The 288,358-nt window shown below is 38.0% G+C and overlaps 5 protein-coding genes, 1 long non-coding RNA gene, 1 other non-coding gene and 2 pseudogenes across 11 annotated transcripts in view; 3 read left to right on the forward strand and 6 right to left on the reverse strand.

The window, feature by feature from the left end:
- Window positions 1-31,772: 31,772 nt before the first annotated feature.
- Window positions 31,773-37,329, reverse strand: Cxcl8 (C-X-C motif chemokine ligand 8). Of its 3 annotated transcripts, XM_070012226.1 has the most exons (6): window positions 37,288-37,328; window positions 36,543-36,643; window positions 34,941-35,222; window positions 33,822-33,957; window positions 33,474-33,557; window positions 31,773-32,919 (listed from the first exon to the last, which is right to left on the reverse strand). In XM_070012226.1, the coding sequence occupies exons 3-6, from the start codon at window positions 35,002-35,004 to the stop codon at window positions 32,898-32,900; spliced, it is 306 nt and encodes a 101-aa protein (XP_069868327.1). In that variant the 5' UTR covers window positions 35,005-35,222; window positions 36,543-36,643; window positions 37,288-37,328; the 3' UTR covers window positions 31,773-32,897. The 3 variants fall into 3 exon arrangements, with proteins under 3 accessions (XP_069868327.1, XP_069868328.1, XP_069868329.1); XM_070012227.1 differs by lacking the exon at window positions 36,543-36,643 and having other exon boundaries at window positions 37,288-37,329; XM_070012228.1 differs by lacking the exons at window positions 36,543-36,643; window positions 37,288-37,328 and adding an exon at window positions 36,478-36,535.
- Window positions 37,330-95,531: 58,202 nt separating this feature from the next.
- Window positions 95,532-95,658, forward strand: LOC138821140 (small nucleolar RNA SNORA40). The gene has a single exon (XR_011370078.1). It is a non-coding gene; the product is annotated as a small nucleolar RNA SNORA40 (small nucleolar RNA).
- A 13,912-nt stretch (window positions 95,659-109,570) lies between these two features.
- Rassf6 (Ras association domain family member 6) lies at window positions 109,571-154,296 on the forward strand. Of its 3 annotated transcripts, none has more exons than XM_070013047.1 (11): window positions 109,571-109,846; window positions 117,147-117,245; window positions 134,004-134,082; window positions 136,330-136,472; window positions 140,486-140,583; window positions 142,321-142,505; window positions 145,668-145,769; window positions 146,058-146,109; window positions 146,701-146,819; window positions 146,921-147,018; window positions 147,116-154,296. In XM_070013047.1, exons 2-11 carry the CDS (start codon window positions 117,178-117,180, stop codon window positions 147,189-147,191), a joined length of 1,020 nt encoding a protein of 339 aa, XP_069869148.1. In that variant the 5' UTR covers window positions 109,571-109,846; window positions 117,147-117,177; the 3' UTR covers window positions 147,192-154,296. The 3 variants fall into 3 exon arrangements, with proteins under 3 accessions (XP_069869148.1, XP_069869149.1, XP_069869150.1); XM_070013048.1 differs by lacking the exon at window positions 109,571-109,846 and adding an exon at window positions 110,485-110,634; XM_070013049.1 differs by lacking the exon at window positions 109,571-109,846 and adding an exon at window positions 120,282-120,357 and having other exon boundaries at window positions 117,214-117,245.
- Window positions 154,297-165,811: 11,515 nt separating this feature from the next.
- Window positions 165,812-175,944, reverse strand: LOC138820908 (uncharacterized). The gene is made up of 6 exons (XR_011370017.1): window positions 175,861-175,944; window positions 174,783-174,817; window positions 173,653-173,736; window positions 171,511-171,604; window positions 169,112-169,207; window positions 165,812-166,205 (listed from the first exon to the last, which is right to left on the reverse strand). It is a non-coding gene; the product is annotated as an uncharacterized lncRNA (long non-coding RNA).
- A 1,106-nt stretch (window positions 175,945-177,050) lies between these two features.
- Window positions 177,051-177,345, forward strand: LOC138820729 (ubiquinol-cytochrome c reductase complex assembly factor 6 pseudogene; annotated as a pseudogene).
- Window positions 177,346-184,116: 6,771 nt separating this feature from the next.
- On the reverse strand, window positions 184,117-213,954 carry LOC138820629 (uncharacterized; annotated as a pseudogene).
- A 1,530-nt stretch (window positions 213,955-215,484) lies between these two features.
- On the reverse strand, window positions 215,485-235,523 carry Afp (alpha fetoprotein). The gene is made up of 15 exons (XM_070013226.1): window positions 235,421-235,523; window positions 234,753-234,804; window positions 233,647-233,779; window positions 231,279-231,490; window positions 229,346-229,478; window positions 228,400-228,497; window positions 225,980-226,109; window positions 224,217-224,431; window positions 222,527-222,659; window positions 221,503-221,600; window positions 220,727-220,865; window positions 218,840-219,063; window positions 217,016-217,148; window positions 215,809-215,863; window positions 215,485-215,548 (listed from the first exon to the last, which is right to left on the reverse strand). The coding sequence occupies exons 1-14, from the start codon at window positions 235,521-235,523 to the stop codon at window positions 215,819-215,821; spliced, it is 1,848 nt and encodes a 615-aa protein (XP_069869327.1). The 3' UTR covers window positions 215,485-215,548; window positions 215,809-215,818.
- A 10,821-nt stretch (window positions 235,524-246,344) lies between these two features.
- LOC138820809 (albumin-like) lies at window positions 246,345-265,055 on the reverse strand. Its single transcript, XM_070012680.1, has 15 exons — window positions 264,942-265,055; window positions 264,223-264,280; window positions 262,857-262,989; window positions 260,540-260,751; window positions 259,833-259,965; window positions 258,359-258,456; window positions 256,295-256,424; window positions 254,648-254,862; window positions 253,392-253,524; window positions 252,313-252,410; window positions 250,734-250,872; window positions 249,668-249,891; window positions 248,600-248,732; window positions 247,602-247,668; window positions 246,345-246,506 (listed from the first exon to the last, which is right to left on the reverse strand). Exons 1-14 carry the CDS (start codon window positions 265,018-265,020, stop codon window positions 247,627-247,629), a joined length of 1,827 nt encoding a protein of 608 aa, XP_069868781.1. The 5' UTR covers window positions 265,021-265,055; the 3' UTR covers window positions 246,345-246,506; window positions 247,602-247,626.
- Window positions 265,056-279,191: 14,136 nt separating this feature from the next.
- The window catches only part of LOC138820808 (albumin-like), an 18,553-nt gene continuing 9,386 nt past the window's right edge, over window positions 279,192-288,358 (reverse strand). The window contains exons 8-15 of the mRNA XM_070012679.1: window positions 287,936-288,150; window positions 286,377-286,509; window positions 285,024-285,121; window positions 283,448-283,586; window positions 282,482-282,705; window positions 280,946-281,078; window positions 280,309-280,375; window positions 279,192-279,348 (exon numbers count right to left, since the gene is read on the reverse strand). Of these exons, the coding sequence (XP_069868780.1) occupies window positions 280,334-280,375; window positions 280,946-281,078; window positions 282,482-282,705; window positions 283,448-283,586; window positions 285,024-285,121; window positions 286,377-286,509; window positions 287,936-288,150 (984 nt within the window). The 3' untranslated portion in view covers window positions 279,192-279,348; window positions 280,309-280,333. The remainder of the gene's footprint in view (window positions 279,349-280,308; window positions 280,376-280,945; window positions 281,079-282,481; window positions 282,706-283,447; window positions 283,587-285,023; window positions 285,122-286,376; window positions 286,510-287,935; window positions 288,151-288,358) is intronic.

Consider the following 288,358-nt stretch of genomic DNA (forward strand, 5'->3'; position numbering starts at 1 on the left):
AAACACTTCTTAGAAATGATCTGATGTTTAAAAAAAAAAAAAAAGTAAGGGATTTAAGTGTTTACAAAGTCATAAAAAAAATGGCAAACACAAAAAAGGTTTCTTCAACCCTATTTCCTGAGAATGTATTTTTTTAATTTGATAATTTACTTTTTCTCACTCATATTAAGAATAACACAAAGCCAATGGTTTGAATCAAATCTAAACAGAGCTCCAAATGTTGCTGGAACCAGATGGCAAGTATCGGTGAGTAAGTATCACAGTGAAAGAGCGGGGTACAAGAAGGGAAAACTCGGGGGACCTGTGGAGTTAGATAGGTAATCTCAAAGACTATGGGCTGCGCACAAAGGTAACATGTTTTGCTCTGTTAAGGGAGATAATGTTCCCTTTCCCAGCATTGAAAGAGGGAACTTTTCATATTGTGTTAGATTTGTGTTTACATCTGTGAATCTGTATTTTTCAAAGAAAAGAGAAGTAGATTCTTCAAATGAAACAAATACCATGCTGTAGACTTTTGTACATCTTGCTAAACCAAATTTGCTTGTAGTATAATTTTGTGTTCACGCCAGGCCTGCTAATGTGACAAAAAAAATTGAAATGTATTGTCAGGAAAAATATGACAATTCAGTGCTTTAACGTAAATGATGTTTTCTGTTAAAAATTAAAATAAAAAAATCCATAAATAGAGAATGCCTAATGAGAAAATTCTTTGTTTCTTCTTTTTAGTGTTACATTTTCTAGAATTATTCATTTTCTAGTAAACCCATTTTTATGCTTTGATTTAGAAATGCACAATCCCAGAGTTATAGGAGGACTAGTTTTACTTAAAGACAGTTTTCTTCCTTTTTTTTTCTGATGGTACTGGGCTTTGAACTCAGAACCCACATTAGCAAGTGCTTTACCACTTGACTTATTCCTTCAACCCTTTTTTGTGTTCATTATTTTGAAGATGGAGTTTACTGAACTTTTCTGCCTAACTAGCCTCAAACCATGATCCTCCAGATCTCAGCCTCAAGAGTAGTTAGATTGTAGGTCTGAGCCAATAGCACTCAGACTAAGGATATTTTTTTTTCCTTTTGGAAACATATGGACCAGATTAGCATTGGACTTTTTCTCCTCCTGCTTCAGCTGCTTAAGTGCTGGGATTATAAACATGAAACACTATGCTCTATGCTAGCCAAGCCTAAAACTACACTTCACCAATTATAAACCAGCTTTTTAAAAATTTGTACTGAGCACTTCCTTATATGAATTTACTCTGAAGAGACACCTGAAATACATATTTAAATAAAGGAAGGAACTAGAGGTTTGACTGTAGTTATAGAGTGCTTGCCTAGCAAGAAGGGCCCTGAGTTCAAACTTCAATGCCACAAAAAAAAAAAAAAGATTAATTCTGGGAATCTTGAAGTTCTCTTACAATTTTAGAAGTACAATGTTTTTTCCATAAAATCTTGGCAAGCTGCTTGCTTTTCTCACACATGTAAGCAAATAAAAAGTCAACATGATAAAATGTGAACATTTCTTCAAAATTATCAAAAGAATGACAGAGAGAGAGAGAGAGAGAGAGAGAGAATCACAGCATAGCTTTTTAAGAACGTAAACACACAAGGGTACATGAAGCTGTAAACAAAACATTAAAGCATGTGTGTTTCAATCCGACCAGCTTTATCATCAACCTAGTTGTATACCCTTAGGCAAATTGCATTGCTAAAGGCAGCAAACATTAGCTTTTCTCCTTATTTATACTTGGAATAGAATGAGCAATCTGGGGTTTCCCATTGAGTGAGTTTCTCATGATTACTATTGATAAGTAGTTGAGACAGAATTGAAACCTAAGGAATCTAATTTCTGAGACTGAAGTTTTAGCCTTTAGAGAACATACATGTGGCTAATTGACTTTCTACACAGATGCCAAGATAATCTCATGGGAAAAAATAGTCTTTTATATAAATAGTGCTCAAACGACTAGCTATGCTTGTGAAACAACTTTAATCTTTTTTTTTTTTTTTTTTTTTCTGGTCATGAGGCCTGAACTCTGGGTCTGGGCACTGTCCCTCAGCTCTTCAGCTCAAGGCTAGCGCTCTACCACTGAAGCCACAGCGCCACTTCCGGCTTTTTCTGTTTATGTGTTGCTGAGGAATCGAACCCAGGGCTTCATGCTTGCAAGGCATGCACTCTACCACTGAGCTACCTTCCCAGCCCCCAACTTTAATCTTTTTGTATTTTACAAAGTAATGAGTTTATTATGGCATTCAATGTAGTTTGACCAACCACCATTGACCTACTTTGTCCCTTTCTTTCCTATTACTCCCCTGAAAATAGTCCCCTGAAAATAGTCCCTCAGTTAGGTTTATTTCTTTTTATTTGCTTGTTTGTTCACTTGTACTTATTGATCTGGATTCTGAATATGTGAAATATATTCACATAAGAGACATGTGATTTATGTTTTTATGAGTCTAGCTTATTTACATTTGTATTACAGAACATGATGATCTCCAGTTCCATGCATTTTCCTGCAAAGATATAATTTTATTCTTCTTATAACTGAATAATACTGCATTGTGTACACATACCATATTTTTATAATTTCATTCTTCTTATAACTGAATAATACTGCATTGTGTACACATACCATATTTTCTCTATGCATTCATCTCTTGATGGGCACCTAGACTGATCCCATAACTTGGCCCTTGTGAATTATGCAGCAATAAATATCAGCAGGAGGTATTATATTACATTTACAATCTTTATGATAGATACCCAGAAATATAAACCTTGATCTTCACACCAAACACAAAATTAACAAAATATCATACATTAAACCAAAATTTTTATTTATTTTATTTTATTTTATATTATTTTTTTTGTCGGTCGTGGGACTTGAACTCTGGGCCTGGGCGCTGCCCCTCAGCTCTTCAGTTCAAGGCAAGCGCTCTACCACTTGAGCTACAGTGCCACTTCTGGTTTTCTGGTTTAAACCAAAATTTTTAAATGATCAAACATATAGAAGACAATATAGAAGAAAATTTTTGTGATTTGGAGCATATAAAGACTTTAGTTCAATAGGATACTAATCACAGTAATAATAAAAATTTTAATGACAAATTCTGGACTTCGGCAAACTCAAAACTCTTCATTATCAAACAAACTGTTAAAAATGAACAATTAAGCCAGGCGCCAGTGGCTTATGCTTGTAATCCTAGCTACTCAGGAGGCTGAGATCTGAGGATCATAGTTCAAAGCCAGCCAGAGCAGTCAAGTCTGTGAGACTCTTATTCCCAATTAACCATCAGAAAACCAGAAGTGGTGCTGTGACTCAAGTGGTAGAGTTTTAGCCTTGACCTCACGAACTTAGGAATAGCTCCCAGGCCCAGAGTTCAAATCCCACAACCAACAAAAAAATAAAAAAGAAGGAAGGAAGGGAGGGAGGGAGGGAAGAAGGAAGGAAGGAAGGGAAAGTTAATCCATAGACTATAAGAAAATTTTGTGATGCACATAGCTGATAAATTTATAATCTAAATATATCCGAATCCTTAAAGCTCAATAAAATAAAGAACATTTATTCAATAATTTATTTAGAAAATTTATTCAGAAAAAGAAGCTGAGTGTTTTTGGTAGCTCACACCTATAATCCTAGCTACTTAGCAGGCTGAGACCTAGGGACTGCATTTTAAGCCAGTCCAGGCAGAAAAACTGTGAGACTCTTATCTCCAATAAAGTACCCAAAAATCTGGAAGTAGAGCTATGGCTCAAATGGTAGAGCATTAGCCTTGAACCAAAGAGATAAGGGAAAGTACTCAGGTCCTGAGTTTAAGTCCCAGAATGAGCACAGAGAGAGAGAGAAACATTTTCAGCAGTTATGTTATTGTAGAAAGTATATTAGTGGCCTATATGCACATGACAGTCTGCTTGCATTATGATTTATGGGACAATTCTAAATTAAAACCACAAAGAGATATGGATATACCAAATATTGGGGAGGGATGCTTGGAGCATGGTTAGAGAGAGTATAAAATGTTACAATCACTTTGGAAGACAGTTTGTCGGTTATAAATGATAACATAAATAATAAAAATGATAATAAATAATAAAAATAACCACATAGTTAGATGACCCAGTAATTGTCATAAAAGAAAGGTATTTATCCAAGAGAAATGAAAGTCTTACTTCATAGAAAGCATCATTGTGAATGTCCATAGTAACCTTTTTCAAGATAACCTAAAGCTAAACCCAATGAAAACTTAGAAGATAGTATATGATATGGTCATAATATAGAATAGTATTTAGCAACCAATAAGAAAGAGTCATTGTGTAAATATAAATGTATATCACAAACATGATGCTGAAAAAAACAGACATAAGCATACATAACATGTTATAGTCTATAAAATGTAATCTCTGTATATATGTATGGATCTAATCTGATTTTTGTGACATGAATGGATCTGGAAGTCATTATGTTAAGTAAAATAAACCAGCCCAAAAAAACGCATGATCTTACACATGTGGAATCTAAAACTCCTGATCTAGTGGGAGTTGAAAGTAGAATAGTGGTTACCAGAGACAACAGTTGGGTGGGGAAAGGTTAGTCAATGACCACTAGGCAATAGTTAGGAAAGTAAGTTCTAATCACTGTAGAGTGACTATATATAATGACATGTTCTCTATATTTGACAACGGACTAGAGAGAAGGATCTGGAATGTTTGCATCACTATGAAATAATGATTTGAGGAGGAAAATATTTTTACTCTGATTTGGCAAAATACTGATGAAAAATACTGATAGTGGGGAGACTAAAAATGGCAAAGGCAATTTTGCAGGAGATTATATATTAGCATATATTAGTTCTACAAGGAAGGTTTTCATTACATTTCCATACATGCACAGAATGTACCCCATCAATCTCATCCTCTCCCTTCTTTATCTCCCTCCCTTCTTCTTAAAACAATTTCAACTGAAATCAAAACAAAACTTAGAAAGTGGCAAAACCTCCCATGCTCCTGGATTGGAAGGATCAACATTGTGAAAATGGCAATACTTCCCAAGGCTATCTACAAATTCAATGCAATACTCATCAATATTCCAACCTCATTCTTCAAGGAAATAGAAGAGGCAATCCAAAAATTCATATGGAACAATAAAAGATCCCGAATAGCAAAAATGATCCCTAACAGAAAGAACAGTGCTGGAGGAATATCAATACCAAATTTCAAACTCTACTACAAAGCCATAGTAATCAAAACAGCTTGGTACTGGCACAAGAACAGACCTCAGGACCAATGGAATAGAATTGAAAACCCAGAAATGACCTACAAACCTATAGCCATCTAATCTTTGATAAGGGAGCTAAAAAAATAGAATGGAAGAAAGACAGCCTCTTCAGTAAATGGTGCTGGCAAAATTGGTTAACTACTTGTAGAAAACTAAAGTTAGATCCTTATATATCACCCTACACCAGAATCAACTCCAAATGGATAAAAGACCTGGGAGTCAAAGCAGACACCTGAAAACATTACAGGATGGAATAGGAGAAACCCTAGGTCTCCTTGGCACAGGCCAAAATTTTCTTAATAGAGACCCAGAAACACAACAAATCAAAGAAAGGTTGGACAAATGGGATTGCATGAAATTGCAGAGCTTCTGCATGGCAAAGGACATAGCTATCAAGATCAATAGAAAGCCCATGGATTGGGAGAAGATCTTTACTAGCCATACAACGGACAAGAGTCTCATATCTAAAATATACGTGGAACTCAAAAAATTAAATCTCCAACAACAAATCCTCAAAGAAACAACAGCCCAATAAACAAGTGGGCTAATGACTTAAAGAGAAATTTCCCTGAAGAGGAAAGAAGGATAGACAATAGACACATGAAGAAATGCTCAACCTCCATAGCCACAAAAGAAATGCAGATCAAAACAACATTGAGATACCACCTCACCCCAGTTAGAATGGCTAGAATCAAGAACTCTAATAACAACAGATGCTGGAGGGGATGTGGACAGAAGGGAACCTTACTGCATTGTTGGTGGGAGTGTAAACTTGTTCAACCACTTTGGAAAGTAGTGTGAAGGTTCCTCAAAAGACTCCACAGAGAGCTCCCCTATGGCCCAGCAATCCCACTTTTGGGGATTTACCCAAATGATCACAAGCAAGACCATATTAAAGCTACCAAGACATCTATGTTCATTGCAGCTTTATTTACCATAGCAAGAGATGGAAGCAACCCAGATGCCCCTCAGTAGATGAATGGATCACGAAAATGTGGTATATATACACAATGGAATTCTATGCCTCCATCAGAAAGAATGACATTGTCCCATTTGTTAGAAAATGGAAAGACGGAAAAAATTATATTAAGTGAAGTAAGCCAGGCCCAAAGAAACATAGGTCCCATGGTTTACCTTATTTGCAATAACTAGTATATGTATGAGACAAGCAGAAAAGGTCAAATAAGTTGATGTTATGTGAAATGAACCCCAAGATAAGTATTCAAATGTTTTTTTCTTTCATGCGATTGTTTCTAACACATTTATAAGATTATTTCTTTGTTGCTTTGTATGTCCCTCCCCCACGGTATAACCCCTGCTTTCACTGTATTTGATGTTGGTATAATTTGTGGAGGGAAAGGGAAAAAACAAATGGTTTAAATAGGGATACAGGTGGACCCATTGCAACAATGAGATGTACAAGTCATTATATAGAAAACGAACTTTACAACTTTGGTGGGGGGGGAGGGGAGAGGGAGGAGATGGGGGAGGAGGGAAGATGGGAAGGATTAGGAAGGGGAAACAAAGGAGGAGGCAACAATGCTTGATAAGAAATGTACCTATTATCTTGCCCTTGTAATTGTAACTCCTCTGTATGATATTTTCACAAAAAAAAAAAAGAGAAAGAGAGAGGAAAAAAAAACAATTTCAACTGGTTTCATTGTTTTATTTTTATATGTATAAAGTACTTTGACCAAATTCACCCTCTTCATCCTTCTGATGTGGTGATGTGGTGATGGCTATCTGTGTCAATATTCACACAGTATTCACAAAGCAATACACTTTTATTTGTTTATTTGTTTGTTTGTTTGTTTTTGCCAGTCATGGGGCCTGAACTCTTGGCCTGGGCACTGTCCCTCAGCTCTTCAGCTCAAGGCTAATGCTCTGCCATTTGAGCCACAGCACCACTTCTGGATTTTTCTGCTTGTGTGGTGCTGAGGAATGAAACCCAGGGCCTCATCCATGCAAGGCAAGCACTCTACCACTGAGCCACCTTCCCAGCCCCAGCAATACACTTTTGTAAAGACAAACTTTTTTATTCTATATTAGATAGATCGTTGGATAGACAGATATTTAGCTAGAGAGACACAGAGAGAAAGAGAGATCTGCTTTTTTTCATATCCTTATTGAACAGAATACCAATTTGGCAACTTCTAGGGAATGTCAAATGTCATGTGAAGTGTTATCATCACCTCTGTGTTGCAGGTCTGAAATCCAGAAAGTCAATCTGCTTTGGGAAATGTGAGGATGGTCAGAGGCCATGTGCTGCTCCATGTGGAGTCCCAAGGCTTCACAGACCTAGGCAGTGTTGCCTTAGCCATGCTGACACATTTGCTCAGTAGTCTGTACAATGTGAGCCACTCTGCTTCATCATTTGCTGTCTCTAAGGCCTATGTGACACCAATCCTCTCTGGAAATTTTCATTCTAGCCCATGAGGTGTATGCAGCACAGGGTATGAGAAATCTCAGAGATGACTAACACCAAACCCTCTTTTGGAAATCATAATCTGAATAGAATAATCTTATGTACCATTGTGATAAAAAAAAAAACTTACCAATTTAAAATATGAAGAAATGGAAACATCTGAATCATTGATGACTTTAAAAAATATATAAAATCTTAAAGTTTTAAATCTTTAAGATACTTAATTTTAAAAGATTTCAAAAGAAAAGGTTTGTCTAAATATGCATTATTCACTTCAAATCAGGCTTATCAAAAAAAAAACAAAAGTAATGTGCTCTTACTATGTCTCTTGTGATTTGAAACAATTTGATTTGTCATAGATTATTGCATTCATAACACAACATACTTTTTCAAGTATTTTATAATAATTCACTACAGCAATAACTTAAAATCAACTATACCAATTTCTGAGGACATGGTGTAAAAACTGCCAAATATACACATTTTATTTTACTTTTTGTACATTATGCTTATTGAATTTTATATAATATTTTTCAGGAGGAGCTGGGCTTCTCAATTATAGAGCTATATGCTTTAAAATACCCCCTATGAACCGGGCACCGGTGGCTCATGCCTGTAATCCTAGCTACTCAGGAGGCTGTGATCTGAGGATCACGGTTCCTGCCAGCCCTGGCAAGAAAGTCCGTGAAACTCTTATTTCCAAGAAACCACCAGAAAACCAGAAGTGGCGCTGTAGCTCAAGTGGTAGAGTGCTAGCCTTGAGCTAAAGAGCTGAGGGACAGCGCCCAGGCCCAGAGTTCAAGCCTGACCACTGACAAAAAAAAAAAAAAAAAAAAAAAAACCTATGATTGTGCATTTACTTATTTGTTCTGCTAATTTTGTCAATTTGGCAAAAAAGACTAAGATATATCAATAAACATTTGCAAAGTTTGAATGTTACATTTTCTTTGTAAATGAAAATTTTTCTCATTATGATATGAACTACTTTAAGGAGGAGGCAACAACACTTGTTAAGAAATGTACTCATTACCTTGCTCATGTAATTGTAACCCCTCTGTATGGTATTTTCACAATTTAAAAAAAAACTTACTAATTAAAAAAAAAGAAATGAACTACTTTGTAATAGTCTTTTTGCCCAATATTTTTCAACTAAACTAGTTTCTAAGGTCAGTATTTATTTTTCCATGATTTTTACTTTGAATCATTTGTAAAAAGTTTATAGATGAACACTTCATATCATCTAATGATTTTTTTTTTTCCTAGTCCTGGGTGCTGTCTCTGGACTTCTTTCTCCAAGGCTTGAGCCACAGCACCACTTCTGGCATTTTCTCTGATTAATCGGAGATAAGAGTCTCAAGGATGAGGGTTATGATGGCTTCATAGAATGTGTTCAGTAGTGAACTTTCTCTTTCAATTTCATTGAAGAGTTGGAGGAATATTGGTGTGTGCTCTGCTTTGAAGGCCTTGTAGAATTCCGCTGTAAAACCACTGGTCCTGGACATGGGAGGTCTCTTACTGCTGTTTCTATTTCAATGCTTGATATGGGCCTGTTAAGATGGTTTAACTCATCTTGGTTTAGTTTTGGCATGTCAATATTTGCTAGGAAAAGGTCCATTTCTGCCAAGTTCTCAAACTTATTAGCATAAAGTTTTGAGAAGTATTCCCATGGACCCATTGCAACAATGAGATGTACAAGTCGTTATGTCGAAAAGGAACTTTACAACTTTGATGGGGGGGGTGTGGCAGGGAGGATTGGGGGGGGGATGGGAAGGGATGGGAAGGGGAAACAAAGGAGGACACTACAGTGCTTGATAAGATATGTGCTCATTATCTTGCCCATATAATTGTAACCCCTCTGTACAGTATTTTCACAACAACAACAAAAAGAAAGAAAGAAAGAAAAGAAAATTGTCTCAAGGACTTTCCTGCCCGAGCTTGCTTGGAAATGTGATCCTCAGACTTCAGGCTCCTGAGTAGCTAGGATTACAGGAGTGAGCCACCAGCACTCAGCTTAATGCAATTTGTTTCTAATAGAACATTTATTCCATTTATGTATTATGTTTATATAGATTTGCATTTCTGATCTAATTTGGCCTATGTGTGTTTCCAAATAGGACTTACTTCAATGGGACAATGTCTTCTAACTATTTCACTATTTATTATTATTATTATTAATCTTTAGTTGTACAAACTGGACAGGTCTCATTTATGAACACAGTATATCTTGATTAGTTCTCTCATTCCATCATTCTAATTTTACTTTTTTAAAACTTCTTATAAACATACTATTTTATGATTTTATTATTTAGCATAGAAATTAATATAAAACTCATTAAAATTTGTAATAAATTTGTATTTTACTCTCTGTTTCACACTGATGATGGTTACTCTCTTTCTTTTTTTTGTTGTTGTCAGTCAGGGGGCTTGAACTCTGGGCCTGGGGACTGTCCCTCAGCTCTTCAGCTCAAGGCTAGCGCCCTACCACTTAAGCCACTGCACCACTTGTGGTTACTCACTTTCTAGTGTGTTTATTTTTGTTGTGTAAGCATTATTGTAATGTTTATACAGGCAACATTAATTGCAATCTAAATTTGCCTCCCAACTAATTCATATATAGAAACTTAATTTCTATTCAATATAACTATGTATTAGATAATCATTTTCAGACCAGGTGTCAATGGCTTACACCTATAATCCTAGCTACTCAGGTAGCTCACCCTCAAAGCCAGCCTGGGCAGAAAAATCTATGAGACTTTCTCACCCAAAATAACCAACAATAACTAATAAGAAGTCAAGTTGAAGGCATGACTGGAGTGGTAGAGTGCTAGTCAAACAAATGGAGTTTAAGTTCAAACCTAAGTATCAATAAATCTCAAGAAGCAATTCTTTAAATTACAAAATATTTCAAATATTTCAAGCTAGATGTCATTTATCACATGTGCCACATCATACACATTTACATCTACTTTTTAATGGAACTGTTGTGATAAATTCTGTTCACCTTTCATATTCCATGCCTATGAAGGTAGGAGACATTATTCAGAACATATGATTCATTAATTTATATGTGAGGGAAAACCTGAAGGTCACCCACCCACTTGTAAATGCTAACACTATTACCTCTTACCCACAAAATGTAATCTATTCACACAAGCCATTGATCAAGATACACAGTATTCATAAACTGCGTTGTTAAATGGTAACTCCTTTATACAACTACTCAAAGATAATTGAAAAAATTAACATTGTCCCATCAGCAATAACAATGTCTGAGTTCTTAAACTTACTTATACTGAACTACCCATTCAAAAGTAGATGTTTGAGAACAACTTTGGAAACAAGTAAAAGCAGTGAATTAAGTATTAATTCATGAATATCCACATGCATGCTCTCTGATGTTCTTGTCTGTTCTGAGGAGACAGGCATAGTTCCAAGGCCCACACTGCAGACAGTTCAGTAACAGGCTTAATGACCTTCATGTCATTGCAGGAGTTGTGTCAATGTCACTGAAATGTTTTGGCTTTCCCCTTTGTTTTGCCAGAGAAAACACTAACTTCCTTTGAGAATTTCTACTTCAGAATCTAGGTCAATGTGGTGGTTTATTTAAACCAGCCAAATTTTCTTTTGCAGAATGAAACCACAGAGGTAAATATGGTTTGGAGTTACTAATCCTATGACAAGGAAGAAGGAAGCTTGGCAAATAAAAGTTCAAAGGAATTCTTGATGGAGAAAGTCTTCAAATTCCCTGCTTTTTTCCCCCATTAGGAGGAAACGAAAATCTACAAAGTCAATGTTTTGAATTCAATTACAAAACCTTTTACTTTAAGGACAATAGAGGAGGAAATTCTATTGCCAAGGAAGAAAAAAAGAGAAGAGAAGAGAAGAGAAGAGGAGAGGAGAAGAGAAGAGGAGAGGAGAGGAGAGGAGAGGAGAGGAGAGGAGAGGAGAGGGAAGGAAGGAAGGAAGGAAGGAAGGAAGGAAGGAAGGAAGGAAGGAAGGAAGGAAGGAAGGAAGGAAGGAAGGGAGGGAGGGAGGGAGAGAGGGAGGGAGGGAGGGAGGGAGGGAGGGAGGGAGGGAGGGAAGGGAAGGGAAGAAAGAAAGAAAGAAAGAAAGAAAGAAAGAAAGAAAGAAAGAAAGAAAGAAAGAAAGAAAGAAAGAAAGAAAGAAAGAAAGAAAGAAAGGGAGGGAGGGAGAGAGGAAGGGAGGGAGGGAGGGAAGGGAAAGAAAGAAAGAAAGAAAGAAAGAAAGAAAGAAAGAAAGAAAGAAAGAAAGAAAGAAAGAAGAAAGAGAGAGAGTAAGAGAGAGAGGGAGGGAGGGAGAGAGGGAGAAAGGAGGAAGGGGAAAAAGGGAGAGAAAGAAAGACATGGAGAAAGTCATGTAAGGATCAGGGACCCCATTCTTGAGTGTTATCCCCTCTTCACGATACACATCCTGCAGTGACAGTGTCATTCTCCTGAATGATCTGAGCCATCACCATGATCACATGCTTCTCTAAATAGAATTGGTGCACTGGTATCCGCATAGATCACATTGTACTGAGTTTGATACTTTTCCATCTTTTTTCACTCAAAAAGTATTTTCTAAAGATTCCTCCATGTATAGCCAGTTGCCTATGCCCCATATCTGTAATCTTAGATACTCAGGAGGCTGAGATCTGAGAACTGCAATTGAAGCCAGCCTGGCAGAAATGTCCTTGAGACTCTTATCTCCAATAAACTACTCAGAAAAAGCCAGAAGTGGTTCTGTGGCTCAATTGGTAAAGCACTAGCCTTGAGCAAAAAGAAGCTCAGGGACAGTTCCTAGGCCTTGAGTTCAAGACCCAGGATTCAAGGGGCAGGTGGGGGGAATGAAGAGGGTGATTTCTTCATGTAAATCCTATAAATCAACCAGTTAGTTGTTGCATGCTAACTCAGTATCATTGCATTGCCTTATCTGTCCTGCAGTGATACCTTGTGATATCCCAGTTTTCCATGTTCATATGTATCTACTTCAGAGCTCTCTCTTGATCTGCTTTTCGTTCATTATATTCATGACTATCACCTTGTTTTAATTATTAATTCAATAATTTAATTTAATAATAAATACTAAAATAATTTTATTTAATTAGTTAATTATTTAATTAGTTAATTATTTGTGGTACTTCTCTAGACACAATCCGGCAGCTCTCTCTACTTTAGCTCTTGTTTTGTTTCCTTCACAAGAATCTTGTTCTTTATCAAACCAATACCGTGTTCACTTTGTCAAACTCTGTGAGAACCCCAGTCAAAACTTTGGTCTGAGACATCATCTAATCTAGTCAACTCGGGAAGAGTGTCCATCTTTTAAATTAGAGAGGTTTTTTTGATTGTACAGCTTACTTCTGTGTGTTATTCATTTATCTTTCTATATGGTTATATAGTAATGCTAAAGCCATTATATGCCATCTTCCAGTGTGAGGAACCTGAGTCTCAGATAGTCTTAATCCACAAGGTTATGCAGTACCCGAACAGGTGTGTGCTACTAACTGAAGCAGAGTTCAAATTCTTGTTCATAAAGCTTTCCAGTGCTCCTCTTCTGTACATCACAAGACCCTTTAAAAAAAGATCTTCATTATAAAATGCTGCTGGAGCAAGTTCCCTGGAAAGACAGCATATGTAGTGCCCTGAATAACTCCAATGCAGCAAGAAGAGGATGCCAGTCCTACTGAATGGCCCATTAGGGGCCCACCGCAGTCCAGAATGAGCTCATCTTAACTAATTATACTTGCAATAATCCTGTTTGCAAACAGAAGACCACATTCTGAGAAACATCGACATTTAAGGACAGGAGCACAATTCAACTTCTAACAGGGTCCTAAGAGTAAATTAATACTACTTAGAAACTTTATAAGATAAATTATTGAAATCATAACTGTCAAATGTATTTTACAGATATATTTTTCCGAAAGGGAGAATGACTGAAGAATTAGCATTAAATAGATTGGCTCCCCCACCTCAAAGAAAAAGACTGAAGTCAATGTTTTATGAAGATTATGGAAGTCAATGAACTATGAGTTCATTCAGTAGAATTTACTTTGTTCACTAGATGCCATGTGGAGCCTGGGAAGTTCTGAGTCAAAAGTGGGGGAGGAGGCTCTCTTTACCTGCGAGACTACTTTGTTCTGGCTTGCCCAGAAACGCTTCCACAGAAATGACCCCTAACCCTGGCTTCTAACACCTGCTGCAGCACTCAGCATTGCTTCTCAATAGAGCCCTTTGTTACTCTCACAAGAGGTATCTAAGAGGAGCCTATGGATTAACAGGAAGCACGCAGACAGCCATCAGACCACTTGTCACATGGTGAGGACAATAATAGCCAAAACCAGTTAAATTAGGTAATACTTTAGTTTTGCTCTTCTAGACAAATTTGTATGGTGTAGGTCAGGCTGGCTTTGAATTTGTGATCTTTCTGTAACAGCCTCTCAAGTGCTAACATTACAGGTGTGCACCGCTATGCCCAGCAGATGTACATTGTTGCATTCTGCCTATGTATGGACATATTTTTTTAGGGTGGAGGAGACAAATTGATTGATTTTTTTCCTAAGAAATTAGGTAGATAGAAAATGATAGGTAGATAAGCAGACAGACAGGTTCCTGTGCTCTGATACAAAATGTTTAAGAATTATTATATAACTGTAACTTGAGCCAACATTCAGGTAATTATACTCTGTTAAGAAAAATAAAGAAAAAGAAATCACCATAAAGGAAACAGGGCTGATCTGTTGCCTTGAGATGACAATGCACAGAGAGACAGAACTCATTTACATGCCATAAGGAACATGGTTTCCCAGAAAACACAAATTAGGATGGACTTCCCCATAATCCTGACAGCCCACTCAAAGGATCATCCCCTTTGAATAGCACCCAATTGTCTTCCTTTAGGGGTGATGAAAAAACAATATAAGATACGCAGTTTTGAAAACTGCTTAGTGTTTGTGTAACTGTGACCTGCCTTTGTTTGTATAGTCAAACTTTTATAAGTAGTGATTGGCTAGAGCTGGATGATATTAGCTCACGAGAGCAGATTAGCAGATACTCAGAAAATGTACCAACCCCTTGACAGGTTGAAAAAGGACAAGGCAGGGGTATTTATACCTTAGAAATAGGCAAATGATAGGAAATCACAGTTTTTATTTTGGAGAGATTTTTCCCATAATACCACTCCTGTGAACTTTGTTTCAGCCACTTGCAGCAGGTACAAGAATATACCTTTTGATGAACTGCAAGAGATGCAATTGATTGATGGCTTCTACTAAAACCCACTTTTGTCTCAAATACCAGACTTCTAAACATTGCTTCTAGCTAAAAAGCAAGCCAAGCAGCAGTACGAAGATAGAACTCTTCCTGGGAGGTTCAGGTCTCCTGTAACAAGTGTCTTTGACTCTAAAATTCCCCAGTGATGTTGCAAAACTTCCCCTTGAACTGCACTGTGGTCCTAGAAAATTCCACACAGACTGGCTTCACTGCCCACTTCATTTTGAGTAAGAGCTTGCATCAACAGTCCTATGGTTCACCGAGCCCTCCCCATTTGTATTTTAATTTAATAACTCTCTTGTATGTCTGATACTATCTGGATATCTTCTGTGTGGAAATTCAAAGTAACTTATGCATATTTAAGTGCATTATTGTTTCTTTTTTTAAAATTTTATTGTCAAGGTGATGTACAGAGGGGTTACAGTTACATTTCTTGTCTAACTTGTTACCCCTTCCCTCATTCTTCGCCCTCTTTCCCTCCCCTTACCCCCCGCCAAGTTGTACAGATCATGGTTTCAATATATTGTGAGTTATCACTGTTGCATAGATTCTCCCTTATCCTTTGGCTCACCATTTTGTTGGTAGTTTCATTTTTTAATGATACCTCTGTGGCCTATACTTCCACACACTTCCCTTCTTAATCCTGTCCCTATGTCTAGATTCTATGCAAACTTTTCCCTCCTCCTCCATGTTCTATTGCTCTGTTTTTCAAGGAATGCTTCCTCTCTGTTTTTAAAAGATTTACTTGAATGTAACATATGCGCCGAGATATGCGCATATTTTCAAATTCAGTGAATTTTCACAAAACTGAACTAGCTCCCAGTTCAAGGAACAAAATATTAACAGTACCCAAGAGTCCAATTTCATGTTCTTTTCTGATCATATCCTGTGTAACAAGGCTATGACTCTAATTTCTAAAAACACATTATTTTTGCCTGATTTTTTAAAAGAAGATCATATAATATGTAATTTTTTGGGGTGGGGCCTGAACTCTGGGCCTGGGCGCTGTCCCTCAGCTCTTCAGCTCAAGGCTAGCACTCTACCACTTGAGCCACAGCACCACTTCCCGCTTTTTTCTTTTTGCTTATGTGGTGCTGAGGAATCGAACCCAGGGCCTCAGGCATGCAAGGCAAGCGCTCTACCACTGAGCCACCTTCTCAGCCCTATAATATGTAATTTAAAAAAATCAATATTATAAATGTGAGATTCACCCATATATGCTTGTGTGTAAATGTAGCTAGCTTTCCTCAGTGTTGCTTCAATGATCTAGAGTATTCCACCAAAAGACTATATCAGAATCATTTTGTGTATTCTATTGTTGATATGTTTTAGAGTACTTTCAAACACAGTACCACCACCAGCAGGGCTGCTACGAATAGTTTGCTGCATGTCATTTTAGAAATTATATGCACATTCCTAGTAAGTTGGTCCAAGAAAGGACTTACACTTTCACTATGATGAAACATCTGAGATAATACATTTGAACAGATGAAAAATTGATTTTGTTTCCTGTTTTCAAAGTTTTCAGTTCATGCCCCAAAGGCCCCATTGCTTTTACGTAGTACTTCACAGCCAGGGATATACCCCAGTATTCTGATTGCCTCCCCTAGACACCTATTTCCTAAAGAGTCTGCCATCTCCAATGGTGCTACAGATTATCCATTAAAACAAGGACTATTGGGAGACACATCCAAAATATAGTACTGGGGCTGGGACTGGTTTTCAAGCTATATCATTTACATTTATATAATCATCAGCAGAGTTTAGTGTTCCAATTATTCCACACTCTAAGCAACAAGTGAAATGATTTCTTTTCTTCTATTTTAGCCATCTGGTGGGTGAACTCACTGCCCATCCATACACTAGAGTTGGCACTTAGATGGATTTCTAGTCATTTTGGTTCTGAACCCATATACTATCCAAAATAACTACTGTTCATTTTAAGTCTGTTATTTTATTCATTTTCATTTCACTTCTGAGTCAAAATGGTGACACTACATTTGATTCTTCCTGTTCTTTTTTTTGGGGGGTCCAGTCATGGGGCCTGAATTCTGGGCCTGGGCGCTGTCCCTCAGCTCTTCAGCTCAAGGCTAGCACTCTACCACTTGAGCCACAGGGCCACTTCTGGCTTTTTTCTTTTTGCTTATGTGGTGCTGAGGAATCGAACCCAGGGCCTCATGCATGCAAGGCAAGCACTCTACCACTGAGCCACCTTCCCAGCCCCTATCTTCTTGTTCTTTATTTTAGTATTTTATTATTATTATTATAAAGGTGATATACAGAGGAGTTACACTACATAAGTTTTAAACAATATCACCCTTTCCCTTGCTCTTTCCCAGTTTTCCCTACCATCCCCACCCACATTTTTTAACATAGTGTCCAGTGACTACCATTGCTCCATTTGTTTACCTTTTATTCTTCCATTTCTGTGCCTCTCCTTACATTCCCAAATACAGATATATATATATATATATATATATATATATATATATATATATATATATACACAAATGAACAAGACAAAAAGAAAATTACATTTATTTGAATTAGAGAAGAGAAAAGGATCAACAGCATGGTGAGACAAAGGACAAGGGGGGAATCAATGCAACAGTGATATTCACACGACAATATCTTGAAAATGATCTGTACAACTTGAGGTTGGAGGGGAGGGAAAGCAAGAGAAAAATGAGAGAAGGGGTAACAAGTTTGACAAAAAAATGTACTTATTACCTTTCTTATGTAACTGTAACCCCTCTATACATCACCTTGACAAGAAAAAAAGAACCTTAAGAAAATGAAAACAGCAACAACAACCAAAACCTCTTTCTCATTTCCTGGAATTCGTTTGATGACTATTATTTTGTATGATCAGATGCTCATAGGCAGAGTGCCTTTGTGTTCCCCTCCTAGGAGTAGCCTCCTTTTTGGTCTTACTGTTCTGGCCTTTAATGACTGTAGCCAAGACATATGCTTCCATCTTTCAAAGATTTATTTCCGTGCTGAACACTGGTGGCTCACACCTGTAATCCTAGCTACTCAGGAGGCAGAGATGTGAGGATCATAGTTCAAAGCCAGCCCAGGCAGGAAAGTCAGTGAGACCCCTATCTTTAATAAACCACCAGAAAACCGGAAGTGGTGCTGTGGCTCAAGTAATACAATGCTAGCCTTGAGCTGGAGAGCTGAAAAACAACACCCAGGCCAAGAGTTCAAGCCCCACAACTGACAAAAAATATATATTTCCAGCACTGAAGGATGAAAATGAAGCATTGGAAAGGCAATTCATAATCATCAAATCACTTGTTCTTGTGAAAGCAATCTGAAGAAAAGGAATTCCAAAAGTTGCAATTCATTTATTTTTCTTTTGGAAATGATATGTCAGCCTGTTCAATTATTCTTCCTACCTGGTGGCAAAAGTCTTTACAAGACTATAGTCTTCCATTCCTTATCCAATTGTTGGTGGTCCTTGGTGATGAAGACTTGCCGAAGTAGCTTTTACTTCTAGATCAATGATGCAGATTGTAGAGAAGACAGTAACTTGAATGTGTCACGTGGAAATAATCTGCTATGACAAGTTCTTATACCTATTATCATAGCTACCAAGAACAGGGTGGCATTTCCCCCACTCTTTTGCTTGAGGCTCTCTGAGATAAGGGGTTCATCTAGGTAGTTCCCAATTCCACTGCCTTGGTGCGGGTAAGTAGTTTCCTTTTTCTTTTCATACAGGCCTCATGCAATTTTCTTCCGCTATCACAATATGTAGAAATTAGTGATGTATACAGTAAATTTACTTGGAAAGGGTCTCTGATTCATCTCAGTTTTTCAAACAACTCAAAAAGCATAAAACATGGTGGCATAGTTACCATCATCTCTATATAATCTCCCCTGTTGAAAGACTTGAAAAGAAATTCCTGAACTATCTTGTGTTCTGGTTCTATATAATCCAGTCTTTCTTGTGTCTAATTCTATATACTTGGTTTCAGAGGAAGAATGCAAATTCTACATTTTGATCAGATCTAGCAAGAAACAATAAAAACAAAATCTGGGAATGTGTAGGTGCACATGGTAATATAATCTGGCGTCAAGATCCAAGGAGGTAGATAACATATATTAAAAGTCAAATGACTAGAGACTAAAGCTCTGTCCTGTTCCTGATATGTTCTTACTCCTAATCACCTGTTGTATTGGGGTAGATACAGGGTACATGGTTTTTGCCACCATGTAGGAAGAACAATTGAACAGGCTAACACACCATTCTTTCCAAGAGAGAAATAATGAATTGCAACTTTGGGAGTTCCATTTCTTCATATTGCTTTCACAAGAACAAGTGAATGGATGATTATGAATTGCCTTTCCAATGCTTCATTTTCATCATTCAGTGCGGAAAGTAAATCTTTGAAAGCTGGAAGCATATGTCTTGCTAACTTTATTGATTTTTATAATCCTAACAACATATGATATGCATGATGTACTCTAATATATGTTATTTTTGTTTTTATTTTAATAAAATAATTAACACTTCACAAATGAAGTGTGATGGATAGAAAATTCCCTTTTGAAATAAGATCCTAATAAATCAGTACTTTTTAAAGTGTGGGGTGACCTCTGAGGGCATAACAGCCACCCCAGTGACAATGACAATAAAATGACCTGGCCAGCACATTAGTAATTCGTAATGAAAATCCATTGTTCTCAATTCTAGTACTTTCTACATACATGAGCTATGATTTGTTGAGAACAATTATGTTGCAATTAAGGAAATACTAATCCTTTCATTTGACATAAAGTTCAGCAATTGATATGAAGTAGGAGAGAGGAAAAATAATATGAAAGCAGAATTCTTCTTTGTTAAAAAAAAAAGAAATAAGATTATTATAATGGCCAAAAGCACTCTAATGGGAAAACAGGAAGAAAGGGGGCTTTCCCAGAGCATGCAAAATATAAGTGGAATTAGTTGATGTGGGAAAATAGAACTTGAGATGAGAGAAGATCAAGTGAGTGGAAGAGATTAGTGAGGGAATACAGAAGAATACATAGTTTGCAATGGATCCTTACTGTCGCCTACCCCTTAATCAATGTGACAACAAGTTCATACATACACAATCAACTTTCATTAGTAGCTTTTGAGAAATGCAATCTGATGGAGACTTGGGATTCACCAGGATGGTTACTGTAAGCTATAGTGTCTCACAGGATTTGTGGGATATGCGCTGTGCACCTACAATGCTTCAGACACAGTGGTTTGACAGTTTTGTCAGATTCACAAGGGACTGAGAGCTTCAGCTACGATGTAAGTTATAAAAATAAGGGCTATCTCATAAAATTCTTACCCAAAAATTCAGTTTGTACATGAGGTCTCAGTATTGCATAGTACTTGCTAATTTCTGTGGGACATTGCACATTTACTGTACCAATGAATATATTTACCAGTACATAAAGGAAGGAATGACTTACTCATACATATATATTTGCTTAAAGTTTGCAACACAGAGACTGATGGGTATTTGATAATGAATTCTTGTGAAGTTGATTTCAATGAACCTGGCAAAATAGTATGGTGCGATAGAAAGAGGCGTCATTTTGATTCCAAGTTAGGACTTAAGGTAATGTTTAAAAAGTCCTTTCAATTTTATGAGTTGCAGTCTTAATTATGAAATGTGATACTGAAATGAAAGTCAATAAAAGTACCAACTAAATAACAGATATTAGGATCACTCTGTGTGTGTGTCTGTGTGTGTGTGTAATACACACATTTCATGTTTTAAGCATTTTATATTATAATGCAATAAGGAGCTACATTAATGTTCAGTCAAAATATTTATAGTATTATAAATGTGAAATTATTCTTGGAATTTAGTGTAGTATTTTTTTAAACATACATAGTCTGCAGTCCCCATTAAAAACAGTTTTTATAAAACCTTTATTTGACATTTGAATAGTATATTTTAACATGTATATATACAAACTTTAGTCATAGTATTTTTTTTTATTTTTTGTTTGTTATTTTGTCAGTTGTGGGGCTTCAACTCTGGGCCTGGGCTCTGTCCTTCAGCTCTTCTGCTCAAGGCTAGTGTTCTACCACTTCAGCCACAGCACCACTTCTGGTTTTCTGTGATTTTTATTGGAGATAAGAGTCTCACGGACTTTCCTGGCCGGGCTGGCTTTGAACCATGATCCTCAGATCTCAGCCTCCTGAGAGGCTAGAATTGGAGGCATTGAGCCACAGGTACGAGGCTAGTCATAGTATTATTAGTGGCAACATTATTTAAGAGATAAAATAACTATAAATATATCCAGTTCCTTTTCTGTGTAAATTAAAATACAAGAGTAACATTTTATAATATAATTATTTGTGCTGAACGTAAGATCTCTTTGTCACTACAGCAATACAATATTTGCATAAAATACTCAACATCATTTACTCACTGTTATCACAAAGACTCAATTTTTTTAAAAAGTTTAGTGCAAGGCAGTCCAGATGGCAAATTAGAAGCAAACATTCTCTAACTTCTCCATGACTCAAACAAAACAGGCAGAAAACAACTACTCCCTGCTCTCATGCGTAGGATGAATATATATGTAAAAGGGTCTTTATTTTTGGTCTCTGTACAGAGCCAACAGAGAGAATGAAAGAAGGGGGCTGAATATATTCAAAGTAGGTTTAGCATAAAAATAGCATTAAAAGTATGTTTAGCATAAAAATTCATTTGTACAAGTAACATATGCAATTAAAAATAGTAGCTATTATTATTTATATACTGTTACTGTTGGTAGCAATCCCCTCAGACATATACCTAAGATGGAAACTGGTGAGCATTGTGAAATCTTGGGGAAATTTAAAGGTCACATAGGCTAGGACAGAGGAGAAGAAGGGAGGGAAGGAAGGAGGGAAGGAAGGAAGGAAGGAAGGAGGGAAGGAAGGAAGGAAGGAAGGAAGGAAGGAAGGAAGGAAGGAAGGAAGGAAGGAAGGAAGGAAGGAAGGAAGGAAGACATTATCTAAACATTATACACTATATTATATAAACACTAATCTAGATAAAAAGTGTAAAGAAACCATGATGGGGCAAGCTTGACTTGAGAATCCTGTATAGTTTATGACAATCATCTTGAATATCCCTTGCCTAAGTCCACTCAACATACAACACTTCTCCAATGTCTAACTCTTCCTGCGGAGCTCCTTGTTTTCAGGGCCAAATGAAGAGCTCATAGTTACATTAGAATCAGAACAGAGGCCATTCTAACCATTCAGAGGCAGATACAAAGGAAGGATCAGATGCAGGTAACAGGAGAAGAGTAGCCAAAGATAATGGAAATTCAACTCCATCATTACATCTAAAGAAAAAGTGGGAATGGAAGTAGAAGGGAAAAATAAATGGTCAAAAGCCATCTGCCTTTTGGAGGCATATGTCTGCAATAGCAGTTACTTGGGCCGCAGAGGCAGAACGATTGTAAAGCAGAGGACAACTCAAAGTTTAACAAGACCCTGTGTTAAAAAAAATTAAAATTAAAATTAAAACAAAAGGACTATAAGTGCAGCTCACGTGGTAGAGTATTTTCCTAACGAGTATGAGATCCTTGACTTGATCCTCAGTGCTGAAGAGAAAGAAAAGAATCTGAGCATGCCAAAAACAAAGTTTAAGTCAAGAAAATGATATGGTTTCAGAAGGAAATCAAAACCCAACTTTTGTTTTAAGTGAATTCTGGCCAAGTTTGTTGAGTTGTACATGAGTTGACATAAAGGCCTACTAAATGGAATTTTGCCTCTGTTTTATTTTCTGTGTATGACCATCTATTCTTCCCCACCTTCATAGATCTATCTTCCTGTCTTCTATTCTTTTGATCACAATTCAAGTAAAATTGGAACTGGGCCAATGGAAGGGGTAGGAAATTAAGTCTAGATGATTTGTAAGAAAAGCAGTTGAGTTTAGACAATTGTGCAGATGTTCTTAATGATAAACATGGCTCAAGGATATATTGAATATGATGTTCTTAATGATAAACATGGCTCAAGGATATGTTGAATACAAGCTTTACAGTTCATGTGCAATTTTTAATACTGAAAACACACTGCAAATAAGTGTATGCTCTTCTGTTTCGGTGTATGTATTAATGGGTTCTCATCTCCCTACTTTGTGTATGAGTGTGTCAGTCCTGGGGTTTGAAATCAGTACCTTGGTGGTGTCCCTGTGTTTCTTTTTCTTGAGGCTAATGCTTTACCATTTGAGCCATAGTTCTACTTCTGGCTTTTTTCTTAAATTAGTTTATTGGAGATAAGAGTCTCACAGATTTTCTTGCTCCAGCAGGCTTTGAACTGCATTCCTCAGATCTTAGACTCTTGAGTAGTTAGGATTAAAAGTATGAGCACTCAGCTCCCTACTTATTTTTAATTATATTTGTATTATCTCTATGTAATATTTGTATTATCTCTATGTAGCTTACAAAAAGGGATTACAATTCAACTAGTCAGTGTATGAGTACCTTGATCAATATCACTACTTTTATTATTCCCCCCCCCACACACACACCTTTCTTTTAAAGAGAAATCTATTGCCCATTAAGCAAAGCTTAGCTGTTACTTGTCTGGTTTGATGCCAAACTCTAGCCTCACTAAAAATCTTGTGCTTCTTCAGTAATGCCATACTTTTGACTACAGATTGTTACCTCCTACTGTCTAGACCCTTCCTCCCTATATATCCTTCTTCTCTTTGTGTGGCTAATTCCTACTAATCTCTCTGAATCCAGTTCAGATTTTCTTAGACAAGTCTGAGATAATTACATTAAACAACCTTCAGTTATTTAAAGAACTCTGCTCTTTTCCTATCAAGATTTTATTAAAACTACATATTCATTTTCCCTTTTAATCACTTATCTACAAAGATGCCCAGAATGAGAGACTTTAAGGGAATTAGAACAAGAGATTTTAAATTGAAAGAGCAAAATATGGCATAAAATTTAGGCAAAAGTGTGTAGAAAAACAAGCCTCAGTCCATGGCCTAAGAAATCATAGAGACAGGGAGAAATGTTCTCTCAAAGGAAATAATTAAGATATTTCTGAACATCAGTAAATACTAGAGTTGATTTTCATTTGGTACCTGTGTGTGCATCTCTCATAAATCCCTTTGTAATTGTAGTATCTCAAACATATGAATTAATGTGCATTGGGCATTAGAAAGGAAAATGGCCTTTGTTCCATACGCCATAGAAGGAATAATCTCTGTAGGTACCAAGTAAGTCTGCAGTGTCAATTAACAGAAGAGAAATGTTACAACACATTCGCTAGCAAGAAAATAAGACTGGGATCTCTTCTTGGGTACAATATCTTATGACATATTCTCTAAATAGGAAACAAATGACCCTTTGTGGCCTTAGATCATCTGAATAACATTAGTAATAAAAAAAAATATCCAAGCCCACACTAGGCACCAGTGGTTCACACCTGTAATCTTTGCTACTCAGGAGTTTGAAATCTGAGGATCATGGTTTGAACCAGGGCAAGAAAGTCCATCAGAATCTTATCTCCAATTAACTACCAAAAACCTGGAAGTAGAGTTCTGACTCAAGTGGTAGAGCAATAGCTTTGACCAAAAAAGCTAAGGTACATCATCCAAGCACTGAGTTCAAGTCCTAGTACTGGCACACAAAGGAAAAATATCCAAGCCGCCGCCTTTCTTGCAATCTTTAAAAGTTTTATTAATAGAAGAGTTTTCACATGGATTGATCAGTTTTGATTCAATGCAATAAAAGACATAGTATAATTTTTATAGCAAGGACAATGAGAATATTTTTCTTTAAGGACAATAGAAAAGACAACTCCATTTCCTTAATAGTCTCAAAAACTACTAGGGTATTATCCACCCCTTCTTCTTCTTCAATATCTTGATATTCTTTCATCTTTCACTTCCCAGCAAATGTTAAAGTCATCCTGTCAAAGTAACACAAGCAAATGTCAGGAATTGTGTAAGAATTGCATTGAACCTCTAACTTAATGAGTTGAGCTCTGGAGGAGTCATACTGCTTTTTCTCATATTTCATGTATGATGAGATTTCTGCATCTACAGCTAAGTAGTTGGTTGGAAGTTTTAATCACCTGTAATCTTTTAATGAAAATATTCTCCATGTTCAGGCAAAACCAGTTTACTTGCAGTTTCTCACCACTAGACTAGGCATTTGGCTCAGTAACCCAGCATCTACCTCCTGTGTAAGGTTTGATCTCCAGCACTGCTCACATTGAGGTAGACAGCAGGATCAGTTGTCCACTTCTAGGCTGCTTTCATTTTTAAATTTTTTTATTATATATATTTTTATTGTAAAGAAACTGTACAGAGGGGTTACAGTTACATGAGCAAGGTAATGAGTACATTCCTATCAAGCATTGTTACCTCCTCCTTTGTTTTTTCCCTACCATCCCTTTCCTCCCCAACTCCTCCCTCCCCCACCCACAAAGTTGTAAAGTTCGTTTTCAACATAGTGTCTTGTACATCTCATTGTTACAATGGGGCATCCCATTGTAACAAGGGGGCATTTTGTTATTTCCTTTCCCCTCCCCAAATTAGAAAAATGTATATACAAGATGCAGAGCTGGGCACTGGTGGCTCACGCCTGTAATCCTAGCTACTCAGGAGGCTGAGATCTGAGGATCACGGTTCAAAGCCAGCCCGGGCAGGAGAGACCGTGAGACTCCTATCTCCAATAAACCACCAGAAAACCGGAAGTGGCGCTGTAGCTCAAGTGGTAGAGCTCTCGCCTTGAGCTGAAGAGCTGAGGGACAGCGCCCAGGCCCAGAGTTCAAGCCCCACGATCGAAAAAAAAAAAAAAAAGATGCAGAACACCAGAATAAAATACAGTGACAACAGGGGTTATACCATGGAGGAAGAACATTCAAAAGAAATTTTAAAAAATCACATTAAAAAGAACAGCAAGAAAAATTAAAATCTCTTTTGTCCCTATCTTGGGATTCATTTTGCTTAGCATCAGCTTATATGGTCATATGTACATAACTTTTGACCTTTTCTGCTTGTCCTAAATCGATACTTGTTATTGCAAATAAGGGAAACCATGGGACCTATGTTTCTTTGGGCCTGGCTTACTTCACTTAATATAATTTTTAACAAGTCTTTCCATTTCCTAACAAATGGGGCAATGTCATTCCTTCTGATGGAGGCATAGAATTCATTTATATATATATATATATATATATAGAGAGAGAGAGAGAGAGAGAGAGAGAGAGAGAGACATATATATATATTCACACACACACACACACACATATATATATATATATATATATATATATATATATATGTACGTCACATTTTTAAAGCTTCCCCTCTTTAGGTACCAGAAGCTGATGATGTCTTCAAGATTTCTAGCCTTTGAACTATAGCATGGACTCAGCAGCTTCCCACTTTATACACACACACACACACACACACACACACACACACACACACACACACACACACACACACACACATATCACACACACACACACATATTTGTACCCCTCAGGACAATTAGCATCCAAGATTTGGGATACCCTCAAGTGTGTCAGAGTGAAGGAACAGAGCACTGAGTTGTGCACTAGTTGGGGGAGAACTAATGGGCTTACTATCTCTGTCTGCTGGACTCGGGTTTCCCAGCATTTTACTCCTCCATGTGTGGGAAGTAGCAATTCAAAAGGTACAAATCCGAGGAAACAAACGTCAGGCTGCTGCTCTTGGAGGTACCCCTCATTTCTTTTAGACATTGCCCAACTGTTCACCTCCCTGTTGCAGGGGAGAGACTGTAGAAATCTTGTGACTTGGCAGGCCTTAGCAGGAGGCCCTCTGACTCATTTAGCAGCCAGCGCACACAGTCAGAAGGTAGGCCCTGAAATCCTAATACTACACTAACCACAGGATTGCTGTTTTGTTTCTTAGGCAATGGGACTCCCTTCATGGGGAGAGGCAAGGCTCTTGTTTCAAAAACTAGGCCTTCTATGGAGATGGTACTAAACTAGGCCTTCTACAGAGATGGTGCTTTCCTTTGACTTTCTAAGATAAGGAAAGGTCAGTGTCGCTGAGGCTAACTTTCCACAATGGAGCAATCACTGTCTCATTAAATCCCCATACAGGGTGTAAGGCTTATGTGAGGTGTGGACTTAGAAATAGACTGCCCAGTCTGTCACCAGGGCCACCTGCTTTACCCTTTGCTTCCTTCCCTTCCCTTCCCAGGGAGCCAGGACAAAACTTGGACCTATTTCTTGCTTTATTTCTGTTGCCTCAATTTCTCTGAATTTTCTGCTGTCTAATTTTTTTTGTTGTTAGTCTTCTTCCCATGCTTATCTCTTCTGACTACACAGTTTCTCTTGTATTACTGACTTCATTCACTGAATCAAAGCAGCAGATGTTTCTTTTTAAAATTTTTTTTATTGTGAAAATACTGTACAGAGGGGTTACAATTACAGGAGCAAGGTGATGAGTACATTTCTTATCAAGCATTGTTGCCTCCTCCTTTGTTTCCCCTTACCATCCCCTCCCATCACCCCCCACCCCTCCTCGGCACACCCGCACGCACACCCCCTCCAAACCCAGTACCAAACTTGTAAAGTTCGTTTTCCGACCTAACGTCTTTTACATCTCATTGTTGCAATGGGTCCACCTGTATCCCTATTTAAACAATTTGTTTTCTCCCTTCCCCTCCACAAATTATACTAACATCAAATACAGTAAAAACAGGGGTTATACCGTGGTGGAGGGACATACAAAGCAACAAAGACATCATCTTATAAATATGTTAGAAACAATAGCAAGAAAGAAAAAACATTTGAGTCCTTATCTTGGGGTTCATTTCACCTAACATCAACTTATTTGACCATTTCTGCTTGTCTCAGACATATACTAGTTATTGCAAATAAGGGGCCTATGTTTCTTTGGGCCTGGCTTACTGCACTTAATATAATTTTTCCAAGTCTTTCCATTTCCTAACAAATGGGGCAATGTCATTCTTTCTGATGGAGGCATAGAATTCCATTGTGTATATATACCACATTTTCTTGATCCATTCATCTACTGAGGGGCATCTGGGTTGTTTCCTTATCTTAGCTATGGTAAATAATGCTGCAATAAACATAGTCGTGCTGGTAGCTTTAGTATGGTCTTGTTTGTGACCATTTGGGTAAATGCCCAAAAGTGGGATTGCTGGGTCATAAGGGAGCTCTATGTGGAGTCTTTTGAGGAACCTCCATACTACTTTCCAAAGTGGTTGAACAAGTTTACACTCCCACCAACAATGCATTAGGGTTCCCTTCTGTCCACATCCCCTCCATCATCTGTTGTTATTAAGAGTTCTTGATTATAGCCATTCTAACTGGGGTGAGGTGGTATTTCAATGTTGTTTTGATTTGCATTTCTTTTTATGGCTAGAGAAGTTGAGCATTTCTTCATGTGTCTATTGGCCATTCTTGTTTCCTCTTCAGATAAGTCTCTCTTTAAGTCTTTAGCCCACTTATTAATCGGGCAGTAAGCAGAATTAAGCAAATGGAAAAACCTCCCATGTTCCTGGATTAGGAAGATTAGCATCGTGAAAATGGCTATACTGCCAAAAGCTATCTACAAATTCAATGTGATACCTATCAATATCCCAACCTCATTCTTCAAGGAAATAGAAGCAACCCAAAAATTCATATGGAACAATAAAAGACCCCAAATAGCAAAAACAATCCTCAACAGAAAGAACAGTGCTGGAGGAATATTAATACCAAATTTCAAACTCTATTACAAAGCCATAGTAATCAAAACAGCTTGGTACTGGCATAAGAACAGACCTCAGGACCAATGGAATAGAATTGAAAACCCAGAAATGAACCCACAGACCTATAGCCATCTAATCTTCAATGAGGAAGCTAAAAAATAGAATAGAAGAAAGACAGCCTCTTCAGCAAATGGTGCTGGCTAAATTGGTTAATCACTTGTAGAAAAGTAAAGCTAGATTCTTACATATCACCCTGCACCAGAATCAACTCCAAATGGATCAAAGACCTCAGAGTCAAAGCAGACACCCTGAAAACATTACAGGATGAAATAGGAGAAACCTAGGTCTCCTTGGCACTGGCTGAAATTTTCTTAAAAGAGACCCAGAAACACAACAAATCAAAGAATGGTTGGACAAATGGGATTGCATGAAATTGCAGAGCTTCTGCATGGCAAAGGACATAGCTAGCAAGATCAATAGAAAGCCCACGGATTGGGAGAAGATCTTCACTAGCCATACAACGGACAAGGGTCTCATATCTAAAATATACCTGAAACTCAAAAAATTAAATCCCCCAATAGCAAATCCGCAAAAAAAACAACGGCCCAATAAATAAGTGGACTAAAGATTTACAGAGAAACTTCTCTGAAGAGGAAAGAAGGATGGCCAATAGACACAGGAAGCAGCAAATGTTTCTAACCCACCGCTGTACCTCATCTCCATACACTTTGATATGTAGTACTTAGTTTCTAATTTTTTTCTTGTCTTAATTCTAATCTCCTATTCAAAATACTCTATTTATTTAGAAGTATTTAATGTTTTCCAGACATGTAGGTTATTTTTTAAACTTACTTTTCCTTGGTTAAAACCTAACTTCATTGAAACTGTTTAGAGGAATTGGTTTTACTTGAAATGTACTGTGACTTGCTCAGAATATGGTTTGTGAGACCTTCCCCCTGTATCCCACATTTTTCTTTAAAAAAAATTTTATTTGTAAAGGTGTTGTACGGAGGGGTTACAGTTACACAAGTCAGGTAATATTTCTTTCTAAACAGTGTCATCCTCTTCCTCATTTTCTCCGAGTTTTTCTCTCCCTCCCCCCACCAAGTTGTATAGTTCATTTCCAACATAGTGTCTGTAAGGTATATTAAATAGGTAGGTTTCATTAGGTAGCTGATGAAGAGAATACCACACGGTATTCAGACAGGAAATAAGTTTTTACTAAACTGCTGCCTCTAACTGCGCCTGGTAGAGAGGCATGGCCAAAAGGAGCTACCCACCCCTGAGCCAGGACTGATCTAGGCCAGCGACTGGGAAGGTGTGTGGCCAGGTGGGGGAAAGGTGTGGCCACACTGGATCTGGATGTGACCTCAGGTCCTGGGACCCTCCTTTGGTCAGATGGAAAGCGTGACCAGGGATGGCCCAGGATGTGACCTAGCAGGAAGGGGAGGTGACTGCTTCCAGAGATGCCAGTTAACTAGGTAACACAAATATTGGGCAGAAAGTTAGCCAAGAGGTAGGGAGGTGTCTGCACTGGGCCTGCATGGCCCGGGCAGACCTCACAGTGTCTAATCAGTATCACTGCTGAATTGGTTCACCCTTTGTCCCACCATTTCTGTACTTCCCATCTCCTTCGCACATCCGATAAACTTATATATAAGACAAAGGGTACAGGAGTAAAACACAGCCACAGAAGGGAAAAGAACTGAAGAAAAAGAGAGGAAAAAAGAGAACCACAAACAGTACAAAAAAAAATCTTGTTTCCATTTCTTGGAGTGTGTTTTGATAAGCATCGTTTTATCTGGCAATTGAGCCCTTGTGATCCTCTTTCCTCCTTTGGGGCTGGGAAGGTGGCTCAGTGGTAGAGCGCTTGCCTTGCATGCCTGAGGCCCTGGGTTCGATTCCTCAGCACCACATAAGCAAAAAGAAAGAAGCCGGAAGTGGCGCTGTGGTTCAAGTGGTAGAGCGCTAGTCTTCAGCTGAAGAGCTGAGGGAGAGTGCCCAGGCCCAGAGTTCAGGGCCCACGACTGGACCCCCCCCCCAAAAAAAATATATCCTCCTTTGGTATCATTGCATGAATGTTTAGAGTGCTGTTTAAATAATACATCCAAGTGTAATTTTTGTCTTTTACTATCCATTGGGTGTACTTGTAGATTTAGAGACCCATTCCAATTATTACAAATGAGGAAAGCCATGCAGACTATGTTTCTCTGGGTCTGGCTTACTTCGCTTAATATAATTTTTTTCAAGTCTTTCCATTTCTTTACAAATGGGCAATATCATTCTTTTAATTCCTTTTTCTATGTCAGTAGGTTTCTCTCTTTTTTCAAGTCCTAAGACTGAAGCCTCACATATGCCAGACAAGATTTCCACCACTGAACTACAGCTGTAGTCTCTACATAGTACTTCCTTATTTCTCTCATATGAATTCACATAAAGTTCTTTAGTTCTATTTTCTAAGTCATTTTTCAGTTTTATTTTCAGTTGTGTTTGATCTTCCACTGTTATTTAATTCAATTGTATTTCTTTTTCAAATATTTAATTTGTTTTCAAAATGTTCTTGTATTTCAAATTTTGTATCTTATATGTCAGTTTTACTTCTGAATTATTGATAAGCATCATATGTGTATTCTTTTCCCTCTTTAACATAATGTCAAGCTATCCTAAGATATTCAGTTGGCCACTGATTGAAAGTCTAAACTTAACCATATTAGTAAAATGGAATACAGTGGGAATTTGAAAAAAAAATTTTAACTGCTCTTTGTAGCAATTTCTTTCAGAAACTCCAAAGAAGTTTTGTTTTCCTATAATAGAGTTTATTTAATTGTCATACAATATATAAAATTCTAATGAAAATATTTATACTTTCTAAAACAAAATGTTATTTTTTATATAAACAAAGAAACTAACAATAGCATAAAACTACTAATGCAAGACAAGCAGTTGGTGATGTGGGCAATAAATTTTATTTTAAATGTTTCATAGTTACATTTGAATTTCCATATTATAAAGAGCAACAGAAAAACTGGAAACACATTAAAGTATCTTAATGTTGAAACAACATGGCCTATTATTCAAAAGGTAACATTATTTAAATAAAATTATGAAAACCTATGTATACCTAATAAGTACGTTTTATCAGCATGGCATGACTTTGCATACATTGCCTGGCAAGTTTTTGATCTTTTGAGACAGATTGTCCTAACTCAGGATTCTATCATTCCATGTAGAATTGAATAATTGACAAAACAAGGATTGTGAGCTCAACTAAAATTTCAAAAAACTGACAGTGTGCTTACACTGAAAAAACAAAGTTACTATTATTATTATTTCTTTTGCTAGTACTAAAGTTTGAAGTCACGGTTTCATGTTTGCTAGGCAGGTGGCTGTACCAATGAGACAGGCCTCTGGGCCCTAAATGATTATTGTTATATAAAAGAAAAATGTAACTAGCTCTTCCTTTCTTTTTGCTAAATCTGGAAAGCCTAGTGAGAAGTTGTCTAACATACTATCATTTAATACCTAAACTAAATATAAATAACTAAATATGTATTCATGTATATGACATCCTTATCCTATCCTAACAATCATGTTTCTGGTGCTCTTTTTCCAAATTCATGCACAAATATTACTATTTTATGGTTAAATAAATATATAAATAATAAATAATGACACTTGAAAATTATTGACATTAATGTGAAGAAAAGCTAAAGTGCACACATGTCCACACAACACCCCCATTGGGTCAGATGGTGACTGACATGTTTTCTCTAGTTCAGAACAAAAAGAGAAATCGAGGCATAGTTAAACGGGGTCTCATATGGTTCTTGGCTAATGATACGAGGTCTGCCAGGTTTATGTAATACAAACCCAGAATTTTTAGCTAGCTTTAATTGACAGAAAAGATCACTGTCTTATCATTTTTATGTAATGCTTAAAGCATCACTTTTCTAGGAAGACAATTTTTGACATTTTCTGAGGATTCAAACAAATACTTTTTATATCAATGTACACTCGATATTGCACAATACAATGAAAAAATAAAACCAGCTATTCATTGTTGTACTGAAATTCCAAGTTGGTAGGTATTCTGGCAGCCTCCTAACAGACCCACACTACACGAAGCAGTGAAGTAGAGTTGTTTGAGTTGAGTCTTAACTGAAGAATTCTGAGTTACCATGGAAAATTCATTTATTTTTCACGGCTTTCTCATCTCAGCCCTGAAAATAAATCAAAATAGAAAAAGTAATGAAACATCATTTTTTTTTTACAAAGTGAGTTCTTCAAAATGTATTTTCTTTAAAAGTGCACATCATCTTAAACACCAATGTATTAGCAACTTTGTATACTTTCTATGGCAAGTAGGGCATAAAGATAAGTCATCATACACGTTAGGACACTTTTGATTGTTCAAGGAAACTTTACTAAGAATACACAACTCAGGCATAAACCTGAATATCCCTACACAAGATGAAGTATGTGATCATTCTAGGCATAAAAATAACTATTATGATCATTTTTTAATTTTTAATCAAAGGGGAAATTTTATAACAACAAGAAATTCAAAGGCTTAATAGAAAAACAATTTGTAGGCTGACTATCAGAAGACTGAATTTTAAAATTGTTTGTTTGTTTGTTTGTTTGTTTTGTTGGTCGTGGGGCTTGAACTCTGGACCTGGGCACTGTCCCTGCACTCCTCAGCTCAAAGCGAGCACTCTACCTCTTGAGCCACAACACCACTTCCTGAATTTTAAAATGTGACACACCAACTTACCTCCTCACAAATGACTCCACAACCCTCTGTACCCACTTTTCCTTAGGATAGAGGCACAGTTCTCTCTCATCAACAAGCTTTACGCTGAAATGAGAGAGATGGTTAAAATCAATATTTCATTTTTCATTCACAAAAGGTTCCTAAAGTATGGGCATACGATTCTAAGTTGAACATCGCCTTCCACTGCTAGGCATGGAAGATGTCATATTTAAGGATCATGTAGACAAAGATATTTGTTTGTTTTGTTTTGCTCATTACTATTCCTAGCACCTTGAACTTTCCTAAATTCTTCAAACTTCCTTAATTCCAGGCTTGTTGGATCAAATGAATGATTTTTAAAGGTCTTACATGATTTCTGTACTGGAACAATGAGGTCCACCCTGAATCACTTTCAATTCTTGAATATATTTGGGGTGGAAATGTGTGGAGTGAGTCTTTATGCACTGGCATCGAAACTCTGAAGCAGTCCTTCCCACAGCTGCAGCTGTAAGGGAAAGAAAAGGATTAAATTAATTGTGTCAATTTTTTATTGTGAAAATACTGTACAGAGAAGTTTGAATTACATGGGCAAGATAATGAGTACATTTCTTATCAAGCATTGTAGCCTCCTCCTTTGTTTCCCCTTCCCATCCCTTCCCATCAGAGATTCCTTCTATAATTCCAATATGATTTTCTGGGCCAAGTAGAAATGATCATGTTTCTAGTAAACCTATTCTTGATACTAAAGGCCAAATATTCTTCTAGATATTGACTGATTTTCTTCATTTTATAAAGAGTTGGAGTTGTCTACCACATCAACATTCATATGGTTCTTTGGCTCCACTCGATATGGTATCATACTCGCTGGACCAAAATATTATGGCATTTTATGGTACCATTCTCTGTACCAAAATACTATATATTATACACTCATCCACATAAAAATTCTCTCCAGAAAGAATTAATAGAAAATACAAATATATGGCACAGACAAGTTAGTAAAATCTGAGGTGCTAAAAAATAGAGAAAATACATGGTATAAGCATTCAAAACTGTGTTTATTTCATAGAAAGGAGATCAAGAAGGTCTATAATAAGGCTGTTTAAACCAGACATGAATGGAGACCTGAGGCTTGCGAATAACTACACAGAATTAAGCTATGAGTTACTTTACATATGGGATAGCTATGGTTTTAATAAGATAGTGTATAAATTACAATATGTCATATTAAACAATGTTATATTAAACATATACACTCTGCCAAATATGAATTATAAATGCAGAATTGTCTGTGTTGGTCAAACTTTGTACTTTCCTAAGTTATATAGAGATACAGCCTGAAACAAAAAACTTATGTTTAACATTACATAACTGCAAAGATTATTTTCGTCTCCGGGTGCATCTCAATGCATGAAGGACAGCCTTACTGTCTATAGATTGCATTAGACATGGGAAAGTCTGGTAGGTCAGTTGGATGCACTTGCTTACCTTCACACATAGCTGCAGAGAGCAGGACAGCCGCCAGGAGAGCAATAGCGTGCTTGTGAGTCATGACTGCTTGAGCTGAAGTGAGTTTGTTTTCTTGTTTCTTATTGGTTCTCCTCTAGAAGCTTGTGAAGCTCTGCTGTCTTTGGGGACTTGCGTTGAATGGTGTGCTCCTGTGGCTTTTTATATCATCTCAACACCAGAGGACACATGCACCCTCATCCTTGCATTATGTCAGAGGAAATTCCACAATATGCAACTCTCACACACCCCTGGAGGGCCACCCTGAGTCACCAGATTTCCTTGATTAGTTCCCTAGTAAATTTTCAGCATGATTGAACTTTCTTTGACCTTTAAAACAATTTTAATTAACATGTCTTTAAGTCTTCCAGCTTCCCATTTTAATGTATTTTGTCCTTTTCACTTATGGATAACTGTCACAGACTGATGACAGACCAGATCAGAGCAAAAGCATGATGACAATAAGCCTTTAGGTAAATTGCATATACTGTGAAAATAGTAAAGGTGCTCTTGTCAACCACTTTTCTTGAGCAGGTAATTTTTTTTTAAATAAGGCCTCTTCCAAGCATTTAGACGAGCTGTAATATGCTCCTATTCTAGAAGCATAGTACAACTTTCTTCAAAAAGTGGTTAGTAATATATGTTAATAGAATGAAAGACCCCACCAATTACACATAAAATATTTCCATTTCACAAATGTTTATATTGTAAATTGTTAAGTAATATGGAAGAAACTGTAGATGGTATGACTAAATATTCTTAAAGTATATGATCTAGCAGAAGTCACCCAAGGACTGGTTGTATCATGAAATAGGCATGTAGTGTGAAGTTATTATCTTCAACCAGGCAATAAGGATTAGAATCTTCCATAAAATGGCTCAAGCAGGGTGTTGAAGGATTCCCACAGAGGAAGAGGACAGGGAGGAATACATCTAGGTAAGGGCATTGGACTTGGTATTCAAAAGCTGGTGACCTTTATCCTTCCTGAAAATGGTGTAATGAGATTGTCTGAAGTGAACTTGTGGAAAAATAAGCTATAACTGCATTCAAAGTCAAAGTCTAGTTTAGCTGCCCTTCTTCAGGCTTCCTTTCCAGGGAAACTAAGGCTAAGACTGGAGGCCCATAATTATGAGGGATAGTGAGAAATTGTCTTGAGTCATAAAAAGATGTCTTTATGCATTCTAAAGAATAAACCTTTCAAGAAACATCTTGATATTTTTTTGCATAAAAAGGACTAATGAAGACAGATACTCATGACCAAAAGTAAGTCTGTCCCCCTCTATGTAATTACACACGTTACTCATAATTTAGCTTACTTCAATGCTCTTCTTTTTTTCCTAGAATATGGGAAATAGTGGTGATTTCACCCACAGAACGATATGGGGAGAGAAATGCCATTTTCAAATGTTTTTTCAGAAGGGTTAGTCTCTAAATAATCATAGTCCTTTCATCTTCCTACAGTAAGTATAAGAGAACAATTAGAGAAGAACAACTAGAACTTGGACCTCTTAATGCTTACTTTTTACATGCTTTTTGTTAGAATATATCATTGGCAAGGGAAAGAAAAGAACTACTTGCAAATACCATTCATCCCTCATGACGTAACCTATAGTATATTATGTTCTCCATCTTCTTCAGAGATGAGATCCACAAAGGTAAATTGACCAGAGAAGACAACCTCACTTCTGTAAAGGTAAACCTTTGATTCAGTATATTATGAGTGATAATCAATAGGCAGAGCTGAACATGAAGTGTAACCAAAAACATCTCATCAATACAAATGTTGTTTTGTCCCTCTCTAGCAAAGAATGGAGAATTGATGGGACTTGGACAAACGTCATTTAAGTTCCATTCAGTTCCTGAGCCATGAGAATCATTTAATGAGCAGATAAGTACTCATATAAGTTCCTCATTATAACCACTGACCAAAGTTATCACCCAAGAAATGGAACCACCAGAAAAACCCAAGATAAAAACAGGCATGTACATTTCTGTATGGATATATAATTCTTCACTCAAACTCCCTACAGAAAAGTAAGTGTCTATTTGCTGGGTTAAAACTTCTAATTCCTTCCCTCACTTACCCTTCAAATGCATATTTTGGAATTTGAGCTTCCTTCTAAATACAAACAAGATTGTGTTCACATAGAATGCGATGGACAAAGGATGGGCTTTGAAGTGAAATGAGCTTGGGTTTGAACCTTATCCCAGGAATAAAGCTTCAATTCATACCTAGAATATTTCCCAGCCCACCCCCCCTCCAGCCATGAAAAAAATCAATTTTAGCAACTCTTTCAAGACAACATATATATTAGTGAGTTTCACTTACCATATTGAACATATATCATATGTTTTAAGGAGAAGATGAAGAGCGACAAAGGAAATGAGGTTACCCGGGATACATTGTTTACATGGGTGGAAATGTCATAATGAGGCGGGGAACCTTCTACACTCAAGTATGTAAAGCTTTTCTTTTGTATTAAATTATGTTTCAGTATTTGTACAAAAGAGCTCCATTTGACAAAGAAATTTATGAAGACAATGCATTTTGATCGTGTCACCCCTTTCAATATTCTCATCCACCCCTCCCTACCCAGCCCTTCCCTCATCTAAAAGCCAAGTTGAAACACAGCAATTTGAAGAAGGTGACTTAAATGGAAGAACTATTGAATAATAGTTTGTCATACCTACCTATATTTTGCTTTTAATGGTTGTCTCTTTTGTAATTTTGATTTTTCTAAGTTTTCATTTTATTTTGTGTTGTATCAGTCCTGGGGCTTGAATTCAAGGCCTGGGTACTAAGTTTTTTTTCACTGAAGGCTAGGACTCTACCACTGAGCCACAGCTCCACTTTCAAATCTTTGCCACTAAATGGGAGATAAAAGTCTCATGGAATTCCTGCCCAGGCTGGTGTTGAACCTCCATCCACAGAGTTCAGCTTCCTGAGTAGCTATGCTTATAAGCATGAGTCTCAAATACCTAGCTAGGTTTCCCCTTTAAAATAGAAACTTTGAGGCCAGGCACTGGTGGCTCATGCCTGTAATCCTAGCTACGCAGGAGGCTGAGACCTGAGGATCATGTTCAAAGCCGGTCCAGGCAAAAATGTCCATGAGACTCTTATCTCCAATTAACCACCAGAAAACCAGAAGTGGCACTGTGGCTCAAGTGGTAGAGTGCTGGCTTTGAGCTGAAGAGCTCTGGAACAGTGCCCAGGCCCAGAGTTCAAGCCCCACGACCCACTCAAAAGAAAACAACAACTTTGTTTTAACTTCTTCTTGATCTTACTTTTTTTTTACCTTAGGCACCATTAAAATACTTATGAAAAATATGATCCAAATACAAATTTCATGTTAACAAAGTCTATGTATGGTCCCACATGGTGATCACTTGTTCATTTAGGCCTTTCCCCTGGACTGGAAATTCCACCAAGTCAGGGACTATTGCAACCTTATTTACCCTGACTGCCGGCCTCCAGCCAGCAAATGTCCAACACAAGTATTCTATAAACACTTACTAAATGAAAGCACAAATTTACAAGTTCTCACAACCTTTCAAACAAAAACAATCTTAACGAATGAAATAGAATGGCTTCTTTTATATGTTGCTGTTTTCCCTTGGGACAATTACTTATGTGAACTCAAAAAATTTAGTATGGAACCAAAACAGAATTTAGAAAGTGGCAAAAATTCCCATGCTCCTATTTGGAAGGATCAACATCAAGAAAATGGCAATACTTCCATAGGCTATCTACAAATTCAATGCGATACCTATCAATAGTCCAACCTCATTCTTCAAGGAAATAGAAGAGGCAATCCAAAAATTCATATGTAACAATAAAAGAGCCCAAATAGCAAAAACAATCCTTAACAGAAAGAACAGTGCTGGAGGAATATCAATACCAAATTTCAAACTCTACTAAAAGTCATAGTAATCAAAACAGCTTGGTATTGGCACAAGAACAGACCTCAGGACCAATGGAATAGAATTGAAAACCCAGAAATGAATCTACAGACCTATAGCCATCTAATCTTCAATAAGGGAGCTAAAAAAATAGAATGGAAAAAAGATAACCTCTTCAGTAAATGGTGTTGACAAAATTGGTTAACTACTTGTAGAAAACTAAAGTTAGATCCTTATATATCACCCTGCACCAGAATCAATTCCAAATGGATCAAAGACCTCAGAGTCAAAGCAGACACTCTGAAAACATTGCAGGATGGAATAGGAAAAACCCTAGGTCTCGTTGGCACCAGCTGAAATTTTCTTAATGGAGACCCAGAAACATAACAAATCAAAGAAACGTTGGACAAATGGGATTGCATGAAATTGCAGAGCTGCTACATGGCAAAGGACATAGCTAGCAAGATCAATAGAAAGCCCACGGATTGGGAGAAGATCTTCACTAGCCATACAACGGACAAGAGTCTCATATCTAAAATATACCTGGAACTCAAAAAATTAAATCTCCCAACAACAAATCTTCAAAGAAACAACAGCCAAAAAATAGGTGGGCTAAAGACTTAAAGAGAAACTTCTCTGAAGAGGAAACAAGAATGGCCAATAGACACATGAAGAAATGCTCAACCTCTCTAGCCATAATAGAAATGCAAATCAAAACAACATTGAGATACCACCTCACCGCAGTTAGAATGGCTATAATCAAGAGCTCTAATAACAACAGATGCTGGAGGGGTTGTGGACAGAAGGGAACCCTAATGCATTGTTGCTGGGAGTGTCAACTTGTTCAACCACTTTGGAAAGCAGTATGGAGTTTCCTCAAAAGATTCCACATAGAGCTCTCCTATGACCCAGCAATCCCACTTTTGGTCATTTACCCAAATGATCACAAACAAGACCATACTAAAGCTACCAGCACGACTATGTTTATTGCAGCATTATTTACCATAGCTAAGATATGGAAACAACCCAGATGTCCCTCAGTAGATGAATGGGTCAAGAAAATGTGGTATATATACACAATGGAATTCTATGCCTCCATCAGAAAGAATGACATTGCCCCATTTGTTAGGAAATGGAAAAACTTGGAAAAAATCATATTAAGTGTAGTAAGCCAGGCCCAAAGAAACATAGGTCCCATGGTTTCCCTTATTTGCAATATCTAGTATATGTATGAGTCAAGCGGAAAAGGTCAGATAATGTGATGTTAGGAAAATGAACCCTTAGATATGTATTTTAATGTTTTTTTCTTTCATGCATTTGTTTCTAGTGCATTTATAAGATGATTTCTTTGTTGCTTTGTATGTCCCTCCCCCACAGTATAACTCCTGCTTTCACTATAAAAAAATAAAATAAAATATGTTTATTGCAGCATTATTTACTATAGCTAAGATATGGAACCAACCCAGATGCCCCTCAGTAGATGAATGGATCAAGAAAATGTGGTATATATACACAATGGAATTCTATGCCTCCATCAGAAAGAATGACATTGCCCCATTTGTTAGGAAATGGAAAGACTTGGAAAAAATTATATTAAGTGAAGTAAGCCAGGCCCAAAGAACCATAGGTCCCATGGTTTTCCTTATTTGCAATAACTAGTATATGTCTGAGTCAAGCAGAAAAGTTCAGATAAGTTGATGTTAGGGAAACAAACCCTAAGCTATGTATTCAAATGTTTTTTTCTTTCATACGATTGTTTCTAACACATTTATAAGATTATTTCTTCATTGCCTTTTATGTCCCTTCCCCATGGTATTTCACTGTATTTGTGTATTTGATGTTAGTATAATTTGTGGAGGGGAAGGGAAAAACAAATCGTTTAAATAGAGATACATGTGGACCCATTGCAACAATGAGATGTACAAGTCGTTATGTCAAAAACGAGCTTTACAACTTTTGTGGGGGTGGGGGGAGGAGGATTGGGTGGGGGAGGAGGGGAGGATGGGAAGGGAAGGGGAAACAAAGGAGTAGGCTACAATAATTGATAAAAAAAAAATGTATCATTATCTTGCCCATGTAATTGTAACCCCTCTGAACAGTATTTTCACAATAAAAAAAAATTTAGTATGGAAAGTACAGCTTTAGGTTATGCTGCAATTTAGCAATATTAGATAAGTGAAATAATTACCAGTATAGTCTTCAATTTCCTCCATTGGTAAATTAACCAATCACTTCCAGACTCCTGGAAGACTAAGTGTTCTATAGTAGGTTCATCAGACTAAGAGGTGGAAAGCAGTAGGCCTGGACTACTGGGGTCCACAACTAGAAAAGGGTTATAAGGCTCCTTTTTTCTCAGAATCCACAATTCATAGACTTTGGAGCCCAACAAGTAAACATGAATGGTGCTTATTTATTAGACTAATATATTTTGTGCTTAAACTAAATAATCCTTTTTCCATTAACCATTTGCTTTTCTAAAAATACTACAAAAGTGGTTGTTGTTTGTTGTGTATATGTGTATGCTTGTGTGTGTGTGTGTGTGTGTGTGTGAAAGAGAGAGAGAGAGAAAAAGAGAGAGAGAGAGAGAGAAAGAGAGAGAGAGAGAGAGAGAGAGAGAGAGAGAGAGAGAGAGAGAGAGAGAGAGAGAGAGACTACTGGGATTTGACCCTCTCACTCTTGCTTAGTTTTTTATGCTCAGGGCTGGTACTCTACCACTTGAGTCACACCTCTACTTCAGGATTTCTGCAGGTGAACCAGAGATAAGAGTCTCTCAATTCTATCTGCTTAGGGTCGTTCAAACCAGGATCTTCCTATCTCAGCCTCTTGGCTAGCATGAGCCATGGGTACCTGGTTATACAAAAGTTTTGCCCCTTCTGCTCATCCCCCAAATCCATGGAAGTACAAAGGTGTGAAATTGTGCACAGAGTTTCAGGGAATTCTCTGGCCCTCCTTAAAAAATCTTTACAGAATAAACTAGAGATATAATACTTAAAATTATGTGTTAAAATAGTATGTCTCAAGCTCATGACACAGTCAGTGAAGGAGAAGTGATATTCCACCCCATGACAGATTTGAACACTTTCTCCCCGTGTCCCAGACAGAAACTCCACAAAAATAGTTTTGGAATTCTAAAGAAAGGAAGTGGAAATGAATAAGAAGCTGAGTGAGGAAAGGGAAGAGAATGTTCATATTATGAAGTCAGTTTATGAATAACCTTAATCTTTTCTTGTTACTCACAAGATGAAAACTCAAATCCATTCAGAAAAGATTTAGCCTGAGTACTGTGCTCACTGAACAAGGCTGCTCAGTCAATCTGCTACAAGACCCTTGAATGGGAGCAGGTGACAGAGAGGGAGGATTAAATTTTAGTCCATCATTTTCTTCAGCTTTGCAAAAAGATGTATAATTCAAGAAAAAAAATAATTGTTTCATTTTCATATAAAAGCAAAACAAAATTGGAAAACAGCTGATTATGTACATGTGTTCACAATCTGACTTTTCACATGTGTACATGTAAACCAATCAATCCTCCAAATTTATGACAAAAATAAAGATACAAAACCATTCATCTATCTCCATTTCATTTGGTGCCTCAAATTATCTGATTTCCAGGTTTGAATCCTTTTGGTATTTTGGTGTTTAATTCTGGCATCCAACACCACTTACTATTTGTCATAACAATTCATCTCCAATATACCTTTCTTGATTCTACAGCATTACATACTAAATTAAATTCCTCCCTGTGGTTCCTAAACCATAAAAGGAGGAAATCCCTGCTCACAGGCTGTAATGGAGGTTTAAAACAAAGAAAATATCTATCTACTTCAAAGTGGTTGGATGAACTCTCCATGCACTTCCTTTTCCTTAAGAGGGAGAGGTTAGTCTGCAAAATACACAAGAGCCATCCCCTTCAAAGTTAGAGATAAAAGTGAAATAGAAGTTGTACTAAGAAGAACGTAAGAAATAATATATACATGATCTGTGAAAACAGGACTGTCAAAAGCACATTCTCAAGAGTCTCAAGGAGAAATGAAGTACATGGATTACTTAAATGGGTGAAGTGTGTTTTCATTTAAGAATAATTAGAATAACAGGATCTCACAAGTGAGGGTATTGTAATGTCTTTATTTCTTGTAATATTAATGACCACCCTATATTTTGTCATTATTTATCCCCACCTGTTTTTTCCCAGTTGAGGAAACAATCTGAATGGTGTTACATAACATGTAGAAAGAGGTTCATGTGCCAAAAAAGGAGACAGCATACAGTCCAGAGACTCCACCTTGCCTGGGGAATGTTCTAGAATGTGTCAGCATGCCTTTACAGACTGTTTTGAACACATTTCTCTGTTTTACCCCAATCTCTGATGCCTCCTCCCATAAAGACCTCTTTTGTGTTTTGTTTTGTTTTGTTTGGGAGTTTTGTTTTTGTCTTTGTCATTGTTTTTGTTCTTTTGACAGTCCTGGAGCTTGAAATTGGGCCTGGGTGCTGACCCCCAAGCTTCTTTTTATTCAAGGCTAGTGCTCCACTACTTAAGCCATAGTACCACTTCCAGCTTTTGCTTCTATTGGAGATAAGAGTCTTACCGACTTTCCTGCCTGGGCTGGCTTTGCACAGCAATCCTCAGATCTCAGCTTCCTGAGTAGCTAGGATTACAGGTGAGCCACCAGCACCTGGCTCTCTCTCTTTTTTAATGTGTAAAATAAGAAGCATTCTTGTATGTTCTTCCCTCACAGAATAACTCCTGCTTTCACTGTATTTGATGTCAGTGCCTGCATCTTGTATATACATTTTTCTATTTGGGGAAGGGGAAGGGAAATAACAAAATGCTGAAATAATGATACAGGTTGACCCATGGTAACAATGAGATGTACAAGACACTATGTTGAAAATGAACTTTACAACTTGGTGGGGGGAGGAGTTCAGAAGGTAGGGAGGAAAGGGTTGGTAGGGGGAAAACAAAGGAGGAGGTAACAATGTTCCATAGGAAATGTACTCAATACCTTACTCATATAACTGTAACCCCTCTGTACAGTATTTTTACAATAAAAATATATAAAAAATAAGAAACATTTACTTAGTCTCTTCTATCTGTTTTGTTACTCTGTGAAGTTTAATGTTTGTGAAATTGATGTAGAACTTCCTTTGAAAACCTTGAACACTTGTGGTGGGAAAGGACCCTTGCCCACCATTCAGATTTAGGAAACAATTAAGGGAATTGTACTGTCCATGAAGAGGTCATTGACTAAGTTTTCATCCACTGAGGGGAAAATAGCAAGACCTTAATGAAGCAAGAGGCTAGGGTGAGAAGCGATGTTATGGTGAAGATGACCTTCATACATTGTCCTTGATCTCAGGAATGGAGGAAAGACTTCTTGCATTCTTTTCTTGCTCAAAATCAAATATCTTCTTACTTGATTTTCTTGTGACCCTTAGACAAGCTGTAACTGTTTAACCTCTTGTTGTGAAACATATCGTGTATTTGCAGTAGGAAAAAAGTTTTAAATAATAAGACAAAAGAGAACCTACATGAATTACTCTAAAGCAAACACATCAAAGCTAATGGATATTGCTTGAAAGTGTACGGAAAGAGGCTTTACTTTCTCATTACTCATCAACTCAAAAGATGTTTCCAGAGTACCATTTAATTCCCAAATCCTTTTCCGGATGTGTTAGTAAATAACACCACCAGAAATTCCCATCCTTAGAGAATGTCTCGCATGGATAAATGTTATGGAAGCAATAACAATTGTTTTAAGTAGAATAAGTTGGTGGGCCCAGGGTAGCAGGTCATAAGAAGGAAAACTGAGATGCCCCGAAGGAGATTAAAGATATCTCCTTGAGAACTTGACATGGAATTGAGAATTGAACCATCTAGGAACTGGCTTAGTGACTATGTGGGAGGGTATTTCAGGCAAATGGGCTATGAGGATGAACAATTGATAGGGCATTGAAACCCAAGGTGACTGTCCACCATATCAGGAAGGAAATAGCAGAGGTGGAAACTCACGGTCAGATTCTGAGTAATGAAAAGTAGAGACAGCACAAGTCTTGAGTGACTGGGTAAGATGATGTGAGAAAAAGTAAAGCATCATGGTTAGTGAATCTTCTAGAGGTGAGTAATTAGAAGGTCAGCTTGTCTATCACTGTAGATACTTGAGAACGTATTTCAACTAAAGTTGCAGAATCATTCACCCAGCGGCATCCTGACTGGAGCTCCTCAGTTAAACCCATGGTGATGCGAAGTGGAACAAAGGTTAGTGGTACAAACAGTACAGGGAAGGGGACAGAGAAGGGATTGAGGATGGGTGTGGGTTCATCACTACAGTGTTCTAGTCACTGTGCGTACAGATTGTTTGGCCAACTTCATGTAATTCTTGCCATACTTACATATACAGTTTCTATTTTATAATTGGAAAAATAGGCTCAGAGTATAAACTTCACACACAACTAGAAAAGAGCTAGAATTCAAATCTAAATTCCGACCAGATGCCAAGAATCTTTGATGCCAAAGCCTAGACTCTTTCCCTCTACAAAACAAAGGCTAAGCAGGGCATGGAGGGTAGTTGGGTGGGGGGCAAGTCTTGAAAACTATAATTCAATAGGATTTTTTAAACTTAGAAAATAAGGCTGTAAGAACATCAGGGAAAACACTGGATGAGCCTAACATCTTCATGAAATTTACTTAATAACATCTGTGGTTTGTAAACAGTTTGTCAAGTGGGTGGAGTGAGAGTAATATATCTGCCCAAGGCTTGTACCCACAAACTCTCAAAGCAGTTCTTCAAGTCATTACTAAATAAGGTCACACCCTCCTCACAGATATACTGATAAGACTGAAAACAGATATATGTCCTTCACTTTGAACTCTTACCCCATTTGCAACACAGAGTGTGAATGTACTTTGAGGTGTATATTCGTATTTTGGGGGGGTCCGGTCGTGGGGCCTGAACTCTGGGCCTGGGCACTCTCCCTCAGCTCTTCAGCTCAAGGCTAGCGGTCTACCACTTGAGCCACAGTGCCACTTCCGGCTTTTTTCTTTTTGCTTATGTGGTGCTGAGGAATCGAACCCAGGGCCTCAGGCATGCAAGGCAAGTGCTCTACCACTGAGCCACCTTCCCAGCCCCGAGGTGTACATTCTTAATAATACTATACTACAACATATTTGTACAATATAAAAGTGTTTAGTTACTAAAAATAGGTGATTAATTTATTTCTAAAAATTTTTACAATTGTGTCTTGCCAAAATTTGTTCTCTTTCTCCTCCTTTTCCTCTCCTTCTGCTTCTCCTCCTCTTCCTCCTTCTCCTCCTTTCCTACTCTACTCAGTCTTGCCATGTTTCTCCTCTCTACCCTTCCTCCTGCTCTTCTTCTTCAATTGGCATTCTTAAAATTAAGATGAAGAAAGACAGTGGCTCAATCCTATAATCCTAACTACTCAGGAGGTTGAGATCTTTGGCTCTTCGGCTCTAAGTCGGCTCAGACTGAAAAGTACATGAGACTCTTATCTCCAACTAACCACAAAACGCCAGAAGTGGATCTGTGGCTCAAGTGGTAGAGCACTAGCCTTGAGCCAAAAAGGTAAGAGACAGTACCCAGGCCCAGAGTTCAAGACCCAGGACTGGGGACAAAAATAAAAAAGATGAGGAAAGTGGGCCCCAGCCCACGTTGACCTTCATAGGGCTCTGTGACAGAATCCTAGCACAGAGCAGAGACTACCTACTTCACTTCAGTGAAAAAAAATGATATTCTGGAACAAAAAAAAATTTAAAAAGCAGGACTCAATATTTCTCCTCTCCTGTGATAAGTATTCCAAATGCAGATCTTCCATTCCAGGTGTCCCTGAGATCTTGCAGCCTGGTAAGGCAACAATGTGTTCTAAGCTCTTGATCCGATCTTGGAGAATATCTAGGTAAAAAGATTCCTACATGGAAAAGGCCAGAACAAAGAATCCTCTGATACTTAGTATATCCCAGTACAAGCCCTACCTTGTGGTTAGATGGCAATTGTATTTGCCCATCTACCGAACAATTACCAACAGGTAGGGCTGGGAGAGTTTCAGGAAATATAGCCAGGATTTCAGGCAAGCATGTTGTCCTCTGCTTTTCAGCCTTTCTCATTTCTCTGGAATGGCTCCAAGTCACTTGCTCATTTCCTCTTTGAGTGTGTATATATGTGTGTGTCTGAGAGAAAGAGAGAGAGAGAGAGAGAGAGAGAGAGAGAGAGAGAGAGAGAGAGAGAGAGAGAGAGAGAGAGAGAGAGGAGGGAGAGAGGGAGAGAGGGAGAGAGGGAGAGAAACAGAGACAGAGACAGAGACAGACAGAGACAGAGAGATCCACTTGCATTTAAGCAATGGAGTGTGTCATTTGCTGGATCTATCTCTGCCTCTCTTTGTCTTCATTGGAATTCCCAAAGCCTTTCAAAATCAGGTTTCCCAGATTAAAAACAAACATAGCTCTACTTGCAAACGCAGTGTAGAGTTAAGTGAATTGCTGTTTCCCCTTAGCCCATGAACACTATGAGCACTGGTGTGGCCTTGGCAATCAGACCTGGCTTTTGGTGGTGACCTGTGTTCGTCTGTGCTGAGGAAGTGGCTGATCAGTCTGTCTATTGAGGGTGAGAAAAGGTGATAGGAGGTGAAAAGTAAGCTATTTTTTAAGATATAAAGAGGAAGAAACAAACCATCTGCCTGGAATTTCCTGAGCCAGTTTAGGGAAATGTTAGGACTCCATTTTTCTCCCTCCAAAAGCATTTCAGTTACAGGAGAACTTGTTAAAATGCTTGCATCAAAGTACGTTAGAAGGTCAGACTTGGTGGTGTATACTCTCAATCTCACAACTCAGGAGGCTGAGACAGGTCTACAAGTTCAAGGCCAGCCTGAGATACATAGACAGTTTAAAGCCAGTGGTGGCTGACAGACAAAACCTTGTTTTCAAAAAGCCATCAGATTGTTATAAATACTAAAGAATATTCGTGAAATGCTTAGTAGAGTGATAAATGAAAGTAGTCATTATCATGATTTACTGGGATTCTAGCTACTTATTCTCTCGCTATGAATAACATAGCCACAAACCTGCTGACGATTACTCAATAAAACCACTTCCCTCTCTCTGATATCCTTGGCAAACATTTCTTCTTTTGCCATTGATTAATTACAGTGTTTTTACCTATTGCCTTCTAAAACTGTCATCTCCTATCATAGGGAAATAGAGGGTAAAAAATATTAAAAAAAAAAAAAACAGTAAGTAGTTATTGCAGCAATCAAAGGCCAGTTCATTAGCACTACCCCATTCCTACACATTCAAACTGAAAGTCTCAAAGTATCTTAGTGAGTAGAGAATCAAATGCCCTGCATGATTGGGACAGAGCTTGGCAGGGGCAGAGGCTGGAGCAATCACAGGTCTCCAGCTTCACCAGGAAAGATTTTATCAGGGTCAAACCCTGAACCTTCCTTCCTTGTATGCATGGCCCCTACATGTAAGAACAGTAGCTAATGTAGTGGATATGCACAGAGCGTACAAATCTTCCCTAGCCTCAGCCCTCTTCATGTCCAGTCAGCCTTTCTGCCTCCAATATCTCTCAGCTCTTTATCATAGCTTGTCAGCAGAAAGACAGGTTAAGTTTAAGAGGCTCACGTTAGAGTTAACATTTATTTTATGGAACCAGTCTTCACTCCCACATATTATTCCATTCTGCTTTCAGATATGACTCTTCCTTCATCTTTTTCTTCCTCCTCAGTTTCCTTTTTCTTTCTTTCCTTCATTCCTTCCTTTAATCCTTCTCTCCTTGTTTTTCTTATTTTCACCTTCCCCCTTAATACTTGCCTTTGCTAAATAGAAATGTTATTTGCACCGAAACATGGTGATGCTTAGCTACTTGGGAGACTGAGAGCAAAAAGGTGAAGGTTTAAGGAGTTAGCCCAAGCAGAAAAGTTCATGAGACTCCTTCTCAACCTCTAGCTGGACCTATGGTGCCTGTCTGTCATCTCATGGAGGCTCTGATGGGAGGATTACGGTGTCAGGCCAGCACAGAAAGGAAGCTTGATGTGGTAGCACACACTTCTGATCTCAACAACAATGAAAGGACTAAAAGTAGGTGGGTTGTGGCTTAGTGATGGGTACAAGAAGGATGTGAGATCCCATCCCCCAAAACCACCAGTGAAAAATAAAAATGGAGGCCTGGTTCATGATATGATACCAATCTGGCAAGCATGAGGCCCTGAGTTCAAACCCCAGTACCACCAAAAGAAGAAAATAAAAAGAAACATGCTTTGTTTTTGGTATAGAAATTTGGGAGCAAGCAAGAAAGAAGGATATAAAAACTATCTGTAATCTTATTACCTGGACATGGAAGAATTGTGTATTTGTGTACCTATTTCAAAACTGGCATTAGATGATAGATACAATTTAATGTTCAATGTATTTCTCTTCCCTCTCTGGTCAGTATAGGCTATCAGTCTGTTGTAATTTTTAACCTGTGTGAGGATAACATATGATCCTATAGGTCAGCATCTCAGCTTCTTCCATAGTTGGAGCTCTTCACCTTGCTAGTTCTTCAGTGCTAGACTGAGTCTTCGTCCTCTGGCCCAAGATCACCAAGGAAGAGCTCCTAACTGGCTGAATGTCCAGCTTCATCCTCTGCCCTCAAACCTTTCCAACTACAAATCTTGGCCTGCCTTCTCCAGCTTTCATCTGTGTGCCTGCATATTGCCAGGGTCTTCAGGATACAGTTTAAGAGCTTCATCTGGAAAAAATTCCAGCTCCACGAGGCCCTTTCTGACCTTTCCAGACTTCCTCTGTATCTGTCAGCCCCTACTTCCAATCATGGCTTCAACCTTTCACCTCTTAACTGTCGAATCTGTCACACTCTGGAACACCTGTTTTTTTATTCTCCTCCAGTCACCTTGTCCTCAATAAACCTACTGATCTTCTGAAAGGTCCGAGCAGTGCCACCTCAGTGTTAGCCTCAACCTGTCCTGTGTGGGCTGACATAACCTGGCGCCTGCTCTTCCCTGATACTGTAAGCCTTGGTCCTAGCTGCTGCCTTTTTCAGGATCCGAGGTATACACAGAACCACCAGCAAAGCTTGGGAGATACAGAGCTCTGGGATCCATCTCACAGCATGTGTTTCAGGAGGTCCAGCATGCCTAAGAACCTGCTTCCTAAAAAATGCCCAAACCATGCTGATGTGACTTGTTCAAGGGCAGAATTTAAGGACAGTAACCTCTCTCTAACAAGATCTGAATTGTGTCCCAAGAGTCTCACATAAGGAGAACACATTTAAAAAAAATGTCTGCTGGAGCTTAGTAATACAGAATGTGTGTCTAGAATGTGTGAGAGCTTCCTTGGGTTCCATCCCTAGTTCCACCAAAATTAATTGCTTAATTAGCTAGTTAATTAATTAATTAAAAGTTTCTTGAATAGTCAAGTGTTCCTAGGAGAGCTCTGGTCTAATAACCCTCCACAGTTAGCTTCCTTCTCCAGGCTCAACTCCCAGCTCCTAAGGCATGACTCAGTACAAGGTCCTGTGCAATAACACTTACTGTCATACCCAAGGAGTCATGGGTCTGATCCCCTTGACCACTGTGGAATTTCCCAGGGTTTTGAAAAAATCTACCCTTAAGTCCTCTTTCAAAAAAAAAACAAAAAACAAAAAACCTCCTTCACAGATGTCTTAAGAAGTAGAGTAGATATCCCTGTAGATAAACTACCAATAATCTAAATGTCTCATTAACATTGCTATCAGGAGCCACCAAAGAAGCAAAGAAAGATAGAAGGGAGGGAAGGAGGGAGGGAGGAATTGAGAAGGAGGGAGGAATTGAGAAAGAGGGAGGGAAGAAAGCAGGGAGAGAGAGAAAGGCTATATCTAAAAATTGGGCAACTATTTGTTGTTTTCTTTCGTAGCTACTGTTGTTTGTGTAGGACAGGATCCTGCCATGAAGCCCAGGTTGACTTTGAATTCATCTTCTTCCTGCTTCAGCCTCCTGAATGCTAGGGTTATAGGTGTGAACTAGAACCGTGGGTTCTAGTGGTTCTGTGGCAAAACACCTACCAAGCAAGCAGGAAGTCCTGAGTTTAAACTGCAGTACCACCAACACACACACACACACACACACACACACACACACACACACACACACACACACACACACACACACACACACACACACACACCTCATATCACCCACCATTCCCAGCTTTTAGTAAATATTTTCAAGATGAAAACCATTTGCATTTGGTAGTGTGTAGGGTGCAAGAATATGGAACTCTATGTCAAGGAAATATAATGTCATGGGAAGAAAAGCCTTTTTGAACATAACCTCATAGGATATTTTTACAGGACGAATTCTATTCTTTCCATTACCCTACTAACCACATCTGCTTTTGTGCACTACATGTCCATCTATCTAAGTCTAAACCTACCCAATTCTGGAAAAATGACCTTTGGACCATTCATTCAGCTTCCCATAAACAAGAGGCCAAAAGCCAAAGTGCTGCTTCCTTAAAATGTTCTGGTTTCATTTTTACACAGTAAATAATCTTTTTAATGTGCTAATAATATATATAGTAATTTCTGTAAAAGTATGAGCAATTCTACACTAGAAAGTATAATAGCAATTTTTATGGCATAGCACATCCATGAACTCATGTTGACCCTGTGTCTGTGTAGATCCTTCTAAAAGAAATGCTATTTTGTTCAACTCCAGGCTGAAGATAGAAGTCTGAGAAAAGAAAAAGGCATTTATAAATGGCAGTAGCTTAAGGTTTAGAGGACATCAAGCTGGGAATGTTCAGACTCTTCAGTGTACATACAATTTAGCTATTTTTAGCTTCATGTTCTATTTGGTTTTAGGTATAAATGAATTCTTGTTAAAATTTGCTAATGCTTTCCACTAAAATTCCTAATAAAAATATCTAAATATTGAGTTTGAAAATACTTATCACATCAATATTTCTTTAAACACAAACTTTATGTTCAAAATCCACAGAAGGAAAGGTCAATTCAGCCTGGAAATTATACAAATATGTTTCTTTTGTTACATAAGTAAAAACAATTATAATACTCTGATGTTTAAATTTAGAATTGAGAAGAGAATGTACCTTTATGTTTCAATTTACCTTTATTTTACTTCAAAAATGTGTGTGTTTAAAATTATTATGTCTTTCAAATATAAAACTCAAAAAAACCCAAGATGAAAGTACTATTTTGAAGGCCCTCCCAGAATTACTAGCAAAGTTTTCCTTAATCTCTAACTGCATTAATCTAAGCATGATATTTACTTGAGCAACAATATGAGGCTGTCTATACTTCAGTTTACTGGTATGTAATTTTCACATATGACCCCTTGGATGAGAGTAATTTGACCAGCCTTGAAGGGAAGGGGAACAAAAGAATGAAAAAGAGAAGAAGGAAGGGAAAATGCAGTGATAAAATCCAATGCATATTCTACAAAATAAAGAAAACTGAAGGAGGGAGGGATGGAGGAGAATGGTGAAAAAGGTAATATTGACCAAGATGCCTTGGGTTCACATTCATTTGCTGAATGAAAATTCCTTTGTAGAACTACTTAAAGATAATAAAAATTTAAAAAGAAAGATCACACTATATCTAATAATCTGCAAAAAATTATACTTTAATAAAGTAATCAATCAGTATCAAGAATATGGAGCCGTTGTTAGGAATACAAGTAATATGATTGCAGGAAGAATTTTCATTTTACGCTTCTGAAGCATGAATAGATTCACATCAGAGAGTGTTATATTATTTAAGTATCAATTGAAATAATGTCAGACATAGGTTATGAGAGATTTGAAATGCTTCTGTTGATAATTACATTTGTTCCTAGATTTCTCAATCTAGGCTAGCCTGATCCCATTATAGGTGTCTTACATTTATCTTTTGAATAAACAGAATCTCCCAAGTCTAGCATACTCACATCTTCTTTCTACCTTTGATCTACGTACTCAATGTTCAAGGAAATGTTGAGTCATTTTTTTCTAGAAACACAATGTACTCTATAAACCCCCAACATCATATTTTCTGAGTGAGTGCTTAGTTTTCCTTCCTTCTCTTGTTACCAGTAGATCACAATAATATGACAGGGTTGAAATGACAGTCCTTGAGAAAGAGCAACATCTGAAAAGCTGGACATGGAATGCAACATTTGGTAGGATTACTGTAATCCTGTAGCTCTAGGCTAGCTCTAGACAGTCATAAAAGGACTGTCTCAAAACAGTTCTCCTTTAAAAAAAAAAAAGCAGAAACAAAGATTGCAAACACTTGGCAACATGCAACAATGTGCAATAAATGTTTGAAGTTGAGTGCATTATGATAAAAATCCTAGATCCAGCAGAGCACTAGTGAGTCAACCCTCACTACTCAGGAGGCTGACATCTGAGAACTTAGGATCAAAAAGCAGATAATTCCAGAGACTCTTATTTCCAATTAACCAGCCAAAAGCCAGAAGTGGAGGTGGGGTCCCAGCAGTAGAGCACCAGCCTTGAGTGGAAAAGTCAAGCAAGAGTGGAAGTTTTGAGTTAAAGCCCTAATACCACCACACACACATGCAAAAAATACATTCTTGATCTTCTCTCCCTGTGTGGCTTTGACAAGTTTACTTAATTCTTCTTCTTCAAGATTCTTTTTTTTTTCTTCAAGATTCTTATACATAAAAATGAATCCTGTGATGAATGCTTCCCAAGGCTGTTTGGAGATCTGAATGAGACAGCATAAGTAAAAATGTCTAGCATGACAATAGGCCTACTAGGAATGGTCACAACTACCTCATTGCCTTTCAGTCAATAAGAAAAAACAAACTAGAGAAGCTCATACAGACACCGAAGGAGCGTAACTTTATTCTGAAGTTTTTACCCACAAGCTGCCTCTCAATCCTGAGAATGACACACTTTAAAGTGGTGTGACCTTTGGCAGGTTATTTAATGATACAACTCCAGTTTCTTTCTTTTTTGGGGGGTGGGGGGTCATTGGGCTTGAACTCTGGGCCTAAGTGCTGTCTCTCAGCTCTTCAGCTCAAGGCTAGCACTCTACCACTTGGAGCCACCGTGACACTTCCAGTTTTCTGGTCATTAATTGGAGATAAGAGTCTCACAGACTTTCCTGCCCAGGCTGGCTTTGAACTGAGATCCTCAGATCTCAGCCTCCTGAGGAGCTAGGATTACAGACATGAGCCACCAATGCCCAGCTTCAATCTCCAGTTTCTTGTGTGCAAATAAATATAACTTCATTGAAGGATTAATTGATGTGATGAAGGTACATGGGATAACCAATATACACTAGGTAATCAATAAAATGAACAATTATTATCACTGTCATCTACTGTACCTTAAAAACCTGTATCTTTTTTGTACTTTTTTATTGTATAAAAAAATGCTGTACAGAGGGGTTACAGTTACATGAGCAAGGTAGTGAGTACATTTCCTATTGAGCAATGTTACCTCCTCCTTTGTTTTTCCCCTACCATCCCTTCCCTCCCACCTCCACAACTACCCCCCCACCGAAGTTGTAAAGTTCATTTTCAACTAGTATTTTGTACATCTTATTGTTATAATGGATCAACCTGTATCCTTATTTAAGCATTTTCTTTTTTCCCTTCCCCTCCTTGAATTCGAAAAGTGTATATACAAGATCCAGGGCACCGACATCAAATACAGTGAAAATAGGGGTTAAAACCCTATATCTTAAGGCATAGGCCTAAGCAGTGTCAAGCGTTTTTCTTATTTGGAAATAGGAGGTTTGTAATTTGCCAGGAAGTTGCTAAAGAAGATAACCGGACATGGAGACCAGCACCCTCTTATCTCACACATTATTGGCACTGCGGTGAGATGGCATCTCTGATGCTAGTTTAGAAGGCTTGTTCTGCATTTGAGCACGTAAACAATTGCATCAACTGTCAATCATCCTGCTAGAATTCTGTCCCAAGCAGTGTAAACTGTATCATTTTCCCTTTTTTACTTCATGTCTTTGACTGTAACAAATTCCTTTGTTTCTTTTCCTTTTATTGAGATTTCAACATTTACTTGAACATCACAGGCATTTTCGTGTATCCTATCCTAGAGAAACATTAATATTACTCACTTTCTTTTTTTGGGGGGGTGGGGGTCCGGTCGTGGGGCCTGAACTCTGGACCTGGGCGCTGTCCCTCAGCTCTTCAGCTCAAGGCCAGCGCTCTACCCCTTGAGCCACAGAGCCACTTCTGGCTTTTTTCTTTTTGCTTATTGGTGCTGAGGAATTGAACCCAGGGCCTCATGCATGCAAGGCAAGTGCTCTACCACTGAGCCACCTTCCCAGCCCTTACTTTCTTGATGTCAGCACTCCATACTGAGTCACAATATTTGTACCATTGCTGTGTCATCAAATATCTTGTTTAAATAATTATTTTAATTTTACTTTTTAGTATTTTTTGTTAAATAGTTTATGGAGTTGTACAAAGGAGTTGCCATCCCATAAAGTAGTTTATGAATACAGTGCATCTTGATGAATGTCACTCCTTTCAACACTCTCTCCCATCCTATCCCACAGATGTGTTTCCTAATTTTTCTTAATTTTGGAGGATATGCATTGATATATTTACTGCAATCTGCCCGTCTTCCTCTCTTCACTCATCTGTTCCCTCCCTCCCCTTCACACCACTCTATCCTCTTTGACGTACCTGATTTCTGGTATTTAAAACAATTATTTGAATATCCACTATATTTAATAACACTATAGGCTAATGAGAAAGATAAAGATAGATTCTGCACTCACAAAAATACAAGAGTCACATAGGCTCCACAATTACCCTTAATTTAAGAGGATGACTGTCAAGGAATGTGGACTGACTTTCCTGAGCAGTTAGCCTTTTTTATCCATTGAACTGAACTGGTGAAAGTGAGACCCTAGAAGTAGTCTCTATGAGGGTCTTTGCAGCCCACAATGGACTGAGAATTGGAAGGCCTCTGGAATAAAGCAGAATGCATTCATACAGCAAAGTTTTATTAAGTACCAACTCTATGCTAAGTAACAGTGGTTACCATTTTGAAAACAGTAGCCATTTTCTCAGTCTCTCCAAGTGTTTTACATTCTAGAAGGAGAATTTTTCAATAAGTCATTAAAATAAAATATGAAACAGCTCAGATTTCAATAATAGATTTCTTTCCTCCTCAAAATATAAAAGGCATAGCATAACACAGGCAATCAATAAGATGCTAAATCTACTAATAGAATTCCACTGAGAGAATGCAGCCTTGAAGAATCTGGTTTTCTGTGGACACTACATTCACCAGTCACTAAAACTATTCAAATTATCTTTGTTAGCAGAAAAAGCAGTCTAGGAAAAATTATGCATCTAGCACCCTTAAACTATGCAGACATGAAAATTTTTCAGGGGTTACATTTTATCTGAAGACTGCATATGTGAACTGGCTTTAAAACTGTAATAAAAATATTCATCAAGTATGTATTATACTTGATGATTGTAATAATTATTGTAAGTCTAGATAGCATCCCAGGTATTAGCAAGGGGAAACGTTGTGGAAAGACTGTCTTTCTCATTTGAGGGAGTTTTCCTGTGGCTACAACATAAGTAACGGGTTGGAAAAAGTCTCCTGACTGTAAGTTGAACACCTTCATAGTGTTTTTTTTTTTTTTTTGTCGGTCGTGGGGCTTGAACTCTGGGCCTGGGCACTGTCCCTCAGCTCTTCAGCTCAAGGCGAGCGCTCTACCACTTGAGCTACAGCGCCACTTCCTTTCATAATGTTTTAGTGACATTTTTTATACAGGTTTTTATAAATTAGATACATGTAGTGGTGTTTCAGAATGTTTGTTTACGCACTACTTTAGACAACTTTCCCTGTTTATTTTTTCTTGATAAATGAAAACTACAGGGGGAAAATATATTTCAAAACATGAAAACAAATTATCTGTGTTCAATCTTTTTTATGTGATATGGGAGTTTGAACTCAGGGCTTTTATGTCTAGGTAGGCACTCTACCACTTCATTCACTCCACCAGCCCTATATTCAATATCTCTATTCATCACCACACAAAAAGCCTTAAGATCATTTTCTGACAAATTGACTAATCATCACAATATTAGTATACGACACATGGTGAGTGGATTCCTTGTTAAGAGGTTTACCTCCTCATGGGTGTTCTGTGCAGACATCACCAGCCAAGATCAGAAATCTGATGATACAAGATCTGATTCTCAATTACCATCTGGTATGTGAGGGAAAGGAAATTATTTAGCCTAAGATACCTTCAGAAATGAAGAACTTGGGCCCAGAGAGAGAGAGAAAAAAATACTGATTTATTATTGAGGATATGTCTAACCTTTAATTGGAGTGATGACTTGTGACACGGCAGGAGGCAATGCACATCTTCAGCCTTGGTCAATTTGTGAGCAAGACAATAACAGAGCATCTCTCTTTATATATGTGCTCTGGGATCTGGAGAAAAGTACTGACAGTTATCAGAGTAATGGATGTGTTCACTGTGTTAAAGGAGCCATTGCCCACTTCTAGGGTTAATGTAAGATTAAGACAGATATTGAAACAAAACTTTGTGAAAAATATCACCCAGAGGGGCTGTGAAGGTGGCTCAGTGGTAGAGCGCTTGCATGCATGAGGCCCTGGGTTCTATTCCTCAGCACCACATAAGCAGAAAAAGCTGGAAGTAGCGCTGTGGCTCAAGTGGTAGAGCGCTAGCCTTGAGCTGAAGAGCTGAGGAACAGCGCCCAGGTCCAGAGTTCAGGCCCCACAACCAGCAACAACAAAAACAATATCACCCAGAGCAAGTATGACAATGTGCTTTTTTATTTTATTGTACAGGTGATGTTCAGAGGGATTACAGTTACATATGTAAGGTAATGAGTATGTTTCCTTTTGAACAGTATTATCCCCTCACTAATTTTCTCCTACTTACCCAACTATCCTCCCTCCAAGGTGTAAATTTCATTTCCAAAATAGTATCTAGTGAGTATCACTGTTGTATTGGTTAACCCTTTGTCCAACTGGTTTCTATGATTCCCTTTTCCTTCCCCACATCAGATAAACTTATATACAAGACAATTGGTACAGAAATCAAAAACATTGTCAACAAGGAATAAACCAAAGGGAAAAGGAAAAGAAAAAGAAAAAAGAAATAACTGCAAACAGTACACAAAAAACCTCTTTGACCTCAATAAAAATGTGTTTTAAATTTCTTTCACTGTCCCTTACTCCAGCTTGCTGTCTCTTGAAGTATAAAATTAATTCCTTCTAAAAATTCAGTTATGAAGTGAAGGTGTGGTTCAAGGGGTAGGGCACCAGCCTTGAGTGAAAAACAAACAAAAAACCTAGTGAGAATTTGAGGCCCCAAGTTCAGGTCCCAGTACTAACACATATCTACAAATTACATACCCACTCTTTTTTTTTTTTTTTTTTTTTTTGGTCCGGTTGTGGGGCCTGAACTCTGGGCCTGAGCACTGTCCCTCAGCTCTTCAGCTCAAGGCTAGTGCTCTACCACTTGAGCCACAGCGCCACTTCCGGCTTTTTTCTTTTTGCTTATGTGGTGCTGAGGAATCGAACCCAGTGCCTCAGGCATGCAAGGCAAGCGCTCTACCACTGAGCCAACTTCCCAGCCCCACATACCCACTCTTTATTCACCCTACCCACCTACTCTTGGTCTCCTACCCCTCACTTTTGAGTACCTGTTTCCTGATGTTTATTTTGTTGGAGCATGAGTTAGTCGCTCTAAGGAATTACATTTGAGTTCTTTCCCGAAGAAGGTGAGGGGAATGCAGTCATAAAATTCAATACATAGTCTTCAAAATTAAGAAAACTGAAGGAAGGGGTAGGACTGGAGGGCTGGGGGTAAGGAGGAAAGGGGTGACACTGGTCAAGATTCATTGTATCTATTCATTATTCTGCTGAATGGCAACTCCTTTGTACAACTACTCAAAAATAAACACTATATACATATCCTATATAAATCCTAATAAGTTAAAAATTAATGTTGCAAGGTATATAATCAATGCTAATTGACAGTTTCTAACCACAAATAAGTAAAACTAGTTGGATAAAACTTGAGGAATATTTAAACATTCAATCCGAAGAAGTAGCTGATGTATGTGGCCTTAGGTACTATCTCTGTTAAAAAAAAAGTCAAAGTTCTTTTACTAAAAAAAAAAATTAAAACTTTAAACTTGTTTGTTTTGTACAATTTTGCTTTGCTATCCCAGGCTTGGATGAGTACAAATACCCAGAACACTTATTACAGTTGGAATTCAAAAATTCTTAGAGTCTGGCAGACTTGTTCCTCAAACTACTAAGAGAAACTCATTTCCCTTTTCACAATGACGTAGGTTCTATTCAGTGTCCTGCAATAAGACAGAATGTTCCTTAGGTGTTAAGCTATGCCTGTGGTGTCACACTTACTCACCTCAATATGAAGATGCATATTTTGGAGTCACTTAAGCAATTGTAGAGATCCGGGAGGTCAGATCTTTGTCAGAGTGGACCTGAACCTTAGAAATTTTGCTTCATCCCTCCATTTCTTGCATCATAAAGAAAGTGAGTAGACATTCTTCCGTGACTGCCTTGGAGGTCAGATCTGAGGCAGCAGAATATCACCTCCCTGAACTCCACTCCTGTGTCGGTCAGTTTCCTTTTCTTAATCTTTCAAAGGGAAAATTGTAGCACTTCGAGCTCAGAGAGGAACTGGAAAGATTAACCTAATTAGCCAACATCAAGGCCCAGAATAAATGCCAATAACTGTAGCTAATGCCATGAAATCATCTTCTTAAAGTAATAATCCATTCATCTTTGGTGAATAGAATCCTTAAATCCCCACTGACATTTTCTGTTATGGTTTTCTATTTTAAAAAGGATGGTATGCTGGGAGTCAATGGTTCATGTTTGCACTTTTAGCTACTCAGAGACTAGAAGATTGTGATTTGAAAGCAGTCCTGGCAGAAAAATTCTGAGCTTCCATCTACAATTAGTGGGCAAAACGCCAGACTAGAGACGGGAGATGTGGCTCAAGTAGTAGAGTGCCAACAAAATTATGAAAGCAAGAGGCCATGAATTCAAATGCCAGAACTGGCAAAACAAAAAACCAAAAACTTAAGTGATCTTTCATCTTTATGTATTTTAATGGCTGTAAAATATCACCCCTGACCAAAACTGCCTATCATTATTTTGTTCAGAGAAAAGAAATAAAGGAATTCTGACTTTTATTTATAGATGAGTTCCAACAGTCCAGATCAGCAGCTTGGCACATAGTAGTTACTCCATATAGAGTGTTTAAATGAAATTCTACTTAACATGTCATTAACTATGACTTCAAACAAAAATCCCAGCCAGCCATGATTTAGCCCCTCTCTCTGAACTTCTACTAAGGAAATAGTTGACCCAGAGTTGTCTTCTCCTTAAGATGAGATAGTCAAGTGAAACCTTTCCTAGGCTAAAAGCTTGGTCTTGGCTCTTGAGGAAAGAATAGCTGCCATGCCATATATGGACCACATGAATAACTTTTCTTTGAGGAATTACTTTTGTCTAAATTATCAACTCTGTCTCATGAACATAATTGCTATCTAAAAGAATCCCCACACTCTGGTAATAGGGATTCACCAACAGAGGTAATGTTTTCTTTGTAAAAATCCAGGATGGCCGGTAACCGGTGGCTCATGCCTGTAATCCTAGCTATTCAAGAGGCTGAGGTCTGAGGATCCCAGTTCAAATCCAGCCAGGACAGGAAAGTCTGAGAGCCTATTAACTTCTCTAAACTACTTAGAAAAAGCCAGTAGTGACACTATGGCTTTGAACAAAAGAGCCTTGAACAAAAGAAGAAGCTCAGGGATGGAGGCCAGGCCCTGAGTTCAAGCCCTAGAATCAGCATACACACACACACACACACACACACACATCCAGGATGACATGAACCTAGTTTGAAATCTAACAGAATGTTGATTTAAATTGAAAATGAAGGTTTTGTTAAACTCAAAAGTAAAGGAAGGGCTGGGAAGGTGGCTCAGTGGTAGAGTGCTTGCCTTGCATACATGAGGCCCTGGGTTCGATTCCTCAGCACCACATAAGCAGAAAAAGCCACAAGTGGCACTGTAGCTCAAGTGGTAGAGGGTCAGCCTTGAGCTGAAGAGCTGAGGAACAGCACCCAGACACAGAGTTCAGGCCCCATGACTGGCAAAAAAAAAAAAAAAAAAAGTAAAGGAAGTAGAGAGCTTGGGGCTTGTTTTACCAGAGGTAGGAGACAAAATCTTTCAGAGCTGCTACCTTTACTGCGCTCATGACTAGACTCTCTTCCTTCCTTCCTCAACTCTTTCTTTATATTTAGTGCCTTAATGTTACATAAAATAAATTTACTGCCTTGACATAATCCTTTAGCAAGAAAAATTCTAATTTAAAAACCTGTTAAAAAAAAAAAAGCTCTCATTAGTTTTAAGTAAATTTCTGTTTTTCTCTCCTGTACTTATTTCTCCCATGATTGCTTTTCTAGATTTGTCCAAGGTGGTCTGTCCCAATATCTGCCCTGATTACTGTGACCACATCTTCAGAATAAGAGCCCAGCATGCCTGGTCGTTGACATGCATGAGTCTGAAGTCTCAGGGGTTTTAGTGTGGGATGCATCAGAAGATAGAAGATGACATATGTAAAGCAGTATGCAAGCAATTTTCTGTGCAAACCATCTCACTGAGTAATGAGACAGTTACACATCATAAGCACAGCATATGTTTTCTTATATTTGTTTTCCAAATGTGAACTCTAGGAGAACGCTGAACTTGTGAAGGTCCCCACCACTGATTTTTGTGTCTAGCTTAGATTAATCTGCAGTTGTAGATGTGAGGGAGTTGATAGATTTGTTGAATTAAATGCATTTGATTGTGATTCATAGAACAATGTTAGTAAGTGGTATCCTTTACGGTTCTTAAACAATGGAAATTAGGGCCTGAGCCATCACCCACAATGTCCTATGGAGGAACAAATCTCTGTAGATTTCTCGTTGCTTATAGAAAATTCAGAGAGAGAGAGAGAGGATGTATCATTTTTAGGCCTCTATCTATTTGAAAAAAACTATTTCTCTCTACTATTATTTTCATCCACTTAACTTGCTTTACCCAATGTGGGCAAACTTAGGTCACTGATTAAAACTCTATTTCCAGTAAAAATGAAGTGGGGACAATGAAGGTTGACACAGAAGTAGTCACTGAGAATTTCTAATTGGGTAGTTATTGCTGCACTAATCCAAGATATTTGGGAAGGAATGTCTAGCACATGAAGAAATAATTCTTGGTCTGTTACTGTTTTTCTAAAGGAATGGCTTGATGCCAGAAAGAACCACATTTATCCACAGCCAATAAAAAAAATTTCATAGGACAAACATTTTCTGCCAAAAAGTTTCCTGGATCAAAACATAATAGTATGACTGAATAGTTGTGGGAAAATGGAGCCATCCAGAAGAAACCAACAGTGAGGGAGTAGGGAAGGGATGCACCCCTACAGTCAGCATGGCAGGAAGAACTGCTGACCTATAAGGAAACCTGGAAAGATTTTCTGACCAAGTATGGGCTATTCCAGGGCCAAGGAACCATGACTCTGTTGTAGAGTGCTTGCTTCTTACAGATAGTTTATCTTCATGACACTTCTACAATATTAATGGCCACTGTAGTTTCACTTTGTGAAGTTGATGTTTATACCATGTTAGTTGAGTGTTTTTCAAATTCAAGCCTGGATAAAATGGATCAACCTAGGCACACCTGTTCTAGGTTTAGATGATAATTACAATTCCCTAAGCAAATCCTTACCACTTTGAAATGGGAGAGATGGAGTCAAAAGCAGTGCATTGTCCATTAAACTGCCTTGGCCAAGGTCTGCCATGTAAGGTTGCCTTGGCTCCAGTCCTGGGGCTTACATGGCAGACCTTGGCCTTTCTGAGAAGTGCATGCTGCTTGACCCCATCTTGCAGGAAAAATTTGGAAGTCAGGCTCGAAAAGAAGCCAATGCCACCCATGGACTAAGCCAAAAGAAAATCAGCAGCTATTTGACACAAAGAATTTGTCTTTAGGAATTATTTTCCATGTTCTATTTACATAAATGTTCCAGGGACCTGATTTTCCATAGAAAGAGGAAGACAGAATGTCATTCTATCTTTGACCTCCTATGGTCTTTTCTCCCCAAGGTTAGGCTTGCTTCATACCTGCTCCTCTTAGTGGACAGACAGACCTGCAGTTATGTATGATTACACTTAATATCCTATGTGCTAGAGCAATCAGCCTGAACTGTGCAACAGCATTTCATTTGACTAATACTTCAGTTTGTTGAGTCATGTGCCTGCTAAGTCGCTACAATGCATGAAGCAGCAGTTTCTGTGTCAAGTGCATGTGAAATAGAAACGGTAGCTAAAAGTTCACACAGCATATCTGCACTTGACCTGTCTATCTGCTTCTACAGCCTTATTCTAAGATGGACATTCTTCCCTTCTTAATTCCCAGGCATCTATCCTGATAAGCTCAAGGTAAGTCTCAGATCTTCAGGGTCAAACCTGAAAGGCACGTAATGAACACCAGCTTTCCTGTGAATGACAGGAAATGACAGTAGTTGTCAGCCTTAATTCATGGGCAATTTGACGCCCCTTATGTATCAGCGCAAGTTGAGAAATGAGATTTCCTGTTGTTGAAATTGCCGAGACCTTAGAAATTCTTCAATGTAGAAATACAAGTGTATTCTTAGCAATGGAAAAAAAGATTGTTTTTTAAAAAATCAACACAAATGTCCTCACAACAGTCACGATAAACTCTGGCTGGCCTCACCAGGCAATATTTCAGACATTGAGGAACCAAGGCAAGCAAGAGCAAGCTTCTTCATTTTTGTCTAGCCAGGCCCTGTGTTGCTACATTGTCATAAAATGACTTTCATTCAAATATGATTCCAAGAATTGCCCAAGAAACCATATTTGAAAGAAATATATGCTTCCGTGGTAGGCATGAATATCCCACCTAGAAGTCTTACACACACACACGCACACACACACAAACACACACACACACACACACACACACACACACACACACACACACACACACACACACACACACGAGAATGACTTGGGAGTCCTGAGTGGCTTGTGGGTTTTATCATACCACCTTGGTGGGCCTTTTCTCTTTCTGCTGCAATGTCATACATTTGACCTTCAGATTCACCCAGTAGGTCATCCCTGACATTTTTAGTTGTGGAATCTGACTCTTTCCTCCTATTATTTTCTCCCAACCTTGAACTTCTACAAGCTTCCTTCCCTTTTCCACTTTATCAGCCCTTCAACAACTCTCCCCAGGGAAAGTGACACAGTTAAAAAGGAACAATCTGGCCTGGCCCTAGTGGCTTACATCTGTAATCCTCGCTACTCAAGAGGCTGAGATCTAAGGATCATGGTTTGAAGCCAGCTGGGGCAGGAAAGTCCCTGAGACTCTTATCTCCAATAAAACTCAGAAAAAGCCAGAAGTGGCACCATGGCTCAAGTGGTAGAGGTTTAGGTTTGAGCACAAAGAGGCTCAGGGACAGCACCCAGGCCCAGAATTCAAGCCCAGTACCAGCACACACACACACACACACACACACACACACACACACACACACACACACACACACACACACACACACACACACACACAATCTGCAAAGTAATCCTTTATCTCACCCCCATTAAATTAGAATTATGTTAAAAGAGTCTTTTCCTTTTATTGCCTTAAAGTATGGGAACTTAATCCCAGAAAGAAAAAGAAAATAAAACTTCACCCTGCTACTGATAGTTTGGTTGCAGCATGTTGATTCTGACGAGGTGCCTGAATGCTTTCAGGAGAGAAATTTGCAAATCAACACTGCAGCTTAGAAACTCCTCTACAGTAGGGCTGCAAAAGATGTCAAAATCCACATCTAAGGGCACCAATAGCTCCAAGTTCCTCCCTCTACACCAGACAAAATGGTAAGGCCTCAGCAAAATTGTGTCATGACTGAAGAGGGAAGATTTTGTTTTCGCATTTTTTTTGGTTGTACAGCTGTCCCTGAGCTTCTTTGCTCAAAGCTAGATCTCAGCCACTTTGAGCCACAGCTCCACTTGCAGTTTTATTAGGTGGTTATCTTACTATTCGGTGGTTATCTAACCCTTCTAAGTCACTACTTTCTGATCTTTTCAGCCTTTTAAAAAATACTCTCCTAAACAATAGAATTCATTTTGTGTTTTGTGTTTCATAAAATTGAACTCATATTGCTTATGCATTTTATACATTGATTTATTCCCTCTGCAAGGTGTTTTTTATTCATGTCTGGCATTTCTGATGGCTGTAGTTGGTTTATTTTCTTTTCATTAATGGCTAAGAATAAGACTGAAGAGGCCCAGGTGTAAATCACTATTAAATCACTAGATAAAATCACTTATGAAATTATTGCATCCTCTGTGCCTAAGTTTCTTTACCTGGGGTTAATTTTGAGATATGGTATGGGCTATAGGTCTATTTTAGAGGAACCTCACTGGGATACGGTCTCTGAGTTCATAGTTGCTATGTATGTGGGTTATCAGATAATAAACATGGAAACAAGACCAAAAAGGGAGTGAACTAAGCATGTTTAGACAGAAGAATTGAGTAGTAAAGCAGCTACAGCAGATACCACAGGCAGCTAAAGGCTGGGATAACCCTTCCAAGATGATCTAAACCGATCAAATGTACACTCTTATATGAACAAGTGTTGATGTAGTCTGAACGCAGGGAGAGGGTATAGACAGGTAGAAGGGCAAAACAGCACCCCTAAACCAAATACAATTCCTAAGGAGGAATTCAGCATGAACTCCAACAGCAACAGTCAAGCTAGATGAAATAGTGCTAATATTCTGAAGAGGAAATCTGGATGCAATCCTACAATAACCCATCTCCAGCTTTCTTCATGCTATGTTACCTCTTTTGCATTAATGATTCCTTCAAGGGTCCCCTTTGAAACTTTTTTAAAAATTCTATTTCCTTGTCAATGAACTTATTAGTGCAGGTTGATATAAACATATGCACAGATAACCAATGGAAGAAGAACAAATGGGGAGGTTTGCGCAGATATCAACAGTGCTTATAATGTTCTTAGCTTTCTGACCATCTTTCTCCTCTGTCTCTGTTTCTGTCTTTCTGTCTCTCTGTCTCTCTGTCTCTGCGTGTGTCTGTCTCTGTGTCTCTGTCTGTGTCTCTGTCTGTGTCTCTGTCTGTGTCTCTGGTGTCTCTGTCTGTGTCTCTGTCTGTGTCTCTGTCTGTGTCTCTGTCTGTGTCTCTGTCTCTTTCTGTCTGTCTGTCTGTCTGTCTGTCTGTCTGTCTGTCTGTCTGTCTGTCTGTCTGTCTCTCTCTCTCTCTCTCTCTCTCTTTTTCTCTCTCTTCCTCCCTCCCTCCCTGAAGGTACAGGAAATGTCACCACTTGTCTTATTTTCCAGGGATGCATAAGTTACCATGCATCCCTCAAGACTAAGCCAAAACATCCTCAATCCTCTTTCTCTGGGTACTCAGAACTTCAAAAGCTGTTTCATAACTCGTCAAGACTATACCTGTGTGACCCTCCACTAACTAATTCATCTCCACATGCTTTAATTTCCTTATGACTTTCTGTGATACCTCAAATTAAAGTGCTCAACATGTTTGTATTTTCCATTCTACAAAAAATTTCCCCAGTGCATGATCCACATAGAATGGTGACTTAATGGAAAGAATTGCCAAAGATTATGCATATGTATGTACACACACACATATGGAGAGAGAGCATAGACATATATTATATATGAAATAAAACCCAATTCTAGAGAATTTAATTTAAAAACCATAAAGCTAGCATTTATGTCCTAGTTCAAAACCCTATCTCCCATCTACACATTTCCAAGATAAAGGACCTCTCTCCCACCACAATCCTGGCCTTTGAATTTCCCTGTAAGCTACAAAAAGCTAGCAAACTGAAGAAGTAGAGAGGAAGAAAAGAAAAAGTAATGAAGTAAGGAAAGAGAACAAAACAGAAGAGGAAAAAAGAAAAGAACAAAAGGAAGAAGAGAGGGAAGAATAAAGGTCTGTAAAAAAACCATAGCAGTATTTGCAGATACCCTTTCTTTATGAAGTTCTAAACAGGAGATTACATAATAATCCAGCTCAAGTCTTTGTAGTCCTTCTTAATGCCTGTTTCCTCAAGGAGAAAGAAATGCCGTGGGATTAAAGCTGACTGTCTAGAAGTTGAACACCTAGAAATGAATGTGACAAAGACAAAAAAAATCTGCTTTCTCCTTCCAAGCTTAGAAAATAAGAGTTTTCTTTGTTTTAAAATAACTACTTGACCCCTCTTTACAAGTTATTCTACAAGATATAGAGCATTCAGAAATATTAAAGTCTTGTTTAACATAAATGGTTTGTTTTGCTTTGTAATTTTTTGTTAGCACACAAACTCAAACACTAGGCTTTTACAATAATAGATATATTTAGCTACTAGACTCTGACAATTCTGGTGTAGTTTTTTTCATAAGTGACTATACAGTGAAGCTGTAGTCATAAAGGGACATTAAATGACAGGGCCGGATGAAATATATTTCACTGAGACCACTCATTAGACACCTTGCCACTCTCTTGTCAATGTGGGGTATTTAGAGTACAAGACTACCAATCATCTTTCTTCTATCATATTTGTAGTGAAGATGCTTTTATAACTAATATGATTTCACATCGCATCCTGTCAAAAGATAGTAACTATAGACTCAAATCAATTTCATTACAGAATAAAAATATAACACAAATGTCCTTAGTATTGTCAGAATGTTCCTTTGGGAAAAGATGTGAATTTAAGTCCATGAAGTTGGACTGCGATGCTCATGGAAAAGATGACAGCGTTGTCCTCAAGGCTGGGTCATATGGTTCTAAACTTAGTACCACATTGGAGAAACTCAAGAACAACAGAGCTAATGGAGTCTATTTACCCAGCCAGAAAGAATGTGTCCCTTTGTTATCAGGTTTACATTGTGAATTAGCAGGTTTGTCTTTCCCAGAACCACCTTTATGTTCAGTAAAATCACCATTACATTGAGGTCAAGGCTTAACTCAGTGGAGCAGAAATACATTTCCTTGTTTAGGCTTTAATTTCCTGAGTAGCCGTTACTCAGGAGCTCAGATGACAGGGCTCAGAACCTCAGGAATTTTAGTAGGTCAGTGGGGCATCAGGGAAGTAGGCCATCCTGGCTGCCATCCTAGCATAACAGGCCTGCAGAGTTTGCTCAAGGAGGGGACATTGTGAGCATTACCACATACAACTGGATGTCATAGTGGGTTTTCGTGGCAAAGTTCTAATTAGTAAAGTAATCTACACCAAGGTGAGCAGCCCAGAAAGACAGGGGACTTGGGAAGGTTGTAATTATTGTTCTCTCCAGCACACAACTGTCTGAATAGCAGATAAGTCAGGGTCTTGGCTCAGATAACCATGGTAATGGTCTTTCTAAGAGTACAAGGACACTTTATGATGTTATTGCTTTGTGACTTTTTTGTTTGTTTGTTAATCATGGGACTTGAACTCGAGGCCTGGGCACTGTTGCTGAACTTTTATACTCTTTTATGCTCTACCACTTGGAGCACACTCAAGGCTTGTGCTCTGTCACTCTGGAGATCAGAGTCTCATAGACTTTCCTGCCCAGATTGGCTTTGAACTGCGAATCCTCAGATCTCAGCCTCCTGAGAAGCTAGGATTACAGCCACCCAGCTTGTTTTGTGTTTTGTGAGCCCTTCATCCTCTGTACTCTCTTACCTTAAGGGGGCACTGAAGTTACAGGATCTGAAGAGGAAATATCTAAGGACTATATAAAAGCCTCGAGTAATTAGGAAAGTTCTCGTAGCAATTCTAAAGAGGAGGAGGAATGAAACTATCTCCAGGATGAAAGATCTGGGAATGGGAGAGAAGTTACTTTGTCAAAGACCACTAGGAATGAGGACCCCAGATTCTTCCTGTCAGGTTCACAAAGAAGTGACAGGACTTGGGGAAATAGTTGTATTTATACAGAGAAAAGTTAAGACAAAGTATTTCCAGCCTGACAATGCTTTCTCAGTTCCAAGCTGAGAGCTTTCTGGTCTCCAGGCATACACATCACTGGACACATCAATGGACAATGTGAATTTGTTCTAGAAATAGCACAGACCCTAGGGATGGTCTCCAAATGTTTCCTTTGCATACAAATCCTGATATGTTAGAAATAGGTGGAAAGTAATGTAGCATGTTCATAATTCAAACTATCGTGCTATTCTGGTGGAATGAAGAAGAGAGCCAATTCAACTGCTGCTCTCTCTCCCCTCCCTAACTCCCCACCACCTCAGTGCTGGGGCTTGAACTTCAGGGCCTTTGTGCTGTCCCTGCCATATTTGCTCAAAGCTAAAACTTTACCACTTGAGTCACAGCTCCACTTTTGGCTTTTGTTTGTTGATGGTGGTGGTAGTTAATTGGAGACAAGAGTCTCACAGAGAGTCTGGGCTGTCTTGGAACCACAGTCCTCAGATCTCAGCATCTTAACTAGCTAAGGTTAAAGGCATAAGCCACCCTGGTTCCCAGGCTTGTTTGTTTCTTAATGTAAATTTTCTTTTATGGTCAAGCTTTTAGGGTAAGATTCATATTAACTGCATAAAATTTGAGCACACAAAGAAATCTTAGGTCAAAAGCAGTGCTTAAAAGATGGTAGCTGGAGATGGACTATTATAATAAGAGCTGGTTGAAGATCTAGAACTTTACATTTATAGTAGCGATTTTGCTAGTCACTCCTATTTTATTTTTATTTTTATTTTGGTGGTACTGGTAGACAAACTCAGTTCCTTGTACTTGTTGAACAGGTACTCTAGCACTTGAGTCAGACCTCCAGCCTAGATTTCTGCTAGTTATTTTGGAGATGGAGTCTAACAAGCTCTTCTCCTCAGGATAGCTTCACACTATGATACTCTAGATCCCACCCTCTGGAGTGGCTAAAATTACAAGCATAAGTTACAGGTGATTAGCTGAACTAATTGTTCATGTATGTAAATTAACATGCCTCGTGTAAATTAATGTGATTCAAATAAAAATTTATCCCAGAATGAAGGTTTCAATAGTCCTTGGTAATATCATACTTGATATATAAGATTCTGAGAGTACAAAATCATCTATTTGAAGACAAAGTAGTAAAGTATCATTCAAGGGATGGAAACTGGAAATTTGCCATCTTTCTAGTATTTCAAATACCTGATTTTAAAAAAAAGTTCCTGGAGTAGATTTCTGAAAATTTCATGGAGTGAATTTCCAACACAGCCATATGGAAAAAGGAATCCCCTTAAACTGTTACAGTAAGAAAATAGAAAATATAAGGAAAAACTTTAGCCCATTGTTAGCAGTATGAAACCTGGAATTTCATCCTCAGAACACCCCATATTGAGTCACTTCCTCCGTAAGATTAAAATATTTTACAATACATCTTTCTCACTGTTCTGATCCTGCAGAGGTTGGACTCCTTTGTACAACTGTTTAATCTCTGCCTTGCCCTTTTCCTTTGACTAAACTTTTTTTCATAACGTCACTGCAGGTAAATTCAACTGCAAGAAGACCTTCTGCCTATGAACAGAGAAAAAACATAAAGCCAGGCTGCATGTTTTCTGTTCAATTTGACTTCATGAGTTCTAACATTTAGGGGCCCTAAGGGAAGCCACCTTTCTGTTTGTGATTCTGGAACTGATTCTACACTTCCTCACACAGTCTGGTGATCTTTCTTCCTATAGTTCACTAAACAAATGCTATTAGAAGAGAAATCCTTTCAGTTACCACCATATGCTTGTGTCTGAACCCACATGCTGTATCTCCTGGTCTGAACTAATTACCTCTGTACCCTTCTCAGCCAGCTTTTCCATCTCCACCTGGGATCTTTTCTAGTCAAGGTCAGCTAGTCAAGGTCAGCATGGCAACAATTGACCCTCTCCCTTTGTTTTCATCAGTCTGTCAATTAGGATATGCTATTCAACTCAGAGATGACTAGTATGTAAACTTTAAAATGCTGAATTTGAAATCACTCTTTATTTCCTTTACTCATTCAGAATAAATCTATTTCTAATTGAAAATATTGAATAAGGGAATGAGGGAAGAAGGAGGCAGACTGATCAGACTAATTAAGAGGTTATATCAATACTTGAGGTGAGAGAGGAGGGTGGCCTGTATTTTAATGGTAGCAGAAGAAATAAGAGTAGTGACATTTTAGAGATTTGTTAAATACAAAGCAGAGAGAATTTGCTGATAGACTGAATATAGTTGGGAGGCAAAGGGAAGAGTCATAACCCACACCAAGATGTAGGCTTGAGAAAGGATTAGATGTGCTGAAACAAAACGTTTTAAAGAAAAGCAGGGCTATGGGCTGGGAAGGTGGCTCAGTGGTAGAGCGCTTGCCTTGCATGCATGAGGCCCTGGGTTCGATTCCTCAACACCACATAAGCAAAAAGAAAAAAGCCGGAAGTGGTGCTGTGGCTCAAGTGGTAGAGCGCTAGCCTTGAGCTGAAGAGCTGAGGGACAGCGCCCAGGCCCAGAGTACAGGCCCCACGACTAGACCCCCCAAAAAAAGAAAAGAAAAGAAAAGCAGTGCTATATGTAGGAAGGGAGACAAGAGCTTAATTCTGGACAGGCCAGATTTGAAATATTTGTTAAACACTCAGATAGTGATTCTGAAGAAGCTAGCAATGAGTTGGATAGGTAAATATGAAATTCAAAATGAAGTCTAACCAGAGATAATATTTTAATTTCTCAGTGTAAAATGTTACTTAAAACAATAAGATTGTGTGTGATGCACAAGTGATTAAATTCAGACAGAAAAAAAAAAAGAAGAAATCAGAAGGCAGAGAGCAAGAAAGGCAACCAGGAGAGTTTCATCTCAGAAATTCAGTAAATATATCTCTAGATCAACTGCATTGAGTATCTGGTTCATTAATGGTCAGTAGAGCTAGCAAAAGATCTTCCATTACCGTGACAAAAAAAAATGTTCTCATAGAATAGTGAGAATGAAGAAATTTAAAAAGTGAATTCAAAGAGAAAAAAAGGTATATGTAGGTGCTCTTTTGAAGAACTATATGGCATAGAAAATACAGTAAGATTCAGAAGAGGAATAGATACCAAGGGAGCTCTCTGGCTTTATTTAAAACATAAGAACACAGACTACAATGTGTAAGTGGGATAAACTCTTGAGCAGCATTAGTTCCCTAGCTCTTTCTGTGACATCAAAATGTGCTGTGACTGTAACTATTCTGTACTATGGAGCAGCCCCTCTCAACTGTGGCTACTTAGCATTTGAACCATTGCTAGGTTTGACTGAGGAACTGAAATTTCATTGTATTTCATTAGTGTTTGACATTAGTAGTCATAAAATCAAACAATCAGCAAATTTACATTCCCACTATTAGCATTCCCTTTTGGCCACATTCTGGCCAGTATCAGCTATTGTTAGTTTTCTTAATAATGGCCATTCTAACAGGGGGTGAAATAAAACCTCAATGTTGTTCGGATTTGCTTTTCTTTTATGGCTAGAGATGTTGAACATCTCTTCAAGTGTCTATTGGTCATTCTTATTTCTTTGTCAGAGAAGTCTCTCTTTAAGTCTTTAGCCTATTTATTGGTGGGGTTGGTGTTTCTTTGAAAAGTTGTTTGGGAGGATTAATTTTTTGAGCTCTAAGCATATTTTAGATATGAGGCCCTTGTCTGATGCATAGCTAGTAAAGATCTTCTCCCATTCTGTGGGCTTTCTATCCTGCTAGCTGCGTCTTTTACATGCAGAAACTCTTCAGTTCGATGCAATCCCATTTATCTAGTATTTCTTTGATTTGTTGAGATTCTGGATCTCTACTCATGAAGATTCAACCTGTGCCAAAGAGCCCTAGTGTTTCCCCTATTTCTTCTTGTAACATTTTCATGGTATCTTGTCTTATACTGAGGGCTTTGATCCATTTGGAATTGATTCTGATGCAACCAATCTAAAAAGCAGTGTGAAGTTCCTCAAAAGACTAAACATAGAGCTTCCCTATGACCCAGAAATCTCACTCCTGGGCATTTATCCAAATGACCACAAATCAGGATGCACTAAAGCCACCAGCATAACCATGTTCATTGCAGCATTGTTTACCATAGCTAAAATGTGGAATCAACCCAGATGCCCCACAGTGGATGAATCGATCAAGAAAATCTGGCGTGTGTGTGTGTGTGTGTGTGTGTGTGTGTGTGTGTGTGTGTGTGTGTGTGTGTGTGTGTGTGTGTAATGGAATTCTATGCTTCCATCAGAAAGGATTGCATTGCCCCATTCTTAAAGAAATGAAAAGACTGGAAAAAATTGTATTAAACCAAAATGAACCAGACCCAGAGAAACATGGGCTGCATAGTTTCTCTCATTTGTAATAATTAGAATGTGCCTATAAATCTACAAGTAAGCCCAATGGATACTAAAAGACAAACATTACACTTGAACGTGATTAGGAGAAGATCATAATGGCTCAATAGCTATGAGCATTTGATCAGATAAAATGATGCTTATTGAAATGCACTCCAAGAAATGGAAACAATAGTTTGTTTGTTTTTTTATACTGTACTGTTTTCAGTTCTCTTTTTTTCTTTGATTCTTTTCCTTTTTGTGGCCAGTTTTAATTTCTGTACCTTTGTCTTTTATATAAGTTTATGTGATTTGAGAAGCAGAAGGAGAGACACAGAAATGGTGGGACAAAGGGTGAACCAATTCAGCAGTGAAACCCATTAGATACTGTGTTGGAAATGAACTATACAACATGGGGTGGGGGGTCAGGAGGGGAAAACTGAGGGAAAATGAGGGAGAGGGTAACACCAAAAAGAAAGGTACTCATTACCTGACTCGCATAACTGTAACACCTCTGTACATCACCTTTTCAATAAAGAAAGAACAATTAGGCTCAGACCAACAGTCAAATAAATTCTAAAATATTTCCCTTAAATAAAAGCAGGCAACATGGTTTTATGTTTTTTTCTCCATTCATATTTAGAGGGTCCCCTTGCAGTTGAATTTACCTGGAGATACATTGTGACAGAAAGTTTACTCACAGGAAAAGGGCCAAGGCAGAGATTAAACTGATGTACCATGAAGTCCAAACTCCCAAGGAGCAGGAGAGTGAAAAAGATGAAGGAACAGTGAATTATAAGATATTTTCATTTTCTTGAGTGACTCAATAGGAGGTTTCTGATGATAAAATCCCAGGTGTTCCCTGCTATTCCTGCCATTAACAATGGCCTAATTACTTCCCAGTAAGCCACCAACTATAAAAGTCAGAAGGCTACATGGTGGCTTTCCAAGTACTACATGCTAGTCTCCAATACTAGTGCTGTCCTCCTCCCCTCTCTGGCCTTCTCTGCCTCATGTACACTTCCAACTGTGTGTTCTGCTCAAGTCTTTTGCAATCAACTTCCTTACAATTAGTTGGCATATGCCAAGGACTCTCTTACCTTTCTCCTTTTCACTGTCCTTATGTATTGCATCTGTCTGTTTCCTGTGCCCCTATCTCCTCTTCAAAGAGGGCTCCTGACTACTCTAAGTCAACAACCCCTTAGCACTTCCTCATATGTGCTTACACTGCCAAAGCTTTTTTTAGTGAAGCAGTGGAACCATTAAGAAGCAGTAAAAACAGCTATCAAAGAAATACTACATTTCCTTTATTACTTCCCTTTCCCTTTTTCTCTTGTCATCTACAAACGAATTTGACCCTTGTTTTTTATTCAAGCATCCAAACTCAGACTTCTGAGCTGAATTATTATTTCCTCTCTCAAATGAATAAACCTCTTGAAAGTAAGGTCAAGCTTCTGTCTGTTTCATTATATGCCCTAGAGTATCCATACTGGAGTGAGTTCCTATGATAAGAATGTAGTATTTAGTTATAAATTATTTTATTTATTCTTACCTATACTATCGATAGAATATATTGTATTGACTTATACCAAATTATACAGTCTACAGAGAGTATATTGCTTTGCATTTCATTCTTGGAATAATAGAAAATACTACAAACTATATTTTACACTAAAAAGAAGTTTAGCTCCTAGTGTTGTAGGAAACTGCTACAATCCAATCCTTTCACCAAACATAGGAGGAAGCAGATGCACCTTCCAGGGTGATGGTACTGGCCACAGATGCAATTCTAGTTCAGGATGGCAAGTAGCTGGCATTCCCTCCTCTTGTTCTACAGTGGATTATCTCAATATATTTCACATTGTAAAAGCATTAATTAAAATACCTATTCAATTATACTTCTGGCCAAGAAGTTTTCTTTCAAAGGGAAATGTGAACTATAACTAGATTCTCTGAAAGCACATAAAGGAATTTTTAATCTTAATTCTAGTCTCTGAAAATGCTCCAATTCTTTATCTTTTTTTTTTGAGTTCTACAAGAGATTTGATCTTTTATGAAAATAAGGTGTAGGAGCTCACAGTTTAACTTTTTAGAAGGCTGACACATACAGTCTTATTGTCTGCACTAAAGTGGTTGGCTTCTGCTGCTTATTTAGTGAAATCATCCCACACAAAATGGCTTATATTTCAGTACAAAATACTCATATGGTACAGCAACTCTACATTGTAGACATGAAATCAAACATTGCTTACAAAGAAATGCAAAATAGCAGTTTTCACATTTTAACATGCAACTATGACACTACCCAACAAAGAGAAGTTATAGAATGAGGCTCATATTGTAGAATAAGACATACTTTACTTATATATAAATGGTACTGATTGCACCATCAGTAGTATTTTGTAGCCAGCCTGAAATGGGTTGAAACAAGTAACTGCATTATCTCAAAGGTATCTTTGATTATCTCAAATGTGTCTTTGAGCTTCACATCATATCTTGTTTCATTTTCTTATCATTAAGTAGATTGTGTATTTTTTATGTGTTGTGCATTTTTTTCTGTGTTCAGATGAGTGTTTCCCACAGATAGTGTTAGCACTATTTATGCCTCTATTAAAGCAAAAAATCACAGTGCTCTGCATTAAAGCTACTTGAACATATACCTAGTCTCATTGCAACACACATAAGTTCATTAAGTGAAGTTTTTTTAGTGGGGGTTGGCATGGAGTACTGGGGTTTGAACTCAAGACCTCTCACTTTTCCACAAGCAAGCAAAGTATCATTTGTGCTAAACTTCTACCTTTTTTACTTTAGTTATTTTTTCAGTATTCTCTTACATTTTTTTGTCCTAGCCAGTCTTGGACCTTGATCCTCTTACTTTATTCTTCCTGTGTCAAGCTAGGATCGCAGAGGTGCGCCAACCTACCAGCTTATTGATCAAGATAGAATATTGCTACCTTTTTGTATGGGTTGGCCTTGAACTATAATCCTCCTGATCTTTACCTCCCAAGTATCTAAGATTACAGGCATGAACTACCATGTTTGGCTAAACAAATTATTTTTGAACACCTTTTGTGGATTAGGTACTGGAAATGTGAAAACAAATATGAGGGACTTTAATTCCTCTCTTATGGAATGTTCTGATCTTGAAGGAAAGAAAGCCATTTTTTCATCAGTGATCCTTCATACAATAGTTTGAGATAATGCACTCTTGTGTAATTAAACAAAAATGAGTAATAGGCACTGTTGAGAAGGAAATGATACAACATGGTATTCATAGTTGAATCCACTAAGCCTACCACATCCTTGGAGATTGAGGGCCTGGGTCCAGTCTTCTAAATCAGCTATTTTGTTTGTTTAACCTTCTGTTTTTCAATTTCTCATCTTTTTTTAAACACAGAATAGTAAACAAGAGATTTTTTTTACCTCCCTGTCTGACACCAAAAGGAGTAGGAAAATGTTCCAGTGTTAAGCCATTAATCACTCTAAGCAACATTCTAGTACATTAAAGCACCTCAAGACTCCATTTTATTGTTCGTAATTGTTGAGCACTAGATTGGCAGTGTGTTTCCTGACATCTAAAGGATTATTGACAGCCAGTGCACAAGCCAGACAATTCAAAGTGCTTATAAGGAGGTACCTGTGAGTCATTTCAGTTTTCTCTGGCAAAATGTCATCCTCCTATATTTCCTTCCATTTCACTTAAATTAATGTTAACTCCATCTTTCCTTCTTCACCAACTGAGAATGATAGATCATGCCATCCCTTTCTTCTTGCCAGTCTACCACATTTGCTTTAAGAGGAATTCAGAGGCTATGGATATGCCAGGCTTTCCTAATCTCTCAGCCCAGAAATGCTGTGGGCTCTGCCAGCTGATGGCTGGTGTCTTTCCACTGCTCATCCATTCATAAAAGTTACTCCTGTTACTCCATCAACCTTATCAATTTCTTTGTCCTAATAAAATACCATTTGAGATTCTCATCATCTGTGCCGTCCTAAGCTCAACTACTCTCTGCATTTGGGAAACTTCTGGAATACTGTGAATATTCATATGGCTTAAAATAGGTAAAATGAACTTGTATAAAAATCCAGTACTTTTCTTTTTATCTTCTTTCATTTTTTCCCCAAACAGAAATGATCTTTCTAAAACATAAAATGTATGCTTGCTATTTATGTTAAAATTGGATATGATTGATTTCTGTTGCTCTTGGTGACTAAATTTAAGCAGAGTTACCAAAGCCCTCCACACTCCCCCTAATCTTCTATCATACTTCCCACTTATAGCTGAGAATACTATCATATTGAATTTCCTTCTGTTCTTAAAATTGACAGTCACTGCACCATCTACACACCTATAGAAAATCATTTCTCTTCTATTAAAAACCCACAATCTCTGTGACCAGAAATTCCATTCTAGATCTACAATGAGTAGGAATGTCTTTTTTTAATGAAAGACTATTAAGTACAACAGGGTTTTACCTTTAAAATTAACTAGAGGCAAATATATTAAGACTTTTTTAAGGTGACAACTATAATCAGATGATGGCAACCATGAACTTCCGTATACTCTTGAAACTTTTTAGGAATGTTAAATATATTTCCAATGTGATAGTCACCCATTAAAATATTATCTAATGTTTTATATTCCTTTGAAAATTAAAATTCCCTTGGCAATGAGTGTATGGAAGACAGTGAATCATAGATAAGATCTATCTTCAGTATTTATGTCTTAAAATAACTCCATTAAATGATTTATTTGAGTTATATTTATTGAAACAAACATCAAAGAGATAAGAATGAACAATTCTTTTTCCTTTTTCCTAGATCTCAGTATCTGGGGGCAAAATCCCATGACTGGAAAGGCTTAATGTGTGGACTAGAGTTGCAGAACAAGTACAAAAGTGTTTCACAGATGAATAAGGATTGTAAGACAAACAACATACAGATAAATCACGTTTTACTTTTTACTTGGAAGTGCTTCATTTGAGACCTCAGAAAAGATGGTCTTGAGAATACATGAGAGATAAGGATGTAGACTTCTGCTCAGGGGCACATGGAAGGCTGGGGCTTGATTAATGGCATTCAACTGGAGCCGTTAATAACTGAGTATTCACTCCGCCATGCTTCTGTGTCCCTATTCTATTCAGTCCTATCTCCTTCTTTTTCAGTTGTGCCATCTGTCCAGGAATTAGCCCACCAGACACCAAATAGAAAAGGTAAATGTATACTTTTAAAGTAGCAAGTATGACTGTAACTGTCCATTTGCAAGTGTTCAAGGCTTCCCAAGTATATTATGGCCCAAATAATAGCACAGTGCACTGGTGGCACCCCTGCAAACCATCTTCAACCTGAGGTTTCCTCATCGGGGTACAGAATATCATCTCTTTCCCAACCACAATGCTACTTCATCAAGAAACAAATCCTCTTCCTTTTACATTTACATGTATCTCAAACTTCCCTGATTTCCTCCATCTTTATTGCATCCACCTGAGTTCAAATACCAATATTTCACACCTAGATTACTACAGCAGCTCCCTAATGTTTCCTTTTTCTATTCCATGCAACAGCTACTCAGGAGGCTGATATCTGATGATCATGATTCAGAGTCAGCCTGGGCAAGAACTTCCTTAAGACTCTCATCTCCAATTTACCACTAGAAACTTGGAAGTGGATCTCTGATTCAAGTGGTAGAGTACTAGCTTTGAGGAATTTTGTATTTGATGTTGGTATAATTTGTGGAGGGGAAGGGCAAAAACAAACCATTTAAACAGGGACACAGGTGGACACATTGCAACAATGAGATGTGCAAGTCATTATATCGAAAAACAAACCTTACAATTTGGCTGGGGGTGGGTGGGGAAGGGGAGGGGCAATGGAAAGGATGGGAAGGGGAAACAAAGGAGGAGGCAACAATGCTTGATAAATGTACTCATTATCTTGCCCATGTAATTGTAACCCCTCTGTATGGTATTTTCACAATAAAAAAAGAAAAGAAAAGAAAAGCTCAGGGACTGCATGCAGGCCCTGAGTTCAAGCCCCAAGACTAGCACAAAACAAACAAAAAAAAAAAACACAACACAACCCTCCCCCCCACACACACACACAAACATGGAACTGTATAAGCATTAAGATGGAACTACATAAGCAAAGAGGGCATCAAAATTCCCTTATATGGTAAAGGAGTGCTCTGGTCACTTTGTTCATGTTTCTGTGCTTCTGAGTTCTCAGAGAATGGGAATTCCTTGTTTGGGGCTCAAATCCTCTTCTATGAGGTGACGGTAGCAAGACTGCCCATGTAGGTAAATGCTCAGAGCCCTCCTGTTGCTTCCTCTGTAAGTCAATTCTAGATATTTCAGATCAGGACATCAATTGACACTACCACCTTGATTCCTTTTAGGAAGAAAGGGAAAAAAATCATTAGAGGACAAACTTTTCATAAAAGTTTTTTTTTTTTTTTTTTTTTTTTTTTTTTATCAGTAGATTAGGAATTCTCCAGAGAATGGGTTTGCTGTTACTGTACAATTGGGTCACAATTTAACCCAAGGTTGAGACCAGATGAAGAAAAATATATTTGTGTTCCAAACAGATAGTTATTTCAGACAAATAAGAAATGCAGGGTGCTGGTGGCTCACTGCTGTAATCCTAGCTACTAAGGAGGCTGAGATCTGAGGATCACGGTTCAAAGCCAGCCCGGGCAGGAAAGTCCATGAGACTCTTATCTTCCAGTAAACCACTAGAAAACCGGAAGTGGCGCTGTGGCCCAAGCAGTAGAGTGCTCACCTTGAGCTGAAGAGTGCAGGGACAGCACCCAGGCCGAGTTTGAACCCCATGACTGACGAAAAAAAAAGAATCATATAATTAGGGGCTGGGAAGGTGGCTCAGTGATAGAGTGCATGCCTTGCATGCCTGAGGCCATGGGTTCAATTCCTCAGTACCACATAAGCAAAAAGAAAAAAGCTGGAAGTGGCGCGTGGCTCAAGTAGTAGAGCGCTCGCCTTGAGCTGAAGAGCTCAGGGACAGCACCCAGGCCCAGAGTTCAGGCCCCACAACCGGACCCCCTCCCCCCAAAAAAAGAAAAGAAAAGAAAAGAAATGTATGCTTTCTATATTACATGCTATAGTCAAAGTCACATTTAACTGAATTTCAGTATCTATCCAAGCTTAAGAACAACTCAATTAAAGTTCTTCAACAGGTAACTCAGAACCTGTGAGATGATAGAATAGCTCAGATGAGATATTCTTTTTTTCCAGACCAGATTTTAACCACAATAAGCATAGTGTTTCCTGTTAGCCACACTGAACAATATTAGATAGTCTATTGTTCTTTTATTTGAATTGGCTGAAGTAACAAAGCTGTTACTCATGTCAACCATTCTTCAGCGAAAGACCAAAGGACACATCTTAGGTCAACAGAAACCTCTCTGCCTGAGGAAAAAAAGATTTTTGACTCATCACTTTGAATCAAGTCTTATAAAAATATATAATGGAGTTTTAAAAATGTATATGACTCATTAAAAAACAAATATACATTAAGGAAAGAGAAATTCCCTAGTTTTAAGTTGGATCTTGGTCACTTACTTTGTCTGCAAAGCATTTAATGGATTCTTACTTAAATCTATGCCTCTGATGAAAAGAAGTTTTGACATTTCAGATGGAAATAGACCTAAGGCAGCTACAGGTAGCTGGGCATCTAATCTGAGGGGGATAGTTTTTGGATATCAGAAAATATCTTGGGTGGTGTCAATATTGAGCTGTGAAATGAAGCTGTGCATAGCTGCATGAACAGAGCATTCAGGCAGATGCTAGATACTAAGTCAAAATAGAGCATAGATCAGCAAGAAGACCTGTCATAGGGAACTGAGACAGGACATCTGAGGGATAGAGATGGGACAGAGTTTGACAGTGCCAAGGGGACATAGGAAGGAAGGAATCAGTACATACAGTGGGAACTCATTGAAGGCTTTTGTCTCTGTTTTTGTTTTACTGAGCTAGTCCTGAGGCTTGAACTCAGAGCCTGGGCATGTCGCTGAGCCTTTGAACTCTACCACTTGAGTCGCAGCTCTATTTCTGACTTCGGGGGGGGGGGCGGTGTTTGTTTTTTGTAGTTAATTGGAGATGAGTCTCATAAACTTTCTTGCCCAAGCTGGCTTCAAATGTGATCCTCAGATCTAAGCCTCCTAAGTAGCTAGGATAGGATTATAGGTATGAGCATTCAGGTATAAGCACTGGTGCCTGGCCAAAAAAAAAAAAATATATATATATATATATGTATATATAATATATATGTATATATATATGTGTGTGTGTGAGAGAGAGAGACACTATATATATATATATACATATATATACATATACATATATATACAGCTAGGATTAAAGGCATAAAATACTGGAGCATGGCTAACATAACAACCCAGTTATTTTTCTTCTCTCTCTTATCTCTCTCTATTTCTCTGTCTCTCTGTCTCTGTCTCTCTCTCTCTCCCTCTTTTTTTTCTCTCTCCCTCTCTCTCATACTGCAGACAGAACTCAGGGCCTCCTGCTGGCTAGACAGGTGGTCTACCACTTGACCTTTGCCTCAGGCCTTATGTTGTTTAAAAACTCATGATCAGTCATGTTGATAACAGGCTTGGACATGGCCTGCCACATAGACAACAATTAAGATTTGTTTTATTTTGTTTTGTGGCTATTTTCCCTTCATACTTCATCAGATGACAATATAAAGAAAATAGGATTAAATTACATGAAGATGAGGAACTAACCCCAGTTTTAAAACAATAGGATTATTTTGGAAAGACAGCATTTAACACTTATAGAATGTTAACCATGACCATATTCACAGCCTTGCAATATAGATGCCATTATTATATTAATTTTGCTAATGATGGGAGGCAGAACAGGGTTCAAATAACTTTCTCAAAGTTATATGAGTGGCGAAGCATGGGTTTAACCCTAAGTGTACATGCCGAATTATTTTTCCTAGGGTTCTTCAAAATGTTTTCTGCAGGAGAGTTAATTCCATCTAAGATGTCCATTCACAAATACTTCTAGAAGTCAACTAAGTTACTTAATGCATAGCATTTCACCATAAACACTGCCAAATTGAGGCTCTGAAGAGACTTGTTTACCTTACAGGACACGGCGTCTCACAAACTTACAACAGCACAGCATGCTTTTCACGCAACACCACTCATTCACCAGAAAACACATGGTTGTAGAAATACCTGCTTATCATGGTATCTGAGGACAGGCTCCCAAACTCCCTCCATACCCTCTTTGGCTCCAGACACTGCCAATTACAAAGAAGCTTCTTCCATATTTTCCAAGTGAGTCACAACATAGAAACTCTTTGTCATGAGTCTTTAAACAACTAAAGACCAATGTGGTCTTCAATTTCACCCAGTGCAGGGATTGGGATGGCTATCCCTCAAAGACTGGGGTCACTAAAGGTTTGGTCCTCTATGTCTGCTCTGTGGGCTATAGAAGAAACAGTCCACTGGAAGTTCTTAGATCCCTGAGGTGTGCTCCCCAAAGGGATCAGAGATCTGTATTTCTTTCTCTTCATGTTTTTTCTTGGCTTCCTTGCTTGTGATGTAAGTGGTTTGCTCAGTCTCAGTCTCAAGGGCCTACCAAGATATAATATCTTTACCAGAAGCCAAAGCAATAGGCACACCTGGTTTGGGACAGTTTAACATCTCCATAACTGTGAATCAGAATAAACCTTTTCTCTTACCAGTGAATTGCCTCTGGTGTTCTATCAGACTACTGGACTGTTGACCAGCACAATGGGTTGAGAGATCCTCCATTGAAGTCATCACATATAATCAATAAACGAAGTGTTAGGCATGCATCAAATCTGCCCTTTAACTTCTTAAGAATGAAAAACTAAAATTACAGTACCTGGAGCCCAATTAACTGCCCTCAGAGGAAGATAAAGTTTCTAAGGTAACAGTGGCTCTTATGAGTTGTGGGCATTTGGACAAATTGTATACCTCTCATGACTTTGGTTTCCTCATACAAGTTCCTTTCCAAAAGGTTGTCTTGGGATTAAGCAAGATAATGCCTTTAAGGTGCTGAACTCGGTCAGCACATGGGAAACGCTTATTAAAGTTGGCTAATTCATGGTTGTGCCAAGTCATTCTATATGGCCTTAAGCAAGTCATTTCTTCCTTCCAGGAGCTTGTGCCTTCAACCTGAGGACTCCTGGCTCCTTAGCCTATTAAAGAAAACAAGGTGGTGGGAAAAGTGGCCTTCGTAAATGGAAACAGTGTAAGAAAGAGACAACCTGTCTCAACCTGACTCACAGGTTGTGACAGAAATAGGGTGGGTGTCCCATTCCAGTCTCACCAGTCTTAGTAGCACTTAACGGAAACACAAATTAGACTTCCCTGAAAAAAAAAAAAAGCTAGTGTTGGTGTGAACCAGGAAAAGAATTCTCTTCATCATGATGCTGTTCATTTACTCAGGGCAACCTAGGGAGTGTCTTCCAATGAGAAAAGAACGAAGAGCTGCAATGTATTTAGGTCTGAATAGTGTTTGGGCTGAGCACTTGACACACATTCTCTTTATAACTTAATGATGCTCACTGAAACCTACTGATGTGGGTACTAATTTTCACACCATTTTGTTCAGACAAGAACATAGAACCTTAACGCAAGACCAAAAACAAGCCTGGGGTTCTATGCCAGGTAAGTATGGCTATGTTTTGACCAATTCTTTTGAGGACCACTTGGTAGTCATTACTTTTTTTCTTATTTTTTATTAATAAGTTTTTTATTGTGAAAATACCATACAGAGGGGTTACAATTACATGAGCAAGGTAATGAGTACATTTTTTATCAAGCATTGTTGCCTCCTCCTATTCCCCCTTACCATCCCTGCCCTCCCATCTCCCCACCCCCTCCCCCCACCCCCTCACCAAAGTTGTAAAGTTTGTTTTTCAACATAGCATCTTGTACATTTCATTGTTGCAATGGGTCCACCTGGTGAAGTAGGCCAGGCCCAAAGAAACATAGGTCCCATGGTTTCCCTTATTTGCAATACCTAGTATATGTCTGAGACAAGCAGAAAGTCAGATAAGTTGATGTCAGGCGAAATGAACCCCAAGATAAGGACTCAAGTGGTTTTTCTTGCTTGCTATTGTTTCTAACATATTTATAAGACAGTCATTATTTTTAATGAGTTTGCTGCCACTGAGAATCCATGCCAAGTAGCCTAGAAAGTTCCATGTACATATATATATAGATATAGATATAGATATAGATATAGATATAGATATTACAGTTTATCTGTTAGACCAAAGCACTGGGATGGGTTTCACTAACACTTTGCCAACATGGGCTCTGGTCTCCTGATATTGGAAATGCTTTTGTTACTTGAGTAATACCAGCTGCAAATTTCAGGATTTAAGAAGATATTCTGCTTGTATAAGTCTGTTGCTGAGTCTATTTAATCCCTAAGTAGAGATAATTCCTCAATAACACAATCTCTGCTTTTCTCTAGTAATTCTACCATTCATACCTCCTTAAAATGAGAGACCACTCATTGAGCTTCAAGTATCCCCAATACACACTAGGTGAGAAGATTACATGATAGCATGATCTGATGACTATACCCAGAATAATCAAATGAATACTAGAGTCTAACTTTCCTAAATCCAGTGGTCTTTCAACCTACATGCTAGTTGGCTATTTGTTCTGGCATTGTAAGTGGCTTGCCTTTCAATAGATTTCTTTTTTTAATGACCAAAGAAATCCCTTTTAATCTGACATAGATATATCACATCTGCCTGTGTATCTGAAGAAATTAAGAAGAAAAAAAATCTTTTAGTTTTATCTGACAACAAAGAAATTATGAATAAGATACCTGTATGATAGCTTATATCTACAGCTCATGCCTATAATCCTAGCTACTCAAGAGACTGAGATCTGAAGGTCACAGTTCAAAGCCAGCTTGGGCAGGAAAGTCTGTGAGACTTTTATCTCCAGAAAACCAAAAGTGGCCTTGTGACGCAAAGTGGTAGAACACTAACCTTGAGCAAAAGAGCTCAGGGCCAGCATCCAGTCCATGAGTTCAAAACCTACAATCAACAACAAAAAAAAGCGAATGAAAAATAGTGAGCACATCAAATGGCTACACAGAAAATTTTAATTCTATTATAGCCACTTTCCAAGCTTGATGTCATATGTGTTACAAATATCCTCTACATCACTATTATCTGAATTGGGATGGATGCTAGTGATGGCACTTACTCCATGGTACTTTCTAGCTGGTAGATACTGTTCTTGTTTATTACAGCTCTGGGATGGAGAGAGGAACAGAAAGCAAGGCTGTGGGACAAGAGAAGGCTGAGCAGCTTGCCTGAGGGTCATAGCCCACTACTGGCAGAGTCTAAACCTAAACCCGGAACATGTGGCTTCAGCTGCTGAGATCTTCGTCACTGTACTCTGACTCAGTGTTCTTCCCAACAAGTCAGCAACCAGCCCAAGGAAACTTCTAGTAATAAAAATCCCTAGTTGAGGAAATTCAGGCCCTCGATTTCCTCTCAGGAAAGACTTCAAGACTTCCCAGGTCTAAGAATAACTGGAAAGATACCAAAACTACCTGGCCTTATGAAGGCACCTGAGGCTTGTCAATCTTCCCAGAGGTCCCTCCTCCCAGGAAGGAGAGGGCCAGGCCAAAGCACTACCAGAGCAGCTGCTCATCTAAACAGCCTTCTATCCTGTGGCATTCATATTTCAGAAGAGAAGAAGGGTCTCCTTCCCCTCAGGGTTGGCTTTAGAGAAAAAAAAAATGTTACATCCAGACACGGACAGTGATAGAGAGTAGAGAATAATAAGCTATCACAATCCAGAAACTTTATTGGTTATTCATTTATTATTATTATTATTATCATCATCATCATCATCATCATCATCATCATCATCATCATCATTATCTCTAAGTGGTTGTTCAAAGAAGTTACCATTTCACCAGTTTGTGAAAACAATCTATCTTGGTCAATGGCACCCCTTTTAACATTCTTGATTCTCAATTCCCTTGTACTTACCTCAAATACCATTGAGTATTTTACTTTCAAGAAATTTCTAGTATGACACATGGATTCCATCTTTTCAAATGGAGAAATGGGTTGTCTGTAAAGTGAATAGATCAACCCATGAAAAGGAGTCAAACAAGTTCCCATGTTGTCTCCTGTACTCAGCTCTGACTCAGCTATGGGCCCTGCTGAGGTATGGGACATGAGGGCCAATGTTTCCCAGGGACTCTGGCACTGAAGTACACCCATGACCTTGAGACAGAGCCAAGGCTTTGGGCTTGGAAAACAAATGAATCTCTGCACATACTCCAAGCATACTAGAGAATTCTAATTCATGAGATAACCTTGCCAACTCTACTTGGTATATTCTATGAGCTGGAAGAGTAAAATAAGATGGAAGTCCATTGCCACATTAAGGTATAGAAATGGAAATTTTACTAAGCATGCATTGATACCAAAACAAGAGTCTTGTCTTATAATTTTGTTAATTGATTTTAGCGAAGCCTTGTATTGGGAAATGATTTACAGCACATTGACTGAACATCTACTATATGCAAAGAAATGTTAGCTTCTTAAAACTCAAAGACACAGTCACCTCCAATAAAATAAATCTGTAATAGAGCATTTGTAGAAGCAGTAAATTCCTATGATATTTTGATACAATGAAGTCAAATTTCTTCTCTCTCTAACTACATTCCCACATAAAGAAAGAAACAAGTTTGTAGCTGTCTCCTGACACTTTTTCCATCGATCGATGTCTAATTATACAGTATGGAGATAGTTTGAACAGTGAATCAGGATGTTTCTCAATAGAGGCTTATGATGATCAATCCAATAGCCACCTCTTCAAAGATAATCCTAACCTGATTACATGCTTCCCAGTAATGTGAAGTGCCTGCTTGTCTTTTATTGTTGTTATTGTTGTTGTTTTCTTTGGCACAATGTCTTTCTTTGCAGCCTAGGCTAACCCTGAGATTCAAATCCTCCTTCCTCAAGCTCCAGAGTGCTGGAGGTATATACCCAGCTCCACAATTTAAATTCTGTCCCTGGAAATGAATTATGATTGATCTAAGTCTAATTCTGTTTTGTCAGTGATTGGCTTAAGGGTTCATCTGAATTTGTTTTCTTCTTTGAGAGATAACATTACTGTCTACTGAGAAAGCTCCTCGGACAGCTTTTCTTCCCTGTTAGACATACAGATAGCTTCCCTTTCTATTAAGTTCATTGTCCTGTGAAGACATGGGACTTAGCCAAGTTTTAAACTTGATGAATAGCATTGTCAAGTGAAAAAGGATCATAAAAGCCCAGATATCAAGATCAAGTTGCTTATCCACTATTAGAACCAACCATCTCATGACTTCCTAATAGACAATTACTTATGCAGATAAGCAAGGTACCTTATGGTAAATTCAAAGAGAACCAAGAGGAAGGATTCAAATAAACTTCTGGCTCAAAAGCATCCGCTGGTCCTTTTTGCCAGGTTCAAAGAATTTTTACAAAAATTAAGAAGGTATGAAAAAGACACTGACTAAATCCTGTAGCAAATACTGGCAAGTATTTGTACAGGAGTTTCTGCTTCTATGCCTTAAATCAAGGTCAATTGCAGAGCAATTAGTAATCCACCAGCAAAGCTCAGCAATATATATATATAGACAAGACTGTTTGGATTGGAGATGTTTTAGGGATTCAGATCCCCAAAATTGGATTCAAACCCAATATCAACAATATCAACAATTCTTGATAGTTTTCAAACTGAACAAACACCACTGACAATTTTTGGTTGTTTAAAAGTTTGTCTTTAGCTAGGCGCTGGTGGCTCACACCTGTAATCCTAGCTACTCAGGAAGCTGAGATGTGAGTATCACAGTTTAAAGTTAGTCCAGTCAGGAAAATCCATGAGACTCTTATCTCCAATAAACTACTCAGAAAAAACTGGAAGTCATGCTGTGGCTCAAGTGGTAGAGAACTATCCTTGAGCACAGAGAGGCTCAGAGAGAGTGATCAAGCCCTGAATTCAAGACCCAGGACTGGCAAAAAGAAAAATATGTCTTTAGAAACATTACAGAACAGTCAAGTCTGTGAGTTTATCCATGTTAGTTCAGATAATTTAATAGCTTCTTTTCTAATAAAATGATCCTATATTTTATGTATAAGTATATACACATGTCTTTGTACTGGGAGCAGACATACATATTTCTTAACACATAAAATTATTTTTAGAAGTGTAGAGTAGAGCTGGAGAGAGATTCATGGCAAAATACTAGTCTATCATGCATGAAGCTCTGGGATGGGTCCCAGGACTGAAAACAAAACACAAAATTAACAGCCCTCCTGGAGAAGAAGTGACATGCTCTTTTCATGGATAAAGATGATTGTGGTCCCATGAGAAAAGGTAATACTTGATGGAGCAGGGGAGTATTTTGGTGAAAAGTTTTTCTTTTTCTTTTGTTCCCCAGAACTGGGTTGGCCATAGAAGCAGAGAGGATAAAAATAATCATCCTAGAGGCTGGCAACTCAAAGGGCAGTCTAAGAACTGGCTACATGGATCAAAGCAGCAAGGTAGCAATGTACCCTTGCATGAGAGAAGTATCCATTCACAATGTTGTATCTCTACATGGGGCACACTTGAAATTTTTCTGTTGTTTCTTAAAAGCAAACAACAACAAAAACACTGATAACTTGTTCAAGACTAGACCTACTTTAATTGTTTATGGTAGGCTAAGGTACTAAGATCTTTTAAACTTTCACAAGACAGTACAGTATATAACCAAAGCTGAGATTACAGATTTAATAGATTGGGCAGCAGCAGCAATTGGATCTTATTTGTTGTTCTCAATGGCACAGAGTAAGCAAATCCCTACTTTGGACTTGAAACCATGAGACCTAACAGCAGAACTCTTTGTGATCTGGTGTGGGACTTTTCAATAACAGGAAATGGAATTTTAAGAACTTCTCATTCTAGGATAGATATATCCTTACAATTGCAGGTGTACCAATGCAGTTTCTTAAATAAGAATTCCTTTGTGCACTTAATATCTGTTTTTGGCTACTCTGAAAGACAACCACAACCATTGTTTTCCAATCATTCTACAAACTCTACAAAGCAGGTATTGATACTCCTTTCTCAGATTCAGAAACAGCTTAAGAGATGTGCAGGCATTTTCTAAATTGCCACATCTGACAAATGGTGCTGCTAGGATTTCAGGAGAGATATTTTTGTCTCCCAAGTTAAAATCGTTTCCCCTGCCCCAACCACGTTTTACAGAACCCAAATTGTATATAAATTGCACTACGTTTACCACTTCTGTAAATATGTAAGAACAGTCAAGCAAAGCAAAACTTGCTTTGCTGCAATCACTCATAAGTGATTCATTCAGACCTCGAAGCTGATTGAGATTTCCTGAAGGAGTTTAGTCTAAGCCTTTTCAGGCGTGCTTTAAAACAAATGATTAGAGCTACTCTCCCCCCACCGCACCCCAACCCCCCACACAAAGTATTTTACGAATGAGGGAAAACATGCAGCCTATATTTCTTTGGGTCTGGCTTACTTCATTTAATAATATTTTACAAGTCTTTCCATTTCCTTACAAATGGGGCAATGTCATTCTTTCTGATGGAAGCATAGAATTCCAGTGTACATATACTACATTTCCTTGATCCATTCACCTACTGGGGCATCTGGACTGATTCCATATCTTAGCTATAGTAAATAATACTGGAATGAATATGGTTGTGCTGTTAGCTTTAGTGTGGCCTTGTTTGTGGTCATTTGGGTAAATGCTCAGGAGTGGGATTGCTGGATTATAGGGAAGTTCTATGTTTAATCTTTTGAGGAACCTACATACTGCTTTCCAGAGAGGCTGAACAAGTTTACATTCCCACAGTGTAGTAGCATTCCTTTTTGGCCACATCCCTGTCAGAATCTGTTATTCTTTATTTTCTTGATAAAGGCCATTCTAACTGGGAAGAGGTGGAATCTCAGTGTAGTTTGGTCTGCATTTCTCTTATGGCTAGAGATGTTGACCATTTCTTCATGTGTCTAATTGTCATTCTTATTTCTTCTTAAGAGAAGTCTCTCTTTAAGTCTACAGCTGATTTATTGATGGGGTTGTTGTTTCTTTGAGGATTTGTTTTGGGGGAGTTTAATTTTTTGAGCCCTCAGTATATTTTAGATATGAGGCCCTTATCTGATGTATTCTCCCAATCTGTGGGCTTGCTTTTTATCCTGCTAGCTATGTCCTTTACCATGCAGAAACTTTTCAGTTTAATTCAATCCCATTTATCCAACCTTTTTAAAAAATTTGTTGTGTTTCTGGATCTTTGGAAGTTTTAAACTCATTTGTAATAACTAGAATATGTCTAGGATATTCTTAGGAGAATCACAACTTCTCAATCGCTAGGTGCAGATGACCCCATACAATGATGTTTATCAAATTGAAATCCAAGAAATTTTTATTGTATTGTTTGCAGTTCTTTCTTTTTCTCCCCTTTGGTTTATTCCCTGTTAGCATTCTTTTATTTCTGTATGTTTTGTCATATATATATATATATATATATATATATATACACACACATATATATATGCTTATCTGATTTGGCGAAGGGGAGGAGAATCACAGAAACTGTGGGACAAAGGGTGAACCAATTGGGGGGAGGATAGTTGGAAGGGAGGAAGTGGGAGAAAATGAGGGAGGGGTGACATTGTTCTAAAAGAAATGTACTCACTACCTTACTTATGTAACTGTAACCCCTCTGTACATCACCTTTACAATAAAATTCAAATTTTAAAATAATAACAAAGCCTTTTACAAAGTGAAATTCAATATAAATGATCTCAAAGGGTTAATGGCCAAATTAAAATCACTTGATTATTGCCATATTCAACTTTCCAATTTCCTGAGCTAAAGGACGTAATCAAGGATCAATCAAACTATGACTGCTTGGTTAGGAGTTTCCTGGGTTTTAATATGGTTCATTCTACCAATAGGAACATGTCCACACCAATAGAAACCTGCTGAACTCTGTTTTCAGATCATTAGGAATAATATTCTCTGGGAATACTGGGAAAGCCTGGAGGGGCTTTTTTATTTTTAACTTTGTTCTTAATAACACACATTACTTACATAAGAGAGGGAATCATTATTACATTTCATAAGCAAATCATGTGTCCCCATACAGAGGGGTCAAGCTCCAAGGAAAGTGTCCGACGTACGTTATTCCATTTACTACTCATAGCAATGCTAGAGGGATGGTTATGTACAAATGCAGATGTTGAGCCAGGGAAGGATGATGACTTGCGTAAAATCTTGTGCTTGCTAGTAACAGAACTAAGAATTCAGTGGCTACTGCCTATGTCCCAGGCCTGTGTTTTACTGCCACCTATAGGTAAAATGAAATATTGCTTTTTTTAGGGCCGTTTCAAGTTTTTTGGGTTTGGGGGCTTTTTTTTATTATTATTATTATCTTTAAGTAGTTGTACCAAGGAGTTTAAATTCAACATGCCAATTTGTGAGTACAATGCATCTTGATCAGTGTCACCCCTTTCTTCATCCCCTAAATATCTCCAACCCCATCCATCTCCTCAAAATACTTGACTTCATTTTCACACATGCACATTGAATATTATGAGTATTTGCCCATAGTTGACTGCCCACTCACTTCATCTTCAAGTCCTCCCTTTTCCTGCATATGCATACACATACATTTAGATTTAGATTTAGAGATTTACATTTAGATCTAACTTCCACACATAAGAGAAAACATGTGTCCTCTGTCTCTCTGAGCCTGACTTACTTCACTTGACATAATTTTTCCCAGGGATATCATTTCTTATAGGAACACTATGAAAATGGAAAATCTTGCACAAGCCTGATCACCATTTACTCTTCGTGTTCCCCTTCACAATACAGCTGATTTTTCTTTAAGGAAATACTTTGGCTGGTAAAGGACTAGTAACTTTGATGAGTGAGTGTTCTCACTACCTACTTTTAGCTCCAGACAAAAGTCAATCAGTATATCTTCACACCCTTTGCAAGAATGGCCAGTTTACCTTGGTTCATTCTAAGTGAAGACCTACAGAGATTATCAGTGAGTGTGAAAAAGGAACATTTTGAACCCAGAAATGGTCATGAAGGCATGCCGTCCCAGTTACTGCCTGGTAGCCATCTTTGGTTTTTGTAGTTGATTTGTTTGCTTGGTTAGTTGGGTTACGTTAGTGTTACTGAGGTCTACAGTCAAGGCCTTGAGCTTAGTAGGCAGTTTCTCTACTTCTTAACCCACATCTTCAACACTTCTTACTTTTGTTACTTTGCTAGTAGGGTCTCACATTCTACCACCCCCCCACACACACACACACACACCAGGCTTGAGTTAACTTCATTTTACCTCTACCTCACATCTAGCAAGAATTAAAGACAAGAACCATCCTGCCCGACTTGTTTGTGAAATGGGACCTTGCTAACTTTTATGCCTGTGGTTGTCCTCCCATTCCTCCCATCTTAACCTTCTGTGTTATTCTTGGCAGCCAGCTTTGTGAGCATGAGGTCCTAATCTGGCTGGGGAATTCAAGGTGAGAGCCAAGATCCTGACCAAAACATGTCTGCTGCTGGATCTTTCTTTGACTTTTCACTTTCAGATGTCACAAAAAAGTCCTCATTATGGTTTAGTATCTATGGGCTCAGGTTGTCTGAAATTGACAGCTTCTGATACACAGTTAAAGAGTATATTCTTTTAAATGAGGAATTCGCTGTATACTTGCAGTGGTTTTAATAAGGTCTTCATAGAGCAATTCTTGAAGATAGGGGATTGTCTCCAGACCACTGCAGTGTTTACATAGACCTTCTGAAGCTCATCTAGATTTCACAATTCAATGTCACCAAGGAAAGCTAGAATGAATGAAGCTCCTCATGCTGAGTCAACCAATTCACAATGCATCCACTTGTGTAACAGTCAGAAATACATCTTAGGTCAAATTCAAGGGAAAACAAGCTTCCTTTCCTGAGAATTTCATGTAAACATCACCAATCACCGGCACTTTTTAATTAAGAGCAGGAAATTGCGTTGAAAAAAACATAAGCATACTGATTGCTTCTCATTCATGTTCCCCTAAAAAGATTTCCTCAACTCTTAGGAGAATTGCTTATATGCAGTTGTGACCCTGTCTTCCCGATACTCTCTCTTGTCAAGAGCAGTAGAATTTCACTTACATTGGATCTCTTAAGGTCAGAAAGACCCCTCTCTAGGCCGGGCGTGGTGGCCTAGCTACTCGAGAGGCTGAGATCTGAGGATCATGGTTCAAAGCTTTGGCTGGGGAGCGGGGGGGGGGGGGGGGGGGGGTGTGAGAGGGAAGAGAAGGGAAGGGATGGGAAGGGGAAACAAAGGAGGAGGCAACAATGCTTGATAAGAAATGCACTCATTATCTTGCCCATGTAATTGTAACCCCTCTGTCCGGTATTTTCACAATTAAAAAAAAAAAAAAAAGCCAGTCCCGGCAGGAAAGTCCATGAGACTCTTATCTCCAACAAACCACTTGAAAACCAGAAGTGGTGTTCTGGCTCAAGTAGTAGAGTGATAGCCTTGAGCTGAAGAGCTGAAGGACAGCGCCCAGGCCCAGAGTTCAGGCCCCATGACCACAAAAAAAAAAAAAATGACCCCTCTAACCCAAACCCCACTGGCATCTTTACTGTAGTTACAAGGAAATCCTAAAATATCAAAATAAGTATAGACAAAAACTGGATTTTCATTTCTGCACAGGCAGTTCAAGGATAAAATTGCTTAAAGTGGCCTGCCTATCAATCATAGAGCTCTGAATCTGAACCCCAGTTACATCAAAAGATTGCTTACAATGAGAAAAAATTCATTTATTTGTAGAATGGCATGGGCATATTTATTAAAAGTAACATAGATTGGAAGAAGACTGCCATGCATGTCTAAATTGTCAAACTTGTCTGAAGAAAAATGACACTAGAAACTTAGGAAAATCAGGAGAGGACGTATGGATAAATTAGAAATAATCTCATTTTCTAATTTATCCATACGTCCTCTCCTGATTTTCTTAAGTTTCTAGTGTCTGAGATTATGGAAGATGAGATTATGATTAATGAACTTTGAATTATCCATTGGAAATTATTTGATAAAGAGATGCTTTGAGTATGGCTCTGATACAAAATGAGCACAAAGACAAACAAAATAGGAGATCCAGAAACAATCTCACATAGCTACAATCATCTAAATTTTGGCAAAGATGCCAAAAAACAGTTGTGGTAGAAAAGACAGCTGCTTCAACAGATGATGTTGGGAAGGCTACGGAAGTCTAGAACTAGAACTCAATCTTTCACCCTACACAAAAGCCAATCCAAAATGGCTGAATGGTTTTAATGGAAGACCTGAACCTTTGAAACTACTACAAGAAAACAGAGAGAAAACAAGAGATAAAATTTCAACTGCCAGGGGCTGGGAAGGTGGCTCAGTGGTATAGCGCTTGCCTTGCACGCTCGAGGCCCTGGGTTTGATTCCTCAGCACCACATAAGCAAAAAGAAAAAAGCCAGAAGTGGTGCTGTGGCTCAAGTGGTAGAGTGCTAGCCTTGAGCTGAAGAGCTGAGGGACAGCGCCCAGGCCCAGAGTTCAGGCCCCATGACTGGACCCAAAACAAACAAACAAACAAACAATACTTTGAAATTAACCTGACATTACTTGGGACTTGGGCTCTGGGCTGGGGCAGTTACTGAGCTCTTTTGCTTAAGGCTAGTGCTCTACCACTTTGAGCCACAGTGCCACTCCCATGTCCTGGTGGTTAATTGGAGGTAAGAATCTTTCGTGGAGGGGCTGGGAAGGTGGCTCAGTGGTAGAGCACTTGCCTGCATGCCTGAGGCCCTGGGTTCGATTCCTCAGCACCACATAAGCAAAAAGAAAAAAGCCAGAAGTGGTGCTGTGGCTCAAGTGGTAGAGCGCTAGCCTTGAGCTGAAGAGCTGAGGGACAGCGCCCAGGCCCAGAGTTCAGGCCCCACGACCGGACCCAAAAAAAAAAAAAAAAAAATTCAACTGCCTAGGAAATAAAAGCAATTAAGAAAATGGATTGTTTCAGATTAAAAGCCTCTACATATCAAAGGAAAGAATAGAGATAATGTACAGACTAGGTGAAAATCTTTGCAACTATTCATCACAGGGTGCACATGCTTGGAATATATAAAGAAAGAACTTTAAAAATTAGACACCAAAAGATGAAATCATTTCATTAATAAATAGGCAAAATTGAGCACTTGTGTGTGTCTTTGTTTAATTTGTAACAAAGCCTTACAGACAGGTGCAAATAGTAAATCCTCTTTTGCAACCCAGAACTCATTGCTGATATGAGATTTTGGTATTTATATTATATATTCTAGTTTTTTAATTCATTTTAATCCTTCTTATGATTTCTAACACTCCTGTGTCCTATCTTCTGGCCAGAGAATCAAGCTGATAGGTATTTTCAAAAACCAAAGGAATATGATTTTTTTAAACCGATCAGCATAGACAGCATACATAGTTGCTTCATTGGCTCCATGGAAGTCTCTTAATCCAACTGCTTCTGCTTTCCTTTTTACTAGCTATTGACAATTCTCATACAACCTGAAGGTATCCTGCAGCCACCATAAAATAATATCAGTCTCTGTCACTAGTGGGCGCTACAGTCTCAGCTCTGAAATGAAGCTAACCGGACACTGCCAGGGTGTTACACAAAATTATTTTTGGTTATATTGTACAGCAATGCATTTATCTATCTTACATTAGTGTCACATGGTGCAGATTTGCACGACATTTAATCATAGGGAAGGTGTTCTTTACTTGATATAATATTTGACTCATGCCTATCGTTATTTTCTTAAATAATAATGACTAGAATTGCTAGCAAATAGTAATATTTGAAAGAATCAGAAACAATTCTATTTCACATATATAAATTAACCAATAAAATGTGTTGTATCCATCAAGTGACATGCTGAATTGAAACCCCTTTGGTACAATGGCTTAAAGGTAGGGTGTGTGTGTGTGTGTGTGTGTGTGTGTGTGTGTGTGTGTGTGTGTGTGTGTGTGTGTGTGTGTGTGTGTGTGTGTGTGTATTATGCTTCTCATTAGGTGCATGTTACACCTATGTGGTTGTTCCAGAATCCTGGAATCAAACTGCAGTTTCAACATCTCAGAGTACACCAGGCTCTCAGGGTGAAAGTCTGAAAGGAAACAAGGAGACTTTCGGGCAGTAAGATCGCAATGGAGATGTGAGGCTCAGAGCTTCAGGCTTCAGACCTTTGGGCCAATAAGAATCTGAAGTTGAAAATATTTTCATCACAATTGAGGTAGTGTTTGCAAAAAAAAAAAAGATGATGAGTTGCACCCAAAGGAAAGATCATTCAGAAACATAAAACCTGGAAACACATGCTAACTTCTAAGCTACATGAACCTGCAAAAGTGGGCATGGGGCCTTGGTCTATACACACAAAGTTAACTGCCTGCCTTCCATCTTTCCTGTCTTTCTTACTTTTACTTTAGGCCTTAATATTTCTGGAGTTGAGTGCCAGGTGCCTGGGACGGCTGATAGGGTGGGTGTCAATGGATATTCATGTATGAACTTGAGAAAAAAAAAAGACGTGCCATTCTCAAAATAATTCTCTCCTACTTTTTTCTACCTTGTGCAATATTAGGAAAGGTATAGTCCTTTTGCCTTCTACCTTTAACTACAGTATTTGAACACTTGTTGAATTCCAAGCCCTTTTCATTTCTGGCCACTCTAAGAAGATACACATCTCAACATCAACATAAAATGCTTTCTGTGTGTGTATGTGCCTATATGCTCATGTATATATGTTGGGAGAAACGAAGAATAAAATTGGCATCCAGTCCAGGCATTATGTGCTAGCTAACATGTATGTACACTTACTCTGATAAGAGTCAAGGTTCACAAAGTCACTGTGTTTAGTCCCTTGAGCGTTACAAGCTTTACTATGAAGTGGGGTTACTGTTCCTATCCTTATCCTTGCTCTTCCCATTGGGGAGCTAAGACACAGTCAGCTGGGGAGTGCAGAGGGATTTCTCTTGAATCTGTGAGGGGTATAATCTGCCAGCAATTGGGCTTCTCCCTGGAGTCTATTTAAAAGGCACCAGACAGGCAAAACTAGCTCATTCTGAAATTCAACTTGATTCTGCTGATACCACTGGAGAGATTTTGTACACTGGTTTTCTTGTTCAGACTTCTGCCTGCAGGAACATGCTGAGAAGTAGGATCCTTTGCCTGAAGGACAGAAAATGACAGACCAGGGGAATGGAATGTCACATTCCCAGACATGTCTGGGGAGGGAAATTGTGACTTATAACACTGGCTTTCTTCAACCTTTTTACCTCCTTCAATCCCATCTTTCCAAGATACCTTTCTCTCCAACAGGCTTTTCCATAGTTCAAGAACAAAAGAGAACTAAAGTACAGCTCTACTGGGTACTGCAGGGACTACAATGTATCTAGAGAGGGTAGATCTGAAATAGTGTAGCTCAAGAAACTGTCTTGACTCCTGCAGCAATGGTGTGACACGTGCAGTTGCCATTTAATGAGTGGAAACTATTGGTGACAGTGCCATGTGTTCCCACTAATCTTCAAAGCAACCTGTGTGGTATATTCTCTAGTTACATGGAGGAAGCTGAGGCTGCTGCATTCTTCTCTTGCTGTCCTTGTTCTAGCCACATTTGCCTTGTCTAGGTCTTTTGATTCTTCCCTACAACAAAGGCTTTATAAATGCTGGTCCCCATGACAGCAATGCTTTTCCTCCCATTCCATTATACAGTTAAAGACATCTTTCAATGTGTGCTTACACATTGCTCACGTAACAAAATAATATTTGTCTCCTATTTGATACTCTGAGGTCTGTCAGGGCAGGATTTCTAAGGTCTTTGCTGATTATAATGTCATAAGAAATGAGTGCAACTCCAGAAACTTGGAAGGAATTCAATCATACAGAGTGAGGGAATGTCTTTGCCCAAATTAGCTGAGCTAGGAGTTGAAGCTAGTACTGTATTATACCAAAGCCTTCACTCTGCATATCATGTCATGCCACCTCCTGCATAGTCATATTCATGTTACCTAAAATTAAGAATTAGTGATGTAATGCCAAGAAGATAGAGCCTTCTGGCTGGTAGCACCACCACGGTAGTTACAAACCATAGGCTGTGGGCTGAATGACGTGGTAAGAAGGCCTTTTATTTCTGTGTGTGTGTTTGTGTGTGTGTGTGTGTGTGTGTGTGTGTGTGTGTGTGTGTGTGTGTGTGTGCTCGCACGCACACATGCTGGTCCTGGAGCTTGCACTCAGAGATAGCACTCAGTGTTACCTCTGAACTTCTTTCTTTACCCAAGGCTAGTGCTCTACCACTTGAGCCACAACTCCACATCTGACCTTCTTTGGAAGTTTAGTGGTGATAAGAGTCATAGACTTTCCTGCCCGAGCTGACTTCAAACAGTGATTCTCAGATTTCAGTCTTCTGAGTAGCTAAGATTAGAGATGTGAGCCACTGGTACCTGATAGGCACGTGTCCCATCTACATGTCATCTGTCACAGCTGCACAGCTGTCTCTCCACGTCTTCCATGTCTGCCTAGCAATCTGTACTGCTAGCTTGCACACCTCTACTTTCCCAACTGCAGTTGCCGAGTGGCAGGGGGAGGGGAGAGAGGGGGAGCTTTCAGAAAGTATTAAAATGGGACTTGAGTCACAGGGGAAAACCAAAAACTTCAAACTCTGGATTTTCTCTAATTTTTTTTCCTTTTCATCAATCACCATTTACTTTCATGTCTCCTTCTCCTTTGGCCCCATCTTTCTAACTTTAGTTCTGATGGAAGCCTAAGTTTCCTGCTTTCAAGATCTTTGCTCTTTCTCACACTTCAAGCGAACAGCAGCCCCAAGTTGCCTCTTACTGAGCAGCTCTTATGTGCAGGGCAGGTGATGTTCCACTTGTACCTTCTTGCAGGTTGTAACTATGTGAAATTTCTCTCCATGCCTTTGTGTTACAGAGGAGGAAACTAAGGCTCTGAGAGACTGAGTAACTAAGGTAGAGAATCCAGTATGGAGCAGGATCAGAATTCAAGTGGCATTTGCTCTCTTGTCTCTAATGTTCTTTCTGCCATATCACAAAAGTAGCTATAACATTTACAGTCAATTTGCATGAGTTCACACTGAATATTTCAGAGTAAAAAGAAAGTCAACTTTAATAGCAGAGACTATTGAACCACACAAATACAGAAAGGCCAATGTTAAAGTACTTACTTTCTTTCCAATTTCCTCCTTTCCTTCTACTTCCTTTCTCCACTCACCTTTGCATGAAGAACACTAATATTATGTCTGACTAAATACTTACCTGCAAAATATCAAAGAAACTGATGCTTATGTATTACTCCTACAATGAAAGATCTCTGTAATGTATTGAGTGACTGCACTGTGCCATACAGTTTCCAAATGCTAGCTCATTTATTCTTTCATTCATTCATGACAATGTATACAACATTATTCATATTTTACAGGCAAGGAGAGTTACAAAATTAAATTAAATCCCTGGGTGTCATTGTGATTCTTTTATTTTTCCTTTAAGCACCTTTTCTGGGTGAATGCATCCATGTGCATGTTTAAATCTCCAGCTAAATGCTGATGACTTCCAAATCTCATCTTCATCTCTTTATTTCTGATATGTGAGGCTAAACGCTTCAGTTTACAGATCTTTGCTTCTGTGGATTATGTACATAGTTGTTTACCATGTTAGGAACTGAAACTGAAGAAAGTTTTTATTTGATTCTACTTTATTTTACTTATTTTCATTAAGTGGTTGTACAAAGGGTTTCAATTCCAGAAGTCAGGCTATGAAAACAGTGCATTCTTAGTCAGTATCACCAGAGGAATTACACTGTTGGACTGCTCCCTTACTATACCACCCTTTAGTCAATTTGTTCATGTATATATGCATATAACCCTTCATAGGTTATGAGGAAAGTTTTTAATATTATGTACTGACTCATTTTAAACATTAATAAAAGTATTTCATGTCCATGTTCTATTTTACAATAAAATGCTGCGTTTTCTTAACCCAAAAAAATGTACTGAAAAGAATCCATTGTTTTATAGTTTAAAAATCTCTTTAGCTGGGTGTCAGGGACTCACACTTATAATCCTAGCTACTCAAGAGGCTGAGACATGAGGATTATGGCTAGAAGCCAGAAAACACAAAAAGCCCATGAGATTTTTATCTCCAAATTAATCAGCAAATAGCCAAAATGTTTCAAGTGACAAAGCATTAGCTTAGCAAACTTGAGGCTCTGAGTCCAAACTTTAATACTTTCAAAAAAAACCACTTATCTGTTAAAAGAGGGAAAATGCTTTCAAAAAGGTTTTTTAAAAATTATTTCTCATAGTGGGGGGCGCGGGGGGAGGATGGGAAGGGATGGGAAGGGGAAACAGAGGAGGAGGCTACAATGCTTGATAAGAAATGTACTCATTATCTTGCCCATGTAATTGTAACCCCTCTGTACAGTATTTTCACAATTAAAAAAATAAAAATAAAAATAAAATATTTCTCAATACTGGAAGTGGCGCTGTGGCTCAAGTGGTAGAGTGCTCTCCTTGATCTGTAAAGCTCAAGCCCAGGCCCAGAGTTCAAGCCCCACGACAGACCAAAAAAACTATTTCTCAATGCAAATATTCTTTTGTACTACAAATTTAGGACAAAGCATGGTCTAACTGAAAAGTCCCTGCTTTACAAAACATTGGGGCTCTTTAAAAAGTACATCCACTATCTAAACTTTTAACATGACTTGTGTCCAATAATAAATAGCATTGCTTTTATAAAAGTTTTGGGGAGACTGTTTCTCTTTCTTTATCTTATTTTTAGCAACCAGGAAGTTTTCGATCAGAGTTCTAAAGTCTCTGCTTCCATAGAAAAGCAATTCCGTGTTTCCTAAGAAACAGGAAGCAAAGTTCATTCATTAAGTTCTAGGTAAATCTTAGGACTTTACAAAGACAAATTATCTCGATAGTAGCCATAATTTATGAAAATCGGTATTGCAAAATATTTCCATTGTGAAATCTATTTATATTAAGCTTTTCATCTTGGAAGGTTCATTGTGAAGGCTGGCCTCTTTCGTGGAGGTAATTTCCAAATCGGGTTTTTATTGGTAGTCCCTCATTATTCAGAGCTGGGATTACAGCAATACATCCCCAGTGCCTAGATTTTGACAAAAGCCTCAAACAGGAAATGAAAGGTAAGGCTATACACCAAACAGACTTGAGTGGCCTACTGCATTAGAACAGACCTGTTTTCTATATGTTTTCTTCAAGTCATAATTACTTCTATCTTTTCAAGAGACAATTCAGGACTTATAGAAACTATCCAACCTAAAAATGACCCAAATCTCTTGTTCTTTCTTTCCTGTCTCATTGCTTGGTGTGACAGGATTTCTTTTACTTTCCAATAAATAATATATAGAAATGTGTATTTGAGGGGTGTGTGTGTGTGTGTGTGTGTGTGTGTGTGTGTGTGTGTATCACATTTTCTTGATCCATTCATCTACTGAGGGGCATCTGGGTTGGTTCCATATCTTACCTATGGTAAATAATGCTGCAATAAGCATAATTGTGTTGGTTGCTTTAGTATAGCCTTTTTGTGCTCATTTGGGTAAATGCACAAAAGTGGGATTGCTGGGTTATAGGGGAGCACTATGTGGAGTCTTTTGAGGAACCTCCATACTGCTTTCCAAAGTGGTTGAACAAGTTTACACTCCCACCAACAATGCAGTAAGGTTCCCTTCTGTCCACATCCCCTCCAGCATCTCTTGTTACTAGATTTCTTGATTATAGCCATTCTATCTGGGGTGAGGTGGAATCTCAATGTTGTTTTTGATTTGCATTTCTTTTATGGCTAGAGAGGTGGAACATTTCTTCATGTGTCTACTGGCCATCCTTCTTTCCTCTTCAGGGAAGTTTCTCTTTAAGTCTTTAGCCCACTTATTTATTGGGCAGTTGTTTCTTTGAGGATTTGTTGTTGGGGGATTTAATTTTTTGAGTTCCAGGTATATTTTAGATATGAGACCCTTGTCCATTGTATGGCTAGTGAAGATCTTCTCCCAATCTGTGAGCTTTCTATTGATCTTGCTAGCTATGTCCTTTGCCATGCAGAAGCTCTGCAGTTTCATGCAATCCCATTTATACAACCTTTCTTTGTGTTGTGTTGTGTTTCTGGGTCTCTTTTAAGAAAATTTCGGCCAATGCCAAGGAGCCCTAGAGTTTCTCCTATTCCTTGGTAAGGTTTTCAGGGTGTTTGCTTTGACTCCGAGGTCTTTGATCCATTTGGAGTCGATTCTGGTGCAGGGTGATATATAAGGATCTAGCTTTAGTTTTCTACAGGTGATTAACTAGTTTTACCAGCACCATTTACTGAAGAGACTGTCTTTCTTCCCTTCTATTTTTTTATCAGCCTTATCAAAGATTAGGTGGCTATAGGTCTAGGGGGTCTAGAACCATTTTCTTTGTTTGGGTTTTTTTTTAATTTTTTTTGTCTTTTCTTTTTTGGTACTGTGGATCGAACCCAGGACATTGCACTTGCTAGGCAAGTGCTTTGCCACTGAGCTACATCCCAGCCCCCTAGATCCATTTTCTAAAGAGAAAAAATTATGATCAAGTCAATATGTGCTTAAATACTACTAGTATTCAGTTATTTGTGGCTTTACAAGGCAAAAAATAATCAAGAAGATTTTAGAAAGACTGATGATTTATCCTACCAGATTTATCAGATTTATTTACCAGATTTATCTACCAGACCTTAAATTATCCTATAAAGCCAACAATATAAAACTGATACCCTTGTAGGTCAGTTAGACCAGAATACAAATTGTAGAAATATGTTTAAAAATATGTAGGTAAGGTGAATATCATCAAAGTATATTTATATGAATATATGGAAATGGCATGATAAAATCCTTCAGTCTGTGCAACTTAATATGTACCAGTGCAAAGAAACGGTGGGTGAAGACTGCCATAACATTGTACATATATGAAAATGGAAGTAGGAAACAACAGAATGGATGGCGTTGGAATAGATGGGGGAAAGAATGATGGAAGGGCTGATGCTATGATGTACTGTACAAATAACTGACATATGGAATTGAAATCTCTTTGCACAACAATTTAAGGGTAATAAAAGGAAGAAAGAAACAATGTACTACAACTATAATCAACACTTTTTAAAGTAATAGTGTATGGCATCCTACACAAATAAGTCTTCATGCCTTCTCTTTAAAGAGCTCCATCTTGATTTGTCACATAGATAACACAAACATCTTACTCCATATAAAGGATCTATATGATTATAGGGCTATACTTACATCTATGTCAATATCTGTCAATATAAAAATATATGAGAACTTAGCCAATCAGAAAACACCGCATCTATATTTATTTACTCTATACATAGTTATTGTTATTGCTTTTTATTTATTACTCATGGCAATATTTTTTTAGTCTCTCCCATGGGCTTTTGTGTTATTCTAGGCACTCTATCTAAGAATAGAGAAGGCAATAAAAAAATATCTGGAGGTGGTAATGACTGCCTCAAACAGAGTACCATAGGGTGCTATGATGAAGACAGAGGGCTTTCTCAGGAAAAGCAGTCATGGGGAAGATTCCTCCAAGCAGGTAATATTTAAGGACAATCAGAACAATGAATAGAAGCCAGCTGCACAAAGCTTTCTTGGCAGAGACAATGCCAAGTTCAAAGGCAGGAACCGGTTTGGTCTGTTCCAGGAACACGAATCAAACCCAGTGAGCAGGCACAGAGTTAGCACCACAGAAGCAGAGGAGCATCCCCTCCTACAAAACCCAGGTCATGTAGAGAATTGTAGGCCACGGTACAGAATTCCTATTTACATTTTATTCCAGGGGTATGGGCATCAACTAGAAAAGCTCTTTCAAAGGTAATTACAATGATAGGATCTGAATATTGTTTATAAAACATCATGCCAGCTGGCATGGTGGTACATGCCTTTAATCCCAGCTATTTGGGATACAGAGACAGGAGGATTAAGAATTCAAAGCCAGCCTGGAAAAGAAAGCTATCAAGACCATATTTCAAAGGAAACCAAAGGGCTGGGGATATGATATATGGTACAAGTGGCAAAGTATTTGCCTAGCACACACAGTGCCCTAGATTCAATTTCAGTTACACACACACACACACACACACACACACACACACACACACCACACACACACACACACACACACACACACACACACACACATTATGCTGGCTGCTGGTGAAGAATTCATACACTGTACTATGACAGAATGGGAACAAAGAGACCAGTTAGGAGGCCATTTGTCTTACGTGAGCAAGAGATGATGCTAGGCTAATATAGAGTGATAGTGCTGGAGATACAGCATCCAGGGCTATTAAATTTACTGGGCAGGAAGGAGAAGAATGGAGTCAAAAGCAGTTTAAACATTTGGCCTGCCAATCTCTGTGTTAAGCTTATGTGATAAGATAGAAAATGAGATCATCCTTGCCTTCATAAGAGTCTGTAACTTACACCTATTTAACAAATGTGACCTAGTTATCACTATAATAATTCACAGCAATTCGATTTACATTTTATGGCTTTTAACATAGCAAAGTACAGATCTATTTAAATGTTTAATGAAGACATAAAATAAAAAACTGAAGGAAAAATATGCTTACTTAAGGGTAGGAAAGCTTTGATAAAGCTGAGATGTAACTGATGAAGAGAGTTGACTAAATTTTAATTTTTTTTACATGTCAAAAATACAAGTCCTGGGCTGGGAAGGTGGCTCAGTGGTAGAGCACTTGCCTTGCATGCATGAGGCCCTGGGTTCAATTCCTCAGCACCACATAAGCAAAAAGAAAAGAGCCAGAGGTGACGCTGTGGCTCAAGTGGTAGAGCGCTAGCCTTGAGCTGAAGAGCTGAGGGACAGTGCCCAGGCTCAGAGTTCAGGCCCCATGACCGGAGCCCCCCCCCCCCAAAAATACAAGTCGTTATGTCAAAAAATGAACTTTACAACTCTGGGGGGGGGAGATGGGAAGGGATGAGAAGGGGAAACAAAGGAGGAAGCAACAATACTTGATAAGAAATGTATCATTACCTTACCCATGTAATTGGAACCCCTCTACAGTATTTTCACAATAAAATAAAAATAAATAAATAAATAAATAAATAAATAAATAAATAAATAAATAAATAACAAATAACATGATTTGTTGTTACTGGCACGTGCCATTGCTTGTAGGAAGTTCAGCAAAACTAACCTCAGGAAGAACCACCTCAACTAACACCTCTTGGATGAGTATCTGCCTTTATCTTACACAGGGACCTGAAATCACTGTGTGAGGTAAGGAAAGCCAGGCACCAGAGACCATGTACTTCACAGTGCCACTTACAGGAAAATATATAGAGAAGCATATAGTTAGATAGATAGATAGACAGACAGACAGAGACAGACAGACAGACAGACAGACAGACAGACAGACAGACAGACAGACAGACAGACAGACAGATAGATCCCAGTTTAAAAAAAATGTACAAGTCGTTATGTGGAAAACGAACTTTACAACTTTGGTGCGGGGGGGGGGGGGCAGGGAGGATTGGGTGGTGGGGGAGGATGGGAAGGGATGGGAAGGGGAAACAAAGGAGGAGGCTGCAATGCTTGATAAGAAATGTACTCATTATCTTGCCCATGTAATTGTAACCCCTCTGTACAGTATTTTCACAATTAAAAAAAAAATCATTAACAAAATGAACAACCTGGAAAATAAAGCCACAGACCAAATAATGAAGAGTTGATATTCTTCATATACAAAGACATCTCAGAAATTACTAAGAAAAAGATGATCAAAATGTACAATAAACAAAAAATGTTTTAAAAAAAGACAAGGTAAGTGTATGGAGTTCAACTAAAAGATAATAACATACATACTTAAAATGTGATAACATTTTTTACCCTTTCAAGTTGATAAATGTTTTAAAAGGTCTAGTAACTGATTCATTTCCCTAGGAGTATAAAATTGATTATTTTGTATATTAATGTAGTTTTCATGTTCTTTTTGTTGTTGTTTATTTTGGTGTTTTAACACAGGCTCTCACTCTGCAGCCTAAACTTGCCTTTTCCCTGCTTCAGCTTCCTTAGTGCTGGAATTAGAGTTACAGAACATAATATATTCTTGACAATGTTGTTTTTTAAGGCAAGCACATTCCTTTTCATCTGAAAAGTTTACTGTTCATTTGTATGGATTAATTGTACAAAGGATTTCATCATGATATTTCTGTGTATGTATATGATGTACTTCAATTAAATTCACCTGTTCCATCATTTCTCATCACTCCTCCCCTTTTAAACATTCCTAACAGATTCATTGATCATGTTTTCCCTCCCATTCGATCTCTCCTTTCACTCTCTCCACAACACTTGCTGTTTTACACGGACGTCATCCATTTATTTTTATACATAAGTTTATAGGACATGTAATATTTATCTTTCTCAGCTTGGCTTGTCACACTTAGCTTGACAATCTCTAGTTCTGTCCATTTTCCTGAAAACGATATACGTCAATTTTTGCTTATGGCTGAATAATCCTCTACTATAAGGATATATACCACGATTTCTTTACCCACTCGGTTATTGAGCACCTGAGCTGATTGGGTGAATGCAAGTAGTGCTGCTGTAAACATGGGTGTGCAAGTGTCTTGACTGTATGCTGACTTACATTTCTTTTCTTTTTAAAACACCTGTAAAAGTATGGATACAATATTCTGTAGCAATATAACTTTCTCACATAAGGAAATGATTAAATAAATATTGATCTACACATATTGTAGAATATAGTACAACTAATAAAATCACATTACAGAAAAAAAAACTTGGCATGGTAAATTCTTCATAACATCTTATATGGGATATAAGTAGATTATAAAGCAACAAAATGGAATCTTACCCCCTGAACAATAATTTAAAAAGAAAAGAAAAAGTAAATACATTTTTTAAATAAGTGAATGTAGATTTCCATGGAGGAAATAGTCAAAAGACATTCACTAAATTGTTAATAATAATTACATTTGACTACTAATAGTGTGATTTGTAGTTTTTTGCACAGGTGGAATTATATACTTTTATATAATTATATACTTGTATATGTTAAAATAAAATTTCATGTTGACAAAAGGAGAATGTATTTTAAAAAGTCACTTATCTTCTAAAGGATACCAGTTGGAGGATGATAATTAAACCCAGTAAAATGATTTCAGATAAAATGCAGTAACTGGAACTGTGATACTGATAATACACAAATGAGTCCTTCAGAGTTCAGACCCCGGGGAGTGGAGCATGGATGTGAGGAAGATTTCCTTGGGCCAAAGAGCTGTAAACAGGGTAGGTCCTGTTACTCATCATCCAAAGGTCAGTCCCAGCCAGATGCCACTCACAGAGGCTTGCTGGCCCAATGCAGCCACCAAGTACAAGCATTACCACAGTTTCACCTGTGCCTAAGCAACATACAGGTGCTGATGGGGATTTAGTAAATCCTCATGTCCAAGACCGATAAATCTCAGAGCTCCTGCTTTCAGATACCACAGGTTCCACAGACAAGTTATCTCAGCTTTTCCACATATGTAAGTCTCCTTAAAATACCCTATCTATCCAACACACAATGGGTTACTGGAGAGTCGCAGGGAGTCACTGTTAATCTGGCATTTGCACTAGCAATCAACTCTACCTGCTTTATAGGAGTTGCAGTGTATCATGAGGAATCCCTTTGAAGTGCTCAAAAGCTTATTACTTGAAATAAGTCTTAAGAAAAAAAAAACTTTAAGGGAACCCTACTGCATTGTTGGTGGGAGTGTAAACTTGTTCAACCACTTTGGAAAGCAGTATGGAGTTTCCTCAAAAGACTCCACATTAGAGCTCCCCTAGGACCCAGCAATCCCACTTTTGGGCATTTACCCAAATGAGCACAAACAAGGCTATACTAAAGCTACCAGCACAACTATGTTTATTGCAGCATTATTCACCATAGCTAAGATATGGAACCAACCCAGATGCCCCTCAGTAGATGAATGGATCAAGAAAATGTGATACACACACACACACACACACACACACACACACACACACACACACACACACACACACACACACACACACACACACTGAAATTCTATGCCTCCATTAGAAAAAATGACATCACCCCAGTCCCATTTGTTAGGAAATGGAAAGACTTGGAAAAAATTATATTAAGTGAAGTAAGCCAGGCCCAAAGAAACATAGGTCCCATGGTTTCCCTTATTTGAAATAACTAGTATAAGTTGTGGACAAGCAGAAAAGGTCAAAAGCTATGTACATATGACCATATAAGATGATGTTAAGTGAAATGAACCCCAAGACAGAAACACAATTTGTTTTTTCCTTCTTGCTATTGTTTTTAATATATCTAAAATGTACTATGTGTTTTTTTTGTTTCTCTTGTATGTTCTTCCCCAATGGTGTAACCCCTATTTTCACTGTATTTGATGTAGGTGCCCTGCATCTTGTATATACATTTTTTTCTAATTTGGGGAGGGGAAGGGAAATAACAAAATGCTGAAACAAGGATACAGGTTGACCCATTGTAACAATGAGATGTACAAGACACCATGTTGAAAACGAACTTTACAACTTGGGAGAGGGAGAAATGAGAAGGGAAGGGATGGTAGAGGATAAACAAAGGAGGAGGTGATAATGCTTGATAGGAAATGTACTCATTACCTTACTCATATAACTGTAACCCCTCTGTACACTATTTTTACAATAAAAATTTTTTTAAAGCTTTAAGTAGTGTCTTGACCTAGGAAACAGAAACTACCAATGATACTTAAAAACTCAGAGCTAAATTAAAAAGAAGTAAATAAAAAATAAATAAAAATCTTAGGTTTGCCATACACCTGTCATCCAGTAGTCTCTTGGGGTGGCAGGGAAATGGGGTGCCCAAAGATCAAGGAAGAGACCATGAAAACCCCAACGTTGTGAGTTGCCAAGTTTAGTCCTGGTGTTGCCCCAGAGCCTTGGAGGGCCTGGGGAGCGGGTTCAGTCCCGGGCTGAGGCCTTCCCAGGGATGTGAACTCACTCCTGGAGAAGTGTGTCAGGGAGCAGGGAGTGCGCGCAATCAGAGGCTGCGGAGGGGGAAAAAAGAGTAACCACTCCCGACGTGCACCGAGGCGCTGGGCGGGGCTCAGGTGCCTGGCTCCGTGCGCCTGGGGTAACAAATAACAGCTTTCCCGGGGTGGCCAGCCGGGTGCGGGGGGCGCGGCCCGCAGGCGCCTGGCCAGGTGCGGGGGGACCGCGCGCCCCGAGCTCCGCCCACACTGGCCTCCGCGCGCCCCGCGCCCGCGCAGGTGAGAAACTCCTGCGGTCCCCGGACAGCCGCTGGCCCAGAGCTAGCTAGCTGCCTGGCCACCACCAGCCTTCCGAACCAACCTTCCTGCAGCGAGCTCAGCCCGACCACAAGCTCCCCCGGCTCAAAGTGAAGAACAGGTGAACGCTGGGGGCTGCTGCGGGGTGGGGGCGGGGTGGGGAGGGGACCCCGTTAGGCCACTCCCAGGGCTGAGGTTGAGGGTGAGGTTGGAAAGCAAAGGTCAGTGCGTGCATGAGCAGCCTGAATCCCAGACAGTGTATTTTTTTTCCTTTTGAATTTCGCAGAATACCATTTCCTGGTCTAGGTAAATTGTTGAGGCCAAGGGGGGTAGGAAGGAGGGAGAGGGGGGAGGGGGGGGAAAGGGCAAGGAAGAGAAGGAGAAGGGCCTGGAGTAAATGTGGGTACCCACCCCTCCCCCGTCCTCAAGGGAAATGTCTCAAGAGATCTCGACCTGCAGGTGCTTAGATCTAACCTTGGCCAAGACAACTGGCCTCCTGGGCAAATATTCCTTTTGCTCTGTGGATTCTTATGGTTAGGACTTTGGGTTGAATCATCAGATCAGAAGGGTCTCTGGAACGTGAGGGCTCCACTAAGTTTCTGTGTGTTTCCACAAATCAATAGGAAAAAAATCACCCCTAGAGAACACTTGAAAAGAAGTTGGGATATAATGTAAGATCGCACCAAACAATGAAAGGATACTCGTAAATAATTAAATGAGGGGGAAGGACACAAACTCTGAGTCATGGGTTCTCTCCTATTTGCCAGTTCATTCCATCACAACACTGAACCCATCACAAGCAGCAGAATACTCTCTGCAATATAGGGTTGTCCTGGGAATGAAACACCTGGAAGATGTTTCATAAATGGTACCTCCTATCACCATGCAGTCTCCGCAGCCCTCAAGGAGGTAGGGAACCCTGAACTGATCTCAGCTGAGCAGGCAGCTTCGGGGTACTGGCACCAAACTGGCTTCCAGATGCAGAGTGTGAGACATAGATCAAGTGGCAGGTGCTCAAGCATCATGGCTCTGGGTAACTATGGACCCACCTGGCCCCTGGCCACTTTTCAAACATATTGATTGTTCTGTGGGGACAAATTTATCTGCTAACTCAATCATAGATTTAAACTAAATATATATATATATATCCATATATAATTTTATTGTTATTACTAAGGTGTTGTACAGAGTCAATCATGTTCAACTTGGAAAATTCATGCTCATCCTTATCTATCATTTTCATAAACAAAACAAAAATTTTCAGTTAGAGGAGTATACACTCTCTCACATTGTGGAATCCATGCCATCATCATGTCATAAAAGAGACTGTATTGAGTGACTTTGATAAAATGAGCCCATACAATCCATGCCTTGTATTGGTAATCAAATTGAATTGTCTGTATTAAAATGCTGACTTTTCTTTGTGTTTATGACTAAGAACCAAAAGAGAAGGGTGACAATGGTTTGTCCATTTTTGCTCATAAGCTTTAAAGGCAGGAAAGTGGATTGATTTACTTTATGAAGTTTCTTCAAAAGAGTCCTTTTATGAATGTTGCTTCCTCTGGAAAGGAGGCAGTAGTTATGATTAGCTATTTCCATTGATGTCATTTAGTAACAATAATATATAATATATGATAATATATTAAAATAATGTGTCATTTATATTTAATTAATATAAAATAGTCAAATGTTTGCAATGGATCCTAAGTTAGCATTATCATTGTTTCAACAGGCTTTTTTTTAAATTTGAGATTGTAAGTTATAAATTCTCCATTGTACTTATACTAGGTATTGACTGGAAAAAATGTAGATAGAATTCTAAAGGAAAACTCTTGGACTCTGCTATGTTATTGTCTTCTGGGGGTCTTACAGTAGGTAGTACTTTAGCTTGCAAATTAATAGTATCAATTTAGAATAAATTAAAATATTTACTAAGCATTTATACCTTTATGCACACTCTATACTATTGAACTCAAATCATTTGATTTTATATTTCTTATGTTTCATAGTAGGCATCTATGTAAAGAACAACAGACTCAGCTGTGAGGCATCTATTTACCCATATTTAATGTTAAAGCTAATTTAGCCACATCACTGGGTATAAGTCTTCCTAGTAAAACTTGGTTTTAGTGTGTGTGTGTATACATATATATATATATATATGTACTGTTATATGTACATATATATAGTAGTACATAGATATGTACTACTATTTCTAATGTATCATTTAATGACAAACTACTATATGTTTTGAATCAACATAGAAAAATAATCAGCAATGAATAAGAAAACATTCATTTCTTCAGTTATATTCAAAATAGTGTAACACATATGACATATATATATATATATATACAACATGTTATTGAAACTTTTATACTTAACTTTGAATTTCTTAAAATGGTGATTCCCAGCACCACAAAAATCTCCCTAAAATAAGAAGCCTTCTGTAATTTAAACTGAAATAGTTAGCTAGTGCTAATAGTACATTTACTTGTTGAGGTTCATTGATGCAAATGTATATGTTTAATTCAAGGCTTTGTATAATTTTTTTACAACATTCAAGTCTCTGAGAAAAGACTTTTTTTTTGTCTGTCATGGAGCTTGAACTCAGAACCTGTGCATTGTCCTTGAACTCTGTTGCTCAAGTGCTCTACCACTTTGAGCCAGGACACCACTTCAGTTTTCTGGTGGTTAGTTGGAGATAAGGGTCTCATAGACTTTCCTGTCTGGGCTAACTTTGAACAGTGATCCTCAGATCTCAGCCTCCTGAATAGTAGGATTATAGGCCAGTGCCAGCTAACTTTTCATTTCTTATATTCCATCAACACCTCAGTTTTCTTGACCTCTCAAAGTAATATCTTCTTTCTACACATTTCCTTCTATAATTTCTTTTCCTCTCTGTCCAGTCTCTACGTTCGTTCATTCTCCTCACTTTCCACCCAATGTATTTTTTTATTTATTTTATTTTATTTGTGAACATACTGTACAGAGGGGTTACAATTACATGGGCAGGATGATGCGTACATTTCTTACCAAGCATTGCAACCTCCTCCTTTGTTTATCCTTCACATCCCTTCCCAGCCTCCCCCCTCCCCACCCAGTCCCAATCCTTCTCCCCTCCCCCCTTCCCCCCTCCCCCCCTCCCCCCCCCCCTGCACAGACATTGTAAAGCTTGTTATGGACATGACAACTTGTACTTCTCACATTGTTGCAACAGGTCCACCTGTATCCTTAAACGACTTGTTTTTCCCCATCTCCTCCACAAGTTATACTGACATCAAATATAGTGAAAGCAGGGGTTATACTGTGGGGGAGGGTCCACCCAATGTATTTATACCTTGCCTTATACCTTTTATTTCTGCCTTTCTCAAGTTCATTTCAGTCTTTTCTCACCTTAACTCTTCAGTAACACTTATTCTTTGGTGATTAATTGGAGAGTAGTTGTATGATCAATTGGATGGTTAATTGGAGATGAGTCTCACAGACTTTCCTGCCCCAACTGGCTTTGAATATTTACCCTCAGATCTCAGCCTCCTGAGTAGCTAGGATTACAGGTGTGAGCCACCAGTGCCCTGCTAAAAAAGACTTCTTAATATTCTCTCCTTGCACTAGGACAATTGCTAGAACAATTCTGGGAAGTAAGCAAGGTGGGTTTGTTTTGTTTTATTTTCATTTATTTATTTATTGTTAATTTGTAAAATTCTCACCACTGTGACACTTTTTGTCCAGAGGTCCTCAAGAACAAAGGGCAAGAGATTGAGATACAGTCTACACTTTCTGTCCCTAGTACAGTACAAAGGAGTTCAAGAAATATTTGTTGGGTACAACAAAGGAGTGAACCAAAATTTCCACTTTAAATAAGTAACTGTTTAATTCATCCATGGTTGGGCACAAGAAAGTACTTGAAGTGACTGGTACATTTGAGTTTATTTGGGCTGGCATTCACCTCCTCCCATCCTTCCACCTCATTCAAGTTTCAAAGTAACTCGGGAATCCAGACCAACCTGCATTTAAACAAGATTACAGAGCTGGTGGAAGTCAACTATTGGTATTCCATTTTCCCCCAGGTCCCAGCATTGTCCACATTTGGGTGAGGTCTTGCTGTCTCTAAAGGCTGCAGATCCTATCTGCATGCTCAGAGCGATCCTACCTTGCTGGGTCTCTCCCTTCCTCCCTTACTTTAGATCTGCCAGTATTTCCAGCTCTGTTTATTTCTTCAGGGCTTAATTACTGACCTGTTAAATTCCCTGCTCTTAAGCTCCATTGCATCTGGGTAAAATGGAAAAATAAATACCCCAACTTATTAAATAACTGATCTTATTTTATATATAATCCAAGTCAATAAACTCCTGCCTGGACCTCGTAGTGACCTTATGAGTCACCCGCCAAGCAGAGAAAGTATGTTTGTAGCAACCATCTTCCTCCTCCAACCAGGTTCATCCATTCCACCAAAAGAGCTGAGCAACCAAAACTTCTAGACCTGTATTTTTATCCTTTCCCCCAAAGCTCTCTTCATCTCTGCCATTCAGGACCTCTCTACTTAATCTTCCATTTAAGATTTTGAGAACACTAATTCAGACCATTAGACCTATCATGTCTTTATAATTTAGAAAATCTTCACATACATAAAATATAACTCCTACTAAACTTATTTGCTATGGATCTTGGTGAATGTGAATAGGAAAACAATTGGGAAAAGAAACAGTTTTAATCCACACATTGATGCTTCACTTTGGCAGTTAACAACAATGTATCTTATACCAAATCATATTCATATCTTTTTGGTGTTTAAACTGTCTGAATATTTTTCCTTATTCTTTTTTGTTTCATTTTTTTCTTGTCTGAATATTTTTGTAGCCAACTTTTAAATTAGGTATGGGCAATATTATTTTCTAACCAATTATTATATGTTGCCTGTGAACGAAGTTTTCTTTCTCTGTTCATTTTCTTCCATTACACTCCATTCATCTGTATTCCTCCCTAAGGTCAGAGAATAAAGAATGCTGTTTGTCATATCTGCTGCAGTCTTTTGATTGACTTTAGGGTAGATCCCAGTTTGTGTAAAATTTATTTCTCTACTCCAGCACTGGTAGTTCACACCAGTAATCCTACCTACTCAGAAGGCTCAGATCTAGCTACTCAGGAGTCTGAGATTGAGATTCAAATCCAGCCTGGGCTTATCTCCTATTAACCACCAGAAAACAACTAGAAGAGAAGCTGTGGCTCAAAATGGTAGAGGGCTATCCTTGAACAAAAGAGCTCAGGGACAGCACTCAGGTCCTGAGTTCAAGCCCCACAACCACAAAAAAATGATGATGATGATGATGATGATGATGTCTTTGATTCTTATGAATACATAGGAAACACTGTCAATTTTACTTCATAATCAGAAGAAGTTTCTATTGATGGTTTTTCAGTTCCAGATGCCTTTGGCTTTTGCTGACAACTTCCTGCTGGCTTCAAAGATGGCACCTTTTAGTTGTGTCTCCCCATGTTGGGAGGGACAAGGTGACTCTCTAGGTCTTGAATTCAGTTATATATTAAAAGTTCCAGAAGTATGATTTATGTTTGGATTCAACTCTGCTTATGATGGAGGAGAAAAAAGAATCAAGATCAAGTCTTAGTTTGGGTGCCTACTTGGGTAGACAGGAAAGAGTCATAGAATTATGACAAAAATCTTAAGAAACTTAAGTTTTTAAAGCGTAAGGGCCATGTAACCATACATTCAGAACAAATGTTATGGAAGCATCACTAGAATGTGTTGGGCTCCTGGAACCTTCTGCATCTGTCTCTGGTCAGTTCAACCTGCCCACATGACCTTCTGGAACAAATCTTACATGTTTTCTTCATGAGGCAGACCCCTACCAACAATGCACTAGCACACAGAATGACACTCCTGGGTAAAAAGAAGAGCAGTATTCTTTAAACATGCAATAGGGCAGAAAAGGAAATAAGGCTTAAATCAATAATGGCAGTAGCAGAAAGTCAAATATTTAAAGAATTTTCCCTGAGATGCAGTGGGGATGGGCGGGAAACACAGATCTGGGCCTGCAGTACTAAGAGCCTTTGAGTCAGGGTGATATGATGGTCAGAATGATAAAAGCAGAGTCCACTCAAGCATCCAGTTAGAAGATGCTTGGTGAGATTATCCAAGTGCTCTTAGGAATAATAACAGATGCATCAGGGATATTATGAGAATATCAAAATAGCCTTTCTTCCATCCCCCCTTCTGTTGTCTTATAGAATTAGAGTATGTAGTGTCTTTCACTTATCTTACCCAATTAAAAACCTTGATTTGAAAGTAACTGAGCCAGGTGCCGGTGGCTCACGCCTGTAATCCTAGCTACCCAGGAGTCTGAGATCTAAGGATCACGGTTCAAAGCCAGCCTGGGCAGGAAAGTCCATGAGACTCTTTATCTCCAATAAACCACTTGAAAACCGGAAGTGGTGCTGTGGCTCAAGCGGTAGAGTGCTTGCCTTGAGCTGAAGAGCACAGGGACAGTGCCCAAGCCCAGAGTTCAAGCCCCACAACTGACCAAAGAAAGAAAGTAACCATTCTCCAACCCTTTTGTTGTTGTTGTTGTTGTTGTGGGGCCTGGGCGCTGTCCCTCAGCTCTTCAGCTCAAGGCTAGCACTCTACCACTTGAGCCACAACACCACTTTTAGCTTTTTCTGCTTATGTAGTGCAGAAGAATTGAACCCAGAGCCTCATGCATGCAAGGCAAGTACTCTACCACTGAGATACATTCCCAGCCCTCTCCAACCCTTTTATCCAAGAAAATTGAACTTTTCTTTCCAGCCCACTTTTTAAAATTCTAGTTATATTACCTACAGTTCTATAGGCTTAGAACAATAGTAGTTAAATATTTTATTTCTGCAAAATAGAACAATGAAAAGAATTGTTACACCTAATATTTCTCATCACATCCTAATGCTACTTCTCGGAATTCATAAAGAAGGATATTATTCAGATCTGACCGAAATTTCCAGGTCCTGAAGGAGAGAGACTTGAAGAAGTTGCATCATCCTTAACCAGCCCTTTCAGTCACAGCTTGAATTAAGCCACCTGGAATTGCAAAGTTGGGTTCATGTGACTGGGACAAGGTTACTTGGCTCAAGGTTGAGCTGCTGCAATAGAAGGACTGTGATTTCTTGCACAAATTCATGCAGGAGAGAACCTTTTCTAGACACGTCTCAGAAACCGATTTACCAAATTGCTTGGTCCTTCCTTACTTTGAGCTACTATACCTGTAATTTATTTTATTAATTTACCAAATATTTTTCTTCCTTTGCTCCCAAATAAAATATCACCTTCATGTTTCCCAGAATATTCTTATACACTGTAGACACCACAAAATATTCAATGTATGTGAATAAATCCTATGAGCAAATCATTAATAATTATTCTAATGTTTTAGGGGAACGTCAGACCATCTTGTAAAGGGGTGAATGATGACTATGATGGCTCACCAGTACCCTTCTTGGATCTTCATCAATGAGAGGACTTTCATAACCAGGTAACTATATACCTACACTGTATGCTATCCTGCTAACCAATCACCTACAGAAGATACCATGCAAAGGTTTCTAAGCATGGTATATGATCAACAAGTTCAAAGATATTACTACCAGAGGACACACTGGATAAGATACTGCAAAAGTATATTCTTAAAGACTGCTAAACCGTACCCTATCATAGAACAATCGCTCCTATTTCATAAACAGTGCTTCAGTTTCATTAAAAGCTACACTTCTGTTTGAATAGTTGAAACAATTATGAAGAACAAGATTATGTGAAGGATCTAAGGTTCCTCATACATGACACATCCAAAGAATTAGCTCATGGGCCATTGTATGTTCTGTCTTGGCCTCTCCATTTCTTGTTCTTCATTACACACATCATTTTCACTAGTTTTCTCTTTAACAGTAGGTTATGTAATGTAAAATCAACATCTATACTGTCTTATATACAAAAATGAATCTTCTATTACTTTGAAATAATAGTGTAAGGGTTTATCAATTGTAAGGAAGAGAAAGGCTAGGTGCTATGGGACATACCTGTAATCCCAGCTACTTGGGATGTAGAGATGGACAGGATGGCAGTTGAACCAAACCTAGGCAAAACATTAGCAAGATTCCTTCCTTGATAAAAGAGATGCAGTACAATGCTTGTGATCCCAACTAAGCAAGAGGCATAGTTAGAAAGTTCACAGTCCAAGCCTGGTCTCAGACACAAAAGTAGAGACTGTGTCTGAAATATAGCTATAGTAAAACATAACTTGAGCATGGCTCAAGTGACAGAGCACCTGCCTACCAAGTACAAGGTCCTAAGTTCAAACCCTAATACTCGAAAAAATGAAATTAAAAGGTAAGAATTGAACCTGGTTACACTAGAATATTGACAGCGGAAGGGACAGATCAAATACTAAAGAATGTAATGGCACTAGAACATGACCTGAGTCTTATGGATGAGAATGGAAATAAAGCCAACTGATAAAAAGAAACCAGGTTAGACATTAGGAACACATAGGGCAACAAACATAGTCAAACATGAATTAAAGCCACAAGTGGAGGATCAGGATGAAATACAAGGATAGAAAGATGACACCAAAATGGGCCTTAAAGACGAATAGAAAGGTGAGTATGAACAAAGTAATTTATATATGTGTATGGAAACTCCATAATGAAATCCTCCAGTTAATACAATTAATTTTAATATGCTCTAATAAAATAATGATAAATGGGCTTAAAATAGAAGATTCTTTATTCCTTTTTCATACACTTCCTGTCTGTTGCTATGCGTAGGTACTGCCCTGAAGCTTGAGCATTCAATCATGAACCCAAGAAATCCCTTCATTTCTTGGGATTACACCCTATAGCAGGGGGAAGACACATCCATATGAAAGATAAATGCTGAAAGATAAGATAGGAAGAGGAAAGAGAGTAAATAATAGTGTAGGTAGAGAAGGAAAGGTTTGATCCAGGTTTAATATAAGATGTGTAGGGAAGGTGTTGGTGAAGAGACAGTCATTCAGGAGAACCCTGCAGTCCTGTGGCTATGAGCATTGACAGCAAGTCAACAGCCTGAGGTTGGTGCACATCTGTCTGTGTTGAGCAAGCCAGTGGAAAAGAGAAACTGAAGTGGAAAGATAGGAGAAAGAACATGAGGTTAAGAGAAAATGGCACCAAAATATGTAGGGTTTCATCAGTCATTTTGAGACTCAGCTTTTCCTATTACATAAGATAGGGCAAAGTCATGGAAAGATGTTGGACATATGAATGACAACATTAGTTGGCCACTCTCTTAGAAACATATCAAAAAGGGACAAGAATAGAGGCATAAAGTTACAATGGAACTGATGGCTTCAGTAGAAAGGATGGAGGCAGTGAGATAGAAAAAAACAAAGTATGTCCTAAATTTAGTTAATCCTCATTTCCAAGTTTACTTGATTCATGTGCTCCGCATCTGTATATTAGAAACACGTCGAATACTAATCATATTCAGATCTTTTCCTTTGATGTCATTCGCTAAGCAACACAGTGTTATAACTATTTTCACAATATTTACATCATATTCTGCATTATAGGTAATCTAGAGACAACACAATGTTTACTTAGCTACATGCAAATACTATGTCACTTTTTTGGAAAGACTTGAGTGTCTGCAGACTTTGCTATCTGTATGAGTTCTGAGCCCACAGATACCAAAAAGCAGGCTATATTTAAAGGAAGAGACAATGGGATTTCTTGAAGGATTTGATGTGAGGTGTGAAAGACAAAACTAATCAAGGAAAATTCTAATATTGATCTAAATGAATGGAGTAAATCTTTTTTTCTATTATGAAGAGTATATGAAGGATATGTTTGGTGTTTAGGAGATTGGGAATTCAGTCCTGGACATGCAATGTCTGAGAATGAACAAACTCATCAAAGAATAAGTGTAATTGAAGCAAGCGTTAAGGTGAGAAAAGACTGAAATGAAATAGGGAAAGGCAGAAACAAGAGGTACAAAGCAAGGTATAAATATATTGGGTGGAAAGTGAGGAGAATGGATGTGGAAACTGGACAGGAGGAAAAGAAATTATAGAAGGAAATGTGTAGATACAAAATACCACTTTGAAAGATCAAGAAAACTGAGGTGTTAATGGAATATAAGAAGTGAAAAGTTAGCTGGCACTGGTGGCTCACCTGTAGTCCTAGCTACTCAGGAGGCTGAGATCTAAGGATTGCAGTTCAAAGCCAGCCCAAGCAGGAAAGCCCATAAAACATATCTCCAACTAACTGCTAGGAAACCAGAAGCGGTTCTGTGGCTCAAAGTGGAAAAGCAAAAAAGCTCAGAGACAGTGCCCAGGCTCTGAGTTCAATCCCCCTGACCAACTAAAAGAAGAAGGAGGAGGAGGAGGAGGAGGAGGAGTGGGAGAAGAAGAAGAAGAAGTGGAGGAGGAGGAGAAAAAGGAGGAGGAGAAGGAGGAGGAGGAAGAGGAGGAGGAGAAAAGATGAGACTATGGAAGTCAAAATGAAATACTGAGAATTTAAAAATACATTATACACAGATGAGTGATGTTGAAGGCTGGTGAAAGTAACATCCATACAAAATTAAAAGACAGGGGCAGAAAGGAGCTGGGAAAGGTAAGAGGTGTTTTTTGTTTTTTTGTTTTTTGTTTTGTTTACTACATTTGCCTCTTCTTAAAGACAATTACAGGAGGAGAAGTGTCTTGAAAGATAACAGTCTACTCCAGTGTTCTCTGTCATGTGTACCTTCAGTACCCTTAAAGTGTAACCAACCAGCAAAACACATTTAATACACTGGGTTTGGCAAAGAGACAGTACAGCACATTACAGGGAAATGTACGGAATTGTGTGCTTACTTTTCTGTTTCTCAGCTCTGCTTGATTCATTCAGTTCAGCTCACAAAGATATGATTCTTGTTTTATCCATCAAGGACATTACTGCACTTCTTCTGGGATTGTTCGTCACAGCCCTGTCTCCTTAGTCTATTTCAGCTAGGTCACTTGTCTTCTGATTCCCAAGGAAGCCAAGGATTTCATTACTTAGTTCTTTAGACCTTCTATTGGAATCCACTCTATTCATGCACCATATATCCCCAGTGGCGATCTCTAACTACCTAGTGGGACTCAATGGCATCTCCATGTACAGGTTCCTCTCTCCCCTGAAAACACCCAAGACAGATGGGATGGGCAGCCTCTTTGCTGCTCTTCACTCTTCTGAATTTGGGAATCTTGTTCATCTCCCTCGTCCAAGTGTGGATGTTCTTTACTATGTTCTAGTCACCAAAAACAAAAAATACTCTTAGGAAAAATAATACATTGTTTAATTTTTCACATATTCCTTACCTTGCAAAGATTTCATTTTACAAAGCTGTGATCACACTGTGGCTTATGTTTACAGATATATTATATGTAATTATTCAAATATAATATGTTATATGTAATATATTAGAAATGTTTCTCCATCTGACTAAACAATTTTTTTCTGAAATGATTTGAAGGATGCACTATCATTCTATGCTATAGAAATGTCGCTCTGTAGACATTCTTTTAACTCTAGCCTACAAGATGGTGCCAATGATTAAATACACAAGACTGGTTCACAAAAGTGGCCCTGAGTCAAAGTGCCTAGATGAATGTAATTTTATTGCTACAAATTAGTTTTCTGGAAAAGTTCAAAGACCTCCTAGCCTTTCTCCATTATTTCATACATGGATGCTCTATAATCTTGGTAGGCTGTATACCCTTTAAGGGTAATACTTAAGCCACTTTTGCATTCTGCTTCCCAAATTGGGACAACAAAATGATTTTGGTATACGTGATAATTTCACTTTTTTAAGTGACATATTGGTGATTATGTTTTTATTTGAACATTTGTGAAAAGTATTAAGAAAATAAAACTAGCACACGCAATCTTTGATATCATAAGTATTATTGCTTAGAATAAAATATATTTAAATTATGTCAATTGAAAAATTGGCAACAGATAATTCTTGTAACTGACTTAAATTATGAAAAAGGTCCGTGAATAATTACTTGAGCAACAGGGCAATGATCTTCAGTCAGAATGCATTCATTTTCTTTAAAATTAACACCTATAATCCAGAACCTCTTTTAGACCCTGGTATCTAAGTGTTACTTAGAGCTCTAAATGATGAAGTAAAATATTGTAACAGCATAATTCCACAAGCACCAGACTACAAGATAGAATTTCTCAATATGTCATTTCCTGATCCTGAATCATAATTTTGTTAGCAGTACAGACCCTGGGCTCTAATCAGATGATTTTGAAACATATTAACTTCTGAGAACTGCCTAGAGGAAGAAAGAATTAAAGTTGTGAGAACTTGAGACCTCTTAGTAGAAACAAAATTCCTGGAACCAGGGCCAATCTTTACAAAACTGTTACCAGAAATTATAACAATACCACTGGCCAAGATTATATCCAACAGACCACAAATGTGGAAAATATATCCCACTTGTTCACTTAAGTAGACTTTCAGACCCCTGCCTTCAGTAGCCAGCAAAACAAACAAGACAAATAATCAATTATGAAGAGATTTTAATTTCCCTATACATAAAGTCACAAAAACAATAGAGATTCACATGAAGAGAATCTATGTAATTGATCATTTGGTTTCAGCACAGTCCATAAGAATTCATATGATCAGTACAAGAGGTGCTGATCCTAATGGCACCAGAGGATGGGAATTCTCAGAGATTAGAAACTTCCTGGCCAAAAGGTGTGGGCAAAGATTATGCTCAGATGAGTAAGGATTTGGTTTCTGGTTTATTGCCTGGAGGCATTGCTGCTCTGCTGCTTTGCATGGTAAGAATTAGTTCTGTGTGGTTGCCTTCAAAGTGCTTTCATTTCATCCTGCAGGATGAAATCAGGACACTTTAGAGGTGAGTAAGTGCCAGCCCTGTATTTAAAAAAACAAAATGCATAAAGAAGTTCAAGTTCCATTTAATTTGCAGTTCAAATTTCACTCTCCAGAACCTATTACAAGTTTTCTGCTACTTAGGCACCTGATACAAACCTTTTCAGGCTGTGACTTCTCTAATAGCAGTCCAAAGACACATGTATATTCTTGTCTTCGGTAAATACATTTAATTGGTATGACATAATAAATTTTAGCAAAAAGTGTTTATATTCCAGATAATTCTTCCTCTGAACTGTATTGGCCAGCACCTTCATTGAAACAAAAGAACCAGCCACTTGCACCACTAAACACAAATTAAACACAAAGAGCCAGTGTTTCAGAGAGGCCTACTACCTGATCAATAGAGCCAGGGGGCAGTGTTTATCCAGGCTCTGAGTCCAGGGTCTTCCCCTGATCAAAGGAACAAGAGCAAACACTGAGTCCTCAATTAATCCTGAAGGTAGGTTCACACCAAAACACGATGGCTCTCCTCTAGGCAGTACAATTTGTCTTAACAAAGGATAGACAAATCTTCTCTGACATACATTCTTATTCATCAATAGCTATGTGCATATGTTCATAGGATATTCATCTAAATGAACTCCAAGAAATGGACGTGAGGTTTGTTTTCTCCTTTGTTGCTGTTTTAGTTTTCTGTACCTTTTGCTTGCACATTTATTTGTTTGGGGGAGGTTTAGGGGGGCACAGGAATGGCGGGACAAAGGGTGAAAATATGCAGCAGTGATATCACTTGATACTGTGTTTGGTGGCAGGGGGTGGCAGAAGGGTAAAACTGGTTGAAAGTGAGTGAAGGGGTAACACTGTTCAAAAAGAAATGTACTATTTACCTGACTTACGTAACTGTAATCCCTTTGTAAATCACTTTTATAATAACTTTTTTAAAAAGAGCTTAAAGGAAGCCAGAGGAGAAGAGTTTGAAACACCTGCTTAGAACCACTTCTTTTAAGTGTTAGAACTTTTTCCTATGTTAGAGATTATTTTTCAGAAATCACATTATTTATGTCTGATAGTCCAGTAAAACTAAGAGAAATTATTATAAAAAGCTGCATGACACACGTTACTATGTCACAAAAAAGTCAATGATATCACCCTCAGATATTTGAAAAAAAGGATATTTATTGGAAAATATCCTATATTTTTCCCACAAGTAGATATTATCATAATCATTTAACATATTGATATTAAAATAATCTGTTATTTCCGATAAAATTTACTGTACAGTTTGTTACTTAAGTCAGCTTAAAAACAATAAGGCCTTTCCCCAACCTACCGAAGATATTTCCTTAGAAAGTCTAATGAATTCAAAATTCAAAGACTCCGGAAGTATACCACATTTGTAGATTATTCTTGGATTTCTGGATATGTTAGCTACACTAGTGAAAGAAAGATCTCTTCTACCCCTAACCCAAGAATAAATCATGGTTCTACTTCCTGTATTTTAATTCCCAAATTAAGAACATGCTATGAGCCAGAAGCTATAATAGAAAAGATCTCAAATATTCACTGTTAAGCCAAATCAGGCAAGGATCCTACTCTAAGCAGAGTTTGAGTTTAAAACTCCCAATCTTAACTTTAATCCTCTAACAGAATCACCTGGACGGTTTGTGTTTAAAGTGAAGAGCACTGGGCACATTTTTAGGGTTTCTGTGTCAGAAGGTCTGAGGAGGGGTAGGTCCTTTGCCTATCAGTTTCCAGGTGGTGTACATGCTGCTGGCCTGTGGGTCCCACTTTTGAGAACCATGGGTGCAAAGGCCTAAGACAAACTGAGGTAAATGTTCCAGAGGAAAGGAACCTGCTTCCAAGAAAAGTATAGACCCAGGAAGGTTTCTCTAGAAATGAGATGTGAATGGGGACAAGGTTCATAGGCCAGGGTGAGAAAGCACAGTGCTGCGGGAAGATGAGGTACAGGGAAGCGTCTATTGAGAGGAAACAAAAGAGGAAGACAGGCAAGGGACAACGTTACATGCCATGATAAGGATTTGGAAGTTTTATTTTTATTCCAAAAGCAATGGAAAGACATTTAAAGGTGTCAAGCAAAGCAGATGATATGATTAGACATGTTCAATATTCTTTTTGTATAGTGTGGGCCACAGATGATGGGAACTGAGAATAGAACAAAGCTCCTTAATAATGTGAACATTTTTTTGTCAAAAGTAAGGCAAATCAGGGGTCACAGGCATGGTAGCATCTCAGCAGGCTTTCAAAGCAAGATGGACGCGAGAGACTGTGTATTGGGAAAGCTGGTCTTTAGCTCCAGCTCACGCAGATGGCACTGAAACTCACTGGCTACCTGCTGTGTTTCACACCCTCCAATAATGGCATTAGTGAAAAGGTTTTTGTTTTGTTCTTGCCCCTATCAGTGAGCTGGAAGGCCTATTAGTAAATAAATGAAGGAATTCATCAAATAGACTCCCCCTAAGGGAACTCAAGGCATCAGCTGTGAAGGCAAGGTAGTCTTGGCCCACACGCGCAGTTTCTGCTGTTCACAGGAATGCTGTATTGTACAGCAAACTTGCATCTGCTCCACTGACACCTGGTGATATGGGGCACACCTAAGTTTATTTTTCAACAGGTCTTTAAAAAAATCTATACTGTTTGTCTTGGAAAAACATGATGTGTTTGAGCAAACCAGGAGTGAACAGGAAGCAAGCCTCAAGGAAGAGCTAGATAATAGCCTGATCACTCCATTCTCTCATTTCTATGTCCAACCTCACAGCACATAATCAAATCACTTCCAAATCTAGCCTGTGTGTATGTGTGTGTGTTGTGTGTGTGTGTTGTGTGTGTGTGTGTATGTGTGTGTGTATATGTGTGTGTGTGTGTATGTGCACGCAACCACCCTCAGTACAGGGACTTGAACTCAGAACCTTAGCTTTTGCACTTAAAAGGCTGATGCTCTACCACTTGAGCCACAGCTCCACTTTTGGCTTTTTTGTGTGGTTAATTGGAAATAAGTCTCACAGACTTTCCTTCTCAGGCTGACTTCAAACCATGATCCTCAGATCTCAACCTCCTGAGTAGCTAAGATTACAAGTTTGAGCTGCCAGCGCCCAGTTCCACATCTAACCACTTTTAAACATCCAGTCAGAGCTGTTGTGCTTCTGTTCCCTGCCCGTACCGTCCATTCCCCCTGAGCAGCCAGAATGGCTCTCTTGAACACAATTCCTGTCATCTAAACCCTTAGAAAGTTTTCTGTAGCACTCAGAATAAGATGCAGACACCATCCCATAATATCTAGGGTGTAAATGACTTTATAACTCATTTGGAACCACTTTTTCTTTTTCTCTCTCTCTCCTTCAAACATTCCATGCCGAGACTTGCATACATTGGATGAGGTTTGCATCATCTGCCTGGAAACTCTCTTTGACTCTCTATGATTGGCACCTTCCTATTTTTGAGGTGTCAGTTTAACATTCCAGACTGCCTGCCTACCCTCTTCCTCTTAAGTACTGTATTGCACAATCTTATTTTATTATGTTCATAAAACTTATTCATCCATATACATTTTCTTCTTTCTTTTTTTAAACCGTTTGTTTTGTTTCCTTACCCTATCCTGGAAAGTAAGTCTCATCATGGCAGAATCTTGATGTTCCCTCTTTATCAATTATGTCCTCGGTTTGATGATAATGGCTCGATAAGGGATGGAACAGGAATGAGTATGCCAATGACCAACCTTGAAGAACTCAGTGGAGACATTAATATGACTTCATCTATGCCATCCTGAGATACTACCTTCAAAGCAGAGGCAGGGTACTTATCTAACGGGGTGGGAAAGGGCCCATGGGCTATGGCTCTTTTATGGAAGGCCCACAGAATCATTTAGTCTGATCTTGCCAAGGGCAAACACAGGCAGGACTGGAAATTCTAGGAGCTTTTTTCATGCCAACATAAACATCATACCAGCTAACATCACCAAAGAGAAGCAGTTCTAGTTAATTAAATGTATGACTAAATATGGAAGGCTAAGTTTTAAGCTGGTAATTTTATATGGCTCTCAAATGATGTTATAAATATCCAAATGGCCCTTGACAGAGAAAAGATCCTCAACCTTTATTGACTAAGTACTTCTCTACTTTTTAATGTAACATCAAATTTTTAGATTGAGTAATCATTGTAGTTCTAATTTGAATTGGCCACATATTTCATCTTTTTTACAATACAACAGTAACAAAAGGCTTCTGCTCTCTTGAAAGAAAAACATCCCTTCCACTCCCAAGCCCCTTAAAATGTCACAGAGAGAATCTCAAAGCCTGGTGGGCCCTAGGAAGTTGTAAATTCTCAGCACCCACCACAGACCTACTCAATAAGAAACTTAAAGGATACTACCCAACAGTGTGTGTTTCAATCATCTGTTTGGAAGTTTCTGATGTTCATGTTTGAGAACCACTTTTCTCCACATGTATGGCCAATATGCAATACATGTTTCTGGAGTTTTTCAGCAGACTTTTCTTAACTATTAAATGTTTCTCAATTTATTCCCCCCCCCAAAAAAAATCAGTTACACTGAGAAGTCAACTTCCATTTGTTAAGAAGTTTCAAATCTCAACATTGGATTAGAATCAACACTTGAAACGGTGCTGGCTTGTGAACAGTGTCAAAGTTGAGACACAGACCTGCTTCTGTGAGTCCCAGGCCAGGAGAGGAAAGGAAAGAGCTCAGTCCTTTCTTGCTTTCTTTCCTGTCTGCCAACTGCATGTGCTGCCCAGGAATTCAGCTGCTTGCAGTGACAGAGAATGACGCCTGATACGGCAGCCGCTCATTATAGCTGCCAATGGAAATAGCACGCTGTTTGTTTAATTTTCTTTTTTAACTTAGAAGCGAAACATAGCAGGAAAAGCAATAGGTAGTACCTCCCTCTTTTAAAGTTAAAGAACATGCTAGAGTCTAAAATATCAATATATTCTTATAAAGGGATCCCCAAGATGTTTAGGATCAAGTATAGTGGCACATACTCGTAATCCTTGTAGGTAAGCACAGACTAGAAAATTGTGAGTTTGAGGCCCTCCTGGGCTATAGAGAGAGTCCCTGCTTCAGACAAAGAGTAAGGCCATCTATTAGAAATGAACCACGCTTCTGCTTTAGAAGTATTAGCACTACCCTTAATAAATAATACTCAAAAAGCTGCTAGCAAGGTTCAACGTTTTTCCTCTTTAAAAAAGGTGTCCTTTGGAGTGAGGGCCCCTTCTGAGGACTTTGAAGTCAGGACAGTTAGACCAATTGTAGGGTTCCTTGATAATAGAGGACTAGCATTTTCACAACAGTCCAGAGAGTCCCCCTGTCACCCCCAGATTCTCAGCTTTCAGACCTGGAAACCCAATCCCCTCATTTGCAATGGAAATGTGAATAACCTACTTTACTAAGCTGAGGGCAGCCTCTGTGCCCAGGTTGAACAGCATTCTTTCTTCACCATTGGAGCCAGGAGATGAAACCCAGGGCAAGAAGACTTGGCATGGTGGCAGTTTATGGAAGAGAGGCCCACTGACCTTTACAATTTTAATTCCAGGATTCAAGTGGACAATAAGTGAAGGATAAAGTGGGTTAAGAGAACTCTGCCAGTACTTGTCAGCATCAGTAATGGGGAGCTCATCTTGACAAATAGAGTAACATTAAGTCTTTTTTCTATCTTTATTATTATTATTATTATTATTATCTTCAAACAGTTACGCAAGGGGGGTTCAATTTAACATGTTCATTTGTGCATACAAAGCATCTTGATCAGAGTCATCTGTTCCATCAGCCTCTCATCGTGTATTCTTGTCTGTCATCCTCATCGTTCCCAATTCCTCCTTTTCAAAAATCAGACAGTAATTTGTGCTGTGTTTTATGGATGCTATGGGAAAAATATGAGCATAATCCAAATATTCTTGTACTTTGAAAAGTGCACAATCTATCCAATGAAAATAAAAACTTAATCTCAGCAAATAATTCAGTGTGTTACCTTTACAGGTTTAATGCAGTTGTTTTATTTTTTTTAAATACATGTACAGAAAGTTTTCAACTTTTTGAACCTAACACATGAAGCTTTCTCACTAAAATGTAACACAATGAACAAAATCAGTGAGGGAAAGGAAACTAAATGGACAAGAAAACTGGTGCTTTTATTTCTCCTCTCACCTAGAGACTCTTCTCTTAAATGTCTTAGGTCCTCACTCTTCAATATGGTCCCACATGCCATAGAGCTGTGCCTAATGCTGCTGTGAAGGTGTAGGCCAATGGCTGCCTGACTTGAACCATGACACCTTTCCAACAAATTTCCAGGAGACAGCAGAAACACAAGTTCACGAAATGTGGCCACTTGTGTTACCAAGGGCCCAAGGTGCCCTTGGAGGCTGTTGGGTTTTATTCCCTTGAAGCATTGTGGTGTCACGCAGCAGTCTATGCAGTTAGTGTTCGAGTACAGCATGTGACAATATCTGTGGTTTGCCCACATTGGGTCCAAGTTGTAAGATTAAGAATGAGACAGACTTCTTTGTTTTCCAGGGAAGAAGTTGGATATTCACTTAATGATGCTAACAATTATAAAACAAAAGGGAACACTCATAACAAATATTTGACATCCATGTAGCTATAAGGCATAATTCACTTCCACCCATATCCTGTACCATGCCTATGTTCATTATGGTATTATAAAATCCAATAAAAGTGTTTTCTTTCTGGCCAGCTAAACAGCCTGATAAGGTAGAGGAACTGATTTCTTGCTAAATTCATTATCCATGGTAAAGGTCAGAATGTGAGTAATTCCCATCTGCTGAGCAGTTGCAACTCAGGCCACAAAGTACAAAGTACACCTAAACATTTTCCTATTAACTCTGCATCTTCTATTACTCATTAAGGCCAAGATGCGGCCTCAAACAAAAGGCACACTGGACTCTCCTCTGTATCCTCCCCAACCACAACTGCCACTGCCACCACCTCTGTTATCCAAGAGTCTTGTCCTGGTTAGCTATTTTCAGGAGACTATGATGGAGAATTCTGAGTTTCCATCAGAAACTACCAGGACTTTCTTCATGCACTGCCAGTGTTCAGATGTCACCTTCACAGTGTATATTCAATGTTTCCTTTCCAGACCAGGAAGTATTTTACTAGGACTTTCCATCTCCTATTTCCATATTTTTCCATACTGTAAATACCTGTAGATTTTGAGACCCTTCCACATATATGTGACATGCAATCTTCTTTCCGTCAGACACTAGTCTCACCCAAGACTATTGCAGTGATCCCACTCACTTGCCTAGTGCTGAAATCCATCTTTGGTTCTTTACCTACTGGGTCTTAAGAGCACCTGGTCCATAACCTGCCCATAACCTACAGAGTGAACTCAAAATTTCTCAAGCTAGTTCATGGTGCTCTTTACTCCCCTTTCCCCATTTTACATATTATACTCTTAGAATCACAAGTCTCTGATTTTTTTCCCACAGAGCACAGAAATAGCAGCATTACCTTGATAATGTGGTTTCTCTTCCCTGGTAAGCAGTTCATACTTACTTGGTTTAGTTATTAAATGCCAAGGTTTGCCATAGGTAGCATTTGTTTCTTAAAGCTCCTTCCATGTATCAGTGAGGATTCTGGACTATGCTCACATAGTGACTCTGGTGTGCATGAAAAAATGACCTTCCAAGCAGGCCTTTTGTAAGCAGAAATCATTTGAATTAGTCAGCAGACCCAGATGGCCAGTTGGACAATATTCCTTTAGCATCTTGTGCCTCTAATTGTCAAGCTGTCAAGTCAGGATGTTATAGGTTACCATTTTATTTCACTACTATATTAGATTGATTTTTTTCTCATTGAGTACATAAATTAATCATCTTCAAAAGACCCTGAAAGACACTTGCAGAATGCATTCACCATTGCTGTAGTCATTCACACAACTTCTAGATTTTCTGATTCTTCACTTTCTCTTACACCATTAACTGAGCTAATTTTATTTTTCTACTTCAGTTTACTGGGCTGTACTCTTTCATATTCCAAACTCCATCAAGGTGACATAATACTCAGTCAGAAAGATCCTGTTCCTGAGAACAGTATGGAAGACTGAAGGAGTTTCCACTTACCCTGGATGATAGAGTACAGATTGGTAGCTTTTCTCTGTTACGTGCCAGTTTTTAATATTTTAGTCTTTCTGTACCATATAGCTGCTGTCACAACCACTCAGCTCTACAGTTATAGCAGGAAGACAGCCATAGATAGCAAGCAATTTAGTATTAGTAGATTTCAATAAAACTTTATTTACAAAAACAAGTATTCCAGGACCATAATTTACCTAACTCCCTGGCTCATTTGATAACTTGTTTACAGTGAAAAAAAATTTTTTGTTGTTCAAATACAGAGACATTTTCCAACTAAGAGTTGTTCTGGACTAAATATGTTGAAAGTTACTTGTGCTCTATTGTATAGTGTGATTTTATCAGAAGCTGAGGGAATAAGATTATATAAAGCTTCATTTGCTTTCAACAATTGTCACAGCCCAGCATATCAAGAGTTGTATCTCAAGTGAAACTGAAATTTCCATGTGGAGTGTTTGGCACTAAATAACAAGAGCTATACAAACGAGAGCTTTTGGTATGCTGCCAGAAGTATAATTTTGATAAAGGCTTCCCACAAATAATGACGGCAAGGGAAATAAGATCAGTATGCTGAATACTTTGTAGAAGGTAACTATGCATTAATAATTAACCCATGTAGGAAATGGACCAGTAAAATGGAAAACTTCTATAGAATATTTTTGTGTGGCATTTGTATAGTAATTGGTCATTGGAAATGTACATGTTAAAAATTGCAAGTGAATGATTTAAAACATGGAAAAAATCAAGCTAAGTGCCAGTGGCTCATGCTTATAATCCTAGCTACTCCAGAGGCTGGGACCTGAAGGTCACAATTCAAAACAAGACCTGGCAGAAAACTTCCTGAGACTCTTACCTCCAACAACTACCAGCAAACCAGGAGTAGTGCTGTGGCTTAAAATGGTAGAGTGCTAGCCCTGAGCAAAAGTTGCTTAGAGATAGCACCCAGGCCCAGAATTCAAGGCCCAGGACTGGTACAAAAAAAAACAAAAGATGAAACAAATCACGATATATCAACTTTGCCTTTCAATATTCAGTCTTGTTACAAGAGCATTCTATGAGCTAGTTTATGCTCTTTGCACTGAGAACCTGACTTCCTGCTCTATCCTCAGAGAGCCAATATTCTTGTGAAAAGGACACAGATAGTTGAGGGTCCAGGAAACTTTGCTATGGAAATACTTGGACTTTCATGTCATTTATATAATATATAATTTATAAAATAGTTCCAGTGGCTCACACCTATAATCCTAACTTCTCAAGTGGTTGAGATCTGAGGATTTCAGTTCAAAGCCAGCAAGGGCAGGAAAGTCTGTAAGACCCTTATCTCCAATTAATCATCAAAAAGCTGGAAATGGAGCTGTAGCTCAAAGTGGTAGAGAAAAAAGCTCAGGGACAGAGCCCAGGCCCTGATTTCAAGACCCTATACCAACATACACACACACACACACACACACACACACACACACACACACACACACACACACACACACACACACACACACACACACACACACACACACACACACACACACACAAATTCTTTCCCATTTTTTTTCTTTTGGTTTGTTTGGTTTTTGGGAAGAGCTTATTAGGATAATTTCATTTAGAAAATTGTTGGTCCTTATTATGTGTCAAAAACTCTTATCAGACACAACCTACCAATGCTCTGCCTTTAAATGAGATGGCATGAGAGTTAGATTAGGAAATCATATCGAAGGTTAGATGATGTCGTAGGGGTAGGGGAAGAAAACAGGATCTGAAATATTGGGAGCATGCACTTTTAGATTCAGTGCTCAAGAAAAATTTCTTGAAACTAGGCCCACCTGGTAGTACACCCCCATAGTACCAACACACACTTTGGAGGCTGAGGCTAGAGGATTATTTGAGACCAACCTGCACTACATAGCAAGTTTCAGGCCACCTTGAGTGACATAAGAAGGCTCTAAACAAGTCAACAAAACAAACCGCGACAGCCATAATAAAAACTAAAGAAAGTCTCTGAGAAGGTGGTTTCAATGAAATAAATGCAGTGAATCACCTGGCAGGTGATGATGAGGGAGCGGTCAGGAAGTTCAAGGGTGAGTGTGTTCCAGGAATGTTCAAGGCATGTCATGGAGGCCAAAGGCTGAAGGTACTAAGGAAAGGACAGACATAGAGAAGGAGATGAAAGATGTGATAGAAGACCAGCCCAGCCTTTGAAGTCATTGTAAGAACATTGGCTTTTATTCCAAATAATGGGAAGACATTCCAAAGTTTTGACAAACAGGAAAGTGATTTTTAAGGTTTACATTAAAAGAGTTTCTATGCTGGGCATTGGTGGCTCATGCCTTTAATCCTATCTACTCAGGAGGCTGAGATCTGAGGATCGCAGTTCAAAGCCAGCTGGGCAGGAAAGTCTATGAGACTCTTATCTCCAATTAACCACCAGAAAACCAGAAATGGTGCTGTGGCTCAAATGGTAGAGCATTCACCTTAAGCTGAATTGCTCAGGGACAGTGCCCAAGCCCAGACTTCAAGCCCCACAACTGACCAAAGAAAACAAGTTTCTAGTGTAAAGAATACACCACATATTCTTAGGACGTCTTTGTAATAATCCAGATGGGTAAAAATAACATCTTCGGACACAGAAGAAAGGATAAAGGTGTGGCAGGAACCAGTGCTTCTCTGCCAGAACCCACAAAGGGAAACATACTTCAGGAGCAGCAGCCATTCCCTACAACCATTCCCTAACTGCTGGAACCCCAGTAGGAAGCACTGTTAATACAAAATAGGTGCTCCCGTCCTTTCCAAGGCTGGCACTGTACCACTTGAGCCACAGCTTCACTTCTGGCTTTTTGCTGTTTAATTGGACCTATGAATCTCGGGGATTTTTCTGCTGGGGCTAGAATCACAAATCTTCGAATCACCATCTTCAGAGGTCAGCCTCCTTATGTAGCTATGATTACAGGTCTGAGCCACCAGTGCCTGGAGACAAAGGAGGTGCTTCATTTAGATTGGTGAAATGTGCTAAAACAACAAAACCCAGGAACCCAAATTTGCTTAATGGCTGCCTCTTAAGACTACACTCTTACCCTGAGTTATCTTACCTTCTCTGGTTATAATTGGCGTCTGCAATATTTGTCAATGTCCTAAAAATACTTCAATTTTTAACACCCTATCATACCTTTATGAAATGAAAGTATTATTGCCTTTTACTGTTAAAATGGCTCAGAGTGATTATAACTGGATGTGATTTTTTGTTTCTTGTTTTGGTTTTGTTTTAGGGAACAACTCAATACTTTATTGAAGACCTACAACATTTTCTATGAGAACCAGAAAAATCTGCATATTTTATATGGACAGGTAAGCTCCTGCAACAGTTTGACTCTTAGGAAAAAATTCTATAAAAATAGGAAAGAGTGAGGGTGAGTTAAAGTGTATAAGTTAGTAACATACGTGGTTAATCTTTAACTTAATTCATTTTTTTAATCATTTTTTAATCATTTAATTCATTAATCATCTGTGACTTCCTAAGCACTTTTGGGATAGAAAAGCATTTTTAAATAATTTTAATGTTTCTTTCTATTTTAAAGATACAACTTTTATCTATTAATGAAAAAAACGTCTTGAACAGTAATTTCACCAGAAATCTATCATAGTACTTTCTCACGAATACTCCCTCATGTGTATAGGAACATTTTTTTGGTGACCTTTTTTTATAATGGAGAAAATGCGAACGTGATATTAAATCTCTACCAATGAAGGATTAGTCAAACAAATTTTGTCACACCAAATTTCATTTGCTTGAAAATGAAACAAGTTAGATTCCAGTAAATGTTTTCTATATCACAATGATAGCACATTTCAAAATGTTAAAGAAATAGTTCAGGAAAGTCCTGAAGTGAGAAAAATATTTTTAAGGGTGCAGTTGGCAATCTCCTGTCAAATTAAACTTAGATTTCCTTTCCTGATCTTGTCCTTTTCTCTGATTTTAGTCTCATATTCTAATGGGCCTCCCTTTACATATTTACAATAACTTTCTGGCCTCAGGAAACTTTAGGCTTTTGTCCTCCTGATTTAAATCTTCAAGTTTGAAGGCACATATGGCATTTGACCAACATGATTTAGCTTAAATCTACAATTTGGAAAGAAAAGTTACATAGCATTTTAGCCTTTACTCCAAAGCTTACTTTAGGGGTTTAGTTGAATGACTTCAGAAACTTCATAACATGCTATAGGAGCTAATTAATCTCTAGATAAAGAAATGTGCCTAATTTTAAAAACACTTAAGGCTTATCAGCCAAAGAAATAATGAACAGTAATGTTTCCTGAACACTTATTGGATGTCAGGTCATATGAACTAAGAATTATTGCAATATAAGTTTATAAGAAGAGGAAGTCCAGGCTGAAAAGTGGTCAGCAACCTTCCCAAGACCACTCAGCTAGGAAGTGGAACAGCCAGGTATTCAACACAAAGCAGTCTTATTCTAGAGTTTGCAGTTTTCATGTGTATTTTCAAAGAAGCAAAGGATCAGTGTTGTCAAAGTCAGATTAATAGTGGGTTTTGTGTTATTGGATGATGGGTTGTGGCTTTGCTTCATTTTATACATATATATAAGTAAATATATATATATATATAACCATCTATAGTTATATTTAACAATATAGTTATATATAACAAAAGTACACTAATTTAACAATAAGTTATTTACATATATAAAAGAAAACAAGCCAGGTGCCGGTGGATCATGCCTGTAATCCTAGCTACTCAGGAGGCTGAGATCTGAGGATCACAGTTCAAAGCCAGCCCAGGCAAGAGAGTCCGTGAAACTCTTATCTCGAATAAACCACCAGAAAACCGGAAGTGGTGCTGTAGCTCAGGTTGTAGAGCGCTTGCCTTGAGCTGAAGAGCTGAGGGACAGTGCCCAAGCCCAGAGTTCAAGCCCCACGACCGACAAAAAAAAGAAAGAAAAGAAAAGAAAACATAGATTGGAAAATAACTTCTATGGGAATATATTTATCAATAAATATTTAGATACCATATTTCATTTCATTTTTGTTTGTTGTATGATACAGTAGTTTCCTTTTTTGTTATGCTATTTCTAATTTAAAATGAATTCTTCAAATGCTATTGATTTTCACAAGTATCATTTATATGTTGTGTATTTTATAGTATTTCCACATGCACTGTTTCCCTTCCTTAGCATAACTTTGTGAGTTTAGAGATGAGTGAGCAGATGCTAGAGATGAGTGACCAGAGGGCAAGCAATTCAAATGTCTAATTCAGTGCAATGTTTAAATCTGTTTTAATTCTGAATTAAACAGAATCAAAACATTCAAATCCCACTTAATCCCCAACCATTTTAGAAAGTAGTTTAACATACACTCTCTGATGGATATGCTGTTGCTATTCTGACTTACTTTGCTGTATATGGCAATCATATTTTAAAAATAGAACCGTAAAAAAATTGAAAATCCACACAATCCTCTCTAAAAATGTTGTGAACCCCATTAAGATTTCTTGTGTCCTAACTTGCTCATCTTCAATAAAACATTTGCCTTCTATAAATAATACAAAACAATTGTGGGAATTATTGGTTTCTTCCTTAGACTGAAGACGGGAATGTCATTGTTGAAGGAATGCTAGACATTTCCTGGGGCATCAAACGGCCCATACAGCTGAAAATACAGGATGACAAGCAAATCTCTTGTTTTACTATGTCAAAGCCACCAGATGCCTTTTCCAGCAATGGGTAAGCTATCCTTCATGATTTTAAGTTCACACGTGGTCTGTCTATCACTTTTGAGAGCTTAGGCCTCCACATAAAGCTCAGTCTTCTATGATGCCACAGCAACTCCATGAATTGAGAGCTCAGAAACCAGGGCTCTGTGAGGTACGTTTAGGTCTGGATGTAGGATCCTCAGCTACCATGAGTGAAAACCAAACTGGACCTTCATACCATGGCCTCCGGAGTCTGTGCTTTTCAAACCCTCTGCTGTTTAGCATTCTCCTTGAAACGTGTACATTACTTCTTTAAAAAGGCAAAATGTAAAGGCGGAAGATTTGGTTAGCCCTGACCTGATTTTCAAAATGCTGGGGATAAAATTTTAACTTTTACTCTCCTTGGAACAAAGGACTCTCTCTGCTTTCTTTTTAAGTTTATGTATTTACTTATTTAGTCAGTACTAGGGCTTGAACTCAGGGCCAGGGTGCTCTCAGATATTTTGCTTAAGGTTCTACCACTTGATCATCTAAGGAGTAGCACTTTAAGTGATAAAACTCAACTTAAAAAAAAATACAACTGCCTAAGAATTCACAAAATTAGCTCTCATACTTCATATTACCTAAGAATTCAGGGCCAATTTCCTTTGAGAAGCCAGCTCCTTTTATTTTAGCTTTTGATTCATGGAAACTTAGTAAAGTATGGAATCTTTTCAATATCAAGGAGATGTCAAACCATCATTATTTTATTTATCTTTTTCTGGTACTGGGACTTGATTCTTGGGACCTCTTGTTTTCATTCACTTTTTTTTTCCTTTCTTTCTTTTTGCCCATGGCTAGTGCTCTGACACTTAAGACACACTTCCAGTTGATTTGTCTGCCAAGCTGTAAGGCTGGCTTTGAACTTTGATCCTCAGGTATCAGCTTCCTGAATAACTAGGATTATAGGTATGAACCACCAATGCCCAACTCTCATTACTTTAATGGCTACCCCAAGATCTATTTTGATTTCTTAAATTCAAAAAATTGTCTCTAGCAATCCTGAAAATTTGTATGAGTTTCAAGACAAGATAATTTTGATGTCCCCTCATGTAGTACAGCGGATTATAAAATAATAGCCTAATGGCACACATGGTATAGAAACAGTTTCCATTTTTCATGTTTATCAGAATGTTGCCAAGAAGTAAGCCATTGGAAATTAAGTAGAAAAATGACATCTGCTTCCTCCTTATCACAGTGACAAGACTTACTAGGTTGCAAGAAGGACACTCTTGCAGTGTCTCAAGCTTTTAAATGGAGAGTCAAGAATTCACAGGAAAATACCCCACTCTTCACACACTCCCACACAAGAGCAAGGTAGCATTTGGTTCTTGGTAAGAGCTAAGTGAGTATCAGGCAGGAAGGGGCACTATAATCTGGAATGGCGTTTCCTTGGCTTCTGGTTCTGTCATGGAGTACACTGCCAAACTTAGGTACTATTCTGTGTCACTCTCATTCTGCTCATCTCCCTTCAAGTGACTCAGTGAAATTGTGTAAAGGGATTGACTACAGTCTAAAATCTTTCCTCAGTCTAAAATCTGTTGTATGTTTCTTTTCCTACATTGACAGCTGTGGATAGGAATTATCATCTCTGCTCTTGGGCAAGCACAGAATGTAATATCTCCAGTGGGTGAACATTCAGTGACAGATGGGGATGTTGCATACTTGTCATGCTAGTTTGTTTTAATTATGTGAGAAACTAGTCATATAGAGGAAGTATCCACTGAATGAAAATGATAGACACTTCAAAGTAAATCACTTTGTGTGAGTTTTGACCCCTTGTGATTTATAAAATTATTTTGTGGGTGGTAGGTACTTTGATTTCTATATTTGGCTAAGTGTTCTTGGAAATTTTTATTAAAAAATAATAGCTTCGTTGAGGTTATTTTTGCTTGCATTATTTCATGGTAGTATCTACCAAAAATCAACATTTGCATATTTGGGGTAAGCCGTGGCAAAATGAGGTAAAGAGTTGAAACTGGACAGGTGTGCATTTGAATAACATCAACCATGTTTTATTTGGCTTTGTTTTTCCTTACAGTTTGACTATGGAAGTGACTGTATTGTATTTGTTTATCAAATGTCTATGTCCATTATACTGTACATCTCATTTAGAGATTAAATTTGCAAACGATCTACATCCTGAAGTTTGGTCAGAGCAACACACACAGTCCCGTGTTTGGGCAAATTAAACTTCACTGTACTTGATAGTACAGTTCCTCTCTTGAAAACTCTACATAACTGCCCTTAGACTTAGTCATTTGTATGGCTGTACAGAGTCACCCTCAACTACACAACCCAGAGTTATAATTTTCTTTAGCTGTAGATGGTAGGGAGATAAAAAGGCCAAATACTGAATGTACTCAGCCATGGCTGAGCCTCAGGTTTGTGTGTTAGTACTAAACTGTAAGGTAGTGCAAGAGACAGCTGTAAAGCTTGTCACTCATCAAGATTTTATGCTGTCCATCAGTCATCTGACATTTGTGGTAATTCTCATATGTCACCCATATGAAACATTATCAAGCTGTTTTGTCTGCTTAGTTTCTGTTTTTCATTGGCCTTGTCTTTTTCTATTTCGAACCCTCTTTCTGCTAATTAAATCTGGCCTAATGTGATTACTAGTCTGCTATACTTTGCAAGAAATACATCATTTTATACAAAATAAGAATTATTAGATTATTAGTTGGGATCTGAGGCATTCTGCTTTGAGTTAAGGTATTAAATTATTTACATTAGTAAATCATTCTTTGTTTAAGTTACTACATATGTTATTGAACTATGAAATTTATTTGGCTTGCAATTCTGAATAGTAGAGCTTGTTGGAAATTTTTTTAAGAAATATGTTAGATCATGTGATTTACTTCCTTCAACTGTTGTCATTATCAAACAATAGACTAGCTATAGAAAACCTCAAAAGAATTCAAAGATTGAGAGAAAGATCATTTATTTTCATCTTTACTTATCATTAATATTAATGCGTTTTTCTACCAGTAATATCTGATAGCGTTAATATCAGAATTTCCCTAGAAGTAAATATTTTAGGACATAATACAATAGATTTTATGGAAGAAACACTGGGGCTAAGACTATTCCCCAAAAATAATGGTGTCCCTTTATCAAAGAGGTCCAAGAATGCCTTGGATCACCTGACTAATTATAAAAAAAATACAGTTGAATATTGGCAATGATGATGATGATGATGAAGTTGTCAGTGACCATGATTATGATGATATTTTTGGATATATGTCAAGTACTATTTAGGGCACTGTTTTAAAAATTTATTCAAATACATTCATTTAATCCTTTCAATAATATTATTCTACCTCATTTTACTGTGATTCTCCTGTTGTTGATGAGGGCAGAAAAGGTTAAGTAACTGTTTACAGACAGATTATATAAAATAAAAATGTTAGCCTGCTAAAACAATGTTTTATTCAACCTGGGAATTATAATGCTTTGAACATTAATTATGTTAAAACATAAAGTCATAACTTTCTACTAAAATGGTTTGTGCATTTTCTTCTTTTGTAAATTTTTGTCTCATAGTAGTCAAGACCTTAAAGATAGTTTTATATTTTATTACTTTAGAGCAACTTTACATAATAATACTTTACTACAGTAGATTTTCAGTATATATTGGTGGAATAAATGCTTTCTACACTCTCAGCAACTTTGTGAGATTTCTTAATAACAATGGATTATATTAATCTCTACCGATTCTATTTGCATATACTTTCACTGTGTCTGTATAACGTAGGTTGCAGAACGTAACTGAATTATTTTGCTAATATGCCAAATATGCTTCAATAAAAAGTATGGATGTATTTACAACACAGGGTGACCACTCTGGCAGGACTAATTTTGGTAATATCACAAAATTTTATAAGTTTAGCTTTTTTATCTACCTATAGTGATCCACAACTTCTCAATTGCTATTGTGAATCTGAAAATGATCATAGGCCTCAGTGCAAATTGACCTCACTTGAAAGGTTCATTACTTTTTAGGAGAATGACACGCTGGGGAGAATTTGATGACCTATATCACATTAGTGAGCTGGACAAGACTCAGATTCCTGTGTCTGAAACGAAGAATTCCCTCGAAGGTCAGTATCAAACTCTTATTAATATGGAGACTTATTTTTTTAATCAATGTGAAATATGACTACTAAATGTTTGCCTCCTATATGCAGTGATTCAAGAAACTCCTGCTGTATTTGCATACTTCCTAAAATCTTTCCAAGGAGCAGAGAAACTTAAGTCTTTACAGTACTCGTGTAATCATTAACCATCTTACTTTGCTACTTAAAAGTATGTTGGTTTTAAGCCAGTCTTCATCCCATTAGATAGAACTAATTATTTGAATAAAGTTTGTGTTCATAAAATTATCCAATATTTACCCCAGTGATCAGGAATCATGTAAGATTATCATTAGTTTCATTTGTTAAATCAAACCCTCAGACTTAATCCCACATCTTTATAGAAATTGATCATATTAGTTAATAATAACTTTTTAAAATGTAAACCTCATATGCAGAGCTCTGAGGCAAACTGCGATCATGACATCTTGTTTTATATATAGATCTTTCCAATTATTCCTTGAGAATATCCATTTGATGCAAAGGAATTTAAATAGCTTAGCACCAAAGATAACATAAAACCCTATTTGTATGTAAACCAGGGCAGAAAATAAAAATGAACTAGTTCCTGCCTGATGGTATTCTAATTACAATAAGAAATCATTTTAAAATCCCAAGTGAAAACTCAGGTAGCCCCATTTATGTAAGAACAGGCTTAGTTGAGGAAATTAGAGAAGATGCAAGTGGAAGTTCTGAATATTCTTCATTGTGGTAGGAACGCATGTAGCTACATCTTTTTCCATGGGGACATTCTGTGCACACAAAAGATGCCAGGACAGTCCAGCACTTTAGGATGATTTTGTAATCACACCTGACACCCTGAAAAGAACATAAAGTAGACCATCTCTAAGATACATTCCTGGTAGGAACTAGTCCAAAGCATATTACTACTTTTGCTTTTATAAAAGCTAGAAACAAGCCAGGTGCTATTGGCTCACATCTGTAATCCTGTTGACTCAGGGGACTGGGAATCATGATTCAGAGCCAGCCAGGGCTAGAAAGTCCATGAGACTCTTATCTCCAAGTTACCACCAGAAAACCGGAAGTGGTGCCAAGGTTTAAAGTGATAAAGTGCTAGCCTTGAGTAAAAGAGTTCAGGGACAGCACTCAGACTCTGAGTTCAAGGCCCATGACCCCCCAAAAGAAGTTAGAAACAAAAAATGTTAAGGCTCTATACCATTGAAATGCCTTCTCAAGAGTCCTTTTATAGTTCTGTAAAGAAACAAAGGCCCAATGTTCACCTTAGGAAAGATCCAGTAAACCTGGAACCAAAATGAAACAAGGATCCAGACCTGATTCTCTCACATAAGCACAATGTTAAAATCAGTTTATTACTCAGTACTTTCCCCATACCTGTATGAGATCACGTTGCTAAAATACCAAGTTACTTCCAGCTCCAACATTCTGAAACTTTATGTAACTTACTCCCCCTAGCAAATTAAAATCAAAAGAATGGTCCAGTCCCTGATATGCAACCACTGTGGTCATATCCTTTGAGACAAAATTCACTGGCAGAATGGGCTGTCTGAGCAACCCCAGACAACGTTTAGTAAGTAAATGTAGAGACACACCGTAGACTATAAGGTTTTAAAACTACCAGGACATAGCAATATTCATAAACTGTATGACACCATACCAGTCTACTTAGAATGCAAGAAGAGAGGCAGCTGAATCACATGAGTTTATCGTCTTTATTCTTCCTAGACTATTTATCTTGTCACAGCAGCACTTTGAAGCCATATACAGAGGAGGAACCGAGATCCCCTTTGCTATATAGAACCATGAGTGAAGCAGCCCTAGTGGGAAGAAGGGCCAGGCTTCCAATGATGGACAGAAAAGACAGACAGAACCAGAGGGCCTCCATTAACGGACACTTCTATAACCATGAAGTGAGTTACCATTCCATTCCTGTGGCTTAGAGGAATGTCATCTGCTGTACTAATGATACCACTCAATTCAGCTTACAATTAAAAACAGTAACAACAACAACAACAACAACAATAATGTTATTAACATGCCTGACACTTATTGGTGACTCCCGATACGCTGGGTAGTAAGCCATGTTTAAAATAGGTTTGTTAAATTTTTTTTTCTTCTGAAAGGGATTCTTATTATACAGTCCATACTAGCTTGAAACTTGCTATCCAGCCTAAGCTGGCTTTGAACCCATAGCCCTTCGACTCTCAGCCCCGCATGCCTTACTTTCAATGGGATTATTTGTTGCAGTACTGAAATTGGAACTCAGGATGTTATGCTTGCTGAGCAAGTACTCTATCACGGGAGCCATGATTTCAGCCCTTTCGTTTACTTTTCAGACAGGGTCTTACATTTTTTGCCCAGATCACCCTCAAACTAATGATCCTCCTGTCGCTGCCTCCCATGTAACTTGGATTACATCATGCCTAGCCCCTAGAATTTTAATGAATGATTGCACGAATCACTACAAACTATGTATGAGTTGATTACTCATTATTTTTCTCTTTTTTAATATCTGATTTGAGGTTCATAGAAGTTCAGCAATTTTTCTTAGATCACAATGCATTTCAGCAGTAATCTTGCACTTGAACCCAGATTTGTCTGATGCCAGAACCCAAATGATTAACAAGTGTGATGAATAAGCACCACCCATCACTGAGCCAAGGAGTCAACTTATTATGCACATGAGTACCATGATTTTGGAGCCCAGCAGGAATAAATTTCCCTTCACAATTCTTTTTCCAAACTAGATTTTTTTTTTCTAGTTGAAGAATCTCCTCTTGGATCCTGGAGGATAATATGCAGTACCATTGATAGTCCTCCTAGATATTCAGCCATCAATGAGCCTGGCTGCTGCTTGTCTTCAGAAATGATGCTCTATATCATCATTTGTGGGCTGGTTCGTTTTCAAGAAGGAAAAGCACACACTGCTCCAAATGAGTGGCTTCTGAATGGATCATTGGTTCTGAGAAAGAAATTGGCCACCCAGCACTCCTGACCACCTGATTCACATTCTTGCTGAGCACAATCACAAAGTCACTCCACCTCCTACTTGACAAGGCTGTACCTGGGCTTAGAAGAAATGAGCTAAGCAAAGCACTGAACACTGTTCCCAGCACATAGGCAAAAATGTCAGTTTACTTTAGCTGTCAGGTGTCAATTCAAAGCAATCAAGTGAGATTTCAGATATTCCACATTAATGTCTCCCACTGTTTTGGGGTTTTTTTTGTTTGTTTGTTTGTTTTGTCAGTCATGGGGCTTGTACTCTGGGCCTGGACACTGTCCCTCAGCTCTTCAGCTCAAGGCTAGTGCTCTACCACGTGAGCCACAGCACCACTTCCGTTTTTCTGAGTGGTTTGTTGGAGATAAGAGTCTCATGGACTTTCCTGCCTGGGTTGGCTTTGAACCACAATCCTCAGATCTCAGCCTCCTGAGTAGCTAGGATTACAGTGATGAGCTACTGGCACTTGGCTTCCCACTGTAATTTTACAGCTACAAAAACAAAACAAAAATGAACACATTCTATCAGTGAGTAGTAGACATCTAAGAATTTCAGTTTATAGGTTTCTAAAGTTGATGAGCTTTATAAAATACATTTTAATCATGAAGTACAAATATTATCAAAATATGGATAATACCCATATTAAAGGCTCAGATTGTGATTTCTTGGGCTAAGTTTTGAGCAGTGTAACTCCACCTGGGGGATATTTCTATCCACACAGCAACTGTGATTTCATAATCATATCTGTTGTGAGTTGTGGCCAGCACAATGAATAGAAACCATGTAATTTTAAATTATAATTCTGAAAACATGGTTTCAAATCCATTGCATATTGGCATTTTAGAAGTTTTCTTGACAACTCCTGGCTCTTCTCTGTTATCGAATAAACAAAGTCCAGGAAGGCTGAAGCTGCTGAGTTGATAGAGCTGTAGTCAGTTCACATTAGAATCCAGATCTTCTGAACTCTAATGTAGCACTGCTCTTATTCTCCATGACATGTCTTTATATAAACAGCATCAAACACATGCTCAGCATACCTCACCGCCTCTCAGTGCAGGATGTACATAAGACTTCTCAGGGCTGCAGAAACTCATTTGGATCAGAGTAATGCATCCATGTCTGAAAGGTCAACAAATACTGTATTTTCTCACACTGACAGCTTTGTCCCAGACTCCTCTGTATGTCTTCCCAAGAAACTTGTTCACATATCCAGAGTTTATACCCTCATAAATGCTATATGCGCATATATCTTTATGTATGTATAGAAAGAGAGGAGCTATACATATTTATAAGTGCATACATACATACATGTGTATGTGTGAATATACATACATATAAGTATGCAATATATATGTGTGTGTATGTGTAAATTGCACATAAATGATATATATATATATAGATAGAGAGAGAGAGAGAGAGAGAGAGAGAGAGAGAGAGAGAGAGAGAAATATGAGAGATGCTTGTTTACTGGTCTTCCTGTTTAGGATTCATCTAACATTCCAGTGAGCCACCCCAAAGCTACCCATCTCCACATCTGGACCTTTCACATTTCCATCGAGTATTGGAGCACTTGGAGATTTCATATATGAATGAAACCCAAGGAAGCAAGTCTTTCATATCCTTAAATATCCATCTCCTGGCATTCTTACTTTCTGCTACTTAAGTAATCTTTGGCCTCTTTTTTTTTGCTCAGGCACATATACCATTGTTTTTTCTCCAAAATGAGTATCATATGATATACCACTAATTAGCACCCTCTGAGTCTCCACCGGGTATTGTCTCATTTTTTTAAAAAATTTAAATGCATTACATTTATTTCATATGATTTACCATTCATTTTGCTTACTTAGTATGAGAATTAAGCTAGATAATATTTATAAAGAATCTCCAGTTTTGTTTTATATATATATATATATATATATATATATTAATGATTTACATTTAATGAGGATTCTTTGATATTTTTTGGAATAATACATTCCCTTTCAGGAATTATAAATCCTGCTGTCGTCATGTTGAAGATATTGATTATCATTCATTGAATGTAACTTTACATGCCCTTTTCTTTCTCTAGACATCAATTTTCACCCCAGCCTTTGGATCAGAAACAAAGGTCAGGATCAACAGTAGCATGAGAACTGAAGAAGTAATAAAGCAGCTCCTACAAAAATTTAAGGTAATCTTCATCACTAAAGTGAACTATAAATATCTTTAACGATATTTAACAGCAGCCACATGAATAAGCCCTTCTGAAAAAAGAACTAGGACCTGATAAATCCAGCTATGTCTAGACACCACACGGTTCCCGGGGTGGGGGTGGGGGGTAACAAAGAAAATTTCCATTTCTACAAGTCAAAGGGGGAAGATGTGAAGACACAGGTGCGTGAGTCGAGTCGGGCCTGACCAGCTTAGAAAACATCCTCTGCAAACCAGCAATCATGTTGTTCGTTCTTTCCATTGACAGATTGAGAACAGTCCTCAAGATTTTGCTCTTTACATTATTTTTGCAACAGGAGGTAAGAAAGCTTGATCACTCTGTGTCCCTAAATCCAGTGTGTTCATTTCTGCCCATGAAGAAGACAGAAGATCCATTTACTTCATTCTGTCAAAAAAAAATGTAACTTTTTTTGTTTCTTTGTATGTTTCTCCCCCTTGAGTTAACCCCTGTTTTCACTGTATTTGATACTGGTGCCCTGCATCTTGTATATACACTTCTCTAATTCGGGGAGGGGAAGGGAAAAAACAAAATGCTTAAATGGGGATACAGGCTGACCCATTGTAACAATGAGATGTACAACACACTGTGTTGAAAACAAACTTTACAACTTTGGCGGGGGTAGGAGGTTAGGGGTATAGCTGTAAAGGTGGGAAAGGAGGGATGATGGGGGAAAACAAAGGAAGAGGCAACAATGCTCAATAGGAAATGTACTCATTACCGTGTGCAGCATTTTTACAATAAAAAACGTACAAAACATTTTAAAAAGTAGGAAGGTTAGGAGAAAGGGAAAGTTGGTTTTTGTGGCTTTTTTTTATTGGTGGTTGGGAAGAAGGCTGCTGGGTATCAAACCCAGAGTCTTCTTACGTAGTTGATTTCCATTTATTTGTAGAGCAGAGACGGCTAAAGAAGACAGATATTCCACTCTTGCAGAGACTCCTACAAGGGCCTTCCAAAAACAATGCTCGTCTTTTCCTCATGGACAAAGATGCAGAAGAAATCAGCAGCGATGTACGGCCAGCTTCACCCTCCATCTGTCTTTGCGTTTTCCCTCATGGCTCAGCCCTTCTCACATCAGTGCTCTGCTTTTCTGTTTGTTTTCTCTTCCTCAGGTGGCTCAGTACATTAACTTCCATTTTTCTCTCTTGGAATCCATTCTTCAAAGACTAAAGGAAGAAGAGAAAAGAGAGATTCAAAGGACAATTATGAAGTAAGTCGAGAGTATCTCTTTGCATAAGTAGACCTTTAATAAGTTCAATGTACAAAGCATGTCCAATGTTTAATATTTTTCCTCTTCTTATTTTCAGATTCAATACTGAAAAAGCCTTTATACTGAGATGTCTACAAAGTAAACAGATAGTAAAAACAGAGACAACGGTTTAGTAGAGCTGGTCTCTAGGGCTAAAATACTTCAACAGATGCATTTGATGAACTTATCAAGTCTGTACTTGCATTGGAATATGCACTAGCCTTGAATCTAATCTGTAGGAACTGAGTGCCAGAAAAGCTGTGTCTCTCTGAAGTAAGGGGACTACCTAGCATTCACAGCTGGACTAAAATGAGATTGGTGGAGTTTCAGTAACTGAAGTAAGTAAGCTTGGATACTGTGTATTCCAAATGTCTCTTACAGTAAAATATGGGTAGCAATCTGGTATGTAGCAATCTTGAATTCTGGTATCATTCGGTTTTAAATTTCCTCTAAAAAGAATTTAAGATAACCAAATATCAACAGACTCATAAATGATTGGAAGGAAAACTTCTAGCTCTGAAATAAATGGAAAGCACATTCTTAAACCATCAAGCATCTTAATACAGATGGTGTCTCACACCTCCTTAGACCTATTGGCATTTCCAACATAAAAATTAGAAATATATTTAAATAGATATATGACTTTTGACTTTTGGTAATGTCTGAGCTACCTACCCTTAAGGAGGGAAAACATTTTGGACTCTTAAGAACTCCAAATTCTAAAGTTACTGGATCACACCAGTAACTGTAGATACTTGGGAGGTCAATCTAGAGAGTACAGTTCAAAAGACCCCTTCTCCACTGAGAGCTAGGTGTGATAGGATACGCCTATTATTCTAGCTACATGAGGAAACCTAAAATAGGGAGATCATGGCCAGGCACACAACTAGGTAGAAAGCAGTATCCTATCTCAAAAATAACACAACACCAGCACTAGTGACATATGCCTGTAATCCTAGCTGCTCAGGAGGCTGACATCTGAGGATCATGGTTCAAAGCCAGCCCAGGCAGGAAACTCCCTTGGTCTCTTATCTCTAATTAACCACCAGAAAACTGGAAGTAGTACAATGGCTCAACGTGATAGAGCACTAGCCTTGAGCAAAAAGAACTCAGGGAGAGTGCCCAGGCCCTGAGTTCAATCCCAGGACTGGGAAACAACAACAACAACAACACACACACACACAAACACAAAAATGGGTAGAGCCTGGCTCAGTGATAGAGCTGCTGCCTGCAAGCACCAGACTCTGAATTCAAATTGAGGTATTGCAAAAAAAAATAGGAAGAAAGAATGGTTAGTGGAATTCATTTTCTCTATTTTTGCAAACAAACACAATGCAGAGATTCAATGCACTGCACTGGTTAAAAGCAGACTTGGTCATGGATACTTGTTTGTTGCAGAAGGATTATGGTGGATAAAACAAAGTTGTTGTCACCGTGCCAGGCAGGATGTGCGGCCCTGGGTCCTCTCTGCACTCTTGTTGTTCTGCAAGGTATTCCCAAGTCTGTTAAATCCATTTGGACAAAACACTGTGCAATTGTATTTATGAACTCTGTACTAAAATGGAGTTTGGTGTAACTTTCTGCCATTCCCTGTGCTGCTTCTATTTGCGTTTTTCTTCAGTTTGTATGAAGTTGTTGGATCACATGACCTGAAAGAAGGAAGGAATAACTGCAGATGTAATAAACCCAGCTAAAAGATTAGCTATCAATATTAAAAATGTGAAACATTTTTAAGATAAAAATCTTACTTCTCCATATCATGAAAAGGTGAACTTTGACCTTTGCAGTCCTCAGAGATCTCTCACTGAGCAAAACACAGACTTGCATCTTTATCCTTCTCCTACTGATGAATAAGAAAATCAGTTCATCTTATTAAAATAAGGCAAGTGTGATCATTAAAATTCAGAGTACTTATAAAAATTATAAGGGAGTATCAAATGTCTTCCATAAACATAACAATAGATGAATCTTACTTTGTAAGTGTGTAAGGAATGTACCAAGGCTTCACTGTGAAAAAAAGTATAGCTGGTGTGCAAAAAATACACATTAGAGAAAATGTAAATAATTTCTACGTACATGAAAGAATTGTCTCAATAGTGGTTAATACCTTGTAACTGGCTTTACTAATCTGTGTTCCATGAGTAATCAGAAACAGTGGAGTAATTTAACTTGAGAAAGCAGTATGTGTTATATTATTAAGTTATATTAGGACAGCAACAATGAGATGGAAGTAGAAGCCTCCTAAAGCTGAAAGGAGACCCTTAAAAGCAAGAAACAAGAAATGAGGGTTTCCGAATTGCAGGGGAAGGTGAATCTGCAGCCCAATGGGTGACAGTTCTTGGGCTACCCAGGCCACTGTGGTTCCCCACTTGTCAAACATACTCTGGAAAGTGGATGAGGGAGGCAGGCTTTTCTACAGACGGGCACAAAGCAGAGAGGGATATAACCTTATCTTCATTCAGAGGCTGTTGGACTTGGTGCTGAAGAGGCTTCTTCTGTAAGAGTCTGTGTTTCATGTGGTCTGGGGCACATTCAGAGCTGCACAGGATTAAGGACATGGCACAGGCTCACCTAGAAAGCCAGCATTCTGTGTGAGTGGTGCAGTGAGACAAGAGAAAGATAGCAGCGATTTGAGCTAAAAGACTGGCAGCCACTGGGCTCTAATTTGTACCACCACTGCCCAACTCGAAAGCTGAAGAGGCAAGTGGGAGAGTGAATGCTGGAAAAAGCTGCTCCTGGCAGGAGCCTAGCACAGGAGAAACCAATCTAGGCAAAGTAGTGGAGGAAAAACAATCCCATCCACCAGGAGCCCGCCTGGCCAACCCGCAGGTAGCAGAATGGAGACATTGACTGCATGGATGGATCTCCAGCACCCTCTACTGGCACCAAATAGCATTGTGCAGACTGCTAAAGAAACAGCAGGCAACAAACAGTTTAGAGTTGAGACAATAAAAATTGTGTCATGTCAACACAACCAAACGTATATAAGAAATGATTAAAACAACAAATTACAACTGGTAAACACAAATGGATATAATTTTTCTGCAAGATGTTAGTACTAACCTTATTTTATATGATCTTATGAAAACATATTCTGCAGCTATTTATTATACCATTATTTATTGTCACAAAAGAAAGTAAACAGCCTAAAATATTCAAAATATAGAAGTGATTTTAAAAACCTACTCACAGAATGATATATTGTTTTTAAAATTATATATGTAAGTTAATTGCAGAACTAAATTATCCTTATATATCTAAATAAGAATATACACATATATACTAGAACATAATTTATTGTACATTAGACATATCTGTGTTATGTACTTATACATTAACACACACTCACAAACCAAAAAGGAACTTTCCTATCTTCCCTAGAAATATGGAAGATTCATACTTTTTAAATATCTCTATATTTAGTAAATGTTATGTAATAATATATGTTGTTTTTAAATCAGGAAATAAAAAGTTGTGATTCACAATTACCAACAAAAAGTAGCAAGTACATGCAAGAGCAGAATTCTAGATGCAAGGGAAAACAACAACGTCATGGCTCAAATGTTCATTCACATCGCTTCTGTGAGATGTTAAATATATGTCCATAAAAACTTTGGTACTTTTCCTTTCAAAATATGGCACTTAATCTCTCTCACCTTTGGATGAGCTAGACTTGAGATTCCTTTTCATTATATTATTAATTGAAAAGAAAGGATTACATGTTTAGGGGGTTCGGTGTGATCTATGTATACATTGTGGAACAGGCAAATCAAGCTAACTAATATGTACCACCTCTCACCCTTATCATTTGTTTATGATGCACATTTAAGTCTATTCCTTTAGCAATTAGTCACCTCTACGAAATAGAAAAGGCAAAAGGGAGAGCAAGTGGCTTTGGAGATCAGATCACACAAGTTCCCATGGCTTCCTCCTTGCTGTCTGCTTGGGATCACTTCATTCAAGGGAAGCCAGCCATCAAGGCCTGAGCAGCGCTGAAGAGAGGCCTCAACCATGAGGTATTGAGATCTTTTGCAAAAGCTAGCAGGGAACTGCAGTCTCCTGAAAACTGCTACATGAGCGGCCATCTTGGAAGTGAATCATCTAGCCTTGGTCAAGTCTTTCATGGCCCTAAGAGCTTGACTGCAGCTTTCAGAAAGATTCTGAACTTCTCATAAACCTCAGAAAGAGGAGAAACGCTGGCTTTGCTCTACTGTGCTATACTGTGTAACTTGTCCCACAGCGGTGGAGAACTAAGAACAATTTCTGAGGGGAAAAAAATGTGTTGACTTTAAAGTTCTTTCTGCATATTACAAGATCACAAACTTTCACCAGAAAAATGTCATCCTTGATTTAAATGGTCTGGATATTTCATTACACTTACACATTGCTTAAAATTAAATTCTAAATAATATGGTTAGTAATGGTAGAAAACCATCATATTCATTTATATATGTCTTGTACTTCATATTATGTCCTGTGCATCTGATGTGCTCAATAAAATTAATTGGATTAAGGAATTAATGAGTTAGTAAGTGTATAAGAGAATGAGTGAATCGTATATACTTAAAAACAGCAGTTATAAAGTGTTAGGCTGAGGTACATACACAAAGAATATGATACAATGTAGGGAGCCTGTATCCATTTGAACCCTCAATCATGTGCAATAAAATGTCAACATTTGATCAACAATGAGCATTATAATCCCCCGAAGAAAATATTTTTTTACAGATGTGAAGATAAGCCATCACAAGGTTAGGAGACTTGCATTCTACAGGTAGGATTTGAACATAGGGCTCCAATATCCATGCTCTTAACACCCCTAGCATGGATTATAGGAAATTGCTTCCAGGACCTTGTCAGAAATCAAGACATCCTCTACATGCTGTGTATGCGCATGTGTGTTTGCAGCTTAAACTCAGGGCCTGGGTACTGTCCCTTAGCCTTTTTTGCCCAAGGCTGGCTAGCACTCTACCCCATGAGCGATAGCTATGCTTCTGGATTGTAGTGATTAATTGGAAACAAGAGTCACATAGACTTTCCTGCCCTGGCTAGCTTCTAACTGCAGATCCCTAGATCTCAGCCTCCTGAGTAGCTAGGATTATAGGCATGAGCACCATAGCCTAGCTACTACTTGTTTTGTTGTACAAAAGAAACTAAAATTTTTAAATCAGTCTAAATTATACGCTCTTTGTTATTTATGGCAGATTTTTTTCTTCCTTCCCTTTTTGCTTTCTTTCCTCCTCCCTTCATTCCTTCCCTTCATTCTTCTTCCTTTCTTCCTTCCTTCCTTCCTTCTTCCTTCCTTCCTTCCTTTCTTCCTTCCTTCCTTCTTCCTTCCTTCCTTCCTTCCTTCCTTCCTCCTTCCTTCTTTTCTTCTTTCCTTCCTTCCTTCCTTCCTTCCTTTTTTTGTTCTATGGTTACTTGAACTCAGTGCCTATCTCTTCTGTAGCTCTTTCACTCAAGGCTGGTACTTTGCCACTTGAGTCATACTTCTCAGATTTATCAGATTTGTCTTCCCAGACTGTCTTCAAACCATGATACATGATCCTTAGATCCCAGCCTCCTGAGTAGTTAGGATTACAGGTGTGAACCACTGGCACTTGGCATTGTGGCAGAATTTTCAAAGAAATGACCAATCATCATTCAATGTTCAAATTAATATGAATATATTAGGCTTCTTTGGTGCCATTGTCAATATGACATACATAGGCAACGAGTAGTCTAATTACATGGGTCACTTTATTATTAAGCATATGCCATTAAGTTCATCAATTACCATTTCAGTAATGGTAAAGAGTTCCATGTTCCTGAGTTCTTTTCCACTGTGAAAGTCCAAATGCCAGTCCAGTGAGTTGAGGTGGCCTGTTACAGGATCTGAGACCAGGAAAGCCCTGTGGATTCATGGAGACAAGAGCCATGAGAGTGAATTTTCTGAGCATCAGCACGTAGTTGGCAGAGCAGGGAAGGAGACTTAGTATAGAGGCCTGTGTTTAAATATCATAGTGAGCAGTTGAAAAATTATTTTGTTGCCCATGATTTTCAATATTAAAAATGTGTTTCATTATTTGTGACAAATAAAACACTAATCTCAGCACACATCCTTTCCTGACATTTTCTGGGATCATTTCACCTTCCAAGAAAGACTAACACTTTTCCATCATTTTTGACCCCTAAGGAAAACAAGAAATGGCAAAAAAAATCTAAGCACTGTGAGTTTTTATGTCTGAGATGTCTTTTCTTAAGCTCTTAGACTTTCCTACATGCCTGTCCCTTGGCATGAAGACTCAGTGAAGTTCAACTTCTCCCCCATCTTTAGGATCCAGCATTTGCTTTCTTCTCACAAAAATGGTGGCATTAAATGGCAGGATTAAAAAGTCAGCATCAATTTCTCATTGAATTTTTAAACTCACCTCCATGGATCCCATTACAACTGTTCAGTAATTCAGAAAACCAAACCACAAGCCCTCTATCCCCCCTCACCAAAGAACTGGCAGAGACCTCTTGAATCAAGTCAAGCAGCATCTCCCAGTGTTCACTTCTACAAACTTTTACTAAGTAAAAACCACATGCAGAAGCCTAGACACATAAATAGATGTACATTCCTCTTTTACTGATACGAGAGTGGATTCCTAGAACACTACTACTAAAGCAGGCACACACGTGTGTGCACGCACATGTCCAATACACAATGAGGGCACAGTGTACAAAAGCACACTGAGTGATGGCTGATTGGCCTTCCAAAGAGCCCCTGGTTAGAAGTCTATTGATTTGGTGTTTCCTCAAACCTTTGGCAGTACCACAATAAATCATTCAGGCAAATTAAAGTCTCTATTTTGTGTGTGTGTGTGTGTGTGTGTGTGTGTGTGTGTGTGTGTGTGTGTGTGTGTGTGTGTGTGTGTGTGTGTGTGTATGAAGAAATCCCTCTGGAGTTTAAGATAAATTTACTTCATTGGTAACCTATGACTGTGAAAATCAATTTTCATGGGAAATTGCCCCCTAAGCGTAGCATAAAACACACATATTTAATTGCATCCACATTCTCTAAACAAAGCAGTGATGAAAGTCCCCCATAACAATCTTTCCTGATCTCATTTAGTCATAGTTCCTTAGTGAGTTCCCAGTTTTTGTGGTAAAAATCCTGTAAAAAAATGTTTCTGCAAAGAAAATATTTCTGGCTAAAGCATAGTAGGAGAAAGAGTACTAAAGAAAGAAAACAACTGAGTGAAGAAAGAAGTGAGATTGTCCAAAAAGAAATGTACTGTTTACATGACGTACGTAACTATTGACTCTGTACATCACCTTTATAATAACAATAAAAAATAAATGTTTTTAAATGTTCTTTGTGGTTCTTGGGATTGAACTATCATGGTCTATAACATTTATGAGTTCTATGAGCTTTGCAATACAGTTATTTCTTCCACATTGGGTGATATGTACATTTGTTTTGCATAGCTGTTCCCTCTTTCCCACTCATTCCCTCCCTCCCATCACTGCCATTCAGTTGCTTAGTTAGTTTTGATCAATGTGCATGATTAGCAAGCTCTTTATTACCCAGTTACACTCTTAATAAAATCTTTTATATAAATGAGCATGGCCCTGAATGAAACAAGAAGAGATATAACTGCCCAGCAGGAACTAAGTCCATGCAAAACTTCCTTATAAAAAACATGATTGACATAGAACGCAGAAGAGAAAGAAGAAATATCTTCCTCACCTCCCCTTTGATTTCCTGGGGTGGTTGAGGAAATGGTAATAAGTCACCCATTCTAAATTTTGGAGAAAATATTACCAGTCCATCCTCCATAGTCCTTGTGACATCATTTTAACCCTTTCTCCATTCTGTATACTCTCTAAGCATGACAATTTGATGATATCTTTTTAAATGTTACTTTATTGTTATTATAAAGGTGATGTACAGAGGGATTACAATTACTTAAGTCAGATGAACACATTTTCTTTTGTACAAACTCTTCCCTTCCCTCACTCACTCCCAGTCCTTCTTCCCATCTCCAATCACAAATTGCATAGTTCCCTTTCATCAGTGTGAGCTCCACTGCTGTACTTTTTCACTCTTTTACCCTCAAGTTCTGTGCCCTCCCTCCAGCCCTCCCAAAGATATAGATGCAAATAAACCATACATAATAAAAGATGACAGAATCATCTCTTGTTTTCATATCTTGGGGTAAATATTGATATATATATTATTTTATGTAAATATATAGAAGCACATAGGCATTGCAACTCTGTGTTTCTCCCCTAAGAATCTCCTCTTTTGGTCTCATTGTGTGTGAGTATCTAGAATCCTGTATAATTTATCATATCCCAGTGTATTTTAGGTCTAATTTCTGCATATCAGAAAAAATCATGTATTGTTTGTCTGAGTTTGGTTTACTCACTTAACATGATTTTCTAGTTCCATTCATTTCCCTGCAAATGACATAATTTTATTTCTTCTAATGGCTATGTAAAATTTCACTGTGTATAAGTACCACATCTTTTGGATCCACTCATCTATTGTAGGACATCTGAGCTGTTTCCATGTCTTGGATATTCTATAGTGTGGATGTGCAAATGTCTTTATGGTTTCCTGATTGTGGTACTCTAGGTAGATGTCCAGGAGTGGTAGAGTTGGGTCATATCTATGTTAGTAGTTTGAGGACCCTCCAGACTGCTGTCCAAAGTGGCTGCACTAGTTTACAATCACACTAACAGTGCAATAGGGTTCCCTTTTCCCCACATCCCCATGAACATTTGTTGTTCAAATTCACAAAGTTGGTCAATCTAACTGGGTTGAGATGGAATCTCAGGGTTGTTTTGATTTGCATTTCTTTTAGGGCCAGGGATGATGAGCATTTCCTCACGTGCTCTTCTTCCTCAGAAGAAGAGGTAAGAATGGCAAAGAAAACACATGATGATATCATTTTTTTTCAAATTCTTTATTGTGATTAAGTGATTACATAATTTCCCAAATTTCACAGTATTATGGGATAGTGATGCTTAGTTAAAGTCACAAGCACATTCTAACTTTCATGGGGCAAATTGTCTATCACGGTCTATAACATTTACGGGTTCTATGAGCTTTGCAATACAGTTATTTTTCCACATTGGGTAGTATGTACATTTTTTGTTTTGCATAGCGTCAGCTATTCCCTTTTTCCCACTTGTTCCCTCCCTCCCATCTCTGCCATTGAGTTGCTTAGTTCATTTTGGTGAATGTCCAGTACAACTGATGGGTGACGCTGTTGTATGCTTTTCCCTGATTCCCTCCAGTTCTGTGTCTCCTCCTGGTTTCCCTCTGGTGTGCACATATATATCATACATGTGATCAGCAGCATGGGGGTTATTTAGTAGTGATTCGACCAGATGAGTGGAAGTCCTTTGTTTCTTAAGCCTTATTAACTTTGTCCTATCACCTTACATTTTGGGTTTAACATCTACTTATCAGTGAGACCATGTGCTATTCGTCTTTTTGCTCTTGGCTTACCTCACTTAACATGATTTCTTCTAGCTCCATCCATTTTCTTGCAAATGCCATTATTTTGTTCTCTCTAATGGCTTCATAATATTCCATTGTGTATAGATGCCACAATTTTTGGATCCATTCATCTGTAGTGGGGCATCTGGGTTGTTTCTGTAGCCTGGCTATTGTGAACAGTGCTGCAATAAACATGGAGGTTCATGTGTCCTTGTATACTGGTTCCTGTTGTTCAGGATAGATGCCTAGAAGTGGTATGGCTGGGTCATAGGGGATATCAATATTTAGCTTTCTGAGGACCCTCCAGACTGCTTTCCAAAGTGGTTGTATAAGTGTACATTCCCACCAGCAGTGTAATAGGGTTCCTCTTTCTCCACATCCCCTCCAACATTTGTCATTGGCTGACTTGAGGATGTGGGCCATTCTGACTGGGGTAAGGTGGTATCTCAGGTTGTCTTTATTTGCATTTCCTTCAGAACCAGGGATGCTGAATATTTCCTCATGTGTTTCTTTGCCATTTTTATCTCTTCTTCTGAGAAGTCTCTCTGTAGTCTCCTTGCCCATTTAGTAATTGGTTTGTTAGATTTGGGAGGGATTAGTTTCTTGAGTTCCTTGTATATACTGGATATTAACCCCTTGTCTGATATATTGCTGGTAAATATTTTTTCCCAATTAGTTGGTTGTCTTTCTAGCTTGGTTGCTATAACTTTAGCTGTACAGAAGCTTTTTATTTTAAGGTAGTCCCATTTGTCGAGTTTCTCTCCAAATTGTTGTGCCCTGGGACTCTGTTCAGGGAGTTCCTGCTGTGCCTATAAGTTCAAGTGTCTCTCCTACTCTGACCTGCAGTAGTTTCAGAGATTCAGGTTTGATGTTAAGGTCTTTAATCCATTTTGAGTTGATGTGGGTGCATGGTGATAGGCTGGGGTCCACTTTTAGTTTTCTGCATGTGGCCGCCCAGTTTTCCCAGCACTAGTAGTTGAAGAGGCTGTGTTTCTTCCACTGTATGTCTTTGGCTCCTTTGTCAAATATCAGCTGGCTGTAGGCCTGTGGATTTATTTCTGGATCTTCTATTCTATTCCATTGGTCTTTGAGTCTGTTTTTGTGCCAGTACCATGCTGTCTTTGTTATTATAGCTCTATAGTAGAGTTTGAAGTCCGACATTGAGATCCCTCCCATGTTGTCTTTTTTTTCCTAGAATTGTTTTGGCTATTCTAGGTCTTTTGTTGTTCCATATGAATTTTTGGACTGTTTTCTGTATTTCAGAAATGTACGTCATTGGGATTTTTAATAGGAATTGTTGATGATATCCTTTTTTTTTTTAAGTCACAAGTTCATTCTAACTTTCCTGGAGCAAATTGTCTAATACCGTCTATATGATGATATCCTTTTAAAACATGTTTCTCCTCTGTTCTGAAATCACAAGATAACCTTAAACCAATACAAAAAAATACAATCTTATCAATAGTTTATATATATGCATATATATATATAAACATCATCAGTATAAAAGCTGTAGGTAAATTTCTTGTGAAAAATAAGAGAACAACTGGGAATACACTAATATTTCAAAATGGGGACAGGAACTCTAAATAGCACCATAAAAGATGTATTAGCCATAAAATACCAAGAGGTCATTGATTTCTGAACTGCTTTTGTTTTATGCTGGTACTAAGCCAGGATCTTCCAACTTGCCATAAATACATGAAGCCATCACTATCATTTCAATGATTTTTTACTTAATTAAGGGAGAATTTAATTGTGTTATTGGTAATTAAAAAAATCTTTGTGACATACCAGGAAAAGCACTACACAAACTTATGGACTAAATACCCCTTAAAAATGCAAAGCCCCCAAAAAAGTGTTTCTCCAAGGAAGGAATATGCGCATACATTTATGTACACAGGCATAAATTGAAAATATAACCTGTTAATTTTCTTGTAATTTTAAGGGAACACAGCATGAAATACAGTCATCCCTCGCCATATCACAGTTTGCTTACTGTGCCTTCACTGTATTGCAGGGTTTTTAAAAAATAAATATGTAAATTGTGAGCCTTCACCTACTCTTGGAGCTATGTTCCAGATCTCACCTGTGATAGGTGAAAACCCACAAAGTTGCAATAAGCAAACCAAGGGACCACAATATAATGCTGCCGTTGGCTCTTAGAAAGACTACTTACTGGGTTAGAGTTTTCAACAATCTAAACACAATATAGCTACAAAGCAGGATGCATAAATCTAAACAATATGTAAGTAATGTAAATTTTGAAATGTACATTAGGAAGGGTTGCACAGAAATCAGAGGATGTGTAAACAACTTAATTAAATTTTGAAGACTCTAGATGCTGAGTGAAGTTTTAAGGGCCAAGAAATAAAATACAACTAATAAAAGAACTAGCAATACTTCTTTTTTAAAAATGAGGAAGAGTCTACAGGTAGACTATATTGTTCAAGAAATGACAATATTTTCAAGAGTGATGTCATATTTCTTTTTTATATTTCTTTTATTAAAGAAATGATCATCTCAGAAGAATGAAGAGTGAAATTTGAAATTTATATGAATCATGCTTGAACATGGTTCAAATTACGAGAACATCTCTTGGAGTTGGAAAATGTACTCTTACTTTGAACCATGTTCAAGCATGACTCATATAAATTTCAAAAATGTGTAACTTATCAAAAGAAACCACAATGATCTGACCAATACAAACTAAGATTATGTGATTATAATGTGATTACAATTATAATCACTAATGTGATTATAATTTCCTTCAGAAACGCAGCCCATGATTTCAATTGCTTTGATAAGTGTCCCTTGAGGCTGGGGATTCATTTCGAGTATTGAGACCATGAAAGCCAATGGTTCATTCACATGAATATGTGTGAAGTCACATTTAACAGCAATCCAATATCTGCTTTGTCATTAAATTTTCTGTTTTTTCCAACCATCATCTCAACCTGTCCACTGTTCATTGATGTTCATATTATTCTATCCTCATATTCTGTGGGTTCGTAGATAAATAGTTCGGGTTGTCATGATCATTCCTCTTAGAGGAATTTCTGGAAGGTGACTAGAGAATTGCCCTGTCTAAAATTTTCTTCCTGGAAGTGCAGTGCCCACTGATTGCAATTCACATTATTTCTTGTCACATGAAGTGCCTATTCTTTAGACCAACCAAATTCACCCTAGTGTCTTGATAAAATGTTTTTTTTTCTTTCATGCGATTGTTTCTAACACATTTATAAGATCATTTCTTTGTTGCTTTGTATGTCCCTCCCCCACAGTATAACCCCTGCTTTCACTGTATTTGATGTCGGTATAATTTGTGGAGGGGAAGGGGAAAAACAAATTGTTTAAATAGGGATACAGGTGGACCCATTGCAACAATCAGATGTACAAGTCATTATATCGAAAACCAACTTTACAAATTTCGTGGGGCGAGGATGGGAAGGGATAGGAAGGGGAAACAAAAGAGGAGGCTACAATGCTTGATAAGAAATGTACTCATCATCTTGCCCTTGTAATTGTAACTCCTCTGTACAGTATTTTCACAATAAAAAAATTAAAAAATAAAAAATAAAAAAGAACACACATTCAAAGAGATTGAAGAGGCTTCAGCAAATTTTGCTAAACTAACGCTTGTAAATAAAACAGTGATAAAACTTAAAAAAAAGAGAGAGAGAGAAGAAGCTCTATACAATCTCTGAACGGCTTATTCCTCTTCCTGTTTCCTCCTTACTCTTACCAGCGTTCCAACATTGCCTTTGGCTCTCCTTTTTTCCACTCTGTTGTGAGCTTAATTCTTAATACATATCTCCTATCTTGTCTAAAAAAAAAAAATACTTTCCATTCCCAATGTAAGGTGGGTTTCAAGCCTGCCTACTTTCTTATGTAACAGGTAGCAAGTTCACCTAAGGTTTAATTGTCTCAGAAAGGAAAGCAGAGGAAATGTCTTGAAGGTGTCCAGAGCAGTTAGTATTTCTTGGGGCTTGGAGCACCCAGGGTGCTGGCTGGCTGAGCTTTCTCCTGCTGACATGTTGGTTCCATGGAGATTTGTGGGGGCTCTGAAATATTTATTCTCACAAGCACACACACCATAGCCACATGTTCTTAATGATGACATCCCAAAACATTTCATCTATTCCTTCCTTCTTTGTGAAGCCTTCTCATATACTATAAGGTGTTAAGGTTCGTCAAAAGGGAAACCCACTACATGATTCATGATTGGGGGAAGAGCTAATGGCCAACAACACAAGATGGACGCGCGTGGAGACAGAGAGGGATGGAGAGGAAAAAGAGAAAAAGAAACTGGGACTCCAGTTGAGACGGATTATATAGGGAAAGGTGGGAGCGGGACCACAACTGATGAAGGACGATCTCAGAGCCTGGGACTCTCACTGTCTGGGGGAGGAGTGGCCAGGGTGGTTCAGGAAATAACCTCAGCGGATAGGAAGTGACCACTGAGTCTGGGATCCTCTGCTCACAGTGAGGGGATTGATAAGCCAGGTGCTTACTGGTTCCAGACAGGTGAACAGGAAGGGGGAAGGGGCTGTTCTCCTGGGCAGACCTAACGTAAGGATAGCTTTAACTATTCCAGTCTTGTTGCATTCACATTTAACATTCTCAGATTCTTTCGTTATTTTGCTCCTTTCGAATTCTTTCGTTATTTCTGTTATCATCCTTTGCTCCAACGTCTCGCCAAGAGTCAGACCTAAGGAAATAATCGGAGGAGAAGTAAGGAACAATAAATGATTGGCATCAGCTCCTAAAAGTGTGGTCTCCAAATCAGCAGCAGAAACATCACCTGGGAGCTTGTTAGAAAAATTGTCAGTCACCATCCCAGACTCTCTGAACCCGAAACTCCAACGCTTTCATTTCAGGTTAACAAATGTTGGGGGTGATTCTGCTACACTTCAAAATTTAAGCATCATTGCCTGAGAATAATCACACCAAGGCAAATTTGATCAAACTTTAGAGTTGATGCATAATTATACATGTTAAACTTTTTTATCTGAAAATTCTAGCTCATTAGTAATTTAGCCTAATCTTGAGATTGCTATTTTTTCCCTTTAATTTGGGAAAACATCCTGAAAGAAATGAAGGAAGGATAGGAACACTAGTTGAGCTTAAACTATTAAGCTGAAAATTGCTGCTATTAAAAAGGTATAAGACTAAGCACACAGGAATACTGTTGATGGCATAGCTTAAGAACACAGAATTCAAACAGGAACATACTCACTCAAGAAAATAAATGAAGAATCTGTAGGTCTAGTGCTTTCAGCAGAAGTGTTTATCTGAGTAGGTTGTTTATTCAGGTTGGGGACATGTGTTCTAAAAGTGTTACAAAAAAAATTAAATGCTAACCCAAGTGAAAACAAACACTTTCTGTAAAGAGCCAGACAGTAAATATTTGGGGTGTGGCAGTTCAAATATTCTCTGTCCCAACTCCTCACACCTGCCATTCTTCCCAGAAGCAGTCATAGACACTTTGTAATTAAGTGGGCATGTTTATGTTTTGGTTTTCTTCTGATGTCAGAACAAAATCCCTGTGGCTGGGGACTGTATGAAGAAAAAAAAATGTTTATTTGACTCAAAGCTATAGAGGCTAGAAGTCCAAGATCAAGCAGTATCATGTTTGCCTTCAGCAAGGGGCTTATGGCAGGGAGCATGATACTAGTAAGTGTATGAAAGACAGCAGGGTAAGACAGGACATTAGAGAGAGTCCAGCACCAGTATTACCCTTTTCCTATCAACCTGTTCTTGTGGAAACCAAGCAGGTCCCATGAAAGTATGGTAGGTAGCATCAACGCCTACTAGGCCTGTTTTCTGAATATGCGTTGGCCTCAAAACTGCTGCACAATGGACCCAGCTTACAATGCCTAGATCTCTAGGGGACATACTCAAACCATACCCAAAGCACAGCACTCTAGATGCACTAACACCTTAGTTACATAACTAGGAAAGAGGCTGGTTTACCCTGAAGCCTGCAGGTTGCCTTTCATTGACTAGCCTATGTAGACAGTCACCGCCTTGTGATCATCCAGCTCAGGATTGTTTTTTACTTTATGATGCTAAAAAAAAAAAAGTGGAGCAGATTTAGTAGAAACCACTTTGATTTCTGAATTCTAGTCTTTTTCCTAGGCTAGGGAAATGCAGCCCCATATTCTCAAGATACTGAGCAGTGGCCATGAGCTTCCCCAACACAGCCACACAATCAGGAGGGTGAATCCTGTGCTCTGCACTGCACTGTGTTACTGAGCTATGATGCTTGATATGTTAGGTGTATTACATGCATTTTGACTTAGGACATTTTCAATTTATGATGGGTTCACCAGAACATAACTCTATAGTAATCAGAGGAGCACCTGTATTTAAATGATTTGCAATGTAAGTATATGTGAACTTTAGCTCAATAGGTAAAAAAGTAAGACAATAAAAATGATTAACTTTAAAAACATTTCAGAGCCACTGATAAACTTAACATCAGTCCTAACCAGCCTCTGCTGATGTTGCCAAAGCCTAGGTGGTTTTTTTAGACTGTACCCTATTCTCTTCTTACCCTCTATCCACCTACTATATTGCTGCTCCTGGGTCATATTGCTGGTAGAGCAGTCCATTCAGATGTTCTTTTCTTGATTCCCCTTGGTGATTTCACGTGAATTGGCTGTGCTATATCCTACCACAATATTCTCAGTAATTTAGGTTGTGTACCATCTTATGAAAAAAATCACTTGTCAGCTACATACGATTAGACTAATTACAGAAAATAATGGTGGCACCTTTGGTGTTCATGCATACATAAGCAATCCTCAGGTCTATGGTGCTTCTCTTTCTTTATTCTTTAACGCCTATTTTCAGGAACTTCTGGCCACTCAGAAAATGAAATCTTTTTTCACCTGGTCCCCTGCTTAAGCTCATGACCACAGCTGGTGACTTTTCCTGATTGTGGCTCTGAAATTTTAGAACAAAACTCCAGTCTTCCCCAATTGATTGTGAGTGAATTTTTTAAACTATTCTATATTTTCCCATGATACTATCTATTTACAATTCTCTACAAAAGATCATCCATTCATCTTTCTTCTTTCCATCTCCAGCCCATCTGATGTCATCAAGCTATTACTCATCTCGTTATGTCGAACTCTCCTAGTTTCTCCAAATATGCATAAACAGCAAAATAGCCTAAGCTAAATCCCATTACTTTAATCCACTTAGACTGTGATTTTCTTCTAATCTACTCTGATTGTAATGGGGAAGGAGTTTTTCTTGCAGTAACCTTTCTCTATCATTTTTTTTTAACTTTACTAAATTCAGAGTACTAAGAGAACAAGGAAACAGGGATACTCCTGCTCAAAGACACATTTCACTTTTCTCTGCCTGGCATCTTGGCCTCCACCAGCTGCATAAAATCCACATCAAAGGACTGAAGCTGCTGCTCTGTTGTGCACGATTTCTGCTTTGCAAGCTTGCAACAGAACTTAAACTGGAAATAAATAATACAATTACAAGCCCTACCCAAGCTCTACAACGCCAGCTTGCCACCTGCTGTACTAGCTCTGAGCCACACATTACCCATGCCCATTCCTGCCCTGCTCTGCAGATTAAAGACTCTGAAAATGCCCTGATATTCTCACAGTGCTCACTATTTTCGTATCTACTAACCACATCTTTACTGCAAGCAGACCTCAATGTCATCGTTACATTAACCTTAATTGTCATTCTGTAGGTATGACTGAAATGAACATTTTTTTTCTACTAATTGGTTGCCTATGAATGAAATAAGTCAGACGGAAGTCTTCCACTCTGTCAGTATAAGCAGGAATGATTTCTGAATCATATAGGGATTTGGGTAACTAACCCCGCAAAAGCAGTACTGAGAGCATCTTTTCATTAAAGCCCAGGTGCTGTGACACTCTGTCGAAGTGTTTCTCCCCATTCTACCACCCTACAGGAGAGTGCTCGCTTTCCTTCTGCTAGGTCGGCTACTTTTCTGCATGCAATTCCAAAGATCTACCAGTAGAAGGAGAACAAGGACGGTGACTGAGTTTCAGAAGTTCTGCCAGCATCCCTTTTACCCAAACAAGGAAAAACACAGGCCCATTCATTATTAGAAGGTTAAACAGAAAGAAAGAAAAAAAAAAGTCCCCTTTACTGGACCGTAGAGTGTCTGGGAATGAGAGTCAGGACACGAGAAGCAGGGATTCATTTTACTTCTCTTGTCAGGCCAGATATAAAGGCTCCTGGTTCTCCAGTGGGGCACTCTGTGTCACAAAGGAGCTAGACAAAATCCCACACCCCTCCAGGCCCTTGTCACACGGGTCCCTCAGCTTGTTTTAGCTCCCTTGTCCCCTATCCCTGCCCCATCCAACGTCTATCTACCAGCCTATATTTGCTATAAGGTGAGTTTGTAGGGATATATTGGTTTCTTTTATCTGGAAAAGTTATCACCAAACTGGTACAAGGAAATACATTATGAGAATAGAAAGAAAAAAGAAAAGATTCAAGAGGTTAAACTTACAGGTATTGCATTATCACTGCCTGGACCCCTCTACTAATCACGCACAAAAAAAGGCACTCCTAGAAGTGTGATGGGCAAGAGTGGCTTATTCCTATAATCCTAGCTACTCAGGAGGCTGAGATATAAGGATCAAAGCCAGCCAGGCAGGAAGTCCATGAGACTCTTATCTCCAGTTAAAAAACCTAGAAGTGGAGCTGTGGCTTGGAGCACTAACCTTCAGTAAAAACAAAGAATGACCCTGAGTTCAAGCCCCAGGGCCAGCACACACACACACACACACACACACACACACACACACACACACACACATGCACACAAGCACATGCGCACGCGCGCACACACACACACACACACACACACACACACACAAATAAGGCACTCCTAGAAGTGGTAGTAGACACTATTATATACTATGAGATGATATCCATCATTGAATGAAACGTTGCAAACACCTTCCCTGAATTATATAGGTCCTGCTAAAGCTCAGGGACTCACATGATCTTTGTTAGAACATAGTAAATAGATCACTTTAATACAGGATTCTCTAGTTTCCATTTTAATAGAATGGATAATTTTCCCAGAAGAAAAAGGAAACAAACTATCCCCAAACTTATTTGACCATATAATCCTTTTTACATAAAACATCTTTAAGACCTATAGTCTGAAATTCTTTAGGAAAAAGTTATTCATGTATTTCTGTCAATATTTTCTGATCAATTTTCTTTTATTTCATTAACTCATCAAACCAAAGTAGCAGCCATTAAAGTCATTTTGCAAAGTGCATAGTATTTTTTAAATTTTATTGTATTTCCAGCATTTTGGTGCTGTAGGTTCATTATATAGTAGTTCTATCTGCACCTAAGTGATGAAATATCTTTATACTGGTTCCCTTTTAGTGTCAAAGAACAAAATAAAGAAACATCACATTTTTGCTTTGTCATTGGGAGTTCCTTCTTTTGAGATTTATACAAATGCTCCTGAAAGCTGATGACTTGGTGACTGGATGTAGACGGAGAAATTTCAATCCCTTCAACTTGCAGATCATCAAAGCATGATTCCCTGAAGGCATGGGAATCACCACAAGAGGAGGCCTGTCAGCATGGGTGGGCGTGGCCTCATCTCCTTTGCACACAGTTCCATGAATCAGCTTTGCCTTCCCTAGGAGAACATTAAAGCAAGAGCCACAAGATTTACAGCTATTACTTTTTTTTTTACACGTTTTTATTTTAGGCATTCTTACATTCTAGTTTGTGCTAGTCCCACCAGGATATCACATCTTAAGAAATAAAGGAATATCGCTATATAAAGTTGATGATTAGGGTTCTTAAGACACTAAAATACAATTTCATCCTGCCTTTTTAAAAACTGAGCATCTGTAACAAACCACAGAATTTGACACATCATGTTGTATGAATACTTGTTGAGTGACCAATGAAAGAAATCCTCAGGTTCTATGTCATTATCACCTACCTTCATTTCTTGTACACCTGTCACCTTGTCTTACTCCCAGCTTGGGGTCTAGGACACAAGGCTTATCTTGATGCTGCCATAATTCTGCCTGTGTACCCCTTTATGTATACTGACCACCCAAATTCCCTGTCTCTAATATAGGTGATGAGGAATTCAATCACCATCAGCAATTAATATATGAGTTTATTCATTCTAGAGGTAACCAAAGAGAATGTCACAAAGCAAGTCTTTGGGAATATATGTCTAAAAAAAGTTCCTAAAAGTAGCCATGGTTTGATAATAAAAATTTTCAAAATTAAAAAGGAAAGTAGAGTCCAACCTACAATGATACACCTGTATTTTTTCAGAAGAAAGAGCAGGTTAGCATAGAGAATATCATCTGCCATGAACACAGAACAGAAGAATTCAGTAGAAATGAAAACAATACTGTTTGAGAGAGATCAAGCTGATAGATCTCAGGGACTAGAACATCTTGCTCCCTAGAAGGGCATTTGAGAGGGTCTGTTGTGAGGAACAAATGATATCCTTCACAATAGCATGGAAGAAATAGCCCTCAAGATGATGCTTGCCTTGCTGTGACTGTTCTGTGAATACTCATATCCTAATCCAACCTCTCAAGTACTTGATTCAGATAAAAAGAGTATGTGTGTTTTAACACCCAATTATTCTCGCCATCAGAAAGACATGTCTCCTTGCACATGAACACATTTATATTGTACCTCATGAATTTAACACTTGTGATTTTGACTAGGATTCGTCTAAAACCAGCACTGTCTTTGAAGTGGCAGGAGGGGGAAAAAATCATGTTCTTCAACTTAAAACTCCAAACAATAGACCCTGGCATATGATCCAGGGAAAAGCCTGTGAATCTAACAACACCCCAAATCTGGAGGTTCCAATCTTACCCTGCTGCTACTTAAAAACAATCAGCATGACCCAGCCTGAAAGAATTCCTCCAGATAATATACTTATTAGACTCCATTGACACTGTCCACAGAAGTGAGCCTCTTTTTCAAAGTCTCATCTTGTCTTTACAGCTGAAGCCCTCTCTACACTCATTACACTGAATATTAACTGTTTATCTCAGTCACTAGGGTGAAAATTGGTACTGTGTCCTCATGGGGAATTATGCTTTTATCCCTATCCATAATAGGAATAAAGATCTATAGTAGCTCATTGTCCATATATTTATCTTGAAAAATATTTAGTCTACATCTGAATTTGTAGCCACCTGCCTGGCTATCTAACCAGATTCCTGGTTAGTAGCTGAAACATGGGTGAGGGTAAAACCCTGGGTGAATTGGGACTAGAATCCCAGATACATTGAATTAGCCATAAGCCATTGGAACAAGGACTAGAAGGACATTATTGAATCTACCTGAATATCTGCCATCCTTCAGTCATTGATAAAAATTAAGTATTGAAAAAAACTCTGTCGAATTGATGTCTAGGAATGTACTTATTGCCAAGAGCAGGAGGGAATTGTTCTTTTAGGCTCATTATCTTTTATACTAAGGAAGCTCCACAACTCTTTCCTCAAGAGCTGGTTGTGCTTGCAAAAAGTGGTGACAGTGGCTGCCACAGAGTACTGCCCACTGAGTGATAAGCAAGAGTTGGACCCCACCAGCGCATCTGTCACATGATGTTTGCCTCTTCTAGAAAATTCTAATGTCCAGTTCCTAGCAGATGGCTTCATGCATGCTAGGCAAGCACTCTACCACTAAGCCACATTCCCAGCCCCCCTTTCAGGTAATTTTGATAAACTCTGGAGTCAATAGTCACAGATCTGATCTTTGCACTGGCCATTCTCAACTGAACATCACATAAACGTGACGAGCCAAAAATCCTACGTCATTGAGCCAGAATACTCTCTATAATTCATTACTTTGGACATTTACTTTAAGCTCAATAATATGAGCTACATCAAAGTGAACTTTGCTTTAATACTCTATTACCAGATAGATTATTGCAGTAAGATCATAAGGGTCCTAAAAAAAATCTGCTTCTGGTTTTGGACAAGCAAATCCTTGAAATATAATAGGATTCTTCTGTGGACAAGGAGAGTTGTGTTCCTTCTGGCAAAAAAAGTAAGCTGCCCATTGATCTCTGCTCGTGCTGATGAAAGTACTAAATTTGTATGATGAACTTGACTTGAAACTAACAAGGGCACCTGGATTAGATTGCTGTGAGAGCCTTGATCAACGTTGTGGGCAAAGCTCCAAAGTCAGATGTGAGGAAAAGGGCCCTCCTGAAAACTCAAGAGGGCAGACGGGACCTGCTCTGCTCCCTAATCTGTGTGCATTAACTGGCATCTGGAGAAATGGCCTGGAAAGCAGTTTGGAACCTCTCTCCCCCAACATCACATAGACACCTGCATTATCAAAACAAAGGATTAGTTAATTCTCAAGTGATTGTTTTCCTCCACCTATCAGAGGGTGAAGGTTGGATGAAATTTTCAGAAACTCTCAGCATCAGGAATTAGCTAATGGTCACAGACAAACACAAACCCCAACATTAGAGGCATACATGTTTCTCAGCATCAGGAATTAGCTAATGGTCACAGACAAACACAAATCGCAACATTACAAGCATACATGTTCTGGAAGACTATCTCCGAGTTTCTCCTGTAAACCACAGTGACATTTTACATACTCGTGGCTTACATGTACCACTCTTTGGAACATCTCCACCTGCAAAACAGAGATAATTAGTTTATTATCTACAGTTGCAGTGATATAGTTCAAGGTCAGTTTTGAAAAGCATCTTTTCTAATAGTTGGATAGAAATATTTTTCTAAACACAAAGTTTTATTCATTCAGTGAGTTTGCATTTTATGAAACTCTTTTTTATTTTTTTGTCAGTCGTGGGGCGTGAACTCTGGGCCTGGGCACTGTCCCTCAGCTCTTCAGCTCAAGGCTAGCACTCTACCACTTGAGCCACAGTGCCACTTCCAGTTTTCTGGTATTTTATTGGAGATAAGAGTTTCACAGACTTTTTTTTTCCTACCCAAGCTGGCTTTGAACCGTGATCCCAAATCTCAGCCTCCTGAGTAGCTAGGATTAAAGGCATGAGCCACTGTGCACAGCATTTTTTTGGTGCCACACCTGGGGCTGACACTCAGGACCTGGGCACTGTCCCAGAACTTCTTTTGTTTAAGGCTAAGCATTCTACCATTTGAGCCACAGTGCCACTTCCAACTTTTCTGTTTATGTGGTACTGGGGAAGTGAACTTCATGCATGCTGGGCAAGCACTCTACCACTAAGACATATCCCCAGCCTGCAATTTATGAAACTCTTGTTTTTCTGAAAGAGACATTACCATGTACTTCACAGCAAAAATAAAGAGCAAGATTGATATTTGGCTTCCAGTGATATGAACTCATTTATGGAATTAAGTAGTATGCTTTTTAAGCATATTGCAAATCAACAAGCCATGAAATGTAGAGGTAGTTACAGATCTAAGTTTGGTTGGCCAGCATGTATGCATGTATGTGTATGCATATTGCTTATTTTAATTCTTTGCATTTTTACATTATCAGTATAGGTACATAAATAGAAGATTGATGATAGAGAGAGAGATAGACAGACAGACAAATAAACAGATAGACAAGATAAATGTAGTTATAGGTACAAATATAGATAGCTATATACAAATTAGATGAGTGTTAAGAGATTGTGTTTTATAAGAACTAGTACACCTGTTGCCAGGAGTGTGCTCAAGTGGATGGGTATATAAATGGAGAGAGGAAGGGTAGACAGAGTAATAATATTCAATGTACATATTTAAGGACTAAACTAATAAATTGAGGGAATGTGTGGAATTGGGAGAGTTGAGGGAAAAACAATGGAAAAAGTGGCCATTGATCAAGATGCATTGTACTCACAAACTGACATGTTGAATTGAAACCCATTTTTTACAACTACTTAAGAATTATAAAAAAAAAAATCAGGATAGATGGTGATCAGCCTTTTTAAAAAAGATAAACAAACCACCATGTTGAAAATGAACTCTACAACTTGTGGGTGGGGATGGGAAGGAAAAACGGAGAAAGTGAGGGAAGGGGTGATATTGTCCAGAAAGAAATACACTCATTACCTGACTTGTATGACTGAACATCACCAGCATAATAACAATAAAAAAAACTGCATAAACTTGTCCTAACATACACACACAAACACATGCCTTATGTTATGCCATCTGAAGTTGAGCAAAATGTGAATATTAATGCAGTTTGAAATCCTCACTGCTGAAGACTGCGTGTAGCCAGCCTATGCAGCGTGGCAGGAACAATGCCGCTGCCCTCCTGTAGCTGTTGCAATGACCTGAAGTGGTGTCAAATGCTCTGGGACACCAACCATCCCTGGGGATATGGTCTGTCCGCTTAGCCCAGTACAAAGGGATCTCTCTAGGTTCTGAATTTTTATCAGATATGATGGGTAAGAATTTGCATGCTATCAGTAAGGCTTCTAAAAAGAAAAGAAATGTTGGTTTAATAAGATATGTGTTGGCTTTATAAGCACAGGAAAATGTGCCACCAATGAGCACTGGTGTGAATCAAATAGGATTTTCAGAGCTAAATGCAAATTCAAGGAGTTCTTGAACCATGAAAATAGATTCCAGTGAGAAAGTAATAGGGAACTTGCAGGCTTCATGCTTTGGGAGGAGCATAGATTATCATCTTAACTGGGCAGACCTAGCCTACCTTAGTGCGGTGCTTGCATCTGATTTGCGTGCAGCACAGGCCTGGATTTTATTCTTAGCCCTGTCTTTACTGCTTCTGCGACATCCAGCAAACCCCTGAACCTTGTAAAATGCAGTGCTCTCTCTCATGGATAGCATGTACTTAGTGGCTCTGGCATTACCTATCTTGCTAGGCTATCACCAGGACCAAACGGGGCACTATTCCAAAGCTGCTTAGTGAATCCCAGCCATCCAAAGCTGTGCAGGTGCTATTGCTGTAGATTATTGGGGAAGTCAGGAAAGGATGCTCACCTCCAAACCACCCTTACTTATTCTTCTCTCTGAAGATAGAAAGACTTAGGTGTGTCTGCATGAGCTCCATGCACTCCATCCCCAACCCTGCTCTCTGTAAGTACAGAAACCATTGATTACAGAAACAAGAGTCATCTAGTGAAAAAGTTGTCAGGGTACAAGACTTTTCATATCCAGTGGACAACAAAAAGCTGCTATCTTTTGGCCATATCCCCTCCAGCATCTGTTGTTATTAGAGTTCTTGATTTTTGCCATTCTAACTGGAGTGAGGTGGAATCTCAGTGTTGTTTTGATTTGCATTTCTTTTATGGCTAGAGAAGTTGAGCATTTCTTCATGTATCTATTGGCCATTCTTATTTCCTCTTCAGATAAGTTTCCAGTCCACCTATTTATTGGGCAGTTGTTTCTTTGAGGATTTGTTGTTGGGGGATTTAATTTTTTGAGTTCTAAGTATATTTTAGATATGAGACCCAATCCGTGGGCTTTCTATTGATCTTGCTAGCTATGTCCTTTGCCATGCAGAAGCTCTGCAATTTCATGCAATCCCATTTGTCCAACCTTTCTTTGATTTGTTGTGTTTCTGGTCTCTATTGAGAAAATTTCGGCCGGTGCCAAGGAGCCCTAGAGTTTCTCCTATTCCTTCCTGTAATGTTTTCAGGGTGTCTGCTTTGGCTTTGAGGTCTTTGATCCATTTGGAGTTGATTCTGGTTCAGGGTGATACATAAGGACCTAATTTAATTTTCTACAAGTGTTTAACCAGTTCTGCCAGCACCATTAGAAGAGGCTGTCTTTCTTCCATTCTGTTATTGGTGGGAGTGTAAACTTGTTCAACCACTTTGGAAAGCACTATGAAGTTTCCTCAAAAGACTCCACATAGAGCTCCCCTATGACCCAGCCCACTTCTGGGCATTTACCCAAATGATCATAAACAAGGCTATAATAAAGCTACCAGCACAACTTTATTTATCGCAGCATTATTCACCATAGCTAAGATATGGAACCAACCGAGATGCCCCTCAGTAGATGAATGGATCAAGAAAATATGGTGTGTGTGTGTGTGTGTGTGTGTGTGTGTGTGTGTGTGTGTGTGTGTGTGTGTATACATATATATATATATATATATATATATATATATATATATATATGGAATTCTATGCCTCCATCAGAAAGAATGGCATTGCCCCATTTGTTAGGAAATGGAAAGACTTGGAAAAAATTATATTAAGTGAAGTAAGCCAGGCCCAAAATAACATAGGTCCCATGGTTTCCCTTATTTGCAATAACTAGTATATGTCTGAGACAAGCAGAAAAGGTCAGATAAGTTGATGTTAGGTGAAATGAACCCCAAGATAAGGACTCAAATGGTTTTTCTTGCTATTGTTTCTAACATATTTATAAGATATTTCTTTGTTGCTTTGTATGTCCCTCTCCCACGGTATAACCCCTGCTTTCACTGTATTTGATGTTGGTATAATTTGTGGAGGGGAAGAGAAAAAACAAATCGTTTAAATAGGGATACAGGTGGACCCATTGCAACAATGAGATGTACAAGTCATTATGTCGAAAAACGAACTTTACAGCTTTGGCCGGGGAGGAGGAATGGTTGGGGTGAGGTGGGGAGATGGGAAGGGATGGGAAGGGGAAACAAAGGAGGAGGCAACAATGCTTGATAAGAAATGTACTCGTTATCTTGCCCGTGTAATTGTAACCCCTCTGTACAGTATTTTCACAATAAGAAAAAAAAGGTGCTATCTGGAAACAAAAAGATTTCTAGCCTGAAAAGGGAAATAGTAGACTTCCCACGCTTTAATATCCTATGCTGTAAGCTACCTGCTACTGAGCAGGCATACACCACACTCACGTTAAAAAGAACATTCCAGAAATTTCAGGAAACACTGAATTCATACAGCAGTGTCCCACTCATCACAATGGTAGGATGTGTTGGCCTTGTTTTAGAATGTGTCATATGAAGTGTTTGCAAGTACTAAGAACATGCATAATCGCTTTACAGAAGTACCACACAGCTCACAGCATTGGAATGTTTTCTGTTTGTAATCCTTTGTGAGAAACACATTTTTTTAAATAAAAGGAATTTAGCCCATAGCAGTAGCATTCTAAAGATTTTTCTATTGCAACACTTACCTAACACATCTTTATATATATTATCCACTCAAAATCATTGGAACTTCCAGGCCTGGGTGTTTTCTTGAATATTCACAAAGAGACCTGTATCATATAAAATATATTAGAAAGTAAACATAAAACTCAGAGGCCATGAGTTTTCTTTCAAGGCCAGTTTTGACCATGATATTAAACTGAAGTAAATGCATTTAGCTACCTTGGGACGCTGGCAGAGAGATTTTGTGCCTTGTTTTGAGAAATCAACAAAGTTACTTGATTTTAACAAAATGACACAGTCTCACAAGAGTGAATGTGAAACGCAATTAGAATGCAAAACCTCCTCATTAATTAGCAGTTTCTTGCCATTAATTTCAATTGTCTGAGTATTAATACAAGGCTCATTTGTTTTCAAAGAAAAAAGTACTTTGAAAAAATACATTTTTTGTTTTTTAATGACTAGGTTTGAACTCAAGATCTTCTACTTGAGAGGAACTTGCTCTACCACTTACGCCATGCCTCCTAACTTGTTTTGTTTTCATTATTTTTCAGTTAAGGTCTCATGACTTTTGCTCAAGGCTGGCTTTGTACCAGGATCCTCCCAATCTCTTTCCCAAGTAGCTAGGATTACAGGGGTGTGTCACTATGCCTACTCTTGAGAACGTGTTTTTGAAATCGTGTTAAGTCAAGTAAGCCAGACCCAAAGAAATATAGGCTCCACGGTTTCCCTCAGTTGTAATAATTACTATATGTCGAGGATAGTCCTAGCAGAGAATCATGATATCTCAATAGCTAAGTACATATGATCATATAAAATGATGCTAATCGAAATGAACTCCAAGATATGGAAACAAGAGGTTTTGTTGTTGTTGTTTTTAATGTACTGTGTGAAGTTCTTTCTTTTTTTTCCTTTGGCTTTTCCCCTGTTGTCATCGTTTTTTATTTTGGTACCCTATGTCTTGAATATACGTTTATCTGATTTTGGGAGGGGAAGGAGAATAACAAAATGTAACAGCAATACTCACACGACACTAGGTTGGAAATTAACTTTACAATTTGGGAAAGGGGAAGTCGGGGGAGGGGGGTGTGGGAGGGAAAATAGGAGAAAAACCAGGGAAGGGGAAACAATGTTAGAAAAAAAACGTGCTCATTACCTTACTTATGTAACTTTAACCCCTCTGTACATCACCTTTAAAACAAAATAAAAATTAAATTTTAAAAAAAGAAAGTGTTTTTGAGGTATTGAACTAATATTTTAGCCCCCTTTTTAAATAACCCTTTAAATGTGAGTAGTTCACACATAATCTACATGTTTATCTAGGTCATAAGAAGAAAAACAATTGGATTCTAGAATACCTTCAAAGCAATTATAAGTTATCTTGTGCAATTGCCAGAGTTTATAGTTGGACACAAGCCTGGGAAAAACAAGCAACTTCACCTGTGTTTCATATCTTGCCCAGGGCAAAGCGCATTTATTCTAACTCGGCAAGGACACTATGCCTGCTGACTTTTCAGTACCAAGTGCAAGTTTAGGAATTAGGTTCTGATCATGGCATTGGCTTTCATTATCTAGATTCAAATGCAATTTTTAAAATATAAGTCGGGGTCATTTTACAACTAACTTAGAGGAAACCTCAAAATCTTGTGGCTTTGGAAATATTTCAATCATGTAGTAATTATTGTCTTGATATTAGATATTGAAATCAACCTGCCTTAGGCCAACTTACCATTCACTTTTGAATGGGACACTAATAATGTTAATACTTTAATTCTCTAATTTTTAAATTGTGTGCCATGTGTTTGATAGTGGACCTTAAACTAGTAAGAGTTGGCCTGGTCCACCAGTCCGAAATGCTTGCTTATTTCTACAAACTTTGGAGTAAAGCTTGGAAACACTTGACTATTTCTATGGTTTTTTAAACTCCTATAGTAGAAGTCAACATTTGAAAAATCAAAAATTTCAGGCTTCTCTCAAAATGCAGTAGACCCTACTGCCCCAAACTCACATTGCCTCATGTCAATATATCTCAGCTCAAAAGCTATTGCCAACTGTGGATTCCACACAATGCCTCCTCCTGGCCACAGTGTCCACACAGGAACCCATTTCTACCTCTGTCTGGACCCTTTTGTCATTCAAATCTGCAGCATTTCCCAAAGAATTCATAAATGAATACTCCATCGCTAAGGTTTACAAAGAGCTATATGACCTTCTCCTCTAGAAAGCTGCCTTACTTGCTAGAGAGTTGCTGGCATACACAGGCATCTTCTGTAAACTTCCAAGAGGCAGCCATGAAAGGTCTGTCGTGCACTCCTCTGGGAAGTGTTCTGGCTGCTCACAGCACTGAGAGAACCTGCTGGATGGGTTAACCTGTTTATCTGATATATTTCCTCTAAGCAGTAGGGATATAGATTAAGGGCTCAGAAAAGACTAGAATGAAGGTCTAATTCTGAGAGTAACGAGTTAAAGATAAATTATAAAGAATTAAATCCATTCCTCTTTCAAAAGAATTACTAAGGAGTCTGGAGCATGGCTCAAGTGGTAGACCACTTGCCTCACAAGCACAAAGCTCTAAGTTCAAACCCTAGTGCTTTGCATACACACATACCAAAGTTTTAAGAAAAAGTGTATTGGGAGGGAAGGCATTTCTCCTCTAAGCAGTAGCTCCAGGGAGCAGGATGAAAGAAGTTGAGGTATCTTCCAACTAATCCAGACAGGCATTGTAGGCAGGCCAGACCCAGAGACGACACAACTACAAATGAGTAGAACCCAGGCAAGCAACCCTACCAATCTTTAAGAAAGGCAGAAAATCGCTGGGCACTAGTGGCTTGTGCCTGTAATCCTAGCTACTCCGGAGTCTATGATCTGATGATCAGAGTTTGAAGCCAGCCTGGGCATTAAGGTCTGTGATACTCTTATCTCCAATTTACTACCAAAAGCTGAAAGTGGAGCTGTGGCTTAAGTGGTAGAGCACTACTCTTGAGCAAAAGAATTCGAGCCTAGGCCCTGAGTTCAAACCCCAGGAATGGCACAGAGGGAGAGACAGAAAGAGAGAGAACGAGAGAAAGAGAGAGACAGAGAGAGAGAGAGACAGACAGACAGAGAGAGAGAGAGAGAGAGAGAGAGAGAGAGAGAGAGAGAGAGAGAGGCCTGCTCTATTTACTGAACAAATAGACATCCCTGGAAGGATGTACATGGAGAAAGAAGGAGGAGGGGGGGGAGAGGGAGGAAAAAGAAGGAGAGGGAGGGGGAAAAGGAAGGGGAGAAGGGGAGAAGGAAGGGGGAAGGAGGAGGAAACCCAGAACACATCTATACATTTGATATTTAAAAGGTAGTAAATGAAGAAGAAAAATAGACAGAAGAAACTGTATGACTTTAGAGAGAGCGGCTCCCCCAGTGCGGGTGCTCCCCGAGCCCTCCAACCATGCCCGCGGGTGTGTCCTGTCCCAGCTACCTGAAAATGTTGGCGGCCAGCCTCCTGGCCATGTGCGCCGGTGCCCAAGTGGTGCACAGGTACTATAGGCCCAACCTGACAATACCTGAAATTCCACCAAAGCCTGGAGAACTCAAAACAGAGCTTTTGGGACTGAAAGAGAGACAACACAAACCTCAGGTTGCAGAGCAGTAAAAACTTCAGAACTCAACGATGCCAAGAATTCTGTAAATGAGAAGTCTTAAATATGTATTAAACATAACATTGTGTTAAACTCCTTGTGGCTAAGCACCTAATGCTGTGCTAATAGCAGAGTTGGTGCTTTGTCTATATTCACTGATAAGGTGGACTTGTCATTATGCTTTGACCAAATGCCAAACTACCTATTCTCAGTCTCTTGCATGTGGACTGGAAGATAGTTGTCTTATATATCATGTAAGAGTGAGCATTTGCCATATTTCCTGCCATTTTAGTTCTGGCTTTTCTCTGAATTAGCTTGAGTATAATGGCTGATGGGAATTATAAACTTAAACATAGTAAAATTGATATTGACAATGAATATTTATGAGACCTAAGTTAATATTTCTGTAAATAATAAAAGTACTTGTATTAAACTAAAAAAAACTGTATGACTTTAGATCATGAATGATGAAAAAGTTTTCCCATCATCTATTATTGAAAAATTCAGTAAAGTCCCTGCAGCTTAATGCCTAAAATCTTTTGTGATCTGAAACTTCTGGAAACTTTTAGTGATTGACATGGGGTAGCCCTGTGTTTAAAGGCATCAAACATTTACTACAAAGCCACTGCGAGGTTTGGCAGATATTCCCTAAGCACCCATGAAATGACTAAGGATGATGGGAAAAGAAAATCAGTAATTAAAACCTTCCACGTTTAGAGAAAGAGAGAGGGTGGGAAGTGGAGAATTCACAAGCTTAAGCGGAATTGTAAATGCAGGATTGTACAGCTAGTCCCAATGAGTGTAATTTAGAAGTATTGGTGGGTGGAGAAAAGCCTCTCAAGATTATCCAGAAGTTGTTTCTAGACTAAGAAAGTGAATGCCATTGTCCTCCAAGATGCGTCTGCCTTTCAACAGTTGGGTTGGTTATTAGTCCTCAGACTAATCTCCTCAGACTAATTCTCAAAATTCATTGAAAACGTACTTCTGCAATGTATGCATATATGCTCAGCAAAAGCCAATGCTGCAGAAAAGCTGACTGGATGGCTAAACAAATATATTTCCTTCTCTTGTATGCACAGGAAAACTACCTTTCCAGCCTCCCTTGCACTTAAGTTAGGAGCATGCAATTGAATTCTGACAAATAAGACATGAACGGACATGTGATGCACCACATCTAGACTTGATCATTCCCCCATTTGTTTGCACAATTCTTCACCTTCTTTCTGTTAGAAACACGGGCCCCAGTTGGTATAGCCCAAAGGTAAAAACGTCTTAGATTTCTGAGTTACCTGTTGGGGGAGAATTGTCAGGATTTAAGCTGAGCTGTCAGACATCAAAGCAGCCAAGGAAAGGCAGAAAGCCAAGGTGCAACTTACAGTTGCATCTCTAATTATTTATCAGGGTAATAAAAGCAAGAGCCTAATGGAAGAAAGTGCCAACTCACCCACTCCAATGTTTTCCCATGAACCAGGGGAAAGTTCAAGAGAATCAGCACAGAAATGGGGTCTACTTATGCCTGAAAGACCCCACAAAAAGCTCCTACAGTTTTATGGACCCTGAGGCAAAGAAGAAAAGGAAAAAGGCTGGGGGTGGAAAAGTCCTGCATTCTACATGAGGCTGGAGAAGAGTCTCTTCAATTCTCCCTTCATTACCTCACTCAAGTGGTTTTAACAGTGATAGCTAAGGAAGCCTCTACTGACCGTTCTATATAAACTGGCCTCTTAAGGAGGCTCCTGAATGAGTAATGTTTCCATGCTTGGGATCATGGTGGTCTAGAGCTTGAGTCCTTAACTGTAGCTTCCCTGGAGACTGCAGTAAGGTGGGAAGAGATGCTTTGGGCTTACCTGTCATCTGTCATTGGGCTGTGGTTAATGACTGCATATATAGCACTATAATAAATAAGTGGCTATGCTCATTATTTTGGTTCTCAATTATTCTCCGTTAATGGCATGCATGTTGGGACCTGCCTGATACCTGGTCTATTAGTTCTTTCTCCTTAAGTACATGGGGCTACTTAATTCTCTCTTAAAAGTGTAGTCCTCTCTGTTTGCAGTTTTGTCCCTGTATTGGGTAAATTCAAGGAGTTTAAGCTATGTGGTATCAAATTGCCTCTCTACTCATTCATCCCTGATGTAGCTCTGCATGTCTACATCTGAAATTCCATCACCCCCAATCTTGCAAATGTATCTGTTTCTTTTCCCTCATGTCCAGGCCTGACTTGAGGGGATGGCCAGAATTGCATTCCTTGAAAGGAAGTCTGTATTTTTCTTGTCCTTTCTTGGCTCTAATCCTGACTACTTGCCAGGACCAAACTCTCAACAGACATAAGAATTATGCTAGTAGCATTCCAAATAGTAGCTTAGTAATGTATTGTTACAATGTTTTTGACTCCCGCGAGGAACTACACAATCACTTATTGAACTGGAAACTTATCTCTGCTGTGAGTGATGGCACACACCTGTAATCCAAACATTCAGAAAGTGGAAGCAGGATGATCATGAGTTGGGTCAGCCTGGGCTGTATGTGAGTTTGAGGCCAGTCTGGCATAGATAGCAACATGCTATCTCAAGAAATAAAAATGACAAATAACCAAGAAAACTCATCTCTGTGTCCCTGTGTAATCTACACAGTGCTTATTCCTAGGCCCTAGATCCATGCTTTTAAAAATACCCTCCCTGTTATCCATTCACAAACCTTTCCAATGCTAGGTCTTGTTCTATTCTCTGTCTCCAATGCACACTGCTTCTTATGCTTTGGCTATTTAACTGCTTATTTGACTGTGTCTTTCAGTCATTTGCTAGTGGGCGACCTAATCTAACGCTAGAGGACATGCGTCCTTTACAACTCCTGATCATTTTCAGTCTCTTTCATATTTTTTATGCACTATCAGTTCAATAGGTGGGGAACTGACATTCTGAGGACCAGAAATAGATCGCAGCTCAAGTTTTCACTTTAATTCCATGTACTAAAGCATTGTGTTCTCAGAGATCTTATAAAGGATCTAAACTGAAGATCTGATTTTACAGTTTTTAAAGTTTGAGAATACTCTTCTTCGAAGACAATGACAAGGAGAAATAGCTTACCTTTCCTTCACAGACACTTGACTCTCTTTATCTGTCACCCATCTGTTCAGTCCTTGGAATGTTTCCCTGTCATCTTCAGAATCCCATTTATAGTAGAGGAAGCATGTGAGTCATGCTGTGTTATTTTTATTTCAACAGTCTGTAAACACATATTTGTCAACCATTCCTTGGTGTTTGCAAATATGTTCTAGGAAAATAGTCTTCTGTTAGAGAAAATGAGGACTAAAAGGAGATGATTGACATCCATGAAAACAGGAATGTTTACACAAATTATTGTAAAGAAAAGGTAGCTAAGTGCTATTTGGATCTTAGTAGCTGGGTCTAAAGTGTAAACACTTTTAAGTTTATCAGTCCGAAGTAGTACATATTGACCATTAACTAAATAGGATTTATCATTTTTCCTGTTTGCAGGCAATTGTTTAATTTTTTTTCAAACACTTGTTACTAAAATAAATATATAAGCCAGAATATCCAGTGCAACATGTACAGAAATATCTTATGGTAACCTTAGTTCCATTCTAGGTGAAAGAAGGCTACACTGAAACTGAGATTTGAAACTGGGTGAGTTTGGGCAGAGCAGCAGTGTGAACAACAGCAGGAATAATAATACTAACAACTGCATTATTCAGTGCCTGTTATATGCCAGGCATCAGGATCGGTACTTCACACATTTGCTTTCACTTAGTCTGAACCCCTACCTAAACCTACTTATATTTTAAAGGTTGAAGAAATATTATTGAGGGATTGTTCTCATTATATAAATTTTTATTGTAAAAATATTGTACAGAGGGGTTGCAGTTACATGAGTAGGGTAATGAGTACATTTCATAGTGAGCATTGCTATCTCCTCCTTTCTTTCCCCACTACCATCACTTCCCTCCCCACTTCCCCAACTCCTCCCACCCCCCCACCCTGATATTATAAAGTTCATCTTCAACATAGTGTCCTGTACATCTCATGGTCACAATGGGTCAAACTGCATCCCCATTTAAGCATTCCGCTATATTCCTTCCCCTCTCCAAATTACAAAAATGTATATACAAGATGCAGAACACTGGCATCAAATACAGTGAAAACAGGAGTTATACTGTGGGGAAGAACATACAAAAGAAACAAAAGAATAACAGTGCATTATAAGTACATTAAAAACAATAGCAAGAAAAAAAACACTTGTATCTCTGTCTCAGGGTACATTTTGCTTAACATCATCTCATGTGGTCATATGTACATAGCCTTTAATGATCTCTGCTTGTCCTAAACATGTACTAGTCATTGCAAACAAGGGAAACCATGGGACCTATGTTTCTTTGGGCCTGGCTTACTTCACTTAATATAATTTTTCCAAGTCTTTCCATTTCCTAACAAATGGAGTGATGTCATTCCTTCTGATAGAGGCATAGAATTCATTGTGTATATATATACCACATCTTCTTGATCCATTCATCTACTGAGTGGCATCTGGGTTGGTTCCATATCTTAGCTATGGTAAATAATGCTGCGATAAACATGGTTGTGCTGGTAGCTTTGGTATAACCTTGCTTGTGATCATTTGGGTAAATGCCCAAAAGTGAAATTGCTGGGTCATAGGGGAGGACCTCTATGTGGGGTCTTTTGAGGAACCTCCATACTGCTTTCCAGAGTGGTTGTACAAGTTTACACTTCCACCATTAATGCAGTAGGGTTCCCTTCTGGCCACATCCCCTCCAGCATCTGTTGTTATTAGAGTTCTTGATTATAGACATTCTAACTGGGGTGAAGTGGTATTTCAATGTTGTTTTGATTTGTTTTATGGCTAGAGAGATTGAGCATTTCTTCATGTGTCTATTGGCCATTCTTATTTCCTCTTCAGAGAAGTCTCTCTTTAAGTCTTTAGCCACTTATTAATCGGGCAGTAAGCAGAATTAAGCAAGTGGAAAAACCTCCCATGCTCCTGGATTGGTAAGATTAATGTCGTGAAAATGGCAATACTGCCAATGGCTATCTACAAATTCAATACCATACCTACCAATATCCCAACCTCATTCTTCAAGGAAATAGAAGAAGCAACCCAAAAATTCATATGGAACAATAAAAGACCCCAAATAGCAAAAATGATCCTCAACAGAAAGAACAGCACTGGAGGAATATCAATTCCAAATTTCAAACTCTACTACAAAGCCATAGTAATCAAAATAGCTTGGCACTGGCACAAGAACAGACGGCAGGACCAATGGAATAGAATTGAAAACCCAGAAATGAACCCACAGACCTATAGCCACCTAATCTCTGACAAGGGAGCTAAAAAAATAGAATGGAAGAAAGACAGCCTCTTCAGTAAATGGTGCTGGCAAAATTGGTAATCACTTGTAGAAAACTAAAGCACTTGTAGAAAACCTTGCACCAGAATCAACTCCAAGTGGATCAAAGACCTTGGAGTCAAAGCAGATGCCCTGAAAACATTACAGGATGGAATAGGAGAAACCCTAGGCCTCCTTGGCACAGGCCAAAATTTTCTTAATAGAGGCCCAGAAACACAACAAATCAAAGAAAGGTTGGATAAATGGGATTGCATGAAATTTCAGCGCTTCTGCATGGCAAAGGACATAGCTAGCAAGATCAATAAAAGTCCACGAACTGGGAGAAGATTTTCACTAGCCATACAACAGACAGGGGTCTCATATCTAAAATATACTTAGAACTCAAAATACTAAGTCCCCCAACAACAGAACAATGGATTTTAAGGAGGTTATGTCACTGGACTTATTTTTTCAAGATTACAACATGCAACCCTTGTAATCAACAAACATTTTTTGTCAATACTAATCTAAAATCTTGTTTCATAGAAATGCTTGTTGACATGGACAAAGTTCTAAAATAGCAAAAGAGAAAGTAAATATGCATTACCCCAGGTTAGATCAATGGCCAGGGAGCAAGTGTCAATGCTGGGCTCATGTTCAAGTCCCTGGAGAGTTGGGCTAAGAGCACATTGGTCATTGACAGCAAGCTCAACTGAATGGGACCTGACTTACTGAGAGCTTACTGTGGATCTAGAAGGTAACTTTCAGCTGCCTGGCAATGTTATTTTTGAATGTGAAATTGAGACTTGGATTCTTATGATTTGCTCATGGTTTCACAGATCGAGAGTCAGATCTGTCTGACTTCAGAGCCTTTACCACCCAAAAGCTAGCTAATAAAACTTCATTTATTGTTTTCTCTGCCTGTCATCTAGTTCTTCAGCCTTAGGCAATAAAACAGTACTTGTTGACTAAATAACAAGTGTAGGATATATGTAACATCCATAATTTTGGGAAAAGATCAATTTAACCATTCCTAGTTTCAGTATTCTCAAGTCCAATACTTGGTTCTGCTACCTACATAATCTCATTTCTGGTTGGCCAAACAACAAGCCATACACACACACACACACACACACACACACACACACACACACACACACACATATGCACATAGATAAAAACATATGTATATGCCACAAATGAGAGAGGCATATTTGCCAATGTCATCAAAGGAAAAGTACCTTTGGCCAGTTTCCACGGTCTTTTTTTTGAGAAGCTTTAAATTGTCTTAGCTCTCAGCATCTTTTTCTTTGTTGTTTTTACTTTTGTTCTTGTTTTTTGTTTTTGTTTTGTTTTGTTTGCAATAGCCTCTCATGATGTAGCTCAGGCTAGTTTAGAACATGGGATCTTTCTGACTCAGAATTCTTTCAAACTGTGTTATAGTCATATGCTACCATATCAGGCTTAACATCTCTTAAGTCATGTATCCTCAGAGTTGTTCCCTTAAAATCTTACTCTTAGCTTCCTAAATTTATCAGAAATGAACCTGCTAATCTCATTCCTTTAGATGAATAGGCCACACTGTCACCCACCGCAAACATTATTCGCTGATCACTACACTCTGTCTCTGAGCCAAGTTTTGGTTCAGAATTATTCACACCACAAGGTTTAGGGTGGCCTCTATCAATGGACTGGAGTTGACATTGAAGAACAGTAAACCTGTTGTATATGTGCTAATCTAGTTTTTCCTTTCAAAGATGGTCAGAATTAACTCTTCAGTGGAATGCTTTTCAGAGTTGTGATTACTAAAAAAAGATTCTTAAAAACTGAAAAGATATTACATCCTCCAAAAGTGACTAATTGTAGAATTTCAGATAATATGAAAGACAAGTCAGAGGGATATTTTTAAGCAAAGGCAAAATAATGTTTGGGATACCACCCAGTGGATTTCACAAATTTTGCTCTTTAAAAGAGATGATGGCAGAGATGTGGCCAAAAGGAAGCCCTATTACACTATTGGTGGGAATGTAAACTCGTTCAACCACTCTGGAAAGCAGTATAGAGGTTCCTCAGATAGAGGAACATGGAGCTTCCCTATCACTTCGCAGCCCTACTTTGGGCATTTATCCAATGGACCACAAACCAGGCCACACTAAAGCTACCAGTGCAGCCATTCATTGCAGCATTGTTCTCCATAGCCAAGATATAGAATCAGCCCAGATGCCCCTCAGTGGATGAATGGATCTAGAAAATGTGGTATATATGCCCAATAGAATTCTACCCCTCCATCAGAAAGAATGACATTGCACCAATCATAAGGAAATGGAAATAGTTGGGAAGAAATCATATTAAGTGAAGTAAGCCAGATTCAGAGAAACATAGATTGCACAGTTTTCCTTATTTGTGATAACTATAACATGCCTATAAATCTACAACTAAACACACTGAATGGTAAAAGAAAAAAAGTACATGATAAAGGGCACAGGTCTCTAGGTATCCATACAATGAGACCAAAATAGGATATTCTTAGGAGAGGAACACAAAAATGCAGTACCTATGTGTATAGATCACATAAAATAACATTTATCAAAATAAACTGCAGGAAGTAGAAAGGAGGTTTTCCCCTTTGTTCCTGTTTTAGTTTTCTTTTCTTTTCTTTTTGCCTTGGTTGTTCATTTATCTGTCTTTGAGAGGGTAAGGGGGCACAGAAACGAAGGAACAAAAAGGTGAACAAATAGAGTAACGGTACTCACTAGATACTATGTTGAAAATGAACTATACAACTCGTAGGTGGAAATGGGAGGGAAACACTGGGAGATAGCAAGGAGAGTGGTGACATTGTTCAAAAAGAAATGTATCTTTATCTGACTTATGTAACTGTAGTCCCTCTGTACATCATCTTTATAATAACAATTTAAAAACCTCTTCAGGCTGGCCTTTAAGATAAGAAATAAGAAAGTCCCTAAGTATGAGAGAGAGTGATGATTTTTAATAAATACAGTTCACACAGAAAACCTAATTCTTGCCTGTCATAGAAACTGAGTTCAATAGAACCTTAGAAAAGACCTGAACTGGATCTCTGGGTCCTATTAAAAATGTGGGCAGTGACTGCTCACATGGTTACAGTCTTAGCATTCACTATCACACCAGCAGGCTTACCACCTTCACAAGCTTCTGTTGTGTTATAGAATTCTTCTTGCTCAACTCCCAATATGTTCTTTAGTTTGAAGTCTTTGTAATACAATATAAATTTGACTTGTCCTCACTCCAAATCTTCTCTTATCTAGGCAAAATACAACTTTTGAAGTGAGCATTCTTCTCCCTCCCCTCCTCACGAGGTTCTGGTTAACTGGTTGGTTTGGTGTTTCTCCTGGCATGGTGGAGGAGAGAGTGGATGACCACTTTCTCCCTGGTACGAAAGTCTACATGTTGTCAGTAGCTTCCCAGATCTCAACTTTCACATCTCAATGTTAGCATCAGGAGCAGAAAACTGAATGTGAAGCAGAATGCAGTCCATAAGAGTGAAATTGCATTAGTGAATCTTGCTATTTCACTTCTATTTATTAAATCTGTTGTGTGTTATTTAAATAAAGCTACTTTCCTTGTTCTCATTGATAAATGAGGGTGTTCAGAGAAAATGGACAGGACACAATAGCTTCACGAATTTAACATTACTATCTTTGGGCCAATGTGAAAGCACCCCTCCCAGAAGACCATGAGGACACAGTCACATAGAGCAAAGGGAGTTTATTGCCTTGGCTGACAGGCCAGTGTCTCACAGGAGAGGGAGAAATAGCGCCTGTCCTTTATTCAGGGGTGTTTTTAGACAGTCAGGGACAAGAGGAAAGCGAATTTTATTAAGGGCAGGGAGTATTCTGTGTGTGCAGCTGAACGCTAAAGGTGGCACATAGCCGGGATGGGGTTTTCTGATTCCAACAGTTCCCGTTAGGCAGCATTGTGCCGATGCATCTGGAGGCTAGAGATGTGCGTACTTCCAGGAATGGGTGGAGCTGAGGGCCTACGATGGAGATCGTCAAGACCAACATGGAGGAGTTAGTGTGTTCTACTAACATTATATAACTATTTACTTCACTTCTCTGAAGCCTTTGTGATGCAATTATTATTATCCCATCTTACACAAAGAAATGCAGGTCCTTGATTCTAAAGGAACCTGCCTGAGGCCCTATGGCAAGTTAGCTGCAATAGGGATTTGAAGCCCGCATCTGAATCCCATCTTCGGCTTAGAGCAAGTGTCTGAGCAGTGCACATTATAGTGCACATCATTCCTGCAACATAGTTAACACAGCATAGGTAACCACTTGCTGCTGTCTTCTTCCCCACGCATCAGGACACAGAAAACCATGTCTATCTGGTTTGTATTCATGATGTATATCACACATAGCAAGATTCTAAGAAATAGCTGTTGAATAAGTGAATAAGAATCCAAGAAATCATATTCTAAACGCTATGTCAAAAGAACTCTTAATGTGTCCTATTAAATTATCATCATCTTCAACTGTAGGTATCGAAACACACACACACACACACACACACACACACACACACACACACACACACACACACACACCACACCTTGTAGTTACAGGCAATAGGCCGGACAACAAGGCCATGAGCTCAGAGCAATCTTTATTTCTTGAGTCCTCCTTTCTGCTGAAGTCACGATGAGGTATTTACAGCTCACACATTAGGAGGACTTCAGTCTGGGATAGATGGAGATCCATGGTTCCTGCTGGCTTGAACGCTCCTCTCTCTGTCTACATATCAGATTTTATACAGTGTACCACATGGCCATATTTGCAAGGTAGCGAGGAATATTGTTCTGAAATTATGGGATGCAAACTCAAACCTTAGCTCACTACTTGAAAAATAAGAATGAAAAATTATAGCTGCTCACAGAATGGTTAGGACTAAATGAGATGATGTGTATAATGTACCTAGAACAATGTTTGTACTGAAAATGCTCAATAAGGGCCATCATGATTGGCAGCAGTAGCTGTGGTAGCTTGCAAGCATGCCACTACTCCAGTCATAATGAGAGCAGGATCTAGGAGTACAAGTCCACACAGAGGTTGAGCATTCAGACTCCCACAGAACAGGACAGGTGCAGCCAGTTTGCAAAAGATGTTGGCAGAATAAATGTTTCAGGATTGCGTGTGTGTGTGTGTGTGTGTGTGTGTGTGTGTGTGTGTGTGTGTGTGTGTGTGTGTGTACACTGACACAAAGCATGCATAGTCTTGGGGCCTGGGCTCTATCCCTGAGCTTTTGTGCTCAAGGCTAGTGCTCTACCACTTGAGCAACAGCTCCATTCCAGCTTTTTTGGTGCTTAATTGGAAATAAAAGTCTCACAGATTTTCCTTCCCCGGGCTGGCTTTGAACTACCATCCTCAGATCTCAGCTTCCTCAGTAGCTAGGATTACAGGCATGAGCCACTGTTTGCCAGCCAAGATTGCTTAATTAATAGATTACATCAGTCTGAGAAATAGCAATAACTTTGTTTTATTACTTGATGCCATCACAAAATTTCAAGTAAAGATTACACACGAATTCTTTTTACTTCATTCTTCTTAGGGAAATGAAATCAGTAGAAAGCCCATGTTTGTCTTTGCTGTAAAGAAAAAAGTATTTTATATTTCAAAAGAATATAATGCTAGGTGCTTGTAGTTCACAGCTGAAATCCTCGCTACTCAGGAGACTGAGATCTGAGGATCCTGGCTAGAAGCCAGTTTGAGCAGACAAATTCTAGAAACTCTCATCTCCAATTAGCCAGTAAAAAGCCAGAAGTAAAACTGTAGCTCAAGTAGAAGAGTGCCAGACTGGAACCAAAAAAAAAAAAAAAGAAAAGAGGAAAAAAAAAGAAAAGAAAAGCCAAGCCAGAGTGCTAGGCCCTGATTCCAAGCCCCAGTACTGGCACCAAAAAAAGGCCAAAATACTGTAATTTGAACACTAATTGTATACTTAATGGTCAGTGGTAGTTATGTATTGCCTCTGTTATTGTAAAAATACTCTCTGTTAGAGTTCAAGTTCCTGACACTGTCCATTATAATCTAGGCAACATTTGTTCCTAAACTTTGTGTTGAGTAGTAACTTCAGGAGAAAAGGGCAATCTTTCTAAATCTCTTGAAAATACAAACATATTTTTTTGGGAGGGTGTCCAGTCATGGGGCCTGAACTCTGGGCCTGGGCACTCTCCCTCAGCTCTTCAGCTCAAGGCTAGCACTCTACCACTTGAGACACAGCGCCACTTCCAGCTTTTTTCTTTTTGCTTATGTGATACTGAGGAATCGAACTCAGGGCCTCAGGCATGGAAGGCAAGCGCTCTACCACTAAGCCACCATCCCAGACCCATATTTTTCTTTTTTTATGCAAATACTTGGCAAGACTTTTGATTTACAGGTCAATTATGTCTCGGTAAAATGATTTTACTGAGACTCACGAAAGACTCTTGGAAGAGTGTTATAGAGGTCTGTCTTTCTAGTTCAACCTGAGGGTTTAATTTCTCTTTGTGTCAACACTGGAAAATTCAATTACCGTTTTTCATATCTGGAGAACTGAATGAATAGCAGGTCAGAGGAGCAGGTACCATTTGGCTACTCAGCAAACTGCCTTGAAAGTACTGGGCCATATACAGTATTGCCACCCTATCAAGAGCACTGACCTCCAGATGAATAGAACAGGACCAGTATGAGAGACTTTACAATCCCAAAGCCCATGGGATGGACTCAGAACAGACATGGAAGCAACAGAAGGAAAAATCCAGGGAGACCAAGTTAACTGCAAGTAACTGAAAACATGATTAAGATAGAATGGAGAAGGCTGAGGGGAGGGACATTGACCATGATGCATGGTATTCATAAACTTCTTTGTTAAATAACAACTCTTTATACAACTACCTAAAGATAATTAAGATATATATATATAGATAGATAATATATATTAAAAAGATAGAAGGAATTACCTCTGGTGCATCTTACTTTGCTTCTCAAGCAGCGTGGATTTAATTGGATCCTGAGAGAGGGAAAGAGAAATTAAAGTACATAAAGAAAACTTTGAGATATTAATATTTACATTTAGAACATTTCCCTGAAAGTAGTAAAAATACAAATTACTTCTATATAGAGAGACATGGAACATTCTTCCTTAAGGTAAATTTGAAAACAGACATTTTATGAACTGCAAATCAGTTCACCCCTCTTGTTACTATTCCTATTACATATGTCTGGGTAATTTTTATTAGAGGGTATTAATTAATATTGTTCAATAAAATTAAAAATAATCTTGAAACTAGTAAATTTTTCCAAAAAGGTATCCCCAGACTAAGTAATCATTCAGAAAAGCGGAGGACTCTCAGCCAGAATAAAAGATGTGTGTGATGGGTGCATGTGAGTGTGCATTGAAATGTCTGAGTGGAAGTACATGAATGTACGTAAAGTGTGTGACTAAAGACTGAAACGTGAGTGTGCATGGGATAGATGAGCGTGCATGAAGTACATGAGTTTGCACGAGTGTGAGTGAGTTTTAGAGTGGAACATGCGTTGCTTGGAAAGAGACAATAAGAAAGGAAATTGCAAAACAGTTTCTGCTGCTCTCTCAGGGCCCTGTGTTGGGGCTGATATATATAGGCCATAGGTTTACCGCACAGGAAGTTGCTATAGTCTCCACAGCCATTGGAGGGGGGGGAGCAAGCAGAAGACATATTCTCCCTCTTCTCTTCTTTACCTTCTACTTCCTCCTGGATCCTCAATGGAGGGAAGCTGGGAAGGCCTAGGAAGGTAGGACAGCCATCTCTGAAGGACTTCCTTTCCTAACACCCTTGCACTTTTCCCTTGGAGCTGGCTTTGAGAGTCACTTTGACTCTGTTGCATTAGGACCATAAGTCATTAAAAACACAAGGATAAGGTCCAATGGTATGATTCAAGGTGACTCATCCATCCTTATTTCCAGATGATTCAGTTTAACTTACATGGCAAAGCTGCAGGGATGAGAGCCTAGTGTTTCCATACAGCCCTGTTATCATGGTGGAGATGGTACCCAATTCGTCACTGCTATGTCTGCCTCTCACTTGTGCAACGATTGTGCTCTCAAACACAGGAGGCAGGCAGGTTCCCAAGGGGGTACTTTTGACTAGGAGCACCAGTTGAATTTCAGTGGACGTATCATCCCTCTTTACTGAAACTGGCTTTGGGATCCTGTGTCTCCACTGTGTTAATGAAGGTCATGAAGAAAGACCTCAGCTTCTCCTGGGTGAGTGCAGGCTTCCGCTTCACTAAGTCAATAAGAAACCTAAGGCTCAGAGATACCAAACATAGTTAGTGAATGGTTTCTTTGTGAAAGTGCTCTTCTCCAAAATGCTTGTTATAGAAACATTTCTTAAGGTCTTGGAAAGGGTGAGTATAAAGTAGTCCATTTATTCCCCAACCCCCTTTCAGAGTAGCTGAATACTGCTTCTACTGCACTTGTTATAGGCATATCTAAACCCAAAAATGGAAGTCTCCTTTCTTGACATCTAAAGTATTCCTTGAAAAAAAAAACTAAAATTCCCATCCCTATAAACCTTTCCATTTCTGAAATAATGGGATACTTGGGACAAACATCCATTTTATTCTCTCAAGAAAATCCAATGTGGGGCTGGGAAGGTGGCTTAGTGGTAGAGCACTTGCCTTGCATGCATGAGGCCCTGGGTTCGATTCCTCAGCACCACATAAGCAGAAAAAAAGCCGGAAGCGACACTGTGGCTCAAGTGGTAGAGTTCTAGCCTTGAGTTGAAGAGCTGAGGGACAGCACCCAGGCCCAGAGTTCAGGCCCCATGACCGGACACTCCCCGCTCCCCAAAAAAGAAAAGAAAATCCAATGTGTTTTGACTCTGTCCAGGAGCCTTTTTGTTAGATGGCCTAACTCACCTTTTTAAATCAGTCTGACTGGGCACTACAAGTAGACTTGCCTTTAGCCTGGCAAAGACAAGCTGTGCTTTTTTTTATGAACAACAATATATATGCAACTATGTGAATAGGGCAGCAGACAATTTGATGGAAGGAACAGGATCAGGGCAACAAAAACACAAATCTGCAATAGCAGGCCTTCTCCTGATGCATTTTATGCCTTCAGGCTGAAGAAAGGAAGGAGAGGAAGAAACTATTCATACCTGTTTTTCATGCTCTGAAGTTCCTCATTCTGAGTCATACACCACTCATCATGGAAAGCAAATGAATCTTCAGAGACTAGTAGAGGCACATACATTTTATCAGCTTCTAAACCCTCAAAACAGTGCCTTCGAAAGGCCAAGTTTGCTTTACAACAGTGGTCCAGAGCTGGATTGATGGTTTGGTTTTCATTTATCCCACATAGTTCTCCAAGGACTGAGTCTGTCTATACCAATGAGAAACAGAACTCAGATGAATTGTTTTTTACTTAGGTTTTTGAAAAGTATTAGATGGATAGTTAGATTGTCCTAAGATGTACTAACAGTACTGCACAATGTACAAAGAAATAAAAGGGCAAGGTCCCAAAACAGAAGTACAACATAATTTAACCTACAGAAATTTGAAGGGCTAGAGATCAATTTCTGGGTATCCAGTACACAAAATTATAATTGTGAGCTGAGAGCTGCAAATAGCCAACTCAAAGTAGCCAACAAACACCTTGGTCTTAAGGTACATTTCTCTCCTAGGACTCTCTACCAACTTCTCCCCTCCTTAAAAAAAAACGCTACACTGGGAATCACAATTCTCTTACTGAGTTTCCACTCTTAGGGAAAGAAGGAAATTCTATAACACTTTAACATACTTAAGAGTATAAGTTTCTAATTTAGGGATACAGCTCAGTGGTAGGGTGCTACCTATAATGCACAAAAATTGCCACAAAATACATAGAAAGGTTTCCATTCTCATTCTGAAAAATGACCACGATTTCTAAGTCATTTCACATAACAAATCAGTTCTAATGTAGAGATTACTTAGAGAATCCTTAAAAATATTTAGGACATTCTCTTTTGCTTCTTAGTATTTTTATACCACGAGCCAAAAGGCAAACCACACTCCCGGTTTGACAATACTGAAAGCAATGAGGAGAGAAAGGTGGATAATCACTGTAAGTCTATGAGTTGTCAGGTCTGTGATCCATACTCACCAAATTAGCAACACAGGCAAATGCTTAGTGTGCAGCAGGTAGTCTACCTTGCAAGGTAGACCAGTTGCTCAGTTGGGAGCTGGGGGGCTATCTTTGTGAATTTGACAATGGAGCTGAAAGAGAAGGCTTCTGTTTGCTTCTAACAGAAGTAGACACTCATTTTCCTCTAAAACCAGAACCTTTCAAGGCTAGGGAGTGTTGACTTAAGTGCAGATGTGAACCTTGGCTCTCATAAAACAGTAGAGAAATGCCTCTTTATTTTCCTGTATCCTATCTCTTATAGCTGTATAGTTTCATTTTGTTTTAATGCATAGTGACTCTCATAAGCTCTTAGGTTTGCCTGTCTTGTCTTGTCATGAGTATAGAAACTCCTCGGCAACACACATCTTGGCGACACAAGTAAAATTCTACTTGGCTGATATCTTTTATGTAGATGGTACATAATTTAAAGAGACAACAGATGTATGTTGCAAATGAGGTGAAATGACAAGATCATAAATGGATGTAAAATGAGGTTGAATTCTCAGCTAACCATAGGTTGCAAAAATAGTGAAATTGTGTTTTTAAACTGTGTATTATTTTGATTTAAAAATATTTAATTCAACAAATATTACTGCAGGATGACAATTAAGAAAATCTAAATTAATTGCATCTTATTAATGATGCTCATAAGAACTCTAAAAGAATGAATAGTACAGGTAAGCAAATTCTGAGTTATTTCTATTAAATCAGCTAATATGGACCAAAATCCAGGTAGAACATCTCTTTCCCTGGAAATAATGACAACTTGTTACAATACTCCCAAAAGAGAGCAGAATCCAGAAGTCTTGGCTTAGCAGAAAGCCACATTCAAATGAAAACTAACACTTTATAGAATTGATTTGTCCATTACTTGGTATTTCTTTCATTTCTAGCTTCATTCCTGTTGAAGGATTCATGTAACATCTGAATGGTCATGAATCTTGACTTTTGGGTCTTTATTCCTTTGCAGAGCTAATGAATTACTAAAATAATTTTTAAATCTTTGAGCAATTATGTTATACTGGTCACAAATGTTAACTAGACTGTGCATTCAACCTACTGGTATTTCAAGCCTTCCTCCCCCAAATCCAGAAAAGTTCACATTCTTCATGTACCATCTTGAGGCTTTTTTCAGTTTCCTTATGGAATTTGTCTTTCTGAAAATTAATAACAATCATTTTTGCAAATTATTTACCTAAAATTTAGTCACAAGCTTTATATCAAATTGTCAAACAACTTTTTTTTGCCAGTCCTGGGGCTTGAACTCAGGGCCTGGGCATTGTCCCAGTGCTTCTTTTGCTCAAGGCTAGCACTCTACCACTTGAGCCATAGCACCACTTCCAACTTTTTCTGTTTATGTGGTGCTGAGGAATCGAACTCAGGGCCTCAGGCATGGTAAGCAAGCACTCTACCAGTAAGCCACATTCCCAGCCCTCAAGCAACTTGTTTTTTATAGAGTGTTTCAAACTCTTGTTATAATATATATTACTCACTATATTGAGAGCACTATTATATATGTATCAAGGTTTGAAGTTCTCCATTAACAAATACCTTGTACACTTTTTTAGAATCTTAAGAATTACAAGATACAATTCAAGTTTTATGTTGATATTGACTCAATTGGTCAAAGTGGTTGTTAGCTCCATTTTTAAGTAAAGGAAATTGGCCCTTGTGAAATTGATTTTCCTAGAATGATCCAACTAATAAGTATTAATACAGAACATTTTAAATCATGTTTTCTTAGTTTTATATATTTTAGATTTGGTAGTTATTTTCAAGTATTTGATGGATTCTCCACCATGGAATAATGTTAACCATCTCCTGAATTATCACCACAGAATTTTAAACCAATAAATAGATGCCGTGAGACAAATTGCGTCTCCTTATACAAAGAGCATTTTCTAGAACAAGGTTAGTTAAATATGAGAAACAGACAGTTTTCTAAGGGAGAATGACAGAGAAAGGATGAAAAACCCATCTAATTTCATTGCTCAAATTTGAAAGAGTACAAACTGGCTTTTATAGCAAGTTGAAGAAAGATTAAAAATAAATGAAAACTAGCACATAACAAAGGCATGAGAAATAAATTTAAAATACTTGTCTATAAATATGAGTACGTGAGTTGGGATAAAAAACAATTTCAACAAGAAAATAAGTAACAAACATGAACACATTTCTCATAGGAAGTTTACATTTATAATTTTTTTTACAAATTTATAAATCATATGAGAAAAACTAATGCAGTCTTTTAAATCAAATCAGCATTTACTTAACACAGCCATCATTATTACATATAAATGTAACAAAGCTAATTTCCATGTACAGAGTTGACAAAGACGAGTAGAAATGAGTAGGCTTGAGCAGTTATGGAGTGGACACTGGCAAAGCCTTTCTGTAATGTGACTTGAAAATTTGTAGAAGGAAAAACTCATCTCCAAGACATTTATAAAATAACATTTTAAGCAAACATAGTTGGAGGGCGGTTAGCAAAATTACTTTATAATGATGCATGACCATTTACTAAAATGAAATATATTTTGAAGTTTCTTTTATAACATGAAAAGTTTTCTAGAAGAGCCAAAGAGGAGATTCTCTCTAGAACTTCTACAACCCTTCTATCACCTTGAAGTTAGTCTCATAAGATTCATTTCAGACTTCAAGCTTCCTGGGAAAGAATGTATTTCTGTTGGTTTATGCTTCTGTGTCATGTAGGGAACTGATATAGCACCATTATAACAAACATAATGGGTTTTCTAGTATTTTAATTTTAAAAAGCAGCCTTAAGCATTTTCTAAGAAGTATTATTCCAATCTTAACTTTACGTGTGTGTGTGTGTGTGTGTGTGTGTGTGTGTGTGTGTGTGTGCTGGTATTGGGACTTAAACTCAATGCCTCAGCTATGCCTTAGCTTTTTTACTCAAGGCTGGTGCTCTACCGCTTGAGTCATGTCTCTACTTCCAGTTTTTTGCTGATCAGTTAATTGGCAATTTGGCTGTCCAGGCTTACTTTGAACCTCAACCTCCTGAATAGCAAGGCCAATTATGTTTTAAAACATACACGTGTAAATGTTTCTTTTTAATAAAATCAAAATTTCTTTCTGTGGTTTTCTTTGCAATTTTTGGTACTTTCCTAATCATTTACAATAATCATTTATCACTTTTGCAGTCATACCAAGTTCCAATAAGGACCCCAAAAAATGAAGTACAGAGACACTGATCAAAGTGGAAAAATGTTTCATGGGAAGAGATTTTCCAATTAACCCATTGGATCGGTAGTTCAAAACATGATGCCTTAAGCCATGGGTAGTTCAGACATTACACATGAGCCAAACTGGCCAGGTTGGCCTTCCCCAATGAGCATCTCCCACTGAGTCATCTAAAGTAGACTCAGGTTGGTTGAGCACATTTTCTACGCTTTTGACTAGAGGAAAACTTCACTAGAGATTCTTTGTTGGTGTATTATTGTTGCTTTTTTCCTATTTCCCAAATCTACAATGATGGAACCTCCCACATCACGAACACAATCTGGAGGGTTTTCTCTGTTGTAGCAGTCTCCCAAGGTATCCTCTTACATTCCAGTGATCCGTAGAAGCGTTGATGCAGACAGGTCTGGATGTCTTTTTGAGTGTTCATAAATCAACCTGAGATCAGTAAAATATTTAGTAATTTAGAACTTTGAGAAAGAGCAAAACATTTGGCCCCAGTTAACCTCTCTTGGCTTATTTCATCACATATAAAATGGAAATGATAGAAGTATACTAACTTCAGAAGGTTGTTTGGTAAATCCAATTTGTTAGTAGAGGAGAACTTAAAATTTAGTGAGTATTCCCTAGGTACTGGCGGATCATGCCTGTAATCCTAGCTACTCAGGAGGCTGAGATCTGAGGATGGCATTTTGAAGCCTGCCCAGGCCAAAAAAGAAAAAAAAAGTGTGTGAGACTCTTATCTCCAATAAACTACCAAAATCCAGAAGTGGAGCTGTGGCTTAAGTGGTAGAGCACTAGCCTAGCCTTGAGCCAAAGAAGCACAGAGACAGTGCCCAGATACCAAGTTCAAGCCCCAGAACTGATGGGCCTGAGTTCAATCCCCAGGACCAACACACACACACACACACACACACACACACACACACACACACACACACACACACACACACAAAAACACAATTAATAAGCATTCAATAAACAGCTATTATTACATCCTCCATTTTCAAGGTGGACCTCCTTTCAGAATTCCATGTTCACATAATCGGAATGTTAACCCGAGAGTTCCCAATTGTTTTTTGGAAGTCTCAATTACGCTATGGGCATCTGAAACCGTTGTGCTCAGATGCTAAACATACTACCTTTCTCACAAATCCTATTTCTTCACCTGTATTTTCCAACTCTTTGATGGGGAAAGCACCTAGTTTATCACCCAAGACAGACTGAGATACGTTCTACTTAAAGTACCTCAAAACATGAGTGATTTCCCTTTCTTATTCTTCAGTGAAATTCTTCAGTGGAATTTCATTATTTGCCTCACCTCTCACTTCCTTCACCCTCCACTGCAGATCCCCTGCTTGCAGCTATGTACACACCAACAACTTTTATACTTTGGTCCGTTCTGTATGCTCTATGTCTATATTGCCCATATTTCTTCATCTGCTTTCAACTACCAAAATGTCTTCACCTCTCTATTGAGCCAGAGTCTCCAGATACAAGTGTTCATAGTCTTCCCCCCTCCTCCCATCCCTGAGCACCTAGTGCCATCACAATTAAAAGGACAATTCCATTTTGCATTTATTCAATTATAAGTCTCCCTTTCCCCATGGCATTCCCTATAGAGAAAGGCTTTCTGGAAATAGAAACACAGGAAAGCTCTTGTATTATTTCCTTACCCATAACTTTGAATAAATGTTCTTATATTAATTTTAGACATGATAAAATAAAGCACCAAAAAGTGTAACGTCCCAGTGCATGCACCAGGACTCCGATTTAGTTCTTGTTCCCAGTCCACTCATCTTTCTCTTAACAGATGGGACGTAGCATAGCAGGGCAATTTCATTAAGTCTGACATCCTGAGAGCAAAACTTTACCCTGTCATATTTTACCTGTGAATCTTTGTCAGGCCATTTAACTTATCTGTATCTCTGTTTGCTCATCTGGTAAAGTAGGAGAAAGTGTACTCGCTTTATATGATTGAGTTTGTGTGTGTGTGTGTGTATGTGTGTGTGTGTGTGTGTGTGTGTGTGTGTGTGTGCGTGTGTGTGTGTGTGCTGGTAATAGGGCTTGAACTCAGTGCCTGGGTTCTGTTCCACAGCTTTTCTTGTTTTGTTCAAGGCAAATACTCTTCCATTTGAGGCACAACTTCACGTCTTTGATTTATTTACAATAACTTACAATTTAATATAAAATTCAAATAATATAGTTAAAATAATAATTTATAAAATATTTTTATCCTTACTTTTTCAGTCGTGGGGCTTGAACTTGGGGTCTGGGCGCTGTCTCTGAGCTCTTTTGCCCAAAGCTATTGCTCTGCCACTTTGAGCCATAGCTCTACATTCAGTTTTCAGGTGGTTAGTTGGAGATGTGATTCTCAAGAAATTTCCTGCCTGAGCTGGCTTCAAAACTTGATCCTCAGATCTCAGCCTCCTGAGTAGCTAGGATTACAGCATGAGCCACCAGCACCTGACTTAATCTATAAAATATTTAACTTGTTATCTGTCACAAATCAAGTACTCCAATAAAAGATAGCCATTACAGTAACACAGATACTTTTGTCTTAAAATCATATTAAAACTCTGTAGTCAACAGCCACTTACCCAGGTGAATTAAATCATTCATTTTCTTATTACCCAAAAGTGTCAAAAAAGAGTAAATCTAATAGATTTTTTTCCACTAATTGCCTTATATATATCAACAAAGAGTTACATTACTCCAGCAAAGAAGTTGTCTGGGTCAGTATCTTTTTCTTGGCACACATTTTCACTGCCAGTGTATTTTGATTTTCCAAGAGAAATACTCTGGTATATCATCTTTGTTGGAATTAATTATACATTCTGCACACTCTAGTATATCCTTTTCACAGCATTCTTTGATTTTGCTGGAGATGGAATCTTGTTCTGAACATATATAACTATAAACCTGGTTCCACATCAAATAAGAATGAGAAATTATTTTCAAATTTTCTTAAGAATTTACCTTCATAAAGAAATGGGTTCATAAAAAAGCAATCATGAGTATACACATGTAAGCTTTTTATCCATGAGGATTTAAGGTAATATAATCATTAAAAAATAGACTTGATTATAGCCCAGGCTCATCTGGGCATAAAGTGGAGCTCTATCTAGAAAATAACCAGTACAAGCCATCCCAGCAACGAGAACCTAGACTCAGCCAGTCTGGGGAACAAGGGAACGTGGAAAGGAGTAAGAGGAGATGATGTCACATCAGCTATTTTGTGCCTGCCCTTTCAAAATTAACCTGAGCCGGGAGGTCAGTAGAAGTAAGAAGCCTGCCCATCCTATGTCTATACCTGTCTACCTATTAACTGAACAGGAATTTATATTCTTGCCTTTGTCACCTGACTTCTCTACCTAGTCGCCAGATGTCAGAAGTAACTAGGGACATTTCTACCAACATTTTCAGCCCCAAGTCCTTCCTCTTGCCATTTATTTGCTTTCTAGTATTTTTTTCCAGCCCCTCAATGCTCATGAGACTTCTCCAGATTTCATCTAAGGACTCATGCCACCAAGGGACAGCTGCTGCTCACTGCTTTCTCTGGGAGGGGACCAAATTCCAGCCTTTTACCCCTATTGTCGACGCCCCTTGTCAGCAGGAAGTAGCCAGAGAGAATCCTCGCCCTATTTCATGATTATTAAAAGGCTGGAATGTAAGGTCCGCTCCTGGATGGCCAGCAGACTCCACCCTCCTCGCAGCAAAGTCTCCACCCAGTACCTGTGTTACCTAGGCAACTGGGACACCTGGAAGAGGTCACATCTGAATTTGATGTGGCCACACCTTTCCCCGCCCATACCCTACATAAGGCCTAGCCCAGGCCCAGATGCTCCCTTTTTCTCTCTCTGTTCGTTTCTAGCTCTCTGCTCTCTCTCTGTTCTTACCCCTTTCTTGCTCTTGCTCTTGCTCTTGCTCTTGCTCTTGCTCTTCTTTTCTAGCTCTCTCTGCTCTCTCTCTCTGCTCTAGCTCTAGCTCTTTCCTCTCTCTCCTCTCTTTCCCAGCCATGTGGAGTGCCAACCTTGCCTGGTCCCAGCAGGTCTACCCCTTACCTGAATACCACGTGAGTGCTACTGTTCTTACCCCTCTCTCTGCTCTTTTCTAGCTCTTCTCTCTCTCTTTCCTCTCTTCCCAGCTTTCTCTCTCTCATTCCCAGGCCTTTCCCAGCCACGTGGAGTGCCAACCTTGCCTGGTCCCAGCAGGTCTACTGAATAAACCTACCCCTTACCTGAATACCACGTGCATGCTGGTGCTGTTCTTACTCGGCCTACCTCTTTTTAAAAACCTAACAAACATCAAGTGAAACATGAAGGAGTTCCTTACTAACAAAAAAATGAATAGCTCTAAAACCACTGGTTTCCACAGATACTGCACAGATGTCTCATTAAATAAGGGAAGGTATATTGCACTCCTATGATCACTTTGAAAGTACTGGGCTGACATTCTGCCTGTCCATTCTTCTGCTGTCCTTGTCCCAAATACAAAGAAATATTTGCACAATTCTATCTTATTGTAACACAACATGTTGTGAGGAGTATACAAGCATCCTGTTGTGAGAGAATGGCGGGCATAAATAATCCACCACAGAGTTCGACAATATATCTCAGGAGGAGTTACTTTTCTTTTGGGGGTTACCCCACCTCCCAATTCTTTATCTATCCTGTCCTAACAACCAGATAACTGTGAACAACCCATGTGAATCTACCTGCTTCCAAATCCCCAGGGAATTCGAAGGAACCTAAATAAAAAGCCATCAACTGTTCAACAAAAATGGGACGGAGACGAGAAAATACTATTGGAGACAAGAGACAAGTATAAAACTCACACAGAGTGTAAGACTTTGAATCCAAACTTCCTGAGAGCTTCACAGACTTTGTTTTGATGGGAAAATAATGCTTTCCAATAGTACATGATGAAAGAGAAAAAATGTTATTGAAAACAGCAAAAATTCCACTTATTTTTTTAATTTTTTAAACTACCATTGTTTATCGGAGGCAATTTGTCCATAGAATTTTTATTTTAGTCATTTTACCTATTGAGAGAAATATACATTTGTAGTTCATTATAAGGATGAAGTCGGTATCCTTCCTTGATGGAATACTTGATAGGAAATGGAATGGGGAAGTATTCTGTGAACATGGCTGACTCTTTTAAGATAGTATCTATTTTGTGGACTGTGTCAAAGGAGGGCTTGTGAAGGACAGAAGAAAAATATTGTCTTCCATCCTGGACATTCATTCATTCTCTTACAGTTTGCAAGGAAAACGAAGAAGAGAAATCCTGGAAATGTCAACTGGTTCATAAAGTCTCAGAGAAAGAGAACATTTATAACAGCAGTGGTTGGTGACCAGTGGGTGGAAAAAGCAGTGAATGTGCTAAGACAGTAACAGATGTTGTAATTTAAAAAATCTTTTCCTGCAATTTCAAGTGGAAGCTGGAGCTGCGGCACTCGTGATTCCTTATTCTTTTCATGAAGCAAATGAAACACATACCCACGTTTGTTTGAAAACAGTTGTCTTTTTGTTGTTCTCCACAACACCTCTTGGCCAGCTCTTCAAAATGAGCAGCAGCCATTAGAAGTGTAGGGGCAAAGCCAAAGGGGTTTCTTCTAGCAAGTTCATGACTGTAGCTATGAAATACTTTTTAGATTAAGGAGAGGGAAAGGGAAGGGGAAGACACAGGGGGAAAAAATAAGGGACAAGAGCACATAAGGAAAGGACAAGGGAAATCAAAAAGAGGACAGAAGGGTAAGTTAAAATGAAGATTAAAAAAGAAGAAAAGGTTTCCCATTATAGAAAAATCAAATACAAGACAGCATTGTCCAGTCCCCAGGAAGAATTCTTTCAAGCCCTATTACTGGAGTTCCTAACTTCAAGTAAGGAAAAGGATTGCAGTTCTAATCCGCAACACTGAGCTATGAATGTGCTGTCTCCTTCTTCCCTCTTAATGCCATGTGGACAAATCTCCCTTCCACATTCAAAGAGAGAATTTCATATACATATCATTCGCTATGCATGTTCAAAAACTTTTTTATAAGTTTTTTATTGTGAAAATACCATACAGAGGGGTTACAGTTACATGAGCAAGGTGATGAGTACATTTCTTATCATTGTTGCCTTCTCCTTGGTTTTTCCCCTACCATCCCTTCCCTCCCACCTCCACAACTACACCCTTCCCATTCCCTCCCCTTTGTTCAAAAACTCTTGTGACAGGTTTCCATGCACATCAACTCTCCAAGAGAAAAAAATAAAGGCACGAAAGAAACCGTCTCTGCTTTGTTATTGCTGTTGTACTAAAAATGTTTTCTCAAAGTAAAACCTATGGTTTTCCATTGGGAAGCAAATATTGTTTCCACCACTGCTTTCTCCAAGTGTAACACTGGGAACACACCTCTATCTTAGGGTTTATCATATTAGAAGATACACCTGACTAACATAAAGGTCTTGAAAGAGGGGTTCATATCCCATTCCTAGTTACATCCTCAATACTGAGCACAGAACCAGACACATGGTGCATGCCAGATGAGGATGATATAATGAACATATGCAGTCAATGAACCCCACCATGTTCCTTTCAGGTAAGTATTGGATTTAGCCTAAGAATAATTCTTCAGTAAAATCATTTTTGTACTAAAACAAAATGTACCAGTTTATAAAAGATTCTCAGTCATTTTTATAAGCCTGGCATTTCTCCTCAGGATCCAGAGTAGGAAATGGAGGCAAAAATCCCACAATGCTTTTCTTTTTGTATAAGAAACAGAGTCTTCTTTCAACATCAACTTTACTACAACATTGTGAAAAATTATACTTCTGAGGTGACCCTTCCTGAGCACACAAAATCTCCTGTAAAACAGTCTCCTGGTCAAGAGAGGGGAATGGGGACACTTTTTAGTCAGGACAAAGTTGTTTGAATGATCAGTGTTTCCTTTGGAAACAAGATGACTTTATTGATGTAGAATATCTTTACCATACCATTGACCACCATCTTACACTTTGAGAAATGTTCTGTATCCTGCCACAAGAGCATGTGACCTGTCACTCTCTGTTAGTGACTTTCCATTAAGGCTTTTTTTTCTCATATCCTAAGGTAACAAGGTCAATGTGGGTTTAATAATGGTGTTTACTAGTTTTAGAGATGCCACTGGTAACTCTTTGGAGAAAGCCCACAAAAGAATGTATGATAAGAGCATATAGGCTACAACAAGCATTTACTGCATTTTCAGAATACTAACTGCATTCTCTCACTAGATAGATAGATAGATAGATACATAGATACATAGATACATAGATACATAGATACATAGATACATAGATACATAGATACATAGATAGATACATAGATAGATAGATAGATCAATAGATAGATAACATATGGAATGGTATGTACTTAAGTTGCATGTATGTTTATTGAAAGTATATAGCTAACTCCTCTTGTACATCCTATACAGAATTGCATTTCTCTTGAGCAAAGCACTTTATTCTAAGTATGAAAAATAGGCAAAATTGGTAACTGTAATCCCTCTGTATAGTATTTTCACATTAAAAAACTTATAAAAAAGAAAAAAGAAAAATAGGCAAAATTAATAATGGTATGTATAGATTATCTTTCTTAAGTCTTGTGTTTATAATAATTGAAAGTGGTTTACTTACAGCAATCTCTGAACATTCTGGAAGTCTCGGATTGGTCAGGCATCTTTCCTTCTAATCTATCACGTTTTTCACTAGCATTTCCAACTCATCAAAGGTTGATTCCTGAACATACTGAGCAAATGTGATGATAACCCTGCAATAGTCCATGTGGTCCATTATGAACATCTGCAGAATTTCCAATTATATCTAACAAATCTTACAGGAACGTTCCCTTGCTGAACAGCCCAGAAATCATCTGAATACACAGCCTGCATATTTTCCTGCCTCTCAACAATTCAACTGCTTTCCTAATATTTCATAATTAATGTTGTATTTGTTTTAATTAAATTGTTGTTGATAAACTAACATTTCTAGAATGTTTCAGATAAATAGCAACCAACTTTCATATTAAAAGGAGTCTAGCCCACATATGATGATGCTAAGCGAAATGAGCTCCAACACATTGAAATAAGAGGTTTTACTTTGTTGTTGTTGTATTTAATGTACTATGTGATTTCTGTGTGTGTGTGTGTGTGTGTGTGTGTGTGTGTGTGTGTGTGTGTTTCCTGTAGTTTATCCCCTGTGTCACTGTATTTGATTTTGGTACCCTGGTATTGTATATACATTTATCTGAATTAGGGAAGGGAAGGGGAACAACAAAATGGTTGCATTGGGTGAACCAATGCAACGGCAGTACTCACAAGACAATATGTTGGAAATAAACTGTACAACTTGGAGGGTGGTAAGGGAGGTAAAGTGGGAGAAAAATGAGGGAGGGGGGAACAAGTTCGACAAGAAATGTACTTACTCGGGCTGGGAAGGTAGCTCAGTGGTAAAGTGCTTGCCTTGCATACATGAGGCCCTGGGTTCGATTCCTCAGCACCACATAAACAAAAAGAAAAAAGCTGGAAGTGGCACTGTGTCTCAAGTGGTAGAGTGCTAGCCTTGAGCTGAAGAGCTGAGGGACAGCACCCAGGCCCAGAGTTCAGGCCCCACAATCGGACCCCACCCCCCCAAAAAAAAGAAAAGAAAAGAAATGTACTATCTTATGTAACTGTAACCCTTCTGTACATCACCTTGATAATAAAATTAAATTTTAGTAAAAGGGGTCTAGAACCACTGGCAAGGATCCAATGTTCTCTTGTATAAATTTCTGGGTAGTGCTGAAGTCATCTACAAAACAAGAATGTTTAGGTTACTCTATGTTTTAACATTTTAACATTTCTCCAAAATTTTAATATTTTAACATTTCTCCAAAAACCTATACATGATGCCTACTGTACAAAATACAAAATAAAATACCTAGGGTATGAAATAATTTCATACATTTAATGTAGAAGAGGAAATTCATGAAAATCAACATCATTATTAATCATCATGATTTTGTGCTCAGGAAATAGTCATACTAAGTTGAATTGATTTGAATTAATATCAAACAGACTAGATTTCTTTTACTTCTTTTTTTATTGTCAAGGTGAGATGCAGAGAGGTTACAGTGACATAAGTAATAAGTACATTTCTTGTTGAGCTTGTTATCCCCTCCCTCATTTTCTTCCTACTTCCTCTCTCTCCCAACCCCCTGCATGTTGTACACATCATTTCCAACATACTGTCCTTTGAGTATCTCTCTTGCATTGGTTTCCCCCTTGTCCTTTGTCTCACCATTCTGTTGTTCCCCGTCCTTCCCCTAATTCAGATAAACATATATACAATACAAGATACCAAAGACAAATACAGTGACAACAAGAGATAAACCATAGGGGGAAAAACACACAAAAGAAACAACAAACCACCTGGTACACTAAAAACAATGACGGCAATGAAAAACCTCTTGTGTCCATGTTTTGGAGTTCAGCATCATCTTATATGGTCACATGTACATAGCTGTTGAGCTATTCTGTTCATCTGCTAAGATTAACCTAGAAGTATACTAATTATTGCAAATAAGGGAAACCATGGGACCTATGTTTCTTTGGGTCTGGCTTACATCACTTAGTATGATTTTTTCCAAAAACTGACTAGATTTTAGATTGGCAGCTGATGACTCTCCTGCTACAAATCTTAAATGTAAGTATCATTCCTACCCTTTAATGCTAGAGAAGTAATAGGGAAATTAATAAGTGATGTAATTCCAGGACAGGGCCTGACGAGATATTCTAACATATTGACACTTGATGTCATTATAATGCCAGTCACACACATATTCAACTGATATCCAGACTCATTTAAAGTCACAATTTCTCTCCCAATGCACATAAATGAATTGAAAAACATTTCTGTGTGACCACAGAGATTACATTTATATTATGTATTGTTTACAAAGTATAGTGCTGATCATTATGAAGCATATTGATCAAGGAAGATATCTCCCATAGACTCCGGGTCCCCAAGCACACACAGCAGAGGGGGCACATGACTATAATCCAATTTACAAGCATTTGTCAAGAATCCTTTATGTTTCCTTTGTTTCCCAAGCAAGGAACCAGAAAAAAGGCTATTGGGAGAGTATCATATTAGCTGAGTCAGAACAATTCTTTAAAAAAAAGAAAAAGGTGGGCTGGGAAGGTGGCTCAGTGGTAGAGTGCTTGCCTTGCATGCATGAAGCCCTGGGCTGTATTCCTCAGCAACCACATAAGCAGGAAAAGCCGGAAGTGGCACTGCGGCTCAAGTGGTAGAGTGCTAGCCTTGAGCTAAAGAGCTGAGGGACAGCGCCCAGGCCCAGAGTTCAGGCCTCACGAGCAATAAGTAAATAAATAAATAAATAAAAAGTTCTCCTGGGAGAAAAATAAGGAGTACTGACTTTCTGTGTAGGAGAATGGTGTAAAGAGTATATAAGGCAAGAAATCTTGAAATATAGTTTAAAAACGATGATCCATTTTGATGAGAAAGTGAGTCCTCCAAAGAAATAACAGGACATAGTTCAGATAGAAATGGCCTAGGTTCAAATCATGAGTGTCCTATAGATAAAGCTGAGGAGTTTGGGCTGAAGAGTTTGGAAATCACAGGAAATCATTGATTAGGTTTATAGAATAGGTTTATGACAATTTCTATACTCTAAATATATTTCAAGTAATGATATACCTTTTATGCTTAAGCCCTCCCACAGAGCATAACAAACACAAAGGGGTGAGAACTGTTTATCGAATATGTGAATGGAAGAATGGACAGATGAGGAAAAGATGGACAGTAAGGAATTTTGCCAATTATCCTGCTGAAAAACAGGCAGAACCTTAATTTTAGTAATAGTAATAAAAATGGAAAGGAAAACATAGGTATAAAAGGTATTAAATAAACCAAAAGGATTATGAAGTTGTTACCAAGAGAATGGAGAAGGAGAATTCAAGAATGATTGTTCTAACCAGGTGCCAGGCTCACGCCTGTAATCTTAGCTACTTCATGAGGCTGAGATCTGAGGATCATTGTTCCAAGCCAGCCTGGAAAGAAAAGGACCCATGAGCCTCTTATTTCCAATTAACCACTCAAAAAAAAGTGGAGCTGTGGTTCAACGTGGTAGAGCACTAAATGAGCAAAAAGTGCCCAGTGACAGTGCCCAAGCCCTGAATTCAAGCTCCATGACCTCACCTCCCCCCCCCAAAAAAAGAATGGTTTTCTCATCAAGCCCTGTGGCTGGTCAAATTAGCAAGCAAGTTGAAGAGTTGTCAGATAGAGTAAAACACTCCACAACTTCAGAACCACTGTGCTTTGAAGGGGACTGGTGAAAGTTACAGAAAGATGGCATTCCCAGGCCAAAGAGAATGCAGAAAGATCCTCCTCTGAGCACAGAACTTCAAAGGTTTCTTCCTTTGGATATAAGAAACACCAAATCTGTCCCTCCCTCCAAACTTATGCTGATTTCAGTAGTCTTGGGGAAGTGTACAAAATGAACAGTTGAAGTAAAAGTATTCACCATCTAATTGGAAGATACAATGGACAACCAAAGATTCTAAACAAAAATCTGAACTAATATCAGTTGTTCTGCTGTTAGCATGAACGATAAATACTTGGAAGAAGTAGTAAGATTTTGAAGTCTAAATTCTGTGACTAAGCAACAATTTCCTATCTGTCATAGACTGGTGGCCATTTCCTGAGTATAAAGACGCTAGCTGTCTGTAGATTGGGAAACATTCCTGCCACAGTGAAAATTCTGGAGAGGGTAGTTTGGGGTAACTAATCTAAAGAGGGAGAAAGAACTTAGTGAAGAATGAAATTGGAAAGAAAAAAAGAGGCTAATTACCCTAATACCTTCTTGATATACAAACGGATTCCTTACCTATATATCCCAAGGATTTGTAGGAAGAGTTAGGGATTCAGTCCAAAAGAACAAGGAAAAAAATAAAAGCTGTAAGTTTGAACTGCTTTATTTTTTAAAGAAATTGCATTCATAAATGGATATAGATAAGGAAAATCAACTTTTATACTGTTCCTGAACACTATTAGTTAAAAAAAATAACCTGCTTAACCTACTTCTGAAATATCACACCTTGCACTTGCTCCCATTGCATAATTTTTGATAATTATTACTTGGGAAATGTCTATTGAGAAAATGAGTCCACAAAGTATGCATAATGCCCTATTAAGTAACCCAAAATCTTGACATTTTCAAGTTAAATGAACTAGGACTAGGATAATTTGCCAAAGAGAAAATACAACTTTGATATTTCACTATGATCAGGTGAATTTATGCTTAAAACAATAAACTTTATTGCCACGCCACCTCCTGCGGAGTCTGCGTGAGAGATCACGTTTAGACAGAGAGCTTCAAGGAAGCATGCCTGCAGGAAGGGGGTGTTGGTTCAAGGCTTCCCATGCACTTGGCTGCACCTTTATAGCCTCTACCTTTATTCTTACTATATTCTTGGCTGTACATTCATTGCCTTTATTCTCGTTTTGGCTATTTTTCTATTGATCCGCAAACAGAGCATGATGCTTCTTTCCAGTCCAATAGAGACGGCTTCTCTGAATAATAAAGACTAAGGCCAAAGATTAAATGTTGGCAATGCCCCAATCAATCTATCATCTGATGTGACGCTGCCTCCAGAAACTCCTACAACTTCACAAGCAGTTTTGCGGTTCACGCATAGTAAATATAGAAACTTAAAATTTCCAGATATGTTACAACAGGCAGAATTAATGAATTAAACTAAGCTAGAAGGAGTTATCCCAGAAGCTCAGAGAGTTCTAAAAAAAGGGACCCCGATAATAAAAGGAAAAGAAAGATTCCCCCAACAGTTATGAATAAGTTTAGTCCAGCTTAAGTTATAGGGAATAGATGTTGGTTTCCCACAAAATATAAAGTTAGTGACATCACATTTCCTGAACTGACCGATGAACCATTGCCTTATAAAGATGAAAATAGATGGATTAATGTAAAAGGAAAAAGGGTATTTTGGAACTCATTAGATTTTATGTAAAGATTAGGTAGATCTAGACCATTATGGTGTTTTTTATCAAAACAACAATAAGATAGTTTAAAATAACAATTAGAAATGTATGTGAACAAATATTGGGATTAAAATAATAGGAAACAGAAGATGCCTGACTCAACCTGGAAGTGGATTTTAGGATGGTGTCAAAGGGACTTGAAAATATATGGAAAAAATAAAAAGAGTACAATATAAGTACAGCCCTGTCTTAGGTTTGTTAATTATTAAACATAAAAAGGCTGAATAGATGATGCATTCTATTAAACAATATGCTAGACTTGTCTCGCACCACTTAGCTTAAACAGTTGGTAGGATAGTCATCAATTTTCATGTAATCCATCAATGCTTTGCTTTTCTTAAAAATTGATTACTTGCTTAAATAAATAAAGAATCTATGTGTCACAATCACATACTGTATAAAAATGTTAATTCTCCTTAATAAAGATACACTCAGATGCAACTCTTTTGAGTCTGTGTCTGTTTGTCACTTCGCCGACTCCTTGCCCACCTATCCCCAGATCCCTGTCCCGTCGGTCCCAGTGCTCCGGCCGAGCTGGTCTGTCGCACTTTACGCAGTAGGAACAGAACAAAACAGTAAAAACATACAGATTGGGAGTCTTTAAAATATTCTCATGATTTGAACCAACCACTAAAATTCTGGGAATCTATACTAGTAATATGATTCTGTATATGGAAATATTTTTAGTACTTGGTGTTAGCTATAAATATGTCATCTATGACTTTTGCTATGTTTTTTCTAGGCCCAATTTGCTGAAAGTTTTGATCATGAATGAATGTCAAATTCTGTGAAAATACTTTCTACAGGTAGAGATACTGTATAGATTTTGTCCATGGTTCTAAAATGTAGTGGACCTCATAATTATTGATTTGCTTTTATTGAACCATTCCTTCCTTCCTAGAGTAAATTCAACTTGATAATAATGAATGATGCATCTCATATGGTGTTGAGTCAATTTACTGAAGAATTTTTGAATAATTTTTTACATCTTTGGTCATCTGCAATATTAAACTATAAATTTTTATATCACATTGTTGTTTATTATGTGAATTTTTATAGTACAAACAAAAATACAAAAAGGCAATATATGGATAAATCTAAATGCAGATCTTTTCAAGAGGCTATGGTTCCCATTTCTAGTAAAATAAAGAGACTGCATAAGTTAGAAACAGATTTGTCATTTGCTTTACAATTTGCCTAGAAATGACCTAAAACTTCATTACTTCCCTGCTATTTACCATAAAGTGTACAAAGGAGTTAAAGAAAAGTTTTTCTGTTACTCCTAACATATGAAAGATGCATATACATATATATTAAATGTTATTGCAAAAGTGAAACCATAATTAGACTTTGGCTCACAGAGACACTAAGTGAAAATGACATATATGTAAAAAAAATCCAAAACAAACCTAAAAACGGTTGCTATTAAAAACTCTAGATGTACTGTAAGTATATATCCTCTTTTTTTCATGTGTGTTTTCAAACAATGAAAGTGTCTAAAACAAGGTTAACTGTGTTAGACTAAATTACATTATAGTATGCACTGAATAGACCCTTTGTACTAAAATTATTATAGGGAAGTATAGCCTGCAACATAGTAGGACAATGTATCCTCAGTGAACACCTGCCAGATTTCTTTATTTTGAAATGTCCTATAACCAAACCACCAAAACATGACATCACAACAGTAAAATCTTCTCTTGCATTAAATTGAAGACATCTGTTGAATAATAATAAAAGAGACAATGCAGAAAGGTACTTAGATCTGTTACTCTGTACATTCAAAACACCCTATTTCCTTGTTCTCTATCAAGAACAAAAAATAGTATTTGTTATGCAGTGAACCTATCATTATAGATAAAACTGGTGCAAACTGGTCCAATAGATCTAACAAACACTGATGTTCAAGCTAGGGATTAATATTTAAATGGTGATCAATAGAGAGTTTACAAGATTTTCCATTTCATCTTGTTTTTTTGTTCCTAGCATTGTTGAAGATTTCTGTTGTTCTAAAGTGTGCTTCTGAGCTTTCCAGTTGCCTTTCTCCTCCCCAGATGTACTCTATTTTTCCTCTCATTCTTTGGGCTTCCAAATTATTTGTCATCTGCTCATGGCCCCATGGAAGCTCAGCCTTGGAGTCTTTCCATTGCTAGAGAGCCTTTTTTTTTTTTTTTTTTTTTTTTTGTCGGTCGTGGGGCTTGAACTCTGGGCCTGGGCGCTGTCCCTCAGCTCTTCAGCTCAAGGCGAGCGCTCTACCACTTGAGCTACAGCTCCACTTCTGGTTTTCTGGTGGTTTATTGGAGATAGGAGTCTCACGGTCTTTCCTGCCCGGGCTGGCTTTGAACCGCGATCCTCAGATCTCAGCCTCCTGAGTAGCTAGGATTACAGGCGTGAGCCACCAGCGCTCGGCTGCTAGAGAGCCTTTTATTGACCATCATCTCAAACACCTGCTCCATCTTTCCACATCATCTTCTTCATCTGCGCTATAAAAGCTTCCTTCTTTCTCTATTTGTGCCAGAGGGCTTTTAGTAAGCCATCCTTAATTCTTGTTGTTACCAACTCCATGAAGTCCCAGGTGCCAGTTTTCTGTTTCCATACTTCTTATAGTATCCTTAGTGACATCCTTTAAAGCCTGAATGTGTTCTTAGCAACATATTCCTTAGAATTGTAGTTACAATTTTAAACTTCAGCCACACCCCAATGATACTGCCTTCTTCTGACCCTCTTGCCTTTAACTTCAATGATAGCATTACAATCTACCACAACAAGAAGTAAAAGATCCTTCATCTTTTTAACCAGCTTATTTTGTTCTTCATCATCTGTTTCTGGAAATTCATATATTTTAATTTTATGTTCTTGGATTTCTTTCACTATCTGGTTTTTTTGGGGTGGCTGGGGTTGAACTGTTGGCACTCATCTGGTGTGAGCATGTTTGCTTTGACAATTGGGATAATATTCACTTTTTATGCAAACCTCTTATAAATTCAATATCGAATGGTTTAAGTCCATGTCCTGGAGGAGCAGTGAATTATTAACAGCACTGCACACTGTTTTCAGACATCCAACATTTGTTTACTCAAGATTCTGCATTTAGGAAATTCTGAATTTAGAATTAATGGATCAGGTTGCTAGCAATTACTATTATTATCCACAGAACCTCCCAAACCTGGAATATCAGCTATTGTGAGCTGCAATTGAGCACCACCTTTTTTTAAACTGTGGATTGACCCACCTGTACAGTCTTATTTCTATGATGAACAAGGACCTGAGTAATGTTGATTCTCCCAGTCTACATTCACCTAATATAAATGGGAATTTAAACCCTGTCTTCATTGATTTTCTGTAGACCTTGAGAGATGGGCAAATTCTACATGGTTTTCTTCTGCTGAGCTACCATGGCACTGTGCTTGATGATTCTCTCCTAAGCAGCAGCAGATCTAACACTGTAGATTATAATTATTATCTTTTTTTCTTTTTTTGCTGGTTGTGGGGCTTGAACTCAGGACCTAAGCACTGGCCCTAAGCCTCTGTGTGCTCAAGGCTAGTGCTCTACCACTTGAGCCACAACACCACTTCCGGTTTTGTTTTGTTTTGTTTTGAATGGTTAATTGGAGATACAAGTCTCACGGGGACTTTTCTGGGCTGCCTTCAAACCATGATCCTCAGATCTCAGCCTCCTCCATAGCTAGGATTACAAGTGTGAGCCACCAGCACCCGGCTATAATTTTTATCTTACAATGTCTTCATCTAGCTTTATTAGCTTAGTGCTGGACTCATAAAACGAGATGGGAAATAGTCTCTGGGCATTTTTTTTGGTAGTTCTTATACTTGGGAAATTTCAGCTATAAAGCTATCCAACAGAAGATTTGTATTTTGTGGTGTGGAATATTCTGTATATATTTGTTAGGATCACTGGTCTAAAGCATAAGCAAAATCTACATTTTCTTTGCTTATTTTCTGACTAAATAATCTGCATTGTCGAAAGCAGGAAATCAAAGTGCCCTTCTAATATTGTATTGCAGTTTGTCTCTCCCTTCAGATTTATTAATTTTGCTTTATATATTTCCATGCTTTCATTGAGGTGAAATATATATATGTGTGTGTATGTATGTACATATACATATATACATATATATAGCATTTTCTTGCTTATTGTCCCTTTATTTTTACTAATTTCTTTTGTCTCTTTTAAGTCTTTTACTTAAAGTTTAACTGATACAAGTATAGCAACACTGCTCTTTTGGTTTTTATTTGCAAAGAATATTGTTTTTCATCTCTTTACTCTCTAAGTACAGTCTTAAAAGTGAAATACATCATAATTGTGTCTTTTTAAAAAAAATCCAGTCAGTCAATGTTTATAGAATGAATTTAATCCATTTATATTTGAAACAACAATTTGAGAGCTAAGACCTTTTACTACTGTATTTTGTTCATTACTCTCTGGTGATTTTTGCTCCAGTCTTCCTTTCTATTTTACTCTATTTGAAAGGTTTCTGAAGTTAAAGGCTTTGAATCTTTTCCTTTCATTTTTTTTGTGTACCAACTAAATGTTTTCTTGTTTTGTGATTACTGTGAGGCTTTTATAAAACAGTAAGTTCTATACTTTTGGAGTTGTCTTTTCTTCAGCTTAAAGAAGTTGCGTAGCATTTCCTTTGTTTGTTAGCTACTATTTGTCAGAGAAAAGTCTGTATTTCTTCTTCATTTTGGAAGGACTTTGATTCTGAATAAAGTACTCTTGGATAATAGGATTATTTTTTTTCCTCTTAGCACTTGATAATCTCCCAGCCTGTAACGTTTCTGCAGGGAAACCTACTAGCCTAATTAATAGTATTCCATTGTATGTGGCTAAGCCATAAACTTTTTATATTTACCCACTGATATCCACTGTATCTTTTTATTAACATGCATATTTCCTTTTCTTAATGATAAATAACTAATCCTGGGATGCCTGTGGCTATATTATGGATGAATGATAAAAATCAATGAGAACTTTTCAAATTCATTTAAAACATTTTTCTTTCCCAGGATCAATGGGAATCTATCTATCTATCTATCTATCTATCTATCTATCTATCCATCTATCTATGTACACATATATTTGTTGTAGTGAGACTTGAACTCAGGGCCTGGGCACTATCCCTGAGCCTCTTTATGCTCAAGGCTAGTGCTCTATCACTTGAACCACAGCACCATTTCTGATTTTGAGTTAATTGGAGGTAAAGGTCTCACAGGGACATTTCTGCTTGGGCTGGCTTTGAACCACAATCCTCAGATCTCAGCCTCCTGAGTAGCTAGGATTTACAGACATGAGCCACCAGTACCCAGCAATATTTTTAATTATAGCCATTCTATTACTTATGTACAGGCATCTCATTTCATTTTTAATAAATAATATTCAACATGTTTCCATGTTCTTATGTCTCATCTGTACTTATTTGAGATATTTTTGGGAAAATGTTTGCTTAACTCTTTCTCTTTTTGCAAGATAAGACCTACTGAAGTTTGGACTGAGAACCTTGTTGCTGTTACCAGGTTGGTGATCTACCCTTTGAGCCACATCTCTATCCCTACTTTTTGCTGCTTATTTTAGAGATAGGGTCTCATGAACATTTCTGGTCCTTGGTTGGTTTTAAATTTCAACCCTACTCTAAATCTCAACCTCTGTTACCTAGGAAAACAATTACAAGCCACTAGTGCCATGTTCTTTTTCCATTTTTATTGTTTCTTTGCTTTATCCTGGTTCAGTCTGGAAAGCCTTGAAAATGCAGTCTGTATATTAGTAGATTCTATTAAATTTACCATTTGGAAAGATTTCTTCCCAATCTTTGATTCATCTTTTTTGCTAATGATGCCTTCTAGAGCAGAAGGCTTTTTTTTGGTGTTGTTTAAGCCTAATTTATCAGTTTATTTCTTTATGGTCCATAGTATGTTGGCATCATATTTACTTCCTCAGTGACCACACCCAGAACAAGACTTTAAAAAATCATCTCAGTCAATCAAAACAACTGCAATCCAGTTCACACATGTGTTAAAAGTGTCTATGAGTAGACAGCTGAACAAGATGAAAGGAAAAAACATGTTTTCAATTTTCATGGATCCAAGACAAGCATAATAATTTCATTTCTCCTCACCAGATGATCTGTTAGAATACTTATATGGTCATAGAAGGGACAATTTGTCCCTGGCAGGTCCAAAGAATGCTTAACTTGGGACTGTTTCCTGGGGTGGTCTAAATCCACCCTTGGTGGCTCTTGTCTCCTATAATAACCACTATGCAATGGTTTATTAAAATAGGTGTTTCTTCAGACATTGGTACATAAAACTATTTAAGAAAGTTATGTCTTTCACAAATAAGAAGATGGGGAAAAAAGAGACATTTAGAAATGCTTTATTTCTATGGCTTTCCAACCAAAGTCTTAATCATATCATTTCAGTGTGGTCAGTTATAATTAAACAGAAGAGTTCACCAAGCCACAGACACTGATCTAGTCTTTTCTTCCCCCTGCAAAATAAGGGAAATTCTGTATTAAGTACTACTCAAATAAATATGTGACGGGGTAATAGGCCTATTACTTTATATCAGAAAAATGTGAGATAAATCAAGAGATCTTTGAATTCACCTAAAGTTTTGTTCCAGTATTTTAAAAATAAAACTTCTTTATTCTGTCACTTTATTTTTTAGGAAAATTAATAGTACTTTTTAGGATCAATATTTGTGAAGACTCAACATTATATTTAACTTTGTCTGAATTTTCTTGTTACCTGAAGTAAGTTAAACTCCCAAAGCAGCACGAGTTTTTGAAATCAGTTTTGGACCCTAGAAATTAAGAACAAATAAACATAATCAGACAAAGGATGATTGTGTTAGATCTATAGGCAATTCCCCACCATCTGAGGTGAACTCAAATAGATAAATTAAAACTAAATGAATTCCAGAAATGTATCCCTCCTATCAACATTCCAGGATAATGGGAACCAGAAAGGAAATTTAAATCTACTCTGATGAACAGATTTTATTTCTATATCAATCACAAATCCGTGTCTGCCCTCATCTACCTCTCCCTGCCTCTCTAGTCATAAGTCATTAGGAATTAAAAGTCAGAGAAAGCACTACCACTATTCACTAATGTTTTCTAGATCTCAGTGTCTCTTCAAATCAGAGAATGTGCATCTTTTTATATCATATTTATCAGAAATATATTAAAATATGTTTTAATTTATTCAGTTGTCTGTCTGTGGCTGGCTCCCATTTTACCCTACCCAAACCACACTCATACTGATAAGTAAACCTACCCCAAAACACCTAATTATATCATTTATAGGAAAAAAAATATAATCTGGTTTTAGTTTGCTTATAACAAAGCATACAAACTTTAACATCATGATAAATTTAAATAAAATTGACAAGAAAGTTGAGTTCATAGAGAATCTTTTAAAAACAAAGAGATGTTATACTCAGGTGTACTTAGGTTTGATTCCTCAGCACTACATAAGAAGTAAAAGCCGGAAGTAGTACCGTGGCTCAAGTGGTAGAGTGCTAGCCTTGAGCTGAAGAGCTGAGGGACAGCGCCCAGCCCAGAGTTCAGGCCCCACAAACAACCAAAAAAAAAAAAAAAAAAACCAACATTCAGGTAATTAGATTGATTATGGTAATAATTTTACAACCTGTACGTATTTAAAATATGTTGTATACTTAAATAGAGGCAATTTTTAATTTCCAAAAAGGCCTTACACTCTGGCTTTCACTCAGCTTTCTGATTCATGGTTAGCGCTCTACCATTTTAGCCATGCCTCCAGCCTGGCTTTTTGCTCCTTAAATTGTAGACAGAGTCTCACAGGCTTTTCTGTCCAGGCTGGCTCTGAATCAGGATCCCAGACCTCAGCCTCCTGAGTAGCTAGGATTCCAGTTGTGAGCTCCTGAAACATGGCTACCCCACATATTTTGAACTTGAATATGGGCTTTCCCCACCTCTTCTGCGAAGCAGACTTCCTGCTCCTGGCCTCGGCAACACTTCTCCAGAAGGCCCGAGAAATCTGCAGTGACGGCTTCGTGCTGCTCCTCTGTCATTTGTGGCTTTTGCCTCACAAGGCTAATGAGAAGCCTGCATTTAAAAAACAAAACAACACACAAGAAAAGTCCATTATATATTTTTTCAGAACCTTCTGAATAGAGAATTTTCAGAGCACTGGCACTCTACACCCTAAAGCATCACTCACTGCACCAGGCTTAGCATATCCTGCTGGTCTAAAGAACTTCCAGCAGCAAGACTGAGGCAGGGAAACAGGCCACGTCTCCACTGGCCTACCTGGACTCCCGCAGATCATAGACGAAGCACTGGCATGCTCCCACAGCCTTCCCTTACTTGTCTAGAAGAGCTTGTCCCATTCATTCTCCAAGGCCCAGATTTCCACGCCACCATTATCACACCTTTATCTAGAAATGGCAGCACCAATTGCCTGCACTACTCATGTGGGAGGAGATAAAGGAGCGGGGAAGCTGGAGCACCAATCCAGGACTTCGCACATGCCAGACAAGTGCACTACCACAGAGTGACAGCCCCATCTCCTGCCCTATTCATTCAGCTTTCATGTTGACTTAATGTTGACAGGCCAGCAAGGGAAGCGTACCTGAGAAGGCAGCATTCCCATTACACCTGGAAACATACCTCAGATTGGGATGGAGAAAATGTGGAGGAACAAGTTTTCCAATGAAGGGAGTCCACTTACCAAGCAAGTGAGGATGGAGATGCATGGGTGTTTGGAAAACCCCATCAACTTGTATTACCATGGCCATTGTACAATGGTGTCTACCATTGTATGATGAAATGTGTATGTCATTGTACATTGACTTGAAATGTGTATTTCATGTCTTGATGCCCAGGCTGCATGGTTGGATCAAATATGATTATTCTCTTTATAGCATAGTGTTTAAATAAAAGGACTTAATGTGGTCCCTATGTTTGCAATGGAAGCAACCAGATCCACTGAAAAGAAATGCCCTAATACTCCAGATCAAGATTGTCAATTTTCCCTCAATCCCAAATACATCATAACAATAAACAACATAGGATAACTTTTTGTTTTTGGTCGGTTATGGGACTTGAATTATGGGCCTGAACACTGTCCCTAAGCTCTTCGGTTCAAAGTTTATGCTCTACTACTTGAGCTATGGCACCACTTCCTGTTTTCTGGTGATTAATTAGAGATAAGAGTCTCACGGACTTTCCTGCCCGGGCTGGCTTTGAACCGTGGTCCTCAGATCTCAGCCTCCTAAGTAGCTAGGATTACAGGCGTGAGCCACCAGCCCCCAGCAAGATAACTTTTATAAACAGGAAGTTGTCTGCCCTCACAAATGTTTCCAGACATACTTTCCAATAAGGCTGTGAGAATACTTAAACAGAACTTTTTTTTTTTTTTGTCGGTCATGGGGCTTGAACTCTGGGCCTGGGCACTGTCCCTCAGCTCTTCAGCTCAAAGTGAGTGCTCAACCACAGAACTATTTTTAAAAGAAACCTTTTTTTTTTTTTTGGTGGTGGTGGTGGTGGCTAATTAGAGGTATGACTCTCCCAGACTTTCCTGTCCAACCTGGCTTCCAACCAAGATCCTCAGATCTCAGCTTCCTAAGTAGCTAGGATCACAAGTATAAGCCACCAATGCCTGGCTCAAAAGACATCTTAAGTGTTTGGAGGACAGTATTCTAATAGTCCCAAAGTGTTAGATGTGTAAGGCAGACAGCTGCTCCTTGATACTGTCCTTGTCGGATTTCTCCATGCTAGAAAATAACAGTACTTACTCTTGCTTCATTGTTTGCAGTGCTCTGCCCTGAGCTTGGCACAGATCCTTGTGGAAGATGAATTTGTCATCTGAGAATGGTGGAGGAACGTAAGTGTCATCCACTGTCAGGCTGGAGAAGCAGGGCCTCCTGTTCCCATATGAAGAATCACAGCATCTGCCAACACCAGGGTTCAGGGGAGTTGCTGCGTGTCTGATACATAACTGTCCAATAATGAGGTCAGCCTAGAGAGGAGGAGAAGAAAGCAAGCAGGGTTCTCATCAGCCACAAGATGGTTCCAGTTTCCAGAAGATAATGTGCAGTCATTTTCAATATCCAGCAACTTATATGACAGGGAAATGAGCTAATTGTGTATTGCCATAGTATAGATGGCAGAATTTCCCCCTTTGTTAGAGATAAACCTTAGCATGCTAACGTCACCCATGCTGCCCTTAGAATGTAAGGTGGATCCTATAGCTTTGAAATGCTATAGCTATTGTGTCAGCTATTTGAAACATCCTTTCAACTTTGTGGGGGCGGGGAGTAATGTCTCAGCCCTGCCCAATAAAGATAAATAAATGACTTGTTAGAAAACAAGCCATAAATAGTTAAAGTGATATAACTATTTAAAATTTACTATTTAAAATGTACTTTTGAGATACAGAGACTTATTTTCTAAAAGTAAGATTAGCATAAGTCTAAGTGCATAATATTATTTTACTATTCAGAGCCTGGAGCTTACCTTATTCTGTACTCTGTACAGAGAAATACAAATTGCCCCTAAAATTGTCACAATAAGGTTTTACTGCAACATCCATGTTAATTTGTAATTGTAATTTATCAATCGTGAAGCTATTTCTATTTTAATATTTTTTTAAAATTCCATCGTTTATAAAAGAAAAACCAAAATACTGAGTGCGAATGAGTATCTTATGTACAACTGATAGGAAAGAAACAGGGCCAGTGTGTAAGGTATGTATGACTGTATGTGTTTTCAAGGTTTTTCTAAAGTAGAATGTTCTACGTTCTACACTTCATAATAACTTTTAATAAGTGTTAACATATTTGTGCATACTTTCAGGCTAATGCAATTCAGCACAATTTTTCTATGATAACAGTACAATTTTTATTGTCAAATGTCGGGTGAGAAAAGCTCAAATTCAATGGCAGTATCTTTTCCAGTGAGACATGAATAGTAAGTGGTGAAAGCAGGTTCTAGACTGTAGTCTCCAGAACCTACACTGGCAATCATTCACCATCTGCATCCCTGAGGCCTAGCTAAGTGGGAAAAAAAATCCAATCAATAATAAAAATAATATGAGGCCCAAGGAACTTCATCTTTGGAGAAAAATTCGAAGACAAGTAGACAAAATAAAAAATAATCCAATCTGTAATTCTGCCTACATGAGCAACTAGGCAGGAACATTAATTCACTGAAAGTCATTTTACTATTCAAAGCCTGGAGCTTACCCTATTCTGTACTCCAGACAGAGAAATATAAATTGTCCCTAATATTGTCACAATCAGGTTATACCAAAACATCCATATTAATTTGTCATTGTAATGTATCAATAACGGAGCTATTTCTATTTTAATATTTTTTAAATAGTGGTTTAAAAATAAAACCAAAATACTGAGTTGGCATAATGGCCAGTCTCTTTCCCGTGCCTGAAGCTTTCCTATTCTTGGAGAAACTGGCTGTACCTCCATCAGCCATTCTTAAAGGACAGGAAGACTGGCCTCAGGCCAACCACTGTGAGCTGTTTTTCCACACCATTTTTCATTATTATGGATTGGCCATTCCTAATGAAAGGCATTACCGTCTTGGTGTCTACCATTTCTGCTGGATGGAGATGGTGCAGCAACTTCAAGTCAAACAAAGCAAAATTAAAGACAGACGCCACTCACTGCTCCCTCGCCACAGGCCAACCGCTTGTCCTCAGGGAGTGGGCAGCACATGGCTGCTATGGCCACCATCTTCCTGGTGAGGTCGATCAGCTCAGCTGAGCTCAGCTGAGGGGCTTTCCTCGTGTACGAAATGAGGATCCTGAAAGAAGCATGCCCCACTGAGTCAGTCATGAGACTTTTAGACTCCTGGCTCCTTCCCAAAGACCCTCTCTGGTGCCAGAAGACATGAAGCATTTTTACCTGTGTTTGTGGACTGTATTTATCATGACAGCACTCTATACATCTATCTTCCCTCATCAACACTGAAAGGCAAATGCTGCAGAAGGCCAATTTTTCTTTTTTTCTTTTTCTTTTGCTTATGTGGTGCTGAGGAATCGAACCCAGGGCCTCAGGCATGCAAGGCAAGTGCTTTACCACTGAGCCACGCTCCCAGCCCCAGAAGGGCAATGTTTCTTTCCGATCTGTGAGCTCTTTGCTGTTCTGACTTGGACAAGCTCTGGCAGAATAGGTAATGTGACTGTGAAATTTTTCAGGGCTAGGGACTCTGAAGCCAGTTCTAAGGCACAAATTTTACAGGCCGTTATTCTTGCCTACACTGAGGGAAATGGTGAAGGCCCCTTTTCTTGGGGGATCTGGGTAATGCTGTTTATTTATACTGACTTTATTGCAAAATTGGCAGTGAGGTTGGAGCTAAGGATCACTAATTTAGGTTCACATGCTTTCATGTGTTTGTCATTTTAAATCACTGAAAATGTCACACACAGAAAAGAACATACTCATTTTGAAAGTAATAGTCTCCAAGTTTCTGGAAGAGGCCACAGCTTTGTTTCGCCAATGCTTGAGTCTCCTGTACATATTTCTGCAATTCTTCTTCCTGAAAGTACAAGCATTATGACGGATTGTTTTTCTCTCTTCCAAGACATGTTCACTTTGTTTACAGCATTATCCAGGCTTTTATTGTATTATGAAACACAACTTTAGCAGTTTTTAAATATTAAGATGGTAAAGCTGAATTTCAAGATTAAGCTGAATGAACTATGGGGAGAGGTGAGTGAAAACATCATGAATCACAAATCATTGAGAGCAGGATTCAGTCTTCAGATAAAGGATGAAAGTTCTTTCTGTATGAAATTTTTACCTTTCTGGAGATAACCAAAAGTAATTTGTATCTTTATTTTGAGAATCAAACAAATTTAGCTTATATTTTATATCCTAAGGAAGTTATTTATTTCTGACTACTAGCTAATTAGTATTTAATAACTAGAATACAAGCTCTTATATAAATAGCTAGTTACTAATTTATAACTAGATACTCTGTGTGTGTGTGTGTGTGTGTGTGTGTGTGTGTGTGTGTGTGTGTGTGTGTGTGTGTGTGTGTGTGTGTGTGTGTGTGTGTACCAGTCCTTGGGCTTAAACTTAGGGTCTGGGTGTTGTCCCTGAGCTTTCTTTTTTTTCCTCAAGGCTAACACACTACCACTTGAGACTTGAGCCACAGCTCCACTTCTGACTTTCTGGTGGTTAATCAAATATGAGTCTATTGGACTTTCCTGCCCAGGATGGCTTCAAACTGCTATCCTCAGATCTCACCCGCCTGAGTTGCTAGGATTACAGACAAATGCCACAGATACCTGGCTAACTAGATGCTATTAAGCACACAGTATATTTAATATATCTTATCAATCCAGTCTTTTTTTGGCAGTACTAAGACCCAGGGTCTCCCAAGTAGCTGCTCTACCACTAGAACCACACTCCAATCCTGTCAGTTTTTGAGATTCTGTCTAAAATTCTAGAGGAACTTACTCCCTTGTCCTGACATTCAAGAGGGTTTTCAGACTGGAAACACTTCTCTATCACTTCCTTGTATCCTGTAGCAACTCTTAGAATTACTGGAACAGGAAGATTGGTATGTCTTCGTGAATATTCATGAAGAAAGCTAAAATATGGAGAGATAATATCATAGGTTATTGTAATTAAGACAAAATGAAACCATTTCTTCCACAATCATTCTTCAATAATAAACATAAGTAAAATATAAGTAAACAAAGCTGGAAATCAAACACAATTCAAATTCTATGAATGACAAAACTATTCATTCAAACAACAATCCCTCAAATTGTCCTATAAACTGGTGGTTTATTTTTTTTTTTTTTTGCATCTCACTTTGGATTTTTCATTATGGGATTCAACAAATGTGTTTTTCATCTTTGCCTATTTTCTCTCTGATTATTGTAAGCAAGAAGAAGCCATTATTGTAGAAGATACAATGCCTGCCCAGTCACAAGTATGTTACAGGGAACAAGAAACAAGTAAACAAGAAAACAATCATCACTGTCATCTAGTGATAAATTAATGAAGAGAAGTCAAGAAGGATGGAAGAGAGAAAAAGAAGGGATACCCGAAGTGAATGGGCCACTAATTTACCACATAGTCAAGAAAAGCTTCTCTGGCAGCCAATGCAAGACAGAGAGCTGAATAAAGCAAAGTACAAGTATTTGGGAAAGATTGTTCTCAGCTGAGAAAATTCCCCCTGCAAATATCCTTTGCAATTTAAGAACTGCTTCTGTTGAGCAAATAATCAACTTAGATGTTTTTGTATGTATAAACTAAGGACAACCCTTACATTTATATACCAAGTTATACATCAGTCACGTCAAAGTGTCATGAGGGGTTTCTTAAATCTGATCTATGTTCTAGTTTGCATAATTTCATTTAGCAGGCAAATAATGTGTTAATGTCTAATTTTAACACAACAAGAGTATTATCTCCAGGGGATATTAGAAAGAAAATGAAATCATTGTTATCCTTGCTGCATTAGAATAAGACTTAAATTTAGAAAGATCCTTAGAAATTGTAAGCATAATGCCCTAAGAGCATACAAGTCCCTGTAGACACATACAATAAAGAAAAATGCACTAACTTGACTGCTTACTTTCCAAAAGGCAAATAGAATGAGAACATGCCCATCAACTATATCACATATATATATATATATATATTATAAATGTCTGTAAACATGTTTAGAATTTCTTAAGAAAACATTCATTGTACAAATAACAAACTGTTCTAATAAAAAGCCTGTTGAGCATTATCTGTTGAATTATATTTTGGGGAAAATGTTTTTAAATATACAAAGTAATCATTGGCACCTTTTATTAGAAAAATAACCACATCTTAACTGAAAGTGCAATAGTGGCCTTCATACAATCAATTAATTCAGAATGATAATGTGTCTCTTTCCACAAAAAGGTATATAAAATAAAATAGGGCTTCATAAGCAAGCCTTTAGTAACAGTAATGGCAAGAGCCTTGAGCCTTATGAGATAGATCCAACTCCCTATTGCCTAGTTAGCTGCTTGCACTTATTTTTGGCTCAGAAGATCTTGCCTCGTAGCCTCAGATAGTAAGCCATCACCCTGCATTTCAACAAAGCAAAGCTGTCAGCTACATAAAACCTTTTCTTGTGTGAACATACATTTACAGGCTGTGTTACCTTGCCAAGAACATGTTTTTCTCCTCTGAAGAAAATTGGCTGAAATCTCTATCTCCTAAAAATCTGTTTAGATTTGAAGATAGATCTTCAGGCTTGTCATCGTTTTCTGCATGAATTATGCAATGACCAAGTTCAAGCACGGGTAACTTGCAGCACTCTGCTATTTTGTTTGATAGAATATCTTCTTGGGAACATAAATATGACATAATTTTTTCCTGTAACAGGAGAAAACAGAAGTCTTAATAGGTTTGAGACTTGTCACAACTGGTTTCAGGAAAGAAAGAAGCAAGCAGAAAGGGAGGGAGAGAGAGGAAAAGGAAAGAGTAAAGAAGACATTTTACTTTGGCTCTCATGTTTTCGCCTCCTTTTTACTAAACCCTAGTCTTTATTGAAATAAGAAGGCTTCAAGACAAAAGAAAAATGTATTACATTTCTAATCCAAAGGGTCTTTTCTCTATTAATGTTCAAATTTGCTATTGGGTAACATGTGACTCTAGGGAACAAACTCCTGGTGCCATCTTAATCATAACAACCTGCAGTGCTCTAGTGTGCCCACTAGAGGGTAGTCTACAGACTACAACCACTGTAGTCAGGGAGAAGCAGAGTTTTCATAACCTCTCAGGGGAATTCATTTCTGGGCAATTGTCAGCAAGATAATAAGAATTCACTCTTCCACTGTTAAAGCCAAGTACATGTAACATATTGAAATCATTTTTGTCCATTTTAAATGAAAAACAGTGACCTCAAACTCCAAAATTCTTAAACACATCCATTTCTTGCAGACGACATCAGCCAAGTCGCCATGACAGTGATCGAAGTGAACATTTTATCTTTCTGGTCAGTCTCCTGGAAACCACATTCCAGCTCAGGCTTTCCAGCAATCTGATCGTCTAAGAGCAATGAATTTAAGTCTCCTCGGAGATGAGGAAGGATTATGAGTAGGGAGCGAGTAACGTGGGGGTAGTCAAGCTTCTTGTATAATATGTAGGAAGTCTCAGATTGGTTCAGAATAACCATACTGCTTCCATCACCACTGACTATGATGCACTCAAGATATCTAGGGCTTTTTAGTTTTGTTAACTCTTATAGTTCCCTTTATTCACACTTTCCTTTAGTGTACCTAGCTTTCTAGCTCCTGTGTTTTCTCTGTTGCATTCATTGATTCAGCAAAGTGTAAGAGAAAGTCTTCCATGCCAAGCCTGATCCTATTAGAGATAAGAGTAAGCAAAAGACAGCCCCTAACTCCAACAAGGCCATTGTCATATTCCCATCAGACTTGAAATCAGCTTATACCTTTATAAAGCAGTGTCCATTACTACTACAACCAATCGATAAAACATCCCCAAAATGTGTTTGTCCATTGAAGAAATAAATGGATGAGAAAACAAATATAGTAATATAGTAAAAGTAACACACACACACACACACGCACACACACACATACACACACACACACACACACACACACACACACACACACACTTGTCTTAGAAAACCATCTGTAAAGCCTCCTGAGAGGTTCCACCTTGTTTTAGAAAGAAATGGATGTGATCCTGCCTCCTGCTTAGACATTTTCACCATCAAGGTGAAAATCAGCATCAAAATAAGAATGTAAGTTCTACTCTCAAGAAGTCTGTAAGCTCATTTGATCACCTAATTACTATCACTTTTGACAAGTCAAGCCCAAATGACTTTTCCTTTAGAATGAGATGAAGAAAGAGGAATTAAAGGAGAGATCTCTTTTAGGAAGGACAAATTCTCACCCCATCCTGCAGACACTCCAACACATCTCCTCTGCAACATTCCCCATGTATGTGAGCCACGTCCAGGACCAATTTCTGAATTTCAGTAAAATTTGCTTTGGGAAATTTTTGACTCAGCTTAATAGTAATGCTGTGGGGACAAGAGAGGTAAGAATTTAAAAATTGAACTTGGTTGGTCTATCAAAATCAAATAGTAGCCAGACACCAGTGGCTCAGCCCTGTAATCTTAGCTACCCAGGAGGCTGAGATCTGAGGATAACAGTTCAAAACCAGCCCAGCCAGGAAAGTTCGTGAGACTCATACCACCAGAATTAACCACCAGAAAGCTAGAAGTGGAGCTATGGTTCAAAGTGGCAGAGCACTAGCCTTGAGCTGAAGAGCTCAGGGAGAGTGTCCAGGCACAGAGTTCAAGTCCCACAACATACAAAAAAATCAAATAGTATATAAAATATCATTACAGTTAAAGTTCCAAAGAGAAAGAACTGAAATACATTGTTATCTAAAAAGAAAAGGACACAGGGTTTCATTTTGTCAACCTCAGTTCAATTTTACAAGCCAGTAGCTCTGCAAATTGTGATTTGCCTCACTAAAAGAAAATTGGTTTGGAAGTAATTTATCTTTTCCTAAAACCTTTCTTAGGAACCAGAATGAACTTCATCTTTGTTATTCAACCCTGATGCTGAACATTTGAGATCACTGTAGTAAATGGGCAGGAATAGAAGAATTAAGAAATGGAAATTTCCATAAGAGAGGATACATGTTTTTCATGAGAGAGAGAGAGAGAGAGAGAGAGAGAGAGAGAGAGAGAGAGAGAGAGAGAGAGAGAGAGAGAGAGAGAGAGAGAGAGAGAGAGAGAGAGAGAGAGAGAGAGAGGGAAAGAGAGAGAGTTTTCTGAGAAAACAAATTACAAATTAATGGAATGATTTGGCTGAACATTGAAGACAAATCCTTGGCCAAATCCATGCAGTATGGCCAAGAATGGAAGTAAAAAATAAAAATGCTGAGAGTTTTTGCATATTTCATTACGTTTTAAGAAATATCTGGGTAAAAATACTGTTCTCTTAGGCAAAAGATGATGTTGCTGCTCCTGATGAAGAATGGATTTTCTTTATCAATGTACAGCACATCACCTAACCTTCCAGATCAATTGTAAAGTCACTATAATCACATGTAAATATCCTTTATTTCTAAGACAAGTTTCAATAGAGCAATATGTGACTCAGTCTTTAAATGTCTAATAGAATTGAATGGATCTGAGAGGAACAATCTGACCTCTTTGAAAAAGCCATTTTAGTCTTTGGAACTAACTCTACCACAAAAAATTATCATCTAGGTGTTTCCTGCATGCAATACTCTGTGATATGTCATTTAAAAATAAGTCAAGACTTGTTTTCTATTCAACTAGGAGCTCGGATGTTTTGCTATACTAGAAATATTTCATTTAAATTGAGTTAAAGAGTACTTTACTTTCTTGCCATTTGGTATGATGCTAGCTGTAGGGTTTGGCATAAACAGCCTTTATTATCTGAGAAATATTTCCTCTGTTCCTAGCTTCTCCAGAGTGTTTATCATAAAAAGACATTGGATTTTGTCAAAGGCTTTTTCTGCATCTATTGATATGATCATGTGATTCTTGACTTTGGCTCTGTTAAGGTGCTGTATTGCATTTTATTGATTTATGTATATTGAGCCAGCCTCTCTGGGATAAATCTGGATTGGGATTGAGTTGGGAAGGATACGAGAGAAAAATGAAAGGGGAGACATCAATTGATACGTGTTGTCCTTACAGGATCTGTTGAATGGTAACTCCTTTGCACAATTAAAGTTAATAAAATACAATTTTGTAAGAGATTATCTTAAACCAGTTATGAAATTAAAGTTTTCCTTTTCACCTAACATCAGATTCCAATATTATGACCTCAAGGGAATGTTTGAATAGAAAGCACCAACATAATTAATATTTCTTGTTAAGTCACAAATTTCAATAATTATGGGGAACTATTGATCTGCTTTGTAGAGGAACCAGGAAAACATAAGTCTACCGAGGAGATACGATTTGGTTATAGGTACTTAGGTGTCTGGGAGAATTGGCAATTGTTACAAATCTTAAAATTCTCCTATAAGTATTATGTCAGTGAGATTTGCATGGCTTTTGGCCATACTGAGTTTTGAACTAAAGCCCTCAAGCTGTCTAGGCAGGTGCTTTACCATGTAAGCCATGCCCACAGCCACAGCTAGTTATCCCAAGTGCTACCTTCACAGTTCTCTCTTCTTGTCCTGAGCTTTCATGACTCTAATCACAAGCGTCCTCTTCAAAAGTGTCTTCATTTACAGCAGCAACAATAAGAAAAACAAACTTGAAGTGCAAAATAGCAACTCTACACATCCCCAGTGTCTCTCCAGACAGAGCCTAAACTTACATTTCTTGGAGGGTTTGGGGCCCGTCATGTTTCATGACTGCACATATGTGCTGATTTAACAAGCTGCTTTCTCTTAATTCTTTGTTAATGGATGCAGTCTAGATGAGGAAGAAAAGATGTTAAGGAAGGCTTTACTTTCTTTTGTCAGCTCCAGTCACTAGAAAAACAGGTATAGGACATGAAATTCTAAAAGATATTTTTAACTAAAATAGTTAGAAATGCCATACATTTTTACACATCTACTCATTTACTTGTTTAGTTTCTATATATTATTATTAAAAGCTGCTCAACACAGAAACATTCTAATTTTGATATTGGGGAGTCACAAAAGAACAATCAGGCTTTTATGCAGCTGTAAAGAGATGCAATTTTCTAGATTCTGCTCAGTTACAAACAAGCAAACAAACATACAAGATTGAACCCTGGCCAGGCACTGAGAAGGTACAATCCTTAGCAAATTCCTAGGAACTTTGGTGGCAGAAAAGTTAGTTGTAAATATTATTCTGTCTCTGCGAACCTTAGAATGATGTTGTCTTGTTTGTAAAATTACAATAATGCACCTCAAATTTATTCTACAGACAAAAGGCATAATGAATATAAAGCTTGCTTCACAACTCTCATTCGCCTTTCTCTCCTGCTCCTTCTTGCTCCCATTTTCTTTTTCCTCTTCCCTCTCTCTCCTCCTTCATCACATTATCATCTCTTCATCTATCTATGTTTCTTCATCTCAACAAATTTCACTTCCTTAATAATATTTCTGACTGACTGGATAGATGGATGAATAACAACAAATCTATGTTTCACACACTTAGCGCTATGCCAGAGACAGCTCTATTCGGAAAATGACACCTGTTCATAGGAAGCCCATTTTCCCCTTTTAACTCTTGGTTTTCACACACCATCATAGCACTACACATTAATTCAGAGATTCACACACAGACATTACCTTTGTTTGAAAGCATTCGGCTGCGTTTTCGGCTTTGCAGCACAGGGGCATTATTTTGGCATAGCGAGCAGCTGAAGAAAGGACAGTAGGAGAGTACAGGAAAGGGTGACTTCTGGAGACATCATAGATGTACCTGTAAAATTAACAGAACCCGAAGATTTACAAAAGCTCAAAAAGCAGGACTAGTGGGGCTGGGGAGATGGCTCAGTGGTAGAGCGCTTACCTTGCATGCATGAGGCCCTGGGTTTGATTCCCCAGCACCACATAAGCAAAAAGAAAAAAGCCGGAAGTGGCGCTGTGGCTCAAGTGGTAGGGCACTAGCCTTGAGCTGAAGAGCTGAGGGACAGTGCCCAGGCCCAGAGTTCAGGCCCCACGACCAGACCCCTCCCCCCCCCAAAAAAAAAGGACTAGTGTTATTGAACTGATGCTGGAATTGGCTAAATGACTCACGTTTATGGCAACAGTAACACTTGGCACTGGTGGCTCATGCTTCCTTACTACTCAGGAGGCTGGGATCAGAGGATCACAGTCCAATGCCAGCCCAGGCAGAAAGTCTTTGAGACTCTTATTTTCCAAGTAGCCAGCAAAAAAAAAAAAAAAAAAAAAAAAAAAAAAAAAAAAAAAAAAAAGCCAGAAATGGAAGTGTGGCTCGAATGATCAAGAGCCAGACTTGAGCTAAAAAGCCAAAAAAAAAAAAAAAAAAAAGCAAAAAACTTTTTTTTTAAATTAAAAAAAAAATTAAACACACCAGCAACCAAATGCATTGAGTTGTGCTTTGAGAAGAAAACTGTCATTTTTCTTTTCAGATACTGTCAAAAATGTTTTCTCATTCAGATGCTCAGAGAAAGAAAAGCCTTAACTGGTAATACCAAATTCTACTACAAAAACAGATACCAGATCCTATTACAAAAACAAATAGATAGAAATGCTATAAATCTTAAGGAAGTCCTGGGCTTGAAATCAAGACCTGGGCACTGTCCCTGAGCTTATTTTTTGTTGTTGTTGTTCATTCTCCCACTTTCTCATTGTGTATTATGCGTGTTAACTGAAACTTGGATCTCTGTTTATTTGTTTAATTACAGCCAATTTGAGCTACAGCTCTACTTTTTTTTTTTTTGGCTGGTTGATTGGAGATAAGAGTCTCAAGGACTTTCCTGCCCAGGCTGGCTTCAACTATCAATCCTCAGATCTCGGCCCCAGATCTAACTAGGATTACAGACGTTAGCCATCTGCGCCTGGTTCTTAATAAAATCTTTTAATAAGACTTTTGGCTAAGTCTACTCAGACATGTTTGAAGAATAAGCAAAGGGAGATCTCTGCCAAGTAAGGCAGGAAGTTTGGCACCTTGGAACTCTCCACAGCAGGGAGATGGGCACATTTTCTCTGTGTCATTTTCTCTGTCAGGCAGTAACTTGGAATTCCCACACAAAATGAAACCGACTTCCCAACAATGGACTCAAATGTAAGCAACGTGCTCTTAACCCACCATCTTAACTTGCTACACTGTAACTCCCTCATCACCAAAACAGGCAAAGGATCAAGAATGAAGGAGAGAAAAGCAGCATTGAGGCTGTGAACAATAACCATTCCTGTATTAACTCTAACTTGGATCTTTTGTTGGTTTAATTACAGGCAATTTGGTAAATATGGTACAGGGATAGTTGACTGGAAGGAGTCTGTGTAATAGTAGTATAGTCCTAGACAAGACAGAATTGAGATTTACCGGAGGGGAGGGAGAGGGGGGTGAGGAAGAGGGGACAGATCTAGTGCTATGATTCTAACAGAGCCCTGGGAAGGGATTTCCTTAATACCTTGTACACGCTTCAATGCATTCCCGTATAGTCAATCCTACTTCACACAGTGAAATATACCTGTGTGGATTGCAGAAATCGCAGCTTCTGCGTGGTACCGTCCCTCTGTGTGTTTCCCTTACCTGTTTATGAACGTCTCTTTGTTTTCTTCATATGCTTGGCAAATCCTCTTAGGATCTGGACCGGGGAAGGGTGTAATGGACGCTGGAGCAGCCCTTTTGTGCGCCAGTAAACATTTATGTCTTTCCTCTCCTCTTTGCCTGCAGCAGTCCGAAAGCCCAGACTTTTCAGAAATTTCCTTCTCATGGCAAATTTCATCCATAAAGGCAAACAGCTATAAGAAAGATTTTTCTTTTTAATGAAAGGCAACTAACTTCATTAAAACTCAAGGAAACGCTTCCCCAAATAGCCCCAATCAGAACCACAGATTAAAAGAAAATTCCGCATACAAATTCCAATATAGTTTCTATCTAATGAGATCTTTCTTTACTATCTTCTGGGAAATGAAAATTTAATTTCCAAACTTCAGTAAAACACATGGCTAATAGACGAAATCATTTTATTTTAAAAAAAAACGATGGACCGTGGAATATGTTTGCCTCATCCCCTGAATTTTAAATTATATTTTCTTTTTTTCTTTTCTGTAATTAATAGTTTAGTCCCAGAATATATACGGTGTCCCTTTTATATAATCGTGTTTCAGAAATTGATATTTATTCCATGTGGCCTTCTTATGACTGGGCAGTGATCTAAAAATCAGATATTATTTTCAGTTCAAAGTTAGTTCAAAGCAGAATTCAAATAGAAGCATTAGTCATAACTACAGATTTAGCTGGAATGTTCTGTAGAGCACATGCTTTCTGCTCTGGTGTGTTCATTTTACCAAAGTCAGATGACATGACCTGTCTACAGAAGAAAGCCTCTGAGAAAACTGCTCCAGTGATCTCAGGAAACATTTAATTTAGCTCTTAGAACTACTAATATTTAAAGAATCTTGTAAATCTTTTTTTTTTTTTTTTAGCTTTTGTCGGTTATGGGGCTTGAACTCTGGGCCTGAGTGCTGTCCCTGAGCTCTTCAGCTTAACATGAGCTTGAACCCATAATTAAATATGAAGTTGTAATAGGAAGAACATTGAGCGCTCTGCCGCTTGAGCCACAGCGCCACTTCCGGTTTTCTGGTGGTTTATTGGAGATAAGAGTCTCATGGACTTTCCTGTCCCAGCTCACTTTGAACCACGATCCTTAGATCCCAGCCTCTTGAATAGCTAGGATTATAGGCATGAGCCACCAGTGCCTGCATTTCATACAGTTTTTACAAGATTATCAAGACAAACCAAAAATAGAGATTGCAGAACAGAGTGTCTGATGAATTCCTAAGTAATAATTATTTCTCAGAATTGTGAAGTAATTTGTACATTTGAAGGGTATCTCCCACACAATGCTCCTGCTATACTGCCTGTTAACCCTTTCAAAGCAGCCATGACACAGGATTCTTTAGGCATATTGTCCCATGCTTGGATATATCTAATCAAATCAAAGTTTATTTCTACATTGAGAAAGAATAAAGAGATCTATCTACTTAACTTCTACATGGGGGTAACTTAATACTATATAAAAGTCATCAAAAATAAACTGAATCTGGAGGGAAAAAACTGGGATAGAATGAGGGAGGGAGGTGACACTGTTCAAAAGGAAATGTCTTCATTACCTGACTTAACTGTAACCGTCTGTACATCACCTTTACAATAATATTTTTTAACTCGATTGAGTCTTATATTTGGATGTCGTTGTTAGCCTGCTAAATCTGGCAATACTAATTTTGTGCTGTGGACCTCATATTTACTATTGCACAGTATATAATATGATAAATCTACCAAAGGATGTTAGTGCTGGAGCCAGGTGGCCTAATTTAAATCCTGGCTCTGGCATTTTGTGGGTTTTTTCAAGGAATATACTAAATTACTCTGTACCTCCGCTTCTTTGACTGGAAAATTATCATCAATCTCCTAGGATTATTATAAAAGTTTAATAAATTACTCCTTGAGGACAAAGATGATATGCTACAAATAAGCTTCAGCCAAGGTCTCTTGGGTCATTGAATAACTATTCTGAGCCATCCATACTTTCCTATAAGATATTTTGATTATTAATATGTTTATAGCACTCCCCAGAATAAGGTGAACTATTTTATGTGCATAATAAAAATTACTCACTATTTTTTTTATTTTTATTGTTTCCTACTATTCTTATAAATTAATATTCATGACAACTCTGAGTTGGGTCCAATATTGTCCCTTATGTTGTAAATAAGAAACCAAAAGCTCAAAGAAGATAAATAATATGCCTATGGTCGCTCAGATTGTATAACCTAGCCTCTATTTTTATATAGGTTCTTTACAATACTCACTCATGTATTGATCCTTACACCAAATCCATCCAAACCTTTTCCATGACAGGCTTGTGTTACAAGGCTTTGTGTTATTCACTTACCGGGCTTTCTAAACACCCCTCAGGCTGCTCACTGTCAGTGGGTTTCTTAATTACGGTCAATACATCAGTTACCATTTTACTGATTTCTTCATAAGTGGCTTTTTGGACAAACTGGGCCAAAAATATGGTAGCTCTGAAAAAAAGCATGCAAATGATTAAGAAATAGTTTGATAGAAATCTTATTTTCTGAAGTACCAAATTCTTTGGGAGGGGGTTGTTTTGTTTGCTTTGATTATATTTTCTGTTTATGACCTGATCTATTTGGAAGATGATCATATATATTTCTAGTCATCAAAAAGAAATGTTAAGGTTTTGTTTATTTGTTTGTCTTCTCCACAAATAGACACAGAGTTATTTGAAAGGCAAAATAACTGCACTTTCCATAAGTGTATCTTTTATGATCACCCACTCATTATGTGCATCTGTAATTGAGGGAAGTTACGTTCTTTTCAGTTTTTCTTGTTAAAGAAAAATACAGTCTTTAGATCTCTGCATACGTCTGGCCCCAGAATATCCAAAGTCTGATTCAAAACCCTGTCTTCAAGCAGAGAAATTTCAGAAGTGTGGAATGGAGAGACAACATTCAAGAGGCTAATGTATTTTCCACAAAGAACAAAACATGGGATATTTTACATCCTATGATTTATGACTAAGATTTAAATAGTATGCAAAGAAAGAACTTCATAACATCATCGTAATGGAATAATTCCTGAACTCACACATAGTTGTTACTAAACAAAAACTAATATTTAGAGCTAAAACTCTTATTTGGGTGACATGGTTCAAAAAGAAATGTACTCATTAGCTGACTTATGTAACTGCAACCCCTCTGGACATCACTTCTACCGTAACAATAAAATGTATTTTTTAATCTGATTTGATTTGCTTCATGGAATTCCAAGTAATGTAATATTAATACCCACGGCATTTGTTAATGCTCATCTCTTCAGCATCAATTTGGTATTCAGAAGAGATAACTTTCCTTGGAATTGTCTAAGTTGCTTCTGTAATTTAATAAATCATAGGGACATTCAATTTTGTTTAATTATTTAAATAAAATCTTTGCTTTGCATATTTAAAGTGCATATATAACAAGCAAAACTTACAGGTTAACTAAATTCTTCTTTGAAGAACACTGAGAAGAATCTAATGTGGAATCTGGAAAACAAAAGGACCTAATGAGAAATGATGCATTCAATTGCAGCCTAAAGAGTCATCTTCATCTCTTTCGTATTTAAATCAAAACTATATGATGTTAGAACTGAGAGACTATTTACTTGAGAAAACTAGGAAACAATGAAAAATTTGCAGTAGACCTAAAATTCTGTACTGTAGTGCTGTCATTGGCTTATTTCAGTCATCTTTTGAACATCATTACATCATCGATTGCTCATTTATGAAGCAAACACTACTGCTTCTTCAGATAGCAAACAATGAGCTCCTTTCTGAATTAAGAATAAATAAATATGTCATCATTTACTTTACTAGTTTAGAGAAGGAGCCAGGATATATATAAATATATATGTAAATTGCATGTAAATTAATATGCATAAATTAATACAGCAAACCCAATTTTTTGTTATATTAAGCTCCGCTACAATTTTCTGAACCTCTTATAAAATTGCATCTTTCATTTAAATATGTTCATAAGTTAATTCTTTTTCCTCTGTGTGGAACACTAAATATAAAATAGGTATCAAGATAAATAAAGAAAAGCCAATTAAAGAATTATAATGCACAGAATTTTTAAAAAGAAAATACCAAAGTGTCTCACCTTTTCCATAAGCATTTCTATGCAGTGTTTTGGATTCACTCAAACTGAGTAGGGAAATCAAAAGGATTGGTATCGCCCACTTCATGGTGGCTAGTTCTTTCATTGGTGGTGGTGGCAGTGGTAGGGGATGCTGAAAGTTAGACTGAACTTCTTTTATACTCTTCACAAGCAATGGCGTTATCTAGTAACTTTTTGTTGGCCTATGTATTACTTTATTCCATATGTTGAAACCGGGACAGTTTGCCAATAATTAACAGCACAGGGATTACTTTTATTTTGTGCTCAAGGCCACAGATCTGTTCAGGTTGGAAAAGGTTAAAAAAAAACCTTATGAATTTATTCTATTTTGTAAATGAATATTCTTCTCAAACCACAAAGTATTCAAACATGAGTGTTCCCCTACATAGCAAAATAATTCCATTCCAATGAAAAAAAATCAATATGACTATAGAGAAGAAAAGCTCAGACTTAATATGAAATTCAATAACATACATGAACACTTTAAAACTATTAATTCAATCTTTTCCTATGTCAGATATTGAACACATTCTTTGCCCAATTCAGACTTACTAAAAATACATTTCTTCATCATCATGTCATTACTGTACTGTACAACAAAGTATACTTACTACAGTAAACTGTTCGACAAAAAATTTGGAGCAGAACCCTGATGAACCAAGTCCTGTAATAATTTTATTGCTGATTAGTGATTGTGTGTGTGTGTCAGAGGTCAGGGGCTCAGCATCATTGTGCACTGAGCATCTCTAGATAATTATGTTGATACTATAGAGCGCACTGATACACTCTTGATTCTAGGGCTGGTTCACCTCATAACATCCCTTCCTGTAGAGGTGCTCAATCTTAGCTACACATTAGAATTATTGGGAGAAATTATCAAATTCCTGTTGCCTAAACTGATATCCAGACCAATTAATTAAATCAGACTTAGTGGAGTAGAGTCTCAGGTGTCATGTCAATACTTTATAATAGCTTTACAGGTGAGTCATTATTCCAAAAGAAAGATTATAAAGCCAAACGACCTATAAAACATATATGGAAAAAATATGTTGTTTTCATCCAAGTACAGTGACAGACAGTCATCTAAAAATTGGGGAGAATAATATTTAATGAGATGAAAAGATCTTTGTAACATACCAGAATAAGGGGTCCTCATTACTAGACCAATAAAATTCCTGTTTATAATTTGTAGTTTTTGTTCATTTTCTGCTAGGTATGGATAGCCTGAGGCACAGAGAGCTCCCTCATTATCCCTGCAGGTGAATATTACTCAAGTTCATGAAAACAAGCATATTAGTTATGAAGAAATAACTAAAATCAAAAGGCAACTAATTTTGCAGTTTCAGTTATGAAACAAGCTATATGCAAATAGGATAACACAGGAAATAATATGCCAAAGCCTTGAAAGGATTGTAACTTTAAAATTCTGTTTCATTTTTCCTGATAGTCAATGCATAATCTACAAGGCTGGATAATCTCATTCCATCATGTTTAAAAAAAAGGAAGCCAGGCAACAATGGCATATGCCTATAGTTCAAACCCAGCCCTGGCTGGGTCCATCTTCAATTAACTAACAAAAAAGCCAGAAGTGGAGCTGTGGCTCAAGTAGTAGAGCACTAGCCTTGAGCAAAGAAAGAAAGAAAGAAAGAGAGAGAGAGAGAGAGAGAGAGAGAGAGAAAGAAAGAAAGAGAGAGAAAGAGAGAGAGAAAGAGAGAGAGAAAGAGAGAGGAAGGAAGGAAGGAAGGAAGAAAGGAAGGAAGGAAGGAAGGAAGGAAGGAAGGAAGAAAGGGGAAAAGAGGAAAAGAAGAAGAAAAAGAAAATAAAGCGACCTCAGGGATAACATCCAGACACTGAGGTCAAGTCCCAGGACTGCATCCCTCCCTGAAAAACATTTCAAAGAAACCACCTACAATAATGCCTACAAGAAACCACCTACAATAATTTAGTTTTTACTAAATTGTGATTATTTAGATGTCATTAACACAAATAAACATACATAACTATAAATAACATGCACACATCAATACAACTCTGTTGTGTCTATCACTAATCCATTGGAATCTGATAATACAAAACCAGAAGAAGCAGCCTTCCAGTCAGCCCAGATCCTCCTCCGATCTTTTCTCGGATATGGCACTAGATTTACGTCATCTTTAGTCTCTTTCCACATCCTCCCTTAGTGATCTCTGCTCTTCCAATCATATGACCAGAGAGGTAGGGCAGTGTCACAGTGAAACATGTGGCTTTGGGGACTAGGTTGAAATTTTTGCCCTGTCACTTACTTGTTGCATGGCTTTGGTTGAGTGATTTAATACCAACTGCAAACAATCCTAAATCCAAAATCCTTATGTGTCATTACTCAACAGTTAATCCTAAATATAGAGCTTGCCCCATACTCTAGTCCACTGTTCTGAATCTGTTTGCATTTTGATTAACATATGGAACTGCTGAGAAGCAACTTGGCATAGCAAACTGGATTTTGCTAGAATCAGAAAAGGTCTTCATTTTGGCTTCACTAATTTAGCAATATGACATTGACGCAAATGGTTTAATCTGGGTTTTGTTTTTATAATGTAAAAAATAATAAGAGTACCTACTTCATGATTGAGAATTAAATAAATTATCTGTTGTAAATGGCTCAGAACAGAGATGGCACAGAGTAAAATTCAATTGAGGAGGGTGGTTTTGGTTATTTGCTTAAAAAAATTGTTAGCTCTGCTTGGAGCACTGTTCTTTGATTGGGAATGTTGGCAGCAAGATACAGGCAGCACCCTCGCTCTCCGAGCCTGCATCTGACAGGTGAGACAGACCATTGCATCAGCAAGGATACACATGATGCAAAGGAGCCTATGGTTAGTGGAGTGAAAAGCACAGCACTTGATGTCTTTGGAGGGTCGTGTAAGGCTTCTTGGAGGAGGTAACACTTAAGGAGAGACTAGATAAAATGGATGTAGAAGTCAGTGCAAGGCCCAGTGGTATGGGAGAGCAAGCCAGACTTAAGAAATGGGGAGAAATGGGGTATCAATAAATGGCAAATTTTAAGAATGATGGAAGTTGCTATATGGAAAGAATTGATGGCGTATGGTTGTCAGGGACCACATTTCAAGGATCTTTTAAATCAAGTTCATACCACATCCTAGGACAATGATGGACCCCCCCCCCAATAGCAATTGTTTGCAAATTCAAAATTTGCATTTTGAAACTATCTCTGTTGTCATAGAGAAAACAAGACTATGACAAGGAGACCAATTAGGAAGCTGTTACAATCATGTGATCTGGTCAACAGCCTGGACAATAGTAAGACTAGTGGAAAATGAGAGATGTGAGTGAAATTCAGTAGTAAGAATGAAGCAAAATCAAAAGGCATTAATAGCCAGGCAACAGCGGCTCACGCCTGTAATTCTAACTACCCAGGAGGCTGAGATCTGAGGATCATGATTGGAAGCCAGCCCAGGCAGAAAAGTTCTCATGAGACTCATCTCCAATTAACCACTCGAAAACCAGAAGTGGTGCTATAGCTCAAGGGGTAGAGCACTAGCCTTGAGCAAAAAACAAAGGCTCAGGGACAGCACCCAAGCCCTGAGTTCAAGCCTCACAACAGACAAAAAAGGGCAAGGGAGAGCATCAGTAAACCAAGTGCATGTCTAATTTCCAGTATATTCAATTTAAGTGTAACAAGTTTTTCCAAACAGTCTTGGTTTGTGCCTACTGACATAGTGTAAGCCACACTCCCTTCCCACTCCCAGAAATATTCTAGGCCCAGCAAACCTTGGGTTTGCATTTTGAAGTTTCCTTTCCCATTCATGGATAGTTGCATTCTTGTCTCTGGAACCAGATGGAGAAGGCAGGGGTTTTGAAATTCTCAGCTTATCCAAGGTGGAAGCCATGGGAGCAGATAAGAGATAGTGATGAAATAGGAACCTAGAGACACATCAAATGTTACAAGAGGAGATAAAGGGAAGCTCTGAACTGGAGTTAGGATGCTAACTGCAAACAATCCTAAATCCATGTCTGTCATTGCTCAAGGCTGAGTCCTAAGTCCAGAAGACTAATACACACATCTTAAGTCCTAAATACATTTCCATTGCTTTTTCATAAATCCATGGAACAGCTCAGAGGCAATAAAGTCTGCCAAACTGGATTTTGCTGGAATCAAGTAATTTTTTTAAAGTGTATGTTTTGTACTGAATTCCTCTTTCCCATCAATGCTCTTCAAAGCTGTACTCTATCTTTAAGATCTATATTGAATAATTCCTCAGTCCCCAGGGCTACTAAATTCTTCTTTCCTCTGCTTTATATGCTTTCTTAAGAACCTGTACACCAATCACTTTTTCAAGAACCACACACATAAGCTTATATTAAGGAACTAGAATTCAATCATGAATGGACCTACTTAGCTTCTGCTAACACTATCAGACTTCCACGTCCAGCCCTGACCAATCTCCTTTCTTCCTGGTTTCCTTTGTAAATCTCTTCCTTTCCTCTTTCACATTCCTCCTTTTAACTGGCTTGACACAGAACACACTCTCGCTCTCTTTTGTTAAATCTGTGCTCATCTAGATTATAATCTAGAAAAAAGAGGTCCTACATTTCACATGTGTTGTCCAAATATTTTTCTTAAAAGAAAAAAAAACAAAAATAAGGCTTTCTTTCATCCAGGAGATTTTGTGTTTGGTGTTTAGAGGGAGGGAACTTTTTAATCTCTCTAAATCAGGAGCAAACTAAGCAGACTCAAAACAGATTAGGCAACAAATCTGTGTGTCAAACATAAAAGGAGAAAAATATCTCAATGTGAATAAGGTAAACACAGTAACAAAATGGGTCAAGCAGAGATACAGCCCCAATCAGTGAAGGGCCAATTGGAAATCAATTCTACAAAAATGTGTGTATATTAACAGTATTTGCCTTTGTGTGTGTTAGCTGACAATGAAATCTGGATGCAGGTCCTCAAAACAGCTGAACTGGTTCACATACTCAAATCAATTGTAACTGTCTGAAGAAACAGCATACCTAAAATCCTTAAAATAAGAACATGCCCATTCTAAGTATTAGTGATGAATTTTTTGACATGGAATCCATCCCTTTCTGGCTTCTATAGCAATGTCAAAGTACAAGAAACAATAAAACAAGTGAACCAAATTCGTATGTCAGGACCTAATAAAATTATGTGACATGGCGGACACTCAGAGGCCGTGATTAATCCGTGAGAACTGCCGTGATTAATCAGGGAGAACTGTGCTTTCATGAATGGCTTAGTGCACTGGCCTTGAGCTGTCATCCGTATAATGATTAATCATTTCTTTTCCTCCACATCTTGCTTAGAACTACTGTGACAAAATAACTGAGGCTAAGAAATAAACTATGCAGATGTTCTTGATCAACTCTGGAATTAGGATGTTCAAGAATAAAGTGCCAAGAGATCAGCTATCAGGTGAAGGAGCATTCCACATGGTGGGGCCATCCTGTGTTTCCACCAAATGCAGGCCAGGTAAAAGCAAAGGGGACAAGCGCACTGCCTTCAGTCTCTTTGGTAACAGTCCCAGTCCTTTGAATCATGAAGGCACAGCCCTTATAACATCACCATTTCCCTGTACGTCCCACCTGTTATACCCCGTTGGTGTTAGGTCACTGTACATTCATTTTAAAGCAACACAGACAGCCAAACTTCAGCAGAATTGAATGCTGGTCAGCTGTTAAATGAAATCTAGAAACTCTAAGCTTCACAATACAAAAATTTCACAGTGTGTTATGGACTAGAGGTTTAGATCTCTTCAAATTTCTTCTATGGAATTCCTAAGTCCCTAAAGCATGATATTTGGACACCATGCTTTGGGGAAAAGTAATGTTTAGGTCATCTGGGTGAATGCAGTGTCAATCTCCAAAGTACCTGTTCACTCTCTCTCCTTCTGCTGTGAAGGACAGAGCAAGAAGGAGGTTATAGGTAAGCCAGGAAGAAATTGAACTTTACCACAACCTCAATCTTAACCTCTCCAGCCTTCAAAATGAGAACGATTTCTATTTTTAGGACACTGAGGCCATGGCGTTTGGCTGCTACAGCTTGAGCAGACTAAGATACACATGCACACACAACCACAGAATCGTACACTATTCTCATAGTAAATATTCTATTTTAAAAGCTAGAATCACTGCCTGTGATTATTAAGCAAATTGTAACACATCCAGGAAGCCATCTGTATTTGCAAATTTATCTGAAGGAAAAAAAAAGGTTCTTTGGTATTCTGTAGGAAGGAAGAAATTTGTGAGATTTTTGTTATGGTCTCTTAATTTCATTACAAAAGAAATAATAAAAGGGGCCAAAACACATTTCTGCTCCTGTCATCACCATTTCATTCTCATCCTGACAGTAGAAATGCATCTGTCATCCATCTTCAATAAAAAGGGAGGGAGAACCAAGTCAAGTTAGAATTCATGTAGCTTCTGTATGAGTAATATAACTGAATAATAGTATTAAATGTACTGAAAAAGTCTTGGCTATAGTCTAAATTTATTAGATGATATACATTTATTTTATTTATTTTAATAAACTGAAAAAGTATCACATCATTAAACATTGTTTAAATTTTTTTCCAATTAGATGGAAATATGGTTCTGTTTGGAGAACAGAAAACTATCATGAGTAGATGATAGATGATAGATAGATAGACAGACAGATAGGTACATAGTCAATGCTGGGGCTTGAACTCAAAGCCTTTCACATGCTAGGTAGGCACTCTACATCTTAAGCTAGAAGTTCAGCCCTTTTGGTTATTTTGAGATAGTATCTCATGTATGCTTAGCTTCACATGGACCACAGTTTACCTATATATGCTTTTTTACATAGCTGACATAATAGGTGCATCTGGCTTTTTATTGTTGAGTTGGACTCTTGTAAACTTTTTTGTCCAGGTTGGCTTTGAACCTCAATCTTCTTGATCTGCTCCCCAAATAGCTACGTTAGAAGGCTGAAACACTGTGCCTGACCATAATTACTTTTATTTGAATCTTTAAAGAATAAACTTGAACATTAGTGTGTTTATTTATTTTTAATAAGATTTTTTGTTGTGGCGGTGCTGTGCAGAGGGGTTGCAGTTGCATGACCAGGGTAGTGAGTGCATTTCTTGTCAAGCGTTGCTGCTTCCTCCTTTGTTTTTCCCCTACCATCCCTTCCCTCCCACATATTAGTGTATTTATTTAATTTCACTTTTTCATAGAGACAAATCTCTTCAATAAAATTAAATTTACAGCATACTTAAAAAAAAAAGGGAGGGAGAAGTCTTCACTGGAGAAGAAATAAGACTGGCCAATAGACACATGGAGAAATGCTCAACATTGCTGGCCATAAAAGAAATGCAAATCAAAACCACATTGAGATTCCACCTCACCCCAGTTAGAATGGCCACTATCAAGAAAACAAATAACAGATGCTGGAAGGTATGTGGCCAAAGGGGAACACTTCTACACTGTTGGCAGGAATGTAAACTTGTTCAACCACTCTAGGAAGCAGAATGGAAGTTACTCAAAAGACTAAACCTACAACTCCCCTATGACCCAGCAATCACACTCCTGAATAAGCAAGGCCACAAGAAAGTGATCACAAGTAAGGCCACATTATCGCTTCCAGCACAACTATGTTCATTACATCATTATTTACCATAGCTAAGATATGGAACCAACCCAGATGCCCCTCAATAGATGAATGGATCAAGAAAATGTAGTATATGTACACTGAAATTCTATGCTTCCATCAGACATAATGGCATCACCCCATTCGTAAAGAAATACAGATGGGACTCAAGTGGTTGAGGCTTTACATAGAAAGACAGGTCCTGAATTCACACCCAAGTATTCAAAAAAAAAAAAAATTAGGCTAGCTCTCTGATCCAAGATGCGTTTAAAGAAAGAGGATAAAAGTGGTGGAGCTAATATCTAGTAAAAATCAAAGGAAATGGTTCAAGTTGTAGTGTGCTAGACTTGAGCACAAAAACTCAGAGGCAGTGCCCAGGCCCTGAGTTCAAGCCCATGCTTGGCCCCAAAAAAAGCACATAAATATTCAAAACGGGAATGCATTAATTATGCCAGGCACCAGTTGCTCACACCTCTAATCCTATCTACTCAGGAGGCTGAGATCTAAGGATTATGGTTCAAAGCCAGTCCAAGTAGAAAAATCTGGGAGACTCTTGTCTTCAATAAACTACTCAGGAAAAGCCAGAAGTGGTGCTGTGGCACAAGGGGTAGAGGGCTAGCCTTGAGCTGAAGAGCTGAGGGACAGTGCCCAGACCCTGAGCTCAAGCCCTAGGACTTGGGTCAAGGGTTCATCTTTCCCACAGAACAGGGGTGTCTTAAGTGTTGCACATATTCTTCTTGACAGCCATTGGGACTACACTCTACAGATTATTCCTTGAAGCCTCTGCTTTGCCACACCAAAGACTAGACTCACCTTACCTGAAACACACCTGAAACTGAGTGTGGAGCTGTTCTGCTCATGTTCTTTTGGTCACTTGCAGAAGTTTGTAGCTCCTGTTACTCAACTTGGTGACTCTTCAAGTCCCCAGTCAAAGTGCTCTAGTTAAGGTGGGAAAGACCTCTCCCAGCCAAGTAGGAGAGACTTCTTTTTCTCTGTTACTTTTCTGTTACTTTCTGTTACAGGCATATAGTTCCTTATTCCCCAGTGACACTGTTTCTTAATTCTATTCTCTTGAGATTTCAAGGCCAACTTTTTATGGAACTACTCCCTGGGGTCTAGATATCAACTAACTGATAACAAAATTTAAAATTGAAAAATTCTGTTACCTGAGTGGAGATAAAGAATAAATAAATAAATAAGTTATTGCTCAGGTAACTGAAAAAAGAAACAGAAAAAATATCCATGTGTCTCCAGAGGTATGGCATATATATCTATGTATGTGTGTGTACATATATAAATTTATATATAAATATAAATAATATGTGCCTACATTTATATACATATATATATACATACATTTCTTAACTTTTATCCTGAAGAGGTCTAGACATCTTGAAACTTCATTGGCAATGAACACCATCAGTGCTCAAATCTTTGTAATACCTCTAATGAAAGGAACCAGGCCTGCTTGAAGAAATGGATGTTCTAAGGGTTGAGGAAAGGAAACTACAAGATGAGCCAGTGGCATCTGGTACTGCCAGCAAGTAAAACCTATTCAAAAAGAAACAGGAGGCAACCTAAAAGAAACCCCAACATCCAACACTGGAATCATTGGAGCAACAGAATATATAACAATAAATAAATTATAGGCCACAGTATTAGCCCAAAAATGTATGTGAGTTGACATTGATAGGAATTAAACAATTAAACAAATACATAATGAATGAAAACTTTTAGAAGAATGCTAAATAAAACATGTAGATACTTTCCCTTCCAGAAGTTTACTTGTACTAATCCTCCATTTTCTTTCTCTAATGGTTATTATAAGGGTGATCTACAGAGGGATTACAGTTACATAAATCAGGTTAAAAAGTACATTTCTTTTTTGGACAATGTTACCTCTTCCTTCCCTCTCTCCCAGTTTTTCCCTCCCATCCCCATCAACAAGGTGTATAATTCATGTTCCACATAGTGTTTTGTGAGTACTACTGCTATATTTGTTCACCATTTGTCCCTCAATTTCTATGTTGCTCTTATGCTCCTCAAAACAAATGAATGAATTTTCTTCCTCTTTGTCAATGTAAGTTGAATTTAATGACTCATTTCTGTAAAAAAAAAAAAAAAGAGAAAAAGGAGTAAGGAATGTGAAAAGTAATAACACTGGGGAAGCCTGGTGATTCTACCTCAGTCAAGTTATCAATCTAATGTCACGCTGATAAGTCATGTTTGTGCCATGTCCTATCCCCCTGATCCGATAGGATAACCATCGTACAGGATATTAGAGTAATTAAGAAACTTTTTTAACTTAGTACCAGGACTATTTATTTATTTATATATTAATTTTGGATTTCAGGGCTTGAACTCAGGTATTTATTTACACTTGCTCAGCTTTCTTGCTCATGTCTGGTGCTTGAGTCATACCACCATCCTAGATTTTTACTGCTGAATGAGTGATGGACTCTCACAGACTTCTCAGCTTAGGCTGAAGACATCTCAGGCTCCTGAATGAATATGGTTAAAGGCCTGAGACTTTCCATCTAACAGTACCAGAATCTTTCACAAACATACTGAAGATTGTAAAACATATAACTCAAAAGATAAACCACTAGGAAGAGTATAAAATCAAAGCCTGCAAATTAACATCGGTAGAAATGACTAAGTATATAAATCAATAGACAAAGCTCTGGTATAACTGTAATTGACAGACAAAATGATGATGTAAGTAATTATGTCTGGAAACAGGAAGAAGTGGCCTGGCACTCATTTGAGGAACTTTCACCATCCACCCTTTGTACGTCAACAATTTAATATCCCTTAGTCACTCCAACTCTTTCCATTTCTCCAGATGGCCTATCCTTCTTCCAATAATACTTCCCCCAAATTCTTACACCCTTCATGTGCCTTCCTCTACATTGTCCTAAATATCCCCTAGGTTGTTTGTTTTTCCAGCTGAAAATCATCACTTTCTCTTTTGTTCCTCACAGGGCTTTACAGAGTTCCAGAGTCCCTTTCTAGCCAGCAGTAATGGAAGCTGTGGTTATTGTTGTTGTTTTATTCTGAATTATTGTGATGTTAAAATGTTACTTTGAATGATAGTAATCATTCCATAACTCAGCAGAGTATTAGTATTTATCTCCATTTGCTAGCTCACAAGGAACTAGAAATCCTCTAAGATGGTATGAGAGGTAGAATAAAAGAAAAAATAGTGAAATTCTCACAAAGACCACCAAAATTTCAAGATGATAATATACCTTAGGGAAATAACAGTCCTGAACAACAGTATATATTTGTTTTTCTTTTTATTAATTGAAATACAGAGAAAAGGAGTCAAATATTCCAGGAATGTGTGTTTCTTGGATAATGGTGATTTTAGACCAACAGAAAAGACAGGCGGATGATAGCTCTGACTCTTCATTTCTCTTTCTCTTCTTTTTTCAGGGAAGACTGAAAAACAAAAGGAGAAATGTTAAGAGCTGTTTGTATTTTCCAATCTGATAGAACAAATGCTGAATTGCCTTGAAACTAGGGAAATAAATAAGGCTGGTCCTGCACTTAGCTAAGCCAAGAACAAAGGGGCAAATGTGATGGATTCTCTTCAGCACAGGAGCACTCAACTCCTCAGGCATCTAATCAGGGCTCCTGTCCCCTCAGAGCTATTCTTTAACTACCTGCTGCTTGCCTAAGTTATTGCAAACAAAAGGTATCTTGTCCACTTAGGAACCCTAGGACAAACACCTTCCCACTTAGGACTGAAGAAAATCACATTTTGATCTGTCTAGGTTTTTAGATGCACAGTTTGTTTCCTTGGAACAGTAAGTAACCAGTATTATCCTGCCAACCAACTTGCTTTTCAACAACTGACATTCTGTTTTTGAAATACAAATTATTACAAAGAAAATAGGTCAGTCATGATTCTATTTAAGTATTTACTTTAGAGTAGAACTTATTGCCACTAGAAGAAAAAAATTATTAAAGCTTAGTATGTTAACACAATGGAAATTGGAAAAAAAACTATTATTCATTACAGAGTAGAAGATCATATAAGCCAGGTTTATCACATCTGCCAGTAAAATGTAAAACTATTAAATTGAGTTGTATGAAACCATCAATGTTCAACAATTTTTTGATCTCCCCCTAAATGCCTAATACATAGACTGTCTCCCCACTGGGCCATCACTATTGATTAAAGCTATGCACTACATCATATGTGTCAGAATAAGCTTCCAGGTAACCCTTAAGCTGAATTGTGAATTTACCTTTCCATTACACTAGCATGATTGCTGAGCTAACGGACATCCTTATCTATGAATTCATTGTCTCATCTACAAAAGGGGAATAATAATGGCTCCCGATTCAGCCACTATTATGATCATTAATTATCCATATGTATTTCTGTGTATGCATGTATAGATAGTTACCACACATACAAAACTAAGGACAATGGCTGATGCTTGTCTCTATGGCTCCTGACAAAGAGTCAACTTTGATATTTTAACCATAATTGATTATAATTAGATTTTTAAGGTAATCCATAGTTACCTGAGATGGTTGTGATTTTGATGTTTTAAGCAAAGACAGCTTGACTTTCAGCAACAGCCTTTGGGCCCTGAATGTGAGAAAGGACAGATGTTGGAAGATGTTAGTGTTACTATTACATGAGTACATTTCCCATCGAGCATTGTTTTGTCCTCCCAAGCCTTCCCGCCCTACCTCCCCAACTATTAGAGTTTTTTACATAGCAATTTTATACTCATTGGTGGTGACATAATGATTTCACATGAATTACAAATTTGTATATTTATGTATATGTTTGCATGTACATATGTATTTGTGTACAAAAAAATACATATATTTACTTATATATAAACAAAAAGCATGTGTTTACATAAAAATAAATATTTGTTTATACATAAATATTATCTATAATCTGTCTGATTACCATTGTTTCCAAAGAGGAAGAACTATTATCAGAAGATATTACTAAAAGGTTGAGCTATTTAAATTTAAATGTCCCTGGGTAACTTATAGAATCAATCAATTCACAAACCAGCACTTTTTACAAATATGCTGAAGTAAGTTAGTGCTTTGTTTCAGAATCTACAAATATTTCTCTCAGTATTCTGAACTTGGAATAGTTAAGGCATCATAAATGTTCAATGTTGTGCTACAGCACAGCAGGAGATAAAAACCAAGAACACCTGAAGTCGTTGTGCAAGATGACTGTACATATATGTACATAGGATCAGCTGTGCTCCTTATGCCCTTCCGTGTAAATATAAATGCCTAATCCCTGCTGAGAGCTGATGGCTCACACCTATAATCCTAGCTACTCCGGAGGTTGCCATCTCAGGATCGTGGTTCAAAGCCAGTCTGGGCAGGAAAGTCCATGAGACTCTTATCTCCAATAAACCACCAGAAAGCCAGAACTGGCATTGTGGCTCAAGTGGCAGAGCGCTAGCCTTGAGCTAAAGAGCTGAGGGACAGAGCTCAGGCCCAGAAATGGAGGTTACAGATAGGAAGGTGAACAACTCCCGTACGTCTGCAGCGAAGCAGGCCTCCTTATCATCAGCCTTGCAGCACTTATCCAGAAAAGCTGAGACTTTCCCCACAACAGTGGCCAGTTGCTCCTCCGTGGCCATGGGCTTGTGTTTCACCAGCTCAGCAATTGTCCTGTATTTGGATACAAAAAGGAAGAAAGAGCAGGAAAATGTTTACTCACAAAAAGAAAGTGTAGAGAGGGCAAGGATGGCCGTGTTATCGGTGAAGATTAAGAGTCTCAGAGGCAGGCTACTCTAGACGAGGCTCAGGCATTCGGTTACCTCCTATTCTTATCTGTATATGCTTACCATACAATCCACCCTACTAGCCTTGATGAGGGGAGCAAATGAGAAAATCGTTGCAAATCACCCCATGTTTTAAATAAATGTCTATAAAAATAACTAGCAAGTTCTATAGCTTTTTCTCATAGGATAGCCTGAGATTTTATTCTAAAGTGGTTTTTAGCCAAAAAAAATCACTGAATAATTTGCAGGCAAGCTTATACATATTATATATAATAAAAATATAGAATAATATAATAAAAGTATGTGTTTTATATATAACAATGGATATTTTAAAATTTGGGGCTGGGAAGGTGGCTCAGCAGTAGAATGCTTGCCTTGCATGCATGAGGTCCTGGGTTCAATTCCTCAGCACCACATAGGCAGAAAAGGCCAGAAGTGGCACTGTGGCTCAAGTGGTAGAGTGCTAGCCTTGAGCTGAAGAGCTGAGGGACAGCTCTCAGACCCAGAGTTCGGACAGCTCTCAGACCCAGAGTTCAGGCCCCACGACCGACCAAAACACAAATTTGGATTTTGATATATACATACACACACAGACACACACACACACACACACACACACACACACACACACACACACATATATTATGTGTGTTATATTGTTAATAAAAAATGTCATTCTTTACTTCTTGACAATTTTATTAGCTTAATAAGGGTAACACTTAGATGCTTTTTCCCAAAGAATATAATGGCTATATTAGAATCAGTTCTTCAATTGTCACTTATCAAATTTACAAACACATGCAGTAATGAAATACCACTCACATTTGTTTCTTGAGCTGTTGCTCCATCTCTGGAAGTGTGCAAAAGTCAGCATGGAAGGTGAACGTTTCAGCGTTGAACTCTTTGGGAACATAGGTTTCATCCACTGGCAGCGCACTGAAGCAAGGTCGCCTGTTCACCAAAGACTTACTGCAGCATTCAGTGACTCTCTCACTCACTGGGTTCTTCTCATGCAATGTACAGAACTGGTTCAGCACCAGGGACAGCTAAAGAGCAGGGAAAATAGTACAGAAAAAAATCAAAGAAAGTAAAGTTGGAAATCTTATAAACAATCATTTCCCAAACATAGTACCACATAAACATGCAACTTTACATCCAATATTTATTGAGGAAGCAATTTCTTTATATTCAGACCTAAATATGAAGGATTTTTTTCTAATGCTGTATGTTAAATGAGTATATTTAGAGGTTAAAAATAACGCACTTAAAAAATCATTTGAGGGAGCCGGTCACTGGTGGCTCATGCCTGTAATCCTAGCTACTCAGGAGGCTGAGATCTGAGGATCGCGGTTCAAAGCCAGCCCGGGCAGGAGAGACCGTGAGACTCCTATCTCAAATAAACCACCAGAAAACCAGAAGTGGCGCTGTAGCTCAAGTGGTAGAGCGCTTGCCTTGATCTGAAGAGCTGAAGGACAGCAGCGCCCAGGCCCAGAGTTCAAGCCCCATGACCGACAAAAAAAAAAAAAATCATTTGAGGTTATATATCCTAAGGTGCTCTTGGAAGAGCTGGAGGAGGAAGAAATAGATAACTGAAGAAAAAATTTAGAAAATGCTAGGAAGACTTCTAAAAGGCTAGGAACAGCCAATAAAGACATATGACTTTTTTTCAAAACACATTGTTGCCTTTGACACATTTAGTCCCAATTTTGGAATTCACTATAATATAGGTAAACAACCCTGGCTGCTACTAACACACACACACACACACACACACACACACACACACACACACAAAATGGTTGAACTATCAGTGCTCCTAAAAATTAGATTGCCAATATCTAAAGACAAAAAGATCATTGTTAACAAATTTGTCAAATAAAAGACTCACGTAGTCTTCAACACAATGCAGTCTCTCTGTTTCAGGAAGACCACAACACTTGGTGCCCACTTTTCCTAGGGTTCTTGCAGCATCCACAAGAGTTGGTGTCGCTACTTGAGGTGTTTTCTTGGTGTAACGAATTATAAGCCTGTTTGAAAAAAAAATGGTCCAGGTCTGGGAATGTGGCTTAGTGGTAGAGTGCTTGCCTAGCATGCATGAAGCCTTGGGTTCAATTCCTCAGCACCACATAAACAGAAAAAGCTGGAAGTGGCACTGTGGCTCAAGAGGTAGAGTGTTAGCTTTGAGCAAAAGAAGCTCAGAGACAGTGCCTAAGCCCTGAGTTCAAGCCCCAGGACTGGCACACAAAAAAAATCATGGGGTTTTATATAGATAAAACATTGTCATTATTTAACATAGTATATTAAGAAGAGAAAATTTTACAATATCAACTAAAGTGCTACTATTTTCCATTCAACAAATTATCTTCATCTCCTGGATAGTGCCATAGTTGCTTAGCCTTATGCTAAGCAACTCAAGAAACATTGTTTTGAATTCATATGCCAAAAGGTATTGTCTTAGATTTTTCTTATAAGCTTAGGAAATTGAGTTATCTTATTATCTTATCTTATTATATTATATATATTATTATATTATATCTCAATGTAGCTAATGCATTTAATATTGCTTCTTTCTTTCAATAAATCCTGTTGTGGAGTTCATATACATCAGTATCCTAAGAAACTTGAAATACATAAGTGAAAATAGGGGTAAATTATATCTCACTCTATAGAGAAGGCACAAAGATTCAGTTTAAAGAAATGAAGAATGCAATTAACCTAGCACATTACCAGGACAGGCAATGATCACTTATGAAGAATGCCAGTCATCACGAAAAGTCAATGTATGTCTGTAATCTGCTCAATGAACAAAAAAAATTGTCTGATTCATTATTGTTTTCCCTAATGTCTCTAGTTAAAAGAGTGTTGTATATCTGAACTTCACAACGAAAGATGTTTCCCATCCCACATCTCACTTTCTATACACAAGGGTGTACTGAATTAGAATATTACTCTCACAGGACCTTCTGTCTCTTCTATGGAGGAACTATTTATATAGGAAAACAAGACTCTAACCATTCCATCCAAGTTTAGCTATATCTCCTACAAATTCAAATTTTTCCCAAATGAATTATTATAAATGTAACATTCACATATGCATCCTATTTTTTTATGTTTTATGTTCAGTTTTTATATTACATCTTGAGTTTCTTCTGACACTTGAAAACATTGCTGTAGTTTATTTTCTTGTGAAGTATCCCCTAACTTAAAAGGGACATCCTCAGTATAATGTACCAAACTTTTCATTAAAGGTCCTACTCCAATAATTCTCAATCTAAAGAGATCATATTTGTAAACCAGACACAGGTTGATGCCACTCCATCCTACATCTCATATCAATTATTTTTCTCTATTCATATTTATTGACATATAGGGATTAGAAAGATATAATGTATTTTCATTAGTATAAGGCATACAGTAGATCACTTCTATATGGTCTTGAATAATAAAAAATAATCAAAAGCACTTACTCATTTTGAAATGTATTTTCTCCAAGCTTCTCAAACTGCTGACAAGCTTGTTTCACTAAATTCTGCGGCTCCTCCACAAGAGGCTTAAATTCGCCAAACTGAAACATAAAAAATTCCATTTATAGTAATCCCCTGAGGACCAGAGAGGTGATATTTTATCTCTTCCTCCTTTCTGCCTATAGACACAGGAGTAGATCCTCAGTACCACATCTGTCATATTACATTCAACTTATTAACGTTATGTGTTGAGACTGTCTTGCTTGAGATATTATTTCTAGCACTTGACAACTTTGGGGTCCATTAAATTCTGTTATATCTCTTAGCTCAATCTGCTAAATAGCTTACATTTAAGTTCATTGTATCTTGCTTTGTTCTCAAGAATATGGAGAAAGAGAAAAATGATGGTCAAAGGCTTTGAAGATATGTCTGTTTTCATATCTCTTTTTTAGACCAACCATTCTATGATTCACCAGCCATCCTATTTGACTAATTTTTTGGGGGGTCATTTATAGGACATGAACTATGGGCCTGAGCTCTGTCCCCGAACTCTTCAACTCAAGGCTAGCCCTCTACCACTTGAGTCACGGCACCACTTCCAGTTTTCTGGTGGTTTATTGGAGATAAGAGTCTCATGGACTTTGTTGCCTGGGCTGGCTTTGAACTGCAATCCTCAGATACTGAGAGTCCGTAGTAACTACGATTACAGGTGTGAGCCACTGGCGCCTGGATGACTCTTTTTTTGTTGTTGTTTAATTGTGTTTTATTATCTTTAAGTAGTAGGACAAAGGAGCTACCATTCAACAAATCAGTTTGTAAGTACAATCCAACTTGACTGATGTTCTCCCTCAGCCCTCTTAACGCTACCTCTCAATTTTCTTAGTTTCATAGGATAGGTGTTGAATATTATGACTCCATTGTATCTAAAACAAGTTTCCTTATAATGTTTAAGAGTATCAGACTGAATAGATTTCAAGAAAATACCCAAATTGCATGAGAGATGATTTCATAGTCTTGTTGTTTTTTTCTCTCGTGTTTAGAATTGTCAAGCTGTCACAGTTTTCCTTTTTGCCAGGACCTACCACTTTGCCATAGCAGGCAGGAGGATCAGCTTCAGCACAGCATTTCTCCAGGGTGGCTTCGTATTTCTGGGCGAGTCTTAGCAGCATACTGACAGCATAGTCAGGGTGCCTTCTTGAATACTCATACAGGAATCTAATTGAGGTGAACACAGATTTAGTGGAACAAATGGGCAACAAAAATTATATAGGTTAACTTCAAGAGTGTCTCATATTCTGAGGTCAGTAATATTCCAAAAGGCTAGATATACCCAATCCCTCCACAGTAAAATTTAGTGGGAAGAGACTTGGGGTACAGATTTAAGGTTCTTTTACAAGAAGGTTCAGTTCACCTTTCTCCTGTAACAAATGGTGAGATTCTCCTATTGATCTCGTAAGATGGGTTGTAAGAAATACATGATATAATCTATGCACAACAAATACATTGTCTGACATATATTACATGTTTGACAACAATAACTTCAATTTTTCCACATACTTTCATTTGATCACATCTAAAAAGAACTCTGAAAGTTATATAGATGTGTATAGCTGGATATCCACATGTATATGCATACATTTAATATATATGTTCCTTTTTTTCTCCTGTGAGACACATAATTGGAGCATAGTAAGCATATTATTATGTGCACCATATTTAGTCAATAGGGCATAACAAGTATGGAACAAAATCATTCAATAGCACTATGCTTAATGAAATTTTATCACTATGCTTAATGAAAGTATATATTTATTTGTTAGTTAATTTCATATTGCCCTCACCACACTACTCAAATTCTGTTCTTCATCCAAATGTGCGCCAGCTGGGACCAGACAATATACTTTTCTATTCATGTATATCTGCTGCCTTCGTAATGATGGACAGATACAGGTATGTAGATATCAATAGGTGATTGAAAAGGTACCCTCTATTTTTATGTATAACCTTTAGATGTTTGGTCAATACCCTTAGAAGAAGTGGTTGAAGGAATGAGCCATTTATACACATAATTTATATACAAGCAAATATTGATAGCGATATTTCCAGGCACTGATACCACTAAGAACATTGATCTTCTACTTGGAGAATGCACTATTTCATCACAAAGTTTTGAGCTGATTCCTTTTTATCACGCAAAGTTTAAGGACAGGACAAAGGACGTTGAAGAGGCATTCTTGGCAGCATAAGATTCTGTTAATTTCAAAAAGAAAGCCCCTATATTTTCCTGATTGATGTAGCTATATTAAACCTATACAAAGATGACTACTTGTCTACTTACGTGCCCAGAAAAACATCTTTTGCCTCAGCATAGTTCTTGCAAACATCTTTATCCTCAACGAAATCAGCCTCTAAGGGGGTTAGGTCAGCAGGCATGTCATCTTTGTCCACCTCAGCAATGCAGTGGGCTTTCTGCAACATAGGCTTGTCACAGCACTCCTTCAGCTTACTGGAGATTGAATCCTGATTTTCACATACATACTTGGCAAGGTCCACCTGTTAGCAAGATGAAAAATATTTGTTATATGCTGGCATTGCTATGTTTTCCCCCAGATAGGTTTTCTGGATATGCATAATAATTTCTTCATGTCCTAAGACCATACACAAATGACATGCCTTTTATAATAAACATGATTTTTGTCATTATTCCGAAGCCTGAAATGCAGATAGGATGACTTAAATATTCCCACTCAAACTCTTTCTCTTTCTCTCTTTCTCTCTTTCTCTCTGTCTCTTTGTCTCTCTGTCTCTCTGTCTTTGTCTCTCTCTGTTTCTGTCTCTGTCTCTCTGTCTCTCTGTCTCTGTCTGTGTCTGTCTGTCTATGTCTGTCTGTCTGTCTGTCTGTCTGTCTGTCTGTCTGTCTGTCTCTCTCTCTCTCTCTCTCTCTCTCTCTCTCTCTCTCTCTCTCTCTCTCACACACACACACACACACACACACACACACACACACACACACACACACAGTGGCATTTCTCAAAAACAGGGGTTGGCTAATCAACTTTGAGCCCACAACAGGCAAAAAAGTCAGTGAGCCCCTATCTCAACAAAGAAGCGTTGAATAGTGGATTGCGTCTGAAATTCCAGGTACTAAAGAACAACAGCAAGAGATTGACAATAGAGGGTAAGCCAGGCAAAATCAGGAGACTCTATCTAAAACAGAAGTCCTGCATTGTGCCTCAGCTGCCACTCTACAGCTGGCAAGAAGGAAGCTCTGAGTTTGTCAGCATCACAAAGACTAGTCAAGCACAAGTTATTACTTATTTTAAATTTTTTTGTTAATTTGAGTTTTCAGTTAATTCTATATGCCTATTGACAGAATGTTTAAAAGTTTATTAAGATTCAGTGCCATTCTTCCAAATATCGACTGCAAATCTGAAACCAAGCAACTAGGTAAAGTATAACAGATATTTGAAAAATGAGTCAAGATCACCACCCTACCTATATAACACATGTCTTAGATTTTTCTAGGGATTGTCATGATACATGAGGATTCTGATCTGCTCACATTTTTAAGGTTTGAAGAAGAGACAAAATACAGATTGAGAGAAAAGTAGACTGTGCTGAATATTGGTATAATTAACACTAAGTGGGAAACAATACATCATTTTTCTTACATATTGCTCTTATCCAACTCCTTCTATCTCCTCAAAGTACCCTAGCAATCTCCCTTCATAGTGCTCCACCTTCAGGTTAAGCTTGTATCCTTCATTAGTTTGACTGATAAGAGTTACATAACAATGAACATCTTTTTAGGTTACTTAGTGATTAGGTTGCAGGTTAAAAATGTCACCACAAAAAAGCTTGGAGACAGAACAAATGCAACAGAGAAGACCATATGAGCCGCCCTCAGCCCCCACACAACAGCATACAATATTCATTCTACTACTTAAGCCTGTAAACACCCCAAAATAAATAAGTGGCCTTTTACCCTGTCGTCTGCACATTCAAGCACATCGCCATGGCAACACTCCTTGGTGACTTCAGTCAGATCCTTAACAATCTTGGAAATTTCTGCAAAATCAGCTTTGGGAAATCTCTGGCTCAGAAGAGAAACTGACCTTAAAAAAAATTGCCCCAACAAAATATGAGTATCTTATAATATTTTATGTGGAAATACTAGGAAAATACCATGTATGCAAGAAAACTCAAGATGCCCTTAGAGAAATTCTTTTAATTTATTGCTTATTTTAATGTTAGATTGGAACTAATCAGTTACCTTTTTATTCATTGGGCAGAATTATGCATTGTAACAGGGTGTGTGGTGGATTGAGAATCAGTGATTCTCAAAATCAAAAAACAAAGATCAGCAAAGGTCTAAAGTATATCAAATTTGGAGCTAGATCTGCCTTCAGGTCTTAGCAATGTGACTATAGCCAAGTTACTTAGCCTCTCTCTCAGCCTTGGAAATTTCAACTAAATATATTATATCGAAGGACTACACTAAGGATTAAATTAGGAAATCTGAAAAGTATCACACACACACACACACACACACACACACACACACACACACACACACATCAGTTATCTTTTCATTAAATAACATATTCATTCTGACTTCCAAAAATCTCTGATAATACAAATCCAAATTCTACAAATGCTACAGAATGGGGAAGTTTTTATGATGCCTACTTTTAAAACAAGCACTTGTTCCAGCAATTTTTGTTGCTGTTGTTCCAGGCTCTATATTCTATGACAAGATGTAATATGCTAAGGTTCTTCTGTCCAAAATCACTTTAGATTATCTAAATTGGATAAAATAGATTCCTTTCCCAGAACAAATCACAACCTGTGTAACTAACTACCAGTTGTTTTCACTAGGTTTGCTCTGTGCATTGTTTGGTTTGATCTGGTGATTTGAATAGGAGGATTGGTGGCCAAAAATAACTCAATTGATAATTGCTGAGGAGCTTGGAAGATCTGTCATCTTCAGTTTGTCCCCTGCAATGTTAATTCGTTATTGACTAATGGACAAGAAATCAGAGGGACAGGCAGTAATTTTCTATGCCCAAATATTCAAGGATTAACTAATTCAAGAATCAGTTAAGTGATACAAAATCTATGGCCTCCATAAAGGCTTGAGGCTAACAACAAAGTGTGAATTATGAGAAAGTTCGAAGTAAATACTTAATAAATGGATTAATTTAATGATCTTAACATAAATAGACACTTTCAGACTGAGTAGAAAAATAAAATAAAGAGCCTGACTACTGGTTGCAAACTAATAACAATAACCATTAAAATAAGATTCCTAGACTTTATAAATTAAACTCATTGAAGTACCTGTCCTCTTTCTTTCTTTCTTTCTTTCTTCCTTTCTTTCTTTCTTTCTTTCTTTCTTTCTTTCTTTCTTTCTTTCTTTCTCTCTCTCTCTCTTTCTTTCTTTCTTTCTTTCTTTCCTTTTTTCGTTTTTTCTTTCTTGAGTTGGTAGTGGGGCTTAAATTGGGGCCTGTGCAATGTCTCTTAGCTTTATTCACTCAAGGTTAATGAACCACCATCCATGAACTTTTAGCTTTTGAGTGATTAAATGGAGAGCAGAGTCCCAAGCTTTTACCTGTCTGGGCTTGCTTCAGATTACTACCCTCAGGTCTCAGGCTCCTGAGTAGCTAGAATTACAGGCATAAGCCACCAATGATCAACAACTAATTATCTGTCTTTTTAGGACAAAAAAAGCCAATGACTTCAAGTTTGTTTGACAACTTAAAAGACAAAAAATACAAAAATCTAGTCAAATTATTTCTTCTTTCTGGCTTACTTTTCTCACTATGGTTTAGACAAACAAAATAATGAATTGAAAATATTATGTAAATTGCCAAATACAATTTTGCCAACTAAACAATACATCATTAAAAGGATGACATTTTCTTTAAATTTTCCTTTATATATATTTATATATATATATTTTTTACTTATACATATATACTTTATATATACATATATACTTTATAGATACTTTATAGATCTATAAACATTTATATACTTGTATACTTACCATGCTTTGAAAGCTCTTTCTCCAAATTTCTCCATACTAGCACACTTGAATCTCTGTTGGGCTGATGAAGCTAGTGCTTTCTCTTTCAATGCATCTAACTACAAAATGAAATCCATTTGAAAAAGTCAGAACAGGAAAATTCTTTACCAAACAGACCTCCATAAACTCAAATGAAATATGCCAAAGCAGATGTTGAAGAGCAAATTGACATTGCTGGGGTGGGAGGTACACTGCTGTGAGAACACATTAATATGCCAGGAAATAAACTGTGCTGACAACATAGCTTTGGCACAATTCACTTCAGTCCCACCTCCACTAGCTCCCAAAAAATCAATGAAGTTGGCGGAGAGCTGGTGGCTCTGGCTTGTAATCCTAGCTACTCAGGAGGCTAAAATCTGAGGATCTCGGTTCAAAGCCAACCTGGGCAGGCAGGTCTTAATCCCCAATTAACTACCAGAAAACCTGAAGTGGCACTTGTGGCTCAAAGTAGTAAAGCGCTAGCCTTGAGCAAAAGAGCTCAGGGACAGCGCCCAGGCTCCAAGTTTAAGCTTGAGAGCGGGGAAAAAAAATAAAATAAAAAATCAATGAGCCGGCCCGATGGCTCACGCCTGTAATCCTAGTTATCAGGAGGCTGAGATCTCAGGATCTCGGTTCAAAGTCAGCTCGGGCAGGAAAGTCTCTGAGACTCATATCTCCAATTAATCACCTGAAAACCGGAAGTGGCACTGTGGCTCAAGTGTTAGAGTGCTATCCTTCAGCTGAAGAGCTGAGGGATAGTGTTTAGGCCCTGAGTTCAAGTCCCACGACCAACAACAACAACAACAAAAATCAACGAGTTCTGCCAGGAAAGGGAATGAAGCACATGATCATTTATGGAAAAACTAAATGACCTCTGGCTTTTAACTTCAGCAAATTGTCTACTCTGAATGCCCTCCTCCCCCCCCCCCACACACACACGTCTCCTGAGGAATTAAACAAAAACTGTGGCCCTTCGAGGATGCAATCACCAGCCAGCATTCAGAATGGTAGGACATTTGACATTTGAAAACAGGCAGGAAGATTCCATCTGCCATGTCAGATCTGCTTGTCAGGCCCCCCCAGGATACTAGGCTCCACAGAGAAAAAGAAAACTCTTTGGGACACATAAGAGCGTGAGTGGAGGAGAAGGGAAGAAATAACCAAGACTTAGGGGTGCAGTTGTGGCTGAGGTGGTAGAGTGCCAACCAATGAGTAAAAGCCAGCACCAGATAGGGAGTTGGAGTTGTGGGTTCTCTCTCCATCCCCCCCTCTCCCTTTCCCTCCCCCTCTCCCTTCCCCTCTCTCTCTCCCTCTCCCTCTCCTTCCCCCCTCTTTCAAGGCTCTTTTGACCATGCAGGAACTTTCTATCAGAGAGCTAGGATTCCTGAATCCAGGATAAAATGGTCAAAACCCGAGGCTGCACGGTGAGCTGGCTCTTCTCCTTCTAAAGGACTACCTTTGGTGTCAGGCAAGCCCCTTTGTCAGCAGCTTGGCAGCATTCTGTCATCACGTCTTTGTACCTCTCAGCATAGTAAAGGAGATCTGGGGCATAGAAGTAAGGATGTCTTGCGGCCACTGCATGCATATAACTGAATTTTGTGAAAAAGGAAACAGATCATCATGGTTGTGCAGCAACACAATATTGCAGGAACAATTAGAGTCAATATTCCCTCCCCAAATATTCAATCACCACGGACTTGTAATTTATCAAATTCAATTTGTCATTCCGAGTTATAATGGACCAAATTGCTGTGTGTATGTAAATAGATAAATATTCTGATGTGTAAATGACCTAATGTAGCTGACTATAATGAAATCAATTCTGAAAATACCTGTATCTTGTATGCATATGTATGGACATGTACATATATATATATTTTTTTAAAACATGCCATTCTTATACTTTTGGAACAGGTCCTATACTGTTTCTGATCATGTATTTGTTGTGTAGAATTTTAGGAGAACAAATATTACTTTAAAAAATCAATCTACACATGTATTTGTTGTGTAGAATTTTAGGAGAACAAATATTACTTTTAAAAAATCAATCTATACATATAAACTCCAACTCTTAATGTGTGATAATTGCTATCAAAAGTACAGACCTGCCTGCAGGGTTATTCTTTATTTTATAATTTGAAACATACACATTCAGTTACTTACTGTCCCAAAAATGGGCCCTCATTTTCCTGAAAGGCAGTGCACATGGCATCAGGCTCGGGTCTCACTAAGGGAGGCAGGTTAGGGCTATCATCTTTGTGTTGCAAGAAGCATTCGTGTCTCTCAGGTTCTTGTTTACCACAGCAGTCAGCCATCTCAGGATAGTGCTCTCGAAGAGCTGGAAGGCCACATACCTTATCTCCAAAAAGAGTGGCCTAGATAGGAGAGAGAAGTCTTGAAATTAATGAGAATCACCTTGTTTTCTTTATAGTCAGTGAGCAGTAGAGCAATAAGAGAAGTCTAATATGCTGATAAAAGGAAAGCATACACACTGCATGTTTATGCATCTATGAAGTATACATGCATTAAAGCATCACATGATATCCCTTAAACATATATAACTATGTTTTATCAATGATACAACTGTATGTTGTATCAATGAAAAATAAATTCAGAAAAAAATGTGATGGACTAAAAGCTATAGAACTTACCAAGAAAAATCTTAATTAATAAAATATTTGCCAGGCTGTATTTAGTTTCCCTGGAAACTGTATAATTTCATGACAATCTGCTGCTACAGTATTACTTATGATCAATAAAATAGACGCATATGAGACAGTTAAAGGCTCTATGAAGTATTTCTTTACTCTGCCACCCATAAAGTACTAAAGATTTAGAAGAGTGGCCAAAATGGCAAAATTCAAAGTGTTTAAAGAGCCAACAGAATTCACATTAGGGAGTAGAGTGTCCAATTTTTCATTTGACTTGCTACTTTTTGAAAGGCCCAAATTTTAGAACATGCTATTAAAAGCTGAGAAATAACACCCCTACGGCTTATTTTTACCACAATAAAACAGATCCTTTTCTTACTCAGAAAACTTTAATTCAAAAAAATCTTTAATTAAATTCTTTTCTTGGTCATTAGTTTTATTATGAAAGGTTTTGTAACTCCATATATTGCTCTTGAAGAATTTATTAATATTTCAAAAATGTATCTTAAAATTTTCACCCATAGAAGTGTAGTGTTGTATGGAGTTAAGGTAGTGAGTCTGAGTGAGAGAGAGATTATTGCAGATAAAAGTAAGAGGAAATGCTTTAGTGACAAGTTAAATATGGTCTAGTCTACATGTCATTTGAGTGGTGAGGAAAATATAGGCCTCTTCTTTTGAAGATACCAAAAATTTCCATGTTTTATAATGACTGAGTATGCTGCTTTCATATTATTTTAAAAATCTTAATGGGACTAAAAGGAGCAGCAAAATGCTATCCTGATATTTCATGGAGATAACATAATTGATACAGATCAGTACTTTTTAAAAATCACACTCTTACTTCCGTTACTTTAGTACTCTCACATTCCCTGAGCATTATTCAGTGCATAGTCAATGCGTAAACAATCTACATATCCATTGACAAGTGAATGCATAAACAAAATGAATTAAGAAGACTTGTCTAGAAATATAAGGGAATATTACTCAGTCATAAAAATAAGACAAAATAATTGGTGCCCATATAATTTAACTTGAAGGATGCTATATTAGAGCAATAATCCAGTCAACGAAAGCAATACTGCACCCTTCCATTTGGCTCAGGTATCTAAAGTAGTCCAATTCACAGAATCAAAAATTTGAATAACTATAAACAGCTTCATTAAATAGCAGCTCCTTTGTATAACCACTTAGAGATAATAAAACTTAAAAAATGATTTAATTAGAAATGTAGCTTGGGTCGATGAAGGATTAAGTAGGTTACTATAATTAACAAATTAATTGTTGGGTAATTGATTAATTAATTAATTTTCATGAAGGCTGCCTGGGCAGGAAAGACATGGGAAGTTTCTACTCAACCTGCATAAAATTTCAGTTAGGTAAGATGAATAAAATCTGAAAAGCTTCTTTGCAATTTTGTACCTGGCATCAACAATAACTTGTTAAACATACAAATATTGAGGAACTTATATCTAATGTCCAAGGTTCCAACATCAATAAAACATAATTGACCAACACATATAAACTAATTAAGCTCTATGAAAAAAAAGTCAAATTTTACTTTCTTGAGGAATTTGTTGCAAGAGGCCAATTGACATTTTAAAAACTATGATGGCTGTGGGTGTGGTCTCCAAAAGATATTTTTGAAATTGTAAACACAGCTACCATGAATCTACCCCAGAAGAAACAATAGCTTAGTCTCTAGGCAACTTTGGAACACTGGTTATGATTTAAACATTTAATACAAAGTTTTAAGTGAAAAAGAATGTTCCTATGAAATATTCAGAATACTTAAGTAGAAGAAACAATCTTCAAAATCCAGATGGACTTACAACTGATTTGTCACAATTTGGAGCTGACTCGTCAGCAGCACAAGTTTTGGCAAACTCAGTTACTTCATTGACTAATTTCATATGATGTTCATAGGGACACTTCTGGAGAAACTGAGAAAAGGCAATCAGGACCCTGAAAGAAGAAACAGAGAAGTATATAGCACAATGAAAATTTGATACAAAACAGGTTACTAGTCTAGATAGCAAATGTATGTATGTACCCACTATGTTTTCTGTCTCTTTCTCATAATAATCTAAAAGGCCTATTTATACCAATAGGCCAGGCCTGTGAGCCTTCCTGAGAAAATAAGTATTTCTACCACATGAAATGTATACATGTAACCAGGGTGCTGGTGGCTCTTGCCTATAATCCTAGCTACTCAGGAGGTTGAGATCTGAGGATCAAAGTTAGAAGCTAGCACAGGCAGCCCATGAGACTCCAATCTCCAATAAACTACTCAGAAAAAGCCAGAAGTGACACTGTGGCTCAAGTAGTAGAACACTAGTCTTGAGCACAAAAAGGCCCAGGGACAGTGCCCAGGCCCTGAATTCAAGGCCCAGGACCAGCAAAGAGGAGTGGGGGGTTAAGGTATTTATATTTATATACACACACATGTAGTTGGAAGTGTATGCACACATAGAGGAAATGAGAAAACTATATACAGAATAGATCTGCCAAGACTAGGGATTATATAAGTTCTTTGAGTTATTTAAGTCAAAAAACTAACATACACACACTTCATTTGCTCAAACTATAGGGTGATATTGGCTTTCAAATATAAACCAGTATTTTGTTTCGTACTAAACTAAAAAATTATTACAGCTGGAAATGTGGTTCTATAACAGCATACTTGATTAGCATATTTTAAGCTCTGAATTATAACCTTACCACCACACATACACACACACACACACACACACACACACACACACACACACACACACACACACACACACACAGAGTTTAAAATGTTCTCAAGAAACCACAGGACTTCTTGGTAAAAGAGCCATACTTTACTGTCTTTCCACCACTGTACAAGAATTCCAGAGTTCCCAAGTTATTTGAAAGTTTCAGATTTTTGCTATCCAATACAATATCCACTAACCCTATGGAACTCTTTACAATTAAAATTAAACACAACTAATGTTATTTTCCTCAACTGCACTCACAATGGTTACAGTATTTGATAGCTACATGGCCAGTGGCTGCCATATTGGTCAGTACAAAGGCAGAACATGTCCATCAATGCAGTCTATTGGACAGCAACCCTTTCCAGTCTAGTCCCTCAAGATGGATGTCAGCACTTTAAGTAGTAACAGATGCCAGAAGAAACCCTAAGTCAGACTCTTCAATAGTTGAACTCACAGGCCTTTGAAATGTAGTTCTCCCAGATCATTGAATCGATGAGCAATCTCACTTTTGTCTGGAGGACAAGGAAAAAACATGATATGTTGAAACACTGAAGATAGCAACTAGTTATGATTCCACTTTTTCTACACTTTTTCTGTATCTTTCTGTTTAATTCAGGTTATTCATTGTCATTGGAATGTTGAACTCCGATTCTTGTAGTAAATCTTAAAACAATAGTAAACTATGTCTTCTAGACCAAAATGAATGTTACTCAATCACCAAAGAAACTATTTTTAAATAAGAAATATTATAGCTTTATCCTGAAACCTGAATGACATTTAATGATCATATAATGTCGATGAACAGCTAACAAGAAGACACTGAAATAAAATTAGGCATAAACGCAAGTTCTGTTTATATTAATAACACAGGCTTTTTTAAATAATATGGAAGAATTCTTTTTTTTCCTATGTACCTTTTTGTATTTTGTGAAGTTTAAGTCATTCTGTATAGCTTTCTTCCACATGCAGAAGATTATATTCACTAAGCAATTCTCACCATTTACATTCGAAGGCATTTGAAATACATTAAACACATAACCACATAAGGGTTCACAAATCTAAAACACCACATTCTATAAAGAATGCCAAAGGAAAGCTCCATTCTTTAAAGATGTATCATTAACTGATGCTCTTTCATCAGGAAAATAAAAGTTAAAAAACCTGATGTCTTACGTGCATCTCGGCGAAACACACCCCTGGAATAGGCAGAGCTGAAGAGAAGAAGGAGGGAAATAAAAGTTACCCACTTCATTGTGCCAAAGGCTTGTGGGGTTGACAGGAGAGAAAAGTAGGATGGATGCAGGGAAATTTGCACTAATATACTTCCTTAACCAATAATTGTAGATTATTAACTAGATTCTGCTTGTATTTCATTGGCTTCCAACTGATTACAAAACCATCATATTCTTGCCAAAAGAAAAAAATATGTTTAACTAAATCCTTGCGTAAGTTTGCCACTTGAAACTGTTTTCCTTTCCACAAGACTTAATCATTTTATTGAAGTTATGTGAAAGGCCTTGTCAAATGTCACATAAGAGTATAAAATGCTTTTATTCATTACCATGTTCTTCAGTGGTATGTCAAATGTGAAAGATTTAAATTTTTGATATTCAGAAAAATGCAACTCAACAAATATCTTTATGTGTCAGGAAGAAATACTAAAAAAGAAAACTAAGACCCAAACCATCTGTTTATTAAATCCAAATATGCTTTTTTTCTACAGATAATGAAACCATTACTCATACACATATGCTAAGATATTACATATGCTAAAATATTACATATACCAAGCTATTTTTCCCTCTTATGAAATCACTTTTTATTAAGAGGCTAATGTCACTCAAATGCACAGTTATAAAATCTCACAGCAACATTAAAAACTACAAGATGCTAAGAAGTTTCCATACCAACTCTGGCCTAAAGATCAAGTAGAGTACTTTGATCCAACAGAAAAATGTCTGCAGATTTTTTAGTTAAAGAGATACTGGGTTGAAAGCAGACCCAAGTGACAGTGATAATGTTCCCACCACAGTCCATGCAAGGGCACCCTGCGTGCTAACTGCATCTGCTAGCTATGAGAATGCTAAGACATTCTTCATAGGCATCAGGCAGCCTTTCATTCCTGCCTAACAGGTTTCCCCTTTCTTACTTTCTTGTTTGTTTCTGTTTTTAGCAACTTTATTCATAATAGCTCCAAAATATTCTTCCCATTGCAAAAACTATGCTAATGCATAGATGAATGATAGCACACACATTCAACAGAATATTGCAGCAGCAGTTTAAAAAAATGACTTTCTTTATTCAAATTAGAGACCTTTCCAAATTGCAGTTTTTTGTATTAGTTTTCGGTTGTTGCATAGCAACAAATAGCTTAAATGATTTAAATCTGCAGCTCTGTAGATGAAAAGCTCAAGCACAGGATGGCTGAGTTCTCTGCTCATGATCTTCAAAAAGCAAGGTGTTGTTCCTTCCTGGAGGTCCTGGATGAGACTTGGCTTTCAAGCGCATTCAGGCTAAAGGAAGAATTCAGTTCCTTGCAATTGTAGGCTGGAAATCCTAGCTACTTCTGACTCTCAGCAGGGGGCTACCTCAGTTACCAGAGGCAGCCCATATCCACTGGCCCAGGAGCCCCTCTGTCTCCAAATCCAGCACTGGAAATGATCTATTGATTCAAATCTCTTTCTTCAGAAAGAACCCTATTGGTATGGTCAGTTCCTCTGTTCAACATTTCTAGTGAAGAATAGCTCTCTATCTTAAGGTTAATTGATTTGAAGACTTAGATTTTATCTGCAAAACTTCCTCAGAACAGCGCCAGAGTTTGTGCAAAACCTGAGAGGAGGTGTGCATGCCAGGCACTGGACATCTTGAGAACCATCTTGGAATTCCATCACAACTGTGAGCTTCACTCCTTTCTCCAGTCTGAGAATGCATAGAGTATTAGAGAGAGTCAAAATTCAGGAATAGTTTTTGCCTATTGAGCCCTGTCCTTCCTCCTTTTTAAATGAGAAAAAAAACACGTGATTTTTTTTTCTTTCTTCTTTTTTGTTTGTCAGTCGTGGGGCTTGAACTCTGGGCCTGGGTGCTGTCCCTCAGCTCTTCAGCTCAAGGCAAGTGATCTACTGCTTGAGCCACAGCACCACTTCCAGTTTTCTAGTAGGTTTATTGGAGATAAGAATCTCTCGGATTTCAAAATCAATTTCATACGTTGACTAAGAACAAAGCAAAGATAATTTTTAATGTTTTAAACACATTTCTTCCTCATTCTCCCCACCCAAGGGGTATCCGTACCTAAGACCTAAGTCTTCCTCTATCCTTCTGCTATGAAAATGAAGACATATGAACCAATCAGGAGGAAACTGACTTTTTCTAATATATAGAACAAGAGCCTAGTGCCCAGGGCTCATGCTTGTAGTACTAGCTACTCAGAAGCTGTGATCTTAGGGTCACAGTTTTAAGCCAGCCCAGTCAGTAAAGTCTGAGGGACTCATTTCAAATAAGCTTCCTCCCAAAAAAGTCAGAATTGCAGCTATGGTTCAAGTGGTAAAGTGCTAGCCTTGAGCAAAATAAGCTCAAGGGCAGCACCCCAGCCCCAAGTTCAAGCACTAAGTATTTTTAAAAGATATAACAGAGAAATGCTTCTTTTCTTTCCTTCTTTCCTTTCTTTCCTTTCTTTCCTTCTTTCTTTCTTTCCTTCTTTCTTTCTTTCTTTCTTTTGTTCTTTCGTTCTTTCTTTCTATCTATCTTCCTTTCTCTCATTAATGAATCAAAGAAATTCTGCTAGGGAATATCAGACTTGCTTTTTTGGATGAACTATATATAATAATATGTATGCTTTTGGAAACTATCTGCCTCTCAAATTATAATTATTTTTGCCTGAGAAATCTTTGTTCAAAAGCCAAAAAACCTATACTGGAAATGAAATAGAGAAAATGTTCTAACTTACGAAATGGAAATTACTAAATTGGATAAAGTAAGAATTGTACTTTGGACTTCCTAGAAAGAATTGGCACTATTACTCATAACCAGTGGTTAGGCTAGCCTTTTCCAGATCTTATTCCTGGAGCATGAGAAAGCATGCAATCCATTGGGCGTATTTGTATTACTAATTTACAAATCCAAGCCTATTCATACTATTTTACATAGCAAAGGAAAAGAATAGTATCTATCAGCTATGCACTGAAATATTATATTAAAGTAAAATAGGAAATAGTAGAAACCTAAACTGAAACTGAAATTCATCATAACAGAATAGGAGTTTTAAATTAAATTTTTCCAAATTTAATAAAAATCCCATAGCTTTAAAATATAAAATTGATAATATTGGAAAGAAACTTTCCTTTAGAAGATTAATGTGGTTGGATGAACTTATATTAATTGATAGTGAAGAAAGTTTAATTTAATTAGAACATACTGCATGAGTAATTTTTTGGCAAGAGGTGACAATGGAGATTGAGCCCAGGACCTCATGCAGAAGCATGGATAGAGAGAGAGAGAGAGACAGAGACAGAGACAGAGACAGAGACAGAGACAGAGACAGAGAGAAGGATCTCACTAAATTTGCCTGGAAAATCCTCAGACTCATGGTCTTCCTCTATCTAAGTTGCAGGAATTACAATTTTGTATCACCACCTTCAGCATTAAATTTATCTTAATAAGAAACTTATGAATATTTGGATTTTGTAGATTTTTTTTCAAAATAAGAATTTTTACATTTTTCTTTGAAATCACTCACAGAATACTGCATGTGCATTGTATACTGAGAAGAACAAAGCCACAAAAGTAAGTATTGGTTATTTCTCCATAGCCTGTTATTCAGGTCTTGAAACTTTATGTTTAGTCACCAAAGAAGAACTTTGGCATGTCAGTAAATGCAAATATTTAAACGAAGAGTGCTAGATACAGCCTTTTGTGTAAGTGCGGATAGAAAAGATTACTTCAGCAGTGGTAATTAGTGTCCTTTGGTCAGCATGCCCTTGGTTAGTCTTGCCACTGGACAGTGCTTCTGCCCCAGGGGGTATCAGTACCATGAAGCTAAATGCCTACCAAACTTCATGATTGGTTTCCTCTAACTCTTTTTGAGTTAGATTTTTTTTTAATGATTTTTCTGTTGGGGAGAAAACTACGATCGTTCTTAAATGACAGTGAAGACTGTATGGTCTATTTTCAGCTTTTCTTTGCTTTGTATGATACAAATTTCTACAGGTCTAGAATACAAATGAAGAGACTCTCAACTCTGTAGTATAAACTCCTCAATCCATGCCCACAATCAAAACCACATCTGGTTGATTTTCCATGCATTGTAATCCTGCACCTCCCTCTTCCTCTTTCCCTCCTCTATCCTCTGCTGGGATACCATCAGTCTATTTCACTCATCACTTCTACTAATGTTAATTAATGTGACTGAAAGGAAGCATGGTGTTAGGTAAGGGAAGCAGCTACTGGTATTGTTTTGCTCAAACCAGAGGAGTGTTGAAAGAAAAGATGCTTAATTCAAAAAGATTCTTCTTGTTTTAGTATTGTTGCTTTGGCCAGATTAAAAACAGTCATGAAAGAAATGGAACAATCAAAACTATTAGCTACAAGGTAAATTCTAGGAAGAAAATGTGTTCTCAGTGACTTTGTTGTTATGCTGTTGTGTAATTGTGAATGGGCAAAGTCTCTACTTCTTTTTCCCCCTCAGTACTGAGAATTAAACTCAGCATGCTATTCTTGGTATAGCATATAAGTCACAATCTTCCAGCCACCAAATCCCAAGTGACAACTACTAAAAGTACACACCATCATAAAGGGCCAAAAGAAATATGTTGACACATAAATAACTGCAAAGTTTATAATTGAAAAGTCAAGATTTTAGTTATCTTCACATCTATCAACTTTGATAGGCAAAGATTTTTTTTAAGCAGGAAAAGGTAAGAGTTCAAGTGCTTAATAAACCTCTGAATGGGTTATCATTAAAAAGTACTTGTTTGGGTGAACTGCCACTAAATGATTACATTCTTGAGGGTCAGGAAGAACTACACTGTTACATTTCTAAAACTTCTTTTATTTTGCTACTCAAATCTAGATAGCAATTTCTGTGGGTAGATAATGGCTCTTGTTAAATATAAACTGTACTGATTTAAAAAATATATTTTGAAGACTCAAACTTGGTGATATAGGACTGTTATCCTAGCATTTTGAAGGCAGAGGAGGAAGACTGTAAGGTTTAGGCTACCTTGAACTACAGAAAACCTGCCTAATGTTTTTAAAAAGGAGGAAAGGGGAAGGAGAAGGGCAGGGGAAGGGAAAGAGGAGAGGGGAGGAGAGAGGGGTAAGGAAGGAGAGGGGAGAGAAGGAGAAAGGAGAGGAAAGCAGAGCAGGGAGAAAAAGAGAAAAAGGCAGAAAAGAAAGAAGCAGGAGAAAAATTCTTACTTTGCATTGAACTTTTGTAGCTATTTCCACAATCATTTTTCAACCACGCACTGTGCTTAGTTAATACACCCACTAACTCATCACCTTTGGCTTGCCCCAGCTCTAACTTCCGTATCATCCAAAGTGCTCTTGGCAAAGGGTCCCCTTTCTGACCTTGCCTCTTGCAAATTCGGGAGTTTAGAATTTGTCTCAAGCCCACTCAGATTTCCTAATTATTTACTGACAATTTCTCAATTATTTACTCTGCTGTTTAAGTTAACTCAGTGCTAGTTTCTAGCCACAAACTTAGGCCCTCGATCTATAGCTATCTCCAATCTCCACATCATGTGAGTCACGTTGGTTTAAATGGTCCTGAAGTTTCCTTCTATCTCAGTATTCAGTGATTTCGTGCTTCCCATTGGACTATCTTAGAGAGAAAAGTTTCATTAATGGGAGGAAGGAAATTGAGATCCAAGTTTGGTCATTCCTACACAGGCACTCTACCAATTAGGATGGTTGTTTTGTTTTGTTTTGTTTTGTTTTTTGTTTCCTTGGCAGTAATGAAGTTTGAACACAAAGGGCTTTGTGCTTTCTGAGCCTTTTGTATTAGGGTTGGCGTGACATAGATACAGTATTAAGGCTCCACACTTTCAAGTTGTGCTCTACCACTTGAGCCATGTCCATGACCCAAGTTTGTTCATTCCTAAACTGCAAATTGATTCTCAAGTACTACTCACTAGAGCAGCTGAATGTTTTCTAAGAAGTGAAAAGTCACTTAAATTTGTCCAAACTGCTTTCATGAAATGAGATTTTCCCCTATTGCCCACCCCCATATTGTGGCCAAATTTTTCCAGTAAAGGAAAATTATAGCTAATGCCTAAAACCCAAGCGTACCCATTCTTCCTAAGTAATACTCATTCTTCCTAAGTTAACAGCTAATAGCACGTACAAGCCAAATGAATACTAGTAATTGCACTCACACTCAAAATGATAACTGCAGAAACTAATGCATCCCTGAGGATCTTCGCAGAATGCATTTTTCCAAATGCAATTCAAGAAACTTTGTTCCTGAGAGAAGTCTAAAGTCACAAAGACAAACATTTTACTGCTTTTGTAAAACAATGACGCTTGTATAGCTCAAGTGGTTGAACACTAGATGTAAGAAAGCTGAGCAGCAAGAACATGAGACCCTGGGTTCACGCCCTGGTACTAGCACAAAAGTAATAAAGAACTAATCTTAATAATTAGGATATTGATGGTGGCTCTCCTAAAATATTTCTGATTCATAATTATGAATTATACATGAGTATATTTAATATTAACATAATTAATATTTTAAGATTATGTGTTAAAATTCTGTAAATTTAACCTTCTGCATTCAATATCTTAAAGACAAATGGCTGTGTTGCTCAGTTCAAAATTCCTTTTGCAATAACATGGAAAATTGTCAGAAAATTCACTTCAGGAATTTCATTTTTCTGTCTCTGCCTCTTCTCTCACTGGGTCAAGGAAAGAATTATAGACATTTCTTAAAAGTATTATATAACCTGTGTGTATTTTAAAAATATATACAATGTTGCAAGTGATAAAGGCACAAATTTATGTATGTTTAGCTTTATTGAAAAGGTGATGAGCAGGGGCTTACAGTAATGAATAATGAGGACATTTGCTTTTAATCATTGTTTCCTCGTCCCTCATTTTCTCCCACCTACTCCTCCCTAATTCCTTTCTCCCCCCCCCCCAAGTTGTAGAGTTCATTTCCAACCTAGTGTCAAGGGAGTATCAATGTTACATTAGTTCATCCTTTTCCTTGCCATTTCTGTGATTTCCTTTTCCTTCCACGGATCAAACAAACTTATACACAAGACACAAAGTACAGAAAACTAAGAGAAATAAAAATAAAGAGCTAACTACATACACGACAAAATAAGAACCTCTTGTTTACAATTCTTGAAGTTCACATTAATACGCTTCATTATATATGACCCTATGCACTTAGCAATTGGGCTACTGTGATCCCCTGTTAAGGATATCGGAGACATATTCAGGTTATTACAAATGAGGGAAACCATGCAACCTACTTTTCATTAGGTCTGCTTAGTTCACTTAATATAATTTTTCCAGGTCTTTCTATATCCTTATGAATGGGGAAATATCATTCTTTCTCATGGAAGCATAGAATTTGTGCATATATATATATATATATACATATATATACATATATATACATATATACATGTATACCACATCTTCTTGATCCATTCATCTACTGAGGGGCATCTGAGTTGGTTCCATAATTAGCTGTAGTAAATACTGATGCAATGAATATGGTTGTGCTGGTAGCTTTAGTGTGGTCTTGTTTGTGATCATTTGGGTAAATACCCAAAAGTGGGATTGCTGGGCCATAGGGGAGCTCTATGTATAGTCTTTTGAGGAACCTCCATACTGCTTTCCAGAGTGGCTGAACAAGTTTGCACTCTCACAAACAGTGCACTAGCATTCCCCTTTGGCTGAATCCCAACCAGCAATTTGTTGTTATTAGATTTCTTGATAATGACCATTCTAACTGGGGTAAGGTAGAATCTCAATGTTGTTTTGATATGCATTTCTTTTATGGCCAAAGATGTTGAGCATTTCTTCATGTGTCTATTAGTCATTCTTATTTCTTCTTCAGAGAAGTCTAAGTCTTTAGCCCACTTTAATGGGGTGGCTATTTTTTGGGGATTTGTTTTTGAGCTGTAAGTATATTTTAGATATGAAGCCGTTGTCTGTTGCATGGTTTGTGAAAGTTTTCTCCCAGTCTGTGGGCTTTCTATTAATTTTGCTAGCTATGTCCTTTGCCATGCAGAAGCTCTGCAGTTTAATGCAGTCCCACTTATCCAACCTTTCTTTGTTTTGTTGTGATTAAGGAAGTTTTGACCTGAAAGGCACAAATTTAAATGGAAGGTTTTCATCAACAGCACTTAAAACAGAGGTAGGTATTACCTTAGCATCAGCAAAGCCTTCATACTTGACAAGTAGAAGTCACAGTTTATATGTTAGTTTTTGTTTATTTTCTGCTAGATGTGGCCCCCCTACATTTCCTTTCAAAATAACCACATTCATGGGAACATGGCCTATTCTTGTATACTCCCTTATATGAGACGGTTGACCATGTCTAACAATGAATTCCAAGAAAGTTCATGAAAAGTGCAGCTCTCCCCTTGCCCTTAAGGGGGAATTTTACTTAAATGTATGAGAACAACTACATTATCTATGAAAAATGGCTGAAAACCACTCATCATGAAGCATTGATTCTGAAAAAGTGTAACACAGATGTATGAAAAAAACAAACAAAAACAGATTAAAATTAAAAAACAAACAAACAAACAAACATGTGTGACTTGGTTAAATGCCGATAAAATATTTCAAAGTCTTTCACAAAGTCTAACCCATAGACAAGACTCCACAACCGGGGCTGGGAAGGTGGCTCAGTAGTAGGGTGCTTGCCTTGCATGCATGAGGCCCTGGGTTGGATTACTCAGCACCACATAAGCCGTAAAGGCCGGAAGTAGTGCTGTGGCTCAAGCGGTAGAGAGCTAGGCTTGAACTGAAGAGCTGAGGGACAGCACCCAGGCCCAGAGTTCAGGCCTCATAACCAACAAAAAAAAAAAAAACAAAAAAAAACAAAAAAAAAAAACCCTCAACAACCTGTGCTGAATGGACGGTGAATGTATTTATTCAATGACAAGTGTTTCAGACAGTAGAAGATGTTCTACTTAACAAATCCTAGGTTCTACAAACTCTGATTTCTTTGTTTTTGTATGGTATGGATCAGGTTAGGTTGGGTTGTTTTCAATTCATTTCTTTTCATTTGAGTAGGTGGAATTTTCATCTTTTTTTCATCCCTTTTCATTGCTTTTCTTGTTTTTTTATTTTGATTTATATTTCTAGTTTTTTTCAATTTTTCTTTAAGAATCTTTTTATTTTTATCTTATTTTTATCTTAAAAACAAACTCAGGCAATATTTATCAATATTACTACCTCATTCTTCAAGAAAATAGAAGAGGCAATCCAAAAATTCATATGGAACAATAAAAGACCCCGAATAGCAAAAACGATCCTTAACAGAAAGAACAGTGCTGGAAGAATATCAATACCGAAATTCAAATTCTATTATAAAGCCATAGTAATCAAAACAGCTTGGTACTGGCACAAGAACAGACCTCAGGACCAATGGAATGGAATTGAAAATCCAGAAATGAACCCACAGATCTATAGCCACCTAATCTTCGATAAGGGAGCTAAAAAAATAGAATGGAAGAAAGACAGCCTCTTCACTAAATGGTGCTCAAAGAAAACAACTGCCCAATAAATAAGTGGGCTAAAGACTGAAAGAGAAACTTTTCTGAAGAGGAAATAAGAATGGCCAATACACACAGGAAGAAATGCTCAACCTCTCTAGCCATAAAAGAAATGCAATTCAAAACCACATTGGGACTCCACCTCTCCCTAGTTAGAATGGCTATAATCAAGAACTCTAATAACAACAGATGCTGGAGGGGATGTGGCCAGAAGGGAACCTTACTGAATTGTTGGTGGGTGTGTAAACTTGTTCAACCAGTTTGGAAAGTAGTATGGAGGTTCCTCAAAAGACTCCACATAGAGGTCCCCTATGACCCAGCAATCCCACAAACAAGACCATACTAAAGCTACCAGCACAATTATGTTTATTGCAACATTATTTACCATAGCTAAGATATGGAACCAACCCAGATGCCCCTCAGTAGATGAACGGATCAAGAAAATGTGGTATATATACACAATGGAATTCTATGCCTCCATCAGAAAGAACAACATTGCCCCATTTGTTAGGAAATGGAAAGACTTGGAAAAAATGATATTAAGTGAAATAAGCCAGGCCCAAAGAAACATAGGTCCCATGGTTTCCCTTATTTGCAATAACTAGTATATGTCTGAGGTAAGCAGAAAAGGTCAGATAAGATGATGTTAAGCGAAATGAACCCCAAGATAAAGACACAAGTGTTTTTTTTTTCTTTCTTGCTATTGCTTCTAACGTATTTATAAGGTACCACATGATTTTTTTTGTTGCTTTGTATGTATCTCCCCCATGGTATAATCCCTGTTTTCACTGTATTTGATGTTGGTATAATTTTGGGAGGGGAAGGGAAAAAACAAATTGTTTAAACAGGGATATAGGTTGACCCATTGCAACAATGAGATGTACAAGAAGCTATGTCGAAAAACAAACTTTACAATTTAGGCGGGCAAAGGGGGAGTGTAGTTGTGGAGATGGGAGGGAAGGGATGGTAGGGGAAAAACAAAGGAGGAGACAACAGTGCTTGATAAGAAATGTACTCATTACCTTGCTCATGTAACTGTAACCCCTCTGTACAGTATTTTTACAATACAAAAAACTTATTTAAAAACTCAGGCTGCTTGGAATTTTGTGTACCCAACACTGACCTAGAGTTGTTATCCTCCTCTATGTCATCCTTCAAAATGCTGAGATTACAGGTGTGTGCTATCACACAGAGATCTTTATAACTTTACAAATTCTCTTTTAGTTTTTATGATAATCACTACACACATTGCTGGTTTCATGGCTGGATAAGCCATTTCCCTCATCTATCCAAAGGTTGAGGAGAAATTTATAACAACTGGAAAACAGATGTTATATACCAAACTGTAATTATTTAAATATCACAAACATTCATAAATCCACATAGAATTCCAAATAACATGTACACATAAAGCAGGGCAGTCATGGTTAAGCATGTGGATTTGTAGACTAGGTTGGACTATTTGCCCTGTCGTTTATTTGTTCTATAACTTTGGGAAGTATTTAACTACAAACAAGCCTAAATCCATATGTGTAATTGTCCAAGGTTTAGTCCAAAGTGCAGAGTTCACAACATACAATTTTCCATTCCTCTGATTCTTTTGCTTTTACATAAATCCATGAAACTACCAAGTGGCAATATGGCATATTAAAACTGGGCCTACTATAACCACAAAGGTTTTACTCTTTGCTTTACCAATTATTAGCCATATAATATTGGGCAAATAATTTAATCTGGGGTTTATTTCATCATCTATAAAATGATAATAATAATAGTCCTCCTCATGATTAAGTAAAGAGATCTCACCAGGTAGATCTTCTACTGTGTGTGTGTGTGTGTGTGTGTGTGTGTGTGTGTGTGTAGGCAACCAGTCTGCCTATTGTGTGTGTGTGTGTGTGTGTGTGTGTGTGTGTGTGTAGGCAACCAGTCTGCCTATTAAATTTTAAAAAGCAGAAGTATTTCAAGGTCAATAAGCCTGATAGAATATCAATGTGAGTCAAGGAGAGAGCAAAAAACTTGTGGAACACCAATTGAAAATTAATTTCACAAAGTATGCATGTATGTTCCATTAATAGCATGTTCCCTTAACTGTGCTAGCTGATTCTGATAAGCAGGCATGGGTGCTTATAAACAGGGTCCTTATAAAAATTATAGCATACTTAAGGGAAACGTGTATTGAGAATTTCTCCTAAAATTCCTAAAACAATAATTACACAGAAATATTCTTTTCTAAATACTTGTCTTCCGATGATTTTTCATATAGAGTCAATCTCTCCCAAGTTTTTACAGCAGTGACACCGTGTAAGAAATACCAAAGGGAATGTTCCTTACAAATTCTTTGTCTAATTTCCAATGTGAGAGTGACAGGAAGGACATTTGGGTAGGTGACTATCTCTTAAGAACTCCATACTCATGAATGAATAAGATGGCCTTGGGGCCATTATCACTATCATTGCTGACACTTCTTTTCCTCCATGTCTTTCTCTGTGCTGCTCTAGCAAAATACCTGAGACTAAGAAATTTATAAATCATAGACGTGTTTATCTCTATTCTCAAGGCTAGAATATCCAAAAACAAGATGCCAGGAAATCATATCTGGTGAAAGGCAATTCTTCAAAGATGGCCCTGTGTATCCCACAAAGCAGAGGGCAGGTAAAAGCAAAGGGACTATACCACCACCCATGACCTCATTGGTAAAAGCCCTAATCCACTGGTGAATGCAGAGGTCTTATGACTCCATCACTTCTTAAACCACATGGGTATTAGGTCACGACATATTAATTTTAAAGGGATACATACATTCAAATCATAGCACTTAGCAGAGTTGAATGGTAGCCAGTTGTTAAGTCAGAAACTCCCCTTTTTTATCCAGAGATTTTGCAATGAACAAATGTTTAGGCTTTCCCAAAATTGCTTAAACTCAAGGCCTGGGTGCTTTCTTTTAGCATTTTTTTTTAAAGGATGGTATTCTGTCACTTGAGGCTCAGCTCTACTTCCAGCTTCTTGTTAGACAACTAAAGGTAAGAGCTTTCCTGTTCTTGTTGGCTTCTAACTATGGTCCTCAGGTCCCAGCTTCCTTCCTGAATAGGTAGGATTACAGGCATGAGCCATTGCCAACTAGATTCCTAAGGTTCTTATGTTGAAGTCCTAAACCCCTAATGCATTGTACTTAGTGACAGTTGTTTAGGAAAAGTAGAGAATAGGCAGTTAGGGTGAAAATAGTACCAAAGTTCCTGCTCTCCCTGTGATGAAGGACACAGCAAAAAGAAGGTTGTAGGTAAGCCAGGAAGAAAGCCATCACCAGAAGTTCAACTTTGTTACAAGCTGGATCTTAATCTCTCCAGCCTTCAAAGCTGAGAAAATAATTTTTTGTCATTGTTAGCATACAAAAATTGTATCAGGGGGTTTCATTTGATGTTTCTATGAATGTATGAACTGTTATTTGAACAATCTCACCCACTCTATACTATTCCCTTCACCACCATCCCTCATCCCTGCCTTTTTCCAACAGTATTTAATATGTTGTTACACTGTCATCACACATATATGTGATGTACTTTGATCCTGCTCAACCCCTAGCACTTTGTCCTTTGCTATTCTCTATCCCACTTCTTTCCCACCAGTCTACTTCTATATACATGTACATTATTACGATTTACCATCATAGCCATCATTCCATTTAAGCTGCATATATATATATATATATATATATATATATAAATGAAAACATGTGATATTTGCCTTTCAGAGCTTAGCTTCTCTCTCCAAGTATGATTCCTAGTTTTTCTTTCTTCTTTCAAATAACATAATAACGTTCTTTGTCGTTTGGGGTGTGTTTGTTTGGTTGGTTTGTTCTAGTGTTGGGGCTTGGAGCTTGTATTCAGTGCATCATTCTCTCATTCAGCTTGAATGAGTAGCATTTTTTCATTATGACTGAATAGTAATTCATTGTACATACATATATATGTACATGCATTTGATAGATAGATAGATAGATAGATAGATAGATAGATAGATAGATAGATAGATAGATAGATATTCACACATCATATTTTATTTAACCATTCACTAGATAGTGGTATTCTTGGTTTTTGCTACTAGTGCTATGATAAACATGACTGTGCACGTATCTCTCTTGTATAGTGATAAATCCTTTGGAAGAACAGAATAGTTTAGCAAAGGTCATAAGGCCGGTCTATTATAGGAAGGTTTTGTTTGTTTGATGATTGGTAGGTTGATGGTTGGTTGGTTGATTTTGTTGTTTTGTGTTGTTGTTGTTGTTTGGAGTTTGGTTGGTATTTTTGTTTTATTTTATTTTTTGTTAATACTTAGGCTTGAACTCATACACTCACTTGGCTTTTTTGCTCATAGCAGTGAGTTGTGGAAGACCCAGCCTCTGCTATTTGACCCATGCTTCCAGTATCTTTTTGGTGATTAAATGAAGATAAAAGTCTAATGGATTTGGATGGGAAGGGGAAACAAAGGAGGAGGCTACAATGCTTGATAAGAAATATACTCATTATCTTGCCCATGTAATTGTAACCCCTCTGTTCAGTATTTTCACAATAAAAAAAGTCTAATGGATTTGTAAGAAGTAGAATAAATGAAAAAAAATGAAACTCTCACAGAGTGTACAAAATTTTCAGGATGAAAACACATATTTGGAAAATGACAATCCTGGACAACAGTATTAGACTTTTCATTTTTATTGAAGTGCAGAGGGAAGAAGTCAAATATTTCAAGAATTTATGGTTTTTTTGGATAGTGTTGATTTTACATCAACAGAAAAGAAAAGCAGATGATAAGCTTTGAGTCTCCATTTCTCTTTTTCTTTTTCTCAGGGTAGACTGAAAAACAAAATGAGAAATATTAAGTGCTGCTTATATTTTCCACATCTGTTAAGGACAAATTCTGAATTGCTTTGATTGTTTTTCTGCCATTTAAGCCAAGGAAAGCAACTTAAGCCTGTCCTAGCCTTAACTTAGCTCTCCTTCTGCTGGTCTAGGCTGAGGACACAGGGACAAATGTAATGTATTCTCTTCAGCACATCACAGCAGGAGCCTTCTGCATGCTCAAGCTTCCAATAAGGGCTCATGTCTCCTCAGAGCTATTCTCTACTTGCTGTTTGTCTAAGTTATTGCAAGAAAAGGTATCTTGTGAATGTAGGAAATCTAGGAAGAATACCTTCCCACTTAGGATGGGAGGAAATCACATTATCATAGGATTAAAGGTTGTGAGATGCACAGCAGCTATTCCAGGCTTTGGTGCAGATTCTAAATAAAGTTTTAATAATATTACTCACTTGAAATAAATTCATCATATTCCCCAATAATCTATATTTGGGAAATACTTATTTGAGTCATATGAAATACTTTATCTTCAGCTGCTTTTTGGCCTAAATAAAAGCCCTTTCGTATAAGTCAGCTAGTACCTATACTACTCCAGTGATGGTGCATTGGATGGTTCATGGATCACACCATGACCTTATGTAAGACAATGGTTAATGTTTAAGCGTGAGGTTGAAATGAACTTTAGCTCCTCTTCCCACTAGAGTGGTTGTTCTTTGGGTAAATTACTTCACCTAGGTCTTTATCTATACGCTCTTTTCTCATCTAAAAAAATGGAAATAATAATGACTACCAATATGACTACTATTTTGAGTTTTAATGAATCAATATAGATAGAACAAGCTAGGAAAAGTGGCTAGCAGTTGTTTATATGAGTCTTGGCAAATGGCCAATGTTTACAATTTGACAATGATAACTATAATTAGTAGGTTTCTGTTTTCAAAGCAAAAGTATAATCACCTGAGATGCTTGTGGTTGTGGTGTTTTAAGCTAAGGCAGCTTGACTTGCAGCAACCACCTTTGGACCCTAAATACAAAGGAATAACAGATGTTGAGAAAATAATATCATTCATATCAGAATTTTTAACTATAATTTACATATGAATTGGTGTATACAAAAATGATGTCATATGAGTCACAGTCTTTACTTTCAGCTTACTATCAGGATTTATGGAAGGAATCTGTCTCACAGCCAAATCCAAAAAGGGATGAAAAATTACTGTTAGGCTTTGAGGAGGGAAGAATAGCAAATAATTCAGATATTTGTAAATCTTACCTAGTAAATTTTAACCACAAACTCAAAGCACTTTTAAGTATAAAGACACACTTAATTTGTTTCACTGATCAAAATATGTAAGGTTATACAGATACTTCCCTCTATATGCATAAGCATCACAAACTTGGAACAGATAAGGCATTATAAATATTTAACACTGTGCTACAAACAGCACAACAGGAGTTAAAAGCCAAGAACTCCTGTGTAAGATGACTGTATGTCAAATCAGCTCTCTGTTCTGCATGCCCTTCAGTACATAAAGGCCTAAGCCCTAAGCCCAGAAATGGAAATTAGACATAATAAGGAGAACAACTCCCGTACATCTTCAGAGAAGCAGGCCTCTACGTCAGCAGCCTTGCAGCAAGTTTCCAGTAAAGCTGCAACCTTCCCCAAAACAGCAGTCAGTTGTTCTTTTGTTATATTAGGCTTGTGTTTCACCAGCTCTGCAATTGCTCTGTGTTTGAACACAAAAGGAGAAACAGAGGAATCAGTTTACTCATTTAAAGAAAAGTAGAGATGGTAAGGATGGCAGTACCATCAATGAAGACTACAAATCTTGGAGCCACGTTATTATAGATGAAACTAAGGCATTCACTGTTACCTCATCCTCTCCTCCATGTAGTACTGTATTAAAATCCACTCTACTAGGCTTGGGGATGGGATCAAATGAAAAAATCAATGCAAGCCACTTAGTATTTAATGAAGTTTCCAACAATTGACATTTAGATATTACTCAAACTGCACTTCAGTATCACTCAGACTTAGAAGTAATGCCATAGTGAATTTTATAGCTACTTAATAAATCAAAATAATCCTTAATTTTGTTTACTAATCTGGAAGGTCTTGAGCTCCAGGCCTGAATACTGTCCCTGAAAATTTTCATTTGAGGCTCATGCTTTATCACTTGAACTACAGCTTAACTTCTAGCTTTTTTTGGTGTTTAAGTGGAGGTAAGTATCTCACAGACTTTCCTGTCTAGGCTAACTTAGAGCTATGATATTCAGATCTCAGCCTCCTGAGCAGCTAGGATTATAGAGGTGAGCCACCAATGCCAAGCTGATGCTTAAAATTTTTAATTAATTTAGACTTCATCTAAGATCTTTCTGCTGTGACAGTATTCGTGTTTGATATTCAAAGTTAATATCTGGGAGGCTACAAGAAATAACACTACCCAAAAGAGCGGGAGCTGGTGGTTCTCACAGAAGAACATGTAAACAAGGTAAAATTTAATGTCCACTTTGGTTTAGAAAATTCCCAGGAAACCAAATAAAAGAGAAAACTCTCAAATCAGACAGACAGACAGACAGAGAATACCATGAATTTTATATTATGACTTTTACTTTTAAGTCTGATCCTGATAATAGGCCACCAAAGATAACAAAAGTTTTTCTGCTGTTAATTTCAGAATATACTAAACTTCATGACAGTAAAAAGATACTGATTCTCAAAATTTACATTTTTATATTTTTTTAGCAAATCACTCTCAAAATCATTCTCAAAAGACAAAATCTTGCCTATGATATCAACTTCACATGATCATTCATGACTAGAAAAAAATTCTTCTATGATTTCTACAATTAATTTTCTATCATCACAAAATCATAGGTTTGTTTCGTAGCTTTTCTACCAGTCTATTCTTCGATTTTATCCTACTGTGGTTTTTAGTCACAGTATTATCCTAATTATTTGTTGTCAATATTGTAACCACCCATTGTATTCTTGAAACTTTTGTCATGTTAATAAGGCCAAATACTTGAATACTTTATTTAATGGCTATAATCACTATATCAGAAAAAAAACTGTTCAATTGACATCTATGAAATCTACAAACACATGCAGTGATGAAATACCACTCACATTTGTTTCTTGAGCTGTTGCTCCGTCTCTGGAAGTGTGCAAAAGTCAGCATGGAAGGTGAACGTTTCAGCGTTGAACTCTTTGGGAACATAGGTTTCATCCACTGTCAGTGCACTGAAGCAAGGTCGCCTATTCACCAAAGACTTAGTGCAGCATTCAGTGACTCTCTCACTCACTGGGTTCTTCTCATGCATCACACAGAACCGGTTTAGCACCAGGGACAGCTAAAGAGCAGGGAAAAAGCACAAATAGCTTCAAAAGAAGCAAAGTTGAAAATGTTCCACCAACATTCATTTTCTAAACATAGTGTAATGTAAACTTACAACTTTGAATCCAAAGTTGATTGAGGCAGTGTTGCTCAAGTGGTAGAGCACCAGCCATGAGTACAAAAGCTGAGAGCAGGAGGTCCAGAGTAATGTGCACATGTGTACACACACACACACACACACACACACACACACACACACATACACACACACACACACACACAAAATCATCTTTGTTTGTAATACCTCTACATATTTAGAATAGTTTAAGAAAATCATTTGAGATGATATAGCCCCAAAATGTGTTAGAGTGAGGAAGATTTAGTCTTATACTGACACAATCAGACAAGAAATGTACTCACTACCTTAGATATGTAACTGTATCCCCTTAGTACATCACCTTGACAATAAAATTAAATTATAAAAAAAGAAACTGAAAATTGAAGCAATAACAATGAGAATTGACTCTTTTTACTCAAAACAAGTTATTGCCTTTGTTATCTTAACTAAATCCTAAACTTGGGAGTCAGGATAATATAGGTAAACAAGTTCAGACTGATGGAACTACTATAAACACACACTACTTACACATACAGATACACACAGGTTAGTCCACACCTGCCTCTGAAAGTCACATTTATCACTATCTAAAGACAAACAAATCATAATTATTAACTTTATGATATTCTCAAAAACTCACATAGTCTTCAACACAGGGCAGTCTCTGTGCTTCAGCAAGTTTACAACACTTGGTGCCCACTTTTCCGAGGTTTCTTGAAGCCTCTACAAGAGTTGGAGTGGACACCTGAGGAGCTTTCTTGGTGTAACGAACTACAAGCCTATTTAAAAGAAACAGTCCACAGTTCTTATCCAGACAAGAAAATGTTATGTTCTAATATAATACATCAAGAAGAGACAATTCAGCTAAGATCAACTAATGTAATTTTATTTTTAACTTTATCAAATTATATTCATCTCCAAAGTGGATGTCAGTCTTGGAAGACCTTTTCTGAGTAACTACTGGAATGTGCCTTGTATACCAAACTGTACAATAAACTCTTCATCTCAGATCTCTATTATAATCTTAGAAAAGTGAGTTGACTTATTATAGTTAGGTTCCCATAGTTATTATTACTTAGCTTTTCCAATAAATTCTATTAGATGCATAACACATATGAGCACTGCAATCATCTTTGAAGATGTAAAATGAACTGGGAGGAAGTATATATATTTTACTCAATAGAGATGAGACCTCAATTAAACTTAAAGAAATACAATATGCAGGTAATCTAGGAATTTATCAGACATATATTAATTGCTTGTAAAGAATATCACCAATGAAGGTCAATGTACATGACTGCAATCTACTCTGAAGGAACTATAGTTGGTCATTTTTGTTATCCCTAACATCTATAGTAGGAAGAAGTCAAACTATGTGTATGAACTGCCATGAATGTTATGGTCCTTATGACATCTGGATTTTACTTTCACCCGAAGGTGGTAATGAATTGGAATATTATTCTATCAGATTATTAAGTTTCTATCTCTTCTAGGTAGTAAATGCCATAGGAAAACAGGTTATAACCATAAAAGTCTAGTTATATCTCTCAAATATCACTTCCCTCAAATAGTAATATTCACATATGTATCTAAATCTCTTTATTATATATTTGTGTTTAGCTGTGTCTAACCTATTGTGGTTCTGATACACAATGCATACTACTGCCTACTCAGCAAAATCGTGCTATAGCATATTTCCTCATAAAGTCTCTCTTAACAAGTTCAAGGGACATCCTCAGTTCTGATGTACCAAACTTTGTATCAATCCTTGTGACCTACATATTCTCAGGCCCCAAAATTCAGTTTTATTACACTCTGCACAGGTATAGGCCTCTCCCTCCTGTCAATTATTTGATCACTACTCTCAAGAATTCCTGAATAAAGAGATATTCAAAATACATAATGTATCTTTCCTATTAAAAGATACATGCCACTCAAGTGCAGATGGCTCACACTTGTAATCCCAGCTACAATTGGAGGACTGCAGTTTGAAGCCAGTGTAGGCAGGAAAACCTGTAAACTCAGCTCCAGTTAACTAGCAAGGAAAGTGGAGCTATGGCTGAAATGGTATAGTACTAGTCTGGGCCTTGAGTTCAAGCTTTAGTACCTGCAATAAATAAATAATAAATAAATAAATAGCACATGGCATATATCTTACTTACTGACTTAGGAAACAAATGATCAAGAAAAAACTAGCAAATAACAAAATCACTTACGCATTCTGGAATTTATATTCTCCGAGCTGCTCAAACTGCTCACAGTTATCTTTGACTAAATTTTGAGGCTCGTCCACAAGAGGCTTAAGTTCTTCAAACTAGAATATAAAAGAACTGTATTTATAGCAAAACTGAAAGATCCTATTTCAGCCCTTCCTCCTTTCTGCCCCCAAACACATTACATCCATCACATTACTTTCCAGTTGTTTTTATTGCTTGAGATTGCTGAGTGCAAATAGTTAAGCATATTCAGACTGTGGATTGCAGTAGCTAGCATTTAGCCAGATCATATGCATACTTTCTTGTCTGAGCAACTTCATATACCATCTCCAAGTTTCAGAATCCTATCTAAGCAATGGAGGTAAAGATAGTCCTGGCCTCCTAAATTTGGTCTATAAATCCACTAAGCTAATAAATTAAAACACATAGGTCAATGTAAAATTTCATTAAATGACAGGTAACAATATTTTTTATTAGAATCATTAGCCCATCTATGTAGTTGGTCCTGCGCTCTCTAAGATGAGAAAATATCATCAGCATCAGGTGCACTGTAGTGCCTGACAGTCAGTAGCTTCTTAGTATGAATAGGTCTCTTCTTATTTCTGATTATTTTGAAACCATTATATCCATAAAATCCTGTAGAAGATGTTTCCTCCTACCTAATTATCCACAAAAAGATTCCTAAGCCATCTCAAGAAGATTTTAAATATTGTAAAGAATATCAGATCCTGAATATTGATAGAACATTGAATGTGGAAAGTTTTAAAAACTGAAAGAATATTGAAAAGAAAGACTTCAAAACCTTCGAAACCGGGGCTGGGAAGGTGGCTCAGTGGTAGAACGCTTGCCTTACATGCCTGAGGCCCTGGGTTCGATTCCTCAGCACCACATAAGAAAAAAGCCAGAAGTGGCGCTGTGGCTCAAGTGGTAGAGCACTAGCCTTGAGCTGAAGAGCTGAGGGACAGCGCCCAGGCCCAGAGTTCAGGCCCCACGACCGGACCAAAAAAAAAAAAAACCTTCAAAACCTTCCCTGATAACTTCGGGATCAGTTAAATTTCTGGATAACTAAGTTAAATCTCTTGGTTTATATTTAACTTATTTTTTCTGATTTTTTGTCTCAAGCATATAAGGAAAAAGAAAAAAATGAATGGTCAGTTTTGTGAAATTGGAAATTGCTATCTTCGTATCTTTATTTTTTAGACCAATGATTCTATGGTTCATGAACTACCCTATTTAGGATAGTTTCCCCAGAATATTTAAGAACACTGAACAGACTAGATCTTGCACTGTTTTGCTTTCTCATTATTGAAATCACCTAACAGTTACATTTTTGCTTTGTTACAAAGGACCTACTGCTTTGCCATAGCATGCAGGAGGATCAGCTTCAGCACAGCATTTCTCCAGTACGGCTTCATATTTCCGGGCGAGTCTTAGCAGCATACTGACAGCATAGTCAGGGTGCCTTCTTGAATACTCATACAGGAACCTAATTAAGATGCACATGGATTTCGGTGAACAAATGGGTAACAAAAGTCACCTAAATTAATCTCAGGAATATCTAATATTCCAAAGTAAGTCATATTCCCATGCAACAAATATTTGCTTAATCCCCATGCAGCAAAGCCTAGTGACAAAGAAAGAAAGAAACTTGAGGTCCCTAAGTTTAAGGCTCCTTGAGTTCAAATTCTTCTTTTGACCATCATTCTAATTTGTTATCTTAAGCAACTAATATAAACTAATAGAAACTTCATTTCCTCATAAATACACTGAGGATGATAGTAGTTAGCGTAGTGAGGCACAAACCACATAATCTGTGGAAAACAAATATTGCTTGTTGTTTTCTGCAAAATTAATTTGATTTAGACTACATTTCAAAAAGATGCTACAATAAAGATAATCTTTTAATTTTATTATTATTATTATTATTATTATTATCAAAGTAGTTGTACAAAGGGGGTTTCAATTCAATGTCACTTTATGAGTATAATGAATCTTGATCAATGTTATTCCATCCATCATTCTAAAATTTTCCTTTTCACTCTCCATTTGAGCAAAATATGTTAGGGAACATAATTATAGTAAATATTACCTTAGCACACAGAATACAATAATTAAACACTGAAAATGTAAAGTTTATTGCTATAATTACTTGCAACATATAATCATTTGTATTCTGCCAAAGAACTGAAAATATAGCCTCTTTAACTAACTGTGAACCATCTGGTGCCATGTTATATATTGCTTTTCCTACATCTTTCTTGTCTTCATATTGATGGACAGATATAGATATATAGATACTAGATAGATGACTAGTAGGCACTATTTTTTGCATTATAATATTTAGATGTTTTGGAGATACCCTTAGATTAAATAAAGAAATGAATGCATATATACATAATTTATAATATGCAGAAAATATTGATAGAGATATTTCCAAAACGAATCCTAAGGTACAAAGATCTTCTGCTTGAAGCATGGTGTATTAATTTAAAACATGAGCCTGGTACAGGCTACTCAGGAAGCCAGAAGCAGATCACAGTTCAAAGCCAGCTCAGCAGCAAAGTTTGTGAGAATCTTATCTCCAATTAACCACAAAAAGACAGAAATGGAGCTGTAGCTTCAGTGGTAGAATGCGAGCCTTGAGCACAAAAGGCCTAGAGTTCAAGCCCAGGACTGGGGGAAAAAAAAGTCATTATTTTAAATCAATTACCTTTTTTGAAACAAACTTCATAAACTACTAAATTAGAAGATGACAATATTTTAAAATTAGTTAACTTTTTAAACAAACTTTGAAAGCTTGGGAGAAGGACATGGAAAAAACATTTAGGGCCCCATGAAATTATGTTCATTGCATAAAGAGAGTCCATCTTCCTGAATGACACAATTCTATAAAAACGGAATGGTCTACTTACGTGCCCAGGAAAACATCCTTTGCCTCAGCATAGTTCTTGCAAACCTCACTATCCTGAACAAAGTCAGCCTCTAAGGGGGTTAGGTCAGCAGGCATGTCGTCTGCTTCCACCTCAGCCAGGCAGTGGGCTTTCTGCAACACAGGCTTGTCACAGCACTCCTTCAGCTTACTGGAGATTGAATCCTGATTTTCACACATGTATTTGGCTAGTTCCACCTGTCAGCAAGATGAAAATAGTTCATCATAAACTGGCATCACTGTGCTTTTCTCCAGATCGTTACTTTCTGAAGTCAATCGTTTTTTCTTTTTCTTTTTGTTGGTCATGGGGCTTGAACTCTGGGCCTGGGCACTGTCCCTCAGCTCTTCAGCTCAAGGCTAGCATTCTACCACTTGAGCCACAGCACCACTTCTTAGCTCTTTACTT

This window comes from Dipodomys merriami, unplaced genomic scaffold, assembly GCF_024711535.1.
Source record: "Dipodomys merriami isolate MVZ:Mamm:240054 unplaced genomic scaffold, mDipMer1.0.p SCAF_9, whole genome shotgun sequence".
Classification (NCBI taxonomy): Eukaryota; Metazoa; Chordata; class Mammalia; order Rodentia; family Heteromyidae; genus Dipodomys; species Dipodomys merriami.

What these genes read in the sequence shown, in the direction of transcription:
- Cxcl8 (XM_070012227.1), bottom strand. Translation starts at nt 35,004, where the DNA reads ATGACTCACAAGCACGCTATTGCTCTCCTGGCGGCTGTCCTGCTCTCT. An exon ending in TGTTCCAGTACAGAAATCAT is followed by an intron (nt 33,558 to 33,821) that starts GTAAGACCTTTA and finishes CTCTCATTTCAG; the next exon opens with CGTAAAGCTTGTTGATGAGA. An exon ending in GTGGAGTCATTTGTGAGGAG is followed by an intron (nt 32,920 to 33,473) that starts GTAAGTTGGTGT and finishes ATTTATTTTCAG; the next exon opens with GGCTGAGATGAGAAAGCCGT.
- Rassf6 (XM_070013047.1), top strand. Translation starts at nt 117,178, where the DNA reads ATGATGACTATGATGGCTCACCAGTACCCTTCTTGGATCTTCATCAAT. An exon ending in AACGAAGAATTCCCTCGAAG is followed by an intron (nt 140,584 to 142,320) that starts GTCAGTATCAAA and finishes TATTCTTCCTAG; the next exon opens with ACTATTTATCTTGTCACAGC. An exon ending in CATTATTTTTGCAACAGGAG is followed by an intron (nt 146,110 to 146,700) that starts GTAAGAAAGCTT and finishes ATTTATTTGTAG; the next exon opens with AGCAGAGACGGCTAAAGAAG.
- Afp (XM_070013226.1), bottom strand. Translation starts at nt 235,523, where the DNA reads ATGAAAGAACTAGCCACCATGAAGTGGGCGATACCAATCCTTTTGATT. An exon ending in TAGAAATGCTTATGGAAAAG is followed by an intron (nt 234,805 to 235,420) that starts GTGAGACACTTT and finishes TTTGTTTTCCAG; the next exon opens with ATTCCACATTAGATTCTTCT. An exon ending in AAAGAGACGTTCATAAACAG is followed by an intron (nt 229,479 to 231,278) that starts GTAAGGGAAACA and finishes TTAATTTTACAG; the next exon opens with GTACATCTATGATGTCTCCA.
- LOC138820809 (XM_070012680.1), bottom strand. Translation starts at nt 265,020, where the DNA reads ATGAAGTGGGTAACTTTTATTTCCCTCCTTCTTCTCTTCAGCTCTGCC. An exon ending in GAACTACATTTCAAAGGCCT is followed by an intron (nt 262,990 to 264,222) that starts GTGAGTTCAACT and finishes TTCTTCTTTCAG; the next exon opens with GGTCCTGATTGCCTTTTCTC. An exon ending in CAAATTGTGACAAATCAGTT is followed by an intron (nt 260,752 to 262,856) that starts GTAAGTCCATCT and finishes TCTCCTATCTAG; the next exon opens with GCCACTCTTTTTGGAGATAA.